The sequence below is a fragment of the Trachinotus anak genome, unplaced genomic scaffold (assembly GCF_046630095.1).
Source record: "Trachinotus anak isolate AG129_WGS33_773 ecotype Australia unplaced genomic scaffold, CSIRO_AGI_Tana_v1 ptg000023l, whole genome shotgun sequence".
Classification (NCBI taxonomy): domain Eukaryota; kingdom Metazoa; phylum Chordata; class Actinopteri; order Carangiformes; family Carangidae; genus Trachinotus; species Trachinotus anak.
In genome coordinates this window covers 197,498-438,330 of record NW_027273874.1, presented here as the reverse complement: position 1 = coordinate 438,330, position 240,833 = coordinate 197,498, and the positions used below count along the sequence as shown (strand labels likewise).

The window sequence follows — 240,833 nt, the reverse complement described above, 5'->3', positions numbered from 1 at the left end:
CTACTTAGTGTAGTTAAACTGGGGGAAGAGTGGGGAAATATAGTAGACCTTGGAAGCAGGCCAGAAAAGCATCTAAGTGTAGGCATTCAGTTAATGGGGATGACAGAACCCAAAGGTAAAACTTCAAACCATGCAACATGGTACAGCTATCTTGACATATTCATTTTCCATGTCAGGGAGAGAGAGAGAGAGCAAAGCCAACGAAAGAGAAAGCAAGTTGAGAGAAAAGATACTGAGCCAGGGAGTGGTTTTGTAAACATAGAGAGACAATAAGAGAATGAGGAAGAATACAGACTCACTGACGCAGTGAGTGAGAGGCGCCACCAATGAACATGCAATGTGACCATCAAGATAACTCATTACATATTTCTAATATTTTTTAAAGGTGTTTCCCGACCAAGGAGTAACATACTTCATCATTACGTAATCTGATCATTTTAAAGTTTTTGATAGAAATTACAAGAAGGGTTAGGGTGTGAAGCCCACTATGACCTGCAAGTGTTCCTTCATGTAATTGAACACATTCTTCTCTTCACAATATGATCTCATTGTACATGTATTTGGAGACTATAGAAAGGTTTGAGTAATTCTAAATTTTAAATAATATTTCCTTTAAATTCTATTTTGCTTATACAAATTACAAGACGTATCTAAGGTTAGAGGACAAAATTAACAAAGTACAGTTTGACATTAGCATTCAGATTTCAAAATTAGACAGTGGAGGACATGAGTTCACAATCTTACTTTCAAGTATGACTGGTTTTACTTGTTTGGTGACCAAGACTAAATAAGACAGTGTTGGTAATTGTTGCTAAGTTGAATATTGCTATAGCAAATTGCTCAATGAAACATGATACATTCGTACATAGTACAATTCTCGCAGTGCAATTATTTTTGGACATTGCTGTGTTTAATAAATAGTGTCTTTATATTGTTTGGCCTTTTATTCAAGTGATGATTCCAAGGATTAGGAGGTAAGATTTGGCTGTCATTCTGTCCAGGATGCTGTGTGTTTCCTCACAGAAATGTATTCAGTTTGACAGACATATCTAATCCACTGTCACTAATGTGTCCATTCAGTGCAAAGATGAATTTGGTGGCGAGTCCATCCAAAGCTATACAACACATATGATAATCATTATTCTTGGATTTTTACTGATGACAAAGTCCAGAGAGGAACAGGTAAGTACACATAGAAGCTCATTTGTTCAAAGCTGCAGATCACGTACTTAGAAAGTGACTTGTAAACATGCTTAGAACACACCTGAAACTCACGCCTTGTTATCAGAACAGTTATAAATGCAGAACGTGTAAAACTGGAAGTTGTAGGTGCAGCAAGTGTAGTTGCATTTGCAACTGGAGTTGCTGTGGAACATTTTTTTAAAACTAGGTAAATAATTATTAGTTTTCATGTTTATCTAGTTGAAGTTGCTACTGTCAAGAATGTTAAAAGCAAGCGTTCTATCTGCATTCCAGGTAGCACATGTTGAATGAATGTGTTTGCATTTTTGTTTAAATGTTAAACATGAAATGTTCAACGTTAAATGCTAAACAAACATTTTTGTTAAAATGTTAAAGTTGTGTGAATTAATGTCTTCTATACCTCCATTTCTTGTGTAGCAATATAATCTTGTTGCTGACTAAAACAGAGCATGATGTTTTAGATACTGATGAAAGTGACCCATTGTGTCATGTTGACTTACATAATACTTCAACTGTGGTGGGATTTATGGTAAAGTTGAACATATTGGTCAGTGGCATGCAGTGACTTTTACAGATTGGCAAGAAGAGCTAAGACCTCTCTCCCCAGCTCAGTGTGTGATTCAACTGTTTACTACACCAATGTCAAAAATATGAACCAGACTGACACATACCTTTTCATGACAGTAGCAGTTTCAAATCTCTCATAAATTCAGAGCCTGTCCTGTCTCATGAGTGATGATGTTCTGTCTTTCCTGTGCTGAAAGTCTCTCTACTGCATCTTGCTGCTCTTTGCCTGGACATCTTCATTTTTCTCCTTCGTGGCTGGACAAGTAGGATTGTTCTTGGAGGATTGTCTATGAAGGATAAATATCTAAAAATCACTTCTGTCAAAAATATTTACCATTACCTGACAATGACGCACTCCAGTGACAATGCAGAATCCTACATTTTCCAGCCCCAGTCTTGATCTTTTTTGGCTTATAGTCTGAACTGTAGTTTGGAGGCACATGGGAGATGCAGGAACTTCAGAGTTGAGGAGTATTAGCTGTAGTTGGAGTTGTGGCACAAACAGTCTACAGTGCACATACATCACACTGTAAGTTCATAACCATACAGCTAACTCCTAACTAACAAGCTAACTCAATGCTCCGGTCGCCTGCATCACCACTCTGAGTCTTATGAAATGCACATTATGTTTGATGCCATTATCCTGTGGAAGTATTGTTAATCGCAAATGCTTTTGCAGATGACTTGAGAGCATCACTGTATGGTCACCAGTGTTAGGGTAAAGTGGCCAGAGTCAGTCTATGACTACAAGATCTTCAGGGTGCACTGTGCCACAAATTTGAGCAGGGTATGACAACTGTACATTGAATATTATTTTTGTTATGTTCTTTTAACTGCATTTTGAGATACTGATCACGGCAATATTCATTTTTATCTTCAGAGCTGTTCAATCGAGTGCTGCTAGGTGACAGGAAGTACACCTGCTAACCCTTTTTAATGACCCCCTATCCTGACCCAGATGCATGGCCTGTGTGGGCTCAGTGTGGCCCCAGAACAGGCTTGCAGAATAATTTCAGCATGTGTTGTGCTTCACAATATGGCCATGATACAGAAGGGACGGCCCCTCCTCTCAGCCAACAACCCCCTGATGTTGTGGAACCCGTCACCCTAGACAACACTACTTGCAGGGCTGTGAGACAGTCACACAACAGCTTTTTGCCCAACACATAAAAAGAACAGGCCTTTTTTTCTTTTCACGTATAAGTCTTTATTATTAAATAATGTTTTGTTCTCTCATTACAAATGAAAATACATTTTAGTCAAATTGTTTCTCACACCTGGAAATAAATTACGTCACTGAATTACCTTCTTTTCATCCTCTAGTTTCTCACCATCAAGTTTTCTGTACACATCATCTGCTCCAACCTGAAACTTATAGCACATAATACAGTTGCTTTAACATTTAAGAATTGTTCCCTTCCAAGGCTCACTTGAAGAAAGGTCCAAAACCAGGGGGAGGAAGATTTCCTTCTTCCTGCAAAATTAACATTATAGCAATGGAAGTGGTTGATTCATTCTAGGATGGAGGCCACTTGAAGCAGTTATTAGTCTCAGACCTTACCTCTATTAGCAAGTAATAAAAGATAGATCAATCAAACCTGTGTTAAGATGGGCAAGTTGAATATAGCATCCAAACACCATCTCATCATCCAGGGCCTCCACTTGAGAAAATTAGACGATTTAATCCATGATCAGCAACTGCAGATGACATGCCATTGTATATAGCAGGTTATTTTCAATGTTACCTCTCTATGGGCAGGCAGTTCTGTGGTATGGGACAGTGAGTGAGGGGATGGTGGAAGCAACACCAATGTCTCCCCATTACCTGCAGTGAAAGTAAATACATGTTACTTATCTCCACAATAACTGACACATATTTTATACAAATGTGACCTGTTAGGAGATGCCACTGACCCTGCCACCAGGGTCGGATGAGACACCCCCTTCTACCCCTTCCATTAAGGGGCAACCCTCATTATTGAAACGAGCCAGCCCCTCAGCAGGAGTCTACTCCTGTGTTATTCCTGTTGGCTGCAGTAATGTCAAAGCCATGTTATTGAGCTTTAGTATATCATCCCACAACTAGCATTGACTTAAGTACTAAAGCCCTGCACTTGTACTTATAAGATACACACTTGGACAAAATTGTTGGTATCCTTCCGTTAAAGAAAGAAAAACCCACAACTGTCACTGAAATAACTTGAAACTGACAAAAGGAATAACACATAAAAATGTACTGAAAATTAACTAATGAAAATCAGACATTGCTTTTGAACTGTGGTGCGACAGAATCATTTTAAAAAACAAACTAATGAAACTAGCCTGGACAAAAATGATGGTACCCCTAGAAAAGATAAAATAAAAATAATAAAGATAAAAACAAAAATAATTTGACCATAGGGACATGTTAAACTAAGGTGTGTCCTGTAATTAGCATCACAGGTGCCTTCAAACTTGTAATCAGTCAGTCTGCCTATTTAAAGGGTGAAAAGTAGTCACTGTGCTGTTTGGTATCATGGTGTGTACCACAATGAACATGGACCACAGAAAGCTAAGGAGAGAGTCATCTCAGGGGATTAGAAAGAAAATTATAGACAAGCATGTTAAAGGTAAAGGCTATAAGACCATCTCCAAGCAGCTTGATGATCCTGTGACTACAGTTGCACATATTATTAAGAAGTTTAAGGTCCATGGTACTGTAGCCAACCTCCCTTGACGTGACCACAAGAGGAAAATTGATGACAAATTGAAGAGACGGATAATACGAATAGTAACCAAAGAGCCCAGAACAACTTCCAAAGAGATTAGAGGTGAACTCCAAGGTCAAGGTACATCAGTGTCAAATCGCACCATCCCTCGCTGTTTGAGCCAAAGTGGACTTAATGGAAGACGACCGAGGAGGACACCACTGTTGAAAGCAAATCATAAAAAAATGAGATTGGAATTTGCGAAAATGCATATTGACAAGCCACAAAGCTTCTGGGAGAATGTCCTTTGGACAGATGAGACAAAAATTGAGCTTTTTGGCAAGTCACATCAGCTCTATGTTCACAGACGCAAAAATGAAGCATACAAAGAAAAGAACACTGTACCTACTGTGAAAAAATGGAGGAGGCTCGGTTATGTTCTGGGGCTGCTTTGCTGCTTCTGGCACAGGGTGTCTTGAATCTGTGCAGGGTACAATGAAATCTCAAGACTATCAAGGCATTCTGGAGCAAAATGTGCTGCCCAGTGTCAGAAAGCTTGGTCTCAGTCGCAGGTCATGGGTCCTCCAACAGGATAATGACCCAAAACACACAGCTAAAAACACCCAAGAATAGCTAAGAACAAAACATTGGACTATTCTGAAGTGGCCTTCTATGAGCCCTGATCTAAATCCTATTGAACATCTGTGGAAGGAGCTGAAACATGCAGTCTGGAGAAGGCCCCCTTCAAACCTGAGACAGCTGGAGCAGTTTGCTCATGAGGAGTGGGCCAAAATACCTGCCGACAGGTGCAGGAGTCTCATTGAGAGTTACAGGAATCGCTTGATTGCAGTGATTCCCCCAAATTTTGTGAAACAAAATATTAAGTTAAGGGTACCATCATTTTTGCCCAGGCCAGTTTCATTAGTTTGTTTTTTAAAATGATTCTGTTGAACCACAATTGAAAAGCAATGTCTGATTTTCATTAGTTAATTTTCAGTACATTTTTATGTGTTATTCCTTTTGTCAGTTTCAAGTTATTTCAGTGACCATTGTGGGTTTTTCTTTCTTTAATGGAAGGATACCAACAATTTTGTCTATGTGTATGGAACTAAGTCCACTTACCACTTAGTCTATGTTACCACCATCATGTTTTTATATTTATGTATTAATTTCTCCCAAGTCCGCTGGCACCACGGGGGTTGCAGCTGAAAGAATAAGGCTAAACTTTTCATGTACATCATAAGAATACATCTAAGCAACACATACATTTAGTATAACACAGATGTAAAAATAGTCAAATCTAAATGTGCCCTAATGATGGAACAATGTGCAATTTTAAGCATTCACACAGTCAGCGTTTTTTTTGCCAGCTGTCCTTACTGGATTTGGTGTTTGTTTTTAGCCTGAATTACTGTTGTCGTTGTTGTTATTAGTGTTGTGTTTAATTTCTTGGTATTTCTATAATATCATAGTTTGCTCTTCTTGTGTGAAATATGCTGCTCTACTGCAAGTAGACGTGTCCATGTTGGTGATTGATCATATGCTGCAAATACTGTTCCTTTATGATAATGTGTTCATGACTAGATTGGGAAAACCTAAATTGACTAACTGAGTCGTAACTGTGTTTCTGTGCTGGGCAGGTGGCAGGTGTGTCTACAGCAGGGGTGGGCAATTATTTTTTTCCAAAGCGCCACATGAGAAACCTGAGCTGTGTTAGAGGGCCGAACCAACAATGACCCGAACTGAACGATGTTCAATACAAATTTTCTCCAACTGTAAAGAGCAGAATTATATAATTTTGATTATGCTACTGGTAATTCTATTCTATTACAATAAAGATATAAAATTGTGGAGTAATTAAAAAATACAAGTCATAAACAGGAAAACAATAATTACATCAGTATTTTATTTTATTTTTGACACATAACTACTGAATAGTTGTTTTGCAAATGTAAGCAATTAATTAACTTAATACAAAAAGCAATAAATGCTTTAGATGTCTTTCAGTTCACTTTTCTTATTCAGTGAGAAAAATCAAGTCTGTTTTGGGCTTCAATAAGTTCACTGAAATCCGGCCGAAGGTCTGAGGTGGATATGCGAAGGAGAGCAGAGAGGTGCACATCAGTGATAGAGGATCTGTGTTTGGATTTGTTGAACTTCAGCCCTGAGAAAGTCTGTTCACATATATAGCTGGATCCAAAGAGGACTAGAGTCTTCTGAGCATGGCTCCTCATGTGGTGGAAGTTCTCCTCTTTGAGGGAAGAGTAAAATTCAAGCAGCAAACTTGCCTTGGCAGCTGCATCCCTGGTTGCGTGAAGTTTCGCCAAAAGTCCTTGTAGTTTTTGCAGTTTAGCAAAGCATCCGACTCCTTGACCCGCTCTTCATCAGACGAGTTCTTGTATTTTTCTGCATGCTTGGTCGCGTAGTGCTGATTTAAATTGTAGTCCTTGAACGCAGCGACCTGTGCACCACAAACTAAGCACACAGCTTTTCCTTTCACTTCTGTAAATAAATATTTTTGCAGTCCATGCCTTGTTAAAAATGCGGCATTTGGTATCAATATTTCTTTTTTTCGCATGAGCTGACATTTTGAGGGTCTGTCGGTAAGAATTCACCTGCACATGCGTCCGCACATAAATAAAAGTCACACTTTCAAAATAAAAGTTTTCATTGACATTTCTTGTTTGTGAGTGACCGTATGCGGGCCGGACAGGAAGGGTCAAGGGGCCGGATGGTCCGTAAAATGCCCAGGTCTGCTCTACAGTGTCTTCGCTCTGAGAGGTGTTACAGCACAGTATATAATAATTAATACATTTGCTTTTCCCTTGTTTACACAGTGGGCATGCCGCAGGCAAACCCAGTACCTACTAGTCACTGGTCCTCACCTGTGACACAAATGTGATGGACATGTTATTATTTTAATGTTTAAATACAAACATTCACTTGGTGAAATTATCTCAGGTTGTGTGTTCTTATGTTCTTACTTTTTGAACATTTTCAGCATATTTTAACAATACCAGCATAATACTGATAACCATGATAATTTTGGTACTATAATCATGAAATTATTATATTTATTATTATTTATATATTTTATATTTATAATTATATTGCTTCATCTCCAGTATTTATCAGGATGGACATCTTTTAGTTATTTGGTTATGTGGCCAAGAGTTGTTATTACTCCTTTCCACTTCCTGGAAATCATCTGTCAGGGAGCCTTATGGGGTTTCTTCCCCTTTCACCTAGCAGTTATCACATAACAGGTTTTTATAATTCAGATGTAAGGCAATAATTATCTCACTCATAAATACAACCACAGCAATGAAATATATGTCAAATATATGAGCCTACAGTATGAGGTGACCAGATTTTTTAAATGAAAACTGGAGACATTTCCAGTTCAGTGGTTAATATATTATTAAAATATCTGGTGTTTTTATCTATAAAATTAAAGAGGGGGTAGTTCTGGCTTTGTGTATTTTGACCATGGTAACTGTTGTACTGTAATTAACCATGGTGAAGGAAGCCTGATAAATTGATTGGGATCAGACCCTTGACAGTAACATACCAAGTATACAAATAAGACTTAACTTTTTATTCTTCTCCAGTCTTTCTCCTCTTCCTTCTTTACTTATCTTCATTCTTTTTGCTCCTTTCCTTCTCTTTAACTTTCCACTTAATTCTTCTCTCCCCTTGGTTCACTTTTTCCTCCCTAAACCTTTCTGTCTCACGCTCTTCTCCTTCCTGTACAGTCTTTAATAATAAAGTACAACATTATGTAAAATACTTTGGTTGACAGATTCCTATTTGTTTGCCTAATTTGGCTTTTTATTGTTTAGAGTAATACATTGGCAGACTGTGTAATAATTTCTTTACCTCCTGTATCTCCGTGACTCTTCCTATCCGGTCTTCCTCCTCTCCTTCCCTTTTTTGTGGCCTGACTATATTCCCCATCAACAATTTGAGCTCCTCTATGCCCTGTATTTGTAGGTGGCATGGTGACCTACAAATTTTATGCCTACAAATCAGCAAACTATCACCTGTAGGCAATTTTTACACTGCGGTTTTCTCTAAAACTAGGCGAGCAAGTGGTAGTAGAAGAAGAGTGATGTGAAGCTGCTATAGCAAGCAGCCAGCACCCTCTGTTGGTTAAAATAAACACAACGCGAGACGTCTGCCCAGCTCTGCTGTCCAGTCTTTCTATCTGGTCTGTTTTTTGGTCAGTTAAAAATGTGGACATTTAGATAGATAGAAAAATAAATGTATACAATGTATATTCTGTGTTCAACAAAAATATCTCCATCAATAAAACCAACTGTACAAAGAAAATAAGGTCTTTATCCATTGCTTTCAAATAATAAGTAAAATGTCCTTATTATTATCATGAGTTAGATATAATTTATCCTTATTCTATTATTATTCTGTTATTCTTATTCTATTGAATGTATTTTTATTTGTGCCATTAGTAGACTTTCTAAAAAGCATCAAAGATCATTGCATTCCTTTAATGTTACAATTACATTTTAAAGAAATACTAATACAGAAATATAACGTATTATTAGGTGTCCATCTTCTTCATTAAGTTGTTCAAATTAGTAAATTAAACAATTCTTTACAAAATAAAACATCGGATAGTCCCTCATTCCACATGAGGGACTTTGATTTCTTCTTCAATCAGAAAAACGGGAAAAGAGAGTAAGGGTAAATTAATAATGTTTTGATTTAATATTAAAGACAACACATACACACTACTCACCATTAGGCTCTGTGGTCACTTTCAGACAGCTTGAGAAACACCAAATTTAAAATATGATATTTTAACAAATGTGCTTGCGGACCACCGGGGGTCGCTTGCGGACCACTGGCGGACCTCACCTTGAGAGAGGCTGGCCGGAAGTAGGCCACATTGTTGACTTGCCCACTGATGAGCAGGGACCAAACAATCAGGTGTATGGCGACACCTAATTTGTGTTCATTGCCGAAATATTAACAACCTACTGTGTAAAGAGGAAAACGGACTGGGTGGATGAAACATGGAGGACACACTCGCTGGCAAACAAAGTTATTGGCTATTTCTGCCAGCGGCTGTTGAGGCCGACGCAGGCAGGTGGAGCTGTGCTTTCACAGGTGAGTTCATGTGAAAACAGTAAAATGGCTGTAATCTCATCAATTGGTTGAAAAACAAAAGTGAATAAGAAAACTGGGGCGGGGGGAGCAGAGGAAAAGCAGCTGGAGCTGTAAAGTCTAAGGAAAGGTCTAAAAGTGACTAATAAGATTTTCTTTTTCCTTTTTGTAGAGGTGGTACTCTTCAACATTCAGACTATTGTTCAGTAGGTCTGAATGTAATCTTGATAAATCTATTATTTCTTCTTTTATTATAAGTCGTTTCTTTATTATATGTCTCTACAGCAGGGGTGGGCAATTATTTTTTCCAAAGCCCCACATGAGAAACCTGAGCTGTGTTAGAGGGCCGAACCAACAATGACCTGAACTGAACGATGTTCGATACTAATTTTCTCCAACTGTAAAGAGCAGTAAATGATATAATTTTGATTATGCTACTTGGTAATCAAAAGACTAAGGATATTCTATTACAATAAAGATATAAAATTGTGGAGTAAGTCAAAAATACAAGTCATAAAATCAGTATTTCATTTTATTTTTAACACATAACTCAGAAATACTGAATAGTTGTTTTGCAAATGTAAGCAATGAATTAACTTTCTAGCGATTTTGTATATTTCTTTCAATATTTCTTTTTTTTTCGCATGAGCTGACATTTTGAGGGTCTGTCGGTAAGAATTCACCTGCACATGCGTGCGTACATAAATAAAAGTCACACTTTCAAAATAAAAGCAGCACAGCGTGCAGGGCATGAACTAGTTTTCATTGACATTTCTTGTTTGTGTGTGACCGTACGCGGGCCGGACAGGAAGGGTCAAGGGGCCGGATGTGGCCCGCGGGCCGTAAAAGGCCCAGGTCTGCTCTACAGTGTCAGAAAACATGTCACATAACCAGCTTAAGGTCACATCTTCAAGCTGGAACCACAGATTTTATTTGCATTTTTGCTTAAAATATGACTAAAACTGCAATTATTAAAATGTTTTAGGTTAAGACAGTTAGCTCATGGTTAATGATTGCATGGTTGCTATATGATGCAAGTGTAAAGGTGCATTTTCAGAAATGATGAGACAGGGTTTGATCATTTGTACATATATTTTATGTCTCTAATGTAAGCAGTTTTCATCCAAACATCATTTTGTTGTGATTTATCATTTTGTACCCAATCAAGATTATATAATATTACAGTATAGACAGATTTTCTTTAGTCATATTTGTGTTTGATTATTATGAATACTTGCATTTATGTTTTTGTTTTACAAAAATGAAGGTAACCTCCCAAATTACGCACATGTACAATAGTGTACACATAAATAAGTACAGTGAATTAATAATTATACAAGACATTTTTCTGACAGTGAATGAATGAATAACACAACCCCCAACATAAATGTGAATAATTAAAGTAAGAGCAAAGAGCACATAGCATGTTTTACTTAAACTTATATTTTTTTACTGTCAATTTCACTACTCTGGATATATTTCATACAGGAAATTTTGGATTGAGGCTATAAGTTAATTAGTTGACAATATGTTTTAATATTTACTTTCAAAATACTTTAAATATAGATTGCAATAATATTTCAAAAACAATACTGGATATGATTATCCTGTCACCACACACACACCCCCATTTTTGTGTACAAGCACAAAAAATGTGTACCAAAAATAAAAAGGTTACTGTTTTTCAACCCCCTTAATTACAGGCGTAATGAGTATAAGAGATAGTGAACTAAAGTTATAGAGGCAGAAATGTAATAGAAATTTCCTTTGCTTTGTCTATTTATAAAAGGCCTATTTTGTGTGGAAAACACTGTGTCAGCAAAACTTTGAGCTTCAAAAAAATGTATAATTTGTTAAGGTTGTTTGAAGATTAAATCTGGCACAGACCAAAACACACTTAAACAAATGCTACCACACACATACACATTGATGACCTGGTTGCAGTTTTACACATGCTGAAGAACAAATATTAACAAATTAACAATTCTTTACTGACATATGATTTCAGTGGTGTTTGGAACAATCCTGAGGTTGAAGGTGTTGGTGAGGGCGCTGTGGAAACTGCGGTACCTGATCCACCAGGACTAGTTGTTACTTCAGATGTTACTCCATTAGTTGTAACTGAATGACTATAGTTGACCCAGTTCTTTGCAGTATCACAACTTTAACTGAAGCCTGAGTGATACAGTGATACATATTTTTACATGCACTTTAAAGGAGATATTTTTTAAAATTTTGTATCTTGATCTTGAAGACTTTGTATTTCTTACTAAAATGTTACAAAAATACAAGCAAACTCACAAAATACACATTATGATAATTTGGTAATATAAACACATGTAAATGTGCTTCAGACCATGAATTTTGGATCATTAAAATAGGCCCCAAAATGTTAAGTGTGGTGTGTCAAGGTTTGTGTTAGGTGCTGAAAGTTGTTTCTTTCATGACTGGTCTTCCTAGGACAGCAAAGAGAGAAATAAGGAAAAGTTCTAGCAAAGCACTGTCCTGGTTGAATTAATGTGCCATTGCAATCAACCTCTGTTATGAAGGTGTTTGGTTGCCCCACTTTGAATTGAATCTCTTTCCAAGCCATTTAACATTTGTGATCCTTGGATTTTTGATGAGAACAATGTCTTTTTTCATACCATACTCATTTTCTAATGGGATTTCACATGGACTTCAGCGCTGACACTATTGCTGGCTTGTTAGCAGCCATGACATCAGCACCAGGCAGGATGCAGGAATGAGACTGAGACTCTTGTGGCTGACTCCACTTGACACTTCTGTAAATGAAATGGAAATGAAAAGGGAAAAGATTTTGCTTTAAAAAACAGTTCTGTAATAGTATAAAATTTTGATATGGTATCATTCAATATTGCTTACCTGCGCCATCCACAGAAATGGAAGCGGTGTCAATGTTGAAGGCTGTGACATTTGAAGCTGCACGGACCAACACATTTGCAATCTGAGTGTTATTAGGAACAGACATAGATGCAAAGGCGATGTCCATGTTGTTGATGATTGATCCATTACTGCAAAAAAAAATAACCAAAAAGTATGAATTTGATTTGTATGAAGGTATCACCAGTATTGTTAAGGCTCTGTCAACATAACAACAGCAAATTACCTGAATGAAACCACGTTCAAAGAGCGGAATGAAGAAAATGCTTCTCGATAGAAAGGTTCAAGCTGCAGACAAAAAAGCGAACCAATTGTAAGTACATTTACTTGATTGGCTTGTGTTTATTAATTTGTGTGTTGTATTTTTAATTAAAATGTCTTATAAAACATTTCAAATTATTTTAAATTAGGATGCCTAAACTCTGCTAGGTTTCACTCTGAGAGAGAGACTTACTGTTGACTTAATCAGTGAGGCTCGACTTTTGAATGCTGCAGATGATGGATTCTGCAAGTCACTTGTAAATGTCTCTCCAACAGATCTGAAAGTCATCCGCCTTGTTGTGACTGCCTCAGCAGTTGTGGTCATTGTTGGTACAAACGTGGTGGTTGTAGGAGTTGTTGCGGTTGTACTTGCAGTACCTGTAGTTGTACTGTCTGCAATAGTAGTTGTAGTTCCAGTGATGGTAGTTGTACTTACAGCACTCGGTACTTCTGTTGTTATATTTGATGTAGTGTTTCTTTCTGTAAAAAATGGAACAATATGAAGAAAAATGTTTAGACAATATACTATAGTTGTCAAAAGATACATATGCATAACATATAACAAAAACATATATATCACAATATCCTGTGTGTTAATGTGTAGTAAGTCACAGTTAAAGTCTTGCTTCTGTTTGTCACATGGGAAATATAATTGTCTATGGTCTTTATCAACCCAGTAATTTGTTAAAAGGCTTCAGGAAAGGAATCAGGAGTAACTTTGACATGAAAATCATTAATCGTATGGGAAGTGAAAAATAACAATTTAAACCCCATTCCTAATTGTAGCAACACGTAGAACTGGAATGGTTATTTTAATTTAAACAAACAAAAAACAAACAATTTATATCCTTGATTAGAATAAGAGTTAAGTCTACTGTTTACTTACCAACTATTTGGATGGAGCTGGCTTCAATAGTCAGATTGAAGGTTTGGTTGGGGTTGGACACAGCTTCTACTAATGTGTTTGCAACATCAGTAGCCTGTGGGATTTCTGCAGGTGGAGCAGTTTGGTTAAACTCAATCCCCACCTCTGCTTCAGTATTTTCCATTCGAGTTCTGACCACAGCTCGTCTGCATAAAAAAAATATACATATCTCTTAACATTAATAAGTTCTACCTGTGTGTAAGTATTCCATTTTTTGCCATCATTAACATTTCAAACTCTAATATTGATGACCACAACCCAAGAAATTAAGCAAAGTCAGTTGGTTTCTCAAATATGAAAATGTTACCTAAACCGTATGACAAAAGTGCGGATGAAAAGAAAGCCAAATCTTGCCCTGTAGATGATATCACACTGTGGGAAGGAAACAAATACAAAAATATGATCAAATTAAAAATACAGCATTCTCCAATTTCAATGAAAAACAACTGCAAACTACCTTAGGGCAACTAGAAAATGAATGAGTAGTGTGAGCATTTCAAAGTTGTACTCACGAATGTTACAACTCTTGTCTCAAGAGCCTGAAACTGAGCGCTGTTTGGATTAGTGAGTTCTTCTGTGAATGGTTCTTCCAAGGTTGCTGCAAGAACCACAACTGGTGGAGGAGCTGCAGTTGTTGTTGCCAAAGTCGTTGTGGATTCACCAGTTGTTGAACCTGCAGTTGTAGTTGATCCAACAGTGGTTGGTGACCCTCCAGTTGTTGTTGAACCACCAGTTGTTGTGGATTCACCAGTTGTTGAACCTGCAGTTGTAGTTGATCCAACAGTGGTTGGTGACCCTGCAGTTGTAGTTGAACCACCAGTTGTTGTGGATTCACCAGTTGTTGAACCTGCAGTTGTAGTTGATCCAACAGCGGTTGGTGACCCTGCAGTTGTAGTTGAACCACCAGATGTTGTTGATTCACCAGTTGTTGAACCTGCAGTTGTAGTTGATCCAACAGTGGTTGGTGAACCAGTTTTTACTGTTAAACTAACAACTGGAGATGAACCTACAACTGTTGTTGATATGCCAACAATTGTAGTAGTTGCTGATGCAGGTGTGGTGGTTGTAGGAGTTATTGTAGTTGTAGTTCTAGGATCTGTAGTTGTACTGGTAGCAGCAGTGGTTGTATTTACTGCACTTGCAGCTGTAGTATTCAAAGCGGGCGCTGCTGTTGTTAAATTTGATGGATTATTTGTTTCTGTCAAAAAACAAATATGGAACAGTATGAAGAAAAATGGAAAAATACATCATAATAGCCAAGGCTTCTTGTTCCAATTTGCTTTGTATTAATGTGTAAAAATTCACAGTTAAAGTGTCGCTTTAACAAAACAATCAAAGCTCTATTGGAGTAAGAGTTAGGGCTACTGTTTACTTACCAACTATTTGGATGGAGCTGGCTTCAATAGTCAGATTGAAGGTTTGGTTGGGGTTGGACACAGCTTCTACTAATGTGTTTGCAACATCAGTAGCCTGTGGGATTTCTGCAGGTGTAGCAGTTTGGTTAAACTCAATCCCCACCACTGCTTCAGTATTTCCCGTTTGAGTTGTGACATCAGCTGGTCTGCATCAAAAAAGAACATATCCCTATGTGTAATTATTCCATTTTTTGCCATGGTTAACATTTCAAGCTCTAATATTGATGACCACAAGCTGGGAAATGAAGCAAAGTCAGTTAGTTTCTCAAATATGAAAATGTTACCTAAACCGTAGGACAAAAGTGCGGATGAAAAGAAAGCCAAATCTTGCCCTGTAGATGATATCACACTGTGGGAAGGAAACAAATACAAAAATATGATCAAATTAAAAATACAGCGTTCTCCAATTTCAATGAAAAACAACTGCAAACTACCTTAGGGCAACTAGAAAATGAATGAGTAGTGTGAGCATTATAAAGTTGTACTCACGAATGTTACAACTCTTGTCTCAAGAGCCTGAAACTGAGCGCTGTTTGGATTAGTGAGTTCTTCTGTGAATGGTTCTTCCAAGGTTGCTGCAAGAACCACAACTGGTGGAGGAGCTGCAGTTGTTGTTGCCAAAGTCGTTGTGGATTCACCAGTTGTTGAACCTGCAGTTGTAGTTGATCCAACAGTGGTTGGTGACCCTGCAGTTGTAGTTGAACCACCAGTTGTTGTGGATTCACCAGTTGTTGAACCTGCAGCTGTAGTTGATCCAACAGTGGTTGGTGAACCTCCAGTTGTTGTTGAACCACCAGATGTTGTGGATTCACCAGTTGTTGAACCTGCAGTTGTAGTTGATCCAACAGTGGTTGGTGACCCTGCAGTTGTAGTTGAACCACCAGTTGTTGTGGATTCACCAGTTGTTGAACCTGCAGTTGTAGTTGATCCAACAGCGGTTGGTGACCCTGCAGTTGTAGTTGAACCACCAGATGTTGTTGATTCACCAGTTGTTGAACCTGCAGTTGTAGTTGATCCAACAGTGGTTGGTGAACCAGTTTTTACTGTTAAACTAACAACTGGAGATGAACCTACAACTGTTGTTGATATGCCAACAATTGTAGTAGTTGCTGATGCAGGTGTGGTGGTTGTAGGAGTTATTGTAGTTGTAGTTCTAGGATCTGTAGTTGTACTGGTAGCAGCAGTGGTTGTATTTACTGCACTTGCAGCTGTAGTATTCAAAGCGGGCGCTGCTGTTGTTAAATTTGATGGATTATTTGTTTCTGTCAAAAAACAAATATGGAACAGTATGAAGAAAAATGGAAAAATACATCATAATAGCCAAGGCTTCTTGTTCCAATTTGCTTTGTATTAATGTGTAAAAATTCACAGTTAAAGTGTCGCTTTAACAAAACAATCAAAGCTCTATTGGAGTAAGAGTTAGGGCTACTGTTTACTTACCAACTATTTGGATGGAGCTGGCTTCAATAGTCAGATTGAAGGTTTGGTTGGGGTTGGACACAGCTTCTACTAATGTGTTTGCAACATCAGTAGCCTGTGGGATTTCTGCAGGTGTAGCAGTTTGGTTAAACTCAATCCCCACCACTGCTTCAGTATTTCCCGTTTGAGTTGTGACATCAGCTGGTCTGCATCAAAAAAGAACATATCCCTATGTGTAATGATTCCATTTTTTGCCATGGTTAACATTTCAAGCTCTAATATTGATGACCACAAGCTGGGAAATGAAGCAAAGTCAGTTAGTTTCTCAAATATGAAAATGTTACCTAAACTGTAGGACAAAAGTGCGGATGAAAAGAAAGCCAAATCTTGCCCTGTAGATGATATCACACTGTGGGAAGGAAACAAATACAAAAATATGATCAAATTAAAAATACAGCGTTCTCCAATTTCAATGAAAAACAACTGCAAACTCACTAAGGGCAACTAGAAAATGAATGAGTAGTGTGAGCATTATAAAGTTGTACTCACGAATGTTACAACTCTTGTCTCAAGAGCCTGAAACTGAGCGCTGTTTGGATTAGTGAGTTCTTCTGTGAATGGTTCTTCCAAGGTTGCTGCAAGAACCACAACTGGTGGAGGAGCTGCAGTTGTTGTTGCCAAAGTCGTTGTGGATTCACCAGTTGTTGAACCTGCAGTTGTAGTTGATGCAAAAGCGGTTGGTGACCCTGCAGTTGTAGTTGAACCACCAGTTGTTGTGGATTCACCAGTTGTTGAACCTGCAGTTGTAGTTGATCCAACAGTGGTTGGTGAACCTCCAGTTGTAGTTGAACCACCAGTTGTTGTGGATTCACCAGTTGTTGAACCTGCAGTTGTAGTTGATCCAACAGCGGTTGGTGAACCTCCAGTTGTAGTTGAACCACCAGTTGTTGTGGATTCACCAGTTGTTGAACCTGCAGTTGTAGTTGAACCACCAGATGATGTGGATTCACCAGTTGTTGAACCTGCAGGTGTAGTTGATCCAACAGCGGTTGGTGACCCTGCAGTTGTTGTTGAACCATCAGTTGTTGTGGATTCACCAGTTGTTGAACCTGCAGTTGTAGTTGATCCAACAGTGGTTGGTGACCCTGCAGTTGTAGTTGAACCACCAGTTGTTGTGGATTCACCAGCTGTTGAACCTGCAGTTGTAGTTGATCCAACAGTGGTTGGTGAACCAGTTTTTGCTGTTAAACTAACAACTGGAGATGAACCTACAACTGTTGTTGATACGCCAACAATTGTAGTAGTTGCTGATGCAGGTGTGGTGGTTGTAGGAGTTATTGTAGTTTTAGTTCTAGGATCTGTAGTTGTACTGGTAGCAGCAGTGGTTGTATTTACTGCACTTGCAGATGTAGTATTCAAAGCGGGCGCTGCTGTTGTTAAATTTGATGGATTATTTGTTTCTGTCAAAAAACAAATATGGAACAGTATGAAGAAAAATGGAAAAATACATCATAATAGCCAAGGCTTCTTGTTCCAATTTGCTTTGTATTAATGTGTAAAAATTCACAGTTAAAGTGTTGCTTTAACAAAACAATCAAAGCTCTATTGGAGTAAGAGTTAGGGCTACTGTTTACTTACCAACTATTTGGATGGAGCTGGCTTCAATAGTCAGATTGAAGGTTTGGTTGGGGTTGGACACAGCTTCTACTAATGTGTTTGCAACATCAGTAGCCTGTGGGATTTCTGCAGGTGTAGCAGTTTGGTTAAACTCAATCCCCACCACTGCTTCAGTATTTACCGTTTGAGTTGTGACATCAGCTGGTCTGCATCAAAAAAGAACATATCCCTATGTGTAATTATTCCATTTTTTGCCATGGTTAACATTTCAAGCTCTAATATTGATGACCACAAGCTGGGAAATGAAGCAAAGTCAGTTAGTTTCTCAAATATGAAAATGTTACCTAAACCGTATGACAAAAGTGCGGATGAAAAGAAAGCCAAATCTTGCCCTGTAGATGATATCACACTGTGGGAAGGAAACATACAAAAAAATGATCAAATTAAAAATACAGCATTCTCCAATTTCAATGAAAAACAACTGCAAACTACCTTAGGGCAACTAGAAAATGAATGAGTAGTGTGAGCATTTCAAAGTTGTACTCACGAATGTTACAACTCTTGTCTCAAGAGCCTGAAACTGAGCGCTGTTTGGATTAGTGAGTTCTTCTGTGAATGGTTCTTCCAAGGTTGCTGCAAGAACCACAACTGGTGGAGGAGCTGCAGTTGTTGTTGCCAAAGTCGTTGTGGATTCACCAGTTGTTGAACCTGCAGTTGTAGTTGATGCAAAAGCGGTTGGTGACCCTGCAGTTGTAGTTGAACCACCAGTTGTTGTGGATTCACCAGTTGTTGAACCTGCAGTTGTAGTTGATCCAACAGTGGTTGGTGAACCTCCAGTTGTAGTTGAACCACCAGTTGTTGTGGATTCACCAGTTGTTGAACCTGCAGTTGTAGTTGATCCAACAGTGGTTGGTGAACCTCCAGTTGTAGTTGAACCACCAGTTGTTGTGGATTCACCAGTTGTTGAACCTGCAGTTGTAGTTGATCCAACAGTGGTTGGTGACCCTGCAGTTGTAGTTGAACCACCAGATGTTGTTGATTCACCAGTTGTTGAACCTGCAGTTGTAGTTGATCCAACAGTGGTTGGTGACCCTGCAGTTGTAGTTGAACCACCAGATGTTGTGGATTCACCAGTTGTTGAACCTGCAGGTGTAGTTGATCCAACAGCGGTTGGTGACCCTGCAGTTGTTGTTGAACCACTAGTTGTTGTGGATTCACCAGTTGTTGAACCTGCAGTTGTAGTTGATCCAACAGTGGTTGGTGACCCTGCAGTTGTAGTTGAACCACCAGTTGTTGTGGATTCACCAGTTGTTGAACCTGCAGTTGTAGTTGATCCAACAGTGGTTGGTGAACCTCCAGTTGTAGTTGAACCACCAGTTGTTGTGGATTCACCAGTTGTTGAACCTGCAGTTGTAGTTGATCCAACAGTGGTTGGTGAACCTCCAGTTGTTGTTGAACCACCAGTTGTTGTGGATTCACCAGTTGTTGAACCTGCAGTTGTAGTTGATCCAACAGTGGTTGGTGACCCTGCAGTTGTAGTTGAACCACCAGTTGTTGTGGATTCACCAGTTGTTGAACCTGCAGTTGTAGTTGATCCAACAGTGGTTGGTGAACCTCCAGTTGTTGTTGAACCACCAGATGTTGTGGATTCACCAGTTGTTGAACCTGCAGTTGTAGTTGATCCAACAGTGGTTGGTGACCCTGCAGTTGTAGTTGAACCACCAGTTGTTGTGGATTCACCAGTTGTTGAACCTGCAGTTGTAGTTGATCCAACAGCGGTTGGTGACCCTGCAGTTGTAGTTGAACCACCAGATGTTGTTGATTCACCAGTTGTTGAACCTGCAGTTGTAGTTGATCCAACAGTGGTTGGTGAACCAGTTTTTACTGTTAAACTAACAACTGGAGATGAACCTACAACTGTTGTTGATATGCCAACAATTGTAGTAGTTGCTGATGCAGGTGTGGTGGTTGTAGGAGTTATTGTAGTTGTAGTTCTAGGATCTGTAGTTGTACTGGTAGCAGCAGTGGTTGTATTTACTGCACTTGCAGCTGTAGTATTCAAAGCGGGCGCTGCTGTTGTTAAATTTGATGGATTATTTGTTTCTGTCAAAAAACAAATATGGAACAGTATGAAGAAAAATGGAAAAATACATCATAATAGCCAAGGCTTCTTGTTCCAATTTGCTTTGTATTAATGTGTAAAAATTCACAGTTAAAGTGTCGCTTTAACAAAACAATCAAAGCTCTATTGGAGTAAGAGTTAGGGCTACTGTTTACTTACCAACTATTTGGATGGAGCTGGCTTCAATAGTCAGATTGAAGGTTTGGTTGGGGTTGGACACAGCTTCTACTAATGTGTTTGCAACATCAGTAGCCTGTGGGATTTCTGCAGGTGTAGCAGTTTGGTTAAACTCAATCCCCACCACTGCTTCAGTATTTCCCGTTTGAGTTGTGACATCAGCTGGTCTGCATCAAAAAAGAACATATCCCTATGTGTAATGATTCCATTTTTTGCCATGGTTAACATTTCAAGCTCTAATATTGATGACCACAAGCTGGGAAATGAAGCAAAGTCAGTTAGTTTCTCAAATATGAAAATGTTACCTAAACCGTAGGACAAAAGTGCGGATGAAAAGAAAGCCAAATCTTGCCCTGTAGATGATATCACACTGTGGGAAGGAAACAAATACAAAAATATGATCAAATTAAAAATACAGCGTTCTCCAATTTCAATGAAAAACAACTGCAAACTACCTTAGGGCAACTAGAAAATGAATGAGTAGTGTGAGCATTATAAAGTTGTACTCACGAATGTTACAACTCTTGTCTCAAGAGCCTGAAACTGAGCGCTGTTTGGATTAGTGAGTTCTTCTGTGAATGGTTCTTCCAAGGTTGCTGCAAGAACCACAACTGGTGGAGGAGCTGCAGTTGTTGTTACCAAAGTCGTTGTGGATTCACCAGTTGTTGAACCTGCAGTTGTAGTTGATGCAAAAGCGGTTGGTGACCCTGCAGTTGTAGTTGAACCACCAGTTGTTGTGGATTCACCAGTTGTTGAACCTGCAGTTGTAGTTGATCCAACAGTGGTTGGTGAACCTCCAGTTGTAGTTGAACCACCAGTTGTTGTGGATTCACCAGTTGTTGAACCTGCAGTTGTAGTTGATCCAACAGCGGTTGGTGAACCTCCAGTTGTAGTTGAACCACCAGTTGTTGTGGATTCACCAGTTGTTGAACCTGCAGTTGTAGTTGAACCACCAGATGATGTGGATTCACCAGTTGTTGAACCTGCAGGTGTAGTTGATCCAACAGCGGTTGGTGACCCTGCAGTTGTTGTTGAACCATCAGTTGTTGTGGATTCACCAGTTGTTGAACCTGCAGTTGTAGTTGATCCAACAGTGGTTGGTGACCCTGCAGTTGTAGTTGAACCACCAGTTGTTGTGGATTCACCAGCTGTTGAACCTGCAGTTGTAGTTGATCCAACAGTGGTTGGTGAACCAGTTTTTGCTGTTAAACTAACAACTGGAGATGAACCTACAACTGTTGTTGATACGCCAACAATTGTAGTAGTTGCTGATGCAGGTGTGGTGGTTGTAGGAGTTATTGTAGTTTTAGTTCTAGGATCTGTAGTTGTACTGGTAGCAGCAGTGGTTGTATTTACTGCACTTGCAGATGTAGTATTCAAAGCGGGCGCTGCTGTTGTTAAATTTGATGGATTATTTGTTTCTGTCAAAAAACAAATATGGAACAGTATGAAGAAAAATGGAAAAATACATCATAATAGCCAAGGCTTCTTGTTCCAATTTGCTTTGTATTAATGTGTAAAAATTCACAGTTAAAGTGTTGCTTTAACAAAACAATCAAAGCTCTATTGGAGTAAGAGTTAGGGCTACTGTTTACTTACCAACTATTTGGATGGAGCTGGCTTCAATAGTCAGATTGAAGGTTTGGTTGGGGTTGGACACAGCTTCTACTAATGTGTTTGCAACATCAGTAGCCTGTGGGATTTCTGCAGGTGTAGCAGTTTGGTTAAACTCAATCCCCACCACTGCTTCAGTATTTACCGTTTGAGTTGTGACATCAGCTGGTCTGCATCAAAAAAGAACATATCCCTATGTGTAATTATTCCATTTTTTGCCATGGTTAACATTTCAAGCTCTAATATTGATGACCACAAGTTGGGAAATGAAGCAAAGTCAGTTAGTTTCTCAAATATGAAAATGTTACCTAAACCGTATGACAAAAGTGCGGATGAAAAGAAAGCCAAATCTTGCCCTGTAGATGATATCACACTGTGGGAAGGAAACATACAAAAATATGATCAAATTAAAAATACAGCATTCTCCAATTTCAATGAAAAACAACTGCAAACTACCTTAGGGCAACTAGAAAATGAATGAGTAGTGTGAGCATTTCAAAGTTGTACTCACGAATGTTACAACTCTTGTCTCAAGAGCCTGAAACTGAGCGCTGTTTGGATTAGTGAGTTCTTCTGTGAATGGTTCTTCCAAGGTTGCTGCAAGAACCACAACTGGTGGAGGAGCTGCAGTTGTTGTTGCCAAAGTCATTGTGGATTCACCAGTTGTTGAACCTGCAGTTGTAGTTGATGCAAAAGCGGTTGGTGACCCTGCAGTTGTAGTTGAACCACCAGTTGTTGTGGATTCACCAGTTGTTGAACCTGCAGTTGTAGTTGATCCAACAGTGGTTGGTGAACCTCCAGTTGTAGTTGAACCACCAGTTGTTGTGGATTCACCAGTTGTTGAACCTGCAGTTGTAGTTGATCCAACAGTGGTTGGTGAACCTCCAGTTGTTGTTGAACCACCAGTTGTTGTGGATTCACCAGTTGCTGAACCTGCAGTTGTAGTTGATCCAACAGTGGTTGGTGACCCTGCAGTTGTAGTTGAACCACCAGTTGTTGTGGATTCACCAGTTGTTGAACCTGCAGTTGTAGTTGATCCAACAGTGGTTGGTGAACCTCCAGTTGTTGTTGAACCACCAGATGTTGTGGATTCACCAGTTGTTGAACCTGCAGTTGTAGTTGATCCAACAGTGGTTGGTGACCCTGCAGTTGTAGTTGAACCACCAGTTGTTGTGGATTCACCAGTTGTTGAACCTGCAGTTGTAGTTGATCCAACAGCGGTTGGTGACCCTGCAGTTGTAGTTGAACCACCAGATGTTGTTGATTCACCAGTTGTTGAACCTGCAGTTGTAGTTGATCCAACAGTGGTTGGTGAACCAGTTTTTACTGTTAAACTAACAACTGGAGATGAACCTACAACTGTTGTTGATATGCCAACAATTGTAGTAGTTGCTGATGCAGGTGTGGTGGTTGTAGGAGTTATTGTAGTTGTAGTTCTAGGATCTGTAGTTGTACTGGTAGCAGCAGTGGTTGTATTTACTGCACTTGCAGCTGTAGTATTCAAAGCGGGCGCTGCTGTTGTTAAATTTGATGGATTATTTGTTTCTGTCAAAAAACAAATATGGAACAGTATGAAGAAAAATGGAAAAATACATCATAATAGCCAAGGCTTCTTGTTCCAATTTGCTTTGTATTAATGTGTAAAAATTCACAGTTAAAGTGTCGCTTTAACAAAACAATCAAAGCTCTATTGGAGTAAGAGTTAGGGCTACTGTTTACTTACCAACTATTTGGATGGAGCTGGCTTCAATAGTCAGATTGAAGGTTTGGTTGGGGTTGGACACAGCTTCTACTAATGTGTTTGCAACATCAGTAGCCTGTGGGATTTCTGCAGGTGTAGCAGTTTGGTTAAACTCAATCCCCACCACTGCTTCAGTATTTCCCGTTTGAGTTGTGACATCAGCTGGTCTGCATCAAAAAAGAACATATCCCTATGTGTAATGATTCCATTTTTTGCCATGGTTAACATTTCAAGCTCTAATATTGATGACCACAAGCTGGGAAATGAAGCAAAGTCAGTTAGTTTCTCAAATATGAAAATGTTACCTAAACCGTAGGACAAAAGTGCGGATGAAAAGAAAGCCAAATCTTGCCCTGTAGATGATATCACACTGTGGGAAGGAAACAAATACAAAAATATGATCAAATTAAAAATACAGCGTTCTCCAATTTCAATGAAAAACAACTGCAAACTACCTTAGGGCAACTAGAAAATGAATGAGTAGTGTGAGCATTATAAAGTTGTACTCACGAATGTTACAACTCTTGTCTCAAGAGCCTGAAACTGAGCGCTGTTTGGATTAGTGAGTTCTTCTGTGAATGGTTCTTCCAAGGTTGCTGCAAGAACCACAACTGGTGGAGGAGCTGCAGTTGTTGTTGCCAAAGTCGTTGTGGATTCACCAGTTGTTGAACCTGCAGTTGTAGTTGATGCAAAAGCGGTTGGTGACCCTGCAGTTGTAGTTGAACCACCAGTTGTTGTGGATTCACCAGTTGTTGAACCTGCAGTTGTAGTTGATCCAACAGTGGTTGGTGAACCTCCAGTTGTAGTTGAACCACCAGTTGTTGTGGATTCACCAGTTGTTGAACCTGCAGTTGTAGTTGATCCAACAGTGGTTGGTGAACCTCCAGTTGTAGTTGAACCACCAGTTGTTGTGGATTCACCAGTTGTTGAACCTGCAGTTGTAGTTGATCCAACAGTGGTTGGTGACCCTGCAGTTGTAGTTGAACCACCAGATGTTGTTGATTCACCAGTTGTTGAACCTGCAGTTGTAGTTGATCCAACAGTGGTTGGTGACCCTGCAGTTGTAGTTGAACCACCAGATGTTGTGGATTCACCAGTTGTTGAACCTGCAGGTGTAGTTGATCCAACAGCGGTTGGTGACCCTGCAGTTGTTGTTGAACCACTAGTTGTTGTGGATTCACCAGTTGTTGAACCTGCAGTTGTAGTTGATCCAACAGTGGTTGGTGAACCAGTTTTTACTGTTAAACTAACAACTGGAGATGAACCTACAACTGTTGTTGATACGCCAACAATTGTAGTAGTTGCTGATGCAGGTGTGGTGGTTGTAGGAGTTATTGTAGTTGTAGTTCTAGGATCTGTAGTTGTACTGGTAGCAGCAGTGGTTGTATTTACTGCACTTGCAGCTGTAGTATTCAAAGCGGGCGCTGCTGTTGTTAAATTTGATGGATTATTTGTTTCTGTCAAAAAACAAATATGGAACAGTATGAAGAAAAATGGAAAAATACATCATAATAGCCAAGGCTTCTTGTTCCAATTTGCTTTGTATTAATGTGTAAAAATTCACAGTTAAAGTGTTGCTTTAACAAAACAATCAAAGCTCTATTGGAGTAAGAGTTAGGGCTACTGTTTACTTACCAACTATTTGGATGGAGCTGGCTTCAATAGTCAGATTGAAGGTTTGGTTGGGGTTGGACACAGCTTCTACTAATGTGTTTGCAACATCAGTAGCCTGTGGGATTTCTGCAGGTGTAGCAGTTTGGTTAAACTCAATCCCCACCACTGCTTCAGTATTTCCCGTTTGAGTTGTGACATCAGCTGGTCTGCATCAAAAAAGAACATATCCCTATGTGTAATGATTCCATTTTTTGCCATGGTTAACATTTCAAGCTCTAATATTGATGACCACAAGCTGGGAAATGAAGCAAAGTCAGTTAGTTTCTCAAATATGAAAATGTTACCTAAACCGTAGGACAAAAGTGCGGATGAAAAGAAAGCCAAATCTTGCCCTGTAGATGATATCACACTGTGGGAAGGAAACAAATACAAAAATATGATCAAATTAAAAATACAGCGTTCTCCAATTTCAATGAAAAACAACTGCAAACTCACTAAGGGCAACTAGAAAATGAATGAGTAGTGTGAGCATTTCAAAGTTGTACTCACGAATGTTACAACTCTTGTCTCAAGAGCCTGAAACTGAGCGCTGTTTGGATTAGTGAGTTCTTCTGTGAATGGTTGTGCCAAGGTTGCTGCAAGAACCACAACTGGTGGAGGAGCTGCAGTTGTTGTTGCCAAACCTCCAGTGGTGGTTGTATTTACTGCACTTGCAGCTGTAGTATTCAAAGCGGGCGCTGCTGTTGTTAGATTTGATGGATTATTTGTTTCTGTAAACAAACAAATATGGAACAGTATGAAGAAAAATGGAAAAATACATCATAATAGCCAAGGCTTCTTGTTCCAATTTGCTTTGTATTAATGTGTAAAAATTCACAGTTAAAGTGTTGCTTTAACAAAACAATCAAAACTCTATTGGAGTAAGAGTTAGGGCTACTGTTTACTTACCAACTATTTGGATGGAGCTGGCTTCAATAGTCAGATTGAAGGTTTGGTTGGGGTTGGACACAGCTTCTACTAATGTGTTTGCAACATCAGTAGCCTGTGGGATTTCTGCAGGTGTAGCAGTTTGGTTAAACTCAATCCCCACCACTGCTTCAGTATTTCCCGTTTGAGTTGTGACATCAGCTGGTCTGCATCAAAAAAGAACATATCCCTATGTGTAATGATTCCATTTTTTGCCATGGTTAACATTTCAAGCTCTAATATTGATGACCACAAGCTGGGAAATGAAGCAAAGTCAGTTAGTTTCTCAAATATGAAAATGTTACCTAAACCGTATGACAAAAGTGCGGATGAAAAGAAAGCCAAATCTTGCCCTGTAGATGATATCACACTGTGGGAAGGAAACAAATACAAAAATATGATCAAATTAAAAATACAGCGTTCTCCAATTTCAATGAAAAACAACTGCAAACTACCTTAGGGCAACTAGAAAATGAATGAGTAGTGTGAGCATTTCAAAGTTGTACTCACGAATGTTACAACTCTTGTCTCAAGAGCCTGAAACTGAGCGCTGTTTGGATTAGTGAGTTCTTCTGTAAATGGTTGTGCCAAGGTTGCTGCAAGAACCACAACTGGTGGAGGAGCTGCAGTTGTTGTTGCCAAACCTCCAGTGGTGGTTGTATTTACTGCACTTGCAGCTGTAGTATTCAAAGCGGGCGCTGCTGTTGTTAGATTTGATGGATTATTTGTTTCTGTAAACAAACAAATATGGAACAGTATGAAGAAAAATGGAAAAATACATCATAATAGCCAAGGCTTCTTGTTCCAATTTGCTTTGTATTAATGTGTAAAAATTCACAGTTAAAGTGTTGCTTTAACAAAACAATCAAAACTCTATTGGAGTAAGAGTTAGGGCTACTGTTTACTTACCAACTATTTGGATGGAGCTGGCTTCAATAGTCAGATTGAAGGTTTGGTTGGGGTTGGACACAGCTTCTACTAATGTGTTTGCAACATCAGTAGCCTGTGGGATTTCTGCAGGTGTAGCAGTTTGGTTAAACTCAATCCCCACCACTGCTTCAGTATTTCCCGTTTGAGTTGTGACATCAGCTGGTCTGCATCAAAAAAGAACATATCCCTATGTGTAATGATTCCATTTTTTGCCATGGTTAACATTTCAAGCTCTAATATTGATGACCACAAGCTGGGAAATGAAGCAAAGTCAGTTAGTTTCTCAAATATGAAAATGTTACCTAAACCGTAGGACAAAAGTGCGGATGAAAAGAAAGCCAAATCTTGCCCTGTAGATGATATCACACTGTGGGAAGGAAACAAATACAAAAATATGATCAAATTAAAAATACAGCGTTCTCCAATTTCAATGAAAAACAACTGCAAACTCACTAAGGGCAACTAGAAAATGAATGAGTAGTGTGAGCATTTCAAAGTTGTACTCACAAATGTTACAACTCTTGTCTCAAGAGCCTGAAACTGAGCGCTGTTTGGATTAGTGAGTTCTTCTGTGAATGGTTGTGCCAAGATTGCTGCAAGAACCACAACTGGTGGAGGAGCTGCAGTTGTTGTTGCCAAACCTCCAGTGGTGGTTATATTTACTGCACTTGCAGATGTAGTATTCAAAGCGGGCGCTGCTGTTGTTAGATTTGATGGATTATTTGTTTCTGTCAAAAAAACAAATATGGAACAGTATGAAGAAAAATGGAAAAATTCATCATAATAGCCAAGGCTTCTTGTTCCAATTTGCTTTGTATTAATGTGTAAAAATTCACAGTTAAAGTTTTGCTTTAACAAAAAACTCAAAGCTCTATTGGAGTAAGAGTTAGGGCTACTGTTTACTTACCAACTATTTGGATGGAGCTGGCTTCAATAGTCAGATTGAAGGTTTGGTTGGGGTTGGACACAGCTTCTACTAATGTGTTTGCAACATCAGTAGCCTGTGGGATTTCTGCAGGTGTAGCAGTTTGGTTAAACTCAATCCCCACCACTGCTTCAGTATTTCCCGTTTGAGTTGTGACATCAGCTGGTCTGCATCAAAAAAGAACATATCCCTATGTGTAATGATTCCATTTTTTGCCATGGTTAACATTTCAAGCTCTAATATTGATGACCACAAGCTGGGAAATGAAGCAAAGTCAGTTAGTTTCTCAAATATGAAAATGTTACCTAAACCGTATGACAAAAGTGCGGATGAAAAGAAAGCCAAATCTTGCCCTGTAGATGATATCACACTGTGGGAAGGAAACAAATACAAAAATATGATCAAATTAAAAATACAGCGTTCTCCAATTTCAATGAAAAACAACTGCAAACTCACTAAGGGCAACTAGAAAATGAATGAGTAGTGTGAGCATTTCAAAGTTGTACTCACGAATGTTACAACTCTTGTCTCAAGAGCCTGAAACTGAGCGCTGTTTGGATTAGTGAGTTCTTCTGTAAATGGTTGTGCCAAGGTTGCTGCAAGAACCACAACTGGTGGAGGAGCTGCAGTTGTTGTTGCCAAACCTCCAGTGGTGGTTGTATTTACTGCACTTGCAGCTGTAGTATTCAAAGCGGGCGCTGCTGTTGTTAAATTTGATGGATTATTTGTTTCTGTAAAAAAACAAATATGGAACAGTATGAAGAAAAATGGAAAAATACATCATAATAGCCAAGGCTTCTTGTTCCAATTTGCTTTGTATTAATGTGTAAAAATTCACAGTTAAAGTGTTGCTTTAACAAAACAATCAAAGCTCTATTGGAGTAAGAGTTAGGGCTACTGTTTTCTTACCAACTATTTGGATGGAGCTGGCTTCAATAGTCAGATTGAAGGTTTGGTTGGGGTTGGACACAGCGTCTACTAATGTGTTTGCAACATCAGTAGCCTGTGGGATTTCTGCAGGTGTAGCAGTTTGGTTAAACTCAATCCCCACCACTGCTTCAGTATTTCCCGTTTGAGTTGTGACATCAGCTGGTCTGCATCAAAAAAGAACATATCCCTATGTGTAATGATTCCATTTTTTGCCATGGTTAACATTTCAAGCTCTAATATTGATGACCACAAGCTGGGAAATGAAGCAAAGTCAGTTAGTTTCTCAAATATGAAAATGTTACCTAAACCGTAGGACAAAAGTGCGGATGAAAAGAAAGCCAAATCTTGCCCTGTAGATGATATCACACTGTGGGAAGGAAACAAATACAAAAATATGATCAAATTAAAAATACAGCGTTCTCCAATTTCAATGAAAAACAACTGCAAACTCACTAAGGGCAACTAGAAAATGAATGAGTAGTGTGAGCATTTCAAAGTTGTACTCACGAATGTTACAACTCTTGTCTCAAGAGCCTGAAACTGAGCGCTGTTTGGATTAGTGAGTTCTTCTGTGAATGGTTGTGCCAAGATTGCTGCAAGAACCACAACTGGTGGAGGAGCTGCAGTTGTTGTTGCCAAACCTCCAGTGGTGGTTGTATTTACTGCACTTGCAGCTGTAGTATTCAAAGCGGGCGCTGCTGTTGTTAAATTTGATGGATTATTTGTTTCTGTAAAAAAACAAATATGGAACAGTATGAAGAAAAATGGAAAAATACATCATAATAGCCAAGGCTTCTTGTTCCAATTTGCTTTGTATTAATGTGTAAAAATTCACAGTTAAAGTGTTGCTTTAACAAAACAATCAAAGCTCTATTGGAGTAAGAGTTAGGGCTACTGTTTACTTACCAACTATTTGGATGGAGCTGGCTTCAATAGTCAGATTGAAGGTTTGGTTGGGGTTGGACACAGCGTCTACTAATGTGTTTGCAACATCAGTAGCCTGTGGGATTTCTGCAGGTGTAGCAGTTTGGTTAAACTCAATCCCCACCACTGCTTCAGTATTTCCCGTTTGAGTTGTGACATCAGCTGGTCTGCATCAAAAAAGAACATATCCCTATGTGTAATGATTCCATTTTTTGCCATGGTTAACATTTCAAGCTCTAATATGGATGACCACAAGCTGGGAAATGAAGCAAAGTCAGTTAGTTTCTCAAATATGAAAATGTTACCTAAACCGTAGGACAAAAGTGCGGATGAAAAGAAAGCCAAATCTTGCCCTGTAGATGATATCACACTGTGGGAAGGAAACAAATACAAAAATATGATCAAATTAAAAATACAGCGTTCTCCAATTTCAATGAAAAACAACTGCAAACTCACTAAGGGCAACTAGAAAATGAATGAGTAGTGTGAGCATTTCAAAGTTGTACTCACGAATGTTACAACTCTTGTCTCAAGAGCCTGAAACTGAGCGCTGTTTGGATTAGTGAGTTCTTCTGTGAATGGTTGTGCCAAGGTTGCTGCAAGAACCACAACTGGTGGAGGAGCTGCAGTTGTTGTTGCCAAACCTCCAGCGGTGGTTGTATTTACTGCACTTGCAGCTGTAGTATTCAAAGCGGGCGCTGCTGTTGTTAGATTTGATGGATTATTTGTTTCTGTAAACAAACAAATATGGAACAGTATGAAGAAAAATGGAAAAATACATCATAATAGCCAAGGCTTCTTGTTCCAATTTGCTTTGTATTAATGTGTAAAAATTCACAGTTAAAGTGTTGCTTTAACAAAAAACTCAAAGCTCTATTGGAGTAAGAGTTAGGGCTACTGTTTACTTACCAACTATTTGGATGGAGCTGGCTTCAATAGTCAGATTGAAGGTTTGGTTGGGGTTGGACACAGCTTCTACTAATGTGTTTGCAACATCAGTAGCCTGTGGGATTTCTGCAGGTGTAGCAGTTTGGTTAAACTCAATCCCCACCACTGCTTCAGTATTTCCCGTTTGAGTTGTGACATCAGCTGGTCTGCATCAAAAAAGAACATATCCCTATGTGTAATGATTCCATTTTTTGCCATGGTTAACATTTCAAACTCTAATATTGATGACCACAAGCTGGGAAATGAAGCAAAGTCAGTTAGTTTCTCAAATATGAAAATGTTACCTAAACCGTAGGACAAAAGTGCGGATGAAAAGAAAGCCAAATCTTGCCCTGTAGATGATATCACACTGTGGGAAGGAAACAAATACAAAAATATGATCAAATTAAAAATACAACGTTCTCCAATTTCAATGAAAAACAACTGCAAACTCACTAAGGGCAACTAGAAAATGAATGAGTAGTGTGAGCATTTCAAAGTTGTACTCACGAATGTTACAACTCTTGTCTCAAGAGCCTGAAACTGAGCGCTGTTTGGATTAGTGAGTTCTTCTGTGAATGGTTGTGCCAAGATTGCTGCAAGAACCACAACTGGTGGAGGAGCTGCAGTTGTTGCCAAACCTCCAGTGGTGGTTGTATTTACTGCACTTGCAGCTGTAGTATTCAAAGCGGGCGCTGCTGTTGTTAAATTTGATGGATTATTTGTTTCTGTAAACAAACAAATATGGAACAGTATGAAGAAAAATGGAAAAATACATCATAATAGCCAAGGCTTCTTGTTCCAATTTGCTTTGTATTAATGTGTAAAAATTCACAGTTAAAGTGTTGCTTTAACAAAACAATCAAAGCTCTATTGGAGTAAGAGTTAGGGCTACTGTTTACTTACCAACTATTTGGATGGAGCTGGCTTCAATAGTCAGATTGAAGGTTTGGTTGGGGTTGGACACAGCTTCTACTAATGTGTTTGCAACATCAGTAGCCTGTGGGATTTCTGCAGGTGTAGCAGTTTGGTTAAACTCAATCCCCACCACTGCTTCAGTATTTCCCGTTTGAGTTGTGACATCAGCTGGTCTGCATCAAAAAAGAACATATCCCTTAACATTGACAAGGTCTACCTATGTGTAATGATTCCATTTTTTGCCATGGTTAACATTTCAAACTCTAATATTGATGACCACAAGCCGGGAAATGAAGCAAAGTCAGTTAGTTTCTCAAATATGAAAATGTTACCTAAACCGTAGGACAAAAGTGCGGATGAAAAGAAAGCCAAATCTTGCCCTGTAGATGATATCACACTGTGGGAAGGAAACAAATACAAAAATATGATCAAATTAAAAATACAGCGTTCTCCAATTTCAATGAAAAACAACTGCAAACTCACTAAGGGCAACTAGAAAATGAATGAGTAGTGTGAGCATTTCAAAGTTGTACTCACGAATGTTACAACTCTTGTCTCAAGAGCCTGAAACTGAGCGCTGTTTGGATTAGTGAGTTCTTCTGTGAATGGTTGTGCCAAGGTTGCTGCAAGAACCACAACTGGTGGAGGAGCTGCAGTTGTTGTTGCCAAACCTCCAGTGGTGGTTGTATTTACTGCACTTGCAGATGTAGTATTCAAAGCGGGCGCTGCTGTTGTTAGATTTGATGGATTATTTGTTTCTGTAAAAAAACAAATATGGAACAGTATGAAGAAAAATGGAAAAATACATCATAATAGCCAAGGCTTCTTGTTCCAATTTGCTTTGTATTAATGTGTAAAAATTCACAGTTAAAGTGTTGCTTTAACAAAAAACTCAAAGCTCTATTGGAGTAAGAGTTAGGGCTACTGTTTACTTACCAACTATTTGGATGGAGCTGGCTTCAATAGTCAGATTGAAGGTTTGGTTGGGGTTGGACACAGCTTCTACTAATGTGTTTGCAACATCAGTAGCCTGTGGGATTTCTGCAGGTGTAGCAGTTTGGTTAAACTCAATCCCCACCACTGCTTCAGTATTTCCCGTTTGAGTTGTGACATCAGCTGGTCTGCATCAAAAAAGAACATATCCCTATGTGTAATGATTCCATTTTTTGCCATGGTTAACATTTCAAACTCTAATATTGATGACCACAAGCTGGGAAATGAAGCAAAGTCAGTTAGTTTCTCAAATATGAAAATGTTACCTAAACCGTAGGACAAAAGTGCGGATGAAAAGAAAGCCAAATCTTGCCCTGTAGATGATATCACACTGTGGGAAGGAAACAAATACAAAAATATGATCAAATTAAAAATACAACGTTCTCCAATTTCAATGAAAAACAACTGCAAACTCACTAAGGGCAACTAGAAAATGAATGAGTAGTGTGAGCATTTCAAAGTTGTACTCACGAATGTTACAACTCTTGTCTCAAGAGCCTGAAACTGAGCGCTGTTTGGATTAGTGAGTTCTTCTGTGAATGGTTGTGCCAAGATTGCTGCAAGAACCACAACTGGTGGAGGAGCTGCAGTTGTTGCCAAACCTCCAGTGGTGGTTGTATTTACTGCACTTGCAGCTGTAGTATTCAAAGCGGGCGCTGCTGTTGTTAAATTTGATGGATTATTTGTTTCTGTAAACAAACAAATATGGAACAGTATGAAGAAAAATGGAAAAATACATCATAATAGCCAAGGCTTCTTGTTCCAATTTGCTTTGTATTAATGTGTAAAAATTCACAGTTAAAGTGTTGCTTTAACAAAACAATCAAAGCTCTATTGGAGTAAGAGTTAGGGCTACTGTTTACTTACCAACTATTTGGATGGAGCTGGCTTCAATAGTCAGATTGAAGGTTTGGTTGGGGTTGGACACAGCTTCTACTAATGTGTTTGCAACATCAGTAGCCTGTGGGATTTCTGCAGGTGTAGCAGTTTGGTTAAACTCAATCCCCACCACTGCTTCAGTATTTCCCGTTTGAGTTGTGACATCAGCTGGTCTGCATCAAAAAAGAACATATCCCTTAACATTGACAAGGTCTACCTATGTGTAATGATTCCATTTTTTGCCATGGTTAACATTTCAAACTCTAATATTGATGACCACAAGCCGGGAAATGAAGCAAAGTCAGTTAGTTTCTCAAATATGAAAATGTTACCTAAACCGTAGGACAAAAGTGCGGATGAAAAGAAAGCCAAATCTTGCCCTGTAGATGATATCACACTGTGGGAAGGAAACAAATACAAAAATATGATCAAATTAAAAATACAGCGTTCTCCAATTTCAATGAAAAACAACTGCAAACTCACTAAGGGCAACTAGAAAATGAATGAGTAGTGTGAGCATTTCAAAGTTGTACTCACGAATGTTACAACTCTTGTCTCAAGAGCCTGAAACTGAGCGCTGTTTGGATTAGTGAGTTCTTCTGTGAATGGTTGTGCCAAGGTTGCTGCAAGAACCACAACTGGTGGAGGAGCTGCAGTTGTTGTTGCCAAACCTCCAGTGGTGGTTGTATTTACTGCACTTGCAGATGTAGTATTCAAAGCGGGCGCTGCTGTTGTTAGATTTGATGGATTATTTGTTTCTGTAAAAAAACAAATATGGAACAGTATGAAGAAAAATGGAAAAATACATCATAATAGCCAAGGCTTCTTGTTCCAATTTGCTTTGTATTAATGTGTAAAAATTGACAGTTAAAGTGTTGCTTTAACAAAAAACTCAAAGCTCTATTGGAGTAAGAGTTAGGGCTACTGTTTACTTACCAACTATTCGGATGGAGCTGGCTTCAATAGTCAGATTGAAGGTTTGGTTGGGGTTGGACACAGCTTCTACTAATGTGTTTGCAACATCAGTAGCCTGTGGGATTTCTGCAGGTGTAGCAGTTTGGTTAAACTCAATCCCCACCACTGCTTCAGTATTTCCCGTTTGAGTTGTGACATCAGCTGGTCTGCATCAAAAAAGAACATATCCCTATGTGTAATGATTCCATTTTTTGCCATTGTTAACATTTCAAACTCTAATATTGATGACCACAAGCTGGGAAGTGAAGCAAAGTCAGTTAGTTTCTCAAATATGAAAATGTTACCTAAACCGTAGGACAAAAGTGCGGATGAAAAGAAAGCCAAATCTTGCCCTGTAGATGATATCACACTGTGGGAAGGAAACAAATACAAAAATATGATCAAATTAAAAATACAGCGTTCTCCAATTTCAATGAAAAACAACTGCAAACTCACTAAGGGCAACTAGAAAATGAATGAGTAGTGTGAGCATTTCAAAGTTGTACTCACGAATGTTACAACTCTTGTCTCAAGAGCCTGAAACTGAGCGCTGTTTGGATTAGTGAGTTCTTCTGTGAATGGTTGTGCCAAGGTTGCTGCAAGAACCACAACTGGTGGAGGAGCTGCAGTTGTTGTTGCCAAACCTCCAGTGGTGGTTGTATTTACTGCACTTGCAGCTGTAGTATTCAAAGCGGGTGCTGCTGTTGTTAGATTTGATGGATTATTTGTTTCTGTAAACAAACAAATATGGAACAGTATGAAGAAAAATGGAAAAATACATCATAATAGCCAAGGCTTCTTGTTCCAATTTGCTTTGTATTAATGTGTAAAAATTCACAGTTAAAGTGTTGCTTTAACAAAACAATCAAAGCTCTATTGGAGTAAGAGTTAGGGCTACTGTTTACTTACCAACTATTTGGATGGAGCTGGCTTCAATAGTCAGATTGAAGGTTTGGTTGGGGTTGGACACAGCTTCTACTAATGTGTTTGCAACATCAGTAGCCTGTGGGATTTCTGCAGGTGTAGCAGTTTGGTTAAACTCAATCCCCACCACTGCTTCAGTATTTCCCGTTTGAGTTGTGACATCAGCTGGTCTGCATCAAAAAAGAACATATCCCTATGTGTAATGATTCCATTTTTTGCCATGGTTAACATTTCAAACTCTAATATTGATGACCACAAGCTGGGAAATGAAGCAAAGTCAGTTAGTTTCTCAAATATGAAAATGTTACCTAAACCGTAGGACAAAAGTGCGGATGAAAAGAAAGCCAAATCTTGCCCTGTAGATGATATCACACTGTGGGAAGGAAACAAATACAAAAATATGATCAAATTAAAAATACAGCGTTCTCCAATTTCAATGAAAAACAACTGCAAACTCACTAAGGGCAACTAGAAAATGAATGAGTAGTGTGAGCATTTCAAAGTTGTACTCACGAATGTTACAACTCTTGTCTCAAGAGCCTGAAACTGAGCGCTGTTTGGATTAGTGAGTTCTTCTGTGAATGGTTGTGCCAAGGTTGCTGCAAGAACCACAACTGGTGGAGGAGCTGCAGTTGTTGTTGCCAAACCTCCAGTGGTGGTTGTATTTACTGCACTTGCAGCTGTAGTATTCAAAGCGGGTGCTGCTGTTGTTAGATTTGATGGATTATTTGTTTCTGTAAAAAAACAAATATGGAACAGTATGAAGAAAAATGGAAAAATACATCATAATAGCCAAGGCTTCTTGTTCCAATTTGCTTTGTATTAATGTGTAAAAATTCACAGTTAAAGTGTTGCTTTAACAAAACAATCAAAGCTCTATTGGAGTAAGAGTTAGGGCTACTGTTTACTTACCAACTATTTGGATGGAGCTGGCTTCAATAGTCAGATTGAAGGTTTGGTTGGGGTTGGACACAGCTTCTACTAATGTGTTTGCAACATCAGTAGCCTGTGGGATTTCTGCAGGTGTAGCAGTTTGGTTAAACTCAATCCCCACCACTGCTTCAGTATTTCCCGTTTGAGTTGTGACATCAGCTGGTCTGCATCAAAAAAGAACATATCCCTTAACATTGACAAGGTCTACCTATGTGTAATGATTCCATTTTTTGCCATGGTTAACATTTCAAACTCTAATATTGATGACCACAAGCCGGGAAATGAAGCAAAGTCAGTTAGTTTCTCAAATATGAAAATGTTACCTAAACCGTAGGACAAAAGTGCGGATGAAAAGAAAGCCAAATCTTGCCCTGTAGATGATATCACACTGTGGGAAGGAAACAAATACAAAAATATGATCAAATTAAAAATACAGCGTTCTCCAATTTCAATGAAAAACAACTGCAAACTCACTAAGGGCAACTAGAAAATGAATGAGTAGTGTGAGCATTTCAAAGTTGTACTCACGAATGTTACAACTCTTGTCTCAAGAGCCTGAAACTGAGCGCTGTTTGGATTAGTGAGTTCTTCTGTGAATGGTTGTGCCAAGGTTGCTGCAAGAACCACAACTGGTGGAGGAGCTGCAGTTGTTGTTGCCAAACCTCCAGTGGTGGTTGTATTTACTGCACTTGCAGATGTAGTATTCAAAGCGGGCGCTGCTGTTGTTAGATTTGATGGATTATTTGTTTCTGTAAAAAAACAAATATGGAACAGTATGAAGAAAAATGGAAAAATACATCATAATAGCCAAGGCTTCTTGTTCCAATTTGCTTTGTATTAATGTGTAAAAATTCACAGTTAAAGTGTTGCTTTAACAAAAAACTCAAAGCTCTATTGGAGTAAGAGTTAGGGCTACTGTTTACTTACCAACTATTTGGATGGAGCTGGCTTCAATAGTCAGATTGAAGGTTTGGTTGGGGTTGGACACAGCTTCTACTAATGTGTTTGCAACATCAGTAGCCTGTGGGATTTCTGCAGGTGTAGCAGTTTGGTTAAACTCAATCCCCACCACTGCTTCAGTATTTCCCGTTTGAGTTGTGACATCAGCTGGTCTGCATCAAAAAAGAACATATCCCTATGTGTAATGATTCCATTTTTTGCCATGGTTAACATTTCAAACTCTAATATTGATGACCACAAGCTGGGAAATGAAGCAAAGTCAGTTAGTTTCTCAAATATGAAAATGTTACCTAAACCGTAGGACAAAAGTGCGGATGAAAAGAAAGCCAAATCTTGCCCTGTAGATGATATCACACTGTGGGAAGGAAACAAATACAAAAATATGATCAAATTAAAAATACAACGTTCTCCAATTTCAATGAAAAACAACTGCAAACTCACTAAGGGCAACTAGAAAATGAATGAGTAGTGTGAGCATTTCAAAGTTGTACTCACGAATGTTACAACTCTTGTCTCAAGAGCCTGAAACTGAGCGCTGTTTGGATTAGTGAGTTCTTCTGTGAATGGTTGTGCCAAGATTGCTGCAAGAACCACAACTGGTGGAGGAGCTGCAGTTGTTGCCAAACCTCCAGTGGTGGTTGTATTTACTGCACTTGCAGCTGTAGTATTCAAAGCGGGCGCTGCTGTTGTTAAATTTGATGGATTATTTGTTTCTGTAAACAAACAAATATGGAACAGTATGAAGAAAAATGGAAAAATACATCATAATAGCCAAGGCTTCTTGTTCCAATTTGCTTTGTATTAATGTGTAAAAATTCACAGTTAAAGTGTTGCTTTAACAAAACAATCAAAGCTCTATTGGAGTAAGAGTTAGGGCTACTGTTTACTTACCAACTATTTGGATGGAGCTGGCTTCAATAGTCAGATTGAAGGTTTGGTTGGGGTTGGACACAGCTTCTACTAATGTGTTTGCAACATCAGTAGCCTGTGGGATTTCTGCAGGTGTAGCAGTTTGGTTAAACTCAATCCCCACCACTGCTTCAGTATTTCCCGTTTGAGTTGTGACATCAGCTGGTCTGCATCAAAAAAGAACATATCCCTTAACATTGACAAGGTCTACCTATGTGTAATGATTCCATTTTTTGCCATGGTTAACATTTCAAACTCTAATATTGATGACCACAAGCCGGGAAATGAAGCAAAGTCAGTTAGTTTCTCAAATATGAAAATGTTACCTAAACCGTAGGACAAAAGTGCGGATGAAAAGAAAGCCAAATCTTGCCCTGTAGATGATATCACACTGTGGGAAGGAAACAAATACAAAAATATGATCAAATTAAAAATACAGCGTTCTCCAATTTCAATGAAAAACAACTGCAAACTCACTAAGGGCAACTAGAAAATGAATGAGTAGTGTGAGCATTTCAAAGTTGTACTCACGAATGTTACAACTCTTGTCTCAAGAGCCTGAAACTGAGCGCTGTTTGGATTAGTGAGTTCTTCTGTGAATGGTTGTGCCAAGGTTGCTGCAAGAACCACAACTGGTGGAGGAGCTGCAGTTGTTGTTGCCAAACCTCCAGTGGTGGTTGTATTTACTGCACTTGCAGATGTAGTATTCAAAGCGGGCGCTGCTGTTGTTAGATTTGATGGATTATTTGTTTCTGTAAAAAAACAAATATGGAACAGTATGAAGAAAAATGGAAAAATACATCATAATAGCCAAGGCTTCTTGTTCCAATTTGCTTTGTATTAATGTGTAAAAATTGACAGTTAAAGTGTTGCTTTAACAAAAAACTCAAAGCTCTATTGGAGTAAGAGTTAGGGCTACTGTTTACTTACCAACTATTCGGATGGAGCTGGCTTCAATAGTCAGATTGAAGGTTTGGTTGGGGTTGGACACAGCTTCTACTAATGTGTTTGCAACATCAGTAGCCTGTGGGATTTCTGCAGGTGTAGCAGTTTGGTTAAACTCAATCCCCACCACTGCTTCAGTATTTCCCGTTTGAGTTGTGACATCAGCTGGTCTGCATCAAAAAAGAACATATCCCTATGTGTAATGATTCCATTTTTTGCCATTGTTAACATTTCAAACTCTAATATTGATGACCACAAGCTGGGAAGTGAAGCAAAGTCAGTTAGTTTCTCAAATATGAAAATGTTACCTAAACCGTAGGACAAAAGTGCGGATGAAAAGAAAGCCAAATCTTGCCCTGTAGATGATATCACACTGTGGGAAGGAAACAAATACAAAAATATGATCAAATTAAAAATACAGCGTTCTCCAATTTCAATGAAAAACAACTGCAAACTCACTAAGGGCAACTAGAAAATGAATGAGTAGTGTGAGCATTTCAAAGTTGTACTCACGAATGTTACAACTCTTGTCTCAAGAGCCTGAAACTGAGCGCTGTTTGGATTAGTGAGTTCTTCTGTGAATGGTTGTGCCAAGGTTGCTGCAAGAACCACAACTGGTGGAGGAGCTGCAGTTGTTGTTGCCAAACCTCCAGTGGTGGTTGTATTTACTGCACTTGCAGCTGTAGTATTCAAAGCGGGTGCTGCTGTTGTTAGATTTGATGGATTATTTGTTTCTGTAAACAAACAAATATGGAACAGTATGAAGAAAAATGGAAAAATACATCATAATAGCCAAGGCTTCTTGTTCCAATTTGCTTTGTATTAATGTGTAAAAATTCACAGTTAAAGTGTTGCTTTAACAAAACAATCAAAGCTCTATTGGAGTAAGAGTTAGGGCTACTGTTTACTTACCAACTATTTGGATGGAGCTGGCTTCAATAGTCAGATTGAAGGTTTGGTTGGGGTTGGACACAGCTTCTACTAATGTGTTTGCAACATCAGTAGCCTGTGGGATTTCTGCAGGTGTAGCAGTTTGGTTAAACTCAATCCCCACCACTGCTTCAGTATTTCCCGTTTGAGTTGTGACATCAGCTGGTCTGCATCAAAAAAGAACATATCCCTATGTGTAATGATTCCATTTTTTGCCATGGTTAACATTTCAAACTCTAATATTGATGACCACAAGCTGGGAAATGAAGCAAAGTCAGTTAGTTTCTCAAATATGAAAATGTTACCTAAACCGTAGGACAAAAGTGCGGATGAAAAGAAAGCCAAATCTTGCCCTGTAGATGATATCACACTGTGGGAAGGAAACAAATACAAAAATATGATCAAATTAAAAATACAGCGTTCTCCAATTTCAATGAAAAACAACTGCAAACTCACTAAGGGCAACTAGAAAATGAATGAGTAGTGTGAGCATTTCAAAGTTGTACTCACGAATGTTACAACTCTTGTCTCAAGAGCCTGAAACTGAGCGCTGTTTGGATTAGTGAGTTCTTCTGTGAATGGTTGTGCCAAGGTTGCTGCAAGAACCACAACTGGTGGAGGAGCTGCAGTTGTTGTTGCCAAACCTCCAGTGGTGGTTGTATTTACTGCACTTGCAGCTGTAGTATTCAAAGCGGGTGCTGCTGTTGTTAGATTTGATGGATTATTTGTTTCTGTAAAAAAACAAATATGGAACAGTATGAAGAAAAATGGAAAAATACATCATAATAGCCAAGGCTTCTTGTTCCAATTTGCTTTGTATTAATGTGTAAAAATTCACAGTTAAAGTGTTGCTTTAACAAAACAATCAAAGCTCTATTGGAGTAAGAGTTAGGGCTACTGTTTACTTACCAACTATTTGGATGGAGCTGGCTTCAATAGTCAGATTGAAGGTTTGGTTGGGGTTGGACACAGCGTCTACTAATGTGTTTGCAACATCAGTAGCCTGTGGGATTTCTGCAGGTGTAGCAGTTTGGTTAAACTCAATCCCCACCACTGCTTCAGTATTTCCCGTTTGAGTTGTGACATCAGCTGGTCTGCATCAAAAAAGAACATATCCCTTAACATTGACAAGGTCTACCTATGTGTAATGATTCCATTTTTTGCCATGGTTAACATTTCAAACTCTAATATTGATGACCACAAGCCGGGAAATGAAGCAAAGTCAGTTAGTTTCTCAAATATGAAAATGTTACCTAAACCGTAGGACAAAAGTGCGGATGAAAAGAAAGCCAAATCTTGCCCTGTAGATGATATCACACTGTGGGAAGGAAACAAATACAAAAATATGATCAAATTAAAAATACAGCGTTCTCCAATTTCAATGAAAAACAACTGCAAACTCACTAAGGGCAACTAGAAAATGAATGAGTAGTGTGAGCATTTCAAAGTTGTACTCACGAATGTTACAACTCTTGTCTCAAGAGCCTGAAACTGAGCGCTGTTTGGATTAGTGAGTTCTTCTGTGAATGGTTGTGCCAAGGTTGCTGCAAGAACCACAACTGGTGGAGGAGCTGCAGTTGTTGTTGCCAAACCTCCAGTGGTGGTTGTATTTACTGCACTTGCAGCTGTAGTATTCAAAGCGGGCGCTGCTGTTGTTAGATTTGATGGATTATTTGTTTCTGTAAAAAAACAAATATGGAACAGTATGAAGAAAAATGGAAAAATACATCATAATAGCCAAGGCTTCTTGTTCCAATTTGCTTTGTATTAATGTGTAAAAATTCACAGTTAAAGTGTTGCTTTAACAAAACAATCAAAGCTCTATTGGAGTAAGAGTTAGGGCTACTGTTTACTTACCAACTATTTGGATGGAGCTGGCTTCAATAGTCAGATTGAAGGTTTGGTTGGGGTTGGACACAGCTTCTACTAATGTGTTTGCAACATCAGTAGCCTGTGGGATTTCTGCAGGTGTAGCAGTTTGGTTAAACTCAATCCCCACCACTGCTTCAGTATTTCCCGTTTGAGTTGTGACATCAGCTGGTCTGCATCAAAAAAGAACATATCCCTATGTGTAATGATTCCATTTTTTGCCATGGTTAACATTTCAAACTCTAATATTGATGACCACAAGCCGGGAAATGAAGCAAAGTCAGTTAGTTTCTCAAATATGAAAATGTTACCTAAACCGTAGGACAAAAGTGCGGATGAAAAGAAAGCCAAATCTTGCCCTGTAGATGATATCACACTGTGGGAAGGAAACAAATACAAAAATATGATCAAATTAAAAATACAGCGTTCTCCAATTTCAATGAAAAACAACTGCAAACTCACTAAGGGCAACTAGAAAATGAATGAGTAGTGTGAGCATTTCAAAGTTGTACTCACGAATGTTACAACTCTTGTCTCAAGAGCCTGAAACTGAGCGCTGTTTGGATTAGTGAGTTCTTCTGTGAATGGTTGTGCCAAGGTTGCTGCAAGAACCACAACTGGTGGAGGAGCTGCAGTTGTTGTTGCCAAACCTCCAGTGGTGGTTGTATTTACTGCACTTGCAGATGTAGTATTCAAAGCGGGCGCTGCTGTTGTTAGATTTGATGGATTATTTGTTTCTGTAAAAAAACAAATATGGAACAGTATGAAGAAAAATGGAAAAATACATCATAATAGCCAAGGCTTCTTGTTCCAATTTGCTTTGTATTAATGTGTAAAAATTCACAGTTAAAGTGTTGCTTTAACAAAAAACTCAAAGCTCTATTGGAGTAAGAGTTAGGGCTACTGTTTACTTACCAACTATTTGGATGGAGCTGGCTTCAATAGTCAGATTGAAGGTTTGGTTGGGGTTGGACACAGCTTCTACTAATGTGTTTGCAACATCAGTAGCCTGTGGGATTTCTGCAGGTGTAGCAGTTTGGTTAAACTCAATCCCCACCACTGTTTCAGTATTTCCCGTTTGAGTTGTGACATCAGCTGGTCTGCATCAAAAAAGAACATATCCCTATGTGTAATGATTCCATTTTTTGCCATGGTTAACATTTCAAGCTCTAATATTGATGACCACAAGCCGGGAAATGAAGCAAAGTCAGTTAGTTTCTCAAATATGAAAATGTTACCTAAACCGTAGGACAAAAGTGCGGATGAAAAGAAAGCCAAATCTTGCCCTGTAGATGATATCACACTGTGGGAAGGAAACAAATACAAAAATATGATCAAATTAAAAATACAGCGTTCTCCAATTTCAATGAAAAACAACTGCAAACTCACTAAGGGCAACTAGAAAATGAATGAGTAGTGTGAGCATTTCAAAGTTGTACTCACGAATGTTACAACTCTTGTCTCAAGAGCCTGAAACTGAGCGCTGTTTGGATTAGTGAGTTCTTCTGTGAATGGTTGTGCCAAGGTTGCTGCAAGAACCACAACTGGTGGAGGAGCTGCAGTTGTTGTTGCCAAACCTCCAGTGGTGGTTGTATTTACTGCACTTGCAGCTGTAGTATTCAAAGCGGGCGCTGCTGTTGTTAGATTTGATGGATTATTTGTTTCTGTAAACAAACAAATATGGAACAGTATGAAGAAAAATGGAAAAATACATCATAATAGCCAAGGCTTCTTGTTCCAATTTGCTTTGTATTAATGTGTAAAAATTCACAGTTAAAGTGTTGCTTTAACAAAAAACTCAAAGCTCTATTGGAGTAAGAGTTAGGGCTACTGTTTACTTACCAACTATTTGGATGGAGCTGGCTTCAATAGTCAGATTGAAGGTTTGGTTGGGGTTGGACACAGCTTCTACTAATGTGTTTGCAACATCAGTAGCCTGTGGGATTTCTGCAGGTGTAGCAGTTTGGTTAAACTCAATCCCCACCACTGCTTCAGTATTTCCCGTTTGAGTTGTGACATCAGCTGGTCTGCATCAAAAAAGAACATATCCCTATGTGTAATGATTCCATTTTTTGCCATGGTTAACATTTCAAGCTCTAATATTGATGACCACAAGCTGGGAAGTGAAGCAAAGTCAGTTAGTTTCTCAAATATGAAAATGTTACCTAAACCGTAGGACAAAAGTGCGGATGAAAAGAAAGCCAAATCTTGCCCTGTAGATGATATCACACTGTGGGAAGGAAACAAATACAAAAATATGATCAAATTAAAAATACAGCGTTCTCCAATTTCAATGAAAAACAACTGCAAACTACCTTAGGGCAACTAGAAAATGAATGAGTAGTGTGAGCATTTCAAAGTTGTACTCACGAATGTTACAACTCTTGTCTCAAGAGCCTGAAACTGAGCGCTGTTTGGATTAGTGAGTTCTTCTGTGAATGGTTGTGCCAAGGTTGCTGCAAGAACCACAACTGGTGGAGGAGCTGCAGTTGTTGTTGCCAAACCTCCAGTGGTGGTTGTATTTACTGCACTTGCAGCTGTAGTATTCAAAGCGGGCGCTGCTGTTGTTAAATTTGACGGATTATTTGTTTCTGTGAAAAAACAAATATGGAACAGTATGAAGAAAAATGGAAAAATACATCATAATAGCCAAGGCTTCTTGTTCCAATTTGCTTTGTATTAATGTGTAAAAATTCACAGTTAAAGTGTTGCTTTAACAAAAAACTCAAAGCTCTATTGGAGTAAGAGTTAGGGCTACTGTTTACTTACCAACTATTTGGATGGAGCTGGCTTCAATAGTCAGATTGAAGGTTTGGTTGGGGTTGGACACAGCTTCTACTAATGTGTTTGCAACATCAGTAGCCTGTGGGATTTCTGCAGGTGTAGCAGTTTGGTTAAACTCAATCCCCACCACTGCTTCAGTATTTCCCGTTTGAGTTGTGACATCAGCTGGTCTGCATCAAAAAAGAACATATCCCTTAACATTGACAAGGTCTACCTATGTGTAATGATTCCATTTTTTGCCATCGTTAACATTTCAAACTCTAATATTGATGACCACAAGCCGGGAAATGAAGCAAAGTCAGTTAGTTTCTCAAATATGAAAATGTTACCTAAACCGTAGGACAAAAGTGCGGATGAAAAGAAAGCCAAATCTTGCCCTGTAGATGATATCACACTGTGGGAAGGAAACAAATACAAAAATATGATCAAATTAAAAATACAGCGTTCTCCAATTTCAATGAAAAACAACTGCAAACTGCCTTAGGGCAACTAGAAAATGAATGAGTAGTGTGAGCATTTCAAAGTTGTACTCACGAATGTTACAACTCTTGTCTCAAGAGCCTGAAACTGAGCGCTGTTTGGATTAGTGAGTTCTTCTGTGAATGGTTGTGCCAAGATTGCTGCAAGAACCACAACTGGTGGAGGAGCTGCAGTTGTTGTTGCCAAACCTCCAGTGGTGGTTGTATTTACTGCACTTGCAGATGTAGTATTCAAAGCGGGCGCTGCTGTTGTTAGATTTGATGGATTGTTTGTTTCTGTAAAAAAACAAATATGGAACAGTATGAAGAAAAATGGAAAAATACATCATAATAGCCAAGGCTTCTTGTTCCAATTTGCTTTGTATTAATGTGTAAAAATTCACAGTTAAAGTGTTGCTTTAACAAAACAATCAAAGCTCTATTGGAGTAAGAGTTAGGGCTACTGTTTACTTACCAACTATTTGGATGGAGCTGGCTTCAATAGTCAGATTGAAGGTTTGGTTGGGGTTGGACACAGCTTCTACTAATGTGTTTGCAACATCAGTAGCCTGTGGGATTTCTGCAGGTGTAGCAGTTTGGTTAAACTCAATCCCCACCACTGCTTCAGTATTTCCCGTTTGAGTTGTGACATCAGCTGGTCTGCATCAAAAAAGAACATATCCCTTAACATTGACAAGGTCTACCTATGTGTAATTATTCCATTTTTTGCCATGGTTAACATTTCAAACTCTAATATTGATGACCACAAGCTGGGAAGTGAAGCAAAGTCAGTTAGTTTCTCAAATATGAAAATGTTACCTAAACCGTAGGACAAAAGTGCGGATGAAAAGAAAGCCAAATCTTGCCCTGTAGATGATATCACACTGTGGGAAGGAAACAAATACAAAAATATGATCAAATTAAAAATACAGCGTTCTCCAATTTCAATGAAAAACAACTGCAAACTCACTAAGGGCAACTAGAAAATGAATGAGTAGTGTGAGCATTTCAAAGTTGTACTCACGAATGTTACAACTCTTGTCTCAAGAGCCTGAAACTGAGCGCTGTTTGGATTAGTGAGTTCTTCTGTGAATGGTTGTGCCAAGGTTGCTGCAAGAACCACAACTGGTGGAGGAGCTGCAGTTGTTGTTGCCAAACCTCCAGCGGTGGTTGTATTTACTGCACTTGCAGCTGTAGTATTCAAAGCGGGCGCTGCTGTTGTTAGATTTGATGGATTGTTTGTTTCTGTAAACAAACAAATATGGAACAGTATGAAGAAAAATGGAAAAATACATCATAATAGCCAAGGCTTCTTGTTCCAATTTGCTTTGTATTAATGTGTAAAAATTCACAGTTAAAGTGTTGCTTTAACAAAAAACTCAAAGCTCTATTGGAGTAAGAGTTAGGGCTACTGTTTACTTACCAACTATTTGGATGGAGCTGGCTTCAATAGTCAGATTGAAGGTTTGGTTGGGGTTGGACACAGCTTCTACTAATGTGTTTGCAACATCAGTAGCCTGTGGGATTTCTGCAGGTGTAGCAGTTTGGTTAAACTCAATCCCCACCACTGCTTCAGTATTTCCCGTTTGAGTTGTGACATCAGCTGGTCTGCATCAAAAAAGAACATATCCCTATGTGTAATGATTCCATTTTTTGCCATGGTTAACATTTCAAACTCTAATATTGATGACCACAAGCTGGGAAATGAAGCAAAGTCAGTTAGTTTCTCAAATATGAAAATGTTACCTAAACCGTAGGACAAAAGTGCGGATGAAAAGAAAGCCAAATCTTGCCCTGTAGATGATATCACACTGTGGGAAGGAAACAAATACAAAAATATGATCAAATTAAAAATACAGCGTTCTCCAATTTCAATGAAAAACAACTGCAAACTCACTAAGGGCAACTAGAAAATGAATGAGTAGTGTGAGCATTTCAAAGTTGTACTCACGAATGTTACAACTCTTGTCTCAAGAGCCTGAAACTGAGCGCTGTTTGGATTAGTGAGTTCTTCTGTAAATGGTTGTGCCAAGATTGCTGCAAGAACCACAACTGGTGGAGGAGCTGCAGTTGTTGTTGCCAAACCTCCAGTGGTGGTTGTATTTACTGCACTTGCAGATGTAGTATTCAAAGCGGGCGCTGCTGTTGTTAAATTTGATGGATTATTTGTTTCTGTAAAAAAACAAATATGGAACAGTATGAAGAAAAATGGAAAAATACATCATAATAGCCAAGGCTTCTTGTTCCAATTTGCTTTGTATTAATGTGTAAAAATTCACAGTTAAAGTGTTGCTTTAACAAAACAATCAAAGCTCTATTGGAGTAAGAGTTAGGGCTACTGTTTACTTACCAACTATTTGGATGGAGCTGGCTTCAATAGTCAGATTGAAGGTTTGGTTGGGGTTGGACACAGCTTCTACTAATGTGTTTGCAACATCAGTAGCCTGTGGGATTTCTGCAGGTGTAGCAGTTTGGTTAAACTCAATCCCCACCACTGCTTCAGTATTTCCCGTTTGAGTTGTGACATCAGCTGGTCTGCATCAAAAAAGAACATATCCCTTAACATTGACAAGGTCTACCTATGTGTAATGATTCCATTTTTTGCCATGGTTAACATTTCAAGCTCTAATATTGATGACCACAAGCTGGGAAGTGAAGCAAAGTCAGTTAGTTTCTCAAATATGAAAATGTTACCTAAACCGTATGACAAAAGTGCGGATGAAAAGAAAGCCAAATCTTGCCCTGTAGATGATATCACACTGTGGGAAGGAAACAAATACAAAAATATGATCAAATTAAAAATACAGCGTTCTCCAATTTCAATGAAAAACAACTGCAAACTACCTTAGGGCAACTAGAAAATGAATGAGTAGTGTGAGCATTTCAAAGTTGTACTCACGAATATTACAACTCTTGTCTCAAGAGCCTGAAACTGAGCGCTGTTTGGATTAGTGAGTTCTTCTGTGAATGGTTGTGCCAAGGTTGCTGCAAGAACCACAACTGGTGGAGGAGCTGCAGTTGTTGTTGCCAAACCTCCAGTGGTGGTTGTATTTACTGCACTTGCAGCTGTAGTATTCAAAGCGGGCGCTGCTGTTGTTAGATTTGATGGATTATTTGTTTCTGTCAAAAAAACAAATATGGAACAGTATGAAGAAAAATGGAAAAATACATCATAATAGCCAAGGCTTCTTGTTCCAATTTGCTTTGTATTAATGTGTAAAAATTCACAGTTAAAGTGTTGCTTTAACAAAAAACTCAAAGCTCTATTGGAGTAAGACTTAGGGCTACTGTTTACTTACCAACTATTTGGATGGAGCTGGCTTCAATAGTCAGATTGAAGGTTTGGTTGGGGTTGGACACAGCTTCTACTAATGTGTTTGCAACATCAGTAGCCTGTGGGATTTCTGCAGGTGTAGCAGTTTGGTTAAACTCAATCCCCACCACTGCTTCAGTATTTCCCGTTTGAGTTGTGACATCAGCTGGTCTGCATCAAAAAAGAACATATCCCTTAACATTGACAAGGTCTACCTATGTGTAATGATTCCATTTTTTGCCATGGTTAACATTTCAAGCTCTAATATTGATGACCACAAGCTGGGAAGTGAAGCAAAGTCAGTTAGTTTCTCAAATATGAAAATGTTACCTAAACCGTAGGACAAAAGTGCGGATGAAAAGAAAGCCAAATCTTGCCCTGTAGATGATATCACACTGTGGGAAGGAAACAAATACAAAAATATGATCAAATTAAAAATACAGCGTTCTCCAATTTCAATGAAAAACAACTGCAAACTACCTTAGGGCAACTAGAAAATGAATGAGTAGTGTGAGCATTTCAAAGTTGTACTCACGAATGTTACAACTCTTGTCTCAAGAGCCTGAAACTGAGCGCTGTTTGGATTAGTGAGTTCTTCTGTGAATGGTTGTGCCAAGGTTGCTGCAAGAACCACAACTGGTGGAGGAGCTGCAGTTGTTGTTGCCAAACCTCCAGTGGTGGTTGTATTTACTGCACTTGCAGCTGTAGTATTCAAAGCGGGCGCTGCTGTTGTTAGATTTGATGGATTATTTGTTTCTGTAAACAAACAAATATGGAACAGTATGAAGAAAAATGGAAAAATACATCATAATAGCCAAGGCTTCTTGTTCCAATTTGCTTTGTATTAATGTGTAAAAATTCACAGTTAAAGTGTTGCTTTAACAAAACAATCAAAACTCTATTGGAGTAAGAGTTAGGGCTACTGTTTACTTACCAACTATTTGGATGGAGCTGGCTTCAATAGTCAGATTGAAGGTTTGGTTGGGGTTGGACACAGCTTCTACTAATGTGTTTGCAACATCAGTAGCCTGTGGGATTTCTGCAGGTGTAGCAGTTTGGTTAAACTCAATCCCCACCACTGCTTCAGTATTTCCCGTTTGAGTTGTGACATCAGCTGGTCTGCATCAAAAAAGAACATATCCCTATGTGTAATGATTCCATTTTTTGCCATGGTTAACATTTCAAGCTCTAATATTGATGACCACAAGCTGGGAAATGAAGCAAAGTCAGTTAGTTTCTCAAATATGAAAATGTTACCTAAACCGTATGACAAAAGTGCGGATGAAAAGAAAGCCAAATCTTGCCCTGTAGATGATATCACACTGTGGGAAGGAAACAAATACAAAAATATGATCAAATTAAAAATACAGTGTTCTCCAATTTCAATGAAAAACAACTGCAAACTACCTTAGGGCAACTAGAAAATGAATGAGTAGTGTGAGCATTTCAAAGTTGTACTCACGAATGTTACAACTCTTGTCTCAAGAGCCTGAAACTGAGCGCTGTTTGGATTAGTGAGTTCTTCTGTGAATGGTTGTGCCAAGGTTGCTGCAAGAACCACAACTGGTGGAGGAGCTGCAGTTGTTGTTGCCAAACCTCCAGTGGTGGTTGTATTTACTGCACTTGCAGCTGTAGTATTCAAAGCGGGCGCTGCTGTTGTTAAATTTGATGGATTATTTGTTTCTGTAAAAAAACAAATATGGAACAGTATGAAGAAAAATGGAAAAATACATCATAATAGCCAAGGCTTCTTGTTCCAATTTGCTTTGTATTAATGTGTAAAAATTGACAGTTAAAGTGTTGCTTTAACAAAACAATCAAAGCTCTATTGGAGTAAGAGTTAGGGCTACTGTTTACTTACCAACTATTTGGATGGAGCTGGCTTCAATAGTCAGATTGAAGGTTTGGTTGGGGTTGGACACAGCGTCTACTAATGTGTTTGCAACATCAGTAGCCTGTGGGATTTCTGCAGGTGTAGCAGTTTGGTTAAACTCAATCCCCACCACTGCTTCAGTATTTCCCGTTTGAGTTGTGACATCAGCTGGTCTGCATCAAAAAAGAACATATCCCTATGTGTAATGATTCCATTTTTTGCCATGGTTAACATTTCAAGCTCTAATATTGATGACCACAAGCTGGGAAATGAAGCAAAGTCAGTTAGTTTCTCAAATATGAAAATGTTACCTAAACCGTAGGACAAAAGTGCGGATGAAAAGAAAGCCAAATCTTGCCCTGTAGATGATATCACACTGTGGGAAGGAAACAAATACAAAAATATGATCAAATTAAAAATACAGCGTTCTCCAATTTCAATGAAAAACAACTGCAAACTCACTAAGGGCAACTAGAAAATGAATGAGTAGTGTGAGCATTTCAAAGTTGTACTCACGAATGTTACAACTCTTGTCTCAAGAGCCTGAAACTGAGCGCTGTTTGGATTAGTGAGTTCTTCTGTGAATGGTTGTGCCAAGGTTGCTGCAAGAACCACAACTGGTGGAGGAGCTGCAGTTGTTGTTGCCAAACCTCCAGTGGTGGTTGTATTTACTGCACTTGCAGCTGTAGTATTCAAAGCGGGCGCTGCTGTTGTTAAATTTGATGGATTGTTTGTTTCTGTAAACAAACAAATATGGAACAGTATGAAGAAAAATGGAAAAATACATCATAATAGCCAAGGCTTCTTGTTCCAATTTGCTTTGTATTAATGTGTAAAAATTCACAGTTAAAGTGTTGCTTTAACAAAACAATCAAAGCTCTATTGGAGTAAGAGTTAGGGCTACTGTTTTCTTACCAACTATTTGGATGGAGCTGGCTTCAATAGTCAGATTGAAGGTTTGGTTGGGGTTGGACACAGCTTCTACTAATGTGTTTGCAACATCAGTAGCCTGTGGGATTTCTGCAGGTGTAGCAGTTTGGTTAAACTCAATCCCCACCACTGCTTCAGTATTTCCCGTTTGAGTTGTGACATCAGATGGTCTGCATCAAAAAAGAACATATCCCTTAACATTGACAAGGTCTACCTATGTGTAATGATTCCATTTTTTGCCATTGTTAACATTTCAAACTCTAATATTGATGACCACAAGCTGGGAAGTGAAGCAAAGTCAGTTAGTTTCTCAAATATGAAAATGTTACCTAAACCGTAGGACAAAAGTGCGGATGAAAAGAAAGCCAAATCTTGCCCTGTAGATGATATCACACTGTGGGAAGGAAACAAATACAAAAATATGATCAAATTAAAAATACAGCGTTCTCCAATTTCAATGAAAAACAACTGCAAACTCACTAAGGGCAACTAGAAAATGAATGAGTAGTGTGAGCATTTCAAAGTTGTACTCACAAATGTTACAACTCTTGTCTCAAGAGCCTGAAACTGAGCGCTGTTTGGATTAGTGAGTTCTTCTGTGAATGGTTGTGCCAAGGTTGCTGCAAGAACCACAACTGGTGGAGGAGCTGCAGTTGTTGTTGCCAAACCTCCAGTGGTGGTTGTATTTACTGCACTTGCAGCTGTAGTATTCAAAGCGGGCGCTGCTGTTGTTAGATTTGATGGATTATTTGTTTCTGTAAACAAACAAATATGGAACAGTATGAAGAAAAATGGAAAAATACATCATAATAGCCAAGGCTTCTTGTTCCAATTTGCTTTGTATTAATGTGTAAAAATTGACAGTTAAAGTGTTGCTTTAACAAAACAATCAAAACTCTATTGGAGTAAGAGTTAGGGCTACTGTTTACTTACCAACTATTTGGATGGAGCTGGCTTCAATAGTCAGATTGAAGGTTTGGTTGGGGTTGGACACAGCTTCTACTAATGTGTTTGCAACATCAGTAGCCTGTGGGATTTCTGCAGGTGTAGCAGTTTGGTTAAACTCAATCCCCACCACTGCTTCAGTATTTCCCGTTTGAGTTGTGACATCAGCTGGTCTGCATCAAAAAAGAACATATCCCTATGTGTAATGATTCCATTTTTTGCCATGGTTAACATTTCAAGCTCTAATATTGATGACCACAAGCTGGGAAATGAAGCAAAGTCAGTTAGTTTCTCAAATATGAAAATGTTACCTAAACCGTAGGACAAAAGTGCGGATGAAAAGAAAGCCAAATCTTGCCCTGTAGATGATATCACACTGTGGGAAGGAAACAAATACAAAAATATGATCAAATTAAAAATACAGCGTTCTCCAATTTCAATGAAAAACAACTGCAAACTCACTAAGGGCAACTAGAAAATGAATGAGTAGTGTGAGCATTTCAAAGTTGTACTCACGAATGTTACAACTCTTGTCTCAAGAGCCTGAAACTGAGCGCTGTTTGGATTAGTGAGTTCTTCTGTGAATGGTTGTGCCAAGGTTGCTGCAAGAACCACAACTGGTGGAGGAGCTGCAGTTGTTGTTGCCAAACCTCCAGTGGTGGTTGTATTTACTGCACTTGCAGCTGTAGTATTCAAAGCGGGCGCTGCTGTTGTTAGATTTGATGGATTATTTGTTTCTGTAAAAAAACAAATATGGAACAGTATGAAGAAAAATGGAAAAATACATCATAATAGCCAAGGCTTCTTGTTCCAATTTGCTTTGTATTAATGTGTAAAAATTCACAGTTAAAGTGTTGCTTTAACAAAACAATCAAAACTCTATTGGAGTAAGAGTTAGGGCTACTGTTTACTTACCAACTATTTGGATGGAGCTGGCTTCAATAGTCAGATTGAAGGTTTGGTTGGGGTTGGACACAGCGTCTACTAATGTGTTTGCAACATCAGTAGCCTGTGGGATTTCTGCAGGTGTAGCAGTTTGGTTAAACTCAATCCCCACCACTGCTTCAGTATTTCCCGTTTGAGTTGTGACATCAGCTGGTCTGCATCAAAAAAGAACATATCCCTATGTGTAATGATTCCATTTTTTGCCATGGTTAACATTTCAAACTCTAATATTGATGACCACAAGCCGGGAAATGAAGCAAAGTCAGTTAGTTTCTCAAATATGAAAATGTTACCTAAACCGTAGGACAAAAGTGCGGATGAAAAGAAAGCCAAATCTTGCCCTGTAGATGATATCACACTGTGGGAAGGAAACAAATACAAAAATATGATCAAATTAAAAATACAGCGTTCTCCAATTTCAATGAAAAACAACTGCAAACTCACTAAGGGCAACTAGAAAATGAATGAGTAGTGTGAGCATTTCAAAGTTGTACTCACGAATGTTACAACTCTTGTCTCAAGAGCCTGAAACTGAGCGCTGTTTGGATTAGTGAGTTCTTCTGTGAATGGTTGTGCCAAGGTTGCTGCAAGAACCACAACTGGTGGAGGAGCTGCAGTTGTTGTTGCCAAACCTCCAGTGGTGGTTGTATTTACTGCACTTGCAGCTGTAGTATTCAAAGCGGGCGCTGCTGTTGTTAGATTTGATGGATTATTTGTTTCTGTAAAAAAACAAATATGGAACAGTATGAAGAAAAATGGAAAAATACATCATAATAGCCAAGGCTTCTTGTTCCAATTTGCTTTGTATTAATGTGTAAAAATTGACAGTTAAAGTGTTGCTTTAACAAAACAATCAAAGCTCTATTGGAGTAAGAGTTAGGGCTACTGTTTACTTACCAACTATTTGGATGGAGCTGGCTTCAATAGTCAGATTGAAGGTTTGGTTGGGGTTGGACACAGCTTCTACTAATGTGTTTGCAACATCAGTAGCCTGTGGGATTTCTGCAGGTGTAGCAGTTTGGTTAAACTCAATCCCCACCACTGCTTCAGTATTTCCCGTTTGAGTTGTGACATCAGCTGGTCTGCATCAAAAAAGAACATATCCCTATGTGTAATGATTCAATTTTTTGCCATGGTTAACATTTCAAGCTCTAATATTGATGACCACAAGCTGGGAAATGAAGCAAAGTCAGTTAGTTTCTCAAATATGAAAATGTTACCTAAACCGTAGGACAAAAGTGCGGATGAAAAGAAAGCCAAATCTTGCCCTGTAGATGATATCACACTGTGGGAAGGAAACAAATACAAAAATATGATCAAATTAAAAATACAGCGTTCTCCAATTTCAATGAAAAACAACTGCAAACTCACTAAGGGCAACTAGAAAATGAATGAGTAGTGTGAGCATTTCAAAGTTGTACTCACGAATGTTACAACTCTTGTCTCAAGAGCCTGAAACTGAGCGCTGTTTGGATTAGTGAGTTCTTCTGTGAATGGTTGTGCCAAGGTTGCTGCAAGAACCACAACTGGTGGAGGAGCTGCAGTTGTTGTTGCCAAACCTCCAGTGGTGGTTGTATTTACTGCACTTGCAGCTGTAGTATTCAAAGCGGGCGCTGCTGTTGTTAGATTTGATGGATTATTTGTTTCTGTAAACAAACAAATATGGAACAGTATGAAGAAAAATGGAAAAATACATCATAATAGCCAAGGCTTCTTGTTCCAATTTGCTTTGTATTAATGTGTAAAAATTGACAGTTAAAGTGTTGCTTTAACAAAACAATCAAAACTCTATTGGAGTAAGAGTTAGGGCTACTGTTTACTTACCAACTATTTGGATGGAGCTGGCTTCAATAGTCAGATTGAAGGTTTGGTTGGGGTTGGACACAGCTTCTACTAATGTGTTTGCAACATCAGTAGCCTGTGGGATTTCTGCAGGTGTAGCAGTTTGGTTAAACTCAATCCCCACCACTGCTTCAGTATTTCCCGTTTGAGTTGTGACATCAGCTGGTCTGCATCAAAAAAGAACATATCCCTATGTGTAATGATTCCATTTTTTGCCATGGTTAACATTTCAAACTCTAATATTGATGACCACAAGCTGGGAAATGAAGCAAAGTCAGTTAGTTTCTCAAATATGAAAATGTTACCTAAACCGTAGGACAAAAGTGCGGATGAAAAGAAAGCCAAATCTTGCCCTGTAGATGATATCACACTGTGGGAAGGAAACAAATACAAAAATATGATCAAATTAAAAATACAGCGTTCTCCAATTTCAATGAAAAACAACTGCAAACTCACTAAGGGCAACTAGAAAATGAATGAGTAGTGTGAGCATTTCAAAGTTGTACTCACGAATGTTACAACTCTTGTCTCAAGAGCCTGAAACTGAGCGCTGTTTGGATTAGTGAGTTCTTCTGTGAATGGTTGTGCCAAGGTTGCTGCAAGAACCACAACTGGTGGAGGAGCTGCAGTTGTTGTTGCCAAACCTCCAGTGGTGGTTGTATTTACTGCACTTGCAGCTGTAGTATTCAAAGCGGGCGCTGCTGTTGTTAAATTTGATGGATTGTTTGTTTCTGTAAACAAACAAATATGGAACAGTATGAAGAAAAATGGAAAAATACATCATAATAGCCAAGGCTTCTTGTTCCAATTTGCTTTGTATTAATGTGTAAAAATTGACAGTTAAAGTGTTGCTTTAACAAAACAATCAAAGCTCTATTGGAGTAAGAGTTAGGGCTACTGTTTTCTTACCAACTATTTGGATGGAGCTGGCTTCAATAGTCAGATTGAAGGTTTGGTTGGGGTTGGACACAGCTTCTACTAATGTGTTTGCAACATCAGTAGCCTGTGGGATTTCTGCAGGTGTAGCAGTTTGGTTAAACTCAATCCCCACCACTGCTTCAGTATTTCCCGTTTGAGTTGTGACATCAGCTGGTCTGCATCAAAAAAGAACATATCCCTTAACATTGACAAGGTCTACCTATGTGTAATGATTCCATTTTTTGCCATTGTTAACATTTCAAACTCTAATATTGATGACCACAAGCTGGGAAGTGAAGCAAAGTCAGTTAGTTTCTCAAATATGAAAATGTTACCTAAACCGTAGGACAAAAGTACGGATGAAAAGAAAGCCAAATCTTGCCCTGTAGATGATATCACACTGTGGGAAGGAAACAAATACAAAAATATGATCAAATTAAAAATACAGCGTTCTCCAATTTCAATGAAAAACAACTGCAAACTCACTAAGGGCAACTAGAAAATGAATGAGTAGTGTGAGCATTTCAAAGTTGTACTCACGAATGTTACAACTCTTGTCTCAAGAGCCTGAAACTGAGCGCTGTTTGGATTAGTGAGTTCTTCTGTGAATGGTTGTGCCAAGGTTGCTGCAAGAACCACAACTGGTGGAGGAGCTGCAGTTGTTGTTGCCAAACCTCCAGTGGTGGTTGTATTTACTGCACTTGCAGCTGTAGTATTCAAAGCGGGCGCTGCTGTTGTTAGATTTGATGGATTATTTGTTTCTGTAAACAAACAAATATGGAACAGTATGAAGAAAAATGGAAAAATACATCATAATAGCCAAGGCTTCTTGTTCCAATTTGCTTTGTATTAATGTGTAAAAATTCACAGTTAAAGTGTTGCTTTAACAAAACAATCAAAACTCTATTGGAGTAAGAGTTAGGGCTACTGTTTACTTACCAACTATTTGGATGGAGCTGGCTTCAATAGTCAGATTGAAGGTTTGGTTGGGGTTGGACACAGCTTCTACTAATGTGTTTGCAACATCAGTAGCCTGTGGGATTTCTGCAGGTGTAGCAGTTTGGTTAAACTCAATCCCCACCACTGCTTCAGTATTTCCCGTTTGAGTTGTGACATCAGCTGGTCTGCATCAAAAAAGAACATATCCCTATGTGTAATGATTCAATTTTTTGCCATGGTTAACATTTCAAGCTCTAATATTGATGACCACAAGCTGGGAAATGAAGCAAAGTCAGTTAGTTTCTCAAATATGAAAATGTTACCTAAACCGTAGGACAAAAGTGCGGATGAAAAGAAAGCCAAATCTTGCCCTGTAGATGATATCACACTGTGGGAAGGAAACAAATACAAAAATATGATCAAATTAAAAATACAGCGTTCTCCAATTTCAATGAAAAACAACTGCAAACTCACTAAGGGCAACTAGAAAATGAATGAGTAGTGTGAGCATTTCAAAGTTGTACTCACGAATGTTACAACTCTTGTCTCAAGAGCCTGAAACTGAGCGCTGTTTGGATTAGTGAGTTCTTCTGTGAATGGTTGTGCCAAGGTTGCTGCAAGAACCACAACTGGTGGAGGAGCTGCAGTTGTTGTTGCCAAACCTCCAGTGGTGGTTGTATTTACTGCACTTGCAGCTGTAGTATTCAAAGCGGGCGCTGCTGTTGTTAGATTTGATGGATTATTTGTTTCTGTAAACAAACAAATATGGAACAGTATGAAGAAAAATGGAAAAATACATCATAATAGCCAAGGCTTCTTGTTCCAATTTGCTTTGTATTAATGTGTAAAAATTGACAGTTAAAGTGTTGCTTTAACAAAACAATCAAAGCTCTATTGGAGTAAGAGTTAGGGCTACTGTTTACTTACCAACTATTTGGATGGAGCTGGCTTCAATAGTCAGATTGAAGGTTTGGTTGGGGTTGGACACAGCGTCTACTAATGTGTTTGCAACATCAGTAGCCTGTGGGATTTCTGCAGGTGTAGCAGTTTGGTTAAACTCAATCCCCACCACTGCTTCAGTATTTCCCGTTTGAGTTGTGACATCAGCTGGTCTGCATCAAAAAAGAACATATCCCTATGTGTAATGATTCCATTTTTTGCCATGGTTAACATTTCAAACTCTAATATTGATGACCACAAGCCGGGAAATGAAGCAAAGTCAGTTAGTTTCTCAAATATGAAAATGTTACCTAAACCGTAGGACAAAAGTGCGGATGAAAAGAAAGCCAAATCTTGCCCTGTAGATGATATCACACTGTGGGAAGGAAACAAATACAAAAATATGATCAAATTAAAAATACAGCGTTCTCCAATTTCAATGAAAAACAACTGCAAACTCACTAAGGGCAACTAGAAAATGAATGAGTAGTGTGAGCATTTCAAAGTTGTACTCACGAATGTTACAACTCTTGTCTCAAGAGCCTGAAACTGAGCGCTGTTTGGATTAGTGAGTTCTTCTGTGAATGGTTGTGCCAAGGTTGCTGCAAGAACCACAACTGGTGGAGGAGCTGCAGTTGTTGTTGCCAAACCTCCAGTGGTGGTTGTATTTACTGCACTTGCAGCTGTAGTATTCAAAGCGGGCGCTGCTGTTGTTAGATTTGATGGATTATTTGTTTCTGTAAAAAAACAAATATGGAACAGTATGAAGAAAAATGGAAAAATACATCATAATAGCCAAGGCTTCTTGTTCCAATTTGCTTTGTATTAATGTGTAAAAATTCACAGTTAAAGTGTTGCTTTAACAAAACAATCAAAGCTCTATTGGAGTAAGAGTTAGGGCTACTGTTTACTTACCAACTATTTGGATGGAGCTGGCTTCAATAGTCAGATTGAAGGTTTGGTTGGGGTTGGACACAGCGTCTACTAATGTGTTTGCAACATCAGTAGCCTGTGGGATTTCTGCAGGTGTAGCAGTTTGGTTAAACTCAATCCCCACCACTGCTTCAGTATTTCCTGTTTGAGTTGTGACATCAGCTGGTCTGCATCAAAAAAGAACATATCCCTATGTGTAATGATTCCATTTTTTGCCATGGTTAACATTTCAAACTCTAATATTGATGACCACAAGCCGGGAAATGAAGCAAAGTCAGTTAGTTTCTCAAATATGAAAATGTTACCTAAACCGTAGGACAAAAGTGCGGATGAAAAGAAAGCCAAATCTTGCCCTGTAGATGATATCACACTGTGGGAAGGAAACAAATACAAAAATATGATCAAATTAAAAATACAGCGTTCTCCAATTTCAATGAAAAACAACTGCAAACTCACTAAGGGCAACTAGAAAATGAATGAGTAGTGTGAGCATTTCAAAGTTGTACTCACGAATGTTACAACTCTTGTCTCAAGAGCCTGAAACTGAGCGCTGTTTGGATTAGTGAGTTCTTCTGTAAATGGTTGTGCCAAGGTTGCTGCAAGAACCACAACTGGTGGAGGAGCTGCAGTTGTTGCCAAACCTCCAGTGGTGGTTGTATTTACTGCATTTGCAGCTGTAGTATTCAAAGCGGGCGCTGCTGTTGTTAGATTTGATGGATTATTTGTTTCTGTAAAAAAACAAATATGGAACAGTATGAAGAAAAATGGAAAAATACATCATAATAGCCAAGGCTTCTTGTTCCAATTTGCTTTGTATTAATGTGTAAAAATTCACAGTTAAAGTGTTGCTTTAACAAAAAACTCAAAGCTCTATTGGAGTAAGAGTTAGGGCTACTGTTTACTTACCAACTATTTGGATGGAGCTGGCTTCAATAGTCAGATTGAAGGTTTGGTTGGGGTTGGACACAGCTTCTACTAATGTGTTTGCAACATCAGTAGCCTGTGGGATTTCTGCAGGTGTAGCAGTTTGGTTAAACTCAATCCCCACCACTGCTTCAGTATTTCCCGTTTGAGTTGTGACATCAGCTGGTCTGCATCAAAAAAGAACATATCCCTATGTGTAATTATTCCATTTTTTGCCATGGTTAACATTTCAAGCTCTAATATTGATGACCACAAGCTGGGAAATGAAGCAAAGTCAGTTAGTTTCTCAAATATGAAAATGTTACCTAAACCGTAGGACAAAAGTGCGGATGAAAAGAAAGCCAAATCTTGCCCTGTAGATGATATCACACTGTGGGAAGGAAACAAATACAAAAATATGATCAAATTAAAAATACAGCGTTCTCCAATTTCAATGAAAAACAACTGCAAACTACCTTAGGGCAACTAGAAAATGAATGAGTAGTGTGAGCCTTTCAAAGTTGTACTCACGAATGTTACAACTCTTGTCTCAAGAGCCTGAAACTGAGCGCTGTTTGGATTAGTGAGTTCTTCTGTAAATGGTTGTGCCAAGGTTGCTGCAAGAACCACAACTGGTGGAGGAGCTGCAGTTGTTGTTGCCAAACCTCCAGTGGTGGTTGTATTTACTGCACTTGCAGCTGTAGTATTCAAAGCGGGCGCTGCTGTTGTTAAATTTGATGGATTATTTGTTTCTGTAAAAAAACAAATATGGAACAGTATGAAGAAAAATGGAAAAATACATCATAATAGCCAAGGCTTCTTGTTCCAATTTGCTTTGTATTAATGTGTAAAAATTGACAGTTAAAGTGTTGCTTTAACAAAACAATCAAAGCTCTATTGGAGTAAGAGTTAGGGCTACTGTTTACTTACCAACTATTTGGATGGAGCTGGCTTCAATAGTCAGATTGAAGGTTTGGTTGGGGTTGGACACAGCTTCTACTAATGTGTTTGCAACATCAGTAGCCTGTGGGATTTCTGCAGGTGTAGCAGTTTGGTTAAACTCAATCCCCACCACTGCTTCAGTATTTCCCGTTTGAGTTGTGACATCAGCTGGTCTGCATCAAAAAAGAACATATCCCTATGTGTAATTATTCCATTTTTTGCCATGGTTAACATTTCAAACTCTAATATTGATGACCACAAGCTGGGAAGTGAAGCAAAGTCAGTTAGTTTCTCAAATATGAAAATGTTACCTAAACCGTAGGACAAAAGTGCGGATGAAAAGAAAGCCAAATCTTGCCCTGTAGATGATATCACACTGTGGGAAGGAAACAAATACAAAAATATGATCAAATTAAAAATACAGCGTTCTCCAATTTCAATGAAAAACAACTGCAAACTCACTAAGGGCAACTAGAAAATGAATGAGTAGTGTGAGCATTTCAAAGTTGTACTCACGAATGTTACAACTCTTGTCTCAAGAGCCTGAAACTGAGCGCTGTTTGGATTAGTGAGTTCTTCTGTAAATGGTTGTGCCAAGGTTGCTGCAAGAACCACAACTGGTGGAGGAGCTGCAGTTGTTGTTGCCAAACCTCCAGTGGTGGTTGTATTTACTGCACTTGCAGCTGTAGTATTCAAAGCGGGCGCTGCTGTTGTTAGATTTGATGGATTATTTGTTTCTGTAAAAAAACAAATATGGAACAGTATGAAGAAAAATGGAAAAATACATCATAATAGCCAAGGCTTCTTGTTCCAATTTGCTTTGTATTAATGTGTAAAAATTCACAGTTAAAGTGTTGCTTTAACAAAACAATCAAAGCTCTATTGGAGTAAGAGTTAGGGCTACTGTTTACTTACCAACTATTTGGATGGAGCTGGCTTCAATAGTCAGATTGAAGGTTTGGTTGGGGTTGGACACAGCTTCTACTAATGTGTTTGCAACATCAGTAGCCTGTGGGATTTCTGCAGGTGTAGCAGTTTGGTTAAACTCAATCCCCACCACTGCTTCAGTATTTCCCGTTTGAGTTGTGACATCAGCTGGTCTGCATCAAAAAAGAACATATCCCTTAACATTGACAAGGTCTACCTATGTGTAATGATTCCATTTTTTGCCATGGTTAACATTTCAAACTCTAATATTGATGACCACAAGCTGGGAAATGAAGCAAAGTCAGTTAGTTTCTCAAATATGAAAATGTTACCTAAACCGTAGGACAAAAGTGCGGATGAAAAGAAAGCCAAATCTTGCCCTGTAGATGATATCACACTGTGGGAAGGAAACACATACAAAAATATGATCAAATTAAAAATACAGCGTTCTCCAATTTCAATGAAAAACAACTGCAAACTGCCTTAGGGCAACTAGAAAATGAATGAGTAGTGTGAGCATTTCAAAGTTGTACTCACGAATGTTACAACTCTTGTCTCAAGAGCCTGAAACTGAGCGCTGTTTGGATTAGTGAGTTCTTCTGTGAATGGTTGTGCCAAGGTTGCTGCAAGAACCACAACTGGTGGAGGAGCTGCAGTTGTTGTTGCCAAACCTCCAGTGGTGGTTGTATTTACTGCACTTGCAGATGTAGTATTCAAAGCGGGCGCTGGGGTTGTTAAATTTGATGGATTATTTGTTTCTGTAAAAAAAAAAATATGGAACAGTATGAAGAAAAATTGAAAAATACATCATAATAGCCAAGGCTTCTTGTTCCAATTTGCTTTGTATTAATGTGTAAAAATTGACAGTTAAAGTGTTGCTTTAACAAAACAATCAAAGCTCTATTGGAGTAAGAGTTAGGGCTACTGTTTTCTTACCAACTATTTGGATGGAGCTGGCTTCAATAGTCAGATTGAAGGTTTGGTTGGGGTTGGACACAGCTTCTACTAATGTGTTTGCAACATCAGTAGCCTGTGGGATTTCTGCAGGTGTAGCAGTTTGGTTAAACTCAATCCCCACCACTGCTTCAGTATTTCCCGTTTGAGTTGTGACATCAGCTGGTCTGCATCAAAAAAGAACATATCCCTTAACATTGACAAGGTCTACCTATGTGTAATGATTCCATTTTTTGCCATTGTTAACATTTCAAACTCTAATATTGATGACCACAAGCTGGGAAGTGAAGCAAAGTCAGTTAGTTTCTCAAATATGAAAATGTTACCTAAACCGTAGGACAAAAGTGCGGATGAAAAGAAAGCCAAATCTTGCCCTGTAGATGATATCACACTGTGGGAAGGAAACAAATACAAAAATATGATCAAATTAAAAATACAGCGTTCTCCAATTTCAATGAAAAACAACTGCAAACTCACTAAGGGCAACTAGAAAATGAATGAGTAGTGTGAGCATTTCAAAGTTGTACTCACGAATGTTACAACTCTTGTCTCAAGAGCCTGAAACTGAGCGCTGTTTGGATTAGTGAGTTCTTCTGTGAATGGTTGTGCCAAGGTTGCTGCAAGAACCACAACTGGTGGAGGAGCTGCAGTTGTTGTTGCCAAACCTCCAGTGGTGGTTGTATTTACTGCACTTGCAGCTGTAGTATTCAAAGCGGGCGCTGCTGTTGTTAGATTTGATGGATTATTTGTTTCTGTAAAAAAACAAATATGGAACAGTATGAAGAAAAATGGAAAAATACATCATAATAGCCAAGGCTTCTTGTTCCAATTTGCTTTGTATTAATGTGTAAAAATTCACAGTTAAAGTGTTGCTTTAACAAAACAATCAAAGCTCTATTGGAGTAAGAGTTAGGGCTACTGTTTACTTACCAACTATTTGGATGGAGCTGGCTTCAATAGTCAGATTGAAGGTTTGGTTGGGGTTGGACACAGCTTCTACTAATGTGTTTGCAACATCAGTAGCCTGTGGGATTTCTGCAGGTGTAGCAGTTTGGTTAAACTCAATCCCCACCACTGCTTCAGTATTTCCCGTTTGAGTTGTGACATCAGCTGGTCTGCATCAAAAAAGAACATATCCCTATGTGTAATGATTCCATTTTTTGCCATGGTTAACATTTCAAACTCTAATATTGATGACCACAAGCTGGGAAATGAAGCAAAGTCAGTTAGTTTCTCAAATATGAAAATGTTACCTAAACCGTAGGACAAAAGTGCGGATGAAAAGAAAGCCAAATCTTGCCCTGTAGATGATATCACACTGTGGGAAGGAAACAAATACAAAAATATGATCAAATTAAAAATACAGCGTTCTCCAATTTCAATGAAAAACAACTGCAAACTCACTAAGGGCAACTAGAAAATGAATGAGTAGTGTGAGCATTTCAAAGTTGTACTCACGAATGTTACAACTCTTGTCTCAAGAGCCTGAAACTGAGCGCTGTTTGGATTAGTGAGTTCTTCTGTGAATGGTTGTGCCAAGGTTGCTGCAAGAACCACAACTGGTGGAGGAGCTGCAGTTGTTGTTGCCAAACCTCCAGTGGTGGTTGTATTTACTGCACTTGCAGATGTAGTATTCAAAGCGGGCGCTGCTGTTGTTAGATTTGATGGATTATTTGTTTCTGTAAACAAACAAATATGGAACAGTATGAAGAAAAATGGCCGAGGCTTCTTGGCATTTATATTCAATAGTCTGATAGATACTGTAATATTTTTATTTTTTTCTGATACTAGTATTTTATTTTTCAGTGTGTAAGAGATTACAGTTGATGTCTTGGTTCTCACATAATAATCATTATTGTATATTTTCTTTGTTGACACAGAAATGTGTTAAAAAGGCATTAAGCAAGGAATTAGTCATAAATCTGACAGCAAAGTTATGAATGAATAGGAAGGCGACAGTCATCCTATATACCCTATTCCTTAATTGTAGGAAGACATGGGGTTAGACTGGGTTAGTTGTCTTCACATGAAATTCTGGAATATGTCCAAAATTATCCTAATACAACTCATACAAAGAAATGACTTAAAATTTTTGATTGACACAGAATGGTTCATTGTGAGTTTAAAAAAAAGAAGAAAAAGAAATTAAACAAACAACTTATATCCTCTATTATTGTAACATTTCAGGCTACTGTTTACTTACGAGCTACTTGGATGGAGCTGGCTATTACAGTGATATAAATGGTGCTGTTGGGTTTGGATGTAGCTTCAACTAATGTGTTTACAACAACATTAGCCTGTGGGATTTCTGCACTTGTAGCATTTTGCCTGAACTCAATCCCCACCACTGCTACAGTTTTGTTTGCACGTGTTGTGACTACTTCTCGTCTGCATCAAAAAAGCACACATCTTTTAACATTAATAGGTTACACATTTGTGTAATTATGTCATATTTTGTAATTATTAACTTTAAAATTGAAATATTCCCAAATATGAAAACTTTACCTAAACTCTTTGACGAAAATGCCAACAAAAAGACTGCCAAATTTTGCCTTAAAGATGAAATTGCACTGTGGGACAGAAGCAAACAGAAAAATATTACATTATTGATATAACAAATAAATAATACAGTGTCCTCCAATTGAAATAAAAAACTTAATAACCTTGAAAAATAATGAGTAACTGGTCCATTTCAATTTTTTACTCACCGCTGTTACAACTCTTGTCGCAAGAGCCTGAAATTCAGTGCTGTTTGGATCAGTGAGCCCCTCTACATACGGATCTGTCAAGGTAGCTATGAGAACCACAAGTCCTGCAGGAGCTACTGCTGTAGTAGTATTAGTTGTTGAACCTTCCTTTGTGTTTGAGTCAACCGTTGTTGTTGATGCTTCAGTTGTTGTTGACGCTGTAGTTGTTGTAGTTGTTGGTCCAACATTTGTGATTTGTGCAGCCGCTGGTATAGCAGCAAGCTCAATGACCACTATTTGTAAAAAAGTATTAATGTATTTATAATAGCATTCTTTTTGTAAAGCACTGTGAGCACCTTCACTTATATTACATGAATCACTAACTTACCAGTAAGTATCAGCAAACCTGATAAGCTGGGTCCAAAACCCATTGCGTCTACTCTTTAACCTGCAATATTTGACAGGATAGGAAAAAAAAAAACATAGTATGAACCACAGACTTCTTAATATATTTAATTTTATGACAACTAAAACTGTCTGATGATTCTTTTTTATAACTTAAATTAGGATAGTTCCAGTTTTTTTTAAAACAGTAATTAATTAAATTGTTTTGCTGATTTGTGAACTTTTGCATCAAATTTCAGTTTCTGAGGGCACCTGCCGTACCAAGCACAGAATGTAATTATTCATTCCATACACATGACTGTAATTATACACTGTATAACATACACATAGTGTGTGTGTATTTAAATGTATAGCATTTATAGCATCTCTAAAAGTACATATGTCAAATACACACGTGAAATACCTGTTACCTGTATTAATTTGTCTTAATGACTTCAGACTGTATAAACATAGCATCAAGCAGGGATGAAAAAACAATGGTCTTACAACTACTAATTCACGTATATAGATATTATGAGGGTGTAGGTATGGGACTTCGATGCTTGGGGCCGTTCCACCCCTCAGCAGGCTAACCATAAGCTTCATCGACATTTTCTTTCAAATGTCACTCTGATAATTTTTGACATAAATCGTAAAACATAAACTGTAAACTGGCATCGCTATGTGAGTGTTGCACAACGGTCCAACAACACTGCAAAACAGCCAATTCAAATAATAATGTTTGAATTTACATATGAGTTGTTTAAATATAGTAGTAGTAGTTGTAGTAATATAGTAACATATATATATGGAAGGGCAAACACTCAAAACAATCTGTGTGAAATGTGTATCATAATTAGAAAGCAGGCTTTAATACGCAGAGTAAGCTTAAAAGCAATCTCGGCATGGTAAACATTTTATATTGCAAGTTAAAACAGATTTTCTCTTAACATTCATAAACATGTATCTAAAACTATACAAACTGTATTTACGTGTGCTGAATGCGATAACTCGTCCGTTAATCTACTTTTCCTTCATCATAGTTGTAGGATGGAAAATACAGGAAATATCATTAAAAAATGCCAAAATAATGTATAATATGCAATCAAAAACAAATTATACTAAAGCATAAAATAAAACACAAAATAATGTAATTCAATGAAAAATATTTGTATTTAGAATTTAATTCGACACAAAAATGTACTTACTGTAAGCAATGTTTAAAATGCATTAATAATATTCCTCTCATAAAGTCTATGAATGTTGTGCCAGTGCACATTTGTGTGATGCCACCTGTTTGCTGAAACCTTTATACATTGTTAAAAGAATGTGACCTGATAGGCGGTCACATTTTCTGGAATTGTTTCAAAGCAAACAAAGGGATGGGTGTTGTACCACTTATATAAGATTTGTAAAAATAAGCTTTACAGTGCAAATACATAGTTGGCCAGGGCATATTGGTGCACCTGTACATTTTTATATTATTATATTATTATGTCCCTCATCATAAAAATTTAGTTATTTGAAGTCTTGTGTTTAAGTACAAGCCAGTCATGTTTTAACATGACATGATAAAACAGTTCAATGCGGAATCCAAATTTAGTATCGACCCAGCCTCTGTTCAGATCAACATTATCAAAATTCTTTTTTGATGACTACTGCAGATTACTGCAAGAGTCACACACTGATTGTAGACAAATAAAGAAAATGAAAAAGAATAGCGACAAAACATGACAGTTTATAAAGGCATAAATATTTGAGTTTATTCAAGGTGTAATTAATTGCAGTGCTTTAAACAGCAAATGTATTTGTTTCAAAAGACTTAAAAAATAAACAACATTAGACAGAAAAGAAAAATAAACGCATATTTTACAGGTAGATGAGACCACAAAACATCACAGTAATAAAGTCAATAAACAAAACTCAATATGGAAGAAAGTGGGCCTAAAAAACATGATACATCAGTGAATAAAAGTAAGACTGATAACCCTAAGTGAATTGTGGATGAGATGACAATGGAAACTAGGAACAAAGACTTGGCGTAACAAAAACAAATTAAAAAAAAAAAAATTGAAACAATGAATTTTTTTATTTAATTCTCAATCATGTTTGTTTGCAGCACATGTTTTTGTTTTGTATTTTGTGAATATATCATGTTAAAAGTAGAAGATTAATGTTATCTTCGAAAAGGACAAAGTGTATAAACACATTATGTATCTGCACAAAATGGGACATGACTGGCATAAGTACCACAAATATGTAGTAGGAAACACCCTGGGCGTCACTGAGCGCACAGTTTACTCTCACATTTCTTTGTTCAACCATCCATGGCATTGGTAGCTGAGTGTTATATCTATTTGTGGTTGTACATTGTGTCTTTGAAAGTCACCGTTTAGGCTACTTAACAGTCTATTCTACATAATCAATGGACAGCTGAGCTGAGAAAACTAACAAATACATGGTGTTATTGTAGATATTGATGGTGCACATTCAGAAATTTTTTTGTTTTAGTGATGAAGTGGCTGCTTGAACTGATTTTTCAACAGGTTAAGCTATTGCTGTGCTAGAAAAGACACTGTTGTCACTGATACCGTATTTTACTGATACAGCACTTTGTGCTGCTTCAGAGTTTGTGTGTTGTGTCAGGGTCTCAGTTGATTCTGTCTTTGCTTGTCTTTGTTTTGTTTGGTGTTGCTGTGGTAAATGCGATAGTTCTGTTGCTGTTGTAGATAAGGTTGTTAGAAAGAGAGAACCTTCATTTGAGGCTGAAGTTATATTCATCCCTGATAATGTTCTGATTACTTCCCCGAGGGGAATGTTCCCCAACATCAAAACTCTGGCTGAAGTGGTGCCAATAATTCAAGTTTGTATTGTGGAAACTGAGAGAGTGTTCAGCCTTCAGATTTCAAATGTAGAGATTTGGAGTCATAAAATGTAATATGCACCTTTCAATACTATCAAACTGACATCTTCAAAGAAGCTTCAGTACACTGATGAGCATAAACCTAACTAAACAAGACGAGGTTAAAACCGAGTATATGGCTGGACTGCCTATGGTCAAATCCTGATTTTATGAGTGCAACATTGTCTGACAAAATCCCCAACACATAAATTAAAGACAAAGACTGTGCTGCAATTTTGGCTGAATTTACTCATGAAATGATCACTCAGAGAGACGGTTAGAAGAGACATACTATCTTTCTCTTTTTTAATGTTTTTTCAGGCTGCGAGAGAGAGAGAGAGAGAGAAGATGACAAAGGGCCACCGGCTGGACTCGAACCCAGGCCACCGAAGCAAAGGCTAATCCCAAATGGTACATTTCACCAGTTGAAGCCACCGGGACACCCCGAGACAGACTATCTTTCCAATTTTGTCTCAAAACTCCAACTCAGTGATGTGGCACTCAGCTGACTAATGATAGAAATATGATTACTCAGTAAATCAGACATCCCTTAAGGTGTCTCATGAAACCAGTTCTTCAAGCTACAATCACATCTATCAGTCCATCTCATAGCTGTAAAAACAACATAAAATAAAATCTGTTCATTGAAAAGTAATGCTGTATGTGGGTGACAGTGAATTTAAATAAGCAATTAAGTAAGAGGGAAGATTTCAGTGTTTGCAAATAAGTTATTTCTTGTAATAGCCCTGAATAGTCTGACAATTGAGCCTGAGCATGATGAGCGTGATGTGTTTTTGGTAAAAAATAACAAAACAATGGTTAGGTGTTGTTTTTAGGGAGCTGTTAACTATTCCTTACTATTGAAAGTACTTCAGTTTGCTGGAAACATGCTCTAATATTAGCTGATAATAGCCTGACAGCCTGACAGTGACATTTGACATTTTTACTTGCCTCTGAAAGAGAAGTAGACTACATCCCCAGATCAGCTGCAGAGATGCTTCATACAGGTGCTTCAGGGAAAGTGAATTATGGATTCTACAAAGACAAAGTGAGGTCATCCTACTTTCTTAGCCCGTGTTCCACAGTAATAGCTCTAACAACATGTAAGTTGCGCCTTGTGTCAAAAACATTTGAGAGTCTTTTTTTTTTTTTTTTAACAACCTGTTTTTTCTAGGTGTGTTAGTGTCATTCTGATGTCCTGACTCACCTGCTGCTAGAGCAACAGGGTCAGAGAGCAGATTCAGGTTAAGGCAAAGCTACTTTTTTAAAATAGCACCTTTCAGCAACAAGCCATTTCAATGCTTTGCTTTGCTTTGCATATGACAATAAATTATATGAACACAAAACAATGTAAAAACACACTTAGGATTGTAGAATTAAATCGAAGATAAAAATGTGCTAAAATAGAATCAACCATTAAAGCAGAAGAATAAAAGAATACAGATATGCTCTGCATTGTGTTTTGCAAATCTGGGCTCAGGTTACTGCACAGGTCAGAAATACCTCTGTTAGGTTCTGCTTAGTATCCACAAGCTCTCTCACTCACCACTAGTGCAGGAGGCATGTCAGGCCATACTCTGGTCACAGCCAGATCATTCCCCAGGTTGACTGCCACCCCTGCAATGGGAAATGCAGGCAGAACTTCCGTGGCGACCTCCCTGTGCACTAAATCAGAAAACACCACCAACTGATGCAAAGGCGCAGATTTCACTTGCATACCCATTCCCCTAAGCAGCAGACACTTACTGGTGTTGTTTTTTGAGGAAAAAGAAGGAATAGGCTTAGTCATGGAAGACTCTAAAGCACCTGTGTCTCCCAGTATGTTAACAGGAACTTTCTGGTCATTGCCTGGCAAAGACACATAACCCACACATATATTATAACCAGGATCACATTCTTCTCAACTGAAAGAGGGCTCAGGCTGATTGGCACTTAAGTCAGAACATGCAACAGCAGCTGGTTTTGGATTAGTATGGAATTTGACTGCAGCTATAACACCCTCTCTACCAACCTGGTGGACGGGAGCGGCAAGAGCAGCTGGCTTTGGTCTCCGGCCGGGTTGAAGTGGTTCGATTTGCATCCCCTTAACCCAGCCAACCTCATGAGGACCTTGGCACGGGACTTTAACCTGATGCTCATTCAAGTGTGCAGAAAGAAGGTGTCCATGTCCTTCTCATTAAATTTTTGTAAGCCGGATAAACCCCAAGAGATGGAAGGGAACACTTACCCTCTTTCATCAGCTCCAGTCTCTAACACTGCTGTTGTAATTCAGCTTCATAACCGCCTTGTAGTTAACCTTAACCTTTCAGTCTCCAGTTCTTGCTGTCATTAACAAACCTGCTCCTGGTGTTTCTGTGCTCATTCCTCATGTTCATTTTCCTGCATGTACTGCAGCAGCAGAAGCTATTTTTTCTACTTCATAATTTTCTGCTATCTTCAATATCTACTCTTTAATACACTTAACAATTTCTTGCTGGGAGACTGTACAAATTCCTCCACAGTATCCATCCTTTAAACGAGACCAAACCAAACAAAGATTCTGTAACCAGTGGAGACAAAAGAACCATTAAATATGCTACCATATGACCACACCACAACCATGCTGCTCAAACCAGACTCACCTATTATGGCATACAAATGGCCATGGACATGTATCCAAGACACTGTCCAATCAAAAGCACAATATCCCACCCCAGGACACACAATTCTTTAACAGCCAGCAATCCATTTTGTTTGTGAAACTTCCTCTAGTAACATCTAGTAACTATTTCAGCTATAACTTACAACTAATGCCCAACAGTAGACACCTACAACCACTGAAAACTCCCTTTTAATCTACTAACACAACTATCTCAAAATTTGAAATGGATTGCGGACAAGCAGGAAGCAAAACTAGTCGAAGAACTAGTCCAGAAAATACCGTAACAGAGATGTCCAAAAATTACTTAAAGAAGATGAAAAAGTACAAAACCTTGGTTTGATTCCATTTGTTATAATCTGGCTTCTTCTTGTAAGAGGAGGCTCACATAAACGTCACCATTTAGGGTTTTTTTTTTTAGCCAAGCTACAGGGTTACAAATATGAAAATCAGTAATTTTGGTAGGGTCAGCAGTTTATGGGTGCATGTGTGCAGTAGTATTAATCAAAAAAATATGGAAATGTGGATAGTTGGTGTTTCCACAGGCCCTGCATGGTAGGAGTGAGAGAGAGAGAGCATTGGCAGGCATCTTGAGAACAGGCGAGCCAGGCTGTACAAGTGTGCCACATCTCTGATGAAACTTGCCACTCACTCTGCCTCCAAGCACAATGAACCGAAACATAGGTCAAAGGGCAGACACACACAACAACAGAGGGAAACCCCAGGTATGTCACAATTGGCAGTACAGTAAAAAGGTACCTTTTCCTTGACAAAAGACCCACTGACCCGCCACACCTGCTCTGAAATGTAGCAGTAGAATTAATAATATTAGTATAATCTGCAGTGCAAGCCTTTCAATTCGGTTGGCCTGTACTGATACGATACAATACAATGTAGTTATATTGTAACTATGAGAAAAGAAGATAGCAGACACACATACTGATTATAAGCCAATACTGAAATCAACAGACAATAATGGAACCTTTGAAAAACAGTCTTTGACTTTTTTTGAAATTAACTTCAGTGACTGTTTCATTGAACTGGAAATCAGAAACCAACTTAGAAAGGTGAGCTCAAACCTGAAAATCAAGAGCAGTCACATATTTTAGGCTTGTAACCAACCCTGTTCGTTATGCCGAATGAAAAATACAAAGGAAAGGTTATACTGTTTCAATTGCACACTGGCACTGGCACAAAGCCATAGGGAACTTTCTACATTTTCCCAAACCCTATATTCAGTTGCTTCTTTCTGTATTACACCTAACCCTACCACATTGCTGTCACTCGTGTGTGTCTACATATTATTTTATCATTTCTTCCGCATTGCAGACATTTGGCTTTGTATACACATAGCTGCTTTGACACAGCCACACCTGGGGTCAGAATATCTTAATCAGTGGTCTCATGCTTTTCACTTTGTCATTATGGGGTATTGATCGATTGGATTGATGAGGGGAAAAAGGTTTTTTAAATTAATTTTAGCATAAGGCTGCAATATAACAAAATGTGAAAAAGTGAAGACTCTCTGAATGCACTGTAGGTCCAGTTTTATTTATAACTACATTTCCCATAATCACCCTATGTAAATAGTGAAAAAAACCCGCAAGTCTGCTTCTTGGACATGGTAGCAGTAGGTTCACACCCCAAAAACTCACCTGTCATGCAGTAAGTGTGTGCACAGAGGCATGTCAGCTGCTGTGTTGTTCATGACTATAGCAACAACATAACATTATTACTTGCAGGAGGCTTATAAGGAGGTGTGTGGCTTTAATTGTTGCAAGTGGGCTTTATCAGTGGGGTTTCTGAAAGGTATAGAATTACCAGATATAGAAACCAAAGCAAATGAGATGTATTGTAGTAATTTTCATTTAAGATGTACTAAGTGTTATAAAATGTGACCAAGCATCATCAAAATACACCCTGCAATGTGTTGTGTGATTTAACATTATTTAGATGTATTATGCACTTAATACATCAACTAAATCATGACTGAAGATAGAATTATCTGATTAGAAGTTTGTAATAACATGTAACTTGGTCTGAATAAAGTTTAAAAAAAATACAGTCTGAGGACCCTCAGAGATACAGTAAGGGTGTCAGAAAGCAAGGAAAGTTTGGTACTTTCCAGCTCTGGTTTTGCAGTTACATTTCACTGGTTCACTAATCACTCCTATAATCACCCTTATAATCACTTCTATTTTCACACTTGAGTCATCACAAAGTAATTCACTCTGCAGCTGCACAGCAATTCACACACACACATAAGTGTGTGTGTGAATCTTAATCCTATAAACAATATGGCCACTGCAAAACCAACCAATCCTTTGGAAAAAAAAAAATGGACTGCTGCTTTCGGAGCAAATGAAGAAACAACACAAAGGAAAAAACAAGAGAGAAAGAGCACCAGCCTTCCAAATGACCCACCGCTCACAAATGTATCACCAAAACACTTCAGAAACTGGAAACATTGGAAACACAGCCTCATCATTGAAAATATCTTTGATCAAATCAACCATCTGTTCTCTGAACTCAGCAAATACACCCAATCCACCCCCCTCAATAATCTTACTACACAATTTCAATCTACTCTAACCACCATGGAACAGATCCTTTTAAATGGACAAGACCCACATACCCCCCTGGCACCACTCCCTGCTAGCTACTCAGAAATTGTGAATGCAAATATGCACAAATACCAAACGTTCAACACAGGTTCTGGGAAAAGAGCAAGACGTGAGTCAATGGAAAATCAACACCTCACACCTGTTGTTATAGAGAATTATAAAACCCCTAGTAACCCCTTCCCAACAAACCAATCCATCCTCAAAGAAATCCAGATACTTAAGCCACAAGCCCAACTTCAAAAACTGGTCCATATGAGAAATGGGAACATCCTCATCTTCCCCCAAGGATATTCTCTCCGTGAACTCTTTGCTGTCACCATGGATGGAAAGACCATTTAATGGGGCCCAGTTCACCTGCAGGCTGGTACGCAAACACAGCTCCATACCCCCATCTGAAACATCCACTAAACTACTGGTCATCAGGGGTATTCATACAGGCATCACAAAGATACAGATCAAAGAAGAATTGGAAAAACAAGGCATTAACATCTCCAGAATAAGCAGAATCGTAAGCAAAACCACCCGGCAACCAACCACATTCATCAAGATCCAGCTCACCAACCCAGACCAAGCTGCCAGCCTTCTCCATGAAGGCTTCTACATGGATCTTTCTCAACATAGAGTGGAGAAGACACAGCCTCCCCCCACCACCAAACAGTTGTACAAATGTCAGCAATTCAACCATATATCCATGAACTGCACCAACCCAGTTGTATGGTCCAGATCACCCTATACCAAAACAGAAATAAACAGACTTTAAAGCCCTATTAAAACACAACTTACCCTTCAACGGCAAAAAAAACCTGGAATTCATTCTACAGGATACTCGATCAAGACACAAATCCCCCGACTTTCTGACAAAAAATCAAAAGCATAAATGGAGATTCAGAAAATAACATACCATCACTCAAATCATCAGGCACAATCATTAAAGACAATAAAGAAAAGCCCATCTTCTTCGGTAATTACCTTGAAGATGTCCACTAATGTCCAAATGACCCACATTTCAACAATGCATGGAAAGACCTGGTTGACAAAGAAATTACAGAATGTGACACAAGACAGACAAACATAGCCAATCACAGTGCAGAGCACCACCCCCTCTGAGCCAGTCACCATCCAAGAAATACAACTACAACTGAAAAAAAAAAGAAAAACAAAGTACAAGGCGAAGATGATGTTGACACCATACTAATAAAACAAGCTCTGGTCACCTACCTCCAGCACCTTGGACAGCTCTTCTCTCCCTGCCTCATGACTGGACATTTCCCCTCACCATGGCAAGTTGCAACTGTTACCATGATCCACAAACCAGGAAAACACCCACATAGTGTCACAAGCTACCGCCCCATAAGCCTCCTCAGCCACATATGAAAACTGTTTGAAAGAGTACTCAGCTCATGAATCACCAATCACATCGAATCAATGGGCCATTTAGGAATTCATCAAGTCGGTTTCAGGAGAAGCAGAGCCACCACAGACAACATCCTTTGACTATCAGAAGACATTCACAGAAACTTCAGTAAAAAAGAAATAACCCTGGCAGTACCCTGCCAAGACACAATGTGTCCTCTTCAGTAGAAACTCACACCTGCAGGTTAACAACATTAAATGAACACTATACAACCAGAAAATCAATATGAGCAACAAAACAACATTTCTTGGTGTAACACTTCAGAACAGCATGACCTGGATTAAACATATCGATAACCTGGAACAAAAGGCAAACAACAGACTCAACCATCTCAAAGCCCTCTGTGGAAAACATGGAGCATCACCCTCTACAGTCATCAAAGTCTACCTGTCTTACATCCGAACTCTCTTTGAATACTTTGTCCCCACCTGGATAACCATCTCTGACAACCAGCTACAACGCTTGCAAACAATTCAGAATAAAGGTTTGAAACTGGCACACCGACTCTCATTCTACATTAGCAACCACTATATACACACCATAACAGGCATCCAAACTGTAAGACAAAGACATCAAGCAATAGCACTGAAATACCTGAGGACAGCATCTAACAACCCAGCCTCGCAGAAAACCATACATTAAAGCACAACAAGCAGCTGACACCCCCCTGTCATTCATGCTACAGCTGGCCGAAGCCCCCAAACCCACCAACCCTCCCCAACTGAACAACTGAATTACAACATAGGCATAGAACACTATGCCACCACTGCTGCCTTATATATATATATAAACATGCACACACTTAAATATAATGATTCACACCACACACAAGATCTTTCCTGTTTTGTTTTTTTTTTTGTTTAGTTTTTTTTGCCTTGGCCCACATGTCTTCTTAACCTCAGAAGTCCTTCGGCCCCTTCTGCCTCCCCTGCCGCTGACTAAGACCAAATCAGGCAAAAGACTGCCAACTATGGATAGAAAAGGGCACAAACCCTCAGCTATCCCTCCAGGACCCTGATCTTCCATTCCGAGGTGTCTTTAGTTCAGCTCCGGGGCTGGCTTGGGTTTATCTCTTATTTTAAGAATAAATTCTTTTGCACTGAACTCTGCCCGTCTCCAGTGGATTTTTTTTAACTATTTGAGACTTCAGTAGATGTGCACTTGTGTTGGAGTGTTGGAGAAGAAGTTCAGACTTAGACTCTGGCCTGTATCTGGACTTCTACACACCAACAGTTGAATGCTCTTGGCCTTGTTCACTGTCAAAGAACAGTAGAGTTATAACTTATTCTAAGTTTTATTATATTTATTTATTGTAGACTTTCTCTCACATTTAACTGCCTAAAAGAAATCCACAGCCAAAAAAGGTACACATATTCAAATCAGATTCAGATTGAAGAGACTTCATCTGTAAGTATTGTGCTTGTCCCTTCAAGATAACCTTACTGTGCACAGGATGATCCACACAGGGGAGAAGCCAATACAGCGAGTAGGCACAACAGTTTGCTTATTTATTTAGAATGGATTAATTGCGTTTAACCATTTAATACAAATTGTTCTTTATTTAAGGCTAAATGAAAAAACACTTTCTGTCAGAATTAACAGAACAGAAAAGATAAGAAACACAAACGCTGAATTCACTACAACTATTGACGCCCTTCCTGTCACTGCACTATTTACACCAGTCCAGTATTTGAATCTTGCTCAGTCCATAGAATTAACATTGTAATACACACAGAATATGCCATAGTATATCCAGATTTAGACTATATACCCTTTTTATGAACAGCCTCTTTAATTGTACCTGTTGATGGGAGTGCATCATAATCAGTGACATGATTTTTATTTTTATGATATTATCATCAATAAAATATCATTAATATTTTGTTATAATTGTGATGAACATTTTCTCTATATTTGTTGTTCATTTCATTATGTGATACCATATTTTTTTATTTCTGGTGTACTGTGTGCTTAGGCTACCAGGTGTAAATGATCTGTTCAACCCTGATGAAGTGATGTATATCCCCAACTTAATAAAGACTTTCATCTTGCTTTGCTTAGACTTTCTGAAGAACATTTTCTTATCTATAATATATAAATTGTCTGGTGATATATATGTAGTTTTGGTTCTAAGTAATGGTGGAATGCAACAAAGTACATTTATTCATTAACTGTATGTAAATAAAGTTAATGAGTAAATTTTGATTTTGTTACTTTATGCTTCTATTCCATCACATTTTAGAGGGATATATTGTACTTGTACAGTTACTACTTACTTTTTATATTTTAAAAAAAATCTATCATGAGCATTCAAGGTAAAATGCATTGTTACTGCAAATGAAACCACCCAATAGCAAAAATAGCTAAAATCAACTGATGGCTTTTACTTATTTTGAATGAAGGATTAACTTGTAATGGTGTCTATTTAACTACTTTTAGTTCAGGATCTGAATACTTCTTCTATCAATGGTTATAAGTAAACTGCAGTGAAACTGGAGATAAAGGTTCTTAGATGAGACTTTAGCTTTAGATCAATTTGGACTATAACCCATTCTCTGTCTCCACCTTATGGCAGGTGTGAGACCTGTGGCGTCACCTGTCTTCAGAGGACCTCCTGAAACTGGCAAATGAAGAAGCGCGATGCAGAAGCCTCCAACTGGTTCTCTTGTTCCATGACCACTTCAGACTCCCAATGCACAATCCCCACCCTTGCTCCCCAGTAGGACATGTGGTGGGGCTGGGGCTAAGGATGACAAAGTTGCACAGATGCTCAGGGATTTACAATTAAAGTGGTACCTAAGGCTGAGCTGTGGGACAGGGTTATAGTGGACAGGGGTTCTAGGGATGTTGGGGAAATAATGTGGGAAAGCAACTGGGAGATGAGGAAGGAAGATGAGGGGATTGTTTGGGAAGGGGAAGGAGAGAGACAGAGGCTGCAGTCCAAATTTTTATTTTTTGTGTGGGAAGGTTTCTAACTGAGTGAAATGACAGAAGTATCTATGCAACAACCATTAAAGCTGGTCAAAATCTTGAAATGATAAGGAGAGGGGCTTCAAAGCATCTTATCTTATCTTCTTTATACATAGGAAACACTGGACTGAAGATAATGCTGTCCCACAATTTCTTACCACAGCAACATTTAAAGTGACCTGCCATTGTAGCTTCACCATGTCAGATCCATGCAAATCCTTACATGATTGGCTGAGTTCCAGATCCATCAAGCTCCAATCCAGTTTGGAAAGCCAGAATGGATTGACTGTTTCATCACTTACTCACACAGTAAGATGCACACTGCACAGAAGTGGAATGCATGGCTGTTGTCCACAAAGGAAGCTACTGCGGATGTCAAAGCATAGGAAAGCCTGTTTAGCCTTTGCAAAAGCCAAATTAACAAAGGTGAAAACTTACTCTGATCTAGTGAGACCAAAGTGAATCTTTTTGGATTTGATGGTATCACAAATAGAACAAAACAAAACAACAGGGGTCATCATAGGTCAGGTAAAGTGCTTGACATTCATATAAGACAATATATATCTTTACAAAAAAAAAGTTAAAAAGTACAATAAAAATAGAGAGGTGCTGGATTACATTGGAGTATTGTCCGATCCGTGGCTTTGGTGGCATAGTAAGGGAGTCTTTGGGGAGGGAGCCATCCTCCACCCATCAACCACCCACAATCCACTCTGCCCATCTCAGTGCAAAGGTAACAAAACAAAGCTCATCCAAGATTACAAATAGGCCTACACAATATAGAATACAGTATTTTAACATTATTCAGAAGCATATCTCTGGGAAAAAAGTCAACAGCTCCATAATATAAATTTCCTGAACTATTCCTATCCACTCAGGGATTGTTGGAGACTCCTTATTCAGCCATTTCTTGGTTCACTGCTGCATTCATGCAAGAAGAACAGGGTGTAAGTGTTGCAGTGGCTAAGTACCTGTCACCAGACCTCACCCGTATTTGGCACCTGTGGGGAATTTTGAAGAGCAAAGTGGAGTAGCACTCCCCCTCAAGCATCAGGGCTCTGAGAAGGTCATCTTCCAGGAGTGGAACAGATTATATGGGACACTATGCCTTGAACTTGTACACTCAATGCAGAGAAGAGTCAGCACAATCTTAGAAGTAAGGGAGGACATACTAAGTACTAAAATATTACATATTTGGAATGAATCAAGGGTGTGGTCAAGGGTGTTATTAAATTTCATTTTGTCACCTTCTTATGATTTGAAATGTTAATCATTTTGGAGAAAGAATATTTCTTCTTCTTCAGAGGGGTGTGCTCATTTATGCTGTGTGCTGTTCTTATGTCTGACTAAACACTAGACATTGCAAACCTTTCACACTTTGTAGCAGTCCTCAACTACTAAGACTTTGCAGATATCTATATATTATCTTCATGGACAAACCTGAATCACTGACTCTGTTGAGAACATCTGATTGAGACAGTAAGTTTTATGAAATAATGAGACAGGTTTTGATTCTCTGTATATGTCATCAGTGCCTTTAATGAAAGCTTCTTCATTATACAGTGATATATGTTTTTATATCCACTTAAATTGAGACATTTTTTTTTACTATTGTTTTTGTATCCTGATCATCTTGAAGACAGTATTTCTTTCTAAAATTATACAAAAATACAGGTAAGCTCACAGAATACACATATGCATGATAATATAAATACATATAAATAAAAAGTTGACTGGATTGTCATACAGGACATTGTTCAGACATATATTTAATGAAGGCCATGACATTCAACATGAATCTGACTGGGTCAGGTCTGGAGCAAGGAACAAATAATGGCTGAATGATTTTCTTTACTAAAACTCTTTCTCAGTCAACTTTACTGACTGGACAATTATATGGAGTAAAACATAATTTAATGTAAATAATTTGGTTAATATCCATTTCAAAGGACTTACCTTTATGGTCAATTTAAAAGGTAGTGTTTCTAAATTATATTATTATAGCACAATACATTCAAATTGCATTCATACTTAGTGGAAAAAAAATGGTCTCAAGGTTTCATTTGCCATTACTCAAGTTTTTAAGCCATACATCTGCAGGCATAGTAATTTCTTTTCAGTAGATCAGGTGCTTAAAGTTGTCTCTTTCTAGGACATCAAACAGAGAATAAGGAAAAGTTCTAACTAAGGGCCTTGCAATCAACTTCCATTATGAAAGTGTTTGGTTGTCCCAACTTTGAATTCAATATCTGGTTCTATCCCTTTCCAAGCCATTTAACATTTACAGACAATGCCCTTTTTCATACCAGTGATAGCAGTCATTTTCTAATGGGATTTCACATGGACATCAGCGTCGACACTATTGCTGGCTTGATAGCAGCCATGACATCAGCACCAGGCAGGATGCAGTGATGACACTGAGACTCTTGTGGCTGACTCCACTTGACACTTCTGTAAATATTGTGAATAGGAAAAAAGATTTTGATTTAATTAACAGTTCGGTGATATTATAACATTTTGATAAAGTATCATTCAATATTGCTTACCTGTGCCATCCACAGAAATGGAAGCGGTGTCAATGTTGAAGGCTGTGACATTTGAAGCTGCACGGACCAACACATTTGCAATCTGAGTGTTATTAGGAACAGACGTAGATGCAAAGGCGATGTCCATGTTGTTGATGATTGATCCATTACTGCAAAAAAAATAACCAAAAAGTATGAATTTGATTTGTATGAAGGTATCACTAATATTGTTAAGGCTCTGTCAACATAACAATAGCAAATTACCTGAATGAAACCACGTTCAAAGAGCGGAATGAAGAAAATGCTTCTCGATAGAAAGGTTCGAGCTGCAGACATAAAAGCAAACCAATTGTAAGTGCATTTATTTTGTTGGCTTGTTTTTCTTTATTTGTGTGTTGTATTTTTTATTATGGTATTTAATTTGTAACATGTAATAATTCTGTTAAACTCCCTGTTAACCCAATTTCCAGTTTTGTGTCCTATTTACTGTATGTGGAAAGATAACTTACATTGTTTTTTTCATCTCATGTAAAACAGGGTTTCCATCTATTGTGATCTTGCATCATTAGGAATTATTAAAAGCGTACACTTCAGTGTTAAATTAGACATATGTTTGCATTAGACTAGAAAATGGAAGTTAACTATTAATTGGAAATTTACTATGTGCAGAAATCATAGTGAAAATATGTTTGCAAAGATGGAGGGTGACTAGACAAATGTAAAAGAACAATAAATGTAAAGAAATGATGTCATATTGTAGAATACTGTTAAATTATATACCTAAAATCATGGCCATCTTGTAAAACATTTCAAATGAATTTTTATCAGGATTCCTAAACTCTGCTAGGTTTCACTCTAAGAGAGAGAGAGAGACTTACTGTTGACTTAATCAGGGAGGCTCGACTTGTGAATGCTGTAGATGATGGATTCTGCAAGTCAGTAGTAAATGTCTCTCCAACAGATCTGAAAGTCACCCGCCTTGCTGTGACTGCCTCGACAGTTGTGGTTGTTGTGGTTGCTGTGGTTGTACTTGCAGTACCTGTAGTTGTTGTGGCAGCAATGGTAGTTGTAGTGGCAGCGATGGTGGTTGTTGCTGTTGTATTTGATGTAATGTTTCTTTCTGTAAAAAAATGAACAATATGAAGAAAAATTGTAAGAAAATATATAATAGCAGCCAAAGGGTATATATACATAACATATAACAAACATATACATCACAATATGACGTATGTTAATTTGTAGTAAGTAAAAGTTTAAGTCTTGCTTCTGTTTGTCACATGATAATTATGATTGTGTATGGTCTTTATCAACCCAGCAATTTGTGAAAAGACAGGAAAGGAATCAGGAGTAAATTTGACAGCAAAGTCACTAATTGTAAATGATTTAAACCCCATCCTTATTTGCAGTAAAACACAAAACTGGAATGGTTATTTTCAGATGAAATTGTGGAATACATCAGCAATTATCTTTAGACAATTCATACTGAGAAACAGCTTTTGTATTGTTGACTGAGAAAACAGAATTGTTTATTGTGTAGTTCACCATAAAAAGTACCAAAGAAATTCTAATAACTAAATGACTAAAATGTAGGCATTGTTTACTTACCAGTTACTCGGATGGAGTCGGTTTCAAGAGAGATATTGAAGGTGTTGTTGGGGTTAGACACAGCTTCTACTAATGTGTTTACAATATCTGTATCCTGTGGGATTTCATCAGCTGTGGCAGTTTGGTTAAACTCAATCCCCACCTCTGCTTCAGTATTTTCCATTCGAGTTCTGGCCACAGCTCGTCTGCATAAAAAAAAAATACATATCTCTTAACATTAATAAGTTCTACCTGTGTGTAAGTATTCCATTTTTTTTGTAGCCATCATTAACATTAAAAACTCTGATATTGATGATCACGACCCAGGAAATTAAGCAAAGTCAGTTGGTTTCTCAAAAATGAAAATGTTACCTAAACCGTATGACAAAAGTGCGGATGAAAAGAAAGCCAAATCTTGCTCTGTAGATGATATCGCACTGTGGGAAGGAAGCAAATACAAAAATATTAACAAATTAAAAATACAATGTTCTCCAATTCAACTGCAAACTCACTTAGGGCAACTAGAAAATGAATGAGTAATGTGACCATTTAAACATTGTACTCACGAATGTTACAACTTCTGTCTCAAGAGCCTGAAACTGAGCGCTGTTTGGATCATTGAGTTCTTCTGTAAATGGTTGCACGAAGGTTGCTGCAAGAACCACAACTGGTGGAGGAGCTGCAATTGTAATAGCAGTACTAGGAGCACTTGTTGTAGTTGATCCACCAATTGTTGTTGATCCAACAGTTGTTGTTGAACCTCCACTTGTAGTTGATCCACCAGTTGTTGTTGATCCACCAGTTGTTGTTGAACCTCCAGTTGTAGTTGATCCACCAGTTGATGTTGATCCACCAGTTGTTGTTGATCCACCAGTCGTCGTTGAACCTCCACTTGTAGTTGATCCACCAGTTGTTGTTGAACCTCCAGTTGTTGTTGAACCTCCAGTTGTTGTTGATCCACCAGTTGTTGTTGAACCTCCAGTGGTAGTTGATCCACCAGTTGTTGTGGATCCACCAGTTGTTGTGGATCCACCAGTTGTTGTTGAACCTCCAGTTGTTGTGGATCCACCAGTTGTTGTTGATGCACCAGTTGTAGTTGATCCACCAGTTGTTGTTGATCCACCAGTCGTTGTTGAACCTCCACTTGTAGTTGATCCACCAGTTGTTGTTGAACCTCCAGTTGTAGTTGATCCACCAGTTGTTGTGGATCCACCAGTTGTTGTTGATCCTCCAGTTGTTGTTGAACTTCCAGTTGTAGTTGATCCACCTGTTGTAGTTGACCCACCAGTTGTTGTGGATCCACCTGTTGTTGTTGAACCTCCAGTGGTAGTTGATCCTCCAGTTGTTGTTGAACCTCCAGTTGTTGTTGATCCACCAGTTGTAGTTGATCCACCAGTTGTTGTTGATCCACCTGTTGTTGTGGAGCCACCAGTTGTTGTTGAACCTCCAGTTGTTGTTGATCCACCAGTTGTAGTTGATCCACCAGTTGTTGTTGAACCTCCAGTGGTAGTTGATCCACCAGTTGTTGTGGATCCACCAGTTGTTGTGGATCCACCAGTTGTTGTTGAACCTCCAGTTGTTGTGGATCCACCAGTTGTTGTTGATGCACCAGTTGTAGTTGATCCACCAGTTGTTGTTGAACCTCCAGTTGTAGTTGATCCACCTGTTGTTGTGGATCCACCAGTTGTTGTTGATCCTCCAGTTGTTGTTGAACCTCCAGTTGTAGTTGACCCACCAGTTGTTGTGGATCCACCTGTTGTTGTTGAACCTCCAGTGGTAGTTGATCCTCCAGTTGTTGTTGATCCACCAGTTGTTGTTGATCCACCTGTTGTTGTGGAGCCACCAGTTGTTGTTGAACCTCCAGTTGTTGTTGATCCACCAGTTGTTGTTGATCCACCTGTTGTTGTGGAGCCACCAGTTGTTGTTGAACCTCCAGTAGTAGTTGATCCACCAGTTGTTGTGGATCCACCTGTTGTTGTGGAGCCACCAGTTGTTGTTGAACCTCCGGTGGTAGTTGATCCACCTGTTGTTGTTGAACCTCCAGTAGTAGTTGATCCACCAGTTGTTGTTGAACCTCCGGTGGTAGTTGATCCACCCGTTGTTGTTGAACCTCCAGTTGTTGTTGATCCACCCGTTGTTGTTGAACCTCCAGTAGTAGTTGATCCACCAGTTGTTGTTGAACCTCCAGTGGTAGTTGATCCACCAGTTGTTGTTGAACCTCCAGTTGTAGTTGATCCACCAGTTGTTGTTGAACCACCAGTTGTAGTTGATCCACCAGTTATTGTGGATCCACCAGTTGTAGTTGATCCACCAGTTGTAGTTGAACCTCCAGTAGTAGTTGATCCACCAGTTGTTGTTGAACCTCCGGTGGTAGTTGATCCTCCAGTTGTTGTTGAACCTCCAGTTGTAGTTGATGCACCAGTTGTTGTTGATCCACCAGTTGTAGTTGATCCACCAGTTGTAGTTGAACCTCCAGTGGTAGTTGATCCACCAGTCGTTGTTGAACCTCCAGTGGTAGTTGATCCACCAGTTGTTGTGGATCCACCTGTTGTTGTTGAACCTCCAGTGGTAGTTGATCCTCCAGTTGTTGTGGATGCACCAGTTGTTGTTGATCCACCAGTTGTAGTGGATCCACCAGTTGTTGTGGATCCACCTGTTGTTGTTGAACCTCCAGTGGTAGTTGATCCTCCAGTTGTTGTGGATCCACCAGTTGTTGTTGATGCACCAGTTGTTGTTGAACCTCCAGTGGTAGTTGATCCTCCAGTTGTTGTGGATCCACCAGTTGTTGTTGAACCTCCAGTTGTAGTTGATCCTACAGTTGTTGTGGATCCACCAGTTGTTGTGGATCCACCTGTTGTTGTTGAGCCTCCAGTGGTAGTTGATCCTCCAGTTGTTGTGGATCCACCAGTTGTTGTTGATGCACCAGTTGTTGTTGAACCTCCAGTGGTAGTTGATCCACCAGTTGTTGTGGATCCACCAGTTGTAGTTGATCCACCAGTTGTTGTGGATCCACCAGTTGTTGTTGAACCTCCAGTGGTAGTAGATGCACCAGTCGTAGTTGATCCACCAGTTGTTGTGGAGCCACCAGTTGTTGTTGAACCTCCAGTTGTAGTGGATCCACCTGTTGTTGTTGAACCTCCAGTGGTAGTTGATCCACCAGTTGTTGTGGATCCACCAGTTGTTGTTGAACCTCCAGTTGTAGTGGATCCACCAGTTGTAGTTGATCCACCAGTTGTTGTGGATCCACCTGTTGTTGTTGAACCTCCAGTGGTAGTTGATCCTCCAGTTGTTGTGGATCCACCAGTTGTTGTTGATGCACCAGTTGTTGTTGAACCTCCAGTGGTAGTTGATCCACCAGTTGTAGTTGATCCACCAGTTGTTGTGGAGGCACCAGTTGTTGTTGAACCTCCAGTTGTTGTGGATCCACCAGTTGTTGTTGACGCAGCAGTTGTTGTTGATGCACCAGTTGTTGTTGAACCTCCAGTGGTAGTTGATCCACCAGTTGTTGTTGATCCACCAGTTGTTGTTGATGCACCAGTTGTTGTTGATGCACCAGTTGTTGTGGATCCACCAGTTGTTGTTGATGCAGCAGTTGTTGTGGATCCACCAGTTGTTGTTGATGCACCAGTTGTTGTTGATGCACCAGTTGTAGTTGATCCACCAGTTGTTGTTGACGCAGCAGTTGTTGTTGATGCACCTGTTGTTGTTGATGCACCAGTAGTTGTTGTGTTTTGAGCAGCAGCAAGCTCAATGGCCACTATTTGTTAAGAACAGAGGTATTAATGAGTTTAAAATAATATTCTTTTTTCAGAGCACTGTGCGCACCTTCCCTTAATATTCCATGAATCACTAACTTACCTGTAAGTATCAGCAAACTTGATAAAACTGGTCCAAAACCCATTGTGACTCTTGAACCTGCAATTTTTGACAAGACAGTGACTTCCAAAAGCAGAATTAACAGCAAACATCTGAATATATCTAACAGTAACTAACTACAATTTGTAATAATAATGAAAATGTAATGATTTTCCCCTATAATATAAACTATATTTTCAGTTTTTAGGAGTTAATACTTGATTTCAATTTCTAGGACTAGAAATAAAATTTCACCAAAATTACATTTCCTATCACACAGTTTTGTTAATCTTAACATTCTTCTTCTCAGTTCTTAATCTTAAGTGTCCTGAGCGGATGTTTCACACATAGAGTGACTTTTGGTTATTACAGTATATTAAAGGGGGCAGCCAAACAATATGTGGATATATATGGATAATAATAATATATATGGAAATACAATGAAATGCACTGTAAAAATACAATGAAATGCACTGTAAAAAAAATAAAAACCATCTTGTATTATTGAAAAATTTATTTTCAAACATTTTGATTAAAACTGAGTAGAGTATTTTTTGAATAATATACTCTAGCAATATAGGGGTAGGGTCTTTAAGATTCCTCTTGAACACTCAAAAATGTGTATCATAATCATAAAGCAGCCTTTAAGATCTGGTTTAAGATCAAAAGCAGTCTCAACAAATACTTTATATTTGAAACTAAAACAGGTTTTCTACTATCATTTCAAAAAACATGGCTGATGGATCTGAAAACTATATAAAATGTACTTACATGTGCTGAATGAAATTAATTTGCTGTTTTTCCACTAAACAGTCATAAGCTCTACCAGCTAAAGCTGTACGACCTGCAGACCCTGACCTCTGACCTCATTATGGAGAGGAACAAGCAAAAATTCCTGCAACAACTGATACATTTTTGCACTTTTTATAGGATGGATGAAATCTAAATAAGATTAGCAAGATAAGCAAAAATAACTCCGTGCAATAATCCAATAGAGCATAATTTCACCAAAAATGCCAAAATAATACAGAATATGCAATGTAAAACATATGGTAGTGAAGTATAAATTATTTCATTTATGCCTGTAAAATTAAGAATTTAACTAAACACAAAATGTACTTACCCTAAGCAATTTTCAAACTTAATTAATAATGTTCTTTAGATATGTATTATTTTAAAGGCTCCTTATGAACACTGCCCCAGTGCACATCTTGTGTGATTCCACCTGTTTGCTGAGGGCTTATATATATGGCTGAATAGAAAAAAGGAAAAAAGGAAGCGTCATGATAGGCGTTCATACATTTTTGGAAATGTTTCAACACATCATTGAAGGATGACACCAGGAAAGAAAACTGCCCAAACAGCTCCTGAGTAATTGTCTATTTCATGCTACAGTTACTAGAAAATCCAAAGCACTATTGTTCATGCATTCCATTCAAGTGAACTAACTTATCTCTCAGTAGACTTGTGTGATACTTATCAAATCCAAACTTTTTCAATTAATTACCTTCAAAGTTCAAACTTCCTTTATTGTCCCTTGATAGGGAAATTGATTTGCAGCCAGGCTATACATGAACCAACACCAACGCTTATGGACATCAACAAACAGAGTAAGAGTTCTTCGTGATATTTATTGACAGAATAGCAGCAGGAAGAAAGGAAAACTTGTATCTCTTGGTTCTCATATCTGTTCATTGATATAACATTATTATACTTTGGGGATTACTATTAACCATTAATTTTGTGGATTTCCATATATTTTTCTGTGGTGTGTACTTTTTTCTTTGCCACAGTGGCTATTACAACTTGATACACTCTTCTATGCTGAAAACATGAGAGTGAAAGTAAACAAAGGCAAAGTAACAGCATCATGCTTTTAATTACAAATTTAGCATTGAACCACCTGTTTTCAGATTGACATTCACAGATAGTGAAATTCTTTTCTGGTGAGTAGGGATTACTGCAACATTCACACACTTTGTATGGCTTCAACAAAACTTAGTAAAGGGTTCCTCAAAGTCAACATCTGATCTGGCCCAGGTCAGTAAGATCATACTGAGATATTTAACAGCCTGTCATGTACTTAGATGTTAGTTATAAGGGATTATAATTGTAAATACAATACTGTGATATGATAATATTTTGACATGACCAGAATAAAACTAGAATAAATATTGACAAAATATAACATAGTATACACAGGCATAAAAAATCAAGTTTATTCAAGGTGTAGATGTGTTGGTTTCAAAAACTTTTTTTTAAAAAACAAAAAAAAAAAAAAAGCATTAAGCAGAAATGAAAACTAAGCACATAATTTCTAGGTAGATAAGATAAGAAAACATCACAAAAAAGTCATAATGACAAAGTCAATAAACAAAACTCAACATGGAAGTAAAGTCAAGTCACATCAAATGAAACACTGAATTTTAAAGTAACATATGTAAAGGCATATCTCTATAATTGGTAAACCTTAACTGAACAGGCAATGTAAACCAGAAACAAAGACATCGCATAACAAAAACAAAGAAATAAAATTTTAAACAATAAGTCTTTCATTGCAATTTCAATCATGTATAAGACTTGTCATCACTTTCTGTATTTTTATTATCTTTAAAAATAGGACCTGAGACTTATCTTTGGCTGAGGTGCATAAACACATATGGAGATACAGAGAGAATGTGGCATGACTGGCATAACTACCACAAATATGTAGGAGGAAACACCATGGACATCATTCAGTGTGCAGCTTACTTTCACAATCCTTCTTTTAACTATCCATGGCTGAGTGATACATCTATTTGTGGTTGTACATTGTGTCTTTGACAGTTACCATTTAGGCTACTTAACAGGCTGTTAAACATAAACAATAGACAGTTAAGCTGAGAAAATGAACATTCAGTGAAGACACATAGAGGAAATCTGCTTATTTTGTGAATGAGACTAGCTAATTTTTATACACTTTCCTCTTATACAGTGAATTAGGGGTGTGGCTAACCTTACTGTTGCTCACTGGTCATACAGACAAAAAATTGTGTGTTGTTAGTAGGTACTCTGGTTTTGTGTTTTGTTTTGGGGTTTTTTGATAATTTTGTTGTGAATAAATTTTTTGTTGTGAATAAAGTTTTTTACTTAACATACCTGTGTGTCTTCCATTGCATTGTTTCAGTCTAAGAGCCAGACTGTAACAGTGACACACCCCATATTTAGCATTTAAAAGCCCTATGTAAACATTTAATTAGTAGTTTATGACACACTACTATGTAATTTTAAGAAGATATAACTGTTTATTAACGTGTTTGTCAACATTTGTAACTCTATAACTATAGGCTGCTGTATAAACAGATACAGATGTTGTCCCGACAGATGCTGAAGTTTGTGGAACAACTGCAGTTGGCATTGTGACTCTGGTAGTTTGTATTGCTATTGTTATTTTGCCTGGTTCTGTGGATGGTGTATTTTTCATCAGTGTAGAAAATATAGTGTCATTTGTTGACTGCTTCATTTAAATTAATGTTTATGTTTCTTCCGTTGTTGTGGACATTATAGTGTGGGGATGGTAATACTGTTAGATGTTTGTGATGTGATTGATTCTGTCATTACAGATGCTGGACTTTGTGTTGGAGTTGTTGATTATGTTGTTGCAGCTCCAGTTTTGCGTTGGTTTTGTTTCTGTTCCTCTACTTTCTGTTGGTGTGGCAGTAAATCCAGGGGACATACTTTATGTTGAGGCAGCTAATGTTGTCAAAGATGTTGAACCATCTTTGGTACAGTATGTCACTTCTGGTGCATTAATCTCAGCTGGTACTGAGTCATAATAAATAGAAGTTGATATCATTTCTGTGATTGTTGCTTTGGATACTGTTGTCACATATGCTGTAGGTAGGCCTAGCATTTCTGCATAAACTCTTGTAGTTGCAGGAGTTTGTCTTGTTTTCCATAGGTAACAGTGTTGTTTCAGATACTGGAATATGTGGATAGTGATGTGGCAGATGCTGGAGTCTGTTTTGGAGTTAACTGTGTTTGTTACAGCTGTAAATGCCATGGATTGCAAAGATGTGGCTGCACACGTTATTGCCAAAGATGCTGTAGTTTGTGTTTGCACTGTGGTGTACTTAGTTGTAGAAAGGATAGTCTGAGCTGGTGCTGGGGCTGCTGCAGTTGCCACTGAAGTGGATTCTGTTATTACAAATTCAGTTGTGCTTTAGTTGGTGTTATTAGGTAGCTTTGGTTTCTTTCAAGACATTATTTGACTCATCAGTCAAAGTTGCGGTGTATGTTATTGATGTTGAGTTTATTGTGGTTGTTGCAGCTGTCTGTGGTGGTGGTGGTGGTGTAGTAGATACTGATAGTGTAGACTCAGAAATCTGTTATTGTGATGATGATGTGGTTGCTTGTAGTGGAACTTGCGATATAGAAACTAGGTTGTGCTTGCGCTCTAGTCGATTGTCCTGTAGCTGCTATTGTTTTTTTGTTTTGTTTTTTTCATAGGTGAAGTTGTTTGATTTAGCGTCGCAATTGATCTTGAAACTGCTAATGATACTGTACATTGTAATGTATGCTGTGGTTTGTTTCTGGCGGGTTTGAATGGACTTCTGAATTCTGCCCTTGAATGACATTCATTTCATTGTAGGCAGATGTTTTATGTGTGGAAGAGGAATTTTCACCTTCGGCCGATGGCATATATTGTGGAGCATATGTTCTGCTCCGTGTTGACGTTGACTTCATGTTCACTATGGCTGGACTTGTGACTTGCTCTGGATAGTGATCATCTCTGTCACTGTTTCAGATGTAATAACTGATGAACTCCTCTCAGTTGAACCTCCAAATGTAGAAGAGGATACATTTAATAGCCTACTTGTGTTGCAGAAGGGCTCAGAGATGAATTCAGTGACATGACTATGACTCAGATACATTATTAGATTTGTTGGAGGTGAAATTTGGCTCCTCTCTCCGTGTTTTGTCTTGGAATTTCCATGTAGAGGCACAAAACATGAGTTCAGTTTCGTGATAAATGTGGAATGCTGCTTGCTTTACTGAGATCTGTGACGTCTGAGGGCTTAGGTGTGGCTCGCATGTCAGTCACAAATATGTTTGTGGGTAAGTCAACAATTTGTGTAGTTATGTGGGTGTCGCTGAGTACTGATGTATCCACCACAGTTGAGTTTGGCAGAGGGAGGTATAAGCTCTTGCAACGTCAGAGTTTGGCTGGTCTGAGCTGTAGTCAAGGCTGAAAGAGTTTATGTCAGGTGTCAGGATTAGTCTGAATTGCAGTCATTATTTTAGCGGAGGAGTCCAACAGTCCTGACACATAAGACACCACTTTGGAAGTGAACTATGAGGTGGCAGACTGGTTTGGGCAGGTTCATGGGGAGCAGTCACAGATGAAACATGAGAACCAGTATTTCTTTTACTGGCAATGGCAGTATTTTTACTGACAGTTTCCTCTGTTATTGTTTCATTTATTTGCCCCACTGTTTGCGACGTTTCTCCTTTTACTCAAGTTACATTTGGTTTCACTGAAGTAACTACCATGAGCTAGATGTTGTATTCCCACTTGGAAGAAATTCCTTTGTCTGCATGGGCAGAGTCATTGGAGTGGTCCATGTCTTGGATTGTCTGTTGAATGTCTTAAGTGTTAAACATTCACTGAACTCTGGCAGTGTAGTCATCAAAGCATTTTTTACAAGCAATAACAGCCATTTACATTAAAGTTGAGCTAAAATTCTAGGTTTTTTTGAAAAAATAAATTGTGTTTTGATATATGTACGTATGTGGTCAAATTTGTAAGCACCGTTATTTACTTTTCTGCCCCCTACATTGGTGTTCTTGAGGAGGTGTAAAATTTTGGTTTTGGCTGACAATATCAGTGCTGGTATTTTTAGTATTGTGTGGGAAGGTACTAAAAATGATAATCTCACTGCTTCCCATCTCACCTGTTATGTTACTCTGGCACTCTACATTTGCCAGTGTCATTGCAGTGTAACGCAGTACATATGTTACAGCGCCACTGGTTCCCTTGGGGGTTGACAGTCTAATATTTGGCGTCACCACATCTGGTCTCATGAAAAAGACTAACCTAACACTGAGTATGCAAGAGCTTTCAACAGTTCAACAGATTTTAAATAAAATGAATAAAAAGTAACAAATCAGTGATAATGCTAACAAACTAGGCTAATTAGCTTCCACTTTCCAATTGTTGGCCTAGATTGCTTGCACAAGTGAACCTTATGTTGGAAAGAGACAGATGTCTGAATCAACCACTGCACTTAATCACATGCTTGTTGCAAAAAGTGAGAAAAACATAAGTATCAGCATTCAGAGGCTGTGAGAAGGTGTTGTGTTTTCCAGTTCGTGACACACCATGAAAGCAGTAAAATTGCTGAAGAGGCCTGAAGCTTAGGCATTTTTCCCACAGATATATCAAAAAAAAGTTTTATCCCTTTTTGAAAAATGAAATAATATGCAACATAGCTGTAGTATCATCATTATATTATGATATATTCCATGTAATCCATCACAACACTAAAGATTAAATGCAGTCGGATACTTTGGTGTAAGTACCAAGTATTAGACCTATTCAATAAGTGCAAGGAGATTGGATAAAGAGGTGCATCAAAAGTGCATAGTGAGTACTAGTTAGGCATGTTAGACTGTCAGAGTTGTTAGGGGAGGAGGTGCCCTAAGAAGAGATGAGCCAAGATAGAGAGGAACAATATATTATTGTAATGCCTCTGCTGTCCAAACCTAGTATACATGTTTTGCGTCAGCTGGGCTATATATACAGTTAGTCATGTCATGGAACAATTAATGCTATGTCACCTGACACACCTCTCAGTGGGCTTAGAAGAAGGCCACAGTTCATGGTGGCAAGTGATCATTATCCATGAGCAGCAAGTGTAACTGATAACAAACAGACAAAAAGCAACAGATTCAAGACATTTGTCTCCAATTGTCTGTTGCCAAACACCCTATACCAACAACAGCATGTTCTTCATGTCTTGCATACTTGCGTCTGAGTGAGTATAGTCTGTGTTTGCTGTATTTACGCAGTTTCAAAAATGCATGAGATGATGTCTTGTAGACTACATTCTTTCCCCCATTGGCACATATGCACCTCCATTTTTTAATATGACGATCCCCCACTGAGTATTTCTTTTTTTTGTTTTGTTTTTTTTTTTTGTTTGTGCCATTATTTTTGCACCATTTGAAATGATGGCTGCTTTTTCACTTTTACTGACTTTATTGACATTATAGTATAATTTTTACAAAAGACTAAGCATGGAAAAATGTCTGGAATGTCTGGAAATAATCCTCTTTTGGTGGGGAAAAGGTTAATTCAAAGCAATATTCAAAAGCATATCTTGCATTCAAAACAAATTCATATGACATGCTTAGGTAAACAATTGTATAAAATCGATACTGCAAGAATTAAGGCACTCTTTTGATTCATGATTAATCCAAATAAACAACAGTCATAGTGGCTTGTGATTTATATATCAACCTTAAGTGGCTTTTGTTGTCATTCATGAGACAACAATTAAACGCAACAAAAGGTTATGCAGTTCAATGCAATGAATAGTGCTTTGTTGAAGCATGTTTATTTATTTTGTGTGGAGACAGTCAGACAGTGTCGGAACAGTTAATGCAGCTTGATTGTTCAAAATGGACCTTTTCATATGTCACAGCAGGATTAGTGAGAGGGTAATGAAAGGAGTGCCTACTCTAGTGATTTCGCATTCCACTCCTACCTCTGACTCAGTCTTAAAAGAAATGATCAAAACTGATGCAGCAGAACCAAAGATAAAAAAATTTTCATTCTTTTCTTGTCAAAACCTGGTGCCTACATTGCTCACAATGCAAGTCAAATGCTGACAATCCAGTAGGATGTTTGGATTAGTTATGCTAGTAGCAACTACTGTCGCCTTGAGCCGCTAGCCCCAAGCAGAGGAGAGGAGCGGGCTCATTTTTCCTGGTTCAAATCCGACCTGTGGCCCTTTGCTGCATGTCATCCCCCCTCTCGCTCCCTGACTTTCCTGTCTTTCTGGAACTGTCTGTCAAATTAAAGGCAAAAAAAATATATATATATTATTTATTTTAACTTTAACATCTGGCAGGTATCATGTGTCCATGTGTCTTATCCTGATTTTAATCATATTCAATAAAATGAGATATGGAACATACTGGTTGTTCTTAACCCTTGTGAAATATCATCACCAGTTTCCGATCATCTGTGCAGGAGTGTGATCGACTCATTTCGGTTCTGAGGTTCAGGTATTATCAGTGTTAAACTGTCATTTATCGATCTCCTGACCACAATTTATATTTGAATAGTATTTTATTTTTATTTTCCATTATTATTTCCTTTGTTATACAACTTACTTGATATGTTTTAAAGCAGAATAGCTCTGCATTAAGGAAACATAACCTGCTTCTTTATTCATGCTGTTCTATTCTTTTTTTATTGTGCTCAGGCTCTTTGGCCTTCTCTTTTACCTGGTTTTATTTTTCTTTGAAGCACTTTGTAACTTTGTGACTCTGTTGAGAAACGTTCCACATGTAACGTAGGTAAGTCGCCAAACAATGCTTCTTACACAGCAATGTGAGCACATAAACTGTGGGGTAGCGTCATGTGCTCTAAAAATGACCAGTATTTATTTTGCTTCGTTTTTTTTCCCCCTGGTGGTGTCTTACGTGACTGGCTTGCTTGTCTTAAAAGTAAAACAAGAGAAACAATTCTTACAGGAAATGTTGAAAAATGTTGAGTCATTCATAAGACTCATGGGACACATCAAAGCATCATTTGTTCAGCCAATCAGTGGAAACTGCAGACTATCAAACACTTCCTCAGTGTCATTCGTACTCAAAGACATTTACTTACAAAGCCATGGGCTGGAATGTGTATCTGTCCCTCCTCCTGCATTCTGACCTGACTTAACCAGGAAAACAAAGGATTTAAAAATGTCGAGATAATGAGTCATAAAATCTCATCCCCTTTCAACACCATCAAACTGACATCTTCTGAGAATCTTCAGTACACTGATGAGCGTAAACGTAACTAAAAAAGAAGAGCTATCTTAAGATGTCTCATGAAACCAGTTCTTCCAGCTACAATCACATCTATCGGTCCTCTGATAGCAGTGACAAACAACGTGAAAAAAAAATCTGCTCATTGAAAAGTAATGCTGTAGTGAACTTGAGTGAGTAATTACGTAAGACTGAGGATTTCAGTGTGTGTGTTTTTCTTGTAATAGCCCAAATAGTCTGGCAAATGAGCCTGAGCTTGATGAGTGCAATGTGCTTTTCATTGGTAAAAATGACAAACCGACAATTAGGTATCGTTTTGAGGGAACTGTTAACCACTCCTTACTATTGACAGTAGTTCAGTTTGCAGGAAACACATTCTGATGTTAGTTGACAATTGCCAGTAAAAAGAGATACAGCCCGTTCAGCAACAATCCATTCTTAATGGGTACACATCGTACCCTTGGGACCGGGACTACAGTATTATAATTCCCATTTAATCAGCTGAAGTTGATATGACTCACTAATACAGGCCTTTATTGTCTTGATCCAGTGGCAAAAATATATCATGCAGAAGAGGAAGTGAACATGATTTGTCATGCTTTACTTACCAAGGGGATTTTTTTTTTTATTTATTTGGAGAACAAGTGCGTAGGTTCACACAGGTAACAGCTGTGTGCTGCAACAGTGAAACAACAGTCTGATCTATTGGCCGCTGAGCAGCACCACCACTGGGGTTAAAATAAAAAAAATAATAATACTATAATATTAAAATACACATACGATTTTACAATGAAATAAAAAGTTTTTTAAAAATTCAACATTAAAACAGAAGAATAGAAAAATACAATTGTTGTACAATTGCATATAAACTGAATACTGCTTCTTTTATTGATGTTGCTGCTTTTGGCACTGGGAACAGTGAGTAAATTGTCTGGTCAATTCATATCATAGCAGAAGATCATACATGCAATCTGTCCCTAAACCATTTAATTTCTTTGATAAAAACAATAAATCAATTCTTTGACACACAGAAAGCCAGTGGCAGGATCTGAGACCTGAAATGATGTTTTCCACTTTCTCAGTCAGTCTAATCATCTTTCTGAGACACAATTCCTCTAATTGTTGCTATTTTTGCAGGACAAATATAGACACTTTTTCTAGTTGTTTTCAAGTGTATGTTACAATAAAGGTCTGAGTCCATGATTACACCAAGATTTCTGACCAGGTTTGGTACCTCAACATTGAGCAAAATTAATATTGCTGTATCTGTAAGTACAAAATCAGGACATCCAGTCACTGATTTGTTCAGTAAAGACCTTGTTTCAAAGGCACCTCAGCATTGGCACTGCTTTGAAATGAAAGATACTATTTGTCTAGACCCACTGACACACCATACATGCTCTGAAATGTAACTGGAAGAATCTAGTATAGTGTAAGCCTTTCAGTTTGGTCGACCTGTACTGCTGCAATATAGTGTAATTATAACGCAATCATGAAAAAGGAAATGTCAGACATTGTGATCACTTTTATGAATCATGAAACTAACTTCAGAAAATTTCAGATCTTTACAAACTTAATTCAATGGACAGTAATGGAAGCTATGAAAAACAGGCTTTGGAAAATAGTCAGAAAACATATAACAAACAAATAAAACAAACAAACATATATATTAATAGATTTCATGCTTTCCATAAAATCCATAAAATTAACTTCTGTGACTGTCTTCATTTCATTCGAAATAGAAACCAACATAGGAATCTGCGCCCAAACCTGAAAACCAAGAGCAGTCACATATTTTTGGTTAGATTAGAGTTGTGTTCGTTGCCCAATGAATAGGGGTAATTATAGTGTCTAAAGTTCTTAACACTGGCACAAAGCCATCAAGGATTTTTCTACATTTTCCCACCCCCAACATGAGGATCAGATTTGTCTGTCTGCTGTATCAAAGCTAACCCTGCCACATTGCTGTCATACAGAACAGTTTCCACAGTTTTATCATTTTTTCTGCCACACCTGGGATCAGACGTGTCTCATAATACAATATGGGAAGTTCTTATTTGTCTGCTGTGTCACATAAGGAGATTATTTTAGATATGTATGCCTTATAATGGAAAAACAACAAACTAATTATTAGTAAGTTATTATTTTAGGTTATGTGTGCAATATGATAAGAGTGTATAAAAACGGGGAAAAAGCATTACTGAAGTAAGTAAGTAATACTGTAATGGTGAACTGCATAAAACTTAATGCAGTTTGTGCAAGTGGTCTACTTAACTACATTTCCCATAATAATCCTTTATCAATACTATGGAAGCCCGTTAGTCCAAAAATATATATTTGCATACCCTGGTACTGCCGCTGTTCTTAAAGGAGACGCATGTTAAACAGGCCCAGTCTCAGCCAAAGAAATATGAGGTTTGCTATAGCTTTAAGAAGGAAATAATGCTCAATGTTTGTAAAATTGTATTCCTCATACAACGTAACTTTTTTTAATTAATAAGCAGGCTAATTAAATGGATGCGTAGTGACGTATATTTTACTCGTGACCGAGCATACAAACTTGGTCCCGCTCGGGCCTTCAATGTTCATCTTTAATTATCTATTTACACGACGAAGTAATTACATAAGTCTGTGACGATCGCAACAGTTGAATAACCGCGGTATGGACTCGAGGGAAGACGAAGTTTCGGGTACAAGTCATGGGTTTGAGACAACCGGAGACTCAAAGGAGGCCCCTAAACCATCCACGGACTCGGCTGAGCCGTCCAAGGGGAGAAGGGGACGCAGAAGGCGGGAGAAAACTGCAGTGACCTCCCCGGAATCCGGCGAATCTCAGTCTCGTAGCGGAGGGTCTGTGCGTGTTTTAAGAGCCAGGGGAGCGGCAGCTGAGACAGCTACTGAGTCCAAGAATGCCACCTGCAAGAAAAAACCTGCAGGTCTGCTTCCTCGTCATTGTAGACTGCCAGGATCACGATCCGGAAACTCACCTGACACGCAGTAAGGACATGCACAGAGGCATGCCAGCTACTCTGTTGTACATTATAGCAGCAATTCGACTACATTACTTGTAGGGGTTTTGTGAGAAGCTCCAGTGAGATTTCACTGCAAGGAGACTTGTGGCTGTAATTGTCGGAAGTGTGTTTTATCATTGGGGGTTCTTAAAGCTATAGAATTACCAGATATAAACACCAAAGCAAATGAGTTGAATGTTCTTCTTATCCTGCTCCTGTTCAGTAAAGAACAGTAGAGTTAAAACCTACTGTATATTTACCCAGTTGTATTTGCACCTGTACCTGGCTCTTATTTACTACAGACTCTCTCTCTCACAGAGCTGCCTTAAAGAAATCCACAGTCAAAAAAGGTACACACACTCAAATTCATGTCATCTAGAAGCAGGAATTTTATTTTGGTGATTTATTAGATATGTCACTAACACATGGGCACACTGACTCCCTCAGCATCCAAACACATTCCCGGACCAAAGCTGTCCAAATCCAGAAAGGGCAAAGGGAGACCTTCAGTCCGACCCTCACACACCACGCCAGCAACAGCATGCAAACGGGAAGCAGAGATGGAGGGTTCATCATGTGGTAAGAAAAAGATCTGCACAATTGGACAAATGTCACAACAATAAGACTGCAGTATATTTAACAGTCATCTTAAGCTAAAATTCATTCTCTGTTCCTCAGGAGAGGAGACAGGTGTTTTGAAAGGAAGCAATGACAAGTGAGTATTATTCTACTTAATAAATGAGCAGGACAGAAAATGTTAGATTTCTCTTTGAAGTGAATTCATTGTGGCCAGTATGGTGTTGATGTCCACATTAGCGTTGCAGATCCAGATCCAGCTCTCGACGAGGACCCTCCATTCAGAGATGACCGAGATGACCTCAACAATAAACCCAAGACAAAGCCGTATGCTGAGCTTACTGCCTTTTGCCGATGTGTATTAGTCATGTTACTTAATACAAAGACTTCCAACATGATAAATGTAAACATGTAAGTTTCATTAGTAACTTGACTCATCTTGTAACTCCCTAGAGAAAAATCAAGGCAGCTTATATTACAACAAAATGAAGTCAAAAAAGAGGAACCAGAAGAGGAGAAAGAAGGAAATGGAATTAAAAAGTAAGAGTCAACCGAGTTTGTTGTGCACATCGAGGATAGACTGGATGTGACACAGTCAAGCATGAAGTAAGCAATAGCTGACCACACTGATAACTGGTGCATTTTCATGTCTGTTGGTTTAACTCAAGTTGTAACTTAGCATTACCACTAACATGCAGAATTACAATACATGTTACCACTTAGAGATGGAGTAAAAATAAATTGTTGTAGTTGATACCAACCCTCAAGCAAATGTCACTGCAGCACATGTCAGAAGATGCATTTAAGTGCTTTTTGACAATTCAGAATCCATACTAAACCTGAATTTGTTTTCATTTAGGCGGGGTAGACAGCCCAAAGATGACAAAGCCCCTCGGCAGCCAAAACGAAGGTATAAGTCTTTGTTATTGCTGTGTTATTTATTATTGATAACTGGTGTCATTTGGATAGAGCCTGACTACTATAAAGTTTAGCCTTTGCTGTTGCCACAGGAAAAAGCCACCAGTGCAGTATGTCCGCTGTGAAATTGAAGGCTGTGGTACTGTCTTAGCTCACCCACGCTACCTACAGGTATGCCATGCTGTCAGCTGTAACCATGATAACCCTAAAGATTATTAAAGGCACTCTTTGGAATTGTGCGCTGTACTGTAGTTCAAATATTAGCTTGTCCATTGAAATATAATGGATATATCTTTGCTTACTACTTTTAATCTGTGAACTTCAAGGTGCAAAGCTTGATGTTAATATTTACGTCATAATGTCATATTATTAATGTTTTCATCTGTAAAGGACTATGAGTGTTAATGTATCTTCAACCAGCTGACTCTTTAACTGTCATCTCTGTGTTTCAGCACCATATAAAATACCAGCACTTGCTAAAAAAGAACTATGTGTGTGATCACCCTTCGTGTGGGCGCTTGTTTCGTCTGCAGAAGCAGCTTTTGCGCCATGCAAAACACCACACAGGTAACGTTAGGGCAGAGATGTTTGTCTGCAAAGTGTTTAGACTGGCGGCATGTCTTGTGTTTATTTATTTTTCCTCAAGATAAATCTGAGCTGCTCAATCCCTATGTGTACATGCCAAGCTAAGAGAATGAATGAGATGGTTTATTTAAATAGAAAACTTATGTTTTCTTTGACTTTCTTTTCATATAGTTTGATTTACACCCATCATTTGTCTTTCAGATCAAAGGGACTACATCTGTGAGTACTGTGCTCGTGCCTTCAAGAGCTCTCATAACCTTGCTGTGCACAGGATGATCCACACAGGAGAGAAGCCAATACAGTGAGTAATAATAATAATAATAATAATCATTGTCATTATAATCATAACCATTATCATAATCATAACAATAGCTTTATTTGTATAGCATCTTTAAAAACAAGGTTTACACAAGGTTGACAGACAATTAAAAGGCAATGGTATTTGAAAGCAAGACAGGGAGGGTAAACAATATATTACAATGTAAAAAAGGAGGGAGCAAAATACCGCGCACAAACACACACACACACACACACACACACACACACACACACACACACACACACGGTAAAAACAGTAACGGACGCTACAGAGATAATAAAAATAAGAAGAATAAAAGAAAGGCTAAATAAATGTCAGAATTAACAGAACAGAAAAGATAAACAGATCAAAAGTTGAACTCACTGCTAACAGGTGTAAAGGATCTGGTAAATGATAAAGGCTTTCATTTTAAGTTTTCGCCTTGCTTTGCCTAAGACTTTCTGAAGAACATTTACTTTTCTATAATATATAAATTGCCTGGTGATATATGTAGTTTGGGTTCTGAGCAGTGGTGGAACACAACTAAGTGCATTTACTCAAATTCTGTATGTAATACAGTTCTGAAGTACTTCTCTTTACTGTTCTTATTTTGTTACTTATTTACTCCTCTGAGACAAGTGTCAGAGCAATTTGGACTATAACTCGTTTTCTGTCTCCATCTTGTGGCAGGTGTGAGATCTGTGGCTTCACCTGTCGTCAAAAGGCCTCCTTAAACTGGCATATGAAGAAACATGATGCAGAAGCATCCTACCAATTCTCTTGCTCCATTTGTGGCAAAAAGTTTGAGAAAAAGGACTCTGTTGTAGCCCACAAGGCCAAGAGCCACCCCGAGGTTCTCATAGCTGAAGCCTTAGCAGCTAATGGGGGTTCAGTAATAAGCAGTGCCACCCCGGTCCCAGAGACTGTCCCTGTGCTCACCCAGCCTGACCAGCCCTCTGTTAGCCAGGAGAGCCAGGAGGCGGTGGGTGGTACACTCACTCCACTGCAGCAGGTGGTTCTCCCACTTGGTCCACAGACTCAGATAGATGTATCTCAAGGTCAGTTCCTCCAGTTGCCAACACATCATGTGGTGCAGGTAGCACACCTCACCCCTGCTTCTCCTGCTCAGTTGTCCAGCACCAGCCACCCCCAACTCATCCAACTCCCCACCCTTCCTGCCAGCACTGTCACATCCATGACCTCTGCAGACTCTCAGCACACACTCCTCACCCTGAGCTCTGTCACCACCCTTGCCCCTCAGCAGGACACGCGGTGGAGCAGGGTGGCTGATGAAGTTGCGCAGATACCTGGGGAGGGTGAGCTGTGGGACAGGGTTATAGTGGGCAGTGGTCATCAGGATGTTGGGGAATTACTGTGGGAGAGCAACAGGGAGAGGAGGAAGGAAGATGAGGGGATTGTTTGGGATCGGGAAGGAGAGAGACAGATTCTGCTACAGTGTGCCGAGATTCACGGAGATAATTTAATCTAAATAGAGAATGAGGAACTTCATGGAGGGTAAGATGAAGGGACAAAAGACTGAAGAAAATGTCAGAAGTTGATAAACTGACATAAATATTTGAAATAACAGAATTTATTTCCATGGAGTATAACATAGTTGCATCCAGTACTCAGTTACAGAGCTACTTCATATCAGGGAGTATAATTTATAATATCATAGATTACATACACTTCTCGTGCCGCTTAATAAATATTTGATAATTCTTGGTTTACCACCCTGTGTTTGTGTATATGTGTGTATGTTAAACATTTTTGAGATTAAAAACACTGAAAGATGATTGTACATAATGTACAAGAAATTCTAAAATTACATTTATTTTCCCATAAGTATCTCTGTTCTGTTTACCTTTTTTGCAAGGTGATTTAATGAGTGTCTTGGGGTAATGGGGTTAACTCCAGTAGTTTCAATTTCATAGAATTTACAGAAAAATTGCACTGTGATCAACAACTACAACCAAATGAGGTTCTTGGCATAAAAAAATTTGTTTTTTTTAAGATAATACAAGACATATTCAAATGTAATTAATTTTTAGTGTGGACCATGAGACAAATCTAAATTGTTCTTTCAGTAGAGGTTTTGACAAGAAGAAACTACATATAAAAATAGTTTTTATCTATTATCAGTGACTCTGTTTGATTCACTGTGACAGTGAGCTGAAGCAGTTAAATGGGATTCAGCCATCTTTCATTTTATTATTTACAGCTGTGATTTTCCTACTGTGACATGTCAAAATGTCTACCACATTTTGTCAAGAAAAGATCTAAATTACCTCCCTCATTTGATTGTATTTGTTCATTTTCCACTTTTACTTTTTTTTTTGTCAGCAATTGTCTTATGAAGCAATGTTAGATAATGAAATATACCTCTGTACACTGCCACTACTACTGAGTACTCATAAGCTTCCAATCTTTATTATTCAGAAAATGTGTTAAGAATAACTATAATAAAAAATTATGTTCTGAAGTCTTTGTGTAGGAGTATTCTTGGACAAATCTTGGTTTATTAGGAACAACTAGTGTTTAATAATTAGTTACACATCAGTTTGATGTTAACGTTTCAGAAACAAATTCTGAATACAGGAGAATATGAGTAATGAAAAGTAGCCTAAAGTGCTACAGAACATAAACACAGAGGCAAATCATAATTATACAACAAAAGACAGAGAAGGCAGACAAAGCAACCAATGTTAGGTATAATGCGTGCAATGCAAACTTAAAATATACTGTCATTTAAACATTTATAAGTGATAAGCCACTGCGGATTCATAATGTATTATAGTTCTACCAAATGTGATAAAATGTTGGCAACATTAACACTTGGCTCTCATAAATTCAGTTGTTTTTTGAAAAACAACTTGCCAGTGCTCTCTGTTGGAAAAGCCATGTAACACAGATACTGCCTCAGAATTACTTCAATTAACTCATCTTTGACATTTCTCTACTCATAACTTATTTGCAGACACAGTAGCATGCTGATACTAATACTAATACTTATAAACTTTTTGCACACTTTACTGTGTTGTAGATTCAATTGTAAATGGATACAATTGCCATTTTTGCCCAGCGGTCTACACTCAGGAATACATAATGACAAAGTGAACATTTATTAAAAATCTAAAATCTGTAATTTACAACACTAAACCAAGAATCTTGTCAGTTCTTGGTTAATTTGACACAACAAAACAAAATTTCTATTATATATTTTTTATTCCAACCTATTTACAACAACGGAGGATGTCTTTACATGAAAAGACCAAAAAATAAATGTAAAAGTGAGAACAAACAAAATAAAACAAAAAATGATAATTAATAAAAAACTAAATTAGTAATAGCTTTCTTGTTGTTTGAAGAGGTGATTGTGAGTGATTGCATGGTAATAAAAAGAGATATGTAGTTTTGTGGATATGGTATTTTGCCAATAATATTAAATTAATTAAATACAATTTTGCCTTATTTTTGTCAACTGCTGATAAAAAAGAAAAATGACAGCATGGATGCCAAATAACACATTTTCTAAGCATGTCTCCAAGTCAGTGTTATCAATTATGAATGTTGTAATATCTTTCTATAAAAATTTAATTAATTAACGCAAAATATGGGTACCTTTTGTTCTCTCTGCCCTGTACTTGGTTTGCAGTAACATGTACATTTTTAAAATATAAACTTCCCATTTAATTGGTCAGATATATATATTGTTGGTTTTCCATATTAGCTGGCAGCAACCAAATAAACTCTCCCAGTAATGAGAGTTTTTATTATTTGCAGAGGGATGGGTGGGCCTCACAGTGACGTTTTTTGGGAGAGAAAAAAAAAGGCCCCCCCTGTGCGTCCCCCTAAAAACGCCCCTGTGGCTTGCGGAACCAATTAAATCCCCTCTGGCTGCGGGCATGCCAACATGAGCACCGACATAAACACGCCGCACCGACTGTCGCTGTGAGGACCTCCGGCCCTTGCTGAAAACCGCTGAAGTATTCAAAAAAAAAAAAAAAAAAAAGGGACTCCGCTTGTGAAAACGTTGTTTCGGTGCCAATATTTACGACTCTGGGGGGGTGGGGGGGGGGGAGGTTTTTTTTTCTCCGCTCGGTCTTCATCCAGCTCACGGCTAACCCACCTATATAAACAGGGCTGGAGCGCAAATGGCAGAGCAGGAGGAGCAGACGGTAACCGTGCTGGACACGCCGGTGCCTGGCCGGTCGCAGACGGGGAGAGCGGTGCTACTGGCCCGGCTGCTGCACCACGAATGCACTCATCTGCTCCAGCTATATGTGAGTTATCAGTTTGCACACTGCGACACACTCCCCTTCCCGTTAGCTGGGGCTTATTGGGAGCATGTTTTTCTAGGCAGCTAGCTACCTGTCGCATTTGAGTTATGTTGGACTTTTAACTGGATATACATTGAATAGTCACCACTATGCACTTGTCTTTTATTGAAGGGCTGCTGTGGTGCAGTGTAATCACACTAAAAGACGCCCCCACCTCCTCTCTATTTCCCTGGGGTGCCCTAATGGATAGAGTGCATTGGATTTGTTTTCTTGCTGTCATGCCTCTGTGCCTCGTCTTCCTTTTAGGATACCTTTTAATCAGTCAATACAATCAATGTTTTTCACTTATTGTTCAATTTGCAATTGATCCAGAATTAGATTAAAGTCACAAGTGCAAGGCCAATACCACCTTGTAACTGTCTGCTTTGCAGTAAGCATTAAAAAAAAAAACTATTTTCCTCGTCCTTTCCAGAAAGAGAAGGAGACCTTCCTGTCGGACCACACCCCAGACAGCGGACGCATCGTGTCCCTGTCCCCAGACTCGGAGGATCCCAGTACTGAGGAGAAGGTGCAGTTGCTGCATTCAGCTCTGCGGCAGTGTCTGGGGCTGCTCCACTGTGTCATTGGGAAGGAAGTGGAGGAATGGGGTGAGCTGGAGGGCGACTATGAGACCTTGAGGAAGAACGTCCGTGTCCGGCTGGAGCACTTGCTTCACACCACCAAAGACCTGGTGGAGACCGACGACAAGACCCTGGAAGTCACCCCTGACCACCAGTGTAATGAGGTAAAGTATTTGTTATAGGTTAGTTAAGTAGCCGTATTCTTATATGATTACAGGAAAGTTGTAGAATTGTGAACACAAGAAAACAGATGAAAGGGTCTTTGTGGATTATCCATATTTTGTTATTTGTTTTTTATATAACAAATTATATAACAATATTGCATCATTCCCGGTAAAAAGAACAATAGAAAAATGTATAATACCCCTTTGTCACTAAAGTGACAAGGAACCCTCTTCATGAAATTCATTTTTGTCACCAACATGTTTAAGTTACATGCATTTATTATGTTTTTTTTTACAATTAGCTAAACTACATCAGATTTCACACAAGCATTCAGCACAAAAGCTCCCAGGTCTTAGTAACAGAATTGTTAAATGGAAAACTTCAAGCTTCAGCACGTGTGTGACTAAACTCTGTATTACATGATTAATATCATTATATGAATGTGACTAATATTGGGAACAAAAGTAACTTAATAGCTTAGATATCACAAAAAATCTTTTGAGTTTAAATCTGCACTAATCACTGTTTTGAAATTGACAATGGGTTAAATGATGCGAAAGGTGTCACTGGTAGTGATAAACCCACAGAGAATTATCGTTCGTGCGTTTTAGCATCTTTCAGCTCATCGTTTTTGTTTTCTGATTGTTGTTCGCAGCAGATAACAGTGTCCAACAAAAACCTTTAAAAACCCGCTGTATGTTACTTGCCCAGCACCAATCGGCTGGGGGACAAAGTTAGAGACCAGCTGGTGAACATAGTGGAGCATTTGGCAGCTATAGTGCCAGGTATTGTACTTAGGAGTTAAAATAAGAGAAGATTGAACTTACATACATCAGGTGGATAGAAATATGACTTCAAATGAATGCTTTTGTTGCTCCATATCTCTGTTCCTCAAACTTTTAACATAGGACAATGAAACTACAGTAGATAGTTGTCCATAAAATTTAAATTTGTGGTAGCGTTACATGAACACCTTTTTATGTCACCTTAGATATCCACCAAACACCTTGTCTTATTCTTTTGTGCTGTAACTCAGTGTAACAAAAGGCATTTGATGTTGACTTGCTCTCTTCGTGTAGGAAACTGATGGTGCTGGGGGAGCTTTTGGGCTCAAAATGTGGACCTATCGAGTGCTGATGGAGCTAATCCACTGGGCTGACCATGCAGCGCAGACCCTCCACGTCTTACACACAGAGAGGGAAGGAACAGAGGATATCTAATTTTCTTTGTTTCAATCCAACAATATCTATGAATGAACTCACTCAACACTAACAGCCAGCTTTCCCTTTTACTCATTCCAAATTAAATATGAAGTAATGTGGAATATCGTCTGTGAACACTAGAGGTTAAAAATGTACTGCTTAACTAAAATCACAACTAAGCTCCTTTGATAAAGCCCAGTAGACAGCTTTTCCCAGACGCTGGTATTTCCACAGCAAGTGCTAAAATGACCTCTGGTTTGCCACAGTTGCTATTTCCTTTGACAAAGAAATGAGTGCAGACTTTAAACTGTATAAAGGTTGGTTTGCTTTGTGCAGTGGCAGAGTTAGACTGTTTGGAAATGTTTTCTTTTGTATACAGTGTGTAATTTATTTTATTTAAGTGGATTTAACCTTTGATGACTAAATATCTGTCGTTGATAACACTCCAAAATCTACTAACTGCTAGAGTGTAGCCAAAAATACATGACTGATAAACTGTGACTGATGTGCAGCGGAATCTGTAGCCTTTGCTGTTTTAATAGGTCAACTTAATACCACATTATTAACATAACTAATCTAAATAATTCCATATCAAATGTTGTGTTTTAATATTTTGACTGAATGCTTGTTTGGAACAATCTGTGATGATCAAGTGTCATGTTTGCTGCTCTGGTCACCAAGTTCTCTCCTGATGTTGTACTTGAATGTGCTGCTACACTGTTCACAAGTTTGAACTATTACAGTGGTGCTTCTCAAACGTTTTCTGTCACACCCTCCTTTGGAAGCAGAAAGAAATGTTGGAGAACCACTGTGTTAGGCTAATATTTTATGGTAGGATTGTACTGACTGTAGCCAAAAGTATCAAACACTCTGCACCACAACAAATTCACTGTCATGTTAAACGCCTTACACAGCATAGACTCACTGTGTGAATGAGATGTGACTTCCAGACTTGCTGGTATGGTGAATTTCTAAATGCCATGCTTTTCTTTTATCTCTGTGATGAATAACTGGATGTGCATTGAAGATTAAAACACAGTCTTAACCCTCGTATTGTGTTGATGTGGGCTTCACATTCTCATTATTTTTACACCCCCACTGCTGTGCAGAGACAACCAGTTTCTCCCTTTAATTACTTTATTGTACAGGCTCTTATTGTCTTAATCATTTCCAAGGAAATGAGCTATATAATTTGATACTTGATACACAAGAAAAATAGAGTGGTATGAATTGGTACAGGTCCAATTACCGTAAGTAATTCTATTCAATTGCTAACATAGCCTAAAGTGTTTTAGCCAGTGCACAGCACGTCAACACATGAAGACCACAATTTCCTGTAATAGATAACCATAAAAATAGGAAGTTAAATTCCTATTTCCCTTGTATTTGGAGCCAAGTTATAGAATTATATCCAGGAAACTTATTAGGACACTTAGGAAATAAACACAAAGTGTCACCAAACATTTAGTCTTTTCTTCTGATGTCATTGATATTCCTGTGGCATCTGGTCACCCTTCCCTTTGCCACAAACCAGACTTGTGAAAATACATAAATTACCGTAAAGCCTTGCTTTACATCAAATAAGTAAATATTTTATATGCTATTTCGGCTTGTTTTGTTTGCCAAAATGTCATTCTCAGACAAAGAAATGAATGTTATCCCACATATTGATGTTAGTGGTCAGTTAAAGTCACTTCTTTCTTTGATTGAAGAGGGAGTCCTGCATAAAACGCACTGTCAATACCAGTCACAGAAAGAAGGAGATGAAGACTTCACACTTGTGCCTACGAAGTGCATATACAGCTTGGCACACAGATTTAGACACCAATCAGCCATAGCATTATGTCCACTGACAGGTCAAGTGAATGACTTAACTGAGAAGGAAGGGTAATTAAAGATCAATTCAGCCTGGAGTTCTTGAGAGAGGGGATGATATTAAGAGTGCATGTACTTTGGAAGAAATGATGAGGACAATATCTGACTGACACCTCCCGGGAAGGATGACATCTGCTATGCAATGTTACAGCATTTAGGTGTTTTAGCATCTATGAAGCTGCTAGATTTATCTAATAAGGGATTGGAAGTAGAGAAGTTGCCAAGTGGTTGGAAAGAGGCAGTGATTAATCCTATCAGGAAACCAGGGAACCATCAAGTCCAACAAGCAATAAGCCCAATACTGATGTCACATATAGGGAAGGTAATGCAAAGAATTTATACAGAAAGTATCTTATATGGAGAGCAGAGGGATGTAGGTCTGATTAGATCAGTGTTAGACTATGAGTGTATTGCTTATGGTTCAGCAGCAAACCTCACTAAAGAAGCTGGGGGTGCTACACACTCACGCTTTGAGACTTTGTTGTGGTGCTTTTGAAACAACTTGTGTGTCTGCTCTTCAGGTTGAGGTGAGTGAAATGCTCCTGCACAAGTGTGCAAAAAAAAAATAATGATGAACTAAAGGGCAAATGTCCAAGGGCATTTTAAAGATCGACATCCAACAGCAAAGGTACTTCTTCCATGATGGGAGATGGAAAGGGCCAAATGGCTGCACAGTGCTGTTATCAGTAACATCACCCTGTGGATGTTTCCCTCAGCTGTTTTCTATGATTTGGAACAAATGCATGTAAATAAAAGTTTTGGATATATTGCAGTCTTGGTTGAATGAGTCCAGCACTTCTATTATACTTCTATACTACTGGTTTTAGAGATGGGGTCTCTGAGACTTTTATCTAATCTTTGATGTTATCATGAACTTTTAATTTGATATAATTACAGTTATTTAAATTAAACCTGAGAAATTTAGAGGGGAAGTCCCTTGTTAGAGGAACTGCTAAAAACTTGACAATGAGCCTGAGCTAGACACTCTTTTACTTGAATGGTTGGAAACCACTAATTTAATTTTAGGTATAGTATAATACGGTATATTGTATTTTATGAGCTCATTGCGTGTTTTTAATGTAGAATCTTGCAAAATCTCAATGTTAATATCTGGAATTGAAAAGTAACCTGTAGCTAAAACGATCACGTAAATGCAGTTGAGTAAAACATATTTGCCTCTGAAATGTAGTCGAGCAGAAGCACTAAACTGCATGACACAGAAACACTTGAATAAATTACAAGTGCATCTAAACTGTGCAGCACTGTCCTCAAGTACTTGAGGGACTGATTTACTTGCACTTCCATGTGATCGCATGAAATGTCACATTCTCCTGAACAGCTGCATAACTGTGCGTTTATTTATTCTGAGGCTTGCTGTTACAATAGGTCTTTAGTTTCCTCAGAGGTGGGTGCACCCCATTTTACCATTAGAACCCCAAAGGATGTTGTGCACATGCGCGTTGTGCAATCTACCGGAGCGCCAGAGGTAGCGAAGGGAGTCCTAATGGCGGAGACTGTACGGTCGCCTTTTGACTACCGGGAGCCACCGACCCTCGACAGCGACGGGGATGGGAGCAAACCGCCGCCGCCACGGAGGTGAGTGAGCCGCGGCGAGCCTCGGGGTTTGCCGCCGCGCAGGGCTGTTGTTCACCGGAGACCTGCGAGCGAAACGCAGGAGCCAGAGCCGTTGTAGTTAACGTTAGGAGCCTTTATTCGCCTGCATGATTTCACAGTAATGTTGCAGAAAAACGGAGTCGGGGAAGTGATTTTTTTTCCCTCCCCCCCCGCTGCAGCTCCCGTGTGCTATCATGTCGCGGCTTCCCCTGCCCGCCTCGCTTCACATTTAATCACCAGCCTTTCATTTTTTTTTTGATGTTTTGACGGCACAGAAGTCTGAGGTTAGCAGCTAGAAGCTAACAGGCTAGCCGTGGTTTAGCATCAATGTTAGCATGCACCCAGCATAAACCATCAGTGTAACCCCACCGATCGGTCATCTGTTCCCCGGCGGATAACCCCTGCCGTGTGTCTGATATCTGAGACTGCAGATCCCTGAACATGTTGTGCGACAATGTCGGTAGATTCACGCTCCCTGGCTGTTCAGCTGCTGCAGATCATGACTCGTGGCTTGTTTGGCTTTGAGTAAACAAAGTTGCTGACCACGACCAAAAAGCACCTGAAAACAGCGGGCTGTCACCGGGCTCGGTGAATTAAGCACGCTTTGTTCAGGCAACCAGCCTTGTGTAAATGCATTTATACAGTATGACGTGATTGTAAAAAGGGGTGGGGCCATTAGCAATATATTGATCAAAAATCACAATGATAGGAAACAGGAACAGTGTTCTGCGATTCTGTGATTATCATGTTGTTTGGGACTGATGCACACCTGGTTTTGTCAAGGTAAGCTTCCAGCAATCCAGCAGTAATGTGCTAAAATAAATTCTTCTGTACATTCAAGTAAAGTCAAGGATGGCGGTTGGACTACAGTCACTATACAGCCAGTAAATTTTATTTTAAGTGGGCTACAGCTGAAACAAATAGTCGATCAACAGAAAAATAGTCAGGAACTATTTAGATAATTGATTAAATCTTTGTGTAATTTTCAACCACAAGTGCCAAATATTCCAACCTTAGAGTTAGTGACAGTAACCTGAACCTAATTATTCAATTAGGGCTGCAATTTCAGATTATTGTCATCACTGATTAATCTAATGATTATGTTTTCAGATAATCATTTAGTCTGTGACACTTCAAAAATTGTTGAAAATGGCCATCACAACTTTTTGTCTGACCAAAATACAAGTGAATTTTTACTTTGCAATGATATTTGAAAAAGGAAAGCAGGAAATCATCTCATTAGAAAGTCTCTAAATTGTTGGGTTATGAATTGTTGCTTGGAAAAACCATTTTAAAATGATTTTCTTTTTTTTTAGCATAAGGAGAATGTGATGGGCATAATTTACTATCGGGTGGTTTATCTAGAAAATGATCTGAAGATTAATAGATATTGGAAATAATTCTTAATTGCAGCCCTCAAGTGGGACACAATGAACAGTGTGAATGCGCGGCTTTCCCTTAAATGTATCGTCTGATTTTAAACATTAAACATGTAGCATTGAGAGCTCTCCCTACATACTCGATCAAAGCTAACAACCTCATTTGTGCAAAAATACAAATTTCCTAATGGCTTTGTTTTGATGACATGTCAATTTAGAGGCATTTAAATTACAAACACCCTGTCATCACCACTGCTCATAGCCTTATTGTTACAGTGGATGAGTCATCCACCTGGTAGAGCGGCTCTGATAAGATTGAAGCATTGCTTTCGCCACAGGTATCACAAATGCGCCGCTCGTTTGGGCTGGCCTCCACCCGGATACTTCCAGGAAGAAAGTCTCAGGCACTGCTTTGTTGAATGTATCATTATGCTAAATGAAGCCCTGGTCTTGTTTTTACAGCCGTGTGTGTGGGAGAAAAAGGAAGGGGACACCTGTGAAGGTGTGTGACCGAGCGTATGTAACAGAAGATGAGGAGGAGGAGAGCATGTCAGAACACAGCTACAGCCCTGGTATATATAGAAACAAACACACACACACACACACACACTTTTTGCCACATGCTGTCGGTGTTTTTATCCACTCTGGTGCTTATGGAAAACAAGCGTGCTATGTTGTTATCAGTGTATTGTAGTAAGGAGAGGCACCTTGTACCTTTCAAACTTAAGGCCTGTGGTTGTTGATGAAGCTGTTACGATGTGTTGAACAGTCTCCTCTGTCCCAGGTGATGGCCAGTACCCAGAGGGTGCAGAAGACCGCCTCCCTCCACCTGGCAGTCCCTACTACCTGCCTGATCCCACTCAGCTCTGGTAAGGAGGACCCTCGCCATTTAAAAAAAAATAAAATAAAAAAAATAAAAAAAAGAAAGAAAGAAAGAAAAAACTTTAACTATGCGTTGCTCTGCTTTTTAGGTAGGGGGTCCATATCGCTAATGTCAGTTTATGTCTTTCAGTGTGCCAGAGTTGGGAGAGGAAGGGGCGAGTGGTGTTCGGGGGCCTGTGCTCTTCCATCCGCCTCCAAACTGCCGGATTCGAGAGGTCCACTGTGGGACCCAGGTGCGGTTGGTCGTCATAGCAATCCGAGACATTGCCAAAGGGGAGGAGATCACAGTGGACTACAGCCTGACAGACTGGGGCGAGAATGCAATGGTGAGCAACTAAGTTGATAATAACTTGAATAAAGTGGACAAGGACAAGTCTGGTTATAGTCTGTTTTTTTTTTTTTTTATGTCAACAAATTCAATGAAAAGTCAACACCCAACAATGAATTGATCATTCTAACAAGTGTTGGCTGTGAAGCCACAGGCTGTAGTTTATTTTGAGGTGATCCCTCATACACAGTTCTGATGCTGTAAATAAACACAAATGCACAAGTGAAAAAAGTCCCCACAAAAATACTGCTTGCTCCTAAAATTTTATATTTGTGACCAGTTTTGATTTGGGCTTGGGACTGAGTAGGAAACTCAGAAAGTATTGCAAAATAGATTGACACATTATTAGTTTTTTTTTCACATGATTTCTGGACAACAACAGAAAAATGAAAATCACTTTTAACATTTAACCCCAAGTGTATTAAAAATGTAGATCCTGTTAATGTAGCTACATGTTGAGCTAATGGGGTTTGTTTGAATTTGAAATCTGTCTCTCACCAGGAGGATGAGGCTGGCCCGCACCCACTGTCCCTGTCTGTGTCTGATTACCTTACCCCCTCCTGGTCGTTATCACCCTCATCCTCCCCACTCACCCACTCTGAACCCAGCGACTCTGATCGTGAGGAGGACGAAGAGGAGGAAGATGATGATGACGATGACGATGATGAAGAAGAGGAAATTGAAGAAATACGGGGCCGTATGCTGCGCCGCCGCAAGAAGCGCAAGATGCCAGCTGCTGTCAATTCAAAGAAGAAGAGTGCGCCCACCGCCTCCAGAGGACCTGGGCGCCCGTGCTCTTCCTTTTCCCGCCCAGCACCTGTCGCACCCCCGGTCAGATCCCAGTCCCAGCCCCCAGTCAGCTCTCTGGCACCCCCGACCACCAACATCAACAATAACATTAACATAAACATTGGCAGCTCCAGCGGTGCCACGGTGAGCCGGCGGCAGCACTGCCCGTACTGTGGCCGCCACTATCGCTCTCTGGCACGGCACCTGGAGAAACACCATGCCAACCAACCCGAGGTCAGAACAGCCATGGAGCTGGCACACCTCCACACGCACAACTCCTCAAATGGCAGCGCCTCACACCCTCAACCCTCATCATCCTCCACCGCCGCTACTCACAGTCATTCCTTTGCTGTCCCTCAGCCTTCCGCTTCAAACCCTGCACCACCCTCTCTCTTCTCCAGGGAGAGGGAATCACCGGCGACTCGCTCGAGCACAGGCGCCGTCTCCTTCTCACTCTCGCTTTCACCTCCTTCCTCGGCTCAACCTGCAGCCGCCAAGAAAGGGCCAAGCTTACCACTGCCTGCCGCAAAACGCCCTGCAACCCCGATGGTGGCCAGGGTAAAGAGTCCATCACCGCCTCCGCCGCCTACTCCCAGAAGGGGTCGGAGGATGAAGAAGGAAAAGCAGGAGGAGCAGCAGAAAGTGGAGGTGGAGAGCTTGAGAGGCCAAGAGGAGCTGGTTCCACCTCCCACTCCGGAGCCAGACATAGATCCAGAAGAAGAGCTGGAGCTTAGTGGAGAAGGGGAAGAAGATGCACCAGAGGAGAAAAATGGAGAGATTGTAAGGTGTGGCTTTCTTACTGTACATATTATTAACATATTGGTAACGTTGTTGGGTAGTGCATCATGATTTCAGCTGCTGTTTCTCTCTCTGTTTCCAGCACACACAGACATCACATGTCACCACTGCTCTCTTCCCTCTCCTGTCTGGTCCTCTACCTCCGCCGCCAGCAGCACTCCTCTTTCCTTTCTTTAACGCGCTCGCCTCACTCTGCGGAGGCCTGGCGCCTGCTCTGCCATTCTAGCCTCTCACTGCTCATCCTCTACAACCGCCACCGTGAATGTGAGGTGGCCAAGCTCACTGTTCAGGACTACCGCAACCGTGTCACCCCACAGAGCAGCTCCAACATGAGCTCCCCCTCTGGCATGGAAGCGCTCTTGTCCCCCTTTGAGCGCCAGGTCCTCTGTCATCTCCCACGGGCTGGTGTTTTAGGCAAGCGCGGCCGCATCCAGCCGCTTATTCTCCCGCCACACTGTGAGTCCTGTCTGGACCTGCTTCTTCAAACCAGCCCCAACGTGGGTGTGGACCCAGAGAGCCCCTATGTCTTCTCCCGGCCCTACCACTCTCCTGCCACCCCTCTCCGGGGCACAGACCTCCTGAGAAACCTTGCACGAGCGAGCGGGGCCAAGAACCCCGGAGCACTGACAGCAACGCGAGTGCGGCGTCAGGTAGCCATCCTTACACAACTGCTACTATTAGAGGAGGGTGAGGGTCAGGGTGGAGCTACCAAACGCTTGGAGGACTTCCTGGAGCGAGAGTACCATGTGACCCAGAACTGCTCTAGTATCATACGTGATCCGGCACTCATGGGTCGTGTGGGTCGTGTTGTTCTTTATGGAGAGAGGGAAGGTGTACTTTTCAGAGGGATGAGCCTGCAGCACATCTGCCTTGAGTTAGACGGTAAGGAATTACATTAGATATTTTCTGTTTTCACTAAAAAATGGACCCCTGGGCCCATCAGAAGGTATTTCATGAGAACCTTTGGTAAGTTTGAACTCCAGACATCTGTTTTGAGTAATGTTAAGTGTCAGCATATTGGTATTTTTAAAGTGGAACTATTAATATGTATTGGACTCTGAAAGGAATGTCAGCCACTTGAATAATTTAAGGGGTCAACTGTTAGCGGTGAATAGCATTTGGGTCAACAATCCACAGTTCTAATTTCTGGAAAAAAACACTGTTATTAAGTTAATCAGGTGTTATTTTTCTATTTTTCAAAAATTCAATGCAGATGTTTTTTTTTTTTCTAGCAACGGAAAATGACATTTGTGGATATTTCAAAACATGTCCAAATAAAACCAACATTATTTGCATTGCTAGATAACATGTACGTAGAAATTTTTTTTTTTTTTTTTAGATTTGTAAATATTAATTCATTTATTCATGTATTTATTCATTCCCTCCCTTAAAGTGTCATTTTTAAAGCTCAAAAAGCTACAACACTACAAAGCACACTTATGATTGGGATATGGAATATTACAAATAGTTCAAATTTAGGACACAATTTAATAGCGGTATTATTATATTTAATTTTAGAGCTGAGCAAAGTATGAGTCTATTGTGAGTCTGCCAGGGGGTCAGTTGGTTTTAACATATTTTATAGCCAGATTCTTGTCAGCCAGATTTTTCATTGAGAAACATTTTTAAAAGTAACAGTTCTGCAGTTGATCCTTTTGCTCAAAAAAATGTTAAGCTGTATGTTAGTCATTAGATTTTTGTGTTATCTCTGTCCTACAGTGATGTCTGGAAACTCGGCGGACTCCTTCTCAGAAGATTCTGAGGCAGAAGAAGAGAAGGAGGAAGTCAAGGAGAAGGCTGAGGTGATGGTGAAGAAGAAAGGACCAGGCCGACCACCACGCAAGAAGAGAGCACCCATTCCTTCTCCAGTTAGTCCATCAATAGCCAATGTACATAAGAGGCGATGTATTCCACCTAAATCAGGTAAACAACAGCCAATAACAGTCTAACTTCCCGAGCATCATAATTTATTTGATGATGTCCAATGTCATTCACTTACACTTTGTAACGCCCTCTTTATCTCATAGGCAAACGTGGAGTGCTGAAGCGCCCCTGGTCAGAGGCGGAGCGTGTAGCAGTGGAGACTCACCTGAAGAGGAACCTCATGGAGCTGCGCGTCCCTGCGAAGGCAGACTGCGAGCGCTGTCTCGAACTCTGCCCTATGCTGGTGAGCAACCAGCGAGACTGGAGGGCAATCAAGTTTTACGTCCACAACCGTATCCAGCTGCTGAAGAAGCAGGGCAGGAGGGAAAGCGCCGCCGCAGTCTGCTAGAGCAAAACAAAGAGGTGGCAAAGGACACATACCATAATGTATAAACCACCAGCAATCACAATGAAGAGGACAACTCTTGGCCATGGTGGAGAGCCGCTTCTCCTTCTCTTTTCTTTTGTGGACACAGCACCTAAAGTTAGGTGCTTTCCCGGTCTCATCACTCTGGTCATAAGGGAGTAGTGTAATAAAAGTGACTAAGCTAAGAAACAGATGGGTTTGCTCCAGTTGAGAATCATTCGTACCCAGTGTCGGGGATGCCCAGCGTCTGTATCCGAGATGTATTTTTCAGTGGTTGGACAAGATGTACTTGTAAGTGTGAATATGAGTTCAGAAACAGCAAATGCTTTTTTTTTTTTTTCTTTTCTTTTTTTTTTTAAAGGTCTTTTTTATGTCATTTTTACTTTACTAGATAGCTGACAGTGGAGTGGAGAGTGTTAGGAGATGCAGAAGGGAGAAGGTGACATGCAACAAAGGGCGTCTGGAGTGATGCGGTATGTGCTTTAGGCCTCAAGACCACCAGGACATGCTACAACAAATGGTCCTTAGTCTAGCATTTGCTTCCACAGAAGGCTGATGACCAAACATGAATGTGTAAAGCTTTGGAGGAAAAAACCGAAGTTGTGATGGTTAAAAATCCCCACAGAAAAACTACTTGTCTTCAGGACTGAAACGTGTATGAACTTGTATAGTTTGTGTTTGATATTGACTTGGCATTGTGCCCCCACCCCATGGCACCCAACTGACAAGTGTATTAAAAAAAAGTATTCTTCAAAGTCTTGGACCATGATGCACCTGTGAATTGGTTCTTGCATACCTCTTGTACCATGATCATAGTCAGACTAGTTGTATCAAGGCACGCCTACTTGAACTTATTGCGTATCAGAATTTTTAAACAAATTTTATTTCAGAATCAACATATGGTCATATTCACAATGTAAATACTTCCTAATGTATGAAAAGTATACAGTAGTGATTACAAAGTTAGTATTGTGTTATGGTGTACATACTGTAAATACTATCTGTACTTATTAAAGTGTATGACATTTTGCTGTGTTTTCTTAAACTCGATTGTAAAGTGAGTTTTACACTGGACAGAGTGAAACATAGACAAATAAATACAGGATCTCATTGAGTTGATTCAAAAAACTGTCACAAAAAGTGCACACATTATAAATGACTTTAAATTTTAACATCAATCATTGAACAGACATCAACAAACAGGATAAAAAATATGGATACCACTCTATACAATAATACAGGTTAAGGAAAACCTAAATACACTCATAAAAAATGAGTTTAGATCTGACAACACCTCAAGATAATGTAGATACTTCTCTGGCACCATCGACCCCTCCCTCCTGATTCAACCAGACCAGCCAACCTCCAACTGTTAGAACACGCTTCACTCTCGCCCTCAGGTGATTTAATAAATCATCAGACACTTGCACTTTACAAGTCAAAAGCCCAGTAAAATGCATTTTTTGTGGTTTGTGTCAGCTTGAGGATGTGGTTGTATTAGTTTCATTTTCTGTAATTCAAACAGAAGATATGGCTACATGAGTGCAACAAGTGAATGTCATCAAACCAGTTTCTAATCCAGTATGTAGCCGCATATGCTGAAGTGAAGATCTTCAACTACCTCCCCACTGCCCATAACTGTCTAGTATATTAGCACAGCATATTCATAATTTATGATACCTTGCTAGCAATTGTGTTTTTTTTCAGTGCATCTTTCGCTGAGTGTGCATCTTAATAAAATACCAATTTATTACACCAAATTTATTTAAAATGTATAGAAATGGTACAAAAAAGTATTAATCAAATAGTGACCACAAAGAAAGGCTCAAAGGTAAAATTGTAAGAATGAAGGTTAAAACTGAAAAGTAAAATAGGTTTGAGAATGATCACATAAAGTAAGTAGTTGTGAGTAAAACTAGTCATTATAGACTCCATGGAGCCTTACTAGGGGCAGCACAGTTCAGTGGTATTAGTTAACTACTAATATAGGCATGTTTAGAAGGCTTACCTGTTGTATTAAAAACATTTGGAACATGCTTAAAGCAACTGAAGGCCCAGTCCAGAAAAAAAACCTCTTCGTCCTTTCCTAAGGTTTATTTTCCCTTTCATTCTTCTGTTGATGGAAGGAGGAAGACACACCTGTCCTGGTGTAATTGTCCAAACAGCAATAGTTCATTCCTCTATTACCTAATACACCTGAACTATAGACCACTGCATGCCTTATAATGCTGTATTCCTAACACGTGTATTTATATTCTTCTGTTAGTTAAGCTACATCGAGCATGGTGCTTTGATAGAGTATACCAGGTCCTGTTCAAACACACATGTGCAAACACGGGACGGGAGTGTTTACATGGTTTGGGAATTCTCACGTGAGTCTGCTGTTTCAAGGTAAAAGGCAAACACCAGAGTGTGACCGGATGTTATAAGATGTTGGCTTCGAAATAAAAGCATATAGTCGGGCACGGTTTCAAAAATCGAGCAATCAATTCCTGGACTGGTCGGCATACCTATAACCAAGTGTATCAAAAATAGTTGGCTATGCCTTGAATGGTCCATTTCCCAATCGAATAACAATTTTACTTTGATACAATTATGATTTGGGCTTATTTTGAAATTTCTAACCGGAAGTTGTGATTTTAATTAGCGGACTTGATCATGCCCAAGACTAGCTATCTCTGGTATCATAGTCCAATTTAGTAAGCTTTTAGGTGGTGTACTGAAGTTTAAGGACGTCGGTTGGAAAGTGCTCCACTGAACGCCATGGAGTTAGTTAGGCAAACGTTTTTACAATGATGTGAAATGTTGTTTTGAGTTGCTAACGTTAGCCGATACTTTAGCTAGCTCTGTAGAGCTTTTCGGAAGAGTTGTAGCTCGTCTAGTTCACTGACTGTCCTCTGCTAAATGGCGACTTAGCGACACGGCTTCACGTCTCCAGAGTCCGCAGCAGCGTCATAGTTTTGTCGGGTTGATACTTAAACCAAAATGTCACAACTTGTCGACTCCGATGAGACCACTCCATTGCTAAGGGATGATACAAGCAGGTGAGTGCAGAGTTCAACAGCCGCTGGAGAAAATCGGCCAGTTTAACTTTAGATGAGTAAACATTAAACAGGGAACTCTGCAAGTGCGTTGTTTACCAAACAGGTAGCCGGAGAACTGGTATTACTAGCACATGTGATTCATGCATTATGTAAGTCATCTGAGTGAGATTGGTTTGCTAGTATTTCAGCCTGTCCCGTTTATCAAGCCTATGTCAATAACTTCGAACCACCTGTGCTGTCTTGTCCCCTTGCCTGAGTGCAGTGATGACTCCCAGGATGAAGATTACAAGAGTCGGTGGAGGTCCATCCGAGTCATGTACTTCACCATGTTTCTCAGCAGTGTAGGTGAGGATGCCTTCAAGTTACAGAGATTTTAACACTTACACTTGTATAATGTTGAAGGCCAGTTGCAGATACATTTCATTAAGGTTACAACAAGTTGTGTATGTATGGGAAAAGGGCCTCCTCTATGCTGAGGTGTTGAATAATGATTAAGGAGACTGTCCTTTAACTGCCTGCCCCGTCACACACTAAATCAGTGCCTGTTCTGCTCTTCAGTCATTGAACATACATCTGATATCCCTGTAGAAAGACAGAGCAGATCACGTAATCCTCCTGTGGCCAACTCTGAATCACCAAAACATATTCTATATTTTTGCTGAGTTTGTCAATTCTAACAATCATATTTGTCAGCTCAGAGATGCATACAGAAAAACATTTTTCAACCGAACCAGCTTAACAAAATACACACAAAACACACACAGCAGGTATGACATTTCTTCACCCTGAAAGGTATGATATGATTCATAACTCAGTGTTAGGGATTTTTGTTAGCATGGAATTCATTTTAGGTGTCTTTTCAGGTTTCACCATTGTCATCACATCACTTTGGCCCTATTTACAAAAGGTATGTATGACTTGGTATTTTTCTTGGTTTAAAGTGTGTTGGCTGATGAAATTAGGGTGCTGTGTTTTTGCTGTTCAAAGGCAATCTTGGCAGGGTAAACAGGAAGTGAAAGAAGCTACAAAGAAGAACATTTGGAAACTTAATTTTGGATTTAGGAGAAGTTCTGTACTTACCCCTGTGCAGTACTTCTGCAGTTAAAACTGAGTAGTTAAGCACTTCTTCTTGGGCACATCCTGGTTATGTGTCAAAGATATAAGAGGATGCTTCAGTAATTTTAGCAATGTCATCCCCATGCTTTTACATTGTTTTCATCTTTGTTTCATACAGATTGATGATAGCGCCAATGCCAGCTTCCTGGGATGGGTGGTGGCAGCCTACAGTCTCGGTCAGATGGTGGCTTCACCCATTTTTGGCCTGTGGTCTAATTACCGACCACGCAGGGAGCCATTGGTGTGCTCCATCTTCATCAACCTGTCAGCCAATATCTATTACGCCTATGCATACCTGCCCAAAACCAATAACAAGTTCCACATGCTCATGTCCAGAGCCTTTGTGGGCTTTGGAGCAGGTGATGTGTGAGATTCTTATTTGCTCTTAAACTGTGCACGTGTCTTTGCTCTACCATATGATGATGTGGTCAGTGTCACACATTTCCTAAAGTTAGATTTGATCTTTTCATGGCAGGCAATGTTGCTGTGGTGAGGTCCTATGTTGCCGGAGCTACATCACTGAAGGAGAGAACCAGTGCCATGGCGAACATGAGCGCCTGTCAGGCCCTAGGTTTCATCCTGGGACCAGGTAAAGATGGCTTTATTTTGTTCAGGTTATGTAAACCTGCCCGGTATACTGGCAGTGCTGTGGGTGTCATTTTTGTTGTGAAAAAACAACAAGGAAGAAGTTGCAGTTTTAATTTTTAACTTTTGTATTTGTACATGTCAGCTCTTCAGGCAAGCCTGTCATTCATCGGCGAGCATGGTTTCACAGTGAATATCATAGACCTGCAGCTCAACATGTACACTGCTCCTGCTTTACTGGCTGCAGTGTTTGGCCTAATCAACATCCTGCTGGTACTCTTGGTGCTGAGGTGAGGCTTTCCCCCGCAGAAATACACAATGTGTTGTACTTAATTAGTCTTTGGAGCTTAAGTACACCGGATTCAGACCACTTCACTATGTCTTTCAAAATTGATTTATTTAATAAAGCTACACTCCTGGTTCATGTACCATGCTTCTCAGCGGTCACAAATAATCTTTTAATTTCATCAATGATATTAATAAGGCCTGTCTTGATTCTCACTAACAGAGAGCACCGTGTTGATGACCACGGAAGACACATTCAAGCCATCAACTACGCATCAGAAGGTATGTGTTGCCCTACTCTCTTCTTAGGCAGGATTATTAAAAAAGGTAATCACACAAATGTCAGTATAGAAGAAGAAAGAGGTCTGTATAAATTTCATAATTTGAAATAACCATCTCTTTTTTCTTTTAACCAAATTTTTATTACTTTTATAAGAACAAGTAGTAGCATACTATTCAAGTAAATGTGCTGCACTGAGCCATATCCTGGAATGTAATCTACTGGAAAAAAAAAATATATATTTTAGGCTAAGAGGTCATCATATTTCTAATAAGTGTAATGAACAGTGTGTGACATCTTCAGGAGAGAGCAAGACAAGGCAGCTCAGTCCCTCGCCTGCAGGAATTGTGAGACAGGATACTGTATATGTGCAGTATCTGTTGGAGAACATTGGTCAGTGTTTCTTGGTTGAATCCTTTCTCCCCTTTCTTCTCCTGTAGATAGAGTTGACATTAGTGAAGAAACTGATGAGACAATCGACCAGGTAGCGGTCGTGACCTCCAACGTCCTCTTCTTCATTGTCATGTTCATTTTTGCCGTCTTTGAGACGTATGTATTTCATTATTGAGTACAGAAATACTCAAATCAGAATGCAGTTTTTACTATCTTATGCCTGCATCTTCATATTCAACTGCATATGTTTCCGGACCTGACTGTATATGTTTATGATCTTTCAGAATTGCCACCCCTTTGTCCATGGACATGTTTGCCTGGACAAGGAAAGAAGCTGTTCTCTACAATGGCATCATCATCTGCTGCATTGGATTTGAATCCATTCTTGTGTTTCTGGTTGTAAAAGTGGCTTCTCAAAGGTACCCTCACTCACGAATCTGCTGAATAAAAATACATCTCAACTTGCTAGAGTTTGGTTTAACACGAGGAATGTTTACTTCCTTCCAGGGTTGGGGATCGTCCTGTGTTGCTAGCAGGCTTGGCCATTATATTCTGTGGCTTCTTTATCCTGCTTCCATGGGGAAATCATTACCCCAAAATCCAGTGGGCAGGTATGGATTGTTGCACAAACTGTTTCACTTTCCTTTGTTGCAGTGATAAATTACTACAAATTGAATGCCAGTTTGGCTTTTTGACCTTTTTTTTTAATAATACAGCTTTGCCTGTGAAGTTTAAACAGAATGCTGTGCAGTAGCAAGAATACTTTTCAGAGTTATGAATATGTTTGAGAATTCAAATGCACTTACTTGTTTTGTTTTGTTTTTCTTTTCAAAATACAGACCTCAAAAACAACTCATTGGTCAGTCAGATATCTAAAGCCACAATAGCTTCCAACAGCTCTTCGGAGCCGACAGGCTGCCCATATGACCAGACCTGGTGCCAGTATACACCCGCAATACACCTAGCCCAGTACATCTCATCTGACATCTTGATTGGGGTGGGATACCCAGCCTGCAACGTGATGTCCTACACACTGTATTCCAAAATCCTTGGACCAAAACCTCAGGTAAGAAGACTGCAGGATAATGGAAGTGTTATTTTAACAAATAGAACATTTCCAAAAATGTTGTTTTATTTTGAAATGTGATCATCTTTTGAGAACCCATAATGTGGATGTTTACTGTTGCTTCTGCAGGGTGTGTACATGGGGTGGTTGACTGCCTCTGGCAGTGGTGCGCGGACATTGGGCCCTGTCTTTGTCTCCCAGGTTTATACCATCCTGGGGCCTCGTTGGGCCTTTAGCCTCATCTGTGGTATGGTGGTAGGGGCCATCATCCTCCTCAGCTCCGCTTATCACAGACTCATTGCATTTTCTGTACGCTATGGAAGGACTTTAGAATAACAATTCCCCCTGGAAAGACTGATGGCAGGTTCCTACTTTTATTCTCAAAGACTTTTGGCCAAAATCCTGGCTATGTTGATGGTTTTTTTGTTGTTGCCACTCACTTTCCAATGTGGTAACTGATAAGCCTTTGAATGATTGTGACTCAGGGTTGACCTTTAAACTCTAAGGCGAAGAGATAAGGCCAGGTTATTCCTCATGACTTGACCAAAGATGGCTGCTTCGCTTTGAGTTCAAAGGGTGTTAGAACTGCAGCTACACTTTTACTCATTCGTGAAAGAAACCATGTGACACATACTCATAATCATGTAAGGCAATGTCTCATATGAGGTGAGGCCATGATATCAAACAGATTACAGTTTTAAATCAACAAGTTATTAAACATGTGTTACTGAAACATTGTAAGTCATAGTACAAGTATAGCATTGTTGGTTTTAAAGATAAATGAATTCCAAAATATATGAATACAGAGACTATTTTAGCAAAGCATTTGCAAAACTTGGAAAGGTTTTGAGTCTGCATTAAATCATGAAATTAATTTTTGGAATCCACAGGCACATGAACAGTCCATGTGAGCAACCATGACCTAATTAATGGTACTTGAATATAAGTATCAAATTGTTTATTTAGTTTTTACTGACAGAAAATGTGCTGACTATTGAAATAAGTTTGATTAATTGGATGTGGCATTCCTTATACTGTATACTGTCCTGCACGTTTTTCATTTTGCTGTTTCAGTGAAGAATATGAAAGATGTAATTTTACTGTGCAGTGATTTTTGTTGTGCAAAAAATATGACTCTCGAAAGATAAACCAACATGACATAGGGCACATAAATGAAATATTTCCACTAAAACTGTTCTACATTGAACTGTTTTCCTCATGGGGAAAATACTGATATTTTTCCTACTTCCGTTAAAAGCTTTACTTGTGGTTGTTTAACACTGCAGGTTGTTGTCTACCTGAAATAATTCAGAAAGTGATGTGTGAATGTGTGTATGCTAATGATTAATTAAGTGATGCATTAAAGTTTTTATGTGATCTTACATTATCTGTGTTAATACATTAATATTGTCATTTTCAGGTTAATCCGGAATGATAAAGCAATCAAGGGAGAAAGGGGTTTTTCATCCTATGTATACAGGATGAAGGATGCTATAGAAGAGATTTAAAATGTTCACATGCATCACAAGAGACAGATAAAGAGAAATCCACTAGCAAGCTATTTACATGAAAGAAATCTGAAATTAAATAACATTTAAAAGCTGTACACATTACAATATAAATTAGCCTAATTATACAAATAAGTCTCGTGCAAAATCTGTTACAATTGTAACAAAGACTTTATAAAATAAAAAATGAAATTATAGACACATAGGTATAAGTATAAACAATAAATACAATACACCATACAATGTGCAATATTGAATATATATTAGATATGTGCATGATTTATAATACAAACTATATATGTAATATTGTGATACAATATGCACTATAAAAGAGTAAAAATTGTGGTTTTATTTATTATTTATAGTTAATTTAAAAATATTATTAATATGAATATATTTGTATGAATGATTTTAGTTCCAAACCATGGCTCTATAATGAGGAACATCAAACACAGACACACTGTAGCCCTATTTCGTCAAGGGTTAAAATAAAACCCATCACTCCCAAATGCAAACTGTAAATAAACAATAGAAATTAGGGCAGTAAATAAGTTTACGGTACTGATGACAACATGAAAGCAAAAGTAATTTTTTTAGGCGGTAAACAGCCATTAAAACAGCTGTGCGACCAACTCTCCAGCAGGGGGCAGCAACGGCGCTTTTGGCGTGGAGCGGCACCTCACTGCGCATGCGTCCAATAAAAGCCAAGTTCCATCCGTTGGAGCGATGCTAGTTGTGAGCGCGTAAGCAACATGTAGCAGAAGTTAGTTGCTAGCATTAGTGTTAACGCAATGCAACTTGGTGGGTAGTTAACTGGATTTGAAGAGTATATGAAACTGACGGGGGCATGTTTTACTAAACATGGAGATGTTTAGGGACGAGACGGGTAAGAAAGTGCTTATTTACCTCTAATAAGAACTTGGTGGGCAGTTTAGCTAACAAGCTAGCTCGCTCGGACTAGTTGGAGTTGTCGCCAAATATAGATTAATCACTGATATACAGGGTTGATTTTATTCAACGCTGTAACGCTAGTATTTTACATTATTTGTTTCTCTCCTTTTTTTCAGAGTTTACGGATATCCATATGCTCGTAAGTACGCCATTTAAATTGTCCTCTTTGATGATTGTTTACCTAAAAGCCAAATCATAAAGGAAGTACCCACATTTTGGTTTGTAGGGGGCGATAATGTGGCTGTAGATACTATAATTCTTTCGTCAGGATAGGAGTATGGCCTCAGTGTAGCAGCGGCCGCCGTGAATGTGTGTTCTTAATTGCTGGTGGTGAGTTGGCCAGGCTTAACTTTGATAAGTCTCTGAATAATATGCGTTTGGAGACACTTCAAACACTGCACGTAATCACTTCCTGTGTATATCCTGCTGACAGAGGCGCTCGACGTGCGCAGCTGCGTCTCATGTAAAGCAATCAGCCAAAGCAGCACATTGGCGTCGTAAAAACATCACAAGATGTCACCAAATATTTTGGCTTGGCAGCAGCGATATGTTAAAGCCCAATTTAATCATGATCACATCAGATTTACTCTAAATTGCGAAATTAACATATGTTTCTAACAGGATATTTGTCAAATAGCAATTGTTACTGTAGGTAGTAGCACTTAGCCGAGCTGTAAATCATTAATTGTTTCTCTGCGTTTAACACAGATACGTACTAGAAGACATAAGAGATGCAGCATAAAATATTTGCAAAGCCCCATTCCCTGTCTTGTTTACATTAGTTTGCGGTATTTCCTGTGTAAACGGCACATAGCTGCCTTTTACAGCACTCTCAACAGTCTGCAGTGTGGCCTTGGCATGCATGTACCTTTTTAACAAAACTACATTATCTGACACTACAGAGGACCACAAAGCTCTTAATAAGGTATACATTTTGTAACGCACAGTTTCATAAATTAGATGCTGTCTTTTTTGCCTTTACAAAGAAAGTAGCTTGATGCTGATCCATCGAGTTAGAGCCTGCTCTGGATAAAGGAAAGTGAAACTTAAAGATGCAGCGCTTCAGTGGCACTAAGTTCACCTCAACTCAGGGTCACAGTCAGTATTGGCATATGGATATCCTTGGGAGCAAACACAGTTTTTTTGTTTTTTTGTTCAGAGTATAATGGGACCCAAATACAATAAGAATAAGTTTCAAGGCTGAAAGTGCTGAGCTAATCTGACAGTTGTCAGGAACTGCGTGGAACTGACATCCAGATCTCTCTCTTTCCTGTGTAGCAAAGGTTTGTGGGTATGATTGACAGACGTCCTCGTCTTGAAAGGATAGTAAGAATTGGGCTTCTTGGTAAGATTCACATTAAAGATTTTGCATTACACATGTGGTGCACATTCTTGAATCTGTTTTTTATTGTCTTGTTTGTAAAATTGTAAAGGTTTACACATTTGTTCTGGAACTCAGTTTATGAAATCTGTTGGGTATAAAGTCTTCTTTTTCTTATTAGATATGGAATATGACAACGAGCTAGATGATGCAGTTGAGGATGATTATGAAAGTGACAACTGGGTACATGGTTACAACAGTTTCCATGGATACTCAAGGCTCTCTGGCATGAGTAGTGATAGAGGATTTAGTGGGAACCATGCAAGGTCATCCAGCTCCATTTATCAGTCTCCACTGCATTACTACACTTCAGCTGAGCTTCCTCACCGGCCCAATGTAAAAGTTCAGACAAAAGAGAGTGTAAGTTCACTTTAGTTTTATTTGTCTTTCCAACTTTGATGACTTTATTAAACTGTAAACTGATTATGTAGAATTGAAATCGTAGCAATGTTTGTTTTACAACGCTTGTAGGCTACTGAAAGAAGGGCCAGATTATTACAAGAAACGAAAAAAAGCAAAGAAAAGGCTGAAAAGAAGCGGCTTAAGAAACAGGTAAATTCTATCTCCTATAGAGTTTGGTAGTAATGAGTGAATGTCAGATTGTGGAAATTAAGCTTTTGTGTATTCTTGCCTAACAGAAGCAGAAGGAAAAACGTCGTGAGAAGTTGGAGAAGGAAGAACAGAACCCCTTAAAAAACAAGGAGGTAATGGGTGTTTGTGCAAAACATTTTTAAAAGGGAACTGCCCTGTCAAATGTTAACAGGTTTGTTTTTGTTTTTCAGGAAAAAAATGACACAGAGCAATCTAAAGCTGAGGAAAGTAAACCAGTTGATGACAAATCCAAAGACGATACAAATTCCAGTGTTAAACCGTTGGCTTCAGCTAAAGATACAGACAGCAGTAACGATGAATCCAGTGATGAAGATAGCGACACCAAGAACGACTCCTGTGACTCTGAGGTACCAAGTACTCCTAGCAATGCAATTCATACACTGTGATTAAGCAGAAAGAGATTTGTCACAAATTTCTGAACAATATATAGTTTTGTAATGTTCCTCTTTTTTTTTCTTTTTTTCTTCAGGAACTGGATATGACAAGTACTTTTGTGACTAAAGCTGCTCTCATAGCCAAACGTAAATTGGAGCAGAAGCCCAGGTCTGAGAGGAAGGACAAAAAGGTCCCGGTTAAGGAGCATAAAAAGACTGTCCCTGATAAACATAATGAAGATGCAGAGGTTGAAAAGAAGGTGAGTTCAAATCAGATTACTTTTTTTCCCCAGACTAAAAAGTGTACAATTAATAACCGTTCCAGTGACTACAGTTTGACCATAATACAGTAATAGTCACTTGGTTTATGTCTTGGGTACATGGGTTAAGGTTGTTCACTTAATTTCTCTCCTAATGTCTGAACAGGATTCTGCTACCCCTACCATCCCCTCTATTGAAGATAATATAAAAATAAGTACTGAGCTTGCACGTAAGTTTTATCCCATCCATTTGTGTTGATCATGATCAATATGTAGTCATTATGTCAATCAGTCAATGAGATTTTAATTTTGACAAAAGTTTTTTATTTTTTTTTATTTTTTCCCCAACAGTTATTGGAAATAGGTTTGCAAGTTCTGGAGACTTTAATATGGCTGTGAAATACTTCACAGATGCAATTAAGTACAACCCTAAAGAGTTTAAGTAAGAACATGTCCTTTACCTCAATCACGGTAGATTTACACCACTGTTTTTTATGCAATGTTTAAACTGTTATTTTTGTTGCAGGTTGTTTGGCAATCGATCCTTCTGCTTTGAAAAGATGCAAGAATATGAGAAAGCACTGACTGATGCAGAGTTGTGTCTTAATATGTGTCCAGGCTGGGTTAAAGGCCTATTTAGGAAGGGCAGAGCTCTGGCTGGTCTAAAGGTAAATGGTTCCATGAAATCTGCATCACCTACTTACTGAAGACAGGGAAATGTATTTCTATCTTTTGTAACATACTGATCACATATGCAGTTAATTTCTGTGGTTCAACAGTGTTAACTTGATACTACAATACTGAACTGTGACCCTACAATCATTGTATGCATTAATGTGTTAATTTTGTGTATTTTTAAACTCCCTAATATAACCCTCCTTTCACCAGTGTTGGTAGCTGTGACTCAGTTACTTTTAAGTTGAAGTCTTCTTTGTTTACACTGTTTTGCTTACACATTATTTCAGGTTGGAATGACTTTGGGATCACTTTGGCCTTTGTACAACACTACTAAATTAATTCAAAATGTCACTGAGCTGCACAGTCTCGCATTATTTACTCAGGCCTGTTTTGACTTGCTGTTGCTGTAAACATTAATAACTGGGCTGATTAATCCAGTAGAATGACAGTGAATGAGTCTGAACTTTGATTTAGTCCCTAACCAGAGGTGTTTATTTTTATTTATTTATTTATTTATTTATTTTTTAAAACTTTGTCTGCCTCCAGAGGTATGAGGATGCTGCCCAGGCCTTCAGGGAGGTTCTCAAACTGGAAGGTTCATATGCTGAGGCTGCCCAGGAACTAATGCGGGTGCAGATAACACATCTAATGGTGTGTAAATGTGTGGTCACCAGTGGGGGAGATGAGAAGGAATATGTTGTCAAATTTATTGCTGTATTCCATGTAACAACATATTTTTTTGTATTTACACAAAAACACAGCATTGTCTATCAATTCAATAGTTACTTCAATTGAAATATTGTATAGTTAAGACTTGTGATTATTGCACAAACTTTGACAGAGACAGTGAAGTGCGTTGACGGAGAAGCTGTAAGGTCATCATTCACTGAAGGTGTTTTTAACCTGTGTTTTGTTTCAGGAGTGTGGTTTCACTCGGGAGCAGAGCTCAAATGCTTTAATTATTCACGGGACAGTTGAAAAAGCACTAGAGGTGCTGTCCAAATTAAACAATCGACCAGGTGAGTCTCCCTGTCTGATGTTACTGAATGTAACATCAGACAGGGATGTTGAATGTTGTCATGCATCAAAGGAAATGGAAATCACCTTGTATTGGTTTAGCTCACCTATTTGGAATACATTTCTTACATATTCATGTTTTAGTGTCCCCTCAGATTGCACATTGCACATATATGTAACTCTGTGTGTATGTACACTAACAATTTTAAACACTTGTCTTGTGTGTAGGAGCCACTCTCCCACCAGCTCAAGTAGTGAATGTCACTGGAGTTTCTCCAGTCCTTTCAGCCAACACAAACCCCGCACCTGCTCAGCCTCCTCAGTCTCAGGATGCACCAAAAACATCACTTAAGAACAACCCGTTAGGCCAAGTTCAGAATATGTCAAATGTCCGGAGTCAACCAAAGCATGTTCCTTATCAGGCAGCAAAGAGCAGCAATGAAAAAAGTCAGCCACCACCGTGAGTATAAACACAGTCAGACTACAGTGTTTGAAATGTCAAAGTGTTTTATTTAAAACTGACTTTAAACAAAGGCCCAACACATTTTTTACAAATGACTGTGATACTATGGTGGAATGCTAAAATCTCATGTTTCAAACTTTTGTTAATCATGTTTCTGTAGTAGCAAATATTTGCACCACTGTCTGTGTCAAAGCCTTGAAAGTATCCATAGTTATCTCTCAGGCTGTGTTTGGCTGCATTTCATTGTCATAGCTGTTGAGCTCAACTCATCACAGTTCAAACTCCCTCGTCTCTGGAGAGAGTTTGTTTCTCTGTCAACTCTTAAATCAGAGCAAGTGACAGTTATTTCCTTAAAATTTAATGGAACAAGGGCAGGGCGTAGTATACTTCAGAAATAATACTTCACCATACACATCAATTTGTCAATGATGTATAAATTACTAAGCATTATGGAGTGCGAGCCAGTATAACCGAAGGTTAATTTGATGATTCTTGATCAATTCCAATATTGGACAAGCTTTATTACTATGCAGACAGTATACTTATGGTTATTGGTATTGCTTTACCTCTAATTAGACCATATATTCCAAGAGTGCAGAAAATCTTTCAATGCTTTTATGCACTTCAAACTGTGTGTTATGAATGATTGTGTTTTTATCTACAAAGTGGTTTCTCACAAATTAACAATCAGGATTTCTGTGTGGGTTGTGTTGCACATCATCTGTCACTTTCATTTTATTTCAACAGGGAGCTGTTTCCAGTTTGGGTGGGAAACTTGATTTACCCAGTAACTGAGTCTGAGATAACCAACCTGTTTAACAAGTAAGACAAATTATTTTTCATGTTATTGTTTTTATTATTTATTTCTATAATTTAACCAAGTATTTACAGTCAGCCTTTGTAGATAGTGTGAGTACTTACTATGCAACTTCATTATCTTCTCTTGCAGGGCTGGGGTTGTCTATAGTGTTAAAGTTCTGGTTACCAAGCGATGTGCCTTTGTTAACTTTACTAAACCAGAGTACTGTGATGAAGCAATCCGGCACTTTCATGTAAGTATGTGCTGAACTGTGAGCCTAAATTACGTTTACAATGTGACTAAAAATTAAATTTTTCTGCTTAAAGTCAGTCGTGTTGTTCTTCAAGACTGGCAACATCGCCAAGTTTCATTTTTTAATTCAGCTACGAATACCTACACCAGTCCTAATGAGCCCTGCTATCTGTTTACTGTAAACTAATTTAAAAGAGCTCAGTCGTTATCAAAGACAAATTATTGCTCCCTCCCTTTGTGTATATATAAATAAGGAATAGGACTTGGGCAGGACAGGTTATCAGCTTTCCTCAGAGCCCCTGTAAATGAATGTTTTCTTTTCTCTTCCTCAGGGCTTTGAGCTGAACGGCATGAAGATCGCTGTGAGATACCCAGACAGGATTCCTCATGGCATGGGCATTTCAAAATCTGCCCTCAAAGCAGATGACCTGCAAAACGAAAATTTGAAGTGAGTACTTTTATTTCAAAGGAATAGTTCAACACTATTGACTTTCCCCCAACATTATTCACAATTCAGGCCGCCCATGCCTGTGGGCAGGACATTGTTACCATAGCATAATGACTGGCAGTGGTGGCTCTCTCTGAACTTACTGAGTTACCTGCTGTAGCTAATTCTTGAATGTCACTGCTCCTGCCTGTCTGCCAAGCAGTAGTTCTAGCACATAAACCACATCTGCTTGTGTGTGCGGTAAACAAATAACTTAATTTCTGAGCTTCAGTGGTGGTTTTACACTTTTTGGAGAGAGCCAGGCTAGCTGTGTCCCTGTGCTTCCAGTCTTTATGCTAAGCTAACTGCCTTCATTTTTTATGCACAAGAATATCTTAAATCTATTCTAAATCTTCAAACTATTCCTTTACATTACAAAGGCTCAATTTGTATCAGCTGATCAAACTAGTAAGAGATTGTAACTATGCTGTTCATTTTTTCATACTCACATGAAATATTGACATCTTGCTCACCATATCTCCTAACTTATTTCTTGCAGACAAAACGCAGCTGGAATTCGAAAAACTGTCCGGCCTCTCAGACCTGTCTCAGGCCACAGAGACGATCACAAGCACTGAGAGAAAACAAGATGCCTTGGAGCTTCCCTGGGTCAGAGATCTCAATAAAAGCGGAATCACTTACACTGTCCACTACAGACTAATCAGTGGCACCTACATTCTTTTAAGGCTCTACTTCCTCTCGATGTAGTACTTGTCATTAGTGGACCACAGAAAGCTACACTTACTGCCAAGGTTAGGCTTTTTTTTTTTTTTAAAAGCAATACATTCGTCACTGAAAATGACTCTAATTTCTCTAAATAGATGAGAATCTTATATTTTTGACCAAAAGTAAAAACGATCAGGTATTAACAAAAGCTTTTTGATGCCAAGATTGTTTAAGCCTGATCAATATAGCAGAGGGCTGTTGGTGTTTTAAATGTCAGTATAAAGCAAAATCTGTTTATAATTTACATAAATACTTGATTCAGCACACTCACTCTGCAGGACAACAATGTATTTAATTAATTACTGAGACTTTTATTAGTGTTGGGGCCCAAATTTCAGCATCACAGGCTCTAGAAATGTTTTTTTTTAAACAGTTAAGACACGCTGAGATGCAGGAATTATTACTGGTATACTTACTAGTGATGCTGAGCTCATTTACATATTGTGAACTATACAGAAAGGTATTACAAGAGACTCACATTTACGACATGTATCTAAATGATCTGTATTCATATCAATTCAGAATTAAGTTTATTATTCACTATACTTTTAATACACATTTATCCTGCCATTCTGTAAACAATCCTTATTCTCTGTACTACAACAGGCACTATTTTGTTGCATCCTAAGTTACTGTTTAATCGCTCATTGCAATGCACAAGATGACATCAGGGGCTGATCATAGACTGGCATATCTCATGTTCTTTTATTCAGATGTCCTCAGTAATAATGGAGTTTTATCATGTTCTTAATTCAAGAATTAAAGATTCTTCACATTCGGAGTTCCTGCCTCTTTATTTAAACGTGGTCTTTAACCATTGGTGACACAGAGAATAGATGGGCTGTTGACTTTGTGTTTAGAGGAAATGAGTATGACACTCACAATTCATAAAGGTCTTCTATATTTAGTCTACTGGAACCCTCCTGGTGCGTGTTTGCAATGGACATGGTGAATGGTCAGGTTCTAATATTAAAAATGTATACAAAAGATGGGTGAGTCTTAATACAAGTCACACAACTTTTCTGCAGGATACCAGATGTTTTGGCCAAATATCCTTCTACCGTCTGATATGGATAATACAGCATGGTATATTGAAAAATACTTTAATTTTGACTGATGTGTGAAAAGATGTGCATGTATGCACAATTAAAACTGAATAAATAAAAAGGTATGAAGACTAGATTTTGAAAGTAGACCCACTTTGAGGAGCGAAATTCTTTTTAGATGATGTTTTTGAGTGATGTGTAGCTCAAAAAAAAAAAAAAAGTAAAATCCAATGTCAATTATGGCAGACTAGTAAACTCAGAGTGGAGGTGGGGCTTTCAAGGTCCTTGGGGACATTTGCCCTCTGTGTCCAGGCAGTAATCCAGCTTTGAACATGAAGTGATTGAATTTTCTAAATGTTATCTTCAGGGCTATGAGCCAATAGATGGCAGCATAAGCAAAGCACTGGATCTGCAGCAAAGTGGAGAGCTTTTGAAATGGGCGTAGAATCGAAAATCATTTCCAAATTATGATAATTACAGCATAACTTTCTAATTAATTAACGTAGATATTATAAACATACCATTGTGGAGCTGAAGTCCTGAGCAGGATACAGTGCACTTCTTCTGCAGCACCTTGAAGAATTGCACCAGCAGTTTGATTATGGGTTTTCACTACAATTTGATGTACAGTCACTCTGATAGGTTTGTGTACTTTGTGCAAATGACATTTCAATGCAATCTCAATTTTCACGAGTTCACTTTGTACATAGCCTGCATCATCTAACGGTGGTGCATCTTGAAAAATCACCTGTTTGTGCAGTGTTTGATGATGTAACATCAACTACGAGGCGAGCTGTGGATTGATATGATATGATCAAAGAGTGAAAGGACACAAGACTGGCATCCTCACAACATAGCTGTCTGAGCTACGCCTGAACACCACATCTCATCACCTTGTAAAGATCGCCCTCAACAGCTGCAGATAACAGTCTTTATGCCAAATACACCTGCAGAAGTGTTCAAGTTTAACCCTCGTTCCCCTGAGCATATACACCAGGTGTTTATGTCAAAGTGACCTCAACAAATACATTAATAAAATACATGAATCAATATTGGAAGTAAAACTGAAAGTTGTGGGAAAGATATGCACAATTTCAAAAATAAGAAATAGTTTACTTCTCCAGGATTGGTTAATCTACATTCAGTTCTGAAACTGATATGCATATAAAGACAGGAATCCAAAGCAGCCACAGTCTCTGAGGTCTGAGCATCTGCTGCTTTTTGGAACCAAATGAATGTTTCAGTATGATCAGAAATGCAAAAACGGAAGTCTTTAGCTAGCAGCAAAAACATTCATCTCTCTAATGTCAACTGATTTTTGCAAGTCTACTGCACCTTTCACCTATCATCCTCACTTTATATGGGTGTTACTGCTGGTGGAAGGCAGTTGAAATATTAGTTTGGAAATTTGATGTTGCTTTCTGAAAAGCCCACAAGTTCCACAAATATGCAGAATAACGTCTGCTTTATTCTCCACCATGTAAACCACAAATATGATTCAAAGCACAGATTTAAAAGTAAACTATAGAAACAGATACAATCCAAAAAGCATGATTCTGAGTCAGCACACAAACAGCAGCACTAATACCTCATCAGCTGGCGTCACTAATTCATAACTCTTGATCAACTGTCCTCAGACACCTGCTGCTGCAGAGCCATTCCACATGCTGTTTGAAAAATGAGATTAAAATACAAAACCTACAGTAGCTTTTGCAACACTGATCAAGCTTTTGTGATGGCTTAATTAACGCCAGAAAGCCTGTGATGTGCACCCGGCCATGACCGTGCAGCAGCAGGCTACTATAATATCTGTTCTTAACCCTGTGTCTTAAAAACACTCTCCTCGGTCCAGCTCCATTCACATCGCCTGTGGCGGAGAAAAAGACTTCATCATGTTCCAGCGTCCACCAGGTGAAAAGCTGAGGCAAGATGCACATCAACATTACAAGGATAGAGGGGATAATGAAATATACCAGATGATAGCATCTGTAAAAAGTGGCTGTGAGTCACTTCCACTCCTTTTTCAGGTTGCTGTTTGCTCTTCTTGAGGCTGCAGTAAGACTATGCGAGACTAGAAAAAGGTCATTTATGTCTCTACACAGTTTGTTCAACACTAAACATTTTATCTAAAACCTTCACTCTTTGTCTTAAATCTCTCAAAAACTCAATTTACATAGTAACACTCAAACAGGTCTTGGTTTGATTGATAAATCTTTGATGTAAATGGTGTTGATTAACATCACTTGTTGATTAACATCACTTGCTGTTTTGTTCTGAGTAATGAACACTCATTTCACCTTGATCATTTCAGTGACTATTTTGTTGTGGTTCACAACCTTGCCGAACTCTCGTATGGAGCAACAAAGAGTTTGATTTAGAGCTGAAATGATTCATTGAGTGACAGAAAATCAATCATGAACTATTTTGATAATCAATGTTTTGTTTAAGTCACTTTTTTTTTCAGCAAAACTGCTAAAAGTGATCAGATTCCAAGATATGAATATTTGCTCTTTTTCTTTTTTGGGAAACTGTCATGGCCGATCTTTAAAAGAAATACTTTCTGGCATTTTAGGCATGAAAGTATTAACTTGAAAAATAAATTTAAAAAATGATAATTTTTAATTAATAATAGCATGAGCTTAAAAATCATTTTTCCACATACTGACACGTCTATGATTCAAATTTGCACGTGACATCGCCATATGTCATGACCACGGCCGCTCATCCCTGACTGACAAATAAACACAAACTTTCTGCAGAAAAACGTGGCTGTAATGCAAAAGAGCTGCAATTCAATTAACTGCATAAAAATAATCAGAAAGAATTCAGACAAACTATATTTTTACTGACAGCCACACGCTGTCTGTAGCGTACAGAGCTTTTTAGCTGTTCTCTGTAATGTGTATGACTGTTTAGTCTACATGTTTGACGTCAAAATAAAGTCTGTGGGTCCATTCCAGTTTCCGCAGGCCCCTGCCTCTGTTACCACAATTGTCCTTTTAATTTTTTAAAAGATATTCATTTATCTTTTTCCTGGTACAGTGTCACATGGTGAGGTGATGAGGAGGGTTGGACCATCTGAAAAAGTGATGTTTGCATGTACCCTGAATAACTTCTCAAATGGGTGTTAATAATTTAGAAGTTAAAATTAGAGGTAATAATACAATTCGTCTTTTGGATTTGTCGCTCACAATATGTGACATCAGACACCATACAATTTAGGCAAAAAAAATGCAGTACCTTAATTATTTTCTCTTGTAGCCACACTTTGCTCTTTATGGTGATTATATGGTCTTTTCACACACAAACACATTTTTTCATGGTGCATCTTTGAAAAAAACAAAAAAACAAAAAAACATAATGCCACTGAAAATTAAAAAAAAACCTCAGTGACAATGCTGAGCAATGTGACAATGCTATCATGGCTCTTACCAAACCAGCTTGTCTCTGCTGGAGGCCGATGATGGAGGATGAGGAAGTGGGGTGGGTGGAGCGAAGCTTTGCACTCCAGCGGGTCCGCTGACACATGGCTGCCTGCCTTGCTCACAGCTGCAGTGCCAAGGTCAGCCAGACTCCTGTGTCCAACTCCACAGTGGGTCGCTGCCTCGGAGAGAAGTACGGTTTGCAAGCTGAGTGGGGTTTCGATGTGCAAGAGTTAGCAGGCAGTTAAATGAGAACATTTTCTTTAAACTTAGCAAATGATGAGTGTCAGAAATTTATTCTTGAACACAGAAGTTCAAGAAAAAGGCCCCACTCAGTCACTGTTCTGGAGTTTAATCATGATCATCAGTAGATGGAGCTGCCCAACTGTCAATTTAAGGACCTCTCATCCATGTTGAAGATCATGTAATATGATCAAAAAGCTCAAGAACAGCTACTAAATGGACCTTGTCATGAGATTATTTTCTCAATATGGTTTCCATGTTCAAAAATGAAATTGCAGCACAATGTCCCAACCAAAGTCAGTAAGAAGACCTCAACAACTGGATGAAATCCATCATGTGATGTAATGGAAATCTCCAGAACAGCAACTTAATGGACACTGTGGTGATCAATTATCTCATGTTGTACTATCAATATAATTAAAAAAAAAAAAGTAGAACATTTACCTTAAAGTGGAGGAGTCTTGTCTTGTAAACCTTTACATGAACATTCAAAACAGCTGTTCATGTAGTTTCACTCGTCTTTATCAAGGTTAAACTTCACATAACATGTGCCACATAAAAAGATGTTTAATTTCAAATTAAACAGCTGCTAACATAGTGGAAAAAACTAGAATATCTAATACTCAAAATAATCTAAAATCTAGGTTTTTTTTTGGGGGGGGGGGGTTGGGGGGGGGGGGGGGGGGGGGGGGCACGACAGAATTGTGCTTACTACACTTTCTACCATCACAACTTCAGATACAGATAGGTTCAATATGACTTCTTTCACAGCTCAAGGCACCTGTGTTTCGTCTTTTCTTATTCTTTCTGAATCCTAAAAACAGTCAGTGTCGACAATAAACCTAAAGTAGAAAAATAAAAGTTGTGTCCTCTGACTCCAATATAAGGTTGTGGAAATGTTTTTGTTTGTATGTGATATTCCTGATTTCAGAGAGCTGCTCCTCAGACACAGTCAGTGGTGAGTCCTGGCCTCCACTAGACCACTGCAGGTATCAGACTCAGATGCCTCTGTATTAATCTGAACTCAAACGGCTCAGACAGTGAAGAGTTTGAGCTCCATCTCTACCCAGGTGAGTTCCACTGTCTGTCAAATGTACTGTCGGAGGAGTCTCAATCTCAGCTGCTCCAGAGCAGATGTTAGAGGTTTCCCCGATCACCGACTCTGCTCCCAGGTCAGCTCCAGAGGCAGATGTTGCTCATGGCCTGGCAGGTGGAGCTGCTCTCTGCAGGAGACAGGTAGATCTTGCCGCTGGGACAGACACACACCTCGAATATAGCCTGTTCTTGGGAGGCCTGATTGGGAGATGCTGTGTAGACACCAAGCGGGAGGCTCCCCAGCTGGATGGTGTTGGCATCTAAAAGAATCTGGAAGCAAAAACATCAGACACATGCTGGAAGTCATTCAAATAACATCACCAGAAATGCCCTTACGTGATTGATTCGAACTCAAACTGATAAACGACTGTGGCGCACTCAGTAAATAATACAATGAGACAGGTGGAGAGAAATACAGCAGCACTGATCTGGTGAATTGGGATAAGCAATAAAGGAGGGACTCCATCTCTCTGTTAAGTGATTTTAGCCATCAAGCGGTGGGCTCCGTCATTTGATCCATCACATTTGCTGAAATACCTCCGCAACTATTAGATGGATTGCCATGTTGTTCAGACATTCAAGTTATTCACAGGATGAATTGTAATAAATTTGGTGTGTCGTGACTTGTCATCATCTGGTCTATTATAATTTGTCCAGTACTGCCCTGTTTCTCACCAAATACCAGCGAAACTAATGACGTCCCCATCAGCCTCAGCTGCACTTTGGGCTCAGTGCTAATTAGCAAATGTTAGTATGTTAACACGCAAAACTAAGATGGTCAGCATGGTAAACATTATACCTGGGAAACATCAGCATTTTAGCAGTGTTATTGTGAGCCATGTTAGCATTTAGCTCAAAGGACCAAGTGCATCCTCACATAGATGCCAGCATGGCTGCACACCGGTCTATGCTTTAGACTCAGTCTTTTTTGGGGCATTTTTGCCCTTTATCAGACAGGGCAGTAGAGAATGGCAAGAAAGGGGCAGAGAGAGGGGGAATGACACGCAGGCGACTCGCCTGCTGAGAGCATCTGTGATCACGTGGTACGCGCCCTAACCACTTGGCTATTAAATTAAATATCTTAATTGAGGACTTGGACATTTTGGGAACTTGGTGTATCCCCTTTCTTGCTGAGAATTAGATGAGAAAATCATGTCTGTACAGTAAATTTGAAAGTAGGTGGTTAGCTTAGCTTAGCACAAAGATGAAATGGCTAGTCTGGCTCTGTGTGACGTTAGCAAAAGCCTTGTTGTCACCAGGAGCTTACAAAATGACAAACTATTATTCTATACTACTTTTATATGACATTTATATTCACCTATTGTAGTGTACCACTTTTAAATTTCCCTAGGGATTAATGAAGTATTTTTTATCTTTATCTTTGTTTTTTTTTAACTATTCCTTTAATATGGAACATGGACTTGTTCATGCCATCTGAATCTGTTTTAATTTATCAGTGACGGTGAGGGAGACCAAGAGAATAGGTACACCTGGCAAAACTGCTGCAATTTAACACAACAGTCCTGCAATAAATCCTCCTTCATGAAGGTTATAATGCTCAGATATTGTTGAAACAGTTTCAGGTGTTGATTCAACTGTATGATCATTATGGAGGATGTAGTTAATCCTCTTCACCTCTCCCTCTGTTGATTCCAGCTGTAGGTCCTTTCGACCGCTGACCTTCAGCGGCCCCTTGGCAGTGCTCACTTCGACCCCTCTGGGAGCCTCCATGGTCAGAGTCCGTGTTGGAGACTCCAGTCTGACAAGAAAAAAAAAAACAAACAAAAAAAAAAAAAAAAAACAAGCACAAGCTCAGAGATTTAGTGCATGAATTCATTGATTTGTTCTGTTTATACTTTCAGGATGTTTGCATCATTAAAACTTTGCCTTTCAGTATGATTTAATAGCCGCAGACACAAGTTGCATTCAAGGTGAAATTGGACTGTTTTGATTGTTATTCAGTTCATAGTTTATGAATATCTCTGTGTAATTACTGGTTTAGGGCAGGTTGATGGAATTCGATCATATTATTTGTTTCATAACAGACCCAGGGCAGCAAGCATTTAAATTGAGTCAAAATGTCTCACATTTGAAAAAAACAAACCAGCTTATTGATATTTTTGTTTGACTTCTGCTGCATACATGGTGTTTTTACCAATGACTCCACCACCTGTTGAATATTAAAGTTGCTGTTCATGTTTAAATAGCTCTTCTCATTATTCCAATCCAGTATAGCTCCTAAACAGCCCATAATTGTATCAGCTGATTTTGACCTTCAGCAACACTGAGGCTAATGCAATTTGCATTTTCCTCCCGTGGACTATTTGTTTACATGGGGAAAGATAAGTGTGAGAGCCAATCAATGTGGAATTTGTTTTCATAACTCATAACCATTTCAAATTGATTTTCTGCCCCCATCTTCCCCAAATCTGTTTTCAATGAATTTTAAATGGAAGACTTTAAGGAGCTGACTTGAAATCGCTTAAATCTCCATACCCTCTGAAAGTGACACACATTTTGGATTATGCGCTAGTGGAATAAGGGGAGAAAAAAAGAAAAGCAAATGAATTTCATCTGCATTTGAAAAGCCTCTTTGACTTTAAATCAGCTTTCAGCAGATACATTTCGGAGAGGATCTGTGAAATGTGCCTTTGACCCGGGACTGTTTGTGCCCTACACCCGCGGGAATAAAGATAGACGTCTGCTCAGTTGTTATTTTTACCAATCTACTGCTCATTTTCCTTTGTTCTCCTTGAACGCAGTTAATGAACAATATGATAATGACATGTATTTTCTTGTCTTTATTTCTTGTTCAGAGTTTTATCTTCTATCTGCACTGTTTATTACAATTCTCAGAATATTTTTCTAGAATTTATTGTATAGAATTTAAATGGAGTAAACTCTCGGTCCATCTCTCGTAGCAACACAAGCTGCCATTTCTACTCCGAAACTATGCCGTTCATTAGTGAACCACAAGACTCTGTGTTGCGAGTGTTGCTCAGCGTCATATGTTTCAATAATTATTTCTCAAGTATCCACTGATTATCTGTGGCCTGGATGGATGAGTCATTAAAAGACCCATTAAAAACACACTGCACTGAGCTGTGCAATAAGAAGCTAGTGATATGTGATGTGTCTGTGACATTTTCACTCCATTCAAAACAGTTCTATCATCTCACACACACACAAACACAAACACAAACACAAACACACACACACACACACACACACACACACACACACACACACACACACACACTTGTATGTCTACCTTTGTGAGGACACTCGTTCAGATTATGCATACCCAAACCATTATCGTCACAACTGAATGCCTAACTCTAACCCTTACACTAACCCAAACCCTACACCAAGTCTTAACTCTCAAAAAGCCCTTTAAAGATGTGTCAGAAAGTGAGGACTGGTCAAAATGTCCTCATTCTGTTAGGAAAAATATGTTTTTGGTCCTCACTATGTAGCATTTACAAGTACACACACACACACACACACACACAGGGCAATTCTGCCAGAAGACAAACTGCTCAATTTCCAAGAGTGCTTGTTTCAGACACAGTCCAAAATAAAGCATTAAACGAATTAAATTAAAAATGTCTCTTGGGTTTTATAACCATCTCAAACTACTTCCAGTTTCATGTACAGGAAGCTTACGGTCTAGTTTGTGACGCTCTAACAGCGGTAAGACATCACATTTCACTTTACTGCTGACTGGTAAAACCAGTAACCATTACTATTAATGACAAGTAATTTGAAATACATCGATGGCTGCTCAGGATTTATATTCCTCATGTTAAATGATGCCATTTTAATCCCAATACTCAATAATAACTACATTTAACGTCATGAATGAAGTAGTACTTTGTTTCATTGCATGTGTGAATCTAAGAAGCTCCAAATGTTTTGGAAAGAGGTCCTTGAGCTGGTTAGTGTTCAATGTTATGGATTTCTTTTTTGAGCTTTAATTTTTACTGAGTGTTGCATTGCATTGAAGAGAGGATGGATTTTGAGAGTCTTTAGTTGTGTTCTGTTTATTAATGTACAAAAACCTGTAAACAGACAGAATTGTAATTTCCTAATCATAGGGAATGTTATCAGACCGATTTTTGGGTTATGTTAGTAGTGCTGAGCAGAAAGACCTACTTATGCCATCACACTTATTCAACACCATCTCCGTTTTCCCTAAAACGAGATGGTGATTAAATAATCATTTCCACAAACTTAAAGAAATGACTCGTGTCTCTTGAGGAAACAGGCATGAGAATCTACATGTTCATCAGTTCATTTCCAGGAAAACAGTGGGACCCATAAAAAATCAGCTCCACACATTTGATTTGAGACAAAGTAAATTAATAAGTGAAGCTATTTTTGGTTTGTTTTAAAATTTTACAATGTCCAGAAACCTTTAGATCAGTTTCCTGACAGAAAAAAGAACCAAAGAGCTTCTGAGCTTCTCAGAATATTTCAGGGTTTCTGGCTCCATCCAGTAATCCGTAAAATGTAACGCCCTCACTACAGATAACCTATGAGGTATTTGCAGTCACAAAGGCTGTTTACAACAGTTTCTCCCATTCTCTGGAAAATCGGACCAGCTTTTCTTGCTGCATTCAGGATGACCTTTACATCCACTGAAAGGTCACTGTATCGCAGAGCTATGGAGGTGCTGGACCTAATACGCTGATGGCTGAAGTCGATGTCACAGTGGATGAGGTTGTTTTAAATACATCATATCTACTCTGTTTGTTGAGGGGATTTCAAAGGTGAAAGTCACGTTTATTTTTATAGGTCAGCATTAGTTTCACTTTTAGTCAATGATCTACAGCTCTATGGCCTCTAAGAAATTAGACACTTCCAAAAACTACCGAACATTGCCACAACACAAGAAGGAACTGGATGCAAATAAAAAAGATTTAAATAATCCACACTTACTTCTACTGCAATTACCCAATATATTATTTGAACCTTTGGTCACAACGACCTTTGTCAGAGCATGAGACAAATATACACAAAACACTGAGTTTTATCGACTGTTACTTCAGCACAAAGCTTCATATTTTCCACAACTCTGGTAAACAGAGACACTTTTGCAAGTCTCACACCTAATTTAAGTCCAAACCTTATAAACTGCAGACATATTCACATATATCATCAAAGTGTTGGATGTGCAAATAAAATACCAGATGGCGAGACAAGCCACCAAATGCTATCAGAGCAGGAGGGCCCCTCTCTATCCTCAAAAATCGCTTGAAGACTCATCTCTTCCATGAGCACCTCCTCTCCTAACACCCTTAACACAGTCACATGCCTAACTAGCACTTATCTGATCTTGCACTTCGGCTTACTGAACAGATTTAGTACCTAGACCAAGGTCTGAGCTTTAGTGTTGTTTGAAAAAACAAGCCTGTAATGCACTTCGTGGTATTTAATTGTCTAGTCGAACAACATACTATTACATATTTCTATAGGTTTGGTAGGTTTTGTTGTAGGCAAACCTACTCTGTTGAAGCTTGGCAGCCAATCAAAAAATGACAAATAACAGCCTGTGACCATGACAGTGACTAATGTATGATGAGCACAAAAATGTGATTTGAACTTCCACTTAAAACCAACTTGTCCTTGAGGGGAAATTAATCTTGCAACCAGGTGAGACAGTCCAACTCGCTCAAATAAACATAGCACACATAAAGGCTAATAAAATACATGAAACGTACACACAAATATGGAGAAACAAATTCTTTAATCCATCGTGCAAGCTCACATAAAACTATACATATCAAGTAAGAGCAAACCTGGAGTACATCCAGCCATCATCTAACCCAATCATCAATGGTCCACATTTCCATCATCCTCACCAATTTTATAGGAGAGGCACATCATCAGCTGACTCATCAGGGGCATTTAACAGTTTGATGGCAGGAGAGATAAAATCATTTCTCGCTTTATAATCTCTAAATCTCCTTCCAGAGGAGAGAAGCGCAAACTCGCTCCTCAGAAAATGTGATACACATCAAGCAGTTTAATACCAATGATGTTTCTGGTCACTTTACCTGTGTGAGTTTCAAGAGAGCCTGAACCAGGCAAAGCAATGATAGATGTTTATTTATATAACAACAGATGGAGGAGTGAGTATGACAATAAATATACCTCCCTCCCAAACAAACAAATTATATCTGAATCTGTGTGTAATATTCACTGCTGTTCAAACATTTCTCTCATGGCCAAAGAAGACCTACGCAACAACAAAGAAACTGCATATTTCTCTACTGCAGTCAAGACTAGAAAAAAATACACTCTGGAGGCACGACATCTCAATCCCACCAATCAGGTGGTAAGAAAGTCGGACCAGAGCTAAGTGGGAGCAAGAAGAGTTGTTCTCTTCTGCCTTTATCTTCTTAATGAACCTGTCACTCTCATGTGGACACAGCTACTGCTGAGACCGTCCTGAAAGCTGCTCAGATCAACCAGAGAGCAGTACGCGTCTGGCCGCTCTGCAAACAGACTTCAAACCTGAAGGAGGAGGAGAGCTCTAGTAGCAGAAAGTTGCACAGAAAATAAAATGAAAAGCTGCTTTCCTGCTCTCTGATGCTGGGCCTGGAAATGCACCATGTGACGTCTGCCCCGTAAGAAGCAAGGGAGCCTTCAAGTCCTGTCTGGTCTGCTTTTGCTTTTATTGCCAGACATGTCTTACGACAGGTTCCCATGTGCTTTTAAGCAGCAGTTTTATTTACAGTCTCCGAAAAAATTTTTAAAAGTCTACTCTTGACACTGTTGAGACCTGGGGACTTTTTGTTGTATTGATCAGACACCCATCTACTATCTGTCCTGAACAGATGTCAAGAGAATAGACGTTTCTCTCTGAACTTGAACAAACTGGATGACACGAGGATCACAGTAAAATGATGTCAAAAGATTCAGTATTGCAATAACATCATCCCACAGCTTCCCTGCCCTTTCTGACGGGTTTGAGACATCAGGAATAAAAAAGTGCATCAAAAATCAGAACACCATCCTCTGAAACAAGATACAAAATCATTTGATTATAAAACAGACTCAAATATCTTCATATTTAGACCCAAATTTTCTGCCAATGACGAAATCAACTTCTGTCCTCAAACTCGGCTTGAGAGAGAAACTGAACTGCAGAGGTGACTGTGAGGTGAAGGAGCTGATCAGAGCCTGACAACAGCTATGACTGAAGGTAATGAAGCTGGGAGCTGAGAGCAGGACATGACAAACTGACACATCTCTCCTGCAGGACCGTATCCACTCTATAACAGCTCCCCCCCTTGTTTTAAAGACTTCAACATCAAGGTCTCTATTCCTGACAGGTCCTCAGCACAGGTGCATTTATTCACAAGTCATCATAGACAATCCTGTTTCCCAGTTTTTTGGGCACACAGATGACAGAGACGAAGGACTGAAGTGAAACAGGAGACTCTCGGTCACAGAGGACCAAAAGTAACAGACTATAAATCAGTCACACTATTCAACTGTTGACCTTCTACACTACTAACCTCACTAAAGCCTTAATGATCAGTCGAATAATTGATTAATTTTCTGTCAATCAACTTAACAATTTTGATGTTTCATTAACCTTTTGAGGCCTTTTCCCAAGCAAAAGTGCCAACAGTTCCCATGAAAGGAATCTTTCTTTTAATGCAATACTTTTGGATTTTGGACAAAACCTGACACCTGAAGATGAGCACTTGGGCTCAGGGAAATAAGGATGAATTATTTCCTCTTTACCTTTCATAGACTGAACAAATAATTAATTAAATAACCCTAGACTTCACACACACTGTTTTTGCCGGTACAACAGCAGTATCTGTATTTCATACTGCCACACAACTTAACCCACCACCTGATGTCATTCTCCAAGTTTTTTTGGTCAAGGGCAAATTTTCTATTTAATTTTTAATTGCAACTTTCTGGTCTCCCCACTTGAATATATTTGTCTCAATCCACTTTAAAGCCTTTTTTGTTTTGGTCAATAAAAAGTGTTTATATAATACCTTTTATTTTTGTTGGTCTTACTTCATTTTGTGTATAGAGGACACTCATAATGTGTATAGTACTTATTCTTGTACTATGCATCACTTGCTGTGCTGCTGTGACACCTGTGTAAATTTACTCAAGTTGGATGAATAAAGTTTTTTTTTTTTTTTTTTCTCCTCTTCCTTGGATTTATTTTTGGCCATTTTGCCTTTAAAGATAGTGACAGTAGAGAGGAGGACAGGAAAGGCGAAAGGCAGGGGAGAGAGAGCGGATGACATGCAGCAAAGGGCCAAGGCTGGACTCAGTCTTGACACTTGGTACGCATGTTTAACCAGGTGAGCTACCAGTGCATTAAGTTCATCTTTTTTCATGTCCTTTTCACCAAGTGTGGACAAAAGTTCAGACAACAATTAACAGCAAAGTGGGAGTGTTTGTCTTACAATATACTGTACATTAAGTTTACATCTCCATGAAGAAAAAGAGAAATTTATCACCTTTGAACATTTTTTGCAGAAGTGCAAAAATTTGAAAATGATATTGTATAATGAAATAATCTTTAGACAAATAAATGAAACAAATTACATTTTTCAAACCCAAATGATTTTTTTAAATTTATTTGATTTTTTTTTTTTTTACAATTACTTCAACACGATTTTGGAATGTCACAAACCATCTGTTGTTTTTGATTTAAATCTTTCAAAAATGTCTGTTTGACTAGCACCTGGCTGAATTCTGGAAATATAAACCTGTGCACCACCTTCAGTTCACGTCCGAATAGGTTGCAAATGCACCAACAGTAATTAAGTCCAGTGCACTTATTGACAATGAAGTTCACAGCTTTTGTAAATCATGCAAAATACGTGATTAAATGCCAGTGGATTTATTGTACTCAGTATATTCAATTAATCAGAAGCAGCGCGACGATGACAAATAAAGACAAACTTGAGTGTGAGTGTACACAGATAAAACCCTCGGAGAGGAGAACATGTGCTTCAAAAAGGAGCAGGATCTCAGGTGGGTTTCTTTGATTTTGTCTCTGCTCTGTTTTTCTCCCGGATTACCGTTGGCACGCAGAGCAATAAAACGCATCACAAACAAAGAGTGATCTTACTTTACAGTGGAAAAGAAGAGCGACATGGAAGTGAGCCAAGCTGTATCTTTATCATCCAGAGAGGTTTACTGACAGGTGGTGAGTGGTTTGCAAAGAGGCTTTAACTTGTCACACTTTCAGGGAGGTGGAGAGGGGGGAGAAATTCATTATTATGGATGAAAAGTCCCAGAGCAACACATACAAACAATTCAAAAAAGATGCATTTGCCACTTTTCACACAAATGTGTTTTTGAAAAACCTACATTTTTGCTTTAAATTCAGAATGAACTGAGTCGGGGTAATATAGTAGAGTGGGAAACAATATCAAAGCGTGCATGTTTGGCACCTCTTACTGGTTTTAACAGATGACATCACATCATCCAATCCTTGCCTCCCTTCATGGGCTCCCTGTCTATTTTAGGATTGATTTTACTGATCACTTTTAAAGCATGCCGAGGCCAAGCACTGAGCTACGTCTGGTAATTCCAAAGTCGAGGCTTAAATCTGAAGGTGAATGTGCTTTTGCCAGTTGACTGGTAAACGTACACAACTGTGTTGACAGTGGTTTCAAGCAGGCGATTTTTTTCTTTAGGGGTCACACACCAAAAGACTGGGAAGCACTGGTCTGAACGCTGTTTCACAGTAAAAGCATGGATATGTGGATTTTTCACTGCTGCCAATCGCCCCCGCAAATGAAGTGTCTCAAAACACTTGTCTGAAATTAGTTTTCACAAAACTTTTGAGAGAAAAATGAACATCAACAGTGCTACTTTTGTCCAATCAGATGAATGTGAAAATACTGTGTAGTAACTAAGCCCTAGCCTGCTTTACTTTCCTTGCAAGCTACTGGTTATATCAACATTCTTCCAATCTATGATTTAGTGCCCTCCAATAAAATCAGACACATTAAAAAGGCTTTTTTTTTTCTTTTCTTGGCTGGACTGCAACAGTGGGACCAGCCCTATAAACACGAATATCACTGACTGACTGAGTGTATCCAAAGGTTATACCATTGGTCAGACGATTGCTGTGTGGCTGAGTCATGAAGTTACACCATTGGCCAGCCAGCCCGGAGTTGGAGTTTCCCCTATTGGTCATTATGCTTTCAAAATGGTTTGGAGCAAAGAAGTAATCATACACAAGTAATCATATCTAGAATCACAGGACAGTCTTTGCATTTAGCTCATGTGATTCTTAAAAATCAATCGTGGTTATAAAATCGGGATTTTAGCAGCAGCTTGGAAGTGACTGCTGGTTAACATGTAGGCTTAATGGGCAGCGTTTCAGGTGCCATTTCATACTTGTTCTGTTTTCTGACAACAGAAACAGAAAAATGTATAAATGAGAACAGCTTCCAGTCACGAACTAGGTTTTCACCTGGTCTTGTTTTTAGGACAACTAGGTTACACATAATGATTATTTCAAAAGCACTGACATTACTATATTCAACATGTGGCAGGTCCAGCAAAATACTACCAATTTTTATATATACTACCACTATTCTCAGCAGGTTTACAACCAAGATCCCACTGCAGTGGTGGTGGATTTGCCCACAGCCCAGTCAGTCTACAGACAAAGTCCTGTATCTATGGACTCTTAGAATTAAAAAAATAACATGATAACAAAAATCTTTTAGGCTTTAATTCTTGTCATTAATATCCTACATTATTCTATTTTCTTCATTTCATGTTATGCAAGTGTATGACTCAATAATAAAATTTAAAAAGAAATTGGGTTTAGAAAAAAGGAGAATTTACTGAAAGGCCTTATTTGTACATATTTCAATAATTCATTAGTGAAGGAAGACAGTCATTTTGTAAAGTGCCTGCAGAAATGATAGATTTTTGACAATGCATTATGTTTTTTCATTGAACGACACAAACAGAATCAAACTTTCATAATGTTTAAATTAAATATATTTGATCAGATGCATTTTAACTGGAGAAAATCTGAAACCTGACAGTCAAGTTACTATTTTCGTGTCTCAAATGTCTCCTGTTCGATTGCCCCTCGTTAAGATTTTGAACACATTGCAGATGGTCACCCCTGAGCTGAGCCTGTGTGTGTGTGTGTGTGTGTGTGTGCGCTTTAAAGTGAACCTCATCAGTATTCCTCTCACTCTGGAAGAATTAGCTGCCAGAACACTGCTTTTTCTGCCAACTTTGATCCCAGCCCTCCCTTCAGGACCAGCAAGGTGGACAACAAACCGCGCTCGTTACAGCTCGTTAATGGACCGACACCGGGCCCAGAGCCTCAGGCGGAGTTCAGCGGGGATCACATGTATGGAAGTGTATGAGTCTAATATGCATCTCAACCTTACCCACTTTCTCTATGCTCTTTCCACGCTTTAATCAATTTCTGACTGCTATAGAGAATAACTAACAAATTAGCTTACCCCTCGGCTGTGAAATTAATATAATGGTAAAATCTAGTTTTAAATGTGTGTGATAACAAGCCAACCAGTAGATGCTTGAGTTTACAAGAGGGTGCTTGAGAATAATGATACTGGTGAATAATGGTTCCTGCCTCACATTTTTTTTTTTTTATGTTTCAGTGCAGGCATTGACTTTGAAATGTCATGGAACATTTATCATCATTATTTAAAGATCTTCATTCTAATTGAACAGGATATGAACATGTGACATTAAGCTTTAATGAATTTCTGTAAAGTCAATTACAATGAGCTTACTTCAGGTCTTCAGAAGCCCTCGCCTGGATCAGGGGAGTTTCTATTGAATGTCCAAACACTGCGCCCTCGGAGCCTGCCGATAAAATGTGCTTTAATAATTCACAGAAATTATACCTGGCTACTAAACCGTCAATGTGTCTATAGCAAATGGTACCAAAAAAGCCTTTAACACCTAACCTGCTTGGTTTGGTTTGCTGAAGCTGGTGTAAAAGCTGTCACTCAAACCCTAGTACAGACCAGGACGCTCTTTTTCCAGGCGGTCTCTGTCCGCTTCCAAGTGGTTTTATTTGTAGTGTGAAAGCAAAATGACCAACAACAGGATTTAATGATAGCAGATGTATGATCGTCTGGCCGCGAACTGTCAAGCAAGTGATCTAATGAGCAATCTGTATGAGCTGTGGCTACTTTATTAGGTACACCTGTACAGTCTAATGCAATCCCATACAACTGGTCTGCCATACAGTCTACTTTTATAATGCCTACAATGTTAATTAAATTATGTCTTGGCATTGGGCTCATAATGAGCAGTGGTTACGTTCATCTGCCCTCCTTATGTATACGAATAGGAAGGGCAAAAACAAACATTAATAACTTCATTAAGGTAGAATGTATGGCAGAGCTGTTGTATTGACCTGTGCTGGATTGTACAGCTGTACCTAATAAAGTAGCCACTGCATGTATTAATGATAGATCACTTGGTAACCATGGCAACACATATGCAAATCACCACATGAGTGCTGGGGTTTTCCTTTAGTCAGAAGCTGCAGGAGTGCTGAGCTTGTGCCCTACTCTAAATGAAACGCAGCAACCGCACAGTAATCCTCAACATAACATAAGACACCTTGTCGTGCACCTTAATATCATGACGAGGTTGTTTGTGTAACAAGCTCAACACACCTTTAACTCCTTTCCACTCTCTGATGTATCAGACAAACTGTGTAATTTGACAGTTTAGCAGATGTGACAGATTTCACACCGTCCTGCACAAACGTAACCAAGTTTGTTTGAACTGAACCAAACACTTTAGGTGTCAAAAATCTTTTTTATTTACTCTTCTATCACACAGTTAAAATAAACATATCAAACAATAATAGACAAGTCATCAAAAATGTATATAATATTTATATTGCTCAAAGTGAAATATCATAAAAAGTAAATGAGTTTTGGTATAAAAACTCAGAAATGGATGAATGTTTGCGCGAGGTATTGTTTACCCTACTAGTACCTCTACAGGATCTAACAGCTTTATATTTCTGATGTATGAAAACATTATAAGTTGACAGTACGGCACATTTTACCTGTGACAGTGAACTTTTCCGTTGTCATGACAACTTCCTCCTCATTTGCAGTGAACAGCAGTCTCCCTCCGTCTCTACTTCGTACCTCCAGCCTCTGACACTGGGCCTCTACAGCCTCAGGTCCTGCAGAAAGAAATGTTCAGGATGGGAAATTTAAAAAAACGACCACTGTTGGCAGCATTTAAGTGACATGATAAGAAATCTGCCTTTTTGTATTAATTTAGTTCTGCTTTAGTTTTATCATTAACCATTAGAGGACAGAGTTCTACCTGAAATGTTTTATTAGTCTACACTTCTAACATTAATGTTCTCTTTGTAATGGTGCTGTCAAATAAAGGTTACCGTCTGTGCTTCGGGCCTTGCAAATCAGCTTGATGAAACTATGTTTGGGCAAGTAAGACTATTAAAAATCTGAAATACTTTGTCAAGTGTTGGCTCTACAAATGAAAAGCAACAAAGCCGGATCAGCAATGCTTTTACAATAAGTGGAGACAAATCAGTAATGTGTTCTGCTGGTGAGATATATTAATTCCCACTCTCCAGACTTTGGTATTTTTCCACATGTGCATGCAGAAACTTTTAACGTCTCCCTCCCTCATGCCCTCCTCCTCCTCTCTCTACCATTAATCCACAGACTGAGACGGCTAGGGAATTTAATTATTCTCGCCAAGTTTCATCTCATTTCAGACAAAAATGCACTTTCCTCAAAAGCAGGCACTAATTTTTTGAGGAAGGTCAACTGTGACCAAAAAGTGTCATATCACCAGTCTTGTCAAATCAGCATCAACTCTCAACTTATGTTGGCTAAGATCAATAGCTATTAATGTTAATAAGGAGGTCATTTGCTTTCCAGTGGTCATTAATCATGTAAATGACTTTGGTAATTTGGACTGACTGATGGTTGAACTTGATGATAATAAGAAGAATCCATTGCCCTTTCAATGAGCGCATCAAAGGTTAGAGTCTGGATAAAAACGACAGTCTTTTACAGGCACAGAGACAATGAAGACAATTTAAAGATGAATTGTCCTGCTAATGTTGATTAAAGTCATTAATAAATAGGATTGATTGGGCAATTTACAGCCAGGGCCAGATTAATCTAAGATCACTTTAATAAGTTGTACATAGAAAAAGAGAGCTAGTCATAAGTGTAAATAAACCTGTCTGCCAAATGACACTGGGGCACCAAACTGTTGCTTTAGGTTTTAAACTACCTTCAAACCACACCCCCCGACAGTGACGCCACAGCAGGTGTTTCCCATCACCCGTCTTAGGCAAATGGCAATTGACTGTTTCAGGTGAACTATCTTCCCACTTTTGATGTGTACAGTAGTAAATGCAGTCAAGTAAGTGGAAACTCACCCACTGTGAGCTGACCGGTCAGCTGGCCATGGTTGTTTCTGGCGTTCAGCGTCACGTTCTTCTCTGATCGCAAGACCAACAAGCTGTCCTAGGGGAAGCATGAATGGGGACAGAGAAAGAGAGAGAGAGACAGAGGAAGAAAGAGAAGGAAAAAAATACATCATGTCAGTATCTTAAATCTTAACTTAAATTCTATTAGCAAGGAGCAGATTCTCCTTAATTAGCTCACCTACTTGTTTTTTTTTTATCACGATACCAGTGAACAGAGCGCTTCATGGGTAATTGTGGCTTATGACCTTTTTCATATGACAGCTGGTTGAGATCTTGCAAAAGAATCACACCATTTTAATTAAGGTAAAGTTGCGAAAAACACAAGCCGTCATCAGACAGGTTGTAGAGTTTTTTGGAAGTAAGGTTTAGCATCTGAAATGTCATAGTCTTGGCAGCCGCTCTGTAAACTGTGGTGGATGTTTACGACAATTTTACCATTGGCCATAGGTATGTGTTTGGCTGACCAGAGAGTTTGTTTAATTCCTGTACGGGCTCATCTGACTGCTCGTTTTTTCTCACCACTGAATTTTGACAGTACTGTCAAAAAAGTGAGCCTTTCCTTGATATGAACCACTAAATTAAACACATTAAGACAAAAATCAAACACATCAAAACTAAATTATCCAAAGATGAGTGATGAATGAGTAGGTAGAGTTTGAGGAGGAAGTGGGTGGCAGGGTGCTTCAGCTGAAGATGGGTGTTTTCCATCAGTGACAGGTACTGGTGCATCCTTTTCTTCACTGCAGACATTGTAACTCTAGACTTGTTCTGCTTTCTGGCAGTTTTGCATTTTGCAAGTTTATGGCTGTTTGACATTTGAATGATGGCACTTGTGTGTGTGGCTGTGTGCATGCTGAAAAGGCTTTGACTCCATGTGACTGTTTTACCTCAGTTCTCTATAATTCTTTGTAAAAGTGAAAAACAGCTCATGATAAATTTAAAATATAACTAATACCTTGAAAAGTTATAGCATTATGAGGCACCATGTAAACCCAGCTGCAAGGGTAAGGTTTCATGTGTGTGCACACACAATGTCTATTAAAAGCATCACTTCTTCATATCTCTGGTTGTGCTTTAAGTGATCAAATGACAAAACATGACTTTGTGTTCTTGCTTTATGGTTGATAATCTAAGATATGTGCAAGCTTATAGTATAAAAGCTACAGAAATATGGTTAAAAGTTAATGGCATGAGCAGAATCATGGATGTGATAGCGGGCTAACTCTGTAACAATGTGCATGTTCTGGTGACATAGGTGGTGCTGAAAGCTTGGTGGTATGGAGACATGCACTCTAAGTTGTAATTGGACAGAATGTCAAAGCTGCTTTATTATAGTACTGTAACAAAACTGTACTGACATATCAAAACCTAACCTTTTGCCTTTTTTTGCTGGTTATACATGAATGTGTGTATGTTACATAGGTAAGATGTACACTCTGATCAGTAATATCTATGCTAGTACTCTAGTGCTTATGTATGCGTGTATGTATGTGAGCTGTCCTGAGGGATAAATCAATGTTAAAATATCAAAAATTGTGTCAAGATTAAATAACAGGAAAACCATCAATGATTTTAACTGACACAATAAAGTTTATTAAAAAACTGTTTGGGCCATAAACCTAAAATAATGTGACACATCTGACAATTGACACAATGTTAATTTGAAAATACTGATTAGTATAGTTTTAACGCAGTTAAATAAATGGTACCACATACTTCTGTCTCATAATTGACTCGTTTATGGAGATACAGTCTCCACTTCAGACTCTCCCGTTTCTGTTTTTCCAGAAAGGTCAGCACTGTCAAGACAGTTTACATGTGTCAGAGTTCACTAAACCTGTACTTTACATGAAAGCACCAAAGAAATTTACTTTGCCTCCACAAGCAAATCCACTGACGGCACACAAAGTTGTTGATTTGAATTTCCGACCCCCTTATATTATATATTCAATATTAGTAGTTTTGTTTTTATATTATATTATTTGTAAAGAAAGTGACATTTTTAAGCATTTACTTACAGTTTCACATTGAGCTAATAATTATTCTATGATGCACGTTTGATTAACCTCACACTCTCTTTACTAAAGAAGCATCAAATTGTGGCAGATTATGTCAAGTTTGCGCAGTGTGTAACTTTGCAGAGGTCATTCGATTCATTTTCATTCCCTGCTTGCTCCTCTCCAATATAAATGCGCATCATGAACAGAAGTTCTCCAAGAAACACAGCAACGTGAAGAAATTTGAATTCTTGATTTGAAATATCCCTTTAAAGAGTTTATAGGTCTTAAACTGTTTCCTGAGGGGCTGCTGCTGTTGTTCTCCTCGACACTTCTTTGGGATCACATAAAAGGCTTTTTAGTCACTGCGCCTGTTGAGGAAGGTCAAGTGCAGATCAGAGTGAATGCACATAAGTGGAGCTTGTTGGTGTAGGTGCACTGGGCCCCATCAGACTGAAAAATTACCATTGCTGCTGCTGCTGCTGCTGCTAAGGCAAAGGATGCTTTCCTGCATACGATGAATAACATCACAGCTTCAAGCAAGAGCACCTCACACTGCTTCAATGAAACGGTTTAAAACAAAACAACCTCATTTGATGCTCCTGCCTCTCTCTGAGTGAGCCACTGTAAAAATAAAATGCAGACCTATAAAGCACAGATCAAGAGCATGCTGTAATCCTAACCAAATATTTGCATAAATATATTTAAATTTTAATTATATTTGACTCTTGTGCCAGGAGCTAATTTACATCCTGAGCTGAACAAGTAAATGTAAGGAAAAAAAAAAAAAAAAAAAACTTAAAAAGGTACGCTTATTATGTCTTAATTTCCTCATTCAAACATCAAATCTCGCAGGCAGGCTCTTTGCATGCAGGGTACAGCCTGTTTGGGAACATGTTTGCAGGCATATTAATTTTTTTTTTTTTCATATTAAAGGCCCCTGTATTTCAGTCTAATACTGTTGGCCAAATTAAATTGGTTCTTGCAAACTCGGTTTGAAGGATGTTCAGATCTTTAAGGCGCTGCTGCTGCTGCTGCTGCTGCTGCTGCAGTTTGCTCCAAAAAGCTTTGATTTGAAAATGTGAGAGTTAAACAAGTGGATGGTTTCAGCACTCATCTGCAGAGCAGGACGGCAGATTTGCCTCTTACAATCGACTCTGTCATGCTTGTCCAGTGCAAGTAGGTGAGACTTAGTGAGGGAGAAGTTTCACTCCAATAAAGATACACCTGCATCTGATGCTATTTATGGATCAGTCAGGGTCCCCGGAGACGATAACGAGAGCCAACAGTCTGAACAGCAGAGATTTGATTAACTGTATCTGGGCACTGTGTTGCTACATACTGCACTGTTTCCAGACTCAGACAGTAGCAGTGACAAGGCATACATAGAAATGGTAATTCAGGTAGGCTTTTACATGTATATATTTTTTAATAGAGCATCAGACTAACTGCTCACATATCCAGAGGCAGTGCACTTGTACATTTCGACTTCTGCAGTGTTGTCACTAATGGGGTGAAAGTCAGCAATTTAAGTAGAAGCTGAAGCTGGAGAGGGTTAAAAATAAATTCATTAAAAAAAAAAATCAGGCTGAATTATTCTAATATACAAATGGAGACCTAGATGTGCAGAAACCATAGATACTGTACATCCCTGACCTGCTGCTTCTCTTTATGCCCACCTACTGTTTGCATTACTGGGCTTTAACCATGTCCATGTGAATCAAAGGCTAAACACTCAAGCAGCTGATGTTTTGTTTTTTGTTTTTTTCTCTCAGCACTTTCAAGCAGACAGGAGGAACTAATGAGTGAAATCAGCATGTGTAGTTCTCAACATAAATAAAACATCTGCCTCTATATCTCAATGGCCCAAGATTTAAATTCACTGGAACACAAAAAAACAACAAATTTGAATGGATCAACCACTCTGCTAAAAATATTTCACCGCTCAAATCTATTTTGACCTTGAACAGCAGCAGACAGTATAACCCTAATGAATGTGAAAGACTTGTCTCCTTTGTGTAGTTTTTTTCAAGTGAGTGAACACAAATCTAAACAATGCATTAGCTCAATAAGATGACACATAGTTTTTATGGTAAAAATTGTATACAAATTTGGAACCCTTTTACCAAATCAGAGGCAGAGTCTGCATGGATTCACACATATTTTTGTCAAAATTTTTAAAAAATACTAAGATAAAACTTTCTAGGATCATTGAAATTTGAAAACTGGAGAGGTTCAGGAAGGAAGAAAAAGAAAACCGAACAATAGTACTGAAGCAGAGTGACTCTAGGGTGTCTAAAGCAATTTTGCAAAAAAACAACCATTACCCCAGGATTGCCAGAAACCAAAATGTTCTACCAATTACTGACAGCCACACGAAAAGGACTGGAGACAACATGTGATAAACACGTTGTTGACTTTGAAATTTCTGTATGGCCAAAGCGAAATGCCTGCTCAAACATTTGGTGTCACTAATGCTTAAAATTGTCAACACAGTGTTCTGTTGGCAGGTGGAATTTCAAGTGTGACACAGATTTCAAAAAGCATGAAATTACAGTCACTTTGTAGCTTTGAGTTGGGTGAAATTTAAAATGTCAAACTGATCTCACATGCCTGAAATTATAGTATCATGTCATCATGCAATTGGAGCGGTTGTGTGGCAATCATGTAACTGAAATTTTAGCTGCAAACTGGATTTCAAACATTTGATATCTAGGCTGTGCTGTGGACTCTTTTTCATGATCCTCAATTTGACCTCTTTTTGTCATAACAATTCAAATATGCTTGTGCTGAGCTGTCTGTAAAAGTCGACAGGTAGGTGGATGGATGGACAGAGAGACTGATAGATAGACGTGCATTGGGGAAGGCCCTAGAGTGAAAAAAAATAATGTACAGAATATTTCATCCATCAATCTGTCAGCTCTGGCAGATGGCTCAGCAGAGGTGTTAACTAAAAGCTGCAACAAAAAGAGACCAACATTAGTCTCACAAATTAAAACAATCACAATATTGAGGGCCTGCACTCCAATTTCCACTTCAAACAGGAGAGTCACACAATATCCATGGTTTTTGTATGTGAAAGAAACAATGGGGCCCTAATTTTTTAAAGTGGAAAGTGTTTAAAATCAACTCTAACTTTGAAATTTCACCTGCCAGAGGCACACAGTTTCCAGATCACAAGTTTGGAGAGGCAGTTGTGACCTCTTGGATTCACATACCACTGTGCACAGCATTAACACCAAAGTGATTGAGCCTGCACTTTGCCACCACAATGTGAGAAATACTATGACATCATTACATAACATGGGTAGAACTTGGCAATATTGTTTAAAACAACATTATGATATTATGAACAGTAACTTTGCCATATCATTATGAAGAAAGACAGAAAGACATGTTTATAATTCTTAGAATTAGACCTGCATTAATTGCTTTTTTGACCACTTGCGGGTAGCACAAGCTGGAAACACAACACTGACATATTATTACCTTGGAAAGGTCATGGTGAACTGTCAGCAGTAAACAGAGACACAGAGTAACATTAGAATTCATTTGGAGGTGTGTTTCTGGCCACCTGGCCAGAGGAAGTCCACTGTTCACTTTCTTTTTAAGTCTCTTTTTGGTCTCCTCCAACTCCCGGGGGAAATATCTGGCTCTTTGGCTGCTCAATTATTTTCACCAGCGAGTCTGTCTGCTGTTTAGTGCTGGACAGGTAGTGTACAGGGGATTTTAAAACATTTTCTCTAGACAGTTGCCTGGAGCAGCTGGAACGAAGCTGATGGGAGATGTGAGAGTGAATAAAAACACTTAAGCTGGAAAACCAAAACAATGAACTGAAAGTCCCTAAAAAGCTATATAGAGCTGAGAGGAACGGCAGAGCTAAGTGATTATAATCAGAGGTAACCCCTTTCACATGCAAGTAGTCTACTGAGTCCTTGTTAAGATTTTTTAATCAATATATCATCACATACCATTTTGTTGTCAGTAACAAAACTTTGGTATTATATTAACACTGGTAAAGAAAAATGTCAGGCAATACCCAGCCGTGATCATCATAGGAAAAACTATGTTGACTAACAAAATCACAAAATAATAATAAAATTGATGTTCAATTCTATTGTATGTTACATGTTATATGAGACTAAATTATTTACACATATTAAACAACATAATATAGTAAGTATAATTCAAATTTGAATCAAAACTGTATTTTGTAAAAATGATTAACTCATTATGTCCAAATCACCACAATAAGGTTTCACTGTATGGCTTAATAACTTTGTGTATTTTGTTTTTTAGCTATTATTGGATATTCCTACTCATTTATTTATGTTTTTATTAATACCGCCACATACAGCTTTTAAGCTTACAGCCTTTGGCTTTGTGATTAACAGTGTCTTTGGTTTCGTTTCCTTTATTGTAGGTGTATTTGTTGATCTGGGTGGCAAGCAGCTGCACGCCATTGCCAATGCAGGGATAAATGAAGATGAAATATTGACTAATTGGACTGAACTGAACTGATAATACTTAAGTGTGGCTACATACAACAAGAATAACAGTGGTCTGTAAAACTGACTGACTGCAAATTACAAAATATGTCATATATATGACGGCACTCAGCACAGTGTATACCTCCGCCAAGGCCAAACATTTTCTTCAGATCAGATAATCATCTGGATCTGCACCAAATTTTACAAACTTATAGATCTCAACACCATTTACATGATGAAAATGTCAAAAGAAAATGCCCTCTCGCAATGTTAAGGAAAAGGAAAACAAAATTCCTGGATCCACACATTTAATGGGTTCTTTAATGGCCCATGCCATAGCCCTCCACCAACTTTGGTACAAATCTTTTTAGTACTTTCTGCATAATCTTGCGGACAAACAAAGCAATGAACTAACATGGGTGAAAACATAACTTCCTTGGCAGAGGTAAGTATGCATCACCACAACACCATTCAAATAAAGTTTTTTTGGAAAAAAACTCAAAATTTTTATCTTTTGTCCTGCAAAACTATCGAATACAGTTATGTTTGTTACAAATCTGGCCTGGATTGGCACCAATGTAAACTCCATGTGCAAAGTTATTAGCGCCCATTTCACAACATGCTACTGAAAGCACTGATTTCAGAGGCTACTTAGCCCGTTATTTGCTGCCAGCTATCAGAGTTACAGCCAAAGACACTGCAGGAGCCATTTCCACTTGGTATTCACAGATTATGGCTGCAGCAATTGAAGAAGATTCGAAGCACTGATTGATCATGAGAAAGAAAACTAAAGCTACTTTGAATCCAGCTACTTATCTGTATAGCACCTTAGAATATATATATATATATATATATATATATATATATATATATATATATATATATATATATATATATATATATATATATATATATAAATAAAAATACTATATTTAACTTACAGTATCTCTGGTGCACTACTACATTCACTGCTGTTTGTCGTAATGGCTTATTGATCAATGGTGGTTATCTGACTGAAGAACAGCACTGTGCACTGTGGTGTAAACTCATTGGATAACCATAATCCCTGCTCTCTGAGTGCTTGACATATTTCCTCAGGTAAGAAATATTGAGTGACCCACAGAGATTTTTGTCCTGCAAATATCTCTGGTGCCAGTAGATAAGGGGGCCACTGCACAGCCTGTCTGTAAAACAAGACAGTAAAAATGTCTGCAGGTGGTATTGCACCGGGGGATGAAATATTGGCTTTGTCCAATGTTCGACTTGTGTGTCTGCTATGGCCTTGAGGTGTTGGCTATTGCTAAGTGCACAAGTGTTATATTTAAATCAACATTTAGCTCCAACTAGTACATCAAAGGGCAAGAGTGGGCAATTCCAAGTTGTTTCTCAATCTGCTGTGGCAAATTGTACCCACTATCGAGTCACTTCCTCCATCGACGTCCCTCAGAAATCAAATTTACATGGAATCCCAGTTTCTAGTGCTTGAAATTGCTTTCTGCACCATGCCTAATCACTGAAAAAGTGGATGATCCAACTGAGCGTCTGTGATTTGTGTGGGAGAAGGATATTTGGATCAACTTTGCACTGGCGCTGTGTTGGTTAATCTACTAAACATCAAAGAGGAGAAAAGAGGAAGAGAGGAAGCAGAAGAGGGGAATTTATTGCGTGGGCTTGATTGGAAATCCAGCAGGGGGACTCTGGTCCCTCTGTAATCGTCTGTAATCTCCTGTAGGGTTGTATGTGGCCTGAGAAGAGCCGAGAGGCAGCCTATTACCCATTTCCTGCTGATGGGAGGCCCTGATAGTGCACTGTTAGGGGATAACAGGAAATGAGGAGGACGCGGAGGGGAACACCAGACAGAGAAAGGGTGTAATCTCTCCTATCCAGGCACAAATATGAGGCAACATCAAAGTATCCTAAAGTTAGAGCTCAGAGAGAAGTAGGCCTTTGTTGTTGATGAATTGATCACAACATCCTCAAAACTGAGGGATCAATACCAGCTTGTCTGCAGCTTTGGACAAATCTTTCTCTGCGAGAGCTTTTCACATGTGTTTCAGTCGATGGTAGTTATTCCTAGTCTGTCAGTGCTACAGAATACTGATCAACAGGCAACTGGAACTTGGTGAGAAGAGCAAAGGGAGCAACTTACCCCTCTGGACTGGATCTCGTTCACGTAGAGAGGCAGAAGAAACTCAGAGATTCCCTCCAGCCGAATCCCATCCTGGTTCAAATGGAGGTTTCCCATTCCATCCTGAAAAGTAATCATGATCATCAGTGATGTTGTGGTGAGCAGTGCCGATTTCCCTGATTTGACTCAAAGGACTATAAGCCTACTGAAAGCATAAAAAACTGAATCCTGCTGTCGCTGAGCTGCATTAGATGGAGCAGAAGCTGCTGTGTGCCAGACAGGCCGGTGGACAGGCAGCGGCGCTGAGTGACAGGGAAGAAGCAGGACATGACATCGAGGTGACAATGCCACAGACACTCAGCTCTGTCAGGGTGACAGGCTGCATGCAGTGGGAGGCAAACTGGAGAGAGCCAGGCTAATCTGGGCATGAATGTTGGAGATTCATGGAAATGATAAAAGAAAGAATGAGATTTATCATACAGATTAATGAGTTGGCTCAGTACTGATGTAAACATTACTATATTATTCTTCTTATTAATGGTGGTGGTAGAAGTAGCCCTCATGGAAATATTTTTGCCATTTGTTTTTGAGGCCCTTAGAGTGATTTACAGGGAGATAACAGTATAAGACACAAACATCATAATAATGAAAGCTCAGTTCATTCACTTAGTTCCAGCTCAGATGTTAGAGCCACAGATCCCTGTTACCTTACATAAAAATGATCACAACATGATTTTAATTTAGGGAAATGAGAGCAACAGTATCAGTGTTTTATTTGGCACTGGTAAATACCTTGAGTTGAAGGATGGGAACTGATGATGTTGGATTGGTGCATCACAAACTATATGCATTGACAAACTGACTGAAAAAGCCTTGCAGAAGCAAGTCTTAAAGGACAATACCTGTGTTTTCAGGTTTTAGCTCCTTAACAACAAATCATTTGTACCTAACATTTGGTTTTTAAGTACAGGCTGCAGATTAGATTTACTGTATTTTTACCGTAGGTCCAGTGTGCGGTATGAAAATCAGGTAGCAGGCTCTTGAAAGTTGTGTATCTATCATTGTGAGAATTATGTCTGTGTTGACTTTTAAAAATTTACTGCAGTCTGTTATCTGCAGTAAATTACCTCATAATTGCAATGTAACTTTGACCAAAGTTAAAGCAAATTTAATGTTCACCGTTATAAATTCTACGGGTCAGCCAAGTTTCTAGAGTCTGCTTCTTCACTGTCAATTTGTGAAGACATGAATGGAAGGCAATGGCAAAAAAGAAAGATCCCATTTAAAGGGCACTTGTGCCGTCTTTAAAACAGTGTCTATTTAGTGGAGGCCTCATGCTTCATTAGTGTGTATCTAAATGTCATCACAACTGTTCAGCAATCCTGCCTTTCAGTTCACCATATCTGATCATGTTGCTTCTCTCTCATAAGTTAAAGCCCTTTGTTTTACACTTAATTTGATCCCTGATTCTGTTTCAACAGAAAATACATCATGTTAAGGGCAAAGACTAAATAAAATGAGGCATGATTCTGTAGCTTTATGGCACATTTTTCACACTGCATTTATTCAGGACCTGATTTTGGTGGTAGATAATTCTGTAGAAATTGGATAAGGTTATGCCTTGCCACACCACGGCGAGCAGAGTGAAGTTTGAGAGCAGCTTTGTGAGGATGTGTGTGAAGAGACGGGCCCCAGAGCCAAGTGTTTAAAGCGTCCACAGTGCTTGCAGCACAAATGGATGGAGATGGTGAATTACAGAGTCGGAGTGCAGCAGGGAGAGCTCCATCATACATGGTAGAGAGCCAGGGCCGGGGACAGACAGGATGACAAAGTCAGAGGAGCAGAGGAGGTGGGTGGTGCAGTGTGCAGCTCTTTGTATGTCAGCAGCCAGACGTAAAAGTCACTCCTGTGCTGGAGTCGAGGTGATGTAGTGGGCGGGAAGAGCTGAGTACACGCTGCAATCAGTCAGACGAGTAGGTGGTGGTAGGACAAACAGGAGGGCGTTACGACAGTCCAGTCATGACGTGCTTGAAGGCTTAGATGAGCCCCTTAGTGTCAGTGAAAGAAAGAAATGAACAGATACAGGCAATGTTTCTGAGGTGGAAAAATGACAACTGGCAGGTTTTGGTTTGTGAGGTTTAATAGAAAAGTGGAGAGTGAAAGAAAACACCCAAGGTTACCCCGTTGTCCTTAACAGGCAGACAAGTTGTGGAGTTTGCTTTGGGAATGATGTGGATCGGCCTTGTCACTGCTGAGCTTTACAAGACCACTAAAAGTCAGGACATCTTGGCCTCTGCTGCAAAGATTTGGACTTTTCTGTCTCTTGCACAACTCCTATCTTTATAGAAACTGTTAAACTATTTCTTAGTTCACATAATAGCATAGTTTTGTATTTTTCACAGGTTGTCTTGTAGTTTTGCCATCTTCCCCATAAGCACAGGTGGTGTAACATTTGTCTTTAAGATGAAATTTCTCATGACTTCTGCAGTTAAGAGAACAATCTCATTGTTATAACTAATGTTTTAAGGCTGTAGCCATTATCAAGTTTTGTGTTTGATGCGCTCTGATAGTGGATCACACGACTGTCTTACCAGAAATACGGAGACAGTGACTTTTGATGTTTTAGAACAGAATTTTTTAATGCTAAAGATTAATGCTTCATTCCAAATTGTTAATGTGTCCACGAGCAAAACGACTTAAAGTGGCAGTAAGATAGACAACTATTCTCCAATAGCCCTTCCATTTCAGTAAATGATCATCAGTGATAACCTTAAAATCAGGAAACATGTCAAGACACACAGTAGCTGCTAAAAACGGAATATAATCCCAGTCAAAGGGGGTGTAGCTCAGCTTGTGTTTTCTTATTGAGCTTGGTGAGTCCTGGGAGACGGGGGATCAGGGAAGTACATTTTCTGGAGCGACACCAACAGCACTGATAAGGTCTTTTACTCATGACACAGATTGATGGGAGGCGAAGGAGTAGGAGGAATGATAGCAATAGTCAGGGGACGCATCCGTCACAGAGGGAGGATGCTGCCATTCGGAGTTTGTTGACAAAATGGTAAATTGTGTGCATTGTCCCTGAAAATGTCACGGGAGCTTGCAGCATCTGTCTGTTTGGTTTTCATCCGAGATTAACTCATTCTGTGTCAGCCGGTCCCGCTGCCAAGTCTTCTAATTCTTTATCAAATCCAGATGAGACAAAGCACAAAACATGAGAGACGGTGCCTGTAACATTTCAAATGTTCCTGCATGAATAACGTCTTCCAAAGAGAGAGAGCAATAAAAGTAAAATAAAAAAAAAGGAACAAAGAAAGATTATAGCATAAAGCTGCGACATAAAAAGTGACTACTTTCTGAATGTACTGCAACTTTATTTGCCCAACTGACTCAGCCTCATTTTGGACAAGGCCGTGCTGTACTCACCACTGAGAAATTCATGACTTTTATGATCCAGACAGTGAGGGCCAGGTTAACTATCATGGTGACCAGGAGCAGCAGCAGGAAGAAATAGAGGCATCTTTTCCTCCAGCCGTACAGACCCACTGGGTAGACGGCATCGCAGCCTGGTCGCTGGAGGTGCAGGGACTGGGACGCGAGGATAAACTGCTCCTGGGTAATCTGGAAAACATAAACACACACACACACACACACACAGAGGAGCTTCTATGTTAGTCGGCTGCCAAGGATATATTAATTTCACAGAAGCAATCAGATATTATAAGTGGTTATTACCTCACAAGCCCTACTAAAACTGAGTGAGGTCATGCATGACTGTGTTACTGTACAATTTTTGAAAAGTGGTGCTACCACATACAGAACAAAAAGGTGCTGTACTGTAAGATGGACACAGCCTGAAACACCCATGCTTGCTAATCAAATGGAGTGCAGGAAGATTTCAATTTGTAATACACATATTTTGAGAAAACAATTACGTTGTCTGTAACTTTAGTGATCACATACCTGGGCCGACATACTTTAAGAAGCTGAACCAGTAGCAGGGTAATCCATCAAGCTGTGTGCATTAAAGACAAGGTCATTTGGCTAACTTTATTTTATCTAGAGAGATACCAAATGAGAGAGCCCATTGTGTTTCATTCCAGTGCAGGAAAGAGGAATCACCAGTCAAGATTCAGTCTGACAAGTTAGTGATCAGTTTTGGGAATAAGAGGCCCGGAGGTGGAAAAACTCCTACACAGCAGTTTTTCATTTCCTTGTTAAATCAAACAGAAAACTAAATCTAGATATTATGAGTTAATCATAGTTATCCATTTTACAATGAACATTCATTTGTATGGATTTAATAACATGTCACAGCTTTGTTTTCAATCCTAATTACTTGTTGCCATTCTGTCAAACTGGATCTCTGTGTCCACAAAGAAAGTGACCATGACTGACGGCTTCCTGCAGCCCACCTGCTCACTGCTCCCCTCAGCTGGAGATCTCTATAATGTTACTGCCCATCAGCGTTTCACAGGAAACTATTTCACACAGCACGCAGCACGCCGAGCAGGCTTTATGGACCCGTGTCCACATGAAGATGTGAAACTGTTAAAGAGGGTTGTCATGGCAGTCAGTCCAGGACAGGCTTCACCTCTGAAATTTCACATTATGAACAAATTTAGGCTGCTTTTCTTCCACTATAGTGGAGTCATGAAAACATGAGGTGAATTATGAGATGCCAGAAAATGCTCTCCACTCTGGCTGAGAAACTGAGTGCCTGCCAGCCACTGAGAAGCTGCTACATGCAAGCTCTGATCTGAGATCAGAGAGGATGATGTCTGTCAAGTGCAGGTTGTCCAGGCGAGGGCGAGCAGTTGCTGTTCTCCAGCCGATCGTGACCGCGAGCTGACAGTGTGAAACTGCTCATCACAGGTTGCAGGGGCTGGCTGAGCTCTGAACTGTTCTGCTCAGCTGTTGTTGGGATGGATTCGCACTGAGGCAGCCTGCCATCCCACTCCTCTTGCGCAGATAATGAATAAAGCAAAGTGCCTGCTCGTACAAACCGAGATAAAATGTCCAGCAGCAGCAGCAGAATGTTTTATTTTGTCAAACTATGTAAAGAATTTCTTTTAAAGTTTTGAATACTTGCACAGGAGCAAATATTAATTCATAATGTCAGTATAAAATGCTTTAATTGCAAGAAACACATGCCCATAATTGACACACCTGAGCACAGTTTTCCCCAGAGGGACACCAGAAGTGTAATGTACCCATAACTCTAGTCAGAATCTATGTCCCACATGCTTTATTCACACTCAGCATTAGCATAGTCATTAGCATAGGACGCTGATGGCAGGTATCATTAAATTGTATGTTTTCATGACAGGTTCTCATTAACTGTGGCAGAGCAAGCAAAGACTCTTGAGTTCGGAAAGCTAAAGACTTTTGCACAGGAGGACCTAAATTACTTCACTGAGGTTTAATTAAGAGCCAGGACACAGAATCCCAGCCTGTGGTGGTATTTATTATTGTGGCAATGAATCAATCTCTGTCGAGGGCCGGCAGCTGATAGATTTTAGTGATTATAGAACCACAGACACTGAATCCAGTTTTGTAAAAAATGTTATGACTGTGTGTATGAGGCAGTGTGCGGTGTATCCGCTGGTAAAAGTCTGGTGCCAGAAATAGGCATGTGCCCTTCAAGCTTTCCAGGAATTCATAGAAACACCTGCATTTTCAGACACTTGCCAATTACAGGAGGTTTTACTTTGTGGCTGCAACCACATTATTTTCATGAGTGATTAATCTACCAATTATATTCTCAATTAATCACTCAAACTGTAAAATGTGATGTTCTACAGCCCAAGGAGACATAATCAAATGTGACAAATAATAAAAGCATTTAATTTACTATCATGTAAAATCAAGAGAAGTGGCAGATTTTCATGTTTGAGGAGGTGGAACTGGATGATGGTTGACATTTCTGGATGAAAAACGACTTAAATGAATCCTAACAGTTGCAGATTAATTTTATGTTGCTTGATTAATTGATTACATGACTAATCCTCGCAGCTCTAGATCCATAATAGAGCTGGAACACTGTCTTGATTAATCTATTAGTCGATCAACAAAAAAATGCACATGTGATGAATTTCTGTCATATGAGAGAGTAAAGTGGATTTTTCTTTGGGTTTGGGCTGTAAATTAGACAAAATAAGCAACTGCAGTGTGTCATCTTTGGTTCTGGAAGATAACCGGCATTATTCACTGTTTTCTGACATTTTATAGACAAAACAATTCTTCATTTAGTCATTTTTTTAACTGATGATGCAAATAATTATTACAATCACTGTGACCAGTCAAAGTGTGAGGACCTTTTTTGAAAAGAATAACATCAACAAAATTTTGGTAGTAAGCATTTTACTCAAGTCAAGTATTTCACTGGCCCATTATTCAGTTGTTTCAAATTTTACAAACACACAAAAACATAATATTTGGACAGTGCACTGGAGCCTTGATTTCCAAATCCTTTCCATTATTGACACTATTGCTGGGAAGAGCATGAATAACTGGACAATCTCTTAACTGGCCAAGAGTCTCCACAGCTTCATCACTGCCTCACAACTTCATCCACTCCTTAAGTGACTGTTTGCTTGGACAAACTGTTTAGGTCACATCTGCAAGTGGTGGCAGATGTCTTACAAATGGATGTTGTGACTTTGCAGCAAAATACAAATGACCCATATCAGTGGCCTAGAAATGTCAGTGATTCCAATTTAACCGGCGATACAGCTGAGGGACAAGAGCATTATGAGAGGTGCTTACACAGAGGCTGAATACAAACTCTCAATGCAGTGTCACAGAGGACTTCTTCACAACTGCAACTTCCCACAACGTAGGAAAGTGCTTTACACACAACATGTAGTAAAACCATAAACTGAGATACCACTGAGCAGACAAGATCGAACGTCCTCACACTTAACTGGAATCGAAGCGAAACTAAACTTATATAAACATTCAGAAAAAGGAGTTTAAAACCAATCTACTAGCCTACAGCCATGCCACTGCTGGACAGATTTGGTCTATTTTCAAACCACTGTTGCTAGGGGAAACTTCAGCACTTGTAATTTCTATGGCAACCCACTGTTCCCAACACTAGTGGATCCTGTGATTTCTTTGCAAGAGTTTTAATGCATATATTACCCTGCTCGAGTCATGCCTCCTAAAGCTCGGTTATTCACGGAGCAAATGGAGGAGTGCATAGCGGCTGGCGTTTTGTCAATCTGTCATTTCAGCATGCTGGTCACAGCTGACTCTCACAAGCACGCCGGACCGGACTGATCAAGATGTCCAACTGCAGCGGCTGTGAGAAACTACTTTGACTTTTAAGAAACAAAGCATTGATTACAAAGCAAACTGTGTAGGCACGTCACACTATGTTGAGTCCCATTTATCACTTTGTCAGCTGTAGGAGGCCTGACAGTTACCTCTTAACATGCAAAAGCATTATAAAACTGCGCAGGTACTGAAATTTTGTTGTCCACATTTCAGGTAAAGCCACTCCAAAACTCTGCTATTAATAACTTTGCACTTTTAAAGCAACAATTATGGAAACAGTTGTGATATTCATTAGAAAATAGGAGCAGTGTTCAGTGAGAGGTCACTGCAGGGACAGATGGACACTTAACGACTGTCTGGGGCTTCATAAGAAACCTACGAGTAAATCTCTTGCTGACCTTCCATAATTTACTGATGTTGCAATTAAAAAAAAAAAAGTAAGATTTCTATATAGCTACAGCAACCAGTCACCTCTCAACAATCTGATAATAGAAAATGTATCCTCTATGATGAAGCTGGCTTCATAGTTAGGGATCACAATTAGGTACCGTGGTCCAGCCCAATGACTGTCCTCTGCAAAAACTCAAAGATTCACAAGCTAGTGGAAGAAGTGAAACTCCCGAGCACTGAGCGAAAGAACCGTGGCCAGTGAGTCGTCTGTCACCCTGTTTCTTGTGTCAATAGATTATCGTGAACAGATGGGTCTGAAATCTACTCAATGCTACGGATGGTTTACCACCTACAGTCATGATTACATGTAGTTTTTATTAATAGAAACCAAACACCTACACGGCAACTTGCTTCTCTAAGGTACAATAAGCTATAAAAACTGAGCACTGAGCTGGAAAAGTCCTTGTGGATTTGTTGCATGACCATATTTATCTTTCTATATACTCTCTATGTACTCCATCAATCGCTTTGAAGTTATCTGTCACTTTCATTTTTGCTTTGGGGGGGTTAGGGGTGGGGGTCCTTAGAGCTTTGACTACAGACGTTACAGCTGGATCCAGCCAAAGCCAGCAATTACCCAGTAGTCCCTACCCACTGCCAGCACGCCTCATCTTCACCAATTAGCGTAGAGGGTGATATTCTACATGCTGTTTTGATCAAACAGTGACATGCTGCAGAGGCAGCAAAATGCAGCTGAGAAGCCCCTAATGAAAGAAAATGAGACGTTATTAATGCTTGATAATGTTAATCAGCAAATCGGCAAGCACTCTCTCACTCAGCAGTGGCACGGGGAGTCCCGCAGGCCCGCCTCAGCTGGAGGTAAAAAAACATTTGAGATGCACTAATGACTGTAAAGCTTGTACTCATCCATTCACATGTGAACAGTGCACAATCGCTGAGGCAGCAGCAGGGGAAACTAATGGACACAATCATGCTACAAGTCTGACAAGCCATATTAAAGCACCTATTTATTTAGGTTCTGTGGGCTTCTTAGTTTGACAGAAAGCCCAATCAAAGAGACAGAGAGGCCTGAATGCACCACTGTAACTGGGAAAGCCAATGAAATTTCTCAAACGTGCAACTCAATGCATTGATGTAACCATTTCACATTTTGTCGACGTGACAATCAAGCATGTGGGTGACGCCGCCGCTGTCGATACGTCGCTCCACTCGGATGTGAAATCCGATTTTTGTGGCTCCATCATCTCTGGTGGAGAAACAATATCGGCGGAGCTCGTCAATGTCTTCATCTTTTGTAGTTGTGGTTGCCCTTTCTTTATGGATGGATGGCAGAGCACTTGCTCCAACTGAAAGCAACAAGGTAACTCCGCTGTAAGTATGAGAGCGGCAGGGATCAAAGATCTTCAATAAGTCCGGCACAACGAAAGGTCGGAGCTGTTCAATCAGAGCACACAGCCAACAAAGCCCAAACATCACAGGGCGTTTGAAGGGAGTTTTCAGAGAGAATTTCCTTTTGCTGTTACACGCCGCGCCGCTTTTGAGGACACTTTCATGAAACATATTTGTACTTTTGCAACACAAAAGTGTGCAACAAACCTCATTGGCATTCTGCACCTCTGACCTTTGCATCATTTATTAATGTCGAGATGTGGTTTTGTTGAGTCTCAGATGTTTGCAGCTCTGTCAGTTCCCTCCTCAGTGTTGATGATTGCTCTGGCAGGGTGGGGGGGGGGGATGACAAACTGCTGATGTAAACAGACAGACACTTCTCCACAGCGCACTAGCTTTCCTTGCTAATCCCTAGCAAATCCTTAGAGAGCCAACAGGGCCATTTTGGACAGCACCCCATAGGCGTCATTTGCATTCATCAGTCGAACGCACAGGGGAAGTGCCAGCGTGAACACAGCACTATCAGGAAAAACACTGTCACAAAGCATCCTAAACAAAGCGTCTGATTTAAATGGAGAAAACCGCTGATTCTCACTCTTTAAAGTCACCTTCCTAGATTCAAGAAAAGCATATGACTCACATTAAACTGGAAATTAGCAGAAAGTGACAAGTCTGCAAGTTAGTCTACGCAGGAAGTGCTGGATCAGCTCAGAGCCAGCGTGAGCAGGAGTGATTTCTTGACTGATACGCTTGACCCAACCACTGAGCCCAGAGCTATGTGTGTATGAGTGTGTGTGTTTGTGCGTAGCGGACCAATGGATGGAGTTGAGTTCCCGGCCAAACAGAAGCTCTGCTGTTTGAGTTTCTGACACTGAGCTGGTGTTTTTTTTTTTTTGCACTGCAGCACAGAGACAAGATGCACACACTGTACCCAGAGGTTACTGCCTCCCCTGCTAGACTGGAATGATAATGAGAAAGCATGCAGGCAGAATATTCATTGGCTGTCACATTACTGTTTTTCTTGAAGAGAGAGAATGCATAGAACATGAGGTATACTGCAAGAGGGAGACACAGGACTCCAGGCAGGCCTCCTGAGGTGTGTGAGCCGCGGCCACTGGTTATTCATCATCATCATATTCGCGCCTGAAGAGAAATGCAACCACTGCAAGACCGAAAGAGCCAGCGGACAGTTTCCATTCATCTTTCATTAGCTGGGATTTCAAACTGAAGCACCTGTTGCAGACAGAAACTTGATTTTTGAGCAGAAGAAAAAAAAAAACAACACAATATCTAGGTAAAATGAACAGTTACACCCACACTTCTGAAAAACTCACTTTACTGTTGCTAAACCTGATTTCAGTGCCAATTTCTCACCCACTCCACCCATAAACTCGACCGTTTCCATTTAAAATGGTGTCAAATTGGTTGTAAACTCACCTTCAGCGTCTCTATGTCGAGAGTAGCCGACTGCTCCATGTCACAACTCCTTCGTCCCGGTTACATATTTACACAAAGTTCAAACAAGCGGAACGCACGGACATTCAGCCGCCAGCCGCACTTCTTCACTCCCATTCACAAAAGACAGCACATAAAACCAATGCTTTAGCCGAGTGGGATTTTTTTTCCTACATATTAAGAGTACATTCGGGTTTTTTTTTAAGTCTTCTGATGGACCGTGGTCGATGCTGACACTGGCTACAGTGTAACTCGTGGCCCCGGGCTCAGGTGCTCCCGTCCCCTCCTCACTTCATGTTCCGACAGTCGATGAGACGAGTCGCCCTCCTTCAAAACTCACCGACGTCAAGTTAGACAGAATCACACTCACTACTTCCGGTAGCGATTTAAACAATAAAAGTCGCAAAAAAATTTGCACAAACACTAAATACATCTTTATTTTCTTTCCCAACCTTTCTTTCTTTCTTTCTTTTTAAATGTTTTATTGTGTTGTTACCTTTTCACAATTTTATTTCTCATGTGCATTGGTCTAAACTGCTTTACTATATACATTTTAGACATGTACTGCACCTGCATGACAAATAGAGGTCAATTGCAAAACTGCACAGCAGGACAAAGAAACAAAAATAAATAAATACATCTCAACCTTCACCTAATGCCTTTTTAACATTATGCAACATTTCAAAACTAAGCTCACTGCTGTTGTAAGGTAACAAACCAAAGGTTGTTATTTCAGGTGATTATTTGGTGATATTTCTCTTAAAGACTTCAGTGTGGTAAAGAATGACATCCAGTACCTTGCTAATCCAGTGCATATGTAGGAAATGTGGGTGTATTTCTCACAGTTGTCATCACTGTGTCATCATTAGGTTACATTTGTGCCAGTCTAGCCTTGTTCACCTGTATGAATTATTTTAAAACTACGGATTTACTGCTACCAATGTCTCATCCCTTGGAGTCTGAAAGAGTACGTTTTGATATGTTTTAGATGAACCCGCTGAATGAGCTGGAGCAAAAATGACCTGCTGGGGACCTATTCACTTCTCATTCCTCAGTCGAGGTCTTCTTGATATTGGTATTTGTCTAGCCAATGAAACACAGATACATTTAAAAGCACTTCGCCATGTCTTGAAGAGAAAATGACAACTTGATGAAGAAAACATATTGAAGACACAATCTGTTATGAGTGGGATTAGGGAGTATGATTGGCAGTATGGTTTTTGTTTTTTTTTTTCCATTTGCCCTAATGTAACCTATAGCCTTAGATTTATTCTGAAAACAAGGGATATGTAATTTCCGATTTTGTCATGGTGAATTCCAGCTGGCTTGGCAGAATCCAAATCTCACTTCACAGAAGATGCGCCGGTGTTAGGACTTCATGAAGCCACATTCAGCTGCTGAGAAAAAAAATCTGTGTTTTTCTCTTTTAGGTTGCCATACACAGGTCATCTGAAAATCACTACAAGAAAATAAACTTCAGCCTCCAGAGAGTACATAGATAGATGATGTTCAGCAGTGATACATCAGTGTTTCCTCCACAGACTATAGATTTAACCGGATTATTCTACAGCTCAATCTGCTCCCACTCTTTGGTTTTTGTTGCACCCTGCAGGCCATGAGGTGATACTGCAATGAGAGTAGCCTTCTGAAAAGGAATATTTTTTATTTGTATTATTATTTTCAATTACCAGTAGATGGCAGTAAAGTTTCAGGCTGATGTTCTCAGACAAACGCAATCAAACCACAGTTCCAACCCCGAACTAGGATTAACAATCGACTGTCGATAAATGAACTCCTCATCGCAAGGATGTCAGACGCCAGCAAGCAAATCATGGCACAGAAAAGGTACAAGATTACATTTGATCAGGGTTCACCTTTTATATGAAAGAGGTTTTTTTTTGAACCGTGTTGCCTTTCAGGACATAAAAATGTGGTTTCCTTTTTTAATGATCCTGCAGAATCACTGATGGCGACACCCATTTTTCTAGGTCGTGTACTCAGTTATTATTGAGATTCTGTAATGACTGACCATGCAGCAGGCTAGTGATGGCAGCATGTTACCTGCTGTTCGTTATAATGTTTGCATTTCGTGTCTACAGTGCATCACTGATGTGAATATGTTCTGCACTTGCTATTTGCTCTTGCAGTGCTAAAATTGCAGCTGGGGCTGTTGTGTGTGTTGAGAGCGAAATAAGAGGAGATGTGACCATTGGTGAGAACTTTAATTTCACTAGTTATTTATGAATCTATTTTTTTTTTTTTTTGTAACCTGCTGCTCTAACATATGAGAGAAGACTGTCCAAAAAACAACAACAATATTTTCCACATTTTTACAGGTGCTAGAACTGTTGTCCACCCGAAAGCAAGGATCATAGCAGAGGCAGGGCCTATTGTCATTGGAGAGGGGAATCTAATAGAAGAGCAGGCTCTTATTATTAACAGGTAGGTAGTGTGTGTGTGTGTGTGTGTGTGTTACCAGTCTTATTATCATTTCCCTATGTGATCATTACAGTTTCACTTAATTATATCTTATGTGTTTTTTTTCCATAGTTATCCAGAGAATATCATGCCAGACACAGAGGGAGTTGAGCCAAAGACCATGACTATTGGGACCAATAATGTATTCGAAGTTGGATGTGGTATCCTTTGCAATTCAAAGAACTATAGCTGAGAGTAGCTTATCACAGATATATCAAAAACATCTCTTGTCTGAATTTGTGTTTATGTTTATTTGAAAAAAAAAAAAAAAAAAAAAATCCCTGTAGAAAAACCAAAGTGTTTCTGCGGGTTTTGTTTGCAGTTATTTAGAAAGTGTTGCCTTGACATAGTTTCTCCACCAGAGAGCACTGACAGGATTATTTTTCCACTCTAAAATGCCCTACTCAAAAATATTGATACAAGTTTTAGTCTCAGAAATTCTATATCCATCAGACTGTAGTCTAATTATTTGAAATTGCTAATTTATATATTTAAATCCTTAATGTTTCTGCCGCAGTCTCTCAAGCTCTAAAAATTGGAGACAATAATGTGATTGAGTCCAAGGGTGAGTTCTGTAATCACTTCACTACATTCCTCCAGGTGTGTGCAACATGAGTAAATAATGTTATAGTTCAGTATTGATATACAGTATATCATGATATAGTAGATTATATGGAAAATGATAAAATAACCAGTCACTAATGGTTGTTATTAGTAAATAGAGCAAATTTAATACTGTAATACAAATGAAGTTACATCATCAAATTTATGCAAAAATGATATAAAAATATAATATTGCTCTTAAGCAGTCCTGCTCATTGATTTGCAAACATTGCACACAATGGTCTAAATTACCCAGAGGCATGAAAGGGGTAGATGCTGCAGTATAAACAGCATGGCAAAAACTCTGACAGCTGATCAGTGTCCTTTTTTTCTAATGTTAAATCCCAGCTGATCTCGGGAGAAATGTGATTCTGACCAGCGGCTGCATCATTGGCGCGTGCTGCCAGATCAACACCTGCGAGGCCGTGCCCGAGAACACGGTTGTGTACGGTTCAAATTGCATCAGGCGTGTGCAGAGTGAGAAGCCGCAGGTCAGTTCTCGGCCGATGCTTGTTTATGCCTGCATGTCGCGGGAGTTTTTTGCTGGCGTGTGCGCAGATTCGTGTAACCGTGGGATGGATTTTTATCTTGCAGCCTCAGACTCTGCAGCTCGACTTCCTCATGAAGATTCTGCCCAACTACCACCACCTGAAGAAGACGACGAAGGGCAGCAGCACGCCTGTGAGAAACTGACATGGAGGAACGAGGCCTCCTGCAACCCAAAGCATCTGCACACACAGACACCAGAAACACACATTTCCCTCCACTTGCACTTACACTCTAATGCTGTTTCCTGTCTGACAAGATAGAGGATTGAAAACGACCACCACACTCTACATTTCCTCCTGCATGTGAGGAACGCCATCATTCTTGAACATATCCGACAGTTTCTGGTTTTGCACTTTTGCTTTCAGATCAATATTCTGACTTTTTATGATATATTTTGGTCTTGAAATGATACATTTCCAGTGCCATTTTTATGTTAATTAATTATATTCATCTATATTTATAAATGTTCCAATAAAGATACATAAATACTGCAATACTAATAAAGATTGCATTTAAGCTTGTAGTCTGTTGGTTTATCATTTTCTATATTTTATGACCACAAGGAGGGACTATTGAGCAACTGTACTGTCTGCTCTGAAGGCTTTGTCTCATCAAATATAAAACTGAAATGTTACTTATTAATAATGTAACTATAAATATATATATTGTGCTAAAAATAGTGATAAAATCAAGTTCTTGGAGCTGAAATAGTTGCTACAAATAACACGTGCATCGATTCACCATTTATAAAGTGCAATTGCAGCAGAAGTGATGCCTAAAAAGATATCTCTAGGTGTGGTAGTCCCCATCTTGGATTTGTTGGGTTGCCAGTCCTGCGCCCTCCCACCAGGGGGTTGCCAAATTGGTGCCGTGGGTACAGTGGGAATTCCACACAGGGCATTGGTTATTGTAATTGACATGGGTGTGGTTGAAACTTGCATTTCTACTGCAGGATGGGTCTGAATAATGCCTGGCGCCCCCCTCCTCGTATCTAAGCCCCTTGGGTTGTGCTCCCATCTGTGCCACAGACTCACAGTTTTGGGTGTGGATGGATGGATGGATGTGTGTGTGTGTGTGTGTGTGTGTATGTGGCAGAGGTTAAGTAGCACATAGACTCCCTGAAACCCCTGACATAAAAAGTTCAGATGTGACATTTTACAGTTGTTTTCCGGTGACCACTTCTAGCTGTAAAACAAGCTCAAGGCTGCGGCTCCTGCTCTTCAGACTTTAAAGGGTTTGTGTCAGGCTGGATGGGAAGGGCGCTGCACAGTACAGCAGCTCCCTGTAGGAGGCCCACAGCTGGTGTCGCACACTGCCAATACTCATTTGAACATGTCATGGTGGAGTCCCACGAGAAGCCCACATCAACCAGGGGCTAATTATTTCAGCAGTGGAGTGCAGCCGGGGCCACGTCTAGGCTCCTCTCTGTTCTCACTTCTTCTGTTTTTTTCCACTACCATCATTTTTATTTTGGGGTGTTGCCAAAGCGTCAGTTTACTTTAATATGACAAGGAAGACAGATGCTGGGCACAGTTGCACGGATGTGCAGAGTGACAAGGACCTCATGGGGGGCAAGTGTGGCCTTTTAATCTGTGGAGGGTTTTTACAGAGGCGAAATGGCTATGATGATAGCAACTCATGGCAGGAATTTGAGAGGAAGTTCAAATGTTGATCTATATTTGGAAGCAGTTATTTATACCTCTCCCTTACTGTACTGTTGGGAAACTGAATTATCCAGCTTCCACTCATTTGTTAAAGCAGACTTTTGCACATCACAGTGGTATTTGCTTTTCTTTTCATAGGATTATCTCAAGTCAATATTTGGCCTTAGCTACAATATGCAGCATTCTCTGACAAGTCAATAAAATCTTATCATAAACAAAGAGAGAAGCATGAGATTTGAGTTTGTTATTCAACTCTGCATACCGAGAAGGTTGTGTAAAAATGTGAGAGAAACTCAGGGTTTTCTTTGACCATCAAACTATGACATTTTGCTACAAAAAAATAAAATAAAATAAAACAACATCAGTTCTTCCTCTTCAATTCACTGTTATGGTCTCTATTTTCAGCAGACCATGGAGTTCAAGTCTTGGTGTGGTCCACTGCAGTCAGTCATGTTCAAACAGGCCACCAGTTGGTTTTGGAGGATAAAGGCTTTCTGACAGCTGACCTTTGCAGCCAGGTCCACTCCACCTTTGAAAAGTCAAATGTGACCTATAGGCCACAGTGATTTCCATTGCAATCCCACAGAAATAATTAATTTCATCACAACAGGGACCCAGAACCACTGGATGGCATGCCTTTTTAGCCGAGCCAGCAGCACGGCTCTGTGTACGGCAATGTTGGATGGTCGGTTTGCCCAGCACTCTGGCCCAGACTAAAATATTTCAGCAACTGTCAGATAGATTGCCACAACAATTGGAACAGACATCCAAATTCAAATTTCAATTAGTCTAATATTTAGTTTATGACAAAATGCTTCCTGTTGTGTTATCCACAACCACACTTTATGTTTCTAATTAGCAAAAGTTTGCATGCTAAACTAAAGATGCCGTATGAGCATATAGAGAAGCTCATATAGCATATAGTAAAACTTTATGCAGTTCAAAAGACAGAAGACACAAACATGTAAAATAAATAAAGAACACCATACAAACACATGCATGGACAGCATGAATGCGGTACGCACGGATATGTTTGCATGCGCACATTTTCATAGATTTACACGCTGTAAGCCAACCGCAACACTTATCGGAGTTAACTTTTCCTGCAAAATAAACATTTTGTGACGACCCTCTCAGCCCCGTGCACCTGTTACTTGGCTTGCGTGGCTGCTTTCTTTGCAGGTGCTGCAGGTGGGTGTGGCAGAGGGTCATCAGCAGGGTGGCAGCACCTGGGTCCTGTGTGCTAGTGCTCCTTTTAAAATCTGTCTTGTGGCTCAGCTCTGGTTCTCTCTCCTCCCCGAGGCACTCATTTGGTTTTGGTTGGTGTTGGGTTTGTGTTGCTGCGTCACACAACATTGCACTCACACACTTCTTCACTCGTTCACACACCTACGCTACGGATTTTACTGATCACACGTGCCATTTGTTAATTCAAGTTTTCCTCTTAGCTTGGTTGTGTGCATCTCCCCCATTGGTAATGACTCACAACAATACAAAAATGCTAACCTAACAAAAACTTGACAGGAAAATTACAAACTGTGGTAAAAAAAAAAGAAAAAAAGAAAAAAAGAAAAAATATGAATCAGAGTAAAACTTATGTAAGAAGATTTAAAAATTCACTGTAGGTAAAGGTCGGAGTCCAGAGTTCTGTAGCTCACTGCAAACTGCAGAAAGCAGTTGAACAGCAATTTTTCTCCACATATACACAGCGCTCAATAAAGATTAAAGGCGATGGGAAAGACAAAGACTTCAGGAGCCGGGTTTTAGTTTAACCTTTTATTGGTTCCACTGCACAACAAAAGAGAAGATATAACTTTACGTGCTTCCCTTTGACCTGCTTTAAGACATTCTAGGCCCCAGTCAGCAGCATTCAAAGGGAACATAATGGTCCATTACATAGACCTGTGTCAACATTTGGGAATTCAAGCCTAGGAGACATACTTAGTGTGGCCCCTGCTCTCTACTCAACCCTTCCTCTGCCCACTGAATCATGAAAGCTAACAGTCTACTGACACAGATTGTGCCTCTTTTTGTGTTTCTGTACCTTGACACAACTGCAGGGTTTTCCATGTATGAAAGGAAATAAAGGTGGTTTGATGAGTCATGATCTTGTTTTTGTTCAGAGCAGATTTCTTTTTCGTGGCTTGTCACATTTAAGACATGTCGGCTCATGACGACCCCGTCCATGCCCTTGTGGATAAACACATGTTCTACCTCACTACTCAGTAATGCAACCTACTTAATCACAAGAGCTCTTGCATTCTCGTTCTTTCAGCCTGTCCAGCGGAGACAATATGACGAAAAACAACCGGAACTCATGATAGAGCAAATTTTTCTCCAACCCAAATTTTTCTAGATCCTTGACTCATTCATTTGATTTTTTCACCCTATTGAAATGTTAAACTAACCTGCAAATAACTGCAGCTCCAGCTAACAAAGGTACCCTGAACAGTGTTTGTAAAATGACACTTTCTCGAGGGATTATTTTCTGACACAGGCTTGCATTTCTTCCTGTGGGTATTTGGTGAGTGATAGTAAGCAGGGCATAATGTGTGCACTGATATGAACTCAACTTCAGAGATGGAAAATGCTGGTTGGCTGGTCCATCACTTTAGTCCACATTGAAATATGTCAACAACTGCTGGGTGAATGCTATGAATAGTGGAGACATTCTTCATCCCCATAGGATGAATCCATCTGATTTTGTTGATCCCAAGGCTTTTCCTGTAGCACAAGAGGTTGACATTTTTGGTTTTGATTGATGTATTTAACTAAATACTAAACAACTGGATGGATTGCCACAGAATTTGGTGCAGGCATTATTTTCCCCCTTAAGATGAACTGTAAAAACCGGATCTACTGACTTTTGTTCTAGTGCTGTCATCAGTTCAAAAATGTAATAAGTAATGACCAGTTACTTGCACAACTTATTACCTTTCCATCGGCCTCAGCTGTAATTTGTGATGTGCGCTTATCAGCGAACACTAACACGCTAACACGCTAAAGGATAGGATGGTGAACATAAACACTGTTCCTGCTAAAAATCAGCATGCTAGCATTGCTGTTGTGAGCATGTAGGATTTCAGATATTAGCCCAGAGTTGGTTGACTAACTAATTTTAGAATCAGGCCTCATTTCTGCCAGATCGGTTTTCATTTGATTAACTGGTCAAAAATTTTAGCCAGCTGTCTTGCAGTTTTAGTACTTCCTCGGCCTGATTTCCCATGTGACTGCTGTCAAAAGATCCATTATTGTAGTGAGCGTGTTTTAATATTACTGAAGTAGTATTTTACTGAAACTGCTGTGGCTCTGCTGTGATAAAACTGAACACCTTATTGTCCGTATCTTCCAGACATCTCTGGTTCCATGTCATTCTTTTTTCCTTTTACATAATGTCCACAGTAGAGTTACGCAAAGTAGTGCTGCCTTTCCCTATTTTTGTTGAAGACCATAGACTGTATATAAAAAGACTCTGTCATCTTGTTTGAGTAAACTTTATTGGAATTGTAAATGGACAAAACCAGCTGGGACTTCCATGCTTATATTCAGTGTGAGCAGTGTTTGCCCAGTTTAACAGAGCTACACACACAACTTAAAAGAGCTGCTAGCGTGGCTGTTGTTCTCAGTCTTCTTAAGATGTGGAAGAAATTACTGCGGCAAATGGCCAAAAACTCTGCAGGCTGTGCAGACCCCATTTGAAAGGCTGGAAAGGACAGAGAACAACCTAGATGATTAAAAACAAACTTAAAAAAGTAGCTGATATTGTCATGTAATGTGATTTTTATGTCACACAGAGGTTGAGTAAACAGACATTTCATTGCAAAGAAGCCACTGCAAAGGACTGAACAAACTAAAACAAAGCACCAAGCCTCTCATGGCCAATTAGGTTGGGTCAATCTGACCACAAATTGCTCATTAGTGATCTTAGAGGAAGATCAAAGGGCACTAAGCATAAGTGAGGAACGCTGCGTATCAGTAAGTCAAAGGAATGGAATGGCCTGGCTCCAAGCCCAATGAGAGCCACTTACCACACATCACTCAAAAGGAAGAAATGTGTTGCTCTGCCAAACACAGAGCTGCTGTCAGGTCTACATACAGGCCTGCTTGTTTTTTTGTTACGGATGACCTCTAAAGGGATTGCAACAATGTTCTCCCTCCGCTTTTTTTCCTCTTTGGTCATATTAACTTGCTCTGAAAGTTAATATGACCAATGCAACGATAAGGAGTTTTATATGCTACCGCGTTGCAGGAACGAAGAGAAAGGGTGTAGATGAGGCAACACCTTTTAGTCATCTGACCACCAGCTGAGCGGATTGCAAGAACCACAGGGGTCCTCCCTTAGGGATCCACCACTGGTCAATACATCGGCATTGTGTCATGATAGATTCTTGTTTTGGTGTTCATATCAAGCTGGCCTTTTAGCTATGAGTCAGTGATCCAGAGAATGATATTGGATAACCTGATTTGTGTCTCAATCTTCAGTCCTGCCTTTGATTAGCAGAGGTTCTTGGAATATCGTTGGCATGTTTGTTATCTGGGAAAAGAAAAGATTTCTGGTTTTTAAAGCAATTGTTGATATTTTGGCAAATATGCTTATTTGCTTTTTTGCCAAGAGTTAGCTGAGAAAATGAATACTAATCTCATGTCTTTACACTAAATATGAAGCAAAAAAAAAAAAAAAAATATATATATATATATATATATAGTTATCTTATGTTGCTTCCCATTTACCTCAGAAGTCAAATGTGGGAATGATGTCACACCAGAGTTAAGAGCTTTCCAACACAAGTTGCAGGCTTGTTATTGTTGCTTTCTTGTTGTTGTTATTGTCAGCAATGCCAGTTGATTGAACAGTACTGTATGTGCGACTGATTTTATTAGACACAAATGAGACAGAAGTGCTAATAAACATCATATCACTACAGTTTTCCCTTCTGTTGATGTGCAGAGCAGCCATCCTGAATTTTGAGTTCAGGGTTGATGAGGTTCTTCTGACTTTTTCAAGTTGTAAATCTGACTTCGGGGGCATTCCAGGTAAGATTTCCGACTGGGAAATCGGATATTCCAACTTCTCAGTTCAACGGAATTTGTTGGTGTCACAGATGATAAGGGGCTCACGAAGACGAGACAGTCTAAAAGTCTAAAATGCTTAAATTATATAGAAAATAATTCTGACCAGAGAGTGAGTATGAAACTGAATGTGCTACATAAATTGGATTCATGTTTCGCTTTGAAGCATTTGGTGTTTGAGGGATGACTGATGGGATGAAAACATTGGGATGTCTTTTAGTATATTTGGGCCATTACAATACATAATATGTTAAGTGAGCTTTCTTGTGCTGATAGGTTAATTCTTTTTTTTTTACCTTTGTACAAAATCAGACTAGTTTATCTGTATGCTAAACTAGCCAGCTGCAGGCTTCAAACTCTACAGGCATCAAGTGAAGAGACGTACGTCCCAAAATGTTGAAGTATTTCTATCATTTGAAATTTACATGCATGCTCTGTTTTATCTTTCCATCAGTTCAAACTAAATTACAAGACTTCTTCGACCAGTTTAGCCGACATTGTTGTATTATCTTAAACTAGCAGCCCTCTAGATAACATAGAGATATCTTGATGTGAGGCTGGACCACGTCAAAGCTTGCTGACATGTTACCCAGGACACCGTGACCAGACTGTCTCCTAGCTTCTCTTCCGCCCTCCCCCCTGGTGTGTGTGTGTGTCTCTGAGTGTGTATATGTGTGTTTTTTCTGGGCGGCCACCCTCCCTCTCCAAGCATCAGACCACACAGCTCAGCCCTGAGACCTGTCAAACACAGCTGGGACATCTCCCCCCCCCCCTCGCCCGACTCCTATCCTTTCCTCCTTCTTCCTACCTCTCCTCCCCCTCCTTGCTCCCCAGACTCCAGCAGGAGGCTTTGATACAGGGGTGTTGAGCAGCAAGGGGAACATTTCCATTTTTATCTGCTTCGAAGACTCCAAGACCCTCCTCCCTCTCTCTTCATCGTGAACTGCTTCTTATCAGCATAAAAGAATCTGCCATGTCCCTTCTTCATTGTGCATGCTTCAGATGCAGTGTAATTGATATAGACATGATTGGGGAGGAGAAAGAGCACAAATCTCCAAGACCGATCCACGATGACTGTTTTCCTTCTTTTGTTGCTTTTGAGGTGCAAGTTCAGCAAAAACGACTCGCTCTGTTTTCTGCACCGGCTGTCACAAAACGCGAGTCTGTCCTGTGCAATAAATTTCATGCAACATATAGTCACAGTCCCCTCTACCGAGCTGCTGTCAGCTCTTGAACTTTTCATCGCAAAATACAAAGTGAAGCAGTTGCTCAAAATAAATGTTTTGAAATGAGGGAGCGTTCAAGGCTGCCTTGTCACCTGATCGCTGCTTTTAAGGCTGTTTTGCATCCTGCACTGTAGACAATAATAGGTGTGCCAGTAAAGTTTTTACTGTTTGCTCATCTCCACTGCTGTTGAGACATCACTTCCATAGCTCTAGGGCTGTTTCCTCACTCAAAGGTCGTAAATCAAATGGTCTTAGCTGAGCTCACAGTGGATTAGCGCAATTTGTTATCATTTTCCAATCTTGAGGAATTTACAGGTGCTGTCTCCAGTACCTCTTTACATGCACAGCCTGTCCTGCTCATCGCAAATCTAGACAGAAATATTCTATGTCTGCGATGCCTGAGAGGAACTATTTGCCTGAAATGACAAAACTGTGAAATATAATAAACAGCTGGGTTGATAATTGCCTGCGTCTCCTGCTCTGTGCATCTTTAACAGATGATGCATTATGCTGACCGTGCATGCCGTCTTGGGTAACATCATGTGATGGCCAGATTTATGATGGAAACAGATGGTATGTAATGCTTGGTTAAAGGTTAAACAGGTTAACATATAGAAAAATAAGTGACTTTTTAACTGCGTACATACATGGGAAACTGTTGATGAGATATGACTTTTCTTAGTTTATTCCCATGAAAGCAACCAGTTAAATACAGCTGTTAAACACAAGGGATCTAATTTGTATGGGAAATTTACAATAGATTATGAAAGGCAGTGTAATAATATGTGAGGTAGGCCTAGCATGCAAAGCTACTGATTCCAAATAAAGAAAAGATAGCCTGCTTCTTTCCATCAACTTTCCCTGTATGGAGACATAAACCATAAAATGCAATCAAAAAAGGAAATTTAAGATGTCATAACCTGTATTAGGCCTATCACAGTAAAAGTGGGAAAAACAAAGCAGCAAAATGGGTCAAAAATAAAAACATAACATAAATGTCAGATCATTATGAACTGATTCAGGGCAAGACACTCAGGTCATGTCATCTCAATGTTTTTTCATAATTTGAGGAGTAACAGAAACCTGAGGGGAGTTAAGCTTTAAGGGGGGAGTCTTTGAATGGTTGATTCCAGTATTTTCAGATGTGATATATATTTAACATTAAATAGAGTAGTGCTGTCTAATACACACCTAGTAGACAGGTGCATAGGAAATTGAAATCATGTAAATGAGAGTGTTGAATTCCCACACCCTGTTAGGAATAGGATTATTAGAAATGCAATGCATTGCCCATGGATTGCATCAGGTGCCTGCCAAGGTAATGTTGCATTTCTACTAAACTTTGTGCTGACAGTGTGCAAGAATTCATCACTTTCTCTTAAACTCAATATATTCAAATAAATACCTCAACATTTTGTTAAATATGTTCATTCATTTACTTGCTGAGAGTTGCATGGCAGTTAGTACTTGCATGTCTGTACAGTAAAAATAAAGCTGGAACCAGCAGCTGGTTAGCTTAGCTTAGCATAAATACAGGCCAGAAAAAGAAATCTATCGCCACCTCTAAAGCTCACTAGTTAACATGTTGTATCTTGTTTAATCTGGACAAAAACTGAAGAGTAAAAATGACATTTTGTGGTTTTTCTGTAGGTAATGTACAAGATCATTTCTTGGCCAGGAGTATTAACTTCCTGGGGTCTTGTTATCACTGTGAGTTTAGCTGCTTCCCCCCCGATTCCAGCCTTTAAGCTAAGCGAGGCTAATTAGCTACCGGCTTCAGTTTCACAGTCACCTATTGGTCCTTTCACCTAACTCATTTAAGCACATTTCCTAGAACATGGAGCTATTCCTTTAAATTTGACAACTGGTAAGCTAAAAAAAAAAAAAAAAAAGTTTTATGATAAGCTACCAGAGTTTTGTTCCTGACAGCGTAGGTATGGCTTCAAAAACAGCATTAAGAGACACTGGTAAATAAAATGAGAAAAACATGTAATCAAACTATTAAATAAATAATAATACAAATAAAATAAAATAGGGGCTGGAGTTTGAATCTTCTTTTGGTGTCCAATCAGACTTTTTTTTTGCAGTGGGAGGGGGTGGGCTGGGGTCGGTGGGCTTATTTCTCACACCTAGTGAATGTTGCAGTGCCTAAAATAACACTCAGCTGATCCCGCGAGCTGATTTTCCACTGTCACTCTTGCAGCACTTGATAAAACTTGACAAAATCCAGCAGACGCATCCCACCCTTTACCCCACCCAACTAAACCCCTCCCTCCACCCCTCCCTCCCGCAGAGATGGGGAGAGAAGTTCGCCTGCGGATGAACATTTACTGTATTTCATTTGGGGAGCAGCAACAAGAGCCTCCGGAGAAGCTTTCCAGGGAATGCTGAGGAATATCTGACAGCACAGAAACACCACTCACAGCCGAGTTTTTCCTCTTCTTTTTTTTTTTTTTTTCTTTCAAAACAAAAAAACAAAAAAACCAAAAAACCTTAATTATCATTGATGTCGCCAAACTAGAGGGAAGCTCGGGTCAGTGGGACAGCGGCCGCAAGCGGACTGTTGTCTGACGGAGGGAGCTCCTTTCATCTGTGGGTCCCGGAGAGGAGCGAGACCGAGACGAAGGACGAAGAGAAGAGGAGGAGGAAGAAGAAGAAGAAGACGACAGTGCAAGTGAAAGTGATAAGAGAGTCCGACTCAGAATGAATAGCAACAAAATCGAGAAAGAAAACGAGCAGAGTGAATTCACCAACCACGAAGAGGAGGTATGTGTCCGCCAGCGAGCTCCTACCTGCTCCCTCTGTTTTATTGTATTGGGCCGAACCGTGACCCGTAACGACCCATAACGACGTCTTAATGCGCCGATTCGGGCGAAACCCGCTGTCTCGATGGCTGGTTTCTAACCGCCACAGCTTGTTTTGTCACCCATGCCATCCCTGTAGTCTTCCTGTAGTTGTTTAGGTGCCTCCCTTTGTGGGATTGAAGCGTTTTCTGTGCTGTTACCCGGTGTTTACCTTGTAAAAGTTGCACGGCAATGTCTAGGTGTTACATTATACCTGCTGTGTGGTGGAGGCATGAGTTTAATTATAGCCTATAATATCTTTCTTTCTCTAAATTGTGCACCTGTCATCTATTTGTCCTTCACTTTTTCGTGTCTTTCTTTTAATATTTCTAACCTTTCTCGTGCTGTAGCCATGTCCAGACCAACAATGCCTTTTCTTTTTTCAAGACATTACAACAGTGTAGAGCTACAGCAAACACCGAATAATGAGGGTAGGAACAAGGCAGGACCTCATAGTTGATGAATCACTAATAAGTAGTTCCTGAATAACGCCAAAGCCAGGACTACATTGAAGATAATCATATGTTACTTGACAAAAGACTTAAGTGTTTCCAGCTCTGGTTCATTGTACCATGAAGCCAGACTCCACACAGTACTGAAACACAGTGGTAAAGGGAATTCAGAGCCAGGGTGAATTAGTTTTCACTGAAGCTGAGGGAGCAATTCAAGTTCTAACAACTGCTGCTGCAACATGTACGCAATAAGTCTTTGTAACCCAGACACACTGCATTACAGTCATGCAAGAGATGCCTCTCTGCGCATATAACTTCATTACATCTTAACGCACGAGAATGATACTGTGCGTCCAGAAATGTGAGGTAATCCATTTAGTTTCTGGAGAAAATGTATTTCGTCTCCAACATGCTGGATAACAGCCCAGTTTCTTCTTCTTCTTTCTCTGTAAACATTGCACAACCTGGATTCATAATATCTCCTTCTTGGTAAATAAGTTTGTGGTGTTGCTCTTTGCATGAGGTGATTTTCTTTGGCGCGGAAGTATTTCTATGCAAATATCCGACCTATTATTTCAGAGCTCCACACATCCGCAGCTAAGTGATGTAAGAAAGGTGTATGAGATTATATCAGATATTTCTCTTGGAGCGGTTTGATTAAGGCTCAGTGTACAGTTCGTCACTTTGTAACTGAATAGCCAAACATACCCAGCCTGATGTAATACCATATTTGGTCCACTGCTGAGGGTTACTATGGATGCAAGGAGTTACTGTGGCACCACACAGATGAGGTAGAGACTTAAGTACTGATTTCTTGGAAACCTAATGCAGAGTTTCAGTTTTAAGCTCCACTCACCTTTTGACCTTGTGTCCTTACAATACAGTGCTGCAGTAGTAATATTCCACAGCCTGTTTTCGTACCAGTACATGACCTGAGGACTGCAGCTAATGATTATGGTCATTATTGAATAATGACAAGCCCTCAGAGGGAAGGCTGACGTCTTAAAATGTTTGGTTTTGTACGACCAGCGGTCCAACACCAATATACTTCATTTACAATCATATAAAATAGAGAAAAGCACCAAATTCTCACATCTGAGAAGCTGAAACAAGCAAATGCAATTTTTTTGCTAAATAAAATAAAACTTAAATGATTCATAGTTGCTAGTTGCTGAACAGTAAATTGACATATTGTTTCAGCGCTGCACGTCTCAACGTATTTGCTTCAGCTAGAAGAGAGAGGATGGTTCTTTATCATTTTAATCATAGTGAATTATCTGATTAATTTCCATTTACCAGCTAATACATTCCTCCACACAGCATCTAGTAACTTTGTTTTAGAGCTAAAATGATTAGTCAATAAATCAATGAGTTGGTCAACAGAAAATTATTAACTACAGGCAGCTGTTTTGATAATTTACTCATTGTTTAAGTTATTTTTAAGCAGAAAAGTGCAACATTTGTTGATTTCACTACAGCAAATTCGAGGATTTGCTGCTCTTCTGCGTTTTTCCTGATACTAAACTGAACATTTTTGTCTTAAAGTTGAGCTATCAGACAAAATAAGCAATCTAAGATGTCACCCTGGGGTCTGGGGAATTGTGACTCTATTTTGTGACATTTCACAGACCTAATAAGGAATTGATTTACTCAGAAATAACTAGCAGATGAGTCAAAAATGAGAATAATTATTAGTCAATTTGCAGTCTCTTTGTTTGATAAATAAATCAATAAAGGAGGTTTTAAATTCTGTGTTGTCCACAAGCAGAGGAGACTAAATAAGGCTTGTCTCTTGCATTGTGTAAAAGTCAGACATGGAGACAGGGAGAGAAATGGCCAGAGGAACCTAATGGTTGTGGAAATGTTTGGAAGCCATCCAGGCTGGCAGCGACTTAAATTTACTCAGGTGAATTAACAGGAGGTTAGACAGCACCACTTTATCTTTGCTGTAATGACGTGTGTTGCATGCAGGGGAACAGCAAGTTTTGAGGAGACTGTGCCACACTCACACACACACACACTCACACATTCACACTCGCATTTACAAGCAGCCGTGGATAGGTGCAATCACACAACACGCGCTTTTTACGGACAGGTGTGGATATTCACCCGAAAACACACAAAACAGAGAGTAACATGACTAATTTCTTAAGTATCACTTGCACTTTTTCAACATGATTCATGAATATGAGAGTTTAGTCTCTCTGGTCACCAGATTAGTGTTTCATTAAAGTAAAATCTTAGCTGCTTTATTGGTGACGAAGTGACTAATTTTGTTTACTTTTAAGTCTTTTATGTATTTTCCCATCTGTTCAGAAACATTCACATGGTTCCCCTTGTCAAAACTACTAAATGTGAAATACCAAACAACTTTGTGCTGAACAACACTAAAGTAACCATAAACTTAGACCTTATGAGAGCCAAAGTTTAACAGCCTTGCCGGTATGACTCTCACATGCTGAGCAACAGCAGCGCCCCCCCCCCCCACCCCCCACCCCCGCTTGCACAGTGTAGTATGTGACTCAATGGATCACTGATTCGCACCAGTAAAGCGCCGTAGCGAGCTTGGCTTCTCATGCCTGCTTCATTGCTCAACCTCACACGCCATCATCAGTGTACACCAAAGCCCCACGATGCTTAATGTTTATCTTCTGTGGACCACTGCTCACCAAACATGGTCTTGTTGCAGGCAAGGTATGCAGGTTTCAGCCCCGGCAGCATCTAATCTTGCGAGCTGGTTTGATAAGCTTTATTTATCGGGTGTTCTGGATGCTTTCACACGCTGTGGCACTCGACGGCCACTGATGTAGTCGAGGTGACACGCCGTCTCTTACATGGTTAATGTCAAGCTGCGGATTCCAGACCTTGTATGGAGAAGGAAGAACCTGGAGAGTAGATTTGAATTTCTTAAAAACTGAATTGAAGTTGCCGTCAGCACAAGAGCTGAATATGTTCTTGTGAATGTTTTGTTCATTTTTAAACTGTGGAGACAGTGATGTGAAGTACAGTCATAAAGATTGAGGCGAGGTGACAAATTCCAGGCGCGTTTGTGTTATCAGGAAGGTAATGTATTATGACAAGAGTGCATGCAGTGAAGGAACAAACCCAGTTCACCAAAAGTTATTTTTTAAATTGAAAGCCTTTGGCTTATGGATTAGTGTGTGGAGAAAACAAACTATGTGAATACATCACCCCGGGCCTTTGGCAGTTTCTCTATTTTAGAGACCAGACAATTATTCAAAAACATAATCAGCAGATTAATCATCAGTTGTAGGCCAATTTTTTATAAATTAATCATTTAAGTAATTTATTAAGCAAAGGCTGCCAAAGTTTAGCTCCTTCCAGATTCTCAAATAGAAGGATTTGCTTCTTTTTTATGTCATTGTAAATTGAGTGTCTTTATGTGGACAGAGGGTCGGACAGAACAAGCAAGATGATGTGATTTTAGGCTCTGGAAAATTGAGATGTCCGATTTTTAACAATTTTCTAACGTTTTACAAGCCGAACAGAAAAAAAGGAGTTGAAGTGGCATTGAAAGTAATCATTTATTTCAGTAACAAGAGAAGGGAATGATGGTGGAGAGGGAGGGGTGAAGACAAGCAGTACAGGTTGTGAGTAAATGGAATGCATCAAAGCTAACCAAGTCACCCGACTGAGCTCGACCTTTAGCCTCTTTGTCGTCAGTTTCCCTCAAGCTAACTTGTGTTTATTTAAGTCGAGACCTGCCCAGCCTTGCCGATGCTGGAGGTCCACTGTCAAACTGCAACGGATTTTTAACAAATGAGTGAACTTCTCTCGTTTCCTCCACAGGATGAAACTATCCTTTACTTGACATCCTAATTCACAGTAAACCTGTGTTCCTAGATGTAACAATCTAACACGGCGGGAGTTTGAACCTTGTCAGACATCTGTTTATTCTAGGTTTTGGCTGACCATAAACATGTAAGTGGATCTTTACAAGTGCCCAAAGAGAAACAGAATATCACTCAAGCAGAGTTCAGCAAATGTGGCGTATCTCCCTGGGGTGTAATTGGATTGTGCTTGGCTTGCTTTGGGGATCCACCAGGTCCTCTTCAGATAACAGGTCATGTGGCCAGCGTGACCTTTTCCATGAAGAGACGTAGGTGGGGAGCTCCGCTGCTGGAGAAGCACTGTGAAGCAGAGGGAGGCCAAACCGGGCTGCAGCACAGTGGCGGCGTGGGCGTGTGTGTGTGTGTGTGGTCTGTACATGTGCATGTATCTATGAAAAGGGCACGCAGATATATTAACGCTCTGTGACATGAAACGTTACCGGAGGGGAGCTGAGAAGGTAAAGTGGCCATGATAGGGCAAAAGGGAAAACATACAAAGAATCTCACAGATTGTTGAAGACATTGTACACATCGATTCACTGTTGGTAAAGACTATGACGCATTCTTAAAAATCACATTGTATGAAACACAGATATAACACGAAGTATACACTAATATAGACAAAAAAGGTCCTAGACAGGCTCCCACACGCAGTAAAGCCCTGTCCCATCTACCCGTCTGATAGGTTGGAGTTTATTTATAAAAGCGCCGGGGGAATTGTCATCTTATCTTAGCCATTTGTCAGCTGTGCGACAAGAGGTATTTGAAAAGACAACAACAAGGCTTAGCGTCAGGAACGGCTGGCAAAGGAGCCCGCTAAACTGATGGGAGAAGAAAAGGAAAAAGACGGCGTTAAAGAACTGTTCCAGATATTTAAATAAATATATCCTCAGCCATATAAAAACTATTAAAAGTGGCCCGGAGTGAGGAGAGAGGCTCTGCTATTCTTAAAAGGCCCTAGTTGTCAACTTTGAGTTTGTAATTAAAGATACTCAACATAACTGAAGGAAGTGTGAGCTTGTGCCTAGAGAGCGTCAGCCATCTTGTCTTGCTATGTCATACTGTATTTATATGCTTGTTCACTCACCTCCACTTTATTATTGCTTACACACAAGCTATAATTATCCACCTTACTCTGATCACTATCTCACCTCAGTCTCTCTGTACTCCTCCCTTCACACTCCTTTTATACTCTGCACACTTCTTCTTCCCCAATTCATCTAATTTCTTTTCTCTGACCCTCTCATCCATACTCCTCCTCCTCCTCCTCCTCCCCTTGTCGTCCCTCTCCTTACGTTTATCTCCCTTCCCCTTCATTTCCTTCCCTCTGTCCTTTCCTACGTCCCACCCTTTTTCTTCCTTCTTTCTCTTTATCTTGTTCTCATGCCATTTCCTCCCTTTTGCTCTCACTCCTCCCTGGTACTGCTTATAATTCGCTACTCTCCTTCTCCCCTTTCCTACCCCTCCCTTCTTTCTTTTCCTGCCCCCTCTTTCTTGCACCCATTTTAGTCCCAGTGGACGCTCTTCCTTATCCCTTATCAGCCTATACGTTGAAAGCATGACCCCGAGATCTCTGAACAGAAGGACCGTTTATGGTCACGAGAAGAGCCCTAAGACAGAGGCGAGCCAAGCTGAATGGCAACGAGGAGAAACATGTATGTCCGAATTTCCAACTGTGTGCCAACGGTTGTTTGACTATCCATCAAGAGTTGGTTAATGTGGGACCAAACTCCAAACTAGCTAACTACAAAACTCTGTGGATAGGCCTTAATGGAATAGCTCCTCAAATCGAGGCTACTTTAGTGTTATGTTGTCAATTGTAAGAAGTAACATCATACTTCTCGTGGAAAAGATTAGCTCTTGTCAATCCACTTCACAGGGAATTAAAGAGTCCCTGTTGTCGGAATTTAGATTTTCTTCCATTATGACGTGGTATATTTAGCCGAGAGTGTGAAGAATTAATTTATTAGTCAATATTCAGCAAATGAATCTGTAACTAATTTTGATAATCGTTAAACATTTTACAAGCAAACGCAAGTATTTGCTGGTTATCAAATGTCTGGGTTTGGACTATTGGCCCGATAAAGCAAGATATTGAGAGTACGTCACATAGGGCTTTGGGAACTTAAAATGGATCTTAAACTGCAGATAGAGACAATGCATTGAACTACTTATAATTTCAACTTTTTAGAGACTGAGTTATTTCACATTTCCTGAAAATGAACTATATTTAGTGCTGACTCGATTGATAAGTTGCTCGTCAAAAAAAAGGCCAAAGATGAAAAACAATTAGCATTTTTTTCATTGATAGATATCAATAGAATGATATAGTTATAGATACACTGATAATATCATTATTGGCAGCCCTAAATATGGGAACTTAAAGTGCTGTCACTGACAAAAACAAAAGAACAGCTGTATTATCACGTAAAGGAAACAACATATCAGCAGATCAGCAGCAGGCTTAGATTTCTTCATGGAGACACAAAGGATGACTGAGTATCCACTGTTGTGTTTTTCCACTGGCACAGGACACTTTAACCCTCTGACCACCCAACCTCAAAACCAAACAGTTTAAGATGTCCACTTGGGCAAGCGGCAACAAAGAGAGCCCAGGAAAGGCTGACATGGACTTAGCCGATTAGTTCACGTTAATGAACACTGGAATGTTAAGTACATTCATCAAGACTCATCAGATGAGAGAAAGGAAGAAAGGAGCAAACTAGTATGAAAGATTGTGATGAGCTCTAAGCTGACAGCCACGGAGTCAAACTGATGTGTAGCTGACAGTCTGCGAATGGGTCGGTCTTCTCTTCCACACGTCATCCAGATGACACCTTAAGGCCTATATGCTCAGGTCAGAAGTGGCTGATGAGAAAGAAAGAGCACATATGTGTCATTAAGTTTCATTAAAGACAAAAGGCAACTGTTATGTAGAGAGGAAGAAACGAGTCCCTGAGCTAGGGAAGGAAAAACACAGTGAAGTGCTTACTTGCTTTTCCTAGGTCATTTGTTTTAAATGTCTTTTAAAGGTTAACCTGTTGGAACATTGACAGACCTGCACTGAGCTGTAATTGTTGCTCAAAAGCACTTGTGCGAGTAAGAGAGAGGGAGGGAAAACAAAGAAGCTCTCCTATTACGACTCGATGGTGACGTTTGGAGTGTGCTCAACCTCACAGTTGACCCCTGACCTACACAATAACCCGGACCTAACCTGTGACCTCTCACCCTGAATGTGAAACTTGACCCGTTGAACCCTTGTGATTAACAGACAAATGTAGTCATCCATTTATGGCCGTTTGACACCTCTCAGGCCTGCAGTCTCTCACTCTTCACATTCTCCGACACGGAAGATGCAGGGAAAAAAAAACTTGCGAGGATGATGGAGGGTGATGCCAACACAGATCAGCGACAACGAAGATAGCAAAGGAGTGTGGGAGTCTGTCAGCTAGACTGCTTTTAATAATGTGGCACTGAACTGACGCAAGAAAACTCAGCTGGCCCTGAGCTCACACGTGCTCATGGGTAGACTTTGATATTTGCTCGGTCACAGTGAACGACTTGTGTGTGGATTTGAAAGCTACTGGTGCGAATGTGCAAGGAACGATTTCGTCTGAGCTTTTTTTTTATTTCATATGGAGGTAATTGCAGGATTGTTGCATGCACTCACCCTCCACATAACCTGCCTATTGTACCCTGTCTTCAAGTTTAGAGCTGTGTCCTGCCACATCTGGTTTGAAGGACCTGTATCTATTAACTTGGCTGGCGAACACACACATACACGCACGCACACACGCACACACACACACACACACACACACACATATAAACACACACACACAGGGAGGGAGGCAGAAACACATAGTAAGCATCACACATTGCACCAAGGTCGTGTCCCTCGTTCTAGCCAGAATGGATATTTAAAAAAAAAACCACTCAATTAAAGTCAGAGCAAATATCTGAGAAAGTCACCCAGTACAACAGATGACAACGAGGCATTTCAGGGAATAGGTGTGACAAATTTTATAAGTCTACTACGCAAGCTGAATAGAAATGACACATAAATAAGTTCCATCATTTAATGAGACAAAATCAAGTCGCTTCATAATGGCTGACAAATTGCAGGCTACACTAAAGGAGATTTTCAATATTTTAATGCAAGTTTTGAATAGTGTTCCAGTCAGTTATTGTTCAAGCCATCAGGAGGTTGTGGGGTTATTTATTTTAATTAGAGCCTAGCGACATTTGATAGTGGACAGGGTGTTTGCTGGAGGGCCGGTCTCTCTGTTTGAGAGCCTAAGTTAGATTTTTCCTTTATATGGCATTTCATTAACAAAGCTACAAAAAGCACTCTGTAGCTGATATTTTTAGCTCAAGACTAAATTTACTATCCTTTGTTATTTTTCTCCTTCATCTGGCTAATTTAAATTTGGTTATAACAACTTGGATTTTGACCATTGTTTCTATTGGTAGTAATACCAAAGTCAGTTGCTGAGGTCAGATGATGATCAGACAGGTTTGAAAACGAAGGAGAATAATAAACTTATCACACAAATTGTCTATTGTAAACTTCCAAATGAACTTCCTGGTTCAGGTTTGACCTGTCGTATTTGTTGTTGAGGGATAATTGCGCATGAGCTCATTTTTGGTTGTACTTAACGTCACTTTGTTCCCATTAGAGGAGAAAAAACAGCAAGAACTGTTTTAATAATCTGTTAATTGTTCCAGTAATTTTCTGCCAGTCATACTAACCATCTTCTGCTTTTCTCACTCATATCAGACATGATATTAAACTGTGGTCACCTGTGTGAACTGTTGGTCAGATCAAATGAGGAATTTTAAGACCTCCCGTTAGGCTCTGCGAAATTATGATGAGCATATTTTAATTCTTTTCTGACATTAAAAAAAAAGAAAGATGGATTGAGAAAATATGGAGAAGAAAGGCTGATGAAAATAGTTGTTAGTTGTAGCCTTAGTTCCCAGATGTCAACACTTACTTTGATGAGCACAATGTTATCTCATCAGTGATAAACCAGAATTAACCTTTAAAATAACACTTTACATAATCTGTTGAGTATTGTTGTTAGCACAGACCTCTTACCCCTCCTTCTACAACCTTAGGGTGGCACCAGAAAACCTGCAAGGTGCAATGATAGAGTATCAATAGGGTGATGACCTCATCCGGGGCTTGTGGAGTCGGGGCTCTTTGATAAGAGGTACATTGATCCCCTGGGACCTGCTGCAGAAGTGGCCTTAATAGGATCTGATGTTTTTGGCCCGGGGCTCCACACTCTGCTGTGCTCCGCTAAGGCGTTGCCAAGGAACTGCACTGGTACGCCGGCTGTGAAGTACTCAGCTGGCTCGTGGTAGGTAGGGACCGCTGTTTTTGATTGAAGCCTGCATGCATGTTGGTGTGTGAGCACGCCATAAATGGTCAATGATTCAAAGGGCCGTAGCAGGCCACTCAGCACTATGGAAATGTAGGTATGTGACCACGAGGAACCAATAAAACAATGTCTCTATAAGCCAATAAAACAGTGGCCGAAGGTTTATCTTTGCTTTTTACGAATCTGCAGAATCTGCTCAACCCCCGGCTTGACCTTCAGTTTAGTTTACTACATCATGAAATCTTGATGTCTCACTTCACCTGGTGGGAGCACGCTTATAACTCTCTTCCAGCCAGTCTCAAAGCAACATAAATAACAACTGATACTGTAATCAACAGCAGATGTCTGCAGGAGAGAGCTGTTGACACATTTGCCTGTGAATCGTCCACCATGTGCAGTCAGCTCCACACCGGACACACGGCAAAAACGATCATATATCACAACAGCTGACGTCAGGAAGTCTCAGGAATAAGGTCTGACACAGCCAAGAATGTCCCATTGTTGGTGTGTGGAGGACTCATTGTTGTGTGTGTTTATCTGAACCCGTGCAGCATATCCAGATCCCAAGTGTCCATTAGGCTCATGACTAAAGACAGGAGCTAAATCAAGGATGGGATCTTTGATAGCTTGGCAAGGGAAGGAAGATTTTCTTAACAAGTCTGGCAACCACCCGTTTAGCTAATGGTGGAGAAAATGTCAATGATCAAGTTTCAGTAGACATGATTTTATCTAAAAAATACACCATTATTATTATTATTATAAACTTAAGTCAGAGCTAGGATATTTGCTTTATAGTGATCCGGTGTTCAGTTTCAACTTGTATCCACATGAAGTGAAGCAACAAGACTTAAGGGTGAAATATAAATCTGTCATCTAAACAGCAGCAGATATTTTTCCTCTGATGTTTTTCTGGCATCTTTTTGTGGTCATGTGCAGCTTCAACAAGAGTTATGCCCACGATCAGTAAAACAGCAAAAACAACTGTGAAAACAAAACCTGTCCCTAATAGAAATTTCAAACCAAAAGCTTTGATGCCTTTCTTGTGACTTCGTCTTCTTGTATACTCCTCAAACGCCTTTTGGATTTTTAGTTTACAACACTTTTTTACCGCCACACTTCGTTTTATCGGCCTCAACAGCTGTCAGTGACTGCCCTTGCTTGTGTCTGATTGATACCATCCTGGTCTGACTCTTTGTTCCCATGCAGCTCCATATAAGGAGGCCCTCAGTAGAGTTTATTTAAACAGACCTGCCACAGACAGAGCCCAGTGATGGGCCTGCAGGGTTCAGCTCGGCTCAGATAAGATAAGAGTGAAGGTGAGAAAGTCGCCGAGGTGAGATTTTTTTGGCTGGATGGTCGGTTTGGCACTCATCAGCTATTGCTCCCCCAGTTGCTAAGCTCCTTTGTTTGTGTGTTGCTCTGACTTTGGCATCAGTGGTGCGTATCAGGTTACATGTGGGAATGAGGTGTAGTGTTAGTTCAGCAGTTCCTTTGTCCCCTGAGTTGTGAATCCACTATCTAATGAATCTGGGAGCTCTGAATCTACTCCATGTAACTGCATACCTATGGTTTTATTCTAAATTCAGCCTTAAATAGAATCATTTTGTACTATTGAATTAATAATTAAATTACACATCCAAATCCACAATCACAGCATTGATGTTGGTGTGTGGGGTGGAGATGTTGGTAGTTGGTTTGATGCACAGTCTATTGTTTGATTTTGATGTCTCCTGTGCACTTGAGCAATTATTTTCCTGTAGCAAGCCATCTTTAATTAGGCGATAATTCCAGGTAGGAGTTGTGATTAGTGCCTGCAGAGATAATGCAATTGTCTAAACAATTTTTAATCTATTATTTCGTGTCTGCCTCACTTATCTTAGTACCACTATACTGCAAAAAGGGAGGGATTTTTTCATAGTTTTGTAAAGCTTAAGAGAGGTTAAATGCAAAAATAAAGCTGTTGTGTTAATTAGAAACACATGTCGTAGTTTATAGTTAGAAATACCTGTGTTAACAACTCTTTCCTGGACTGGTCCTTTATTAAGGACAGACACATCTACAATTACATGCAACAAATAAAATTTTCCCATTTGTTTGCCTCCAAAATGTAACCAGATCTGCATTCATGAGCTGTGACAGGACGTCTCAGCACCTGTGTCTTCTAGTGCTGCTACATCTGTGTTTACTAAATGTTGGCGTTGGTGCTAATGTGTCTGCATATGTTGAAAGAAGTACCTGCTGGTCACACAAAGCTTTTCAAGCATGCCAGTCAGGTTGCCAAAAGCGTAATTTAGGGATTGAGACTGCAAAAGATAAACAAGGTTATAGCTCAAATTGACAGCTTTGGCCAAGTTACTCAGTTAAAGAAGTGTCAGTGTGCCCACAAAGTACCCACGGTATTGTAGCCTAACCCCAAGCCCTATCAGCCATTCTGGACTTGAAAACCAGGTTATCATTTTCATTTAGTAAATAACTTTTTGCCTCTTTCCATTATTGGTTTCTTGAAGGAAATATCCTTATTCATTTTATTACCAAGCTTTAGATGAGATGATTTATACCACCAAGTGTGCATTAAGTAAAAAGCTGAGGCTAGCAGCTGGTTAGCTGAGTTTAGCACATGCGTACAGAAGTAGCGTTAGCTCCCTTTAGCACCTAAATGTGTCTCGCACTCTCACTTTTTTTGTACAGAATAAACAAACACGATTCAATGTGGCAATTAGTTAACTTCAGAGGTGCCGATGGGGGATTTTACGATATTTTCAGCCTTTGTGCTACATTAAGCTAAGCAGCTGCTGGATTCTAAGCAGTTATTTGACAGCCACATTTTTTAAACTATGTATTTATTTTCATCAGTTTTCTTTTCAAGCTCTCTACGAAAAATGCTGTAATTAGACACTTTTTGACATTTGATTGATGGACCTTGGGAAATATGTTGCTGAACAGCACTCTCTCAGTTTAGTCCACAGTAAATTTGTAGTGTGTTCTCTTGTGCATTCTCCCCATAGTTTCCAAGCCAGTATTCCAAGTTTGCCCCTTTTCTCAGAACATACAGCACATAAGACGAGTTCACCCTCACCCACCCACTATCAGCTGTCTTATATCTGTTACTCACCAATGTCATCTACTCTTTTTTTCATCTTCTTTTTTTATCTCTCAGGGTCGACACCGAGGTTTTAGGCAGCAAATGCAGTTTAAAGTGTTCGCTTTGGACAGTGTTTTCGAAATAGTAGTGAACTGAGATTTGCTCACTGAAGGCGTCTAAAATTACCTTTTGATAAGCCTAAACTTTACCCACAGTACACCTAGTGCTATCACACTGCATTTATTTTACTCCTCTATCAGCACACATCGTAACATGACATAATAACCACTTCCTCGCCTAAAGAGCACATTTGGAGTTACTCTCTTGTTGCTACCCCCTGTGGTTTTCTACCTCCTCTGACTCAGTACAAACAGTTACATTTTCCTTCAGTCTTTCTGAGCAAACATATACATTGTAATTCCCCAGTAATGCCAGCTCAAGTTGCAAGTTGAAAAGTTCAAATGTAAAACGGAGGCTAGAGCTGTGAGGGAGGGTTGCTATAAAACACAGCAGGCAGTAGATTAAACAAGAGAACACGATTCGCTTAGTGTAGAAAGGTATGATAGGGTCTGTGTGTGTGTGTGTGTTTGCTGAGCTGAAATATATCTCTATCAGTATCTGAAGAGTCTCTTTTACTGTAAAAGCCAACCAAGGGAACTATTCAACTCACGCTCAGTGTCCTTTTCCTCATAACCTCATCCTTTACTGTCAGGTATGCATGGTAGCTATTTATAACTAGTGGAGGTTAATGAAAAATACATGATCTCTTTCTTGTCTTCCTCAGGTCCGAACGCTATTTGTCAGTGGGCTACCACTGGATATTAAGCCGCGGGAGCTCTATCTCCTGTTCAGACCATTTAAGGTATGTTTGTATGTTTTAAATTGATGGGCTGTAGCTATTCTTAGCAGCTTTCTTTCCAACAGTCAATGGGACCTCCATTAATGGTGATGAAATAAACGGCAATGGAAACTCTCCCGCGAGGTTCAAGTGTCTGTGTTCCTAAAGCCGAGGTTCAATCACATCTTGATCCACGGGAAGCTTATGTGTGTGCGTGTCTCATGGAAAAATGGCTCGCCGCCTGTGATACAAAAACAAAGCTATTTGCTTCACCTCAGAAACTTCACTTTGTGACAGCACAGAGTCCTAGAATTTAGCTCAGGTGAATGCATGTGTGTGTTGCAGCTTTTTGGTCAGAACAAGAAAATAATGCACTTCAATGGTGCAGCAGCAGCACAGTTAAAGTGAATAATGGGACAATTGCTATGCATCTAATCCCTCACTTAGATAATACTCATGGTATGCACTCAGTAAATGGTTTATATCATGAGTGCTGAAAGCAGTAAATCTCGATTAATCAGGTAGGACATAACAATCCAGTCCATATGGTCTTCATAAGAGCTCCTTGACCCATGAAACAACCCAACTTAGTCAGCTGTGACTCTGTAATGCAAAAATATAAGACTTTTTACTGAATGCAAGTGTTATTATGCAATACTTTTGCTCAGTAGAATCCCTTAAATATACTTTTCTCGTTAACAGGCACTTTTTCACAGTTCTAACATGTTCTTTCTTTGTTTCAGGGCTATGAAGGCTCCTTGATAAAACTCACTTCTAAACAGGTATGCTACAAGACACACTGAGTGCTGTGTTTCCATACAAAGAAAGTAATGAATGAAGCCATCAGTCAGCCTCTCATCCTGCTGTTACTGTTTGTATTACGCAATCTCTAGCTCATTAACACCTTTAAGTTTTTTGTCTCTCCTTTGTCCTGTTTTGCCCCCCTTGGTGTTATCGGCATTTTGACTATGATGGATTAGCACTCTTTGTCAGGAAGTACCTCGAATAGGAAAAAAAAAAAAAGTTTATTTGGGGGAGGAAAGGAAAAAAGTGTTGCACCAACTTGCCTTTGGCAGTCAGATAGTATGCTTGTAGTCGCAGACAGTCAACTCCAGTGGGACGTGCCGGGATGGGAAGGGAGACGGAAAAGAATTTTGAGGTGTCAAAGCGAGCGTTTTGACAAGAGCGGTACTGACGGTTGAGTTTTGCCTCAAGGGGCGCAGGACTGAAAATGAGCTCAGCTGGCAGGTGTCCACATCCAGAGTTAAGCAATTTAGCTTCATGTCAGTGTACTTATTACCACATTACACTGTTTCCCATAAAGACATGACATGCTCATTAGAAGGGTTTAGCGCGATTTAGATTGAATGTGCTGAGTATAATACCTCTAAAACTAAGAACAAAGGGAAGCTTTTTCTCCAGTAGTTAAATTTCTTCAGGACAAGTAAAATCATATTGTATGGTTTTGGATTTTCCCTTTTTTGTTTCATTATGGTTGCATGCTATCAAAACCTTTCAAATTGCAATTAAAACTATTAACTTTCCAAGTTTTGAATGCATTTAGATCCATTGTAGCTTTGTCAGTAAGGGTTGCTCTCATTGGAAAAGGTAGAAACAGAGAGCTTTAGCACTTTTGCCTCAGAGAGTAACTTCTCACCTGTCTGCAGTGATGTACAGGTGTGCTCCAGGAGCCTGTGACATCACTGTTGGGTGTAGTTTCAGTAAAATGTTGCTTTCAGCCTGGTGTTAAATTACTCTTTGAATAATTATCAAAACATTTCCTGACTAATTTAATGTTGATAAAATAATCAGTACGGTTGGAGTTGAAGCTTTACAGCGCAGTCCCAAAGCTACACTGACCTTCACTTAAATTATAAAATGCAAATTTCATAATCTAGAACATGTGGTTTGTGCAGGGTTTGCATGTTTAATGTTTAAGTGAGACGCTCAGCACCTCTCTGTGCACTTTGTCCCTGGACCTCTTTTCCCTTTAGTTTCACAATTGCAAACTTCTACATGACAAATGTCAGCTGATGCTTATGCTCAGTCACATCACGCAAAGTGCTGTACAGCATTCCTCAGGCTTTGTTTTGAGTGACTCTCCTCCCAACTAATGGCAATGACAGCGGCGACGTAAATCAATCGATCACCCTCTCCGTTCCCGTCCAGAGAACACGCAGCCATCTCCATATATAGCAAGAGCTAGATCTAAGACCCTTTCTATTTATATACCTGTTATGCTTCCTCCTCCTGACGTCTTCACTTAGTCCGTCTTTCTTTTTTTGTGTATTTCTTCTTTCCTTTTCCTCCCCTCCTCCTCCTCCTCTCCCTCCTCCTCTTCACTCGACTTGTTCAAAATTCCCATAACCCTAGACTGCTTTTCCAGATCACACGCGGCAGCGCGACCTCATGGGACCATGTTTAGAGATTTCGCTTTCTCCTCACCCCCAACTCCTCCCAACATCCCCATCCACACACACACACACACACATACACACACACATAAATACACCGCAAAAATGTGTATTCTTTGTTCATGTCTGCAGCAGCGGTTAGAAATCTGACAACTGAACCTGCATCCTTGTCTTTTTTGTTTTATTTTTTATTTTTTTGCTTTTCCCTCTTGCTCACTCACCTTTACTATTGAGGGCGCTGGCTCTAAAGTCATGCCACCAGAATGTAAAACGAGCACCACTGAAGTAGATGTGAACAAGAATGTATTACATGGTTTTCCACTGACAGGCCTGTTCGAGAAGGTCTTAAAACCAATTTCTACCTCTCTCCTCACTTTCTTTTAGTTTTATTCTCACCTTTAACCTCTAAATCCTAATTCTCAAGACCCCCCATTTTTCCTCTCCTTACTTTTGCTCGATCTCGTCTCCTTTTTCAGCTTTTCCCCCTTCTCTGCCTCTCTTACACACACTCACACGCACTTTCTCGCTCTCACATTGCCCGTATTTGGTCATAGGGGAGCCGAATGATGAACTCTCCTTGTACAAAGTAAGCATCCAGCCTCTATTTCTCTCCCCCTCTTTCTCTCTATGTCGCCACAGCTTTATAAACAGGGTGAGAGAGTGAGTGAGCGAGACAGAGGAGGAGGAGGGGGGTGGGGTGGGGGTGGGGGGGGGGGTATGATAAGAAATAAAAAAAAAAAAAAAAAATATATATATATATATATATATATATATATATATAAAAAAGAACAACATGTCTGTGTCACTCAGACAGAAATGCAGACTCAGTTTTCTGCCTTAAACCATGTTTCTTTCTTTTGTTCTGTCTTCTTGTCTCCCCAGCCAGTGGGGTTTGTCAGCTTTGACAGTCGATCAGAGGCGGAGGCTGCTAAGAATGCCTTGAACGTAAGTGTCATGCCCTCTCCGTGCTCCTCTCAAGCACCAGCTCAGCGCTAGTATATCTTGTGATGACTTGGAATCGGATCGTTTCTGCCTTCTGTGCAAATGCATTTGATATCAGGGAAATCCAGGCATTTTTTTACATTATAATCGCAGCCACAAAAGCCTGAGAAGTTAGTGAAGACAAACATATCATGGCTGCTTTAAATACTGTATGTCTTAACATTTCTGTTTAAGTAAATAAAGCATTTTTCTGAAAGCTTTGCTGCGGATCCTGCAAGGTCAGGAGGAAAATTAGCTCTTCTTTCACATATAAATAGAAGATATTGATTTGGGGTTTAATTTTAATCTCACTTATTTCAGAATGGAGCTCAGTAGAAAGCCTTGATGAGGGAGATTCAAATATAAAACAGAGCCCATCCTCACAGGGTTTTATTCAGCTCGCTTGAAACAAAGTATAGATAGACTGTAATGAACACCATCTCTCACACAGCTGTATTTTTTTTAACGTGTCTAGATACACACCACCCCTCGCTGTTGCGCCTTAAGTTTTTGTTGATCTCTTTGTCACAGAAAAAGATCAGATTTATCATCTTCCTTAAGTGCGACCGTGACGACGCAAGCAGAATCTGTCAGCTTTCAGAAGTGGAGATGTTGGTGCACATCAAACACAGAGCAGAGAGTTGAAGAAAGGATAAAAATTATCATCTTATTATGAGCCAACAATAGTCAGACTGTTTCCATAGAATTACTCGAGTCGGGCTGAGAATTGAACAGTGCTCTTGTTTTTTGGGGGAAAGCAACATCCCAGGGGTCATATGGAGATAAGCCAGATTTTGCAAACATCTATCTGCATATTGAAATATGGGAAAGACAGAGAAACTGTAGGGGAAAAAATGGGCTTTGCTTCCTGTTATGGTAGTTCTGCTGTATCTCCTCTAAACTATGAACAGATATAGCCTCTAAGAGAACAATAGATTCTTACTAGAACACCATTACATCAATGGCAATCATCACCAAAACAATACATGCAGAAGTGCAAAGAAAGTGCTAAGAAGCTAAAAAAAAACCACACACATTTCAAGGTAAAGATTCAACACAGTTCAAACTGAGATGTGCTCAGGCCTCATTATATCCATGTACCTTATTATACTCCTGCAGCCTCGACTGGCAGAAGCTGTGAGTGCACTGAGCCAAGGCAATCCTAGTTAATTCCCTCTCCTTCATGAGAAGAGTCATCCCTCGCTTGTTTCAGCTCAGCTTTGCGTGAGCCTGCGGGGACGAGCCGAGAAACCCATCCTCACAGCTTCTCACTCTTGTGCTGCAGAGAACTTTACTCTTCGCTGCTTTTCTCCTCCATTGATCTGACCTCCGTGTTTTTCTGCTGGTCTCTCGCAGCCAATCAAATGAGGTTAATTGGAAGGCGTTTATAGTCGATGGTGAAATTCTTCTTTGCCCTGCTGCTTCTGAGCAAACCAAACAAATAGCAGCTTTGTTTTTGGATAAAGAAGACCTTTGTTTATGTCACATTCCTTGTTTTTCTTCAGGCGGAAGAAATTTAGAGGAAAAATTATTCGGACTAGTGCACATGTGGAGTTATTTAATGTAGATCTGAGAGAAAAGCAACCTTTACTTGGCTTGTCATGAGCGATGGTATGTCAGAAGGCTTTTAGCACTGGCATCTCACGAATTTACCTGAATTTCTGGCTCGCACTTTAAGCAGTGATGCTCTCTGTGTGTCACAGCGAATGGGGAATTTGATGTCATGATATTAAATTAGTTACCCAGTTCAACAGGGAACATAGCAAGGTCCTTGTGGCTTGCCTGCCTGTTGCATAAATGACATCGTGCGCTAGCCAGGTTCGTGTCATCAGGTTATGATTTTCAGTTGTGGGTCATCACATGCACTGAACCAGAATAACACTGTAATCTGCAGTGAGTTGTTTACAGCAGGCTTCAAAGTCTAAGCAACTGAGAATGTCCTCTCAACGCCAAGATACTGGCAGTAAATTGTGTTGTGAAATAGTCAATGATAAAAAGTATACAGAGTGACAATACCAGATATTAGCCAGGTCCCATTAGACATTTAAACAATGCAGAAGGCTGAGAATACAAACGTGGAAGATGTGCATAAAAGCTAACTCCTTAAAGGTCTAAATGAGTTTGCTTCATCACCACTAGCCAACGCCATAATTCCTCACTACGTCAGTGGTGAACAAAATCATTTACCTGTTCCAAGTATGGTTGCCAAAGCAAAGTATTTCTGACCTAATATGTAACATCATTAAAAGTACTTTTGTGGTGAACCCACATCTCGCTAAACAAAGAATTTTAGCAACCTTCCAGAAAAACAAGGGCCATCTAAGAACTATATAAACAGCCTGTCTGCATTCATAATATTGGCTGGGATGTGAACGAAATTCGTTATTACTGCTTGTACTCAAATTTAATCAGCATAAAAAACAACTGAAACATGCTAAAATCTTAAAATACATGGTATTTGAATGCCCAATGTTGAAGTACGCATTAGCATGGATATTTGCAAGACAGTGTTTTTTTTGCAGGAGCCAAACTGACTTCTTGCCACCAAACATACTGCATATTTACAAAGATACATTGAATCTGTGTTGAGATTCAAAGAAACTCAAGAGAAAAGCCATCACATGTCCTAACCACACTGATTTGTCCATGATTAAGCGTGATATAGAGCTACAAATTGGTAGGGGTTCTTTCAGATGTTCATTTTCTGCAGAGATGGTGTTAGTTGACTGGTGGTCGAAGCACTTCAAAGGCTCTCTTCAATAGAAATAGAAGTTGAAGCTCATGGGTATCACAGTATTTAGGGTGATTTGCCATACTAAACAAAAAAATCACGATTTCTCTAAAACAAAGTTAAAACGGGCAATAGTAATAATAAATGGCACATAAGATAAAACTATAATTTTGTAAAATAATCTGGGAGTTATCCATAGGTCTAAGTTGAGAAGCATCATTAAAAGCATTACCATTATACGGTGAGGATGGAGACTTTACTTTACAAAATTTGTTTGCACCATCTTTCTGGTTAGTTGATACAACTGTCTTTTGTCTGTCTGTTTTTTTTTTTTCTTTTGCTGACACATCTTTCCGTTGTCTCTCAGGGAGTCAGGTTTGATCCAGAAATCCCCCAGACCCTGCGGCTGGAGTTCGCCAAGGCCAACACCAAGATGGCCAAGAACAAGCTGGTTGGCACTCCCAACCCCCCTCCCTCCCAGCAAAGCCCCGGGCCACAGTTCATTAGCAGAGACCCATGTGAGTACTCCGTCTCTCCCTGAGTTCGTCTTACTTTTTGTCCGTCTCTGCTGCTGCTTCTTTTGGCCATTAGTTTCTCTTGTTTGTGGTGGCCGGACAGCTGTTTGCTGTTTTTTAGGATTTCTTTTGTCATTAATAGAGGAGTGTTTGTGCTCAAGCTATAGACTTGGAGATTAACTTCACTTCTAATCACTGATATGTGGTTGGATCGCAACAGTGGGACCAGCCCTATAAAGGCGAATGTTGCTGACTGACTGACTGACTGAGTGATGAAGTTACATCATTGGTCGACTGGCTGCGAGTTGGAGTTTCCCCAGTGGTCGTTGCTCTTTCAAAATGATTCTACACAAACAAGCTGTGTTGCCAGTTTCATGTCTTTGTTGCTAGATTAACCAATTATTTTCAGACCTCTTCAGCAACAAGCACAGACGAACAAATCTTGCAACTTCTTGGACAAACCTTAGCAACTTTCCGTAGAGGAGAGTCGCCAGTATTGCAATGTGAGCTTAAGGTCGCGCTTTTCCTCTGTAGGCACACCCCACTCTGCAGACTGCATGACAGCTTCTGTCTTATTCTCAGTAATCATTTCACATGTAAATATTATGAAAATACAACACAGCCATTGTCTTTAACTCATGTGTCTGGTGATTCTGTCAGACAAAGTTGTGGTTAGAATATGGCTATTAAATGACTTGGAAGTGACTGCTGGCTTACATGTAGTCTTAATGGGCCTTGTTTCACTCACTATTTAACACTTGTTCCTTTATCTGACCAGAAGAACAGAAAAATATGTAAATGAGAACAATATAACAGAATATTACCAGTAAACACAGTATATGTGAGCACAGAGAGTAGGAGAGAAGCTAACAAATAAAGGACTGAAACCAGATGACTCTAGGCAGAGTACAAATAATACGCAGCCCAGCCATATACTAGGTATTGACCTAGTATTGTTTCTTTTGATGGTGTTGTTTGCTCCTCGATGAAACATTATCAGCCTATGAACTCATGTTAATGCCATTTCTCTTAGTAATCTGTTACCAAAACGGTTTCTTTGAAATCAGGTTCTGTCCACTTTTGGTATGATGGGTTAACCTGATTAGGGCTCTCCCCTAAACACATGCCCCCTGTTATATAAACAGTACATGCTCATTTTTTGCTGTAATAATTTGGACTCAAGGACTTTGAGTATCAGGCGTTTATGGAATTTGCTAAAGTAGCTCTGTACTCTTTTTCTATTTTGTTAAATATTTTTCCTAGGAGTTAAGGGTTTTGCAATAATCAGTCATTGAGAGTTGAACACAGGCCAGCTGTGGTTGTACATTCTTCCTGAATGACCACACTGCTCTTATCTTGGATCTTTTTTTTGCCAGAGAAAGGGTGTGTACTTGAGGCCCCAGTGGGAAATGGAAGGAAACAATTAATGAAACCATGACGTAATCACCAGGAGAGAAATTGCTGTCATTTTCTGATAAGAGATGTTTAAATCAGTCATTTTTCTGATGCCTTGATAAACAGTCACCAGGAGACAGAGAGCGTGGGGGGAAAATGTTCCTGTTGTGATGTGTAATTTAAACACAGCTATCTGATGTCTCTCCATCAAGTCGCTATTTTTTTTTTTTGTTCTGATTCTGCGTTTTTAAGTGTTCACACACTCTGTGCCGCTCTGCACCGTCATCTGTCTCTTCACTCATGCACTATGTTCTTTTTTCCACAGCGACTTTACACTCAACTCAGTGAGTAAATCAACATATCTGAGATGGTTTCCCCTCATTTTCTCCTGAAATAAGTCAGCTATGGTTATATCATGAAAATATAAATAATAATAATGCTTGTGAAGCTTTCAATTCTTGCACAGTACATGTGCAGTGTACAATGATAAAGGTGCAAGATTTTCTAAAAACTCTTAGTGATGTTTAAAACAATGGGTTCTCAGACAGGAGCTAGTTTCTAGCCAGCTGGCGTAATTTTGTTGGCTGAAATGACAACTGTTGCAGCTGTAGCTAACTAGCTAACCTAGCTAAAACTACTAGCTATAGGAAGAAGTTTTAAAAATGATAAGATATCCATGTAGATCAGGCTGTTTAATTGCAACATAACACCGTTTGGCTGCTCACCTTACATAGTTATACATATTTCGACCTGTAAGTTTTCACTTTAAGTTATAAAATTTATTCATTTACTGCTGTAGGTAATAAGCTAGTAAACAGACATGCTAACGAATGCAGCCACATTCAATCCATTACATACACTTTTGCATTGGAAAAAAACCAACCCCACAATCCTTCAAATTCTATAATAATCTGTATTATTGCTATTACTATATTTTATTGAACATGTGTCAGAATCCGGAGCGTGACAGACTTGCCACGCTGAGATACCGCTAGGCTGTGATTTGTCATTTTATGAAGGAGGGGTTTAGTTAACTCTCACCTAAATTAAAAGAAATGAAATGAGAGGAAGCCACTTCAGATAACTGATACTCACCTGTAGTGCACCTCCACAACCACCACCACTGCCGCCACCTCCACCCTGTCTCTCTAGCCACCCACCCATCCACTGGCCACTCTCCTCACTCCACTCCTCCTCTTCTTCTTTCCACAGATGAGCTCACAGTGCCTGCTCTATATCCCAGCAGCCCAGACGTGTGGGCGTCATACCCGCTGTACCCGGCGGAGCTGTCGCCGGCCCTCCCACCCGCTTTCACCTACCCCTCCTCGCTCCACGCTCAGGTAACCTGCAAACCCACCCCTTCCCCCCTCACTACCACCACCACCACCACCACCACCACTGCCCCGCCCCACCTCCTCCTGAGCCGACTGTACAGACAGCTGCTGCCGTCAGCCCTGAAATCATTTGTCTGTTCCATCCACAGATGCACCTCAAAGCACACACCACCCAGTCACTGCCATTTGCAAATTTACAGAAGAACTGATTGGCAGTCGTGGTTAAATCAAATATCTAGTGGTTAGACTTGTATAGTTTTGAATTCAATGAGATAAATTTGTTTTGGGGGAATTTTTTTTAGACTCAGATAAATGTATACACACATTATGTTGAATGGTGAGCTTGATAAAGCAAGATCTATGGGAACAAGTTGCAGTTCTTTCAAAAGAAGCTAAATAGATATTTTCCTTTTTCATACTTTGTACTCTTAAACCATTTTTGAACAAACATTTTTACAATTAAAAGCCAGTAACAGCTTCAAACCACCATTTCTGAAATACTGGCCAGTCATGTTCATCTGTGCACCATGAAAACAGGAAATGAAACAGGAATTTGATATAATTTAATTTGTTTATTGATAGTGGAATTAGTGACTTTATAAATATTTAATTTCCAGGGTGTAGTCCATTTTTGCAGATGTGTAATGGTGTTTTACCCTTCTCTTGAGAGGGCCTGCTACCTGATCCCATTAACTTCCAGGAATCGAACTAAACTAAACTAATCGCACTGTTCACCAAACCCTTGCCTTTCTTATGCCTGTGGAGACATAAGAAAGGCGTCAATGAGTTTGACTGACTTTTAAGACCTCTAAGTAGGAAAAATAGATATAAATAATAAGATTCCCTGAAAAATTGCTATCCTATAATAATCTAAGTGTAGAAGTTGAGTTGTCGATTTAAATGCTGGTTACAACAAATCACTTCTTTTCTGAGAAATAAAACTTACCCCAAAAAGTATCTTTTTGAGTTTACTGGGGTCTTGGAATCCTGAGCACTACAAATATGTAATCAATGCCATAATTTTTACTTTATAAAAAGCTTGTTTAACAACAGAGCAAAGGCACCTTATTGACATAGCACCTACTCACTCTGCATATTTTGATAAAGTTCATATTTAAAGATCAAGAAGGGTTTAGAATGAAAAAGTCTGTCAAGATCTAACATCACATACCACAGGTTACAGTTTTCATGAATCAATAGCAGCTCATGTCATGTCACTTTATTTATGCCAATTACTCGCACACACACACACACACACACACACACACACACACACACACACACTACTGAAAGCTTCAACACTTTAAAAGGTTTGCATCATCATTTGATCATCACCTACTTTAGTAATTAAATCCCCCTTTTTCCACCAACCATGATCCAGTTTATTGAGGTCTTCTAATCTGCACAGCTCCACTGTGAGTTCACATAAGAATTCCTTATTGATCTCTTGAAATTCTTCTCATGAAGCCTGTTTGGTGCTGGCGGACCCTGATAGGATCTCAGTATTAGATATATACTGTTTTCGAATTTTTGTTTGCTTATTGGTTTTCAATCATGCATTGATCCCTCAGTACTTTGAAGTATTTAAAGCTCAAATGTTCTAGTATATGTCTTTAATCTCTGCTAGAGAGTATCCAGAGTATATTTCCATATAATGCAGATGCTAAGGTTATTTAAACACAAAGGCCCCTAGCAAAGACATGAGGGCTCAGATGATGTCAGAATTCGAAATGAGCGCAAGTTGAATCTGCCTAGCTGGCATTTTTCCACATGCATCGGATATGTGAGCACACACTGACACACACAATGAGGATCTGGCCTTGTGATTTCAGTGGGGGGGGGGTGTTAGCATCTCACAGCTTCTTTTGACCTAGTGTAGGTGAGACATAAAAATGTGTCTATAAACAGGTCTTACAGCACACACACAATACTAAGTGATCAGATTTCATTTATGTGTTTCTGTATATTAGCTCAGCCCTAATAAGGTGCCATCATCCTTTCTAATGAGAGTACAGTTGATTTGCTAGTAAATGTTAGCAACTGGGCTGTTTGCAAATTAATAAATCTGAGAATTACTTGCACTTATTTTGTTGTGTGACATCGATTGTATTTGAATTCAAAAAGATGATTGTGCAATGTGAAAATTTACAAGACTTGACAGGTAGTAATAGGTAACCTTAGTAAAGCTATGAGGGTCTGTAACAAACAAGGTGTAGATTGTCCTGCTATATTTCTTGTATTCATAGACAATCCAGTGTCAACTATTAGTGGACTGTAAAATTAAAAGTAGAAGTTAGAGGAATAGTTTGACATTTTGGCTTATTCCCTTTCTTGCCAGTAGCATTCTCTTGTTTATCTATGAACCGTGAAGCTACAGTCGGAAGCCAGTTAGCTTAGCTTAGCATAAAAACTGGAGAAAGGAGAAAACAGCAAGCAGGAGTCCTGTCATTTACGCGGTAACTCTGGCCAAGAAATTGTCCAGCGCAGAAGCAACTGCAAAACCCAATGTATCTTCTTCACACTTTGGCTTTTGTACAAGTTAAACAAATGAATTTTGTGGGTTGTGTTACTTTTGGACGGACCCAGGCTAGCTGCTTCCCTCTCTCCCTCCGTCCAAGCGTTTAAGCTAAGCTAACGTTGTATCTAGTTGTATCTGCTGTGAAGATATGAGATATAACTCTCAACAACAGAGTGAATTTGCGTATTTCTGAAAATGTGTTTCCATTTATGTGCAGCAAAACGGCCCCTTGATATTACAAGGTTTAAAAAATGGTCATATGCAGAGAGATATTAATGTTTTAATCCAGCAAAATCGGTCAATGAATTGAATATCACATTAAAGTTTGTATGAGTTTAAATAGCGAGAGCATTTGTATGTATCCTCATGTGTGTTGATGTATGATTATGTTTGTTTAGATTCGCTGGCTCCCACCTGCAGATGGAACTCCTCAGGGATGGAAGTCCAGGCAGTTCTGCTGAAGTATGTGTGAGTAACAACTTACACAAACGCACACACTCTCTCAGCCCTCTGCCCTGCCATGACAAAGAAGTGTACATAGCGCTGTGCCGTGGAAATACTTTAGTAAATGTTATGACACTTTGTTTAAACAGGCGCAGAGATATTCCCCAAACATGTGTCGGGAATATCACAGGGTGTTACTCCATGCTCATAGCGTGTGCATCAAGTGAGCACCCTCTGTTTGCCCTCAGCCATCGCATGAAAATTCTCCATCTAGCAGACTGCAAAACTAACCAGCTAATTAGTCAGTGCATCCCACTCACTAACACAAAACAAATTAGCCTGTTAGATGGAAAAGTGTTAAACCCAGTCGGTCAATGAAACCACAGCCGCCCCTTGCTTGTCATCATTAGAGATGAAAGGTGCGATTTAAAGGGAAACTCCATTATTTTTCCCTACTCAGGTCGCAGGGTGCAGAGGCTCGACTTTACCCATTGAAGTGATGCTTGATCTCAGGCATCAAAGGCAGCGAGTCAAACGGAATGTACAACGAGCCCTGATGCCGATGTTTTAATAAAGCAGACGGGGTAGAGCTCAGCAAATATGACTGAAATGCTAATATAAGTTGCTTTGATAGGTAAAGTGATTATAACCAGCGGTGAAAGTCACTCAGTACGTATACTCAAGTACTGAGAGGCTGAAATGTAGAGGGGCAGAGCTGAGGGGAGCTGCAGAGCCTTGTGATAATTCTGTGGGTTCCTAAATAAGAACGACCCCCTCTCAGTATTTCATCATACACACAATGGTCAATATAAAAAGCAACTTTTAAGCAAAGGATCTTAATGACCTGGTACTTGTCCCTCCACTGATTGTGATTGATTATAATTTTCATGTAATCTTATAGCACCAAAACAAATTAATGGAAGTAAATCCAGGTTTAAAATTACACGGGCTGAGTAGTTACTGTGCAGGATCAGAAGTTATTGGTGCGTACCAGAAGGACGCCTGATATTTATTGTTCTTGTACGTGAGGGAAAGTTTATAATTTTGCACACGCTCTAAAAATTGCCATAATAAACACTGAATATTGTCCTATTATAGTGTTGGTACTATGTAGCAGATATTATTGCATGTTTGTCATTTTGTCAAACCCTGGCAGAATGAAATACATGTTTTAATTTAAAAACCTGTTTCGGCATTTCTGCATTATGACAAAGTAGACAGTGGAGAATTCTAAAGAGGATGGGACAGAAAGAGACGGAGGATGTGATGCTCCATAAGGTTGTAAATGTGGAATATGCACCATGAACTGCTGAGGTACCTGGGTACTGCCGGAAGGGCCATTTTTATGAATCTTTATTAAAAAACGATTAGCATGGGGCTTTATTCAAAAGAAATTACAGACAAATTCATTTCAGTGGAACTGCAGACAGTACACAAAGCGGCTGGTTTGTAATAAGTGCTTTGATAAGTACACGAGTCCACCGTAACCGCTCGTGAGCTGCGCAGCACATGTGTCCCGCTCTCTGGTTCAGACAAACTGAATGCTGTTGTGCTGGCAGAGAAACAAAACCACAAAGCACAGCAAATCCCCTGCTGGTCTGTGTATCTGTGTCGACTGACTGTGCGCATGTGTGTGTGTGTGTGTCTGCACACGGCGCCAGTCACACTGTCACCGGCACCCTCCCTTCAACGTCTCGGGACAGGAAGAAACATGTTCTCCCGACCCCTTAGGGAGTCAGTTGGGAGTGGGTGGGTGCTGGTGGAAACATGGGGGCTAAGATTCATCAGGCTGTTGATTGGTGCTAGTCCTCGGCGTCTCCTTGTAACCCTGCATCAGAGCTCGCTCATCTATATCCACACACTTAAACATGCTGCAGGAGAAAAAATGGCTGTTGGAGTAATTTGATGTTTTGGGGATTTCATCTCTGTCGGGGGGGGGGGGGGGGGGGGTGGGGGTAAAAGAGGAAGGGAGTGGAAAAGGGAGGGGCTTGGAGGAAATAATTACTCCTCTATCAAACCAGGAGGAAGTCATTTGGTCGGTCAGGCTGCCCCAATGGATATTAGCCCCACAATGAAACAACAACATCCCAACATCCGGCTCTCAGTGGAGGGTGAGGTGAAGTCGAGACAGCCAGTCAGAATATTGTGATAATTACAGGCAACTGCAGCATACGCACACACACATGCGTACACACGACACATAATCAGCATGTAGTGAACAGCTAAGTGCATGTCCAAAGGCAAATACACACAACAGTATACACACAAACAAAAAGGCCGAGTTCATCCAAATTACACAAAACTGTTTTTTTCCCCCTCATTTCTACTGATACTTTTTCATGCTGATAGTTTCCTCTGAGACTTCAGCTGCCAGCTCACAGCACTGAAAAATGACATGTCCTGTGACCACTTTTATCAGGACGTAACAGTCCTCATGAAAGACACTTTCCAGTTGGATAGTTCAAATGCCACAAACAAACAAAACTGACCCACGTTGTATTGGGAAGGAAGCCGAAATCTCAGAGATTTAAAAACAAATTCATCAAGTCTGTCTTTATGACCATCACTTTATTTATAAACAAGCAATACAAGACACATAGAATACACATAAAGGTGGAAGATATATAAGAAACATAAATACATGTTTTGCAAGAAGTTTACAATTAACAAGGAAAAGTTTCACTTTTTCCACCAAATAAACCAAAGTTCAACATTTTCTACCTTTCACCTGTGTGCCTCTTAAACACTCTTTGTTGTGTCCATGATAAATACAGCAGTAGTAGAAAAATAAAGTAATAAATATAGATATGCTGCAAAGTGTGTGTTTTTGTGAGTATTTAGGAGGACTGGCCCTTTAAGAAAGTGTAATATCCGGTGTCCGACAACACGCTCAGTTAATGTGAATTACTTACCAACAAGAGCATGACTTTAAAGTCTGCGATGTAATGGTGGACTGAGCTTAATCACTCTATGAAGCATGTTTCCTCAGAAAGCACGCTGACACAGTAAAATCTAATGGTACTCACGGTTCACTGTGTCTCTCCTGTAATCAGGATTTAAAGGAAATGCTGGTCATTCCCTCCACAGGCCTGCCAGTGTTGAGTTAACTTTGCTGCTCTGTTTGTCCCTGACATTGTGCAGCTTTGCAAACAAACATTTCATCTGTACCAAACCTTGTGTTATTTGGCCTCTCTTTTCTGTCAACTGCATGCAGTCAAATCAGAAACACAATTACTTCACGTCTTGATATGCGCTGTGTTACTTATTTGTGCAATGCTTGTTTGTGAAGCAAGGCGCTTGTGAAACACTTTGAAGCAATTTTAGCAGCAAGACAACAAGAATAAACTCGAACTGAGATTACAGAGAGAAGCTGTCTGCGTTGCACTACTATTGTACAATCTGCCTGCTATTGATGTGTCATGTGCGCTGACAAAAAGTCAGCATTTGCGAATTGTTACTCATGCTAGAGGCGGCTGGTGACAGTAAACCCTCAGAGTGGGAACGCAGAGAGGCTTACAGCTCCGCAGTCCTGAGAGGCCTGTGGTCGGTCAGTGGTTGTCTTGGCATCTGAAGGACGGGGACCACTCACGGTCAGAGTATGCGGCTCGCATTAGGAAGTGTCACCGTGGGAGACTTAAATGTGTCTGTGTGAGAACAGCTGAAGGTGAGGTAGTGTTCGGGGGTCCTCTAGTCATGGCTGGTAATGACTTGTCCTAATCACCTGGCATCCTGCCTGTCAAAGGAAGAACCATTCTGAAAACTTTATTTACACGGGTGCCACGTCGGAACAGGTAGCTACCCAGGGCTGACTTTTTAAAACATACTGTATTGCAAGCTTTGGTTATTGCATTACAAGCTAGTCATTCATCTGGATGTTTGTGAAGCTGAATTATATTTGACATTCATGCTCTGGCACAGGGCTGGGTCCAAAGACAACCTAATAGTGGACATTAATGCCTAGTGAACTGGAGGGAAAGGTAATCTGGATTTTCCATCTGACAAGACATGGTGGGAGTGTAGTGTGCGTGCCCCTATCATGCGTGCTTGTGTCTCTCTCTCTCTCTCTCTCTCTCTCTCTCTCTCTCTGTGTGTGTGTGTGTGTGTGTGTGTGTTTGTGTGTGTCTGTAGTCTGGCTGCCTGCCCCAAGGACCTTTTTGGCCAATAGCCCGACAAAACCAATGGTTCCTGTGCAATGTTGGACTAACTCCCACTGGAGAGCTGAGGGCCAGCTGGGGCCCCTTCTAATAAGGAAGTGGGACTTTATTCTCTCACCCCCTACTGACACATAATACACACACACACACACACACACACACAGGCATACAGTATAGCTACATTGTGGCCTCGTCCCTGCACAGGGTCTTGAGAGCTAGATACATGTCAGCAGCTGCATTCATCACCACCCAGCACCAGCAGCTATTGCCGGTATGTGAGAAACACAGCCAGGGCCTAAAGGCTTTTCTCTGGATTAAAGGGGCTTCAGACGGGGCTCCTTTTCATGGCCGTGCTGCACAGGTATAGCTCTTAAAGGACCATACTGACTTTTAGCTGAAGGCAAGCTACAGTTTTACATTAGTGCATATGCTCTTCCTACAACTATAACCTGTGATTGGTTCTGTCCTTATGACCTGAAAATCAGTTAGGAGACTCTAAATGCTAGTGCTGTGTAATCCATCACCATGAGCATCAAGCCGTTTTTTTTTGTCAACTTTGCATTAGTGCTGCATGGTAATGCAGTTTAAAGTGCAGATTGATTTGATTTGTGTAGCAACCTGCACTGCACTACCTTGCAGCAGTAATGTAATTTTGACCATGTCTCTCCTGAAACTGCATGTTTAGATTTGATGCCAGCGTTTCAGAGAAAAAAAAGACAATATTTATAAAATTTCTTTGCATTTACACAAATCCTGTGTGTCAAATCCTGTTTCTATGTTAAAATATATGTAAGGCTGCAGCGAACACTTAGTTTCATGACTGATTGCTTTCCTGATTAATTGTTTACTCTATAAAGTGTAAGAATTTAGAAAAAGAACAAAAAAAAAAACAACTAATAACAATCTCCCAAAACCTGAAGTTGACATCTTTGTGTGTCTTTTCTGACCAACAGTTCAAAATCCAAAAGTATTCAGAACATTTTAATAGAGGACTAAAGCGAACCAGTAATTGGTAACAAAGTAGTTACCATTTAATTTTCTATATATGCATTTTTAATAACTACATTATTACCAAATAGAAAGGATTATCGGATGACGTATAACTGATGAAAAATATTTGGCGTGTCTGGTGATGAGCTAAAATTAGCCGATAGTATCTGCCACGCCGATTACCTCGGTCAGGCTCTGATTTTGACAAGAATGACTGCAGAATTTGATCGTCACAGTAATCGATTACACAGTTCAGTGGTCTGCTAATCATACAGAAATGGATGAAAACCAGTGATGCCTAGTAAAAAAAATGCATTCAAATTTCTAAAAGACAAGTAATAAATGATTTATAGGAAATGGTTTAAGAGGGAAGGGTGGAGAACAAGAGCAATGCACTGCCAAGCCTTCTTTTCTCTTCTTCATTTCCAGCACAAGATCAATGATCACTGATAACACAGGCAGCGACGTTTGCTACAGGAAGCCTAGCTGAAATAAAAACGAAAACAGCGCACACATTCCTGAGTAACCGAGTCACCTCCCACTCTCTCAAACACTACTTGTTTACCTATCTCACGTTATGCACCAGGGCCGAGTCATTGGATGTAACACATTAAGCTCGCCAATCATTAAACCCTTCCCTAATCCACACAGACGTGTTCAATGATCAACCCAATCTTTAACCTTGGTGTCTCAGCCGGAGCAAATAGCGTGGTCTGGAAGTATGTGTCGCATCAGCTTAGCCAAGCGGCTGTATAACGCATCGATTCCCTCATCCTTGATTGAACGCGCAACAGGGCATTAGCTAGGCCAGCCGTGCCCCTTCAAAAAACGCACCACTCCCTGGACGGGGAACAGTTCCCAACTCGTCTCCCTTCTTTGCCTGCAACAGTCTGCTGGTCTCTTTCTCTCTGTTAAGGTCATGTTTGGTTTACTAATTGTTTATTGTTCCAAAGAGTTTCTCCCCCTCCCCCGAACCCGAGTTACCACGGTCTCCAAGAGATGTCTATTTTTGGTGATACATCTGGGGGTGGGTGAGGGGCGTTCGAAAGGGTTGACCTTTCTCTTCGGTCCGCTGGATGGGTGGGAGTTGTGGTACTAGAGCTGTGGTGGGGAGGGTTCATGGGAGATATGGTTGTTAGGCACAAGTTCAACATAAGTATTCAAGACTATTGTCAGCTGACATCCTGTTTGTCACAGCTGGACTTTGAGGTTGAAAGATTTTATGGAAATGGTCTTTTTTTCAAAAGTTCATTCAACTAATTTTACATGTCAAACACAGTTTACGAGTCACATGGAGGCCTGCACATCCTGCGAGAGCAGTTGTATAATGTCATGTGTGGCTCTGGAGGAGCTCTGTGGGGTCTGAGAACATAACATCACTTTAAGTAATCTCAGCGTGGGCTTGGAGACTACACGTTTTAACTGCGAGTCTGCCTTACAAACTGGTGGTGTGAAGTTGGAAAGGTGTGGGCGTTTTCCAGAAAGAGGGCATCTAATGAAGGATGCTATCAAGTTACATGATGGGAAGAGTAGGATCCAGTGTTTTTGGAGCTTGATAAATACTAGATGAGTAAAAGTCAGGATATCTTTGCCTCTGCTTTAATGATTTTGAAAATCCATGTTTTAATTAGACTTTTGAGTCCTTCTTCTTAATGGAATTGTGATCATAAACCACTGGAGTATCCAAACAATACTATACCCAGCTACCATCATGTTTGTCATAACATTGATTTAAATCATGACATCCCAGCTAGTCTGAATGCAGTTCTGTACTTCCTATCTTTAACCCTTAAAAATAACCTCGAACATGTGTAAAGTATCACTCAAAATCTCAATCATGATTATTCAGTGGCTGGATACAGTGACCACAGACTATAGGCTGAAATTTACCGTGAACCTGAATCAACAAAAACTGCTGTAACAGAAACACTCCACCGGCAGTCAGGGTGCTCGATCACTTGTGTAAAACTGTGTCTCCTTTGTGTCCTCAGGTTCCTGATGTGTGATGGTGGCCGTGGCCGGCTGTGACGGGCGTTGCTGATTGCCTCTCATGTCCAATTAGAAACCTGGAGGACCGATCTGACCCCAGCACTTGGAGCAGCGTAACGTCGGTGAGTTTATGCCTCGGACTTCACGATCCCAGCGGGCGGGGACAAAAGGTGTAAATCTCACCTCAGCGCCACAGCAGCATGCCTCTCCCTCCTGGCACAGAGTCTGATTTTGAAAGTGTGGACTTGTGGAAAAAGTTGTGAAAGGCCAGTTTATTTATTCATTTTTTTATTTATTTTTTGGGAAGGGGGCGGGGGGCAGTATCACACCGCCAATGACATCTGCTGGAATGAACGTAACCACACCGAGCCACAGTGACAGCGTGTCAACTTTCATCTGTGTATGTTTCAGCTTTTGCTCAACAGGAAATGTTTTGAAAACAGATCCAGAATGGCAGTATTAGATATTTGTGGGATAAAAGTGTGTGTGTGTGTGTCTGTGTGTGTCTGTGTGTGAGTGTGTGTATGAGAAATTGAGGAGAAAACAAGAATTATTTTGTGTGTGTGTGTTAGTGTTTGTGTATCTACACTGCAATACCTTACCTTTGCGAGTGTGTGCGTGTGGTTTTTATGGGTGTGTGAATGTGTTTGTGTCTTTCCACATAATCCCCAGTGTTTTCATTAGTGTACAAGGTTCGTGCGCGGTGACCATGACAACCTCACCCCTTTCCTTTGTGTCCCTCTTCCTCTCTCTCTCAGGCAGCAGCAGCCTCACGGGCCTCAGGACATACTAGACCCCAGCCTCCATCACACATCGAGCCACCCCCCCCCCACCCCACCCCACCCCACCCCACACCATCCCCAAAGTCCCTCCAACTCTTTTTTATACTGTTACATACTCAAGATTTACTGGCAGTGCTTTGGCTGCACCTCCTCTGACACCTCCATGAAAGGTACCGGGCATGCATGGCAAAGGCACCACACCACCTTTGTTCACCAGTCGACTGCATCGCCTGTCTAATGTTAGCAGGTCTCTTGCTTTGCATTCTGTATATGCAAGTGTAAAGACAGCCCACCAAAGGAGTGCAAACACATTTTATGCAGCCACTTTGCAAGGCCAGATGTATGGAAGTGTGGCTAAAGCACTGCTGGATAATGTTATTATATTACTATAATTATTACTATTCTGTATATCATTCATATTAATGTTATTATGATTATTGAATACATGTTGAAGCATGACTTTGCAAAAAAAAAAGAAAAAAAAACAATGCTGTACATTTTTAGATATTTTAAAGAAATACAAAAAGGTATTTTTGTAATCAAGACAATGTTTGAAATGGTTCTGTTTGATTGATTTATGTTGTGCTAAAGTGTGTGAGGAACTTTCATATGTTTTATTTTTTGTTTTGTTTTTTTTGCCCGTCCTGTTTTGTGCCATTATAAAATGGTAAGTCACCCTGCTATACCAAAGCAGTCCTGTCGGTTTGCCCTTGTCTTTCTACATACCGTGTGGAATTAGGTTTGCTCATGTGTGTCTTTGTGTGGGCGTCTTTACCTCCTGAAGCAGACATATTAGTCCTTTGTCTGACGTGCTTTGGTTCAACTGAGCAGCCAATGTTAACAGTGATCCAGCTTGTAATTTTGCAGTTTGAGGTAATCAAAGAGGCATTGACAGGAATAAGCCATTGGTGGTGAAGGTAGAGTGACCCCCAGAGACTGCAATGCATGGCAAACTGAGCCCTGCTATAATTAGGAATTTGCCCCTTCATTGTGTAGCAGGACAGCAGCACAGTATAGAGAAATGAAAGACCAAAGGCATTTTTTTTTACACTGGAGAGCTATCTAGGCTAGTGGAGTTATTCTGTTTTTGACTGCTTTGAAGTCCTCAGTCTGATTTCTTATGAAGTATGATATTATTTTTGCTGCATGTCTCTTTTGGTGTCACTCCAAAGAGCCACTCTGCATCTGAAAGGATATTCACTTAAAGCAATTTCTCTCTTTTGTCTATTTTTAGGGAGCCAATGTGATTCAACCTGCTTTTGTAAATTTTGAATTTACATAGTAATGATTGGAGTGGGAAAAAAAACCCAAATCTTTTGTAATCGTGTGTATTCTGGGCCTGCAATAACGTCTTTGCTGTATGACATATCATTGAGTGATAATGTTTCTGTGACATTTTGACGCCAAAACTCTCATTCATGTCACACCTGTACAAAGACAAACCATGATTCTTGTACTTCTCTGATGAGGCTAAGTCACATTTCGCAGTGATGTGACAATCAAAAAACTGAAGAAAACAACAATCTTCTCTGTAATCTTTAGCCCAGATGTGTACAATCACGTTGGACTGATTGAATTATATAGTCAGTGTTTGTAATGAATAATAATAATAATATGCACGCACATAATATCAACGGAAGTTTCTGAAGCAGTTTTTGCTTTTACGGACATTTTTTAAGCCAACTGTGGCACCAAATTTATTAGAACAAGTATTTATAAGGTGTGTGTGTGTGTGTGTGTGTGTGTGTGTGTGTGTGTGTGTTTTTTTATGGGTATTATGTTTTTAAAGTTCATAGAAGATGCCCAGCATATAATTCATTGTAAGTATTATTGTAAGTTTAATTGTATATTCATTTGGTAATTTTTCTAGAGCTTCTTTTTGTGTTTGTATCTGACTGATTGAAACATACTGTATGTGATATATGAATAATGTTTTATCTACATAATTCACTGTGAAATCCAGAGAAAAACATGCTCTTTGAACGAATGAATCTTTTTTGTCTAATGTCAGCAGTACGGTACAGAAGTCCCTTGAAATTAATATGATGGTCCCTCCTTCTGTCAATGAAAAATACTCCTTTCTTGTTTCAGTATACCGTGTGCGTACCTGTGTGTTCTGTGCATGTTCACGGCATGTGTGTGTTCTTTTCTTTTTCTTAATGCATACAGTACTGTTGATATTTATGTACTTTAGCCGCTGTAAGGAGAAACTGTATTTCAGTGAATTGCAGAGGTGTGTTTGTTTGAAACCAAAAAAAAAAAAAAAAGTGAACAAAATGAGTTTTTATGAAAATGTTAAATGAAGACATTTCAGGCCATCTGCCATTAAAGACTGACGTCATCCTTGCTGTCATGATTCCATGTTTTTTCTTTCTGAATTTTACCGTGGTCGTGCCTCATGAACCATGCATTAAGATTGTGTGCGTATATTTTTACACACCCGGCACATTTGAAATGTGGAGGATCAAAACCAACAAAAAGCAGTGAAAGAAGATGAGTCAAAAACATGAACGATTACATCATTTATTTACTTCACCAGGAGAAAAGCCTTGTAATGTCACTTAAGATGAAGAAATGGTGTGAAGATAGAAGTATGGTGCCTAAAAAGTGTCCAGAAAATGAGAATGCTGAAATGCTAATGCTTGGTGTGTTTAGTTGCTATTGTTTTCAGTTGAGGTAGCTAGCCAAACACATATTACACACATGCACACTCGGATGTTACTATGGACATTCAAATGCTGCTTTTGGAAAATAGGGAATAGCTAGATAAATGACCCCTACCCCTCACCCAACAGAAAAACACATGCGAACAAAGGTAAAATAGACAACAAAAGAACTTCATTTTAAAGATTGAATTTCTTTTTTTCTCCCTGCTGATGGGGAGGGGGTTTTTTTTGTCAGGTTTGGGGTTTCATATCCAAAGAGAATTAAGACTAGATGTTGACATTTTCACTGCACTTAGACCCGTAGAAATCCACCAGCGTGAAGGCTCAATTTCCTCTTCCTCTCTCACACTTGTCATTGGATAACACCTCCCCCACAATCCCAGGAGGCCATCAAAACATGATGTGGGTTCCTATAAAGTGGTTTGTGTACCATGGGAGCTGGAGACCTCTCTCTGCCCTCTATAAGAATAGCCCACCTAACCCAGGGGCTGGCAACTCCTGAGACAGAGGCCACATCCAATTTAGTTTCTCTCCTCCCTGTCTCCACTCTCTTCTGTCTGCTCAGTCACACCAGGTGGCACGCACCAGCTTCTCACATGACACACACTCGTCCATGCCTGGGGGGTGTTCACGCAGGGTGTCAGAGCAGACCAAAGTGGGGAATAAAAATGCTTGTGTGTACGTATGTGTGGGCACGGGGACATATTCATCTGGGAGTATGCATGCATACGCCCAACCTGCAACACTCTGTAATGGTGTTATTCCCTTTGACAAGTCCATTAAGGAGGTGTTTCTGTCCCCTTTCACTTATGCTCTTCCAAACGTCCTTGCTGAGGAGAGTCTGCATTTTCTCTGCAACCAAACAGTCATATCTAGAGTTCGAATTTTCTACCTCTCGTTTTTGGATTTATCCATTACTGTAGCAGTCGCGGCCTGTATTTTGTTTTCATTTCCTCTCAGCTGTGTTGCTTGGCTCACTGCGGCAAAACACTGACCACTGCTCACTGTAATAGGCAACCATATGTTATCATACACGGCTACCTGAGCACTCTGTCGATCCTGATCCATTTAAAGCTCGAGTTCACAAACCTTTTGACTTCTTATTCTAGTGGATTAGCATGCTTTTGTTTTGCCAACCACCACTAAACACAAAGCGCAGTCAATCATATGGAGGATGTCAGTAATTTTGCAGGTATTTGATCATAAAGCAAAGTAGGATAAACTGACATTTTGACTGATGATGTTGCTAGATGAAAAGTCAGGACAATACCGATGTTATTACAAAAGATTTACCAAATTACTAAGTAATTAGTGTTGGAGGCATTTCAGTTTTAACCACAAATGTGGTTAAAAATGATCACAGCCATTAGGATTTATCCTAAGAGGACTATTGATTGTACAAAATGATGGCAATCCACCCAACAGTTGTTGAGCTACAGTAGATTAGCATGTACAGTGGCATGAGTCCTGAATAATCCCCGACTCTCTAGGCTCAGATAGAGTATTCAGCACTGACTAACTGGTGACTCATCATTTAGCAGCCTGTATAGTGTCTGCGAAAGTCTGCACAGTCATTGTCTAAACAGTGATTGGCCAAAAGGGGCTTGTTTCTTCTTGGAAACATTACCCAACCAAAAGCCCTGACACTCCCCACTGCGCTGCTGGTGTCTTTTGTGATCGTTATTCTTTCAGATAAGCTGACGACTTCAGAATGAGTCAGTGAATTTGATTTCACAACAGGGGGGGGGGCGTTTTCTTCCTGCACTGTCCTTTCTGCGCTCCCTTCATTTCCCACTCTCAGTCTTTTCTCTGTCCACCTCTCAATATTTTTCCTCCTCCTCCTCCTCCTCCTCCTCTCTCATCCGCAGCTTCCACCTCCCTTGGGTGGGCCCCTGCGCCCTCGGCCTCACAGCAATCAAAACACTGAGGGCTAACTCCCCCACTACTTTCCTGTTTCTCACTGATTTCATGTTTGTACAATCCACTCTTTGATTCTAGATAAGTACATTTGAGTTGAGATCCAATAATTGTGTAGGTGTGTGTGTATTTCTGAAATAATTGGGTGTGTGTGTCATATGATAACTTTACTGAGGATGACATCATAGAATGAGCGAGGCCCTTTCTCCTAGAAAGTGAAGAGCTCCACAGTGCGACCCAGTGGCCATGAAAAGACATGACAGCATCCACGTACAGTATGTGACACCTCTCCCATAATCATGATGAAGTAAAGAGACCCATTACTCTGGTAAAAGAAGCAATACTAAAATGTCTACTCATTGATTACAAATAGGAGCCCTGCATTCAGTTTTAACTGCTGTATACACTGTTGGTTTGTTTAAACGGCAAAAACTCTTTCGTCTGCTTTAAGTGTAAAATCTAAATTTGCACTGGTGGAAAAAGTATTCAAACAGTTCACTTAAAACAAAAGTGTACAAGTACGAGCAACAAATTTACTTAAAGTATCAAAAGTAAAAGTACTCATTATACAGATTTCAGTGTCATTATATTTTTGGATCATTATTATTGGTGCATCAATATATAAGCGGCACTCACTGGTGTAGTTTGTCTGGGTGGAAACTTTAACAATATTCTACACAATAAGGCGTCATATATTCTAAACTGATCATATATTTTGTGTGTAAAATCTTAGCCTGAAAATTAACAGCTAATATATATGTCAGATAAATGCATGGGAATGTTGCTCTGAAATGAAGTAGTGCAGAAATTTAAACTAGTATAAAATGGAAATACTCAATTAAAGTACATCAAAATTACATTTCAGTAAATACAGTAAAGGACTAAATGTATTTCATTTCTGTATAGATAAGTTAGGGGGAAAAAAATTATTATTTATAATTAAATGTGGTGCTTGGAAAATTCTGTTCATCATCATAAACTGACTATACACAATATGATATTTTTTCAGTACACTAACAAGGAGAATCCAGGTAAAGGATGTGGATTGTGAAAAAACATGTTGCCTAGGTTTGGTACCAACTGTACTGGTCATCAACCACAGTCTTATTAAAAGTATTGCTAATTTGAAAATGGAAAGCATGAAAATCACTTTGACTGCTGATTCAATCACAAAGAAAGGAGGCCCACCAACCCATTTTATCTTGCACTGAAAGCAGCAGGCTCTCAGTCCTCGAGCCTCACAGTATCTGAGGGGTCTCAGAGGACCTCACTCCCCACAGTGGGTTCAGGGGCAAACTGGTGTTCAAAGCAGCCCTGCCTCAGCCAGATTAGCCTTGTGCACATCAGGCTTATACCTCCATGAAAGAGGGTGCCGCTCAGGGCTCAGTGGGGGATTGTGATCTGTTGGTGCCAGGCATCATCTTAGCCTGATCCGGATGCATCTCTGTAGGGATTGTAATACCTTTACTGTTTATTAGTTATCAGTTGTGTTGAGTTGGGATGAGATGTCCTGGTCTGTTTTAAAATTTGCAATGGCTTTTGTGAATCCAGCCAAAAAAAGAGGCACACAAAAGGTCTGGATACGTAATGCTGAAACACTGCTGCGCTGAAAACCGGCTTTCTGTAGTGTGATGTATATTCATGATGGAAAATACTCTCTCTCTACTCTCTATGTCTGCCAGGAAAAGAAAGAAGTTAAAAACCCTATAATAAAAACAAAATATTTTATATTCAGTCAAAAGAGTTTTTATCTCATATTTTTGTCTTATAAAGTCAACATTTTATTTATATTTATTTTTATACTTATACTTATTTTATCTATATTCATTTTTATTTTATCTTGTTTTTCCTCTTTTTTGGCAGCAATGGGCTTCCATACTATTGTCCAACCCTAATAAAAAGCATGACAGATATCCGAACACATCCCTGGTGAAATCCACCTAAAAATCCACATAACCAGTTACAAATGTTATATGCAGACCGTGATATTCAAAGGCTCTCCTTCAAATTATATCTTTATGTATCTTGAACCTCAAATTTCTTGTTGCTAATCCAAAATAGTTTTTGAAAATATTGTAAATAATATTTTCAGTGGTCAAAGGAGTAGAAGCTTTCAGATTGTACTGAAGTATCTAGTGAAACCGGTAGGCACAGGTCGCCCTCTTGTGGCCAGAGAGGCTCAGTGCATATGTGCTCATCATCGCTTTCCCTTTCTTGAAGGAAACTTCATCAGTGTTTTTACCACTGAATGAATTCCATTATCCACAGTCTTTCTACGACCCCGTCATGTGAGAAACCCTCATCTCCCTGACATGTTTTTCTGTCTAGCTGTTCAGACCTACTGCTGAGTATACCACCCAAAGGCCAGCGCATGACAGCACAAGACCCCAGCTGTCGTCATGTGATCGCACCAGAGCTGTGTAAGAGAGACTTGAAGTCTGAAATGCTGTGGCAGTGAGATGTTCCCTCAGAATCTTGTGCTTTATCAAGACAGCGATTACAAACTTAGTATGCTCATAAAATGTAATCAGAGATGTGATCTTTGTGTGGGGTCATGATGACTCGATAACAGCTGATAAAACTGGCCTTTGAGACCATAATTCATTTATCAAGCTTCACTCAAATTTTCCTTTTGCTCAGATGTGTTAAAATGACACAAGTATTAGACTCAAGTGCTTTATTGTTACAGATCATACAGTTTAACAATGTATTTAAGAAGCATTAGTGCAAATTGTTTCCCAGCTGGTTAAAGACGCAAAACAACACATTATATATTTCATGTTGTGTGGGGTTGTTATTGTGCTGCTTCAGGCTGTTTCCCACCACAACGATGAAGACTAATGTGTGACTAAATGCTGTTTAAGTTTAGTCAAGTTAAAGTGACCTGTGGTCCCTCTCTTCAGCTGAAGACATTTAAAGGGCTAGTTCACCCAAATTACAGAAAATTCCGTGTCCCACTTACCTCTGGTTGCATCTCATCATGAGAATTGTCTTGGGTTTTTCATTCATTTCTAATACAATGGAGGTGGAAGAATTTCCATTGGCATCACTCACAGCAATGAAAATGACATTTAAAAGATTAAACAGCCCCAAATATTTCTAGAAACAATGCACCGTCACCTTGGATAATCCACAAACACATGTTCTGTGGGTTATCCTGAGCAACGTGGGCATTGCTTCTGGAGAGACATGGAACTGTTGAATTTAGTAAAATGACTTTTTTCAGTGCAGGAGGAAACACAAATGAAATCCCATTCTCTTCCATTGTAGTTTGAGAAAATCTCAGGGCAAATAAATCCAAAATTATTTGCATGTCAAACCACCACAAGAGGCAAGTGAGAAAAATATGTTCTTTGAAATTTGGATCAACTTTTAATTAGTGTTTGGCCATTTCTGGGATTCTGTTTTTTTTTTTTTTTTTTGTAAATTATTTTAAGGCACTTTGACTGAATCATAACTGCTGTTCTTCCTCAGTTTGTTTGTACTTTATATTACTTAACAGCTGCTATCATACTCTAACTGTTCTGCCCTTTAGTTTCCATGTCTGAGTTTTTCTGCTCAAGTTAATCACCAGAATTTATTAATCTAGCTGTTAGTTCTCAAGTATTTAATGAGGGTAGTTGTGCAGTTGTTGGTTTGGTCCTCATTTTGAGTCAAGATGAACTTCTTTAACTAGACCTGTTTGCTGTTTCTGAGTTTGGGTCCACACATTGTTGTGTTGATATTGTAGCAGCAAAAGACTGTGGACAATGGATCCCCCATCAAAACTCTGAAAAAATGCCAAACTTTTGAGGTATATTCAGTGGAATCCCATGAGAATACACTTGACTTTGCCATAACTTGTTTTTTTTTTTTTAGAAAAACACACAAATCTATATCATGTCTTCTATATAAAAATAAAATATGAACTTCAGCCTCCAGGTTACTGCTTCTTGAAAATCCTCTTAGCATCCACTCCCTCGTAGCTGTAACTCTGTGAGGAAGAGACAGAGGTGTGTTACTTTATGGAGACATTTATTGAAAGTAGACTGCACTAATTAACATATTGCATTGGAACCGAGTTAAGATCGATGAGCCGTATGTGGACCTACTGACCTGTACGAGCTCTCCTCCCACCAGAGCTCTAGTGGTGGTCAGGACCTTGTTGTTGTCTTTCCTGGTGAATTTGCCCTTTAGCATGTCACCCTCCATCTCCCACGTACCCTGGTTAAAAATATACAGTTGGCGATAGAAGTTCTTTATGTTCTCCTTATATTATGTTACAGTTTGTCTGTATTTTTATTGGCGATATTAGTTTTTGATGAGTTTTTCCACATTCAGTTCACTCTCATGCCAGCTACTTCACAACCACTGCAGAGTAATTATTCACTGGAACTTTTCCACTGCTCTCAGCATTAGCATTAGCTGGCTTAATTTGCACTTTCCTCATGAGTGGTGAATCCATCACTCTTAAAAAATGAGCCATATTTTCCTAAAGCACATTATTTCCGGTTGCATTTACATCATAAAAAAAAACAGCACCTGCAGTGGCTGCTGTTGGTTTAATGATGTCTGAATCTGCACCACATCAGGACACTCACTGAGACTTCAGTGCCATCAGCCAGGCTGTAGTCGAAAGCGACGCCCAGGGTGAAGTCGATGTCCTTGGTGCGGAAGGTGCTGGACTCTTTGATGTGAAACTTGTCCCCGGTCTGCTCGATGGTGATCTTCAGGTTGTCATGTTCTGCCAGCTTGCGCTTCATGACATTAATACCTTGTTGAGAAGGGGAAAAAAAAGAAATATGTAGATTGATGGTTGCCATTATGTGTTGAAACACAAAATATGTATTGTAAGTGTATTTTTAAGTGACAAGCTTTCTTCAGGGCTTTGATTTTGGAGTGTTCACAGAGTATTAACACTGTGTTCACATTCACACAGCAATGTCAGACTTTATGGAAACACATGACACAGTCACACTCACCCATTTGCTCCATAAACTTGTCATAGTTCTCGCCGCGGTCGACTTTCCAGGTTCCATTGAATGCCATGGCTGCAGGCTGGTTGGGCTGAAGGCGGCTGGTGATGAAGCACTAGCAGACCGTGGGATTGTGAATGCCCAGTGGCCTCTGTTTATATACACACCCCTCCCCTCTCCCACACCGCCAAGCTGGCATGGAAGATGCTCTCCTTTATCTCACTGATTATCTGTCTGCTGATGTGGCCATTTAAAAGCTGTGTCAAATGTAGGGCGATGGCCGTACGACCTCGAGGATACACTGATAAATAACCGAAGGGCAACTCCCCTCAGTGAATCTGGCACAGTGAAACACTGTCGCACTGTTCTGCAGGACAGAAAAAAAAGAAAAGAGTGGGCTGTTTGCATGGCTACCCATGGCAGTCACTCAACTGAGCCCCTCTCTGTTCCTCAGTCTTTTCTTTGTCCCCCTGTTTGTGCCTGGCATGAAAATAAGTTGTAAAGGACTCTGTATGTGACAGTGACAACTTGAGCGGGCATGGTTACAAAGAGTAGTGACCCAGACGAGAGAATACTTGTGACTGGAAACGCTCTATTTGTACATAGTTACAGGACCAGACCAGTGTGTTTGCAAAGTTTTAGCACTACAAACCATGTATACTTTCTAACTTATGTGTGTTTTGGTACAGCTTCAGAATTCTTTATTGTATTTTACTTTACATTTCCAGGCAGCACTTCCATTCATTTCTAGACGCTTGAACCTTGATTATGTTACATTCATTTTTGTCAGTGTTATCTGCTGTTACAAATGCAGTTCAAGTGCACACTGATTTGAAAAGACTGCATCCATTCCTACAAAACAGTCCAAACCAAATGTCTGCTCACTAGCTTTTTCTAGAGCTTTCAACCGAATCACACAGTCTTCATCGCTGAATGGAAGCTGCTCAGTTGTCATTGTGATGGATTTGTTACTATGGAAGATCAGTGGCTGTTATGATTTTATCTTTAGGGTCATTAGAGCTTTGTAAAGGAATAGTTTAACATTTTTGGAAACAAGATTGATAGCGCCCCCATATGTGTGATGTACTGTACATGTAGCCGAACTCAGCAGGTGATTAGCTTAGCTTAGCAGAAATGCAGCTATAACCAGGCCCTGTCCAATGGCAAGAAACTTCACCTACAAGCACTTCTGAAGCTCACCAGTTACATCTTGTTTATTTAACACATACAAGGGGAGGTGTGCTGTACTACTGCTTGGACAAGAGCAGTTGCACTTTGGTTTTAGTACTGATAAAACAAGATGTAATGCATAATGATGAGTTTTGGAGGTGTCTGTAGGTGTAATTTGTTACCTTTTAACAGAATCAGACAGGCTGTTTCCTGCTGTTTCAAGTCCCAATGCTGAGCTGCTAAGCTATGCTAAGATAAGATAAGCAGAGAAGGCTGTTGTTTTATGTTTTCCATACGGACATGAGAACAATATTGATCATCTCATCTAACTTTCGGCAAGAAAAGAAATAAGAGTGAAGAATCAATTCCTTTAAGCATGAAAGCTCATTCTCGAAATCACCGCATTTAATCCACTGGTAAATGTGATATGGTCGAAAGCGCCGGAAAAGGCTGAGTCAGGTTTGTTTTGTCTAATTGTCATTTCCAAGATCAAGACTGAACTTTCCCGCTCAGCTGCACTTACTGTTTAGATTTTTACATCACACGCAAATGAACGGCAAAGAATGGAAGAATGGATGTCTGGATTGGCAGACAATACATCCAAACTTCTTAAATCCAAGTAGCATTGTCTGCAAAATGGTAGCTGCGATGTAAGGTACAGTTCATTTGTTGTAAAATAAAAAAATAAAAAAAAAATGTGTGTAGTACCAGTAGCTATGATTCAACCTCTGTTCTTGGACAGTTGGATGGAAGCTGCATTCTGACGAATACTAATAGACATTGTGACGAATACTGAAAGCATTGTTCACACCTCAAGGAGTCCTCTCAGTCAGCATGAGATACCACTTCTATTCAATATAACAGCATTAGCTGGGGAGCGGTTGGGGGAATGGGACAGGTAAATCTAATATGTTAGAGCAAGAGAAAGGCACCTATGGATGACAATAACACAGATCATAGCTTACATAGTCATCACAGTTCTCCTGTGCTGGCATTGTCATATTCATTACATGCTGCTTGGTTAAAAATGCATTTGGGATCAAAGCTATAGGATTCACAGATGATTGAGTGTAGCTTTTCTAACACTGCATGATGCATGTTGTTTATAAAAGTTGGAGGATAAATCCGTGGGGGAAACTTAATTCCTGGGTGCAGTTTATCGGATTAATGAGCTTCCATTGCTCAGACGCACAAACATAAAAAATAATGGCTGTCATCTTTCCAGTGTCACTGCAATACAGATGAGTAAACGCTGAAATAGTTCAGAGTTTACTTTGAATTTGACTACAGGGGTGGGAATGCAACTGATATCTTTTGTGTTTTCTGTGTAGTTTTGGATTTTAATTGACAATATTACGTGTATGAATAAATCAAATCATTAAAGCTTGAGTACCAGCAAAACTTTATTAAAGATATATTTAGAATAACAGCCTCAAATGAGCTTACACTTTGTTGCATAATGTAAACATGTTTTTATAAGTATCATTATTGTAAAAAAAAGTGATGATCCTATTGTGAGTTAGTGTCCGATTACAGCTGTGTGTACTCTCCTGTAATCCCTTTTACTGCTGTCAATAAACGTAGTTTGTACTTTGACTCTTGATTTGGCTCACCTGATACACTGTGTACCACAGACTGAGGATATGATGTGCGTTTAACATGGTAAATCTCAACCATAATGCAATAAAGACAGATGTTATTAGAGTTTGATTTTTATCAAAAACCACGCCCGTCCTCCACCACTCTCACCCTGTTGTTTATGATGATGAGTATGTAGCCGATGCAGCCTGTAGAGATTTCTCTCTGTGTCTCTGGGGCAGATGTTACACTTTGATGTCACAGACTGATATATAATCTCACTAATGACTTCCCTTTTCAAACATATAATTAGTCCAATGATCGTTTTTCCATATTGCTGTGCCCCGGTGGTCTCAATTACTCTTATTAATGTTAACACCACACCTGGCGCTTCTGTATGCCATTCTAAAGTCAAATATCCCCATGGGGTAACATCATATATATATATATATATATATACTGTGTTACTTTGTCTACTCATTGTATTAATCGATAATTATCTGCTTTTTCTTGCACTCTACTGTTTTTTTCATTACCTTGATGAATGGGCACAGTTTAAAACCAGTGAACTACATCACACAAAGGCGTGAAAAGATACCGTAACACCCATAAACTTGGCAAATCTGCTTGATCAGGGCTGTGTATGTGAGGTTTGATCGGATTTGATTGACAGAGGCCTGAAAACATAAGAAAACAAACCCTTGACTGTCATCACTTTTTGATTCCAGTGCTGCTAAATCCTCCTGCACATCACTTTTTTCCAAACGAGCCCCACCTTCTTCAAACCTGTGAAAAAAGTAAGGACAATGACAACGCAGGCCCCCATCGTTCACATTAAGATTCCCTGCTTTATCAGTTTGTATTTACATAAATTGCATACCTATAAATTTGGACTTTTGGTTGGACAAGGGTTGTCATCCACAGACGTTTCACTTGGGCTCTGGGAAATTGTGACAGATGAATAGAAACCATTTCCAGCACGATATGTTGCTGCACTTTAAATCTTACATAGTAACCCAGTCACATGAATGAACAGGATGGCTATAAATAAATATTTGTCACACAGATTCCCACACAGAAAAGCAAACATACATTTTGATTGACTGACATAGAGGTATGTAAAAAAAAAAAAAAAAAAAAGACAAAATGAGAAGAAAAATACAGGATGAGAGGGGAGAAAAAAAAAGTCATACCAGTCAAAAGATTAAGATTTTTTTCTAAACATTGTCCTCTTATCAGGGGCAAACAGGGGCACTTGACTTCACAGCAGGAACGCAAACACTATACTTTTTTTTCCCCCCTCCCTGAGCTCATAATGTCATTAATAGTCAAACAGAGCTGTGGATGTCTCTGCATGCTGCTGTGACCAGAAGCTTCCCTGATGTAGTGTGCCATCTTGTGGACCGCTGATGCAGCTGCTGCGCTCAATTCACTTCCTTGTCGGCCAAACTGACAGAGACGCGCTCACGTTCACTCTGTCAAAGCGGCTCCACGGATATTTAGATTTGGGTTAAACCTTCCGGCGGTTGCACCATCCCTTTTGCTCAATTATGCTTAACAAATTTTACAACCGCTCTGAAGTATTCGGAGAATTTAGTCTCAAATGTCACCGGCTTGCATATTTAAATGCAGCCCCGTGAGATTTTAATTACAGCAACTAAATCTGAAATTTCTGTCAGGCTTGGCTGGCATTTGATAGTGGTTTCCACTGCCTGCAGCATGTGACTGCAGTCCAGAAAAGCCCCAGATGCACACGTACTGTAAGAAAAACACAATCCTGCCCTAAATATATCCCTGGTGCCTCTGGAGAGTCAGTGAAAGTCAATATTATTGAAGCTCAGCAATGAGGCAATATTTGAATTTCAAATGAGCCTCAGACAGTAGAGAAAGCTCGCATTCAGTCACCCTGACAAGAGTGTACATGAATAGTGAAGAGGTGAGCACATGACACAGCGCTGACAAATAGCCGGGACATTATGCTGAATGGGAAACAGTGTTTCACAGAGGGGAAATGGGATAATTGATCCAAATTAGGAAAGAGTGACGTAGAGCACTTTGTGAGCACCAATGTGAGGCAGAATGTGAGTAGTGTTAATACATCTTCTCAAATGAAGTAGGAACTTACACTCCTGCATGTATAAATACAATGATTTATGCAGTCAAATAAAGGAATTTGTGCAGGTCCATTTGGTAGAGAGCTCTGGCTTTTGGAAGAACACCATAATAGCAAGAGCGAAATGATTTAAATTCAGCAGAAGATACTTTATTTTTTCTGCACAGTCTGATGGTTCGAATGTTTTACAGAAAAGCTCCCCGATCCATAATGAAAGTTGTAGACCTCAAAATCATGAAATGCGCTAAAAACAAATCCCCGTCTTAATTGTTGGCGCTCTGCTTGGTAATAGCTTCTCCCCTATCTCCCCCTTTCAGTGGTTCACCCTTCCATATTTATTTTCCTGCATCGACGGTGCGTTTCAACTCTGAGAGACGGATTACACGCCTGGCTTGTCCTACATCCTACAGCCTCTGCTGGGACTGGTGCTGCCACCCACCACAGGACCTGGGCTGCTCCGGGGCTACCAGCATGTCCCGGGTGTGGGTTTATAAATGACCCGGGACCAGGCGCCATGCAGTGTCACCCCTTGAGCACACCCCTGCAACAACCCTGGTAGGCCTATATACAGCACATGAACTCATAGAGTTTGGTTGACACTTAAAACACACACATTAGCTGCAACCTTCACGCTACTATTTCTGTAGTAGGCAGTATTTGCAGAAAATACAGTAACAGGTCATAAAAATCTGACTTCAGAATCAGCATGTGAGGGTTCAGGAAATTTTCATCTTCAATTGCCCACCAGAGGAGATTTTGGCCTGATGGTGGCGCTAGAGAAGAGTGGGTCAGTTGGACACCAAAAGTGTATTTATGTATGTATTCCAGTTAGACTGAAAAAATTAACAAAATAATGTGATATACTGTGAGATGATGAGATGAGACGGTCATTCTCCAACGTGGTCTTTGTAGACAGATAGAGTAAATACCACCTGTTATTACATCTCTCACTGGGGGAGGACCAGCTGACCTTATCTTTTAAGATGCAGTGGTGAGCTTTGTAATTATCTCCAGTAATGATGCTAAGGCAGTCTGTGGGTCTAAGTGTGGATGCAGCAGTATAAATGATATATTTTTTTTTTCAGACAGATTGGTGAATAGTTCATTTAAAAAAAGCAAAATCTTGAAACGCAACAAACCTGCAAATGTGCTAAAGTGACCAACTTTGCACCAAACTTAATTGAAATCTGTTAAAAGTAATTTCCATATTCTGCTAACAAGTAAACAAACAAAAAGGATATTGTATAGTATAGCCACCAAACTTTTTTTTTAATATAATGCACAACATGCTAATAATGTTATATTTATCACATATTTGAATATGAGGAAATTTGGTGATATGCCGTCACTGTGTCTTGAAACATATTTTTACGATGCATATTTGCGCGTATTCTCTTATTTCTTTGTGTGCTTAATGCATGTGAGCACACACGAACTCATCACAGAAATTACTTTTGATGAGAATTGATATGAATTAAACATAATCTCGTGTGGTGACACTGAGCACCCGGACAAGTGTGGTCTGACTAAAAAGTTGTGAAGTTACAAAACTTTTTTTTCTCCATAAGTGTGTCTACTGTATATTTTTGTATATAAATGGTCTTTTAGTATCACCTGAGAAGGTCCTCAGAGTTCAGCAATAAATATAAAACACGAAGCTGTAATTCCCTCACTCCTGCTTGATTGAAGAGATGTTAATTACAATCATCTCATCTCCTTTGGTTGATTTTAATTTGCACTCAGTGCATTTGACCCAATTTTCTTTTAATGAAGTTGGCATTTTCAGTAAAGTTCAGATGACTGAAATGTTTCAGCAGAGACAACTTTTTGGTTTCACACTTCCAGTGTTCTGTCAGACATTGTACTGTATATTAAACGGACTGTTTACGTCATCACTGCTTTTGTGCTTCTCATGACAACCGAACAACTTCTCTTCCTCAGCAGATGTCCACGCAGTAATTACTCAATCCAACATATGGGCAACCAAACAGAGGCTTGTTCATGATGTGTGTGACCGGGGTGCAAACCTCCAACCCAAGTCGTTAAAGTGCTTAATTGTCATCAATAGCCACTAGTTCAAATCAAATCCTCCAAAATTACTCTTCGACAGGGTATAAGGTGACTGTCCTCCAGCATCCTGTAAGTAATATTCTGTGACAAATGTCTTTATTCTCACAGGTCTTCTAATACCCTCGTTGTACTTCCCACCTAATCTTGACATTTCCTCTCCTCTCCTCAGTCGCGGAGGGGTTTTGTGCTGAGAGGACGAACTCTAAGCTCTTAATTGCAGGTGGTGTGTGTGTACTCTTTTCCCAATCCTAACCCCCTTTGTTCACAGCGAAACAAAGGTTCCTTTTTTTTACTCCCTGCCTTGACTCTCAGAAGTAGTGTGGGGACGAAGAAAAGATTAAGTCAACATTTCTCATGACCTCTGAGGCCTGGGGTTGGAGGGGAGCCTGTGTGGTGCTTTACAATAGGCAACCTGGCAGAGGTGTGAATGTGTGTGTGTGTGTGTGTGTGTGTGTGTGTGTGTGTGTGTGTGTGTGTGTGTGAATGTATCAGCTGGTGAGAATTCAACAAAAATTCACTTTTACTACAGCACAGTGGCAAAATACATAGCTGCGAATCTAAACCTCCGCTTCACAGACAAACCCATTCAATATCATTTTGTCTTTCCAAACCTATTAGCATGCCTAATGTTCAGACATTTCCTCAAAACAGTAATCAAGTGCTAATATAATTCTGAACGGTGCTGCTCCAAAAATCCCTCCCGCTGAGACTGAATGAGTCATAAAGCATGGAGCAGGCTGCTACAGTTAACTGTTGTTGTTCATTTGTTTCCCATTACAGAAGCTCCATTTTGGCTAATTAGTCTTGACAGTAACTTTTCCCTGCGGTGTTGATTAGATCTAATTAATGACTGCCGGCAAGATGGAGGACTGGTGCCCTGAAGGAGCCATTTTCATACATCCCTGGATAATTGAAGCTGTCCTTCTTTGCTGCAAAGACAAAACAATTCTACGCACAATTCTACTTCACTGGTTTTGTGCGTTTTTTATGTTTGTTTTTTTTTTTGTTATCATTGTTTCAAACTTTTTTTTATAAATATTCTGTCAGCTGTCCACAGTTGTACGAGCATTATAGCATAATTTTGAGCACTTCATGATGTCAGCAGAGGACTACTGATTTTATGTGATGTCATGTCCCCCTAGTTGAGTTGTGCCTTTGAGCAAAGTGCTGATCCCCCCCGACTTCACTTAAATGCATGAATATGAAGCAGGCTGCACTGGAAAAAGCAAACACAAGCAAACTTTCTCTGGATTAAATGGAAATGGAAATCGGCGAGTGCAAGATTATAACGCTGGGATGTGACTTTGTGAGAAAACAGAAGTTACTTTGGACATTTTGCCAGTAAGCAGCCCTGCCCCAAATCATTTTCTCCAACATTGCATCATACAATCATAATCTTTCCACAGCTGCTTGCCATCTCCCATCAGTCCTGTGGAGTGGAGAGCTTAAGGGGATTAGATCTGAGGTGAATGTCTCACAGGAAAACACCATGCCAAACTATGCATGTTTCAGGGGAGCACATCGTCAGGATGATCTGATTAACAGTGTGAAAACGTTCCTTATCTGTGATGACTTGAAACCTCCATACAAAAGCAGCAACAGCCAGAAAGAGAGAGAGACAGGAGATGAGATGATTAAGGCGGAGATGGATTCGTCACGTATGTACAACATCTGCCAAAAAGCCACAGCAACAATGTTTCAGCTCTTTCACTTGCAGGGCTCATCATGAACTGGTATAAAAATGACTTTTTGTGCATGCCTTTTGCTAGTCGAAATTATATCTACAGTCTAGTGTGTACATATATTGTGTATGTAATTTTGTATCAAACAATTAATATATCATGCAAAAAAAAAAAAAAAAAAAAAAGGAAAATGTGAACTTTCTGACAAAAGTAAAATAGATTTCAACATAATTCTGAAACATTTGAGGTGATATTTCTGCTATATTGACAGTTGAAGCCGTGATCTTAACAAAGGAGTTTTCTGACATTAAACTGGGAGAAACCCTGCCTCATTTTACCCTAATCTTGAGTGAAATAATTTAATGTAACCTTAATTAAACAATCTTACTGTAAACATAACTTACTCTTGCATTATTGTTTCATTGTTTTTTTTTTTGGCAGTTAGTGCAAAAAGTTGTTTGGCAATATGGCGAACGTGCTAGCTAATGGGGGCTTATCTAGTAGAGGTGAAAATTACTGATCACTGATTGTTTTGCTGAGTTGATTTCAAAGATTTGTAATCACTATGCAGCTTGCTTACTTCTTTCTGAGCTAAGTGATTGCATTGCCTCTCCAATGCACATCAGCTCTGCTTTGTTCGACTCCTGAGGGAAAGGGGGCTGCTAATTGCTCAACTGTGTTTGCTAGCTAGTCTCTGACTTTGTTTCATTGTTTGGTGCGGGCCAGGCAGTGTACACTAGGTTTATCATTGCTTTTTTTTTTTTGTTGCCAAAAACAGCTGCCTGCTGCAGCTGAGACCAAGGTTGATAAGGGTGGCGAGACTGAATCAAAACCGTATCATTGCAGGGTGTGAAACCAAAACAATGAGCTAAAAGACACTAAAACAATTCTTAGAACTGAGAGGAATTCTCTGTGGGTTTGTCAGTATGAGAATCTCCTTACACATTACATGAAGTCATTCAATCCATTGTTGGAATATAAAAAAAATGATTAAAGTAGTAGCAAAATAAAATATACATATATTTTACAAATGTACAAACTCGTCATCTTAAAACATAAAGCAAAAAAAAAAATCTAAACTGCCCATACAGTCCATTGCACTTGCATGTGTACTTTCACATCTAAACTAACCAGTAAACATGTTGTCAAGAACACTCTACCCAAAAAAAACCACATTACGTTCCCCTTTTCCAACAATGCTGTTAGCTTCATTTGACAGAAACCACTTTGTCTCTATGCTGGTACAAGCCATAACCCAGAGCAGAGTACAGTATTTTCTCCAGCCTGTTGGCCTATAGGTATCCCACATCTTCTATATGCCATGCAGTGTGTAATGACTGTGTGGCTGGGGAGAGATATGGGGGCTCCTGGTGAGGGTTGCAGGGGCTGGTGTCAGTGTGTCTCTGAGCCGCTGATGTTTATCTGGAGATACTCTGGAGTCTGATCACGGACTCTCCTGCCTCCATCACCACCTGCTCGCAGAAATCCAAATAATTACCTGCGTGCTAATGTGGGTGGTGGTCCGTATCTGCAGCCAGTCGCAATGAAGCATGATGGAGCCGCTGCCATTGCTCATAGCATTGCTCATTTCTTCCAAGATGAGGAGGAGAGGGGAGCTCATTAAGGAGATTAATTTATTTGAATTGATTGCTAAAACTGCTAATACTAACAGAAATGCTCAGTATTTAATGTC

At 39.5% G+C, this 240,833-nt stretch overlaps 10 protein-coding genes and 3 long non-coding RNA genes across 23 annotated transcripts; 7 read left to right on the top strand and 6 right to left on the bottom strand.

The window, feature by feature from the left end:
- Nucleotides 1-3,001: 3,001 nt before the first annotated feature.
- On the bottom strand, nucleotides 3,002-4,879 carry LOC139606802 (uncharacterized). The gene is made up of 4 exons (XR_011684692.1): nucleotides 3,685-4,879; nucleotides 3,516-3,595; nucleotides 3,369-3,431; nucleotides 3,002-3,135 (listed from the first exon to the last, which is right to left on the bottom strand). It is a non-coding gene; the product is annotated as an uncharacterized lncRNA (long non-coding RNA).
- Nucleotides 4,880-9,156: 4,277 nt separating this feature from the next.
- On the top strand, nucleotides 9,157-69,379 carry LOC139606799 (uncharacterized). The gene is made up of 2 exons (XR_011684690.1): nucleotides 9,157-9,587; nucleotides 69,046-69,379. It is a non-coding gene; the product is annotated as an uncharacterized lncRNA (long non-coding RNA).
- LOC139606798 (uncharacterized) lies at nucleotides 10,664-13,810 on the bottom strand. The gene is made up of 5 exons (XM_071459151.1): nucleotides 13,633-13,810; nucleotides 12,940-13,226; nucleotides 12,712-12,773; nucleotides 12,468-12,616; nucleotides 10,664-12,367 (listed from the first exon to the last, which is right to left on the bottom strand). The coding sequence occupies exons 1-5, from the start codon at nucleotides 13,793-13,795 to the stop codon at nucleotides 12,276-12,278; spliced, it is 753 nt and encodes a 250-aa protein (XP_071315252.1). The 5' UTR covers nucleotides 13,796-13,810; the 3' UTR covers nucleotides 10,664-12,275.
- LOC139607258 (uncharacterized) lies at nucleotides 64,942-67,426 on the bottom strand. Its single transcript, XR_011684822.1, has 5 exons — nucleotides 67,031-67,426; nucleotides 65,827-65,886; nucleotides 65,460-65,731; nucleotides 65,257-65,321; nucleotides 64,942-65,139 (listed from the first exon to the last, which is right to left on the bottom strand). It is a non-coding gene; the product is annotated as an uncharacterized lncRNA (long non-coding RNA).
- A 10,510-nt stretch (nucleotides 69,380-79,889) lies between the features above and the next one.
- Nucleotides 79,890-86,380, bottom strand: LOC139606616 (GATA zinc finger domain-containing protein 14-like). Its single transcript, XM_071458877.1, has 8 exons — nucleotides 86,338-86,380; nucleotides 83,046-86,225; nucleotides 82,852-82,916; nucleotides 82,501-82,685; nucleotides 81,774-82,015; nucleotides 81,160-81,221; nucleotides 80,917-81,065; nucleotides 79,890-80,821 (listed from the first exon to the last, which is right to left on the bottom strand). The coding sequence occupies exons 1-2, from the start codon at nucleotides 86,378-86,380 to the stop codon at nucleotides 83,179-83,181; spliced, it is 3,090 nt and encodes a 1,029-aa protein (XP_071314978.1). The 3' UTR covers nucleotides 79,890-80,821; nucleotides 80,917-81,065; nucleotides 81,160-81,221; nucleotides 81,774-82,015; nucleotides 82,501-82,685; nucleotides 82,852-82,916; nucleotides 83,046-83,178.
- Nucleotides 86,381-97,718: 11,338 nt separating this feature from the next.
- Nucleotides 97,719-103,228, top strand: LOC139606790 (E3 ubiquitin-protein ligase ZFP91-like). Of its 3 annotated transcripts, XM_071459141.1 has the most exons (11): nucleotides 97,719-98,355; nucleotides 98,688-98,719; nucleotides 98,817-98,948; nucleotides 99,048-99,084; nucleotides 99,186-99,272; nucleotides 99,399-99,485; nucleotides 99,805-99,855; nucleotides 99,956-100,034; nucleotides 100,316-100,430; nucleotides 100,650-100,749; nucleotides 101,437-103,228. In XM_071459141.1, the coding sequence occupies exons 1-11, from the start codon at nucleotides 98,021-98,023 to the stop codon at nucleotides 102,233-102,235; spliced, it is 1,854 nt and encodes a 617-aa protein (XP_071315242.1). In that variant the 5' UTR covers nucleotides 97,719-98,020; the 3' UTR covers nucleotides 102,236-103,228. The 3 variants fall into 3 exon arrangements, with proteins under 3 accessions (XP_071315242.1, XP_071315244.1, XP_071315243.1); XM_071459143.1 differs by lacking the exon at nucleotides 99,186-99,272 and having other exon boundaries at nucleotides 97,882-98,355; XM_071459142.1 differs by lacking the exon at nucleotides 99,399-99,485 and having other exon boundaries at nucleotides 97,882-98,355; nucleotides 99,186-99,356.
- Nucleotides 103,229-110,289: 7,061 nt separating this feature from the next.
- On the top strand, nucleotides 110,290-117,996 carry LOC139606788 (uncharacterized). Its single transcript, XM_071459138.1, has 8 exons — nucleotides 110,290-110,484; nucleotides 112,344-112,453; nucleotides 112,666-112,750; nucleotides 112,894-113,089; nucleotides 113,593-114,665; nucleotides 114,761-115,560; nucleotides 116,398-116,601; nucleotides 116,706-117,996. The coding sequence occupies exons 1-8, from the start codon at nucleotides 110,342-110,344 to the stop codon at nucleotides 116,948-116,950; spliced, it is 2,856 nt and encodes a 951-aa protein (XP_071315239.1). The 5' UTR covers nucleotides 110,290-110,341; the 3' UTR covers nucleotides 116,951-117,996.
- Nucleotides 117,997-119,590: 1,594 nt separating this feature from the next.
- mfsd8 (major facilitator superfamily domain containing 8) lies at nucleotides 119,591-125,119 on the top strand. The gene is made up of 12 exons (XM_071459144.1): nucleotides 119,591-120,012; nucleotides 120,275-120,357; nucleotides 120,876-120,919; nucleotides 121,247-121,487; nucleotides 121,604-121,717; nucleotides 121,859-122,003; nucleotides 122,222-122,280; nucleotides 122,719-122,827; nucleotides 122,956-123,090; nucleotides 123,179-123,282; nucleotides 123,511-123,737; nucleotides 123,867-125,119. Exons 1-12 carry the CDS (start codon nucleotides 119,954-119,956, stop codon nucleotides 124,071-124,073), a joined length of 1,527 nt encoding a protein of 508 aa, XP_071315245.1. The 5' UTR covers nucleotides 119,591-119,953; the 3' UTR covers nucleotides 124,074-125,119.
- An 848-nt stretch (nucleotides 125,120-125,967) lies between these two features.
- Nucleotides 125,968-134,026, top strand: LOC139606789 (stress-induced-phosphoprotein 1-like). 2 transcript variants are annotated; one of them, XM_071459139.1, is made up of 18 exons: nucleotides 125,968-126,131; nucleotides 126,313-126,335; nucleotides 127,475-127,541; nucleotides 127,699-127,937; nucleotides 128,049-128,129; nucleotides 128,216-128,281; nucleotides 128,360-128,536; nucleotides 128,659-128,823; nucleotides 128,990-129,053; nucleotides 129,175-129,265; nucleotides 129,350-129,491; nucleotides 130,048-130,152; nucleotides 130,421-130,520; nucleotides 130,747-130,978; nucleotides 131,729-131,803; nucleotides 131,931-132,033; nucleotides 132,365-132,480; nucleotides 133,019-134,026. In XM_071459139.1, the coding sequence occupies exons 1-18, from the start codon at nucleotides 126,107-126,109 to the stop codon at nucleotides 133,095-133,097; spliced, it is 1,950 nt and encodes a 649-aa protein (XP_071315240.1). In that variant the 5' UTR covers nucleotides 125,968-126,106; the 3' UTR covers nucleotides 133,098-134,026. The 2 variants fall into 2 exon arrangements, with proteins under 2 accessions (XP_071315240.1, XP_071315241.1); XM_071459140.1 differs by lacking the exons at nucleotides 127,475-127,541; nucleotides 127,699-127,937; nucleotides 128,049-128,129.
- A 4,607-nt stretch (nucleotides 134,027-138,633) lies between these two features.
- On the bottom strand, nucleotides 138,634-173,061 carry LOC139606793 (zeta-sarcoglycan-like). Its single transcript, XM_071459145.1, has 8 exons — nucleotides 172,682-173,061; nucleotides 165,590-165,784; nucleotides 162,185-162,286; nucleotides 153,498-153,585; nucleotides 152,136-152,258; nucleotides 150,838-150,910; nucleotides 140,687-140,810; nucleotides 138,634-139,321 (listed from the first exon to the last, which is right to left on the bottom strand). The coding sequence occupies exons 1-8, from the start codon at nucleotides 172,718-172,720 to the stop codon at nucleotides 139,130-139,132; spliced, it is 936 nt and encodes a 311-aa protein (XP_071315246.1). The 5' UTR covers nucleotides 172,721-173,061; the 3' UTR covers nucleotides 138,634-139,129.
- Nucleotides 173,062-174,401: 1,340 nt separating this feature from the next.
- LOC139606842 (dynactin subunit 6-like) lies at nucleotides 174,402-176,852 on the top strand. Its single transcript, XM_071459220.1, has 7 exons — nucleotides 174,402-174,544; nucleotides 174,847-174,911; nucleotides 175,036-175,141; nucleotides 175,250-175,338; nucleotides 175,695-175,742; nucleotides 176,129-176,271; nucleotides 176,375-176,852. Exons 1-7 carry the CDS (start codon nucleotides 174,507-174,509, stop codon nucleotides 176,471-176,473), a joined length of 588 nt encoding a protein of 195 aa, XP_071315321.1. The 5' UTR covers nucleotides 174,402-174,506; the 3' UTR covers nucleotides 176,474-176,852.
- Nucleotides 176,853-186,610: 9,758 nt separating this feature from the next.
- On the top strand, nucleotides 186,611-221,474 carry LOC139606770 (RNA-binding protein with multiple splicing-like). Of its 8 annotated transcripts, none has more exons than XR_011684684.1 (9): nucleotides 186,612-187,055; nucleotides 200,689-200,766; nucleotides 201,486-201,524; nucleotides 204,039-204,101; nucleotides 207,236-207,386; nucleotides 209,991-210,118; nucleotides 213,029-213,092; nucleotides 220,210-220,329; nucleotides 220,966-221,474. XR_011684684.1 is itself a non-coding variant. In XM_071459113.1 (8 exons), exons 1-7 carry the CDS (start codon nucleotides 186,993-186,995, stop codon nucleotides 213,089-213,091), a joined length of 585 nt encoding a protein of 194 aa, XP_071315214.1. In that variant the 5' UTR covers nucleotides 186,612-186,992; the 3' UTR covers nucleotide 213,092; nucleotides 220,210-220,348. The 8 variants fall into 8 exon arrangements, 4 of the variants coding, with proteins under 4 accessions (XP_071315216.1, XP_071315215.1, XP_071315214.1 ...); XR_011684683.1 differs by having other exon boundaries at nucleotides 213,029-213,098; XR_011684685.1 differs by lacking the exon at nucleotides 209,991-210,118 and having other exon boundaries at nucleotides 186,611-187,055; nucleotides 213,029-213,098.
- Nucleotides 221,475-228,145: 6,671 nt separating this feature from the next.
- LOC139607116 (fatty acid-binding protein, intestinal-like) lies at nucleotides 228,146-230,858 on the bottom strand. The gene is made up of 4 exons (XM_071459756.1): nucleotides 230,534-230,858; nucleotides 230,153-230,325; nucleotides 229,668-229,775; nucleotides 228,146-229,545 (listed from the first exon to the last, which is right to left on the bottom strand). Exons 1-4 carry the CDS (start codon nucleotides 230,598-230,600, stop codon nucleotides 229,495-229,497), a joined length of 399 nt encoding a protein of 132 aa, XP_071315857.1. The 5' UTR covers nucleotides 230,601-230,858; the 3' UTR covers nucleotides 228,146-229,494.
- Nucleotides 230,859-240,833: the final 9,975 nt, after the last annotated feature.

Excerpts from the sequence above, each read along its gene's own strand:
- LOC139606793 (XM_071459145.1), bottom strand. The coding sequence starts at position 172,720 with ATGGAGCAGTCGGCTACTCTCGACATAGAGACGCTGAAG. Across the intron at positions 165,785-172,681 it reads TCGACATAGAGACGCTGAAG|ATTACCCAGGAGCAGTTTAT; the intron begins GTGAGTTTACAA and ends TATGTTTTCCAG. Across the intron at positions 153,586-162,184 it reads ACGAGATCCAGTCCAGAGGG|GACAGCTTGTTGGTCTTGCG; the intron begins GTAAGTTGCTCC and ends TGCTTCCCCTAG.
- LOC139606798 (XM_071459151.1), bottom strand. The coding sequence starts at position 13,795 with ATGGAAAATACTGAAGCAGAGGTGGGGATTGAGTTTAACCAAACTGCT. Across the intron at positions 13,227-13,632 it reads CAGCTCCATCCAAATAGTTG|AAAGAAACACTACATCAAAT; the intron begins GTAAGTAAACAG and ends CATTTTTTACAG. Across the intron at positions 12,368-12,467 it reads CATTTCTGTGGATGGCGCAG|AAGTGTCAAGTGGAGTCAGC; the intron begins GTAAGCAATATT and ends TTTCATTTACAG.
- mfsd8 (XM_071459144.1), top strand. The coding sequence starts at position 119,954 with ATGTCACAACTTGTCGACTCCGATGAGACCACTCCATTGCTAAGGGAT. Across the intron at positions 121,488-121,603 it reads CTTTGTGGGCTTTGGAGCAG|GCAATGTTGCTGTGGTGAGG; the intron begins GTGATGTGTGAG and ends TTTTCATGGCAG. Across the intron at positions 123,283-123,510 it reads CCCCAAAATCCAGTGGGCAG|ACCTCAAAAACAACTCATTG; the intron begins GTATGGATTGTT and ends TTCAAAATACAG.
- LOC139606789 (XM_071459139.1), top strand. The coding sequence starts at position 126,107 with ATGGAGATGTTTAGGGACGAGACGG. Across the intron at positions 128,537-128,658 it reads ACGACTCCTGTGACTCTGAG|GAACTGGATATGACAAGTAC; the intron begins GTACCAAGTACT and ends TTTTTTCTTCAG. Across the intron at positions 129,266-129,349 it reads TACAACCCTAAAGAGTTTAA|GTTGTTTGGCAATCGATCCT; the intron begins GTAAGAACATGT and ends TTTTTGTTGCAG.
- LOC139606842 (XM_071459220.1), top strand. The coding sequence starts at position 174,507 with ATGTCAGACGCCAGCAAGCAAATCATGGCACAGAAAAG. Across the intron at positions 174,545-174,846 it reads CAAATCATGGCACAGAAAAG|TGCTAAAATTGCAGCTGGGG; the intron begins GTACAAGATTAC and ends TTGCTCTTGCAG. Across the intron at positions 176,272-176,374 it reads TGCAGAGTGAGAAGCCGCAG|CCTCAGACTCTGCAGCTCGA; the intron begins GTCAGTTCTCGG and ends TTTATCTTGCAG.
- LOC139606788 (XM_071459138.1), top strand. The coding sequence starts at position 110,342 with ATGCGCGTTGTGCAATCTACCGGAGCGCCAGAGGTAGCGAAGGGAGTC. Across the intron at positions 112,454-112,665 it reads AGAACACAGCTACAGCCCTG|GTGATGGCCAGTACCCAGAG; the intron begins GTATATATAGAA and ends CCTCTGTCCCAG. Across the intron at positions 112,751-112,893 it reads CCTGATCCCACTCAGCTCTG|TGTGCCAGAGTTGGGAGAGG; the intron begins GTAAGGAGGACC and ends TATGTCTTTCAG.
- LOC139606616 (XM_071458877.1), bottom strand. The coding sequence starts at position 86,380 with ATGGGTTTTGGACCAGTTTTATCAAGTTTGCTGATACTTACAG. Across the intron at positions 86,226-86,337 it reads AAGTTTGCTGATACTTACAG|CTTGCTGCTGCTCAAAACAC; the intron begins GTAAGTTAGTGA and ends GTGGCCATTGAG.
- LOC139606770 (XM_071459113.1), top strand. The coding sequence starts at position 186,993 with ATGAATAGCAACAAAATCGAGAAAGAAAACGAGCAGAGTGAATTCACC. Across the intron at positions 187,056-200,688 it reads TCACCAACCACGAAGAGGAG|GTCCGAACGCTATTTGTCAG; the intron begins GTATGTGTCCGC and ends TGTCTTCCTCAG. Across the intron at positions 204,102-207,235 it reads CTGCTAAGAATGCCTTGAAC|GGAGTCAGGTTTGATCCAGA; the intron begins GTAAGTGTCATG and ends GTTGTCTCTCAG.
- LOC139607116 (XM_071459756.1), bottom strand. The coding sequence starts at position 230,600 with ATGGCATTCAATGGAACCTGGAAAGTCGACCGCGGCGAGAACTATGAC. Across the intron at positions 230,326-230,533 it reads CAAGTTTATGGAGCAAATGG|GTATTAATGTCATGAAGCGC; the intron begins GTGAGTGTGACT and ends CTTCTCAACAAG. Across the intron at positions 229,776-230,152 it reads CTGATGGCACTGAAGTCTCA|GGTACGTGGGAGATGGAGGG; the intron begins GTGAGTGTCCTG and ends ATTTTTAACCAG.
- LOC139606790 (XM_071459141.1), top strand. The coding sequence starts at position 98,021 with ATGGACTCGAGGGAAGACGAAGTTTCGGGTACAAGTCATGGGTTTGAG. Across the intron at positions 98,949-99,047 it reads GATGGAGGGTTCATCATGTG|GAGAGGAGACAGGTGTTTTG; the intron begins GTAAGAAAAAGA and ends TCTGTTCCTCAG. Across the intron at positions 100,035-100,315 it reads CTCACCCACGCTACCTACAG|CACCATATAAAATACCAGCA; the intron begins GTATGCCATGCT and ends TCTGTGTTTCAG.